This window comes from Caretta caretta, chromosome 14 (genome assembly GCF_965140235.1).
Source record: "Caretta caretta isolate rCarCar2 chromosome 14, rCarCar1.hap1, whole genome shotgun sequence".
NCBI classification, from domain to species: domain Eukaryota; kingdom Metazoa; phylum Chordata; order Testudines; family Cheloniidae; genus Caretta; species Caretta caretta.
Genome location: NC_134219.1, coordinates 951,969 through 1,192,187, shown reverse-complemented (window position 1 = coordinate 1,192,187; position 240,219 = coordinate 951,969). Strand labels below are relative to the sequence as shown.

At 57.7% G+C, this 240,219-nt stretch overlaps 13 protein-coding genes, 1 long non-coding RNA gene and 1 pseudogene across 34 annotated transcripts; 9 read left to right on the top strand and 6 right to left on the bottom strand.

Annotated features, from left to right (window-relative positions):
- The first annotated feature begins 9,225 nt into the window (after window positions 1–9,225).
- On the top strand, window positions 9,226–11,896 carry SOCS3 (suppressor of cytokine signaling 3). Its single transcript, XM_048818119.2, has 2 exons — window positions 9,226–9,366; window positions 9,805–11,896. Exon 2 carries the CDS (start codon window positions 9,873–9,875, stop codon window positions 10,500–10,502), a length of 630 nt encoding a protein of 209 aa, XP_048674076.1. The 5' UTR covers window positions 9,226–9,366; window positions 9,805–9,872; the 3' UTR covers window positions 10,503–11,896.
- Window positions 11,897–74,525: 62,629 nt separating this feature from the next.
- LOC142069009 (uncharacterized) lies at window positions 74,526–86,223 on the bottom strand. The gene is made up of 4 exons (XR_012664813.1): window positions 85,905–86,223; window positions 82,384–82,568; window positions 77,458–77,544; window positions 74,526–74,673 (listed from the first exon to the last, which is right to left on the bottom strand). It is a non-coding gene; the product is annotated as an uncharacterized LOC142069009 (long non-coding RNA).
- Window positions 86,224–90,059: 3,836 nt separating this feature from the next.
- Window positions 90,060–98,111, top strand: LOC125621261 (uncharacterized). 2 transcript variants are annotated; one of them, XM_048817976.2, is made up of 8 exons: window positions 90,060–90,144; window positions 91,262–91,416; window positions 92,128–92,211; window positions 93,676–93,764; window positions 94,860–95,045; window positions 95,497–95,634; window positions 95,840–96,032; window positions 96,505–98,111. In XM_048817976.2, exons 2-8 carry the CDS (start codon window positions 91,350–91,352, stop codon window positions 96,810–96,812), a joined length of 1,065 nt encoding a protein of 354 aa, XP_048673933.2. In that variant the 5' UTR covers window positions 90,060–90,144; window positions 91,262–91,349; the 3' UTR covers window positions 96,813–98,111. The 2 variants fall into 2 exon arrangements, with proteins under 2 accessions (XP_048673933.2, XP_048673932.2); XM_048817975.2 differs by lacking the exons at window positions 90,060–90,144; window positions 92,128–92,211; window positions 93,676–93,764 and having other exon boundaries at window positions 91,340–91,416.
- A 1,417-nt stretch (window positions 98,112–99,528) lies between these two features.
- Window positions 99,529–107,416, bottom strand: TMEM235 (transmembrane protein 235). The gene is made up of 4 exons (XM_048817977.2): window positions 107,148–107,416; window positions 104,398–104,478; window positions 103,930–104,067; window positions 99,529–100,410 (listed from the first exon to the last, which is right to left on the bottom strand). Exons 1-4 carry the CDS (start codon window positions 107,332–107,334, stop codon window positions 100,178–100,180), a joined length of 639 nt encoding a protein of 212 aa, XP_048673934.1. The 5' UTR covers window positions 107,335–107,416; the 3' UTR covers window positions 99,529–100,177.
- A 2,374-nt stretch (window positions 107,417–109,790) lies between these two features.
- Window positions 109,791–117,623, bottom strand: AFMID (arylformamidase). 7 transcript variants are annotated; one of them, XR_007352367.2, is made up of 11 exons: window positions 117,490–117,623; window positions 115,312–115,515; window positions 114,591–114,695; window positions 114,418–114,466; window positions 114,062–114,147; window positions 113,910–113,982; window positions 113,410–113,507; window positions 112,714–112,792; window positions 111,977–112,209; window positions 110,656–110,760; window positions 109,791–110,286 (listed from the first exon to the last, which is right to left on the bottom strand). XR_007352367.2 is itself a non-coding variant. In XM_048817220.2 (11 exons), the coding sequence occupies exons 1-11, from the start codon at window positions 117,517–117,519 to the stop codon at window positions 110,257–110,259; spliced, it is 882 nt and encodes a 293-aa protein (XP_048673177.2). In that variant the 5' UTR covers window positions 117,520–117,605; the 3' UTR covers window positions 109,791–110,256. The 7 variants fall into 7 exon arrangements, 3 of the variants coding, with proteins under 3 accessions (XP_048673177.2, XP_048673176.2, XP_074975243.1); XR_007352368.2 differs by having other exon boundaries at window positions 115,312–115,402; window positions 117,490–117,617; XM_048817220.2 differs by having other exon boundaries at window positions 112,074–112,209; window positions 115,312–115,402; window positions 117,490–117,605.
- Window positions 117,624–118,897: 1,274 nt separating this feature from the next.
- On the top strand, window positions 118,898–123,367 carry TK1 (thymidine kinase 1). 2 transcript variants are annotated; one of them, XM_048817221.2, is made up of 7 exons: window positions 118,898–118,997; window positions 119,081–119,112; window positions 119,701–119,814; window positions 120,243–120,336; window positions 120,757–120,846; window positions 120,926–121,045; window positions 121,175–123,367. In XM_048817221.2, the coding sequence occupies exons 1-7, from the start codon at window positions 118,932–118,934 to the stop codon at window positions 121,358–121,360; spliced, it is 702 nt and encodes a 233-aa protein (XP_048673178.1). In that variant the 5' UTR covers window positions 118,898–118,931; the 3' UTR covers window positions 121,361–123,367. The 2 variants fall into 2 exon arrangements, with proteins under 2 accessions (XP_048673178.1, XP_048673181.1); XM_048817224.2 differs by lacking the exon at window positions 119,081–119,112 and having other exon boundaries at window positions 118,907–118,997.
- A 423-nt stretch (window positions 123,368–123,790) lies between these two features.
- SYNGR2 (synaptogyrin 2) lies at window positions 123,791–128,185 on the bottom strand. Its single transcript, XM_048817225.2, has 4 exons — window positions 128,029–128,185; window positions 126,385–126,622; window positions 125,602–125,741; window positions 123,791–125,389 (listed from the first exon to the last, which is right to left on the bottom strand). The coding sequence occupies exons 1-4, from the start codon at window positions 128,128–128,130 to the stop codon at window positions 125,192–125,194; spliced, it is 678 nt and encodes a 225-aa protein (XP_048673182.1). The 5' UTR covers window positions 128,131–128,185; the 3' UTR covers window positions 123,791–125,191.
- A 10,268-nt stretch (window positions 128,186–138,453) lies between these two features.
- Window positions 138,454–159,464, top strand: TMC6 (transmembrane channel like 6). Of its 6 annotated transcripts, XM_075119140.1 has the most exons (22): window positions 138,454–138,746; window positions 139,167–139,261; window positions 139,878–140,060; window positions 140,898–141,016; window positions 141,732–141,863; window positions 142,945–143,103; window positions 146,327–146,432; window positions 146,670–146,766; window positions 148,147–148,401; window positions 148,949–149,133; window positions 149,379–149,523; window positions 150,448–150,603; window positions 150,812–150,987; window positions 151,431–151,515; window positions 153,612–153,709; window positions 153,894–153,989; window positions 155,056–155,131; window positions 155,485–155,618; window positions 156,178–156,354; window positions 157,092–157,170; window positions 158,041–158,119; window positions 158,914–159,464. In XM_075119140.1, exons 3-22 carry the CDS (start codon window positions 140,005–140,007, stop codon window positions 158,934–158,936), a joined length of 2,433 nt encoding a protein of 810 aa, XP_074975241.1. In that variant the 5' UTR covers window positions 138,454–138,746; window positions 139,167–139,261; window positions 139,878–140,004; the 3' UTR covers window positions 158,937–159,464. The 6 variants fall into 6 exon arrangements, with proteins under 6 accessions (XP_074975241.1, XP_074975242.1, XP_048673184.2 ...); XM_075119141.1 differs by lacking the exon at window positions 139,167–139,261; XM_048817227.2 differs by lacking the exon at window positions 138,454–138,746 and having other exon boundaries at window positions 138,818–139,261.
- Window positions 159,465–166,071: 6,607 nt separating this feature from the next.
- Window positions 166,072–173,894, top strand: LOC125621658 (uncharacterized; annotated as a pseudogene).
- Window positions 173,895–179,420: 5,526 nt separating this feature from the next.
- Window positions 179,421–194,966, top strand: LOC142069008 (uncharacterized). 4 transcript variants are annotated; one of them, XM_075119137.1, is made up of 7 exons: window positions 179,421–179,656; window positions 180,757–180,828; window positions 182,963–183,003; window positions 184,421–184,483; window positions 185,867–185,999; window positions 189,518–189,688; window positions 192,454–194,966. In XM_075119137.1, the coding sequence occupies exons 2-7, from the start codon at window positions 180,772–180,774 to the stop codon at window positions 192,517–192,519; spliced, it is 531 nt and encodes a 176-aa protein (XP_074975238.1). In that variant the 5' UTR covers window positions 179,421–179,656; window positions 180,757–180,771; the 3' UTR covers window positions 192,520–194,966. The 4 variants fall into 4 exon arrangements, with proteins under 4 accessions (XP_074975238.1, XP_074975236.1, XP_074975237.1 ...); XM_075119135.1 differs by having other exon boundaries at window positions 192,300–194,966; XM_075119136.1 differs by lacking the exon at window positions 184,421–184,483 and having other exon boundaries at window positions 192,300–194,966.
- Window positions 194,967–195,116: 150 nt separating this feature from the next.
- On the bottom strand, window positions 195,117–200,323 carry ARL16 (ARF like GTPase 16). 3 transcript variants are annotated; one of them, XM_075119139.1, is made up of 5 exons: window positions 200,205–200,323; window positions 199,301–199,359; window positions 198,160–198,273; window positions 196,886–197,001; window positions 195,117–195,883 (listed from the first exon to the last, which is right to left on the bottom strand). In XM_075119139.1, exons 1-5 carry the CDS (start codon window positions 200,263–200,265, stop codon window positions 195,712–195,714), a joined length of 522 nt encoding a protein of 173 aa, XP_074975240.1. In that variant the 5' UTR covers window positions 200,266–200,323; the 3' UTR covers window positions 195,117–195,711. The 3 variants fall into 3 exon arrangements, with proteins under 3 accessions (XP_074975240.1, XP_048673389.1, XP_048673391.1); XM_048817432.2 differs by lacking the exon at window positions 200,205–200,323 and adding an exon at window positions 198,652–198,823 and having other exon boundaries at window positions 199,301–199,365; XM_048817434.2 differs by lacking the exons at window positions 199,301–199,359; window positions 200,205–200,323 and adding an exon at window positions 199,116–199,294.
- Window positions 200,324–200,386: 63 nt separating this feature from the next.
- On the top strand, window positions 200,387–213,580 carry HGS (hepatocyte growth factor-regulated tyrosine kinase substrate). 3 transcript variants are annotated; one of them, XM_048817410.2, is made up of 21 exons: window positions 200,387–200,545; window positions 202,148–202,232; window positions 202,639–202,714; window positions 203,358–203,450; window positions 205,853–205,976; window positions 206,861–206,913; window positions 207,439–207,507; window positions 207,743–207,867; window positions 208,284–208,362; window positions 208,485–208,583; window positions 208,989–209,084; window positions 209,491–209,529; window positions 209,619–209,762; window positions 209,968–210,178; window positions 210,413–210,585; window positions 210,823–210,963; window positions 211,043–211,220; window positions 211,299–211,432; window positions 211,709–211,825; window positions 212,161–212,256; window positions 212,579–213,580. In XM_048817410.2, the coding sequence occupies exons 1-21, from the start codon at window positions 200,509–200,511 to the stop codon at window positions 212,687–212,689; spliced, it is 2,280 nt and encodes a 759-aa protein (XP_048673367.1). In that variant the 5' UTR covers window positions 200,387–200,508; the 3' UTR covers window positions 212,690–213,580. The 3 variants fall into 3 exon arrangements, with proteins under 3 accessions (XP_048673367.1, XP_048673366.1, XP_048673368.1); XM_048817409.2 differs by having other exon boundaries at window positions 200,388–200,545; window positions 209,965–210,178; XM_048817411.2 differs by lacking the exon at window positions 200,387–200,545 and adding an exon at window positions 201,071–201,265 and having other exon boundaries at window positions 209,965–210,178.
- Window positions 213,581–213,937: 357 nt separating this feature from the next.
- Window positions 213,938–217,376, bottom strand: LOC125621044 (methyltransferase-like 26 B). The gene is made up of 3 exons (XM_048817428.2): window positions 215,697–217,376; window positions 215,367–215,426; window positions 213,938–214,397 (listed from the first exon to the last, which is right to left on the bottom strand). Exons 1-3 carry the CDS (start codon window positions 216,003–216,005, stop codon window positions 214,326–214,328), a joined length of 441 nt encoding a protein of 146 aa, XP_048673385.2. The 5' UTR covers window positions 216,006–217,376; the 3' UTR covers window positions 213,938–214,325.
- Window positions 217,377–217,414: 38 nt separating this feature from the next.
- Window positions 217,415–224,489, top strand: MRPL12 (mitochondrial ribosomal protein L12). Its single transcript, XM_048817425.2, has 5 exons — window positions 217,415–217,588; window positions 217,874–218,060; window positions 218,567–218,647; window positions 219,158–219,292; window positions 224,128–224,489. Exons 1-5 carry the CDS (start codon window positions 217,515–217,517, stop codon window positions 224,242–224,244), a joined length of 594 nt encoding a protein of 197 aa, XP_048673382.1. The 5' UTR covers window positions 217,415–217,514; the 3' UTR covers window positions 224,245–224,489.
- A 2,132-nt stretch (window positions 224,490–226,621) lies between these two features.
- Window positions 226,622–238,460, top strand: SLC25A10 (solute carrier family 25 member 10). Its single transcript, XM_048817422.2, has 11 exons — window positions 226,622–226,768; window positions 229,676–229,795; window positions 230,244–230,358; window positions 230,442–230,490; window positions 230,981–231,022; window positions 231,459–231,502; window positions 232,390–232,460; window positions 232,616–232,708; window positions 233,321–233,398; window positions 236,108–236,164; window positions 236,799–238,460. Exons 1-11 carry the CDS (start codon window positions 226,679–226,681, stop codon window positions 236,898–236,900), a joined length of 861 nt encoding a protein of 286 aa, XP_048673379.1. The 5' UTR covers window positions 226,622–226,678; the 3' UTR covers window positions 236,901–238,460.
- The last annotated feature ends 1,759 nt before the right edge of the window (window positions 238,461–240,219 follow it).

Genomic DNA, 240,219 nt, shown 5'->3' with positions numbered 1-240,219 from the left:
TTCTGTGATTCAGCCCCAAAACTTCAGAGACTCTTTCTTTTAAGTGTAGTCTCCTGTCAAGATCTATGGGAGACACATGCTCAGACTTCTCTGCCCCCAGTCCCATATCAGTCCATGACTACTGTTAGGGGGCTTATTCCTTCACCTACTTACTTCCCTGGTCCTTCTCGCATGAACAGAGAGCAACAATACCCGAAGTCCAAAGGTGCAAACAATTCAATGTTTATTGGGGTGTACTTCCAGCAAGCATGATTCCAGTTTTCTTCCTTAGTGTCCCTCTTCCCAACTCTTACACCTGTGTCCCTGTTCCCCTTCCTGCCCTTAACCAAACATGATTCCAATTTCCTTACCCCCATTCCCTGTTCCCATTTCCCCCTTTAGCAAAACAAGACTCCAATTTCCTTACCCCTGTTCCCATCTCCCCCACCGACCCCCCCCCACTTCCTGATTGACTGCAGACTATATAGTAAAACTTGAGTTCTGCTTAGCTATACCTTAACCAATCATTTTCCTGAAATTTAACTAACCAATCCTAACATATTGTAACATGATTATGTAACCAATTATATCCCACCACCTTTATTAGTTTACACCCAGCAAAATTAATTATACAGCAGACAGGAACAATCAGAGAATCAGACAGAGATTATACAGACAAACAATAGCAAAGTAGGAACTATAATGACAAAACAATACAGAAGTGAGGATTTCACATCTCAGCTATTGATAAGTGAGTTCTTGCCAGACAGGATGCTATCAAACTAAGTTTCCTTTTACATTTTCTAGGCACTTCCCTTTCTCTGGAGGTGATAGGCACTATCAGGACAGGATTGTATTCCTAACAGCCCAATAGCACCTTCTTTCAATGTGACTAGTTTGGAATGTGAGGATGTGACCGGTCGCTTCCCAGTTTTACCAGCAGGAGAGTGGGGTGGGGGGAGAGAAAACCTTTTGTAGTGGTAAACACCCATTTTTTCATGGTTTGTGTGTATAGAAAGATCTTATGTACTTTCCACAGTATGCATCCGATGAAGTGAGCTGTAGCTCACGAAAGCTTATGCTCAAATAAATTGGTTAGTCTAAGGTGCCACAAGTACTCCTTTTCTTTTTGCGAATACAGACTAACACGGCTGTTACTCTGTTCCCAGTTTATGGCTGCCTGTTGCTTAGCCAAAGGCCTTAGCCTAAGAACAGGGCCTCAGACTATCACAGTAAGAGAAGGCCCTTACACCGGCAGACAGTGATTTTGATTCTTTCTTTTATCTCTCTCTAACTAGCCAAGTGATAAGAATACACCTAAATTCTTAGAGTATAGGCCTTTACAGACAGACCTGAATATCTATATCCTAACAACTACCATATTTGAGGTTGCAGTTTGGGACCCAAGTCTAAGATGGCTGCATGTTGATGATGTTCTGTCATATTTCACAGAGTTCCTTTGAAGTGATCAGAACACTAAGGTGCTCAGATACCACAGTGATGAGCATGAACTAAAAACCTTTAGTAGAATACATTTTGCAACAGCTCCCCTAAAGCTGATAAATGTTGTCTTCTGTGATGAGCAGGATAAATGCACTTCCTCCATGCTCTCTGAAACCTGAAATTCTCCATCCCATCAAAGCTTTGTTTTTCCCAAAAAGGCTTTGCCAGGTCACCACTGGAATGCCATTTCCTGGAACAGAAAACATCTTAACATGGAAACAAAGGACTTAACAAAATCCAAAATTGGGACTCCATGTTCTGCAGATGGGATGGGAACTGTCCTCTGGGCAGAGGTTATGTGTCACAGTGTTCTCTCTCTCTCTCAGAGGTGCCTGCTTGCAGAATCTCCACACCAGCATGGTGGAGTGTCATGTTGGCTGCTGAATTGTTCTCTTGGATTGTTTCTCTGTGTCTGTTAGGTCAGTTTCTCTATTGCTTGTCTAGAGCCAAGTCCACCATTTAGTCCCCAGAAGAGGCAGCTAGGGGGAGGCTTGGTTCAATTTCTGGCTGATTATGCAGAGGACAGATGAAAGTAAGTGTTTGTCCCCAGCTATGCAGAGCCAGAGGGAATGTGCTGGGGAGTAAAGCCCCAGTACTTTTTGAAGCTCTACATCTAAAACCAAAAACCTCTGAGTAAAACACACATATTGCTATGTGATGAACCCCCACATCACAGAAACATGCCAGGTTGGGACGTGGGCCTCTGGGGCTCAAACTTGGCTAAGCGCTGCTGGTTTAACCCATCTAACCCTTGGGTTAAGACCCTGCCATTGTAAAGTCTGTGATGAGAGTGTGGGAGGGGAGCCATGCCTTCTGCAGTGGCACAAACCCTCATCGTTCTTTCAGGGATACCTCAAGGTTTCACTATGAGGTGCCTGTTAAAGAAAGAAAAGGAGCACCTTAGAGACTAACCAATTTATTTGAGCATAAGCTTTCGTGAGCTACAGCTCACTGCATCGGATGCATAAAAGTGGAAAATGCAGTGAGGATGTTTTTATACACACAGACCATGAAAAAATGGGTGTTTATCACTTCAAAAGGTTTTCTCCCACACCCCACTCTCCTGCTGGTAACAGCTTATCTAAAGTGACCACTCTCCTTACAATGTGTATGATAATCAAGGTGGGCCATTTCCAGCACAAATCCAGGGTTTAACAAGAACGTCTGTGGAAGGGGGGGGGGGGAACAAGGGGAAATAGGTTATCTTGCATAATTACTTACATAATGGATGTAGAAGCCCTCTACACCAACATTTCACACAAAGATGGACTACAAGCTGTCAGGAACACTATCCCCGATAATGTCACGGCTAACCTGGTGGCTGGACTTTGTCCTCACCAATAACTATTTCACATTTGGGGACAATGTATAGCTTCAAATCAGCGGCACTGCTATGGGTACCCGCATGGCCCCAGAGTATGCCAACATTTTTATGGCTGACTTAGAACAACGTTTCCTCAGCTCTCGTCCCCTAACGCCCCTACTCTACTTGCGCTATATTGATGACATCTTCATCATCTGGACCCATGGAAAAGAAGCCCTTGAGGAATTCCACCATGATTTCAACAATTTCCATCCACCATCAACCTCAGCCTGCACCAGTCCACACGAGAGATCCACTTCCGGGACACTATGGTGCTAATAAGCGATGGTCACATAAACACCATCCTATACCGGAAACCTACTGACCACTATTCCTAGATACATGCCTCCAGCTTTCACCCAGACCACACCACACAGTCCATTGTCTACAGCCAAGCTCTACAATACAACCGCATTTGCTCCAACCCCTCAGACAGAGACAAACACCTATAAGTTCTCTATCAAGCATTCTTACAACTACAATCCCCACCTGCTGAAGTGAAGAAACAGATTGATAGAGCCAGAAGAGTTCCCAGAAGTCACCTACTACAGGACAGGCCTAACAAAGAAAATAACAGAATGCCACTAGCCGTCACCTTCAGCCCCCAACTAAAACCTCTCCAATGCATTATCAAGGATCTACAACCTATCCTGAAGGACGACCCATCACTCTCACAAATCTTGGGAGACAGGCCAGTCCTTGCCTACAGACAGCCCTCCATCCTGAAGCAAATACTCACCAGCAATCACATACCACACAACAGAACCACTAACCCAGGAACCTATCCTTGCAACAAAGCCCGTTGCCAACTGTGCCCACATATCTATTCAGGGGACCCCATCACAGGGCCTAATAACATCAGCCACACTATCAGAGGCTCGTTCACCTGCACATCCACCAATGTGATATATGCCATCATGTGCCAGCAATGCCCCTCTGCCATGTACACTGGCCAAACTGGACAGTCTCTACGTAAAAGAATAAATGGACACAAATCAGATGTCAAGAATTATAACATTCATAAACCAGTCGGAGAACACTTCAATCTCTCTGGTCACGCGATTACAGACATGAAAGTTGCGATATTACAACAGAAAAATTTCAAAACCAGACTCCAGCGAGAGACTGTTGAATTGGTATTCATTTGCAAATTGGATACAATTAACTTAGGCTTGAATAGAGACTGGGAGTGGCTAAGTCATTATGCAAGAAGAAAAGGAGTACTTGTGCCACAAGTACTCCTTTTCTTTTTGCGAATACAGACTAACAGGGCTGTTCCTCTGAAACCTGTCATTATGCAAGGTAACCTATTTCCCCTTCCCCTCCCCCTCCCCCCCCCTTCCTCAGACGTTCTTGTTAAACCCTGGGTTTGTGCTGGAAATGGCCCACCTTGATTATCATACACATTGTAAGGAGAGTGATCACTTTAGATAAGCTGTTACCAGCAGGAGAGTGGGGTGTGGGAGAAAACCTTTTGAAGTGATAAACACCCATTTTTTCATGGTCTGTGTGTATAAAAACATCCTCACTGAATTTTCCACGTTTATGCATCCGATGAAGTGAGCTGTAGCTCACGAAAGCTTATGCTCAAATAAATGTGTTAGTCTCTAAGGTGCCACAAGTACTCCTTTTCTTTTTGCGAATACAGACTAACACGGCTGCTACTCTGAAACCTGTTAAAGAAAGTATCTACTAAGTCAAAGCACTGGAGGGGTTGGAGGTTTGAAAGGGTCTTACTGGAGAGATGCAGAGCTGAGCTGTAGATCACGGTTTCAATTCATCTGCAAATTGGGAGGTGACAGAGGGGCAGACACATGCCTCGTTTAATTTGATCGCCCATCACGCAAGGTAGTCTGCGTCACCGCCACCTGCCTGGCCTCCCTGGGTTGAGCCCTGGCATAGTTTCAGGCCCTGCTCTGTCCATTCCATCTGCCCACCCCTGGCTTGGGAATTCCCCTTCCCCTCTAGCATCAGGCCTGCCAAGGCGCATGGCCATGAGGTAGGAGCTTGATGAAAGGCAGGTCTGAAGGGGCCCTGGGACTGCAACCCCACCTCCTTGTCTGTGAGACAGTGCCTTGTGGAAGGCAAATGCCAGACCCCAATCTGCCTGGGAGGCGGGAAAGGAGAGTGTGTTCACTGGGGAAAGAGCACAATCAGCTCTTGTGGGTTTTATTTTCCTACTTATATTTTAAATTGTCCAGAATCTTGTCATCTGAGATGCTATTGCCCAACAGCCTCTTACTCAGCGGCTCAGCCACACAGGCGGCAACTCCAAGGGGCCCTATGAAGCTCATTTTCGATAAATGAACATGTCCTCCCTGCAGCCAGGTTTCTGGAACAGAATCCCCTTAGATGGGGCTTCTTGTTTGTTTTCCTGTCCCTGCACTTGTAAACTGCAGGCAGATTAATAAAGCTCTCTTGATATCAAGGGAATCTCAGCAGTTTGTGGCATGGCAGGCAGCCAGGGGCTGCTCTGGAGCCTTCTACACAAGTCATCCTTTGGCAGATAGTACAGGGAAACACACAATTATCTAATCAGGTTACTTCAGAGGGAATTCCCAGCGTTCAGGGCTCCAGAAGCTGTCAGGGTAGAGCAGGATTTACAGCATATTTGTGTTATTGGGACTATCATGAGAAGCCTAGTTTCCCTAAGGTCTGACCTGCATCCCCTGCCCCAAATTCCTGTCCTGGACCTCAACATACACCTATCAATGTACCTTCACCCCCTGCTATTCCAACCCTTGTTCTCCCTCACACACTCACAGCCCTGCTAGTGCCCCTCAGGCCTGACAAGCAGCATTCCTTGTTTCCAGTCCCAGGCCACACCCAGCAATGCTGATGCCTGTCCTGACATCAGGGTGGGGAGTGCTGTTAGCCTGCATTCTGGGGGAGGTGCAGCCCTGACTGTCGGACACTCTGTGCATGTGTCAGATGCAGTCAGAGGTCACTCTGCAAGGAGCTTTGGGCTGCAGCCCATGCCTTTGGTCAGGGTCTAGTCAAAATGCAAACAATTGTATTGGCACAAAGAGGGAAGGGCTCATTGTCTGTGACAGGCAAGAGGCAGCTGGGCTTGGAGACTTTCCCTGACCCCTATATTTATGTAGGACTTTAAAAATTGTGCTTTGAATCTTCAGCCTCCCCCAGGAAGCCTCAGGTTTGATCCCCAGGCCACCTCACCCAAAGGAAGGGGATTGTTGAGGCAGGGTTCATTTCTTTAGCATAAATGACTTTTCCTAGCTTCTAGGTTTCCTAGGTCTGCTATTTACATTGATAGAAGCAAAGCTGCCTGTCTGGGGGATAGGGTAAATTTGGGCCTAAAACATGGGAGGGGCCACTTGCAGCCTCCTCAGCCATCAGGCTGGCATCCGCATTTGGAGAGGGTGAGAACAGTCCATGAATTCCAAAGAGGAATCCCTGAAGTGGCAGCCAGGGCTGGGGTGTGCTGAGCATGTGGCAGGGGAGCTGGCCATCAGCCATGCACACAGAGAAGGCATGCTCCTATCTCAGAGGGTCTCCCCTACCTCTCAGTAATGGTGGGGGAACCCCAGCCATAAGGCTGATTTCAGGAGATGGCAAAAGGGGCTGTTGAAGGTACATTGGTCCTCAGTTCCACCCAGCTGCAGAATCAGACCTAGCATTCAGCCAATGGGACTGGGCTTCTTTTCCCCAGCAGCCTCCTTGCCTCATCCTCCCCATTGGAGAGTGGAGCCCAGCACTGCCGGCAGGAGCCTTCACTCTCCTCCTTCCCTTGGATTTCACCACTCCTGCTTTAGGCAGAGTTCCAGGACTCGTTTGCATTTCAGACCAGCTGGTTCACCACAGCCTCACTTCCCAGAACTACTCCTTTTATGTTTATTCCTGACTGGCAGCAGCTCCAGGGCAAATGAAACTATTTAAAACAGAATCCACTGACAAAGTGTGTTTTGTTTGTATGGTCAAAGTTGACAATAGCCAACATTAAAGTTTTAGAACCAGCTGAGAAGCCAGCTATCCTCATCTGCCTGCCTGTAAATCCTCCAAGAGACAAGGAGGGGGAAGTCAGGTCTTTTATTGGAACAACTTCAGCTTTCTCTCCCAGCAGGAATTGGTGGGCCAATGAAAGATGTGACCTCACCCACCTTGTCTCTCTAATACCCTGAGACTTACACAGCAACTACATGGTAAATCCTCAAGCAAACGGGGAACACTGGTGGACCTGCCTCCCAGCCCTTCCCCCTCTGACAGCATCTGGCCAGCTTGACCTGCCAGCAAAGTGGATTTGAATTCTTTGAAGGAGTCACTGGCCCCTGTCTCTGGTCTGGTCCCTTCTAATTGTGGGCTGGAGAACCCTTTGGACTAGCTTCTGTGCTGGGCCTACGAAGAGGCATAGCCCAGCAAACGAGGGGATTCTGGGCTGCTTCAACAGTGGCTTCCTACATGTAAAGTTTCAGAGTAGCAGCCGTGTTAGTCTGTATTCGCAAAAAGAAAAGGAGGACTTGTGGCACCTTAGCGACTAACCAATTTATTTGAGCATGAGCTTTCGTGAATGCATCCGATGAAGTGAGCTGTAGCTCACAAAAGCTCATGCTCAAATAAATTGGTTAGTCTCTAAGGTGCCACAAGTCCTCCTGTTCTTTCTACATGTACAGTGCTCCAGACACATCCCCTCTTACCCTCAGCCACCCCTATGCTGAGGGCTGGCACACCCCTACCCAAGACTGAGGAGGATCCACAGGGACCAGTCAAGCCAGCTCTATACAGCAGTTGCGCCCAGAATCAAGCCTTTATTTCTGATAGGACTGTAAAGCTACCCTTTGCTCTGCCATTCCTCTCCCCACTGGATGAGGCATTTTAAGTGCTGCTGCACATCCAGTTGTTGAATAATCCAGTAACCTGACCCCTTTTTTAGAGCCCTGGGGCGTTTAATTACATTGGGGAGAGTTTCACCCTTACTGTTCCCAAATGCTAAATCAGAGTTTTTTTCCTTCCCTGCAGCTCTTCTGGGAAGTGTAAATGTGGTCAACAGTGGCCTGGAATGTTGTACTTGAACTAAACTTCAGAGCCATAAAGACATTTGATCCACAACCTTTCCATAACATATTAGTAACTCCGTTCCCCTCCCACCAGCAGGGCTGAGGGGATGGCAATTCTTTCCCAGAGAACGGCTTCCAGATGAACTCCCTGGAATTTTTGATCTCATGCCTACTTCTGCAGCACATTCTGCATCCTAGTGGGGAATACCGGGAATCCTCAGCCGAGGCCAGAGGTCGATGTCCTTTGAGTGGCAGCAGCATAAGGAGAAGAGGCAGGAGGGTTCTCCAAGGCAATTTTTGTTTGTACTTTGGCTTTCCACTACATCCCCACATATGCTGGATTTAGTGTGTGTGTGTGGCGGGCAGGGGAGGAGTGTTACTGCACTGGAGGCTAGTGCACAAACAAATGCACCTTTTGGGAGCTCACCTCTGAACGCTGGAGCCCCAGCCACATCAGCTACCTTTGCCCACCTCCAGTGCCTCTTTCCACACAAGGTACTCCAAGCACTTTGCAAACACTGAGGAGTTACCGTTACAGCGGGAGGAAGGAGCACAAGGACATTAAGTCCCAAGCCACAAAGTGCATGGGAGGCAGAGCTGGGACCAGAACCCAGCCCCTCTGCATCTGTACCCCAGGCTGATCCTTCCTCTCCCATTTACACTGCAAAGAGCTCGCACCGACCAGCTCCAGGGTTTCTGCCCCTGCTGGCCTCATGCCCTGGGCTCTCCTGCGTCCCTCAGCACGGTTCTTACTGCCCCCCTCTCCTCTCCTCTCCTCCCCTCTCGGCCTCTGCTCCCCTGGGCCCCTGACCCGCTCTCTCCTGCCGTCTGTCTTGGGCAGCAGCTGCCCCACTGTGGGCAGGGCAGGGCAGGAAGGGCACTGCCTAGGATGCAGTGAGTTTCCATCACCTGCCCTGGGCAGTGCCCTGCAGCTGGAAGAGCCTCTCCACCCCACCAGCAAGCTGCCTTGGGACAGAAAAGCTCCCCAGAGGCAGCCGCAGCCGGTGGGTCTCTGCCCCAGGGAAGGGGGCTCAGGGCCCGGCTTCCCACGGGGCCCGCCCGCCCTCCTCCCGGGGCAGCCGCTGGGCGCTCTGGAAAGCCCGGCCCTGCCCTCCGGCCGGCGCCCCCGCTGCAGCCCAGGTGCTCGGCGCTGGCCCCGCGGGAGCGGCCCGGCGGGCGCGGGCCGGGGACTCAGCGCTTCTTAGAAGGAAAGCGCGAGCGGGAGCCGCGGGGGGAGCCCCGCGCTGCCCGGAATGGGCCGGCGCTGCCTGGCGCGCTGCCCGGGGCGCTCGGCGGGGCGGGGCCCGCGGCGTTACAAGAAGAAGCCGAGTTCCAGGAAGCCGAGGGCGGGGCCGGGCCGGGCCGGGCCGGGCCGCGGCGCTATAAGAGGCGGCCCCGAGCGGCCCCGGCAGCTTTGGAAGGCGCCGAGCCGGGCGCGCACCGCCGGGAGCCCGCTGCCCTGTCCGGAGCCAGACCCGCAGCGAGACCCGCGCCGCCGCCCCGCCCCAGGTAACGGCCCGGCACGGCCCGGCACGCCACGCCACGCCGCGGGGAGGCCGCAGCCCAGCGACCGCTAGTGCGGGGCACTGGGGGCAGCTGGTCCCGGGGCGGGGGCACCCCCGGTCCTGGGGCGGGCGCCCCGGGGCGGGGGGCAGCTGGTCCTGGGGCGGGGGCACCCCCGGTCCTGGGGCGGGCGCCCCGGGGCGGGGGGCAGCTGGTCCCGGGGCGGGGGCACCCCCGGTCCTGGGGCGGGCGCCCCGGGGCGGGGGGCAGCTGGTCCTGGGGCGGGGGCACCCCCGGTCCTGGGGCGGGGGGCAGCTGGTCCTGGGGCGGGGGCACCCCCGGTCCTGGGGCGGGCGCCCCGGGGTGGGGGCAGCCGGTCCTGGGGCGGGGGCAGCTGGTCCTGGGAGCCCCGTTTTTCTGAGTCTCTGTCCTTGCTTCCCCCAGGTGATGGTTTAGCAGCCGCTGCACAAGGCAGCAGCACCGCCGAGCTCGCGAAGCTGGCTCCCTGCGCCATGGTCACCCACAGCAAGTTCCCCGCTGCTGGGATGAGCCGCCCGCTGGACACCAGCCTGCGCCTCAAGACTTTCAGCTCCAAGAGCGAGTACCAGCTGGTGGTGAACGCCGTGCGCAAGCTGCAGGAGAGCGGCTTCTACTGGAGCACGGTCACGGGCAGCGATGCCAACCTGCTGCTGAGCGCGGAGCCGGCGGGCACCTTCCTCATCAGAGACAGCTCCGACCAGCGGCACTTCTTCACCCTCAGCGTGAAGACGGAGTCGGGCACCAAGAACCTGCGCATCCAATGCGAGGGCGACAGCTTCTCTCTGCAGACCGACCCCCGCAGCAGCCAGCCTGTGCCCCGCTTCGACTGCGTCCTCAAGCTGGTGCATCACTACATGCCTCCTTCTCCGTGTCCCCTTCCCGAGCAGCCCGGAGGGGCCCCACACCCTAAGCGTGCCTACTACATCTACTCCGGGGGCGAGAAAATCCCGCTGGTGCTGAGCCGCCCGCTCTCCTCCAACGTGTCCAGCCTGCAGCACCTCTGCCGCAAGACGGTCAATGGGCACTTGGACTCCTACGAAAAGATGACTCAACTGCCAGGCCCCATCAAGGAGTTCCTGGACCAGTATGATGCCCCCCTCTAAGGAGTGCGGCGGGAGGAGCAGCATGCGGCATAAGCACAAAAGCCGGGCAGGGGGCACAATGATCTAGTGGAGCATGAACTTTCAGGACAAAAACAGGCCCCTGCCCCCTTTGGAAAGGAAGTGGGGGGGATGACAGTGAACTTAGGGGTGACCAGTGGGCCCTGCCCAGCACAGAGACGTCTACAGTTGTGTATGCGTGTTGGGGTCTAACCCAGGGACAGTTTGGAGCCCCTTCTAGGTAATGGCAAGAGGCTGAAGTGACTTGACTAAGGATTAACATACTGAAGCTCCTGTACACAGCCTGCCTCCTCTTCGGCAGCCCAGTGAGAACTGTATCTCTTTCTGGGGCGGCCCCACCAGATATGAGGGCAACTGCTGGGAAGGAGCCGTGCTGAACAGTTGGCAAACAGCCCATGCAAGATGTGTACCTTGCAAACTACTGTCGCTCAGCTGTGGCTCAGATCCTCTCCCCCATTTTCTGGCCACAGTGATATGACCAAACTGGAGCTGCTCTGGTAACAAAGCTGGTCTGAAGATAGTAGAAGGAAAGCACTGGAATCCAGCTAGTGCCTGAAAACTCTTCCTCAGTTTTAAGGGGAAAGTGATTTTTTACCTCTCACCGCCTCCTTGTGGTTGGAAGCTCCTTTCACACCAAGCCCCAGACTTGGAGGATGCTGCCTTTTTCCCTCACTACCATTATCCAGGGGACTAAGCCTTAAACTCCATCCTCGTCCCATGGACTGGGTTACTGCACATTACAGGCAACACTTACAATGATGGTCCAGGCTATGAATAGTGAATCCCAGTTGGGAAAGGAACCCATCCCGATGGCACATCGGCACCAAAGAGTTCCATGTGAGCACATCGTTGCAATGAGCCCCAACGGGATGAGTTGTTGTTAGATCTTTATTCTGAAGTGCTGACCCATCAGGGCTTCTCCCAGCCCCTGCTCCAGCCCCTTGAATCTCAGCTTCACAGAGGGTTCCAGAAGCTGCGATTCTCTACAGTCTCTGGCTGGATCTGGGGGCTGTGGGTTTGCCGGGTCCCCAGCTGCACTGCTCCATGGTGGCAACCGTGGCACTGATCCCCTACAGGAATGTAGCAACAACGGAGCACCCTGGAACCAGTCACCCTGGAGCCGCTGTCTGGGCTGCGGTTGGGAAGGGCAGCTGGGTTTTTCTGGCTTTTAGAGAAAGCGCCATTTACAGCCCTGCCTGAATCCCTGTCTTTTATAAAGATTCTGCCTTCACCTCCAGCCTTGAAGGCTGAGTTCAACATGCTTGAAAACTCAACGTAAACCAGACTCAGAAGAAACTTTGCACATATTTATATTTATAGTCCGAAAGGAAGCATTTCTGTAATTTATAATAAAGAGCACTATTTTTTATTGAAAACCCCAGCTCTGGTTTTTGTCTGATGCCCCCCACCTCTGCTTGCCAGACCTCTGTGTTTCAGAGGGTAGACACAGCTTCCCACATGCAGCCATCGCTTTGATAGTGCGGTCACAAGTGTCAGGTTTCAGCCCATTTTTAATGCCAGGATCTAACCATTATTCATCACTTTTATGTTAGCTGGGAGCTGCTGGGAGTGATTCTTGAGAGCGGCGGCATTGGATGGGACAGCCTGCAGTAGCACTGTGAGGGATTGTAAAGTACCTCGGAGCAGCTTAGATGCTGGTTTGTGAACAGGCCGCTGTGGTCACAGCTACCCCAATCTTGCTGGGGCTAAAGGGGCAAGCGACGGCTGTTGCCAACACTAGAGGTAATTAAACCATCTCCTAGGGAAGTCACTTTCCAGACAAGCATTAACTGCCCCCTGAGACCTATTCTGAGGCATCACTTCATGGGCATGAGCTCCAGGCCCAGGAATAAACCTGTCAGCTCAAGTAAAGAGAGGCCAGAGGATGGATCACATGCAGAGGAATTAACCCTCTGTGATCCTTTCTCCCCCCTAGCCCAAGGGCACAGCAGCAAGCTGTGCTCAGTGGGGACAGTCGTGAGGCTGCCCAGGTCTGCCTGTCTGTGGGAGTTGTTCAAGGGCATAAAAACAGCCAGACTGGGTCAGACCAAAGGTCCATCTAGCCCAGTGTCCTGTCTTCCTACAGTGGCCAGTGCCAGGTGCCCCAGAGGGAATGAACAGAACAGGGAATCCTTAAGTGATCCATCCCCTGTTGCCCATTCCCAGCTCCTGGCAAACAGTGTGCTTCAGTCCCCTTGCTCTGTGCACAAGGCTGCTTCCTACAGCTCTTGTCCCCTGACAGAAAAACATGGGGGGCTCCTACCCCTCCCCACTATGGGACCTGCCAGGCCATCAGCCCCACCATCCTCCTTCACACTTTCCATCCAGTGCAGCATTAAATCCATTCTATTTAATACCCCACTAGGTCAGTTACACCCAAGTCAGAGCTGCGGGAGGTTTGCAGGGTCCCCATGTCAGAGGGCTATGGCCGGAGAGGCGTAGTGGCATGGGCAGGGCATGGCTGACAGGGAATTCATGCAGCTGCTATTGGGGCAAGGGACCCCCCCCCCCCCCACTGCGTGCTCAGCAGCTCTTTGGGAGAAACTGTTTGTTTTTTTTGGAGCCAAGCCAAAATGCAGGGACTGTGAAAGGTGCTTGGGTCCCAGCCACATGCAAGGCTGGCTCGCTGCCTCTCTATTTTGGTACCATTCTCTCCAGCCCATTGTTCCAGCCCTGCCAGGAAGAGTGACTTCCCAGCTTGGCCAGGAACCCAGGGAGTTATGCGAAGAATGTCCAGCAGAGCAGAGTGGGTGGCACCCTGCCAGGCCTTGCTGAGGCACATCCCCAACGTCAGCACCATCTGATCCCATACACCACACCCATGCCCCTCCCCGGAGCTGGGTCTCCCAGGCAACAGGGCTGGAATATCTCTGTTTATTCTCAGCCCAGTGCCAGGAAATTAGGCAGCGTGGCCTCCTCCCTCCCCTTCCCTGCTGCCTGTGGGAGGGTGGGGGGTAGCGGAGGAGGCCAGAGCAGGGGGCGCTTACTGGGTAGCCTGGGGGGAAGGGGGCTGATGATCTGCATGTGTGGGGCTGTTCCAAAGACTCCCCTGAGAGGAGATGGTGGGAGGCCAGACTGGGACAGAGCTGGCAGCGCTCGGCTAATTCTGGGGAGATTCCCAATGCCTCTGTGGCCATGGAATGGGGGAGTTGTGCTGCCCAGGGAGAAGTGTGACCAGGAAGAGCTCCTGGGGCCTCAGCCGTGCTCCCCACAGGCCAGCGGGCTTCCTCTGAGGCAGCGTGACACGTGAGGAGCCATCCCTTTGCCCACATTGAGCTGCAGCTCCCAGAGAATAAGCTGCAAGTGACTGGCAGTGGCCTGCAGTCAGGGTTGTCACTGCTATGCCCTCAGCCAGCCTGGCAGAGCTCCTGGGGGGCCTGCCACTACCCATATCAGCTGCACCCGGATGCCTCTCAACTCCCCTTCTCTTGGGCTGCATTGGGCAGAGAGCACCAGGTTAGCAGTTGTGGGTAGCGCCAACTCCCCAGTGACCAGTGAAGGGGCTCCCGGGCACGTCCCCTGTGGAGCCCCTGAGAAGTGAACGCGCCTCGGGGCCTCACACTGCAGAGGGAGGGTGACTCCTGTGACCTGTTCGTGCTAGAGAAAGGCCAAGGTTTGTTTCAGTACCAGGTCCTGTCTACATGGCCCCTGAGCCTCCTTGGCTCTCAGCCCCTCATCTTCCTACTGTAACCACCTGGGATTTCTTGGCCTCCCGGAAGAACCCCTGATGCTTCCTCTCTCTCTGCTCAGGGGCCTCTTCCCTTTTGCCTCAGGACACAGGGCAGTGCTGCAATAAGCTGCTGACTCGGAGAGTCCGGGAAGCCCTGTGAATGCTACCCACTTCTTGGAACCTCCCCAGCCCCACAGCAGCAGTGACGCGGACGACCAGTGGGCAAATCCCTGACAAAGATTTCACAACCCTCTCGCCTCCTCCAGAAACGCCGAATGGACTTGGCCCTGCATTACGTAAGGAGCTATTTCCGTGCATCATGGATGGTCAGTTCCCTGCTGCCCCACTTCTGCGCCTTGGATACAAATTGTTCCCCCCCCCCGCCCCACGATACAAATTGTTACATCGCGCCCACCCCCACTCCACCGCTGCAGGCAGCGGGATCATTTAAAAGGACCCTGGTAGGCCAGGGCAGGGGGGATTTAGGGGATCTGCACCAGTGTGACGAAGTGGGACTGTTCTTAATGTTTCCTCTGAATAGTGTGGGGGTGCCTCAGTTTCCCCTATGCAGTACTTAAGTATCTAGGTGGTGGGGTAAGGGTGTATGATCATTGCAGAGCCCTTGAGGGCAGGGGTGTGCAGGGGTCTGGACACAGAGAATGGCCGACACCCTGTTTCCTGGCAACGGATGGCCTGGGCCCTTCCGCTCTGCAAGGTGAGAGCTAAAGGGTTGGAGAACAAAGGAATCAGGTGACCTCCTGGCCCCGGAAAGGGACAAAGCCCAGAGGAGGAGGGGCTGGAGAGAGTTTCAGTTTGGGGCTGGCTGGGACATGGAGTGAAGTGCAGACGTGATTGTCTGGCTCACTGCCTCCCCAAAATGGACCCAGCTGAGGGGTCCCATTCTCTGCACCTGCAAGCTCTGTGTTAGACCATGTTCCTCTCATCTAATAAATCTTCTGTTTTACTGGCTGGCTGAGAGTCACGACTGATTGTGAAGTTGGGGGGCAGGACCCTCTGGCTTCCCCAGGAGCCCCGCCTAAGCGGACTCGCTGTGGGAAGCGCACGGAGGGGCAAAGGAGGCTGAATGCTCCGAGGTCAGACCCAGGAAGGTGGAAGCTGTGTGAGCTGTGTGTCCTGAATACAGGCTGCTCACAGAAAGGCGACTGCCCCAGAGTCCTGACTGGCTTCATGGGGAGCAGTTCCAAAGCTTTGCCCAGGGACTCCGTGATAACTGGTGGGAGCGATGGGATGTACTGCACCCCGTGGACAGCGCTTCCTGCAGTGAGTGACTGGGGAGCAGTAAAACGAAGGGGGATTGACGGGGACCAGGTGTGCTGAAGATTCAGAGAGAGATGGTTTCAGGGGGTGGTTAACCCCTGGGAGTGTGTGACCAGAGAGAAGGAATTTTGCAGTAACAGGGTTCCCCCAGGGGATTGCAACGAGCAGTCCCAGGGGCGGAGGAGTCTGCAGCTTGACCCTGGCAAAGAGGAGGTGACCTCGAGAAGGGCTGGCACACTAGGGGTTCTCCCTGGAAACCGTGGGGAGCTGAGAGCACACAGGCCTGTGAGTTCACAACAACTTGGGAAGAGCGGAGTGATGGCCTGTCACTGTCTCCTTAAGAAGGACATTGTAACCCTGTGCAGAAAGAGAGGGTTGAGCATTGGAAAGTTCACCAAAGCAGAGTTCATCGTGCAGCTGGAGGAGGATGACCGCTCTAAGGAACAGATTCCTGACCCCAACTGGGGCTATAGCAGGATCTGGGAGCAGCTGGAGTGGGAGCCAGGCATTGCCAAGACTCCTGTTCCTGACCAGACAAGGGTCTTCACGATCGGGTTCCCTGTCTGGGGATCGGAGACGGACGGGATTGGAGCTGAGTCCGAGAGAGCAAGAGGACCGTGGGAGACAGCGAGAGCCCGAGAAAGAGCTGCAGAAGCAGCAGCAGCATGAACTGGCAGTGGTGGAGCGGAGAGGCATAGGGGACCCCCCAGGGGTGAGTGGGGTTAGACCCCAGGGGCCAGTTCTGCAGGGAACCTCGAGACTAAATTGCTGCCCCTGGTTAAGGAGGGGGGGATGTGGATGCCACCTCACTGCCTTTGGCCAGGCTGCGATTTGAACCAGGGGGACCCTGCGGAAAAGCCCCGGTGTCTAGCTCCCTTGCTGGGTCCCAAGGCCATAGACTCTGTCAGCCAGATGGGTGGGGAGGTGGACAGGCTCCCACTCCTGACCCCAACCTATATGTCTGTGTGGAGTTTCCTGGGGCCAGGCCCCTCGGACCTCCAGTGGGAATGGAAGGTGATGGTCAATGGGGAGACATTCCTGGGGTGGCGAGATCCTGGGACAGAGGGAACTGTTGTCAGGCCCCGGGTGGTGCAGCCTCAGATGCTGAGGAGCTGTGTGAGGGTCCCAGGGATGAAGCCCCTCGCCCTCCCTATGGCCCAGATCCCTGTGCAGACACAGGAGGGGTGGGGCTGGCTGGTTGTTGGGGTTCTCCAGGACACCAGCTGCAAGACCCTGTTATGGGGTGACCGTGTCTCTTTGGGACAGGATCCAGGCCTTGCTCCTGTAACTCCCAAGGGTTTGAATTTGAATCCAGGGAACCAGTCAGGGGAGAGGGAAATGGTCAGTGAAAATGCAGGTTTCAGAGTAGCAGCCGTGTTAGTCTGTATTCGCAAAAAGAAAAGGAGGACTTGTGGCACCTTAGAGACTAACCAATTTATTTGAGCATAAGCTTTCATGGGCTACAGCTCACTTCATCGGATGCATACCGTGGAAATGCAGATGACCTGGCTGGCAGCAGGGAGGAGCGGCTAGGCTCAGGCTACCTGCCTGCCTGTAACCAGACCCCTGGGGCTGGGTGAGACAGAGAGATGCTCCCTTGCACACCGGAGAGGGGGCTCACTCTGGCTCTGATGCCGTGAGGAAAGCAGCGAGCTCGCTGCCTACCCCACTGGGACAGCAAGGGCAGCGCTGAGCACAGTGGGAGCTGAGACCCCAGCTGAGTGGGGGGAGACACAGGCAGGGCAGGGGATCTGTGGGGAGTGGCAAGGTGCTGGGTAAGGAAAGTTTGGATGAGCCTAGGCAGCCTTGTGAGCTGATGGCTGTGTCTAGTCAGCAGGGTGGGAAGGGGAGGAGAGTGGAAGATGAGTGTCCCTGGACCTTACCTGTTCGCTGGGTGGAGAATTGGGACAGGGAAGGAAACGTGCCTGTGTCTGTCAGGGGTATTGACTTGCCTGTGGAGGGAGCTACCCCGGTCTCCAAGCAGTTGTCTGTGACCAGCCCTGTGTGCTGGGACAAGGGGAAAGAGATCGCAAGCTGGGTGTCTGGTCAAGGAGAAAGTGTGTCCGGCTCTTCTTTGTCTGTGGAGCAGACAGAAGGGGCCTTTCAGCCAGTGATGGTTGAGGGTCGTGCAGTTGTCTCAGAGCTGGTTCTGGATTCAGCTAAAGCCCAGGAAGGGAAGGGTCCTAAGTTTGTGTCTGCTCGGGAGAATGGCCCTGTAACTAGATCGCATCCAGTTAGTGTCTATGTAAAATCCCCAAGACCAGACAATTCTGGTGCTTGTATTTTGCCTGTTGTTAGTGTGTTGTTGGGAAAGGGTGTGCAACTCTGACTAATCAGGGTGAGATCCTAGCCAGGGCACAAGGAGAGCATGAAGGTAATGTGAATGTGTTACCTACTGAGGGTGTGGAAACCTGTAGCAAGAAGGAAAAGATTCCTGAACTTGTGTGTGGCAAAGGGAAGGAGAATGCTTCTGACCTTTTATCTAGGAAGTCTGTAAGTTTGCCCGAAAGGGGATTGTGTAGGAATCTGCCGGATGGGCCAGAGGTAATTCTGGATGTAAGGGAGACCCAGAAAGAGTCTGTTGTTGCTCAGAAAAGTGTTCCTCTAGAGCAAGCCCCCGGTGAAGAGGGTAAGAGCAGAATTTCTGTGGGGGGTGAATGGTTGCATAGAAAAGCCCTAGGGAAAGGAATCCTCATGGAGTCTTTGCAAGCAGTTTACTGCAACTGAAGGGTGTGAAAGTGATTTAATCAAGAAAGCTTCAGTTCCTAACAGCCAGAAATTTTCTGTTGTGAATGGATCCACTGACTTTCCTGTTGAAAGATCCAGTGTGGATAGCTTTGAGAAGGTCTCAGATGGAGTGAAAGCTGTTAAGAAAGTTAAACAGTCCTATAACCAAGTGGCTGTGTTTGGCCAGCTTGTTGGGGAGAAGACCCAATCCCAGTTTGACCCCCTGGGGTTTTGGGGTGGCCAAAGGGCATGGGCCGCAGAAACCTTCCCACATGCAGCCTGCGAGTGCTATCGACCACCCCCGACCTAAGGGAGGGCGTGAAGCTGGAAGGGCCTGGTGTAACTCCTACCAAGGAATGGGAGAGATGCTGGGGCATCCATGGGAACGTTGGTAGCTTCGAACTTCCCCAGGTCACTGGCTAAAGTGACCCCGCTCAGTTTGATCTCGAAGGGGAGAGATGTGATGAAGTGGGACTGTTCTTAATGTTTCCTCTCAATAGTGTGGGGGTGCCTCAGTTTCCCCTATGCAGTTCTTAAGTATCTAGGGGGTGGGATAAGGGTGTATGATCATTGCAGAGCCCTAGAGGGCAGGGGTGTGCAGGGGTCTGGACACGGAGAATGGCCGACACCCCGTTTCCTGGCAACTGATGGCCTGGGCGCTTCCCCCCTGCAAGGTGAGAGCTAAAGGGTTGGAGAACAAAGGAATCCGGTGACCTCCTGGCCCGGGAAAGGGGAAAGCCCAGAGGAGGAGGGGCTGGAGGGAGTTTCAGTTTGGGTCTGGCTGGGGACATGGAGTGAAGGGCAGACGTGGTTGTCTGGCTCACTGCCCCCCAAAATGGACTCGTCTGAGGGGTCCCCTTCTCTGCACCTGCAAGCTCTGTGTTAGACCATGTTCCTGTCGTCTAATAAATCTTCTGTTTTGCTGGCTGGGAGTCACGTCTGACTGCGAAGTTGGGGGGCAGGACCCTCTGGCTTCCCCAGGAGCCCTGCCTGAGCAGACTCGCTGTGGGAAGCGCATGGAGGGGCAGAGGATGCTGAATGCTTCGAGGTCAGACCCAGGAAGGTGGAAGCCAGGTGAGCTGTGTGTCCTGAAGACAGGCTGCTCACAGAAAGGAGACTTCCCCAGAGTCCTGCCTGGCTTCATGGGGAGCAGTTCCAGAGCATCGCCCAGGGACTCCGTGACAACCAGGAAGTGAGGCCGATGCCTGGAGCTGAGAGAGGAGGGGCTGCAGCGTTTGGAAGGACTCCTACACTGAGGGCAGGTACTCCACCGCCCTGAGTGGTGGTAACTGTGTCGATGGGAGGTGCCCTCCCATTAACATAGCGCTGTCTACAGCAGGGGTTAGGTCAGTGTAACTGCGTCACTCAGGGAGGGGAAATCCACACACCATTAGACGGACATAAGTTTGGAGTGTAGAGCTAGGCTAAGGCTATGCTGGAACAGCCATGAACCAGACTGCTCCCTCACCCCCACTCGGGGCAGCGGGAACCCACAAGAGACTGAAGCATGGGACGTTATCCTACTGACGGACTGAACCGATCCTCCTGAGTCTGTGACCATGCCCCAGATGGAGAAGCCACAGCCCACTGGGAAGCGACCGGCTTGCGGGGAGAATAGAACATGGGTGGTCCAGGTACTGTATCATCCCGCTAGGGCCCTAAGTCAATCCCAATGGAGGGTGAGGGCCTAGGTCCACTTACCTCATCTGCCCATATCCCATATGACATAACCCTAAGGGGCATGGAAGAGACCCTCGGGCTGGATTGAGGCCAGCTACATATAGCTCGGCCAAGGCCCCACTAGAATAAACAGGCCAGAAAGAATGGTGGAACCAGTGCCTGACCACTAGGCCAGCTGGCTCTCAGACTGGCCCAGCAAGCGCCAACCAGGGGAACCTGCAGAAGAGAAGAATGAGGGGGGATTTGATAGCTGCTTTCAACCACCTCAGAGGTGGTTCCAAAGAGGATGGTTCTGGACTATTCTCAGTGGTGGAAGAGGACAGGACAAGGAGTAATGGTCTCAAGTTGCAGTGGGGGAGGTTTAGGTTGGATATTAGGAAAAACTTTTTCACTAGGAGGGTGGTGAAACACTGGAATGCATTACCTAGGGAGGTGGTGGAATCTCCTTCCTTAGAAGTTTTTAAGGTCAGGCTTGACAAAGCCCTGGCTGGGATGATTTAGTTGGGGATGGGTCCTGCTTTGAGCAGGGGGTTGGACTAGATGACCTCCTGAGGTCCCTTCCAACCCTGATATTCTATGATTCTATAAACCACCCAGGAAAGGGGCAGGCGAGCATCGGAACCTGTGCAATGGAGGACGGGAGCTGGGATTAGCACTCCGCACTTGTCTGGTGCTTTACTAGCACTAACCAATTCACTTCCCACCCCTCCTGGGGGAAGGCACAGGAGAGAGGGTGAAAGAGGTGAAGTGAATCACATGACACCCAGCCAGGCCCTGGCAGAGCTGCAGGTAAACTAGCACTGGGCTCCCAGGCTGCAGGGAGTCTGCGGAGCTTGCCTCGCCCCCCGGCACCCTCACAGCTGAACCTCCAGCTCTGCACCGTTTTGACGTGAGCCCCATCGCACAGAGGGGAGCAAAGGAACTAAGTGACACAATTGGCAACCTAGGGATTGTCAGGCTGGAAAACCCCACCCGTCTGCCAATTCTGGCACCTCGGCTGCCACAGCAACCAATGCTGGCCACTGCAGATGGTTCAGTGCCCCAGGGTCTCCTCATTGTGCAACACTAACCCAGGAGAGGGAAATCTCCTACCTCAGGGGCCAATGACCTCTCCCAGGCTGGTGTCCTGGGCAGCATTCGTTCTGGTGAGCCCCTGACAAACGGCCAGCTCTGTCCCGCGCAGTTCACAGAATGCACACCCGGATACCCAACCACCCCGAGGGGAAGGAACGAGCCGCCTCGCAGCTGGCCGAGGGCTGGGAGCTCTGGAAAGCTCAGAGCACAATGAGCGGGGAGTGCAGCTCCCATTACAGGAGTCCAGCAAATCGCAACAAAACTCATGCACTGCTTAACGGCACTCGAGGGCGACCCAAGCCGCACCACAGCCCCTGCCTCTCTGGATGTCAGAGCCCCAAGGTCCTGAGGCAAGTTTCTCCTGGGGGGAAATGAAGGTGAAGGCCGGACTGCCCCGCCCTGACCTCACTGACAGCTTGGCCCAGGGGTGAGTGGGTGGAGCGCTGATTGGCAGCTGGTTGGCCCACTCTCCCCCACTGCAAATAAAGCAAGCTGCCCAGCTGTGCTTGGGGGCTCAGGCCTAGACTGTCCTCCAGGCGACACAGGACCACACACATCCCTGCTGGGCGCATGGGCACCAGGGGAGTTGTGCCAGGAATGAGTTTCATCCAGACCTTGCTGCACTTGGCACAGGGCCTGAAATGAGGGGCGGGGGGCAAAGCCCTTGAATTAATACCCTTTGAGCTTCTCCAGCGCCTCTCGCTGACGGGGCTCGGAAGGCTTCACCGACACCTGCATCTCCCAGCACCCAGGGGAGATATGGAACCAACGTGGGCCAAGATGTTCAGTGACTGGTGATGGAGGGGAGGTGTTTGAGAAAGTGAGTGCTCAGCTCTTTCTGAAAATCAGCTCGCTAAGCCGGCACCCAGAATCCCTGGTCAGGGTTTCAAAATCTTGGCCATGCAGTATAAGAATTCTCTGGCCACTAAATGTAGCCATTTCTGGGGTGGAAAGCAGCAGCTCTTCAACAGTGCCCAGGAAATGTCTCCTTCCATCAGAAAAACTGGCCGCTTGTCCAGCTCTTTGCTTTCCCTCAATTAATCCATAGCTAAACTCAGTGCTTTGGCCCTGGCCCTGAAGAAATTAGATCTCTTTAATAACCTGAGGTGAGGTACGCAGTCAAAGGCCTTTAGAAGAGCTCAATAAATGATACCCATTGGCTCCCCAGTACTGTTCCCATGTTGCTCGATGAGCGACCATCGGTGAGTACAGCACCAGCGCCCCCACAATCCAAGGGAAGGTTAGATTAATCTAGGTGCTGTATCCCCACTGAGTCCCCTCCCTGGTTCACCGGCTCCTAGCTCTGTTTCTCCTGGGCTTTTCTGGAGCCCCTGGGCTGCACTCTAGCAAACCAGCAGAGACTCACAGCTTGTGAGCAATTGCCTGCTGGCTAGCAGCCTGGCTGCTCTACTGGTTGAGCCCTGAGGGGCAGGCGCTGGCAGATGCACATGGCAAAGGCCCTGTCAGAGCCAAGACACCTCACTGGGAAGAAAAGGAGTACTTGTGGCACCTTAGAGACTAACCAATTTATTTGAGCATGAGCTTTCGTGAGCTACAGCTCACTTCATCGGATGCATGCCGTGGAAATGCAGCAGACTTTATTTATACACAGAGAATATGAAAAAATACCTCCTCCCACCCCACTGTCCTGCTGGTAATAGCTTATCTAAAGTGATCATCAGGTGGGCCATTTCCAGCACAAATCCAGGTTTTCTCACCCTCCACCCCCCACACACAAATTCACTCTCCTGCTGGTGATAGCCCATCCAAAGTGACAACTCTTTACACAATGTGCATGATAATAAAGTTGGGCCATTTCCTGCACAAATCCAGGTTCTCTCACCCCCTCACCCCCCTCCCAAAAACCACACACACAAACTCACTATCCTCTTGTTTTTTCCTACCCCCCCCCCCCCAGATGTTCTGGTTTAACTTGGATTTAAACTTGGAGAGTGGTCAGTTTGGATGAGCTATTACCAGCAGGAGAGTGAGTTTGTGTGTGTATGGGGGTGGGGGGGATGTGAGAAAACCTGGATTTGTGCTGGAAATGGCCCACCTTAATTATGCACATTGTAGGGAGAATGGTCACTTTGGATGAGCTATTACCAGCAGGATAGTGAGTTTGTGTGTGTGGTTTTTGGGAGGGGGGTGAGAGAACCTGAATTTGTGCAGGAAATGGCCCAACTTTATTATCATGCACATTGTGTAAAGAGTTGTCACTTTGGATGGGCTATCACCAGCAGGAGAGTGAATTTGTGTGGGGGGGTGGAGGGTGAGAAAACCTGGATTTGTGCTGGAAATGGCCCACCTGATAATCACTTTAGATAAGCTATTACCAGCAGGACAGTGGGGTGGGAGGAGGTATTTTTTCATATTCTCTGTGTATAAATAAAGTCTGCTGCAGTTTCCACGGTATGCATCCGATGAAGTGAGCTGTAGCTCACGAGAGCTCATGCTCAAATAAATTGGTTAGTCTCTAAGGTGCCACAAGTACTCCTTTTCTTTTTGCGAATACAGACTAACACGGCTGTTACTCTGAAACCACTGGGAAGACTAGCCCAAAGACGTATAGAGCAGTTGAGGCGCGTTCCTGGAGCACCATGGCCTGACCTAGGGCTCATTGACAGGAAGGGGGTGTTTGGCTGGGAGGGGCGGGGGCCCGATTCTGCATCCCTTGTGCACGTGGAATGATCCCATTAACTCCAGTGCTCCTTGCTGTGGGGGCTGCGGAATTGGGATGTGCTCCTGGACTCTCCTCGCTGTGGCATGTCACTGCACCATGCCCAATTTGCTCTGGAACACAACATGCTGGAGGTCAGCAGAGATATTCAGCACCGCCCATCTGGCTGGACAGGACGCTAACCCAGCTTGCGGGGGACCAGACTCTGCTGAGTACAAGGCACTCGGCTAGTTTAGACCGAGCTGTAGTCAGAACAGTCGGGATCTGAGGAGCTGGGAGACTCATGCTCCCTGTCTTCAACCCAACCAGTCTGCAGAGGGAGCGTGCGTATTTCCAGGGCTCTCGGGATGGGGGGCTGTGTTCTGTCCAGGGATTCCCTAGAGCGCTACAGTAAGGACAGGGAATGTTCTTATTAGGAACAAACATTGACTCACAGTCCCTCCAACCTCCCAGTGTTCATCTTCACAGGGAGACCAGCATGCAGACAGCTCCCGAAGTCACACAATGTCCCCTGGCAACTCCACAACTGCTCACGAGGAAAATGTGACATCAGGAAAGTGGGACAGGGAACGTTAGCTTCCTGGACTGTGATTCATCAGCTAGAAGAAAAGAGGAGCACTGGGCCCATGGACTGACCAGTCCCTGGGAACCCCCAGCCATCCGTTCCGCATTATGAGAAACAGGCCTCTGAGTGGGAACTCATGAAACGCACTGTTACTGTAACCTCCGTCTGCCTCCCAGTGTCATTGTCTTTTCCACACTGTGCTGGCCAGCACAACTGGATCATAGCAGCCAGCTCGCCTAGAACTGGCAGACAAGAGCCACTGACCCATGCCTGCCAGGCTCCAGCCTCTGAAAGCAGGAAATAGATCTCTAAACACCTGGCATGGGAAGGCTGTTAGGATGGAGAGCTCAGAAATAGCCAATGGGCAGCTCCCAAAATAACAGGTTTCAGAGTAGCAGCCGTGTTAGTCTGTATTCGCAAAAAGAAAAGGAGTACTTGTGGCACCTTAGAGACTAACCAATTTATTTGAGCATGAGCTTTCGTGAGCTACAGCTCACTTCATCGGATGCATACCGTGGAAACTGCAGAAGACATTATATACACAGATTTCAGAGGAACAGCCGTGTTAGTCTGTATTCGCAAAAAGAAAAGGAGTACTTGTGGCACCTTAGAGACTAACCAATTTATTTGAGCATGAGCTTTCGTGAGCTACAGCTCACTTCATCGGATGCATACCGTGGAAACTGCAGAAGACATTATATACACAGATTTCAGAGGAACAGCCGTGTTAGTCTGTATTCGCAAAAAGAAAAGGAGTACTTGTGGCACCTTAGAGACTAACCAATTTATTTGAGCATGAGCTTTCGTGAGCTACAGCTCATGCTCAAATAAATTGGTTAGTCTCTAAGGTGCCACAAGTACTCCTTTTCTATATACACAGAGACCATGAAACAATACCTCCTCCCACCCCACTCACCTGCTGGTAATAGCTTATCTAAAGTGATCATCAAGTTGGGCCATTTCCAGCACAAATCCAGGTTTTCTCACCCTCTGCCCCCCCCCCCCCCAAAATCACTCTCCTGCTGGTAATAGCCCATCCAAAGTGACAACTCTCTTCACAATGAAACAGCCGTGTTAGTCTGTATTCGCAAAAAGAAAAGGAGTACTTGTGGCACCTTAGAGACTAACCAATTTATTTGAGCATGAGCTGTAGCTCACGAAAGCTCATGCTCAAATAAATTGGTTAGTCTCTAAGGTGCCACAAGTACTCCTTTTCTCTTCACAATGTGCATGATAATCAAGGTGGGCCATTTCCTGCACAAATCCAGGTTCTCTCACCCCCTCACCCCCCTCTAAAAAACACACACACAAACTCACTATCCTGCTGGTAATAGCTCATCCAAAGTAACCACTCTCCCTACAATGTGCATGGATTTGTGTTGGAAATGGCCCACCTTGATTATCATGCACATTGTAGGGAGAGAGTGAGCTGTAGCTCACGAAAGCTCATGCTCAAATAAATTGGTTAGTCTCTAAGGTGCCACAAGTACTCCTTTTCTTTTTGCTCCCAAAATAGGGAGTGCAGCTCGTTTGCAGGGACGTCTGGGGAAAAAACCCACACCGCCCCAGCTCTGAGGCCTGGTGTCAGAACCTTTGTGTTCTCTCTGTCCGCCTGTGAGAATGAAGTGATGCTGGGATGGGAGGCAGGCTGTTGGCTGGCCCAGCTGGTGATGTGCAGAGACCCCCTTCTGCCCCCAGGAGATTTCAGAAAGGAGAATTCCCCTTCCCTCCTCTGAGCTGGCTCCTCACTCCCCCTATTGGGAACACTGTCTGCGGGTCACAACATGAGCCACCCCTTGCAGGGGCTGGCAGCAGAGCTGGGCCTGGCAGAGCTCAAGGGCTGTGAGCAGCTCTGCAGCTGGCGTGCTGAATGCAGCCAGTTTCCCGCTGCACTGGTGGGCAGAAGTGGGACTGTTCTTAATGTTACCTCTGAATACTGTAGGGATGCCTCAGTTTCCCCTACGCATTTCTTAAGTCTCTAGGTGGTGGGATAAGGGGGTGTAATTGTTGCAAAGCAAAAGGCCAGTGTACATAAATGGCCGACACTCTGTCTCCTGGCAACTGATGGCCTGGGCCCTTCCCCCCTGCAAGGTGAGAGCTAAAGGGTTGGAGAATAAAGGAATGAGGTGACCTCCTGGCCTGGGAAAGGGATAAAGCCCAGAGGAGGAGGGGCTGCAGAGAGTTTCAATTTGGGGCTGGCTGGGGGCATGGAGTGAAGTGCAGACGGGGTTGTCTGGCTCACTGCCCCCCAAAATGGACCCGGCTGAGGGGTCCTGTTCTTTGTACCTACAAGCTCTGTGTTAAACCGTGTTCCTGTCGTCTAATAAACCTCTGTTTCACTGGCTGGCTGAGAGTCACGTCTGACTGCGGAGTTGGGGGGCAGGACCCTCTGGCTTCCCCAGGACCCCGCCTGGGCAGACTCGCTGTGGGAAGTGCACAGAGGGGCAGAGGATGCTGAATGCTCCGAGGTCAGACCCAGGAAGGGGGAGCTTCTTGCCCTGGAGACAGGCTGCTCCCAGAGAGGAGACTTCCCCAGAGTCCTGCCTGGCTTCGTAGGGAGCAGTTCCAGACCATCGCCCGGGGACTCTGTGACAATTGGTGTGAGTCCTCTTACTGTAACCAAAAGAGAGAAAAGGAGCTGTCATTGTCAGCCAGGAGCTGGAAGCCCAGGTCAAAGGGCTGCAGGAAATTACCAGGAAATGGGCCCCACCAGCAGGAATGGACTGCAGCTTTCAATCCAGCACAGCTGGTACAACCAACCAGCCATCAGTCACGGAGGCCGCAGCAGCCCCCGAGGCTGTCACAGAGGCGGGAAGAATGTCGCATTAAATGCCCTGGTACTGGAAACACCCCAGGCCAATGCCTGTTCCTGTGCAGGGCTGGGTCATCACCTTGTCTCCGCTCCTGCGTGCTCCAGGCCCATGAGGTGCCCCACAGAGACCTGACTCTCCTTCCCCCGCCCAGCGGAGCTCGGAGTAACCCCACTGAGGTCAGCGGTACACGGCCGTGCAAGGTGAGAGGAGAACTCGGCCCAGGCATCCGCAGGGAGGTTCCTGTTGTGCAGGGACTGGTGATTGCATGCCCAGCTCCATGGCTCACATCCCCATCTGCAGTCCCTTCTCTCCTTGCCAGCTCCAGGACACACTTGCATCCCCGCAGCACTTCCCAGTAGGGCACAGGGAGGGGCTGTGCGCCGCAGGGCAGCTACTGTAAATTGCTCCTCACATGGGCATTGCTCTGGGCCAGGACCCGGATCCCAGGGAGGTCTGGGAACACTGGCCTGAGAGATCTGCTCCCTCTCCTCTGGCTCTCACTCACAATCATGCTCCTGACACGAGAGGGGCTGCTGAGCAGGGGTGGGGATGGCAGAGCTGAGAGCCAGGCTGGGGTCCCTGCCAGCTCTGGGCAGAGGGGCAGCTGCCTCTGGCTATGCTCTAGGATGGATTTCAGACTCCGCCTGGCTTTGGGGAAGGGGAAGGGGAAGGGCTGGGAACTGCCAGGTGGGCCTGGAGCCCGGAGCAGAGTGTCTCCAAGCGCAGACTGCAAACAGAGGCACGCAGGAAGCTCAGAGGCAGGCGAGTTTATCCCCAAAGAGGGACAAGCACATTAGGCAGCTCCCAGAATCGCTCCCAAGGGCTGCTGTTCTCAGGAAGGGGCTCGGGCCGGGTGTAACGCTGGGACACCCTCTGCACAGGAACAAGCAGCCCTTCCTGCAGGCTCAGGAAGAAGCCTCGCAGCCCCAGGACGATGGTCCTGTGGCTCTGGTGCGGGGCTGGGTCCAAGTCCCTGCTCTGCCACATGTGCCCTGTGGGCCAGTCACCCAGGCCTGGCCGGCACCCGAACACTGGTTGACCCAGTTCGTCACGCAGGCCTGTGGAAAACGTCACGCCCTGGGCAGCGTGGTGAGGTCGCTGTAACCTGGGGGAGATGTGGCCAGCCCGATGGAAGGAGCCTTAGCGAGCCCCTCTCCCGGGGGTGGAGGTACCACAGCGATGGAGGAAGCCAGCTGTAGGAAGTGTCCACACCACAGCAGTGTTACTGCAGCCCCACAGAATTCCCTCAGCTCCCCAGCTGTGCCCGGCCCCGCCACCTGGCTTGTCTGTTTCGACTGTGTCCCTCTGTGGGCAGGGCCCAGCGCAGTCAGGGCCTCTGGGTGCTGCTGGAATAAACACCATCCGCACAATAACACAAGGCTGAGCCGTGACGGGCAGGGGGCCGCTCTCGAGGTCAGGAGCTGGGCTAGGGACTCCGTAGGAGTGGGCCTTGCTGGGCACATGCTGCGGGAACCTGACTTCCCCCCTCCCCCCTCCCCACCCCACCTCCTGCTCAGCCTTTCAGGGAACTGAGCACTTTTAGCAGAAGTGTGAGCACACACCGGGGGAGGGACGCTCCACGCCAGGGCTGATGTGTATTTTGGGACAGAGAAGCTGCTCATAAAAAGTCCTGTTTATGTTTCCACAGTAACTCATTGCTGTGGCTCTGTCTCCAGTGAGCGCGACGTAAACTCCTAAAGGGAACCAGCCAGCTGCAAATTCCTCAGTTGTTCCATCAGTGCAGTTCCTCGCGGAGCCTCCTCTGCCCAGACCTTCCCTTCCGGTCCGAGACACATGATGTCACTACTTGCCCCTCCTGCGTCTCCCTGGGCTTTCCAGCTACTCTGCCCGCTGAGCCAGGCAGAGTCTGGGCAGCGCTGGCCGGGCTGGGATCTTCGCCTACTGGTCCCAGTGGAGAGGGGCACCCAGCTCAGCGTAACTGACAGGCTGGCCCAGATGGGCACTGCGGCAGGGCCCACCCCTGTGGAGCTCACTCTTTGCCGAGCAGCCCAGTCCAGAAGAGACCCTACGGCCCGGGTGGGTAACGTGCCAGTGGGCCGCCATTGGGAGGGCTGAGCTGAGGTGCAATGGTGCCAAGCGTTAGGGACGGCATCCCCTGGTGGGCACAGCGTGTGGGCAGCAGGGATGAGGGCTCACGGTGCTGGGGCGCAAACCCCAGTCATGGGCTCTGAGGCGGTAGCGATGAGAATGGGGCTCCAAAGGAGCTGGGACTGCTCCATACAAGCTACTGGCCTCGAGCAGACACTGTCTACCGCCAGAACAACTGTGTGGCTGGATACCCCTGTCCGTCTATCTCCACACTGTCCGTTTGGCTGGCTCTCGTGCAAGCCAGGGCCGGCATTTTTCAAACCTGGCACCTAAAACTGCGCACACAAATCTGGTGTTTCCACACGCACAAGGGAGCAATCCCTGCCCAGCCGCAGAGCTGATGGGATCTGCAGCCCACCTTGCCACTCCATCAGGGTCTCTGGGTCTGACGGCTGCAACAGTCAGGCCAGCCAAAGGCCAGAGATTTTAGAAGCAGCCCTGAAAAATCCCCCAAAGCCTGAATCACTGGGCAGGAATTACATGCACACGTACGCACACGTACGCACACAAACCACCCCACGCACGCAGACACACACACACACACCACCCCATGTACACACACACACACACACACACACACACACACACCACCTCACACACACAAACCACCCCATGTACACACACACACACACACACACCACCTCACACACACACACGTGCACACAAACCACCTCACACACACACACACACACACACAAACCACCCCATGTACACACACACACACACACACACACGTGCACACAAACCACCTCACACACACAAACCACCCCATGTACACACACACACACACCACCTCACACACACAAACACACACACAAACCACCCCATGTACACACACACACACACGTGCACACAAACCACCTCACACACACACACAAACCACCCCATGTACACACACACACACACACACGCACACAAACCACCTCACACACACAAACACACACACAAACCACCCCATGTACACACACACACACGTGCACACAAACCACCTCACACACACACACAAACCACCCCATGTACACACACACACACACACGCACACAAACCACCTCACACACACAAACACACACACAAACCACCCCATGTACACACACACACACACACACGCACACAAACCACCCCCCATGCACAGACACACATACAAACCACCCCATGTACACACACACACACACGTGCACACAAACCACCTCACACACACACACGCACACAAACCACCCCACGCACACACACAGACACACACACACAAACCACCCAATGTACACACACACACACACATATGCACACAAACCACCCCCCACGCACAGACACACACACAAACCACCCAATGTACACACACACACACACACAAACCACCCCACGCACACACACAGACACACACACAAACCACCCCACATGCACAAACCACTTCACACGCACACACACAAACCATCCCACACCCACACACAGACACGCACACAAACCACCCCATGCACACACATACAAACACACAGGAGCTCAGGACTTTTACAGCTAGCTCCCGTATTCAGGTGGAAGCTGAGGGATGGGGCAGTTGCATGCTTGTGGGAGGCCTGGTCAGTTTACAGAGCCAGACAGGATTGCTTAGGGTTGCCAGCACTCCAGGCTTGTCATGGAGTCTCCAGGAATTAAAGATCAATCTTTAATTAAAGATTATGTCATGTGATAAAACCTCCAGGAATACGTCCAACCACAATTGGCAGCCTGGGCTTGCTTAGAGCCAAGCTGTGTTCATCCTCAGTCCCTGCCCGCCCGGCCTGACGGGCATTAACCATTCACCGGAGCCCAGGAGCCAATACAACCTAGCGACTAACATCTGGGAAAGCAATGGGGGGCCTCTATCCCTCCCCCCATGCCAGCAACGCTAGGCATCCCAGGGAGTCAGGGGGAACGGCCTAGGGGGCAGCCAGCTCTGCAGGGGAGGGTCTCTGCACTGCCAGGGACAGGAGAATACACAGGGTTGGGGGAGGGTGTCCCCTGCCCTGCCTGAGTGCCCGCTGGCTGGGCTGGGCTGTCAGGGGCGTGGGAAGGCCCTCATGCTCACTGCCCACCTGGGCCTCGTGGGATGCTCTAGCTCGTCACCCCTCCTTGTTCCCCCAGGGCCTCTGCTTCAGCCTGGGCGAGCCCCTTGTCCCGGAGGTGGAAGAGGACTTGGGAAGGGAGCCGCTAGGAACAAGGCCCCGCTTCCCCCTCGGGCGTCTGGGTCCCACTATCCGAGGCTTCAGTCCCTCAGACGCAGACAGAAATTGCCCAGCTAACGGAGACGCCACTGCAGAAACCTCCCTCCACCGGGGCTTCTCGGGAGGCCCTGCCAGAACTGGGGCTAGCATAGGCGCCCCGCTCTGGGGGGCGTGCGGACAGCCCCTGTTTAAACCTGCCGAGCACAGCCAGTGACCTGCTCGTGGGTGCTGCACGCCAGCTCCTGACAGTACCCTGTGGCCAGCTCATGACTTCATCACCCTGTCACGGAGCGTGGGGGAGTCCGGGCCCTGCACCCCTCTTCCTGGGATTCACCGTGACTCTCAGCCAGCCAGTAAAACAGGAGGTTTATTGGACAACAGGAACACAGTCCAAAACAGAGCTTGTGGGTACAACCAGGACCCCTCAGTACAGTCCTTCTGGGGGGCAGAGAGCTTAGACCCCAGCCCTGGGGTTCCCTGCATTCCTCCACCCAGCCCCAAACTGAAACCAACCCCCCCCCCCCCCCAGCAGGCTCCCTCCTGCAGCCTTTGTCCCTTTCCCAGGCAGAGGTGTCACCTCCCCCTCCCCCTTCTGGCTCAGGGGACAGGCTCTCAGGTCTCCCATCCCCAGGGCACATTCCCAGGTCAACGCACCCATCTCATGGGTTTCTGTGTATGTCTTAAAGCCCCAGTGCCGGAACCAACAGCCTGCAGGAGACCTGCAGCTCCTGACAAGAGTCCGTTTCCGCTTCTCGTGCTTGCAAAGAAAAACTTGACAAGAGGATGTAAGTGCCCCTGACACAAGCGCCCCGTGATGCCCCGACACGCGCATACCCTATACGAGTGCCTCGATGCCAGTGTACCCTGAGACCCCCCAAAGCGACCCGCCCGGACATGCCCACCCCGATGCCAGTGTGCCAGTTCCCCTGACATGAGGATCCCAACTTGAGCGCCCCAAGCCCCCAACGCCTCTGATGGGAGTGCCCCCCAACAGCTCACAGACCACGGCACAAGGAAAACATCCCCCACCTTTCCTGTTTTTTAAAACAATCTAATGATTGTGTGGCCTGCCTCTCAAAGTCTGAGCTCAAGGCATGTCCCTGCTGGAGGAAACCCTCCTTGTGTGCATCATGCATGCAGGAGGCTATAAAGGGAACTAACTGCGGGCAATGTGACAGCGGTGAATGGGGGAGGTCCAGGCCCCATCTAACCCCACCCAGGGTGCTTGCGTAGGGTCATGCCAATCTCATGCTGACGTCACAGGGTTTCCCATCTGACAAGCAGCCCTGGGCAAGACGGCTGGAGGACCTGGGGGCTTATGCCTGCCCCTGTTGCAGCCCCCTGGGCCCTGCTCCACTACCACAAAGGGCCAGGCGAATCTTGTTACCTGGAATTTCCCTGACCTGTCTTGTGCCCTAACTCAGGGGGAGGAACAGGGAGCGACATCAGTCAGTTTAAAAGAGCAAGCAGGACCCCCTCGACAATCCTCTGGAAAGGCCAGGGCTCTGTGTCACCAGTGTCACTGAGGCCTCTGTCTCTGTGGGAGCAATGTGCGTGTCTTGGGCCTCTGGCTGCTGCGTGTCAGGGCAGCCAGGCCAGCTGTTCTGAGGGACATGTGGGATCCAGTGGAAACATGAAGACAGATGCCACTGGAAAACTCAGATGCTCCCTGACTCAACAGGACCCACAGGGAGCCGTGCCAAGCCACACTGAGGAAGAGAGCAGATCCTCCCTGCTCCAGCTGGAGGGCTTGGGTCAGGGACTAGGACTTCCCTCCTGTCCCATTCACTGAACAAAATCACCCACCCCCCTATGTTATCAAAGTTACAGCAATGCCTGGCCTCACGCCAACAATCCCCCTTCTCGGGCCAGCCTAGCTCTCATCCAGCCAGCTTCCCACAGCCCCGGCCAGGAGAGATGGCAGGTGCCCTGCTCCTGGGGAAAGCATTGGGGTCTCAGGCCTCAGGGTTACATGCCAGCAGAGTCGGCCCCTCCAGCACAGAGTGACTCCAGCCCGGGCTGGCGCTGGGTCAGGACTGACTCCTGGGCCAAGGCGCTGCCTCCAAGCTGAGCCTGGAGTGTGGGGCAGGATAGGAAGATAACTGCATCCTCACGGAACAGCTCAGCCCAGGAGCAGGATAGCGGAGCGCCTGAGTTGAACCTGAACCCCCCCGGTGTACTCCCCCAGCAGGAGAGAGTGAGACATGGGGGAGCCCCTGGGGGGGCAGGACACTGTTCCCTAGCAAGTGCCGAGAGCATCAGCCCTTTGCAGGTGTCCCGAGCGCCACGGGCCCTTGCATCTCCTCCACACAGAGGGCAGCAGAGGTGGCCCCATGCCTGACTGGGCAGCTGATTCCAACCCCCCGGCCAGGCCCTCTCACTACAGCTCTTCAGGGCAGGCAAAGACAAAGGGACCTAGGCCTTGGTGGTCCCTACATGGTGCACAGCAGGGAGTGCCAGACTCACATCCAAGTGTGTGCGTGAGCAGAAGCCACACCTGGCACCAGTGAGGCTAAGCACTAAGATGGCCCTCGGCACTGAGGGCCAGCCCCCTGCCCAGCCACCCACTTCCTGAGCACAGTCCTGCTGCAGTGTCCCCGGCACTTTGCCACCGCCGCCCGCTATGGCCACGCATTGCACTGGGCAGGAGCCTCCCGCGGGCTGGGGCTTAGCATTTCCCACTGAGCGTCCAGCTTCCAGGCAGGGCCCTTCCCTGCCCACAGCACAGGCCTTACTTCTGGGAGACCTGGCGAGGCTCAGGGGCTTCCAAGGGGCGCCTTGATGTGCGGGGGGGATGCAGGTGGTGCAGGCTGGGCGTCCCACTGACTGCTACAATCTCCTGTTCCCTGGGCTGGCCTCCTGAGGCACCGGCCATGTTTCCCTGCCCCCAGAGCGGTGACAGCAGCCCCTGGAGACATGGGCAGCAACATCCCCAGCAGCTGCAGGCAGGAGCCTTCTCCAGCCAGGGTTCCAGACCTGGCTTGAGCGGCTCGCCCAGAACCCAAGGGCTGCACCTGGTCTGCGCCCAGGGGCCAGCTCCCCTCACTACAGGCCTCATGGTGCCAATCTCCAGCAGTGGAGCAGCACCCAAGGGTGCCACCTGCACCTGGCTCTGCTGCACTGGCATGGCAGGGTACTGGGCCCCGTCGCTCGCGGCATGCCCTGCCCTGGGCTTGACCCCCTGCTGGGGGCCCAGCTTTCAGCCCCTTAACGAGACAGATGTTTAGGAGGAGAAGAGCAATCCCATTTGGCTTCTATGGAAATGGAGGAAGTTTTCCTCCCAGCAACAGCAGCTGGAACCCAAAGAAAGTCTTTACGTTTCAGATGATCGGTTCAAACAAAGCCTAGTTGTCATGCCAACAGGAGCCGCAGGCTGTCACTGCAGACCCCCGCCCTCCCGATCCGGCGACGCGGCCAATGGGGAAGAATAAGAAACAACAAGAGCAGCAACGGGCTCGGCTCACAGAACCGCTCAGGGATGGGGAGCTCGTCAAACAGACCCCCCATGGTCATTCCTCCCATCTCTGGCATGGCTGTCCCAAGGGGATGCCAGCGGGCACTAGCCTGGCACATGCTGGTCAGATGATCAGCCAGGCCAACACCACGGTGCAAACACAAACTCTGCCGCTGTATTCAATGGACGGCCTGTCGCCACTGGAGAGGCTCTTCAAGGAACTCTGCTCCCATTCCCTCTGCGCGATCCCGTCCCCTCCGTCCCTGTCCCATCCCCTCCACACCACCCCTGCCCCGTCCCCTCCGTCCCTGTCCCGTCCCCTCCACACCACCCCTGCCCCGTCCCCTCAGTCCCTGTCCCGTCCCCTCCACACCACCCCTGCCCCGTCCCCTCTGTCCCTGTCCCGTCCCCTCCACACCACCCCTGCCCCGTCCCCTCAGTCCCTGTCCCGTCCCCTCCACACCATCCCTGCCCTGTCCCCTCAGTCTTTGCCTGCCCTGTCCCCTCTGTGTCCCCTCCACACCACCTCTGCCCCGTCCCCTTAGTCCCTGTCCCGTCCGCTCTGTGTCCCCTCCACACCATCCCTGCCCTTTCCCCTCCACACCATCCCATCCCCTTTGTGCCATCCCTGCCCCGTCCCCTGTCCTCTCCTCCCTAACCTGTCCCCTGTATCTCCTCCACCCCACGCCATCCCTGCCCCATCCCCTCACACTATCCTGTCCCCTCCATCCCCTTTACATCATTCCTGCCCCCTCCATGTCATCCTGGCCCCTCAGCCCCTCGCCACCCATCTCCTCTCTCACAGTCAGCTGGGCAGGCCCCCAGTGTTAGCAGGGTTGGGCAGTACGCTGCTGCTGTCTCTCTGGGGATGCTGGCAGGAAGCTGCAAACTGCCTTACCCCTGTCATGTCCAGCTCAGTGCCAAGTATCCTCTGCCACTTTCTATTTGGCACCCGGAGCCTTTGCAGCTGAGCACCTGCTACTAGGAGCGTGGAGGAGAGAGCTCCAAGGTCCAGCAGAGCAATAAGCAGGGCTAGATCCCAATCCGCAGCTTTCCCCCCTGCCCCCACAAACAGGCAGGCCCAGCCCCTAGACCAAGGCACTAGGGTATGGTGAGGCAGTGGTGCTGGGGCCCGCACTTCAGGCTGGCCCACACAAGGATGGAGCCTCGGGGGCACTGAAACCATTTCTGGTGCCCATCGGCCAAGGGTGTGGATACCTTGGAGAGGGCTCAAAGAAGAGCCACGAGACTGACTGAAGAACACCTGGTTTAGTGTTAGTCTCTAGGAACTCCGTCTATTTCGCATCACAAAGGGAAGGTTCAGGGTGACTTGATCCCGGTCTGTGAGTACCTACTTGGGGACAAATATTTCATAACAGGCTCTTCAGCCAAGCAGAGGAAGGTCTAACATGACCCAGTGGCTGGCAGCGGAAGCCAGACAAATTCAGACTGGAAATACGGTGTAAATTTTTATCAGTGAGCATAATCACTGGGACAATTTACTGGCGGTCCAGTGATTCTCCATCACCGACCATTTATAAAGCAGGGTGGGATGTTTTCTAGAAGCTCTGGGCTAGGAATTGTTTTAGGGACATTCTCTGGCCTGTGCTATAAGCAGGGCAGACTGGATCCTTTCTGGCCTTGGAACCTATGAAACAAAATGCCCCCGCGCCCCCTCTTCCCCCGATCTCACAAGTGTATCTGACCTGGCCATGAGTGAGTGCAGGCTGGTGTGTCACTGGCTGACACTCAGGGCCTGGCGATCCATTGCCCTGCACCTGGTGTCGCTGTCTCCATCAGCACAAAGGGATCATGCGATGCCACCACTCGGATCAGGCTTGGACACTGCATGGGGCACTCACTTGGCACTGCTGGAAATGACAACACATGGTGCACAGCAAGGGAGACCTGGGGCTGAAGGTTCCTCCCCCAGAGCGGGGCAGGGGCAAGGTCCTCTGTCCTGACCAGGTCACAGGCTGCAGCCAAACTCACTCTGCTCAGGGACAGGAGCAGGGCTGGGATCTCAGCCAACTGCCTTATGTCTGAGAAACAGCAGGGGAGGGGAAGCAGTGCCCGCTCCTCCCTGAAACTGAGCCCTCTTGGCCAGCAGACAAGGCTCCTCCCCTGCGCAGGTGGCCCTGGGTGGAACTCTTGCTGCAATATCCCCAGGTGCTTTCCACCTGCTCTCGCTTCCCAGGCCATCTCACAAGGTCAGCTTGGTTATGTGGAATAAACAAGGCACATCAGAACACAAGCCACCCCTGACTCCCCACCCAGCCAGCCTGAGTGCCAGCCATGCTGCTCTCTGGGAGCTTTTATAAATGCAGTGAAAAGGGCTAAAACAGACTCTGGGCCCTGCACAACTCCTGCAAGGTGACAGCACTGGGTACTTGTCACGGAGTCCCTGGGCCATGCTCTGGAACTGCTCCCCATGAAGCCAGTCAGGACTCTGGGGCAGTCGCCTTTCTGTGAGCAGCCTGTCTTCAGGACACGCAGCTCACACAGCTTCCACCTTCCTGGGTCTGACCTCGGAGCATTCAGCATCCTCTGCCCCTCCGTGCGCTTCCCCCCAGCGAGTCCGCTCAGGCGGGGCTCCTGGGGAAGCCAGAGGGTCCTACACCCCAACTTCGCAGTCAGACGTGACTCTCATCCAGCCAGTAAAACAGAAGGTTTATTAGACGACAGGAACATGGTCTAAAACAGAGCTTGCAGGTGCAGAGAACGGGACCCCTCAGCTGGGTCCATTTTGGGGGGCAGTGAGCCAGACAACCATGTCTGCACTTCACTCCATGTCCCCAGCTAGCCCCAAACTGAAAACCCCCTCCAGCCCCTCCTCCTCTGGGCTTTGTTCCTTTCCCGGGCCAGGTGGTCACCTGATTCCTTTGTTCTCCAACCCTTCAGCTCTCACCTTGCAGGGGGGGAAGGGCCCAGGCCATCAGTTGCCAGGAAACAGGGTGTTGGCCATTCTCTGTGTCCAGACTCCTGCACACACATGCCCTCTAGGGCTCTGCAATGATCATACACCCTTACTCCACCCCCTAGATACTTAAGAACTGCCTAGGGGAAACTGAGGCACCCCCACACTATTCAGAGGAAACATTAAGAACAGTCCCACTTCGTCACAGTACTGCTGCACCGAGAGCACCCCATGCCACAAACCCCCGCAGGGCAAGCTGCCCGCCTGACTCCATCCCACAGTATGCATCCAATGAGGTGAGCTGTAGCTCACGAAAGCTTATGCTCAAATAAATTGGTTAGTCTCTAAGGTACCACAAGTACTCCTTTTCTTTTGACTCCATCCCAGGGCAGCAGCACCTAGGCTGGGGGCTGTGACAAAGTGGGACTGTTCTTAATGTTTCCTCTGAATAGTGCGGGGGTGCCTCAGTTTCCCCTATGCAGTACTTAAGTATCTACGTGGTGGGAAAAGGGTGTATGGTCCTTGCAGAGCCCTAGAGGGCAGGGATGTGCAGGAGTCTGGACACAGAGGATGGTGGACACCCTGTTTCCTGGCAACTGATGGCCTGGGCCCATCCCCCCTGCAAGGTGAGAGCTAAAGGGTTGGAGAACAAAGGAATCAGGTGACCTCCTGGCCCGGGAAAGGGACAAAGCCCAGAGGAGGAGGGGCTGGAGGGAGTTTCAGTTTGGGGCTGGCTGGGACATGGAGTGAAGTGCAGACGAGGTTGTCTGGCTCACTGCCCCCCAAAATGGACCCAGCTGAGGGGTCCTGTTCTCTGCACCTGCAAGCTCTGTTTTAGACCATGTTCCTGTCGTCTAATAAACCTTCTGTTTTACTGGCTGGCTGAGAGTCACGTCTGTCTGCGACGTTGGGGTGCAGGATCCTCTGGCTTCCCCAGGAGCCCCGCATGAGCGGACTCGCTGGGGGGAAGCGTACAGAGGGGAGAGGGTGCTGAATGCTCCGAGGTCAGAGCCAGGAAGGTGGAAGCTGTGTGAGCTGTGTGTCCTGCAGACAGGCTGCTCACAGAAAGGAGACTTCCCCAGAGTCCTGCCTGGCTTCATGGGGAGCAGTTCCAAAGCTTTGCCCGGGGACTCCATGACAACTGGTGGCAGTGGTGGGATCTAATGCACCCCGTGGACGGCGCTTCCTGCAGTAAGTGACTGGGGAGCAGTAAAACGAAGGGAGATTGACGGGGACCAGGCATGCTGAAGATTCAGAGAGAGACGGTTTCAGGGGACGGTTAACCCCTAGGAGTGTGTGACCATAGAGAAGGACTTTTGCAGTAACAGGGTCCCCCAGGGGATTGCAGCGAGCGGTCCCAGGGGCGGAGGAGTCTGCAGCTTGACCCTGGCAAAGAGGAGGTGACCTCGAGAAGGGCTGGCACACTAGGGGTTCTCCCTGGAAATCATGGGGAGCTGAGAACACACGGGCCTGTGAGTCCACAACAACTTGGGAAGAGCGGAGTGATGGTCTGTCACTGTCTCCTTAAGAAGGACATTGTAACCCTGTGCAGAAAGAGAGGGTTGAGCATTGGAAAGTTCACCAAAGCAGAGTTAATCGTGCAGCTGGAGGAGGATGACCGCTCTAAGGAACAGATTCCTGACCCCAACTGGGGCTATAGCAGGATCTGGAAGCAGCTGGAGTGGGAGCCAGGCATTGCCAAGACTCCTGTTCCCGACCAGACGAGGGTCTTCACGATCGGGTTCCCCATCAGAGGATCAGAGACAGACGGGATTGGAGCTGAGTCCGAGAGAGCAAGAGGACTGTGAGAGACAGGGAGAGTCCAAGAAAGAGCTGCAGAAGCAGCAGCAGCATGGACTGGCGGTGGGGGAGCGGAGAGGCCTAGGGGACCTCCCAGGGCTGAGTGGGGTTAGACCCTGGGGGGCCAGTTCCGCAGGGAACCTCGAGACTAAATTGCTGCCCCTGGTTAAGGGGGGGGTGGGATGTGGATGCCCACCTCACTGCCTTTGGCCAGGCTGGCGATTTGAACCAGGGGGACCCTGAGGAAAAGCCCCGGTGTCTAGCTCCCTTGCTGGGTTCCAAGGCCATAGACTCTGTCAGCCAGATGGGTGGGGAGGTGGACAGGCTCCCACTCCTGACCCCAACCTATATGTCTGTGTGGAGTTTCCTGGGGCCAGGCCCCTCGGACCTCCAGTGGGAACGGAAGGTGATGGTCAATGGGGAGACATTCCTGGGGTGACGAGATCCTGGGACAGAGGGAACTGTTGTCAGGCCCCGGGTGGTGCAGCCTCAGATGCTGAGGAGCTGTGTGAGGGTCCCAGGGATGAAGCCCCTCGCTCTGCCTATGGCCTAGATCCCTGTGCAGACCCAGGAGGGGTGGAGCTGGCTGGTTGTTGGGGTTCTCCAGGACACCAGCTGCAAGACCCTGTTGTGGGGGGACTGTGTCTCTTTGGGACAGGATCCAGGCCTTGCTCCTGTAACTCCCAAGGGTTTGAATTTGAATCCAGGGAACCAATCAGCGGAGAGGGAAATGGTCAGTGAAAGAGCCACTAGGCTCAGGCTACCTGCCTGCCTGTAACCAGACCCCTGGGGCTGGGTGAGACAGAGAGATGCTCCCTTGCACACCGGAGTGGGGGCTCACTCTGGCTCTGATGCAGTGAGGAAAGCAGCGAGCTCGCTGCCTACCCCCACTGGGACAGCAAGGGCAGCACTGAGCACAGTGGGAGCTGAGACCCCAGCTGAGTGGGGGGAGACACACGCAGGGCAGGGGGACCTAGACAAATTGGAGGATTCGGCCAAAAGAAATCTGATGAGGTTCAATAAGGATAAGTGCAGGGTCCTGCACTTAGGACGGAAGAACCCAATGCACAGCTACAGACTAGGGACCGAATGGCTAGGCAGCAGTTCTGCGGAAAAGGACCTAGGGGTGACAGTGGACGAGAAGCTGGATATGAGTCAGCAGTGTGCCCTTGTTGCCAAGAAGGCCAATGGCATTTTGGGATGTAGAAGTAGGGGCATAGCCAGCAGATCGAGGGACGTGATCGTCCCCCTCTATTCGACATTGGTGAGGCCTCATCTGGAGTACTGTGTCCAGTTTTGGGCCCCACACTACAAGAAGGATGTGGATAAATTGGAAAGAGTCCAGCAAAGGGCAACAAAAATGATTAGGGGTCTGGAACACATGACTTATGAGGAGAGGCTGAGGGAACTGGGATTGTTTAGTCTGTGGAAGAGAAGAATGAGGGGGGATTTGATAGCTGCTTTCAACTACCTGAGAGGAGGTTCCAGAGAGGATGGTTCTAGACTATTCTCGGTGGTGGAAGAGGACAGGACAAGGAGTAATGGTCTCAAGTTGCAGTGGGGGAGGTTTAGGTTGGATATTAGGAAAAACTTTTTCACTAGGAGGGTGGTGAAACACTGGAATGCGTTGCCTAGGGAGGTGGTGGAATCTCCTTCCTTAGAAGTTTTTAAGGTCAGGCTTGACAAAGCCCTGGCTGGGATGACTTAATTGGGGATGGGTCCTGCTTTTGAGCAGGGGTTGGACTAGATGACCTCCTGAGGTCCCTTCCAACCCTGATATTCTATGATTCTATGATCTGTTGGGAGTGACAAGGTGCTGGGTAAGGAAAGTCTGGATGAGCCTAGGCAGCCTTGTGAGCTGATGGCTTTGTCTAGTCAGCAGGGTGGGAAGGCGAGGAGAGCGGAAGATGAGTGTCCCTGGACCTTACCTGTTAGCTGGGTGGAGAAGTGTGACAGGGAAGGAAACCGTGCCTGTGTCTGTCAGGGGTATTGACTTGCCTGTGGAGGGAGCTACCCCGGTCTCCAAGCAGTTGTCTGTGACCAGCCCTGTGTGCTGGGACAAGGGGAAAGAGATCGCAAGCTGGGTGTCTGGTCAAGGAGAAAGTGTGTCTGGCTCTTCTTTGTCTATGGAGCAGACAGACGGGGCCTTTCAGCCTGTGATGGTTGAGGGTAATGCAGTTGTCTCAGAGCTGGGCTCAAATCCCCGAGACCAGACAATTCTGGTGCTTGTATTTTGCCTGTTGCTAGTGTGTTGTTGGGAAAGGGTGTAGCAACTCTGTCTAATCAGGGTGAGATCCTAGCCAGGGCACAAGGGGGCATGAAGGTGATGTGATTGTGTAATCTACTGAGGGCATGAAGGTGATGTGATTGTGTTATCTACTGAGGGTGTGGAAACCTGTAGCAAGAAGGAAAAGATTCCTGAACTTGTGTATGGCAAGGGTGTCACGGAGCGTGGGGGAGTCCAGGCCCTGTACCCCTCTTCCTGGGATTCACTGAGACTCTCAGCCAGCCAGTAAAACAGAAGGTTTATTGGACAACAGGAACACAGTCCACAACAGAGCTTGTGGGTACAACCAGGACCCCTCAGTCAAGTCCTTCTGGCGGAGCAGGGAGCTTAAACCCCAGCCCTGGGGTTCCCTGCGTTCCTCCACCCAGCCCCAAACTGAAAACTAACCCCCCCCAGCAGGTTCCCTTCTGCAGCCTCCGTCCACATTCCCGGGCAGAGGTGTTACCTCCCCCTCCCCCTCCTGGCTCAGGTGACAGGCTCTCAGGTCTCCCATCCCCAGGGCACATTCCCAGGTCAACACTCCCCTCTCTCTGCTGCATCACATCCTCACAAAAGGGAAAGAGAATGCTTCTGGCCTTTTATCTAGGAAGTCTGTAAGTTTGCCTGAAAGGGGATTGTGTAGAAATCAGCTGGATGGGCCAGAGGTAATTCTGGATGTAAGGGAGTCCCAGAAAGAGTCTGTTGTTGCTCAGGAAAGTGTTCCTCTAGAGCAAGCCCTTGTTAAAGAGGGTAAGAGGAGAATTTCTGTGAGGGGTGAATTGTTGCATAGAAAAGCCCTAGGGAAAGGAATCCTCATGGAGTCTTTGCAAGCAAAAAGAAAAGGAGTACTTTTGTGGCACCTTAGAGACTAACCAATTTATTTGAGCATAAGCTTTCATGAGCTACAGCTCACTTCCACTGCGTGCATCCGATGAAAGCTTATGCTCAAATAAATTGGTTAGCCTCTAAGGTGCCACAAGTACTCCTTTTCTTTTTGCGAATACAGACTAACACGGCTGTTACTCTGAAATCTTTGGAAGCAGTTTATTGCAACTGAAGGGTGTGAAAGTGATTTAATCAAGAAAGCTTCAGTTCCTAACAGCCAGAAATTTTCTGTTGTGAATGGATCCACTGACTTTCCTGTTGAAAGATCCAGTGTGGATAGCTTTGAGAAGGTCTCAGATGGAGTGAAAGCTGTTAAGAAAGTTAAACAGTCCTATAACCAAGTGGCTGTGTTTGGCCAGCTTGTTGGGGAGAAGACCCAATCCCAGTTTGACCCCCCTGGGGTTTTGGGGGTGGCCAAAGGGCACGGGCCGCAGAAACCTTCCCACATGCAGCCTGCGAGTGCTATCAACCACCCCCGACCTAAGGGAGGGCGTGAAACTGGAAGGGCCTGGTGTAACTCTACCAAGGAATGGGAGAGATGCTGGGGCATCCATGGGAACGTTGGTGGCTTCGAACTTCCCCAGGTCACTGGCTAAAGTGACCCCACTCAGTTCGATCTCGAAGGGGGGAGAGATGAGACGAAGTGGGACTGTTCTTAATGTTTCCTCTGAATAGTGTGGGGGTGCCTCAGTTTCCCCTAGGCAGTTCTTAAGTATCTAGCGGGTGGGATAAGGGTGTGTGATCATTGCAGAGCCCTAGAGGGCAGGGGTGTGCAGTGGTCTGGACACAGAGAATGGCCAACACCCTGTTTCCTGGCAACTGATGGCCTGGGCCCATCCCCCCTGCAAGGTGAGAGCTAAAGGGTTGGAGAACAAAGGAATCCGGTGACCTCCTGGCCGGGAAAGGGACAAAGCCCAGAGGAGGAGGGGCTGGAGGGAGTTTCAGTTTGGGGCTGGCTGGGACATGGAGTGAAGTGCAGACATGGTTGTCTGGCTCACTGCCCCCCAAAATGGACCCGGCTGAGGGGTCCTGTTCTCTGCACCTACAAGCTCTGTGTTAGACCATGTTCCTGTCATCTAATAAACCTTCTGTTTTACTGGCTGGCTGAGAGTCCCGTCTGACTGCGGAGTTGGGGGGCAGGACCCTCTGGCTTCCCCAGGACCCCACCTGGGCGGACTTGCTGTGGGAAGCACAGGGAGGGGCAGAGGAGGCTGAATGCTCTGAGGTCAGAGCCAGGAAGGTGGAAGCTGTGTGAGCTGTGTGTCCGGCAGACTGGCTGCTCATAGAAAGGAGACTTCCCCAGAGTCCTGCCTGGCTTCATGGGGAGCAGGTCCAGAGCATCGCCCAGGGACTCCGTGACAGGGGCGCACGGAAGGAAGGGGCCCTGGGAAGCCACATGCAGCCTTCCCTGACCAGAGGGTCAGCACAACACAGGGCCTCCAAGTGCTCCTGAGGGAGTGGATGTGGAAAGGACCCATCCCTGCTGGTCTCTGTGTGGCCCCAGAGCCTCCTCCCCGCTGGGCACCACGTGACCCCTGGATCCTGCCATGACTGGGGCATTAGTAGCACCATTGATTCGACTGGCTGCTGGCTGGGTCTGGGCCCTGGCATCTTGCTGCACTGACCCCCTGAGGTGTCCACACTGCTCCCAGCGTCGTCCTGAGGTGGAGTCCAAGCAATGACCGGAGGAAGGGCACTGAGAGCAGGTGAGAGGAGCCCCTGGCCTGGTGCTGGAACATGACCTTCCCTTCATGCAGCGGGTCCCGTTCGAAGGAGTTGCACACCTTCCCCTCCCACACATTCCCCTCCCATGGCCCATGGCCCTCGGGGCTGCAGGCTGCACATTGGCCTGCGTCCAGCTGGAGCTGTGAGAGTCCCTTGCAGGTTGAGCAAGAGCCAAGCTGTCCGTGTCCCATCCTGCAGGTAGCTGGGCTCTAGGCAGCAGGGGTGTGTGGAGCCAGGGGTGGGAAAGTACTTACACAACACGCTGCAGATTGGCCTCACCCCAGTTCCTGACGCACAGACACTCCCTGCTGTCATAACCCTGCACGTACATGCACCCTCCAACACACTGTCACGGAGTGTAGGGGAGTGCAGGCCCTGCACCCCTCTTCCTGGGATTCACCATGACTCTCAGCTAGCCAGTAAAATGGAAGATTTATTGGACAACAGGAACACAGTCTAAAACAGAGCTTGTGGGTACAACCAGGACCCCTCAGTCAAGTCCTTTTTGGGGTCAGGGAGCTTAGACCCCAGCCTTGGGGATCCCTGCATTTCCCCAGCCAGCCCAAAACTGAAACCAAAAAACCCCTCCAGCAGGCTGTGACGAAGTGGGACTGTTCTTAATGTTTCCTCTGAATAGTGTGGGGGTGCCTCAGTTTCCCCCAGGCAGTTCTTAAGTATCTAGGGGGTGGAGTAAGGGTGTATGATCATTGCAGAGCCCTAGAGGGCATGTGTGTGCAGGAGTCTGGACACAGAGAATGGCCGACACCCTGTTTCCTGGCAACTGATGGCCTGGGCCCTTCCCCCCTGCAAGGTGAGAGCTAAAGGGTTGGAGAACAAAGGAATCAGGTGACCACCTGGCCCGGGAAAGGAACAAAGCCCAGAGGAGGAGGGGCTGGAGGGGGTTTCAGTTTGGGGCTGGCTGGGACATGGAGTGAAGTGCAGACGTGGTTGTCTGGCTCACTACCCCCCAAAATGGACCCAGCTGAGGGGTCCCGTTCTCTGCACCTGCAAGCTCTGTGTTAGACCATGTTCCTGTCGTCTAATAAACCTTCTGTTTTACTGGCTGGCTGAGAGTCACGTCTGACTGCGAAGTTGGGGTGCAGGACCCTCTGGCTTCCCCAGGAGCCCCGCCTGAGCGGACTCGCTGTGGGAAGCGCACGGAGGGGCAGAGGATGCTGAATGCTCCGAGGTCAGACCCAGGAAGGTGGAAGCTGTGTGAGCTGTGTGTCCTGAAGACAGGCTGCTCACAGAAAGGCGACTGCCCCAGAGTCCTGACTGGCTTCATGGGGAGCAGTTCCAGAGCATCGCCCAGGGACTCCGTGACACAGGCTCTCTCCTGCAGCCTTTGTCCAGTTTCCCAGGCAGAGGTGTTACCTCCTCCATCCCCCTCCTGGCTCAGGCGACAGGCTCTCAGGTATCCCATCCCCAATGAAAAAAGAAAAGGAGGACTTGTGGCACCTTAGAGACTAACAAATTTATTTGAGCATAAGCTTTCGTGAGCTACAGCTCACTTTGTTGGATTGTAGCTCACGAAAGCTTATGCTCAAATAAATTTGTTAGTCTCTCAGGTGCCGCAAGTACTCCTGGTTTTTTTGCGGATACAGACTAACACGGCTGCTACTCTGAAACCTGTCATCCCCAATGAAACTCCCCTGCCACATTCCCAGGTCAACACTCCCCCCTCCCTGCTGTGTCACACCACCTCGCTCCCTACTGCATTACACGCGCCAACCCTGCGTCCTCACTGCCACCCAGCCACGGGGAGTGGGGACCCTGTCCTTACTGCGGCGTTACCCCGAGGGGCACCGGTAAGGCACAGGGACAGGGGACGTGCCCCGTCCGACAGGCAGAGGTTACAGCTAGGGGAGCGTTTCCCTTGAAGGAATCAGGAGCCCTCGTTATCAGTTTGCTGATCGGGAATGGGAGCCGAGTGGCTCCAGCAATTCAATTATCCATCCTCGGCAGCAGGCACCGATTGGTGTCCAGAGACCACAGGCGCTTGGCAGCACGGCCTGCCCCGCGTGCAGCTGGCCAAGCCGCAGTTCCTGACACCTGGCCTGGGCAGTGCCTGTCCCCGGGAGTCAGGGTGCAGCCCCCTCACTAGGAGAGGGTATGGGCCAGGTGAGCAGCTTGGGTGGAAGGAGGCGCCAGAGGCAGACTCCAGCCCAGCAGTGCAGTCCTTTCAGCCACTCCCCACCCAGCCCCATCTGTCTTTGCTCTGGGACAGCCCGAACTGCTACAAAGAGTGACCATGTGGCCAGGCCGTCATGGCCACCTGCCACCCCCAGCAGCCAGTGGGGCAGGTGCAGTGGGCACCCCACCGCTGGAGCCGTCCTCACCCAGACCACCTGCAAGGCCAGGCCTCCCCCCCAGACCTGCCCGCAGAGCTCAGCCACCCACCAGGTTCCAGAGGGAAACTCCGAGCAGCCCCACAGCGCTCAGGGGGGCATCCAAAGAGCTCCAGCGATGGGGGCTCTGGTGCCAGCTGGCAAGGCGGCTGGGGCAGCCCGCTCCAGCAGGGCCCTGAATAGACACCAGCTCCCGTGGCAGCTAAGCCAGCAGGAACCCAGCTGTGGCAGCAGCATACTGCCCGCCGCACTGACAGCTTTGCACAGGACTCCCCCGCCCCGAGGCCCTGGGAGACGAGATGGGTTGGGGATGAAGTCAATGCGGGGAAGGGAGCAAAGCCAGCAGGCTGCCAAGTGACAGGCATGGCCCTGTGGCGGTGGGGAGCCCTGGACGGAGGCCCCACGTTGTTGTCAGGCGTGGGCGTCACCATGGTCGAGTCCTGTTCTGGCAGGGAGGACTCTGGACTCTCCCCAGCTGCGGCTGGAGAAGGACATCCCGTGGCTGTGGCTGCTGGGGGTCCGGAGCGGCAAGGAGACCCAGTGAGCACCAGGGCTGCAGCCCAGTGGCCCCCTCACAACCCCCAGCAAAGCCAGGACATAGCTGTCCCAGCACCCGCCAGAGACGGGCATTTCCCCTTCCACTTGGAATTTCTGCCTCTGTGAAAACCTCAGCCCTGGTGTGACGCTCCCTGCTTCCCCCGGGTGTCTCTTGCCTGGCCTGGCCTGCCCAGCTGCCGCACCCCACCCGAGGCCCCCAGAGGCTGGGCTGCAGCTTGCCCGGGGGAGCAGGAGAGCTCGCAATGCTGAGTCACTTTGCTGCACTCGTGTTTCCATAGTGTTGGGGCTGTGTTTGCTGGAAGGGCCCGGCTGGGAATCGTGACTAATCTGTTCTCAAAACAAGCAGAAAAGAGCAGAAAGGTTTGTGCAAAGCCCTGGGGAGGGGGCTGAATCCCGGTCAGGGCCGCGAGGAGGAGCTGAGATCGGCACCAGCTGCGGGAGTGACGCCAGCTGCCCAGGGCACGTACAAGCGTCAGGAGTGGAGCTCTCAGCATGCAGGGGCAGGACTGGGCCCCAAGGCCAGGGGGCAGCTGAGAGCCAGAGGATTCACTGCTTCCTCGCACCCCATGCCCCGGCCACCCACCAGCTCTAGAACCCTAGAGCCAGGGTCACGCCTGGATCACACAGACACCACCACACCCCTCCACTGCCCACAGGCCTCTGCCACCCAGGGGGACGAGGCCCTGGGTCCTCATCCAAGCTGCCCTTGGCTCATCACTGAAACCTGCCCCTTCCCTGGAACAGCACCTCGGCTCTGTGCGTAGCTCCCAGCCAGTAGCCTACCCCTTCTAGCCTCCAACACGGAGCTCGAGGCAAGCCGGGGAGCCAGGGAAATAAGGAGGGGAGGGAAGGGTCCCAACCAAAGCCCCCCTCAGAAAGGAGGGAGCAGAACATCCCCCAGCAGTGTCAGGTGACACTGGGGCTTCCCCATCTCCAAGCCAAACAAGCAAGTTCCTGAAAGCGCCAGACACACGGGGAGCCCGGCAGGGACGGGGTTTGGCGGGGAGCCCGGCAGGGACGGGGCGCAGGGGGGAGCGCGGCAGGGACGGGGTGTGGGGCGGAGCGCGGCAGGGACGGGGTTTGGCGGGGAGCCCGGCAGGGATGGGGTGTGGGGCGGAGCGGAGCGCGGCAGGGACGGGGTGCGGGGCGGAGCGCGGCAGGGATGGGGTTTGGCGGGGAGCGCGGCAGGGACGGGGTGCGGGGCGGAGCGCGGCAGGGACGGGGTTTGGCGGGGAGCCCAGCAGGGACGGGGTGCGGGGCGGAGCGCGGCAGGGACGGGGTGCGGGGGGGAGCGCGGCAGGGACGGGGTTTGGCGGGGAGCCCGGCAGGGACGGGGTGCGGGGCGGAGCGCGGCAGGGACGGGGTTTGGCGGGGAGCGCGGCAGGGACGGGGTGCGGGGCGGAGCGTGGCAGGGACGGGGTTTGGCGGGGAGCCCGGCAGGGACGGGGTGCGGGGCGGAGCGCGGCAGGGACGGGGTTTGGCGGGGAGCGCGGCAGGGACGGGGTGCGGGGCGGAGCGCGGCAGGGACAGGGCGCGGGGGGAGCCCGGCAGGGATGGGGTGCGGAGCGGAGCGTGGTAGGGACAGGGCGCAGGGGGGAGCCCGGCAGGGACGGGGTTTGGCGGGGAGCCCGGCAGGGACAGGGCGCAGGGGGACAGAGCGCAGGGGGACAGGGCGCAGGGGGACGGGGTGCGGGGCGGAGCGCGGCAGGGACGGGGTTTGGCGGGGAGCCTGGCAGGGACGGGGCGCTGGGGGACGGGGCGCAGGGGGACGGGGCGCAGGGGGACGGGGCGCAGGGGGACGGGGCGCTGGGGGACGGGGCGCAGGGGGACGGGGCGCTGGGGGACAGAGCCAGGGCAGGAGTTGTGACACCTGCATCTCCTTTAGCTCCCATTACAATGAAAGAACAGTGTTTGAGATGCGCTAAGCGGGCAGCAGCCAGAGTTTGCTCTGGCTGGAATCAGGCACCCATTGATTTGCTGTTATTAAAACCAGAGCTACCAGCGCTGTCGGGAACTCACTCGGCAGCCTGACTTCCCTTGCTCAGTTACTGGAAAGTGCTCGACAGCATGTGCAAATGTTTGGGTGAGTGGCCCACAGCCCCGCACACGAGCACCTGGCCTTGGCATTCAGACAGCTGTGGGGCTTGTCTTTCATGGCCCAGTGCCCAGGCCACCACCAGATCCCTTTTTGGAGGAGAGGGAGTGGGCTAATCCCAATCCCCAGGCACCGCCCCCCCGCCCCGACCCTGGCAGCCTCCCTCTGCCACGTCTTTGCTCTCAGCGCTGCTCTTGCTCCCAACCCAGCTGCAGATCTTCAAGCTGCAGCCCCTTGGGACGCACCAGGACATGAATGGACAGGGCAGGAGCGCCTGCTGCTCGGCAGCCCATGCAGCCCCAGCCCCGCAGCCTGGGAGAGGCCGGGACCACCTTTCCCATTCACTCTCCCCGCAGTCGCCCACAGGAGTACCACACACGGCTGAGCCCAGGGCGGGGCACCACTGGCTCCACCAGCTGGCTCCTGCCTATGGCGAATAGATGGTGAGTGGCTGGGAGAGCCTGGACCAACTCCACAGCTCTTGCGTGTGCGTGGCTGAAGCTGTGTGACTGCAGCCGGTAAAGTCATCGCTTCCAGCTCGGCTGGGGGCTGAGTCACCGCCTTGCAGGAATTCTCCCCCGGGGGCTTTTCTGTCAGAGCGGCAGAATGTCGACACCAGAGGGAAGTCAGGGTCCTCACCGCTCTCACCCCGGGCACGTGCGAGTATGGGGAGCCTCTGCCCTTCAGCCTTACACAACCTGCCAGGAGAGGTTCCTGTTCCCAGGCAGAGCAACAAACCCACAGGAACCCCCGCCCAAGCCCTCTGGCTCCATCGCAGGCAGCAGTTGCTGCAGGCCCTGGAGTGGAGTGACCCCCACTAGATTCGCCCCCAAGAGCACCGAGCTTCCCGAGCCACAGGCACCGGGACGAAGCAAGCGGGACTTCTCACTCTTGGGTAGGCTGTCACCCCTCCCTCTAGTTCCCCCAGAGAAATGGGGAGACACCCCCCAACACCTCCCCCACAGAGTCATGGGGAACCCTCCCAGCACATCCCACGGAGAAAAGAGAAGACCCCTCCTAGCACACACCCCAGGGGGCTTTACTAGGGCAGCCAGTGGCTCCCAGAATGCTCCGTGTGCTCAGCGCTGTGCAGAGCCAAGGGAGAGGCAGGGGCTGCACCGTCCAATCTCATCTGCTCTTCAGCCTAAGCTGTTGGTGTGGCAGGGAGCCACCACTCCCTGCCCCACTCCAGGAACAATCCGTCACTTCTCTACTGCTTTATTGGCACAACCGGCAACGTCGGTGCAGGGGACGCAGGGCACCCACAGCAGGATCCCAGGCCAAGCAACCACACAGCCAGCGCCCCTTTGGGTGCAGCTAAGAGGGGCTTTGGGGCCTGGTGCCACCTGTGAATTGCCCCAAGGGACCTGTCAGCCCAGCATGGGGGAGGGGAGCCAGCTCTCTGCCCAGCCCTCCAAGTCCACCCCTGTGCTCAGGGGAGATCCATCCCTAGCATTCCAACCCACGGACACTGCTGCCCGCAGGCTCCTGACTGGATCAGAGCGCCCACCCCCTTTCCCCTTGCTAAGCTCCTGTCACGGAGTCCCTGGGCGATGCTCTGGAACTGCTCCCCATGAAGCCAGTCAGGACTCTGGGGCAGTCGCCTTTCTGTGAGCAGCCTGTCTTCAGGACACACAGCTCACGCAGCTTCCACCTTCCTGGGTCTGACCTCGGAGCATTCAGCATCCTCTGCCCCTCTGTGTGCTTCCCACAGCCAGTCCGCTCAGGCGGGGTCCTGGGGAAGCCAGAGGGTCCGGCACCCCAACTCCGCAGTCAGACGTGACTCTCAGCCAGCCAGTAAAACAGAAGGTTTATTAGACGACAGGAACATGGTCTAAAACAGAGCTTGCAGGTGCAGAGAACAGGACCCCTCAGCTGGGTCCATTTTGGGGGGCAGTGAGCCAGACAACCCCGTCTGCCCTTCACTCCATGTCCCAGCCAGCCCCCAACTGAAACTCCCTCCCGCCCCTCCTCCTCTGGGCTTTGTTCCTTTCCTGGGCCAGGTGGTCACCTGATTCCTTTGTTCTCCAACCCTTCAGCTCTCACCTTGCAGGGGGGGAAGGGCCCAGGCCATCAGTTGCCAGGAAACAGGGTGTCGGCCATTCTCTGTGTCCAGACTCCTGCACACACCTGCCCTCTAGGGCTCTGCAATGATCATACACCCTTACCCCACCACCTAGATACTTAAGAACTGCATAGGGGAAACTGAGGCACCCCCACAATATTCGGAGGAAACATTAAGAACAGGCCCACTTCGTCACATCTCTCCCCCCTTCGAGATTGAACTGAGCGGGGTCACTTTACCCGGTGACCTGGGGAAGTTCGAAGCCACCAATGTTCCCATGGATGCCCCGGCATCTCTCCCATTCCTTGGTAGGAGTTACACCAGGCCCTTCCAGTTTCACGCCCTCCCTTAGGTCGGGGGTGGTCGATAGCACTAGCAGGCTGCATGTGGGAAGGTTTCTGCAGCCCATGCCCTTTGGCCACCCCAAAAACCCAGGGGGTCAAACTGGGATTGGGTTTTCTCCCAGAGCTCCAGTCTGGAGGGCTGCAATTCGGGCTCTCTTGGTTAAGGGCCCCCATCTTGACCTGGGCCACATACTGTTCACTTACAGAACTAGCATGGAGACATCCCTTTCTCCACAACCTTGTCTCCCCAACAAGCTGGCCAAACACAGCCACTTGGTTATAGGACGGTATACCTTTCTTAACAGCTTTCACTCCATCTGAGACCTTCTCAAAGCTCTCCACACTGGATCTTTCAACAGCAAAGTCAGTGGATCCATTCACAACAGAAAATTTCTGGCTGTTAGGAACTGAAACTTTCTTGATTAAATCACTTTCACACCCTTCAGTTGCAGTAAACTGCTTGCAAAGACTCCATGAGGATTCCTTTCCCAAGGGCTTTTCTATGCAACAATTCACCCCTCCCAGAAATTCTGCTCTTACCCTCTTTACCTAGGGCTTGCTCTAGGGGAACACTTTCCTGAGCAACTACAGACTCTTTCTGGGTCTCCCTTACATCCAGAATCACCTCTGGCCCATCAGGCGGATTCCTACACAATCCCCTTTCAGGCAAACTTACAGACTTCCTAGATAAAAGGTTAGAAGCCTTCTCCTTCCGTTTGCCACACACAAGTTCAGGAATCTTTTCCTCCTTGCTACAGGTTTCCACACCCTCAGTAGGTAACACAATCACACACCTTCATGCTCTCCTTGTGCCCTGGCTAGGATCTCACCCTGATTAGACAGAGTTGCTCCACCCTTTCCAACAACACACTAGCAACAGGCAAAATACAAGCACCAGAATTGTCTGGTCTCTGGGATTTTACATAAACCCTAACTGGATGCGACCTAGTTACAGGGCCATTCTCCCGAGCAGACAGAAACTTAGGACCCTTCCCTTCCTGGGCTTTAGCTGAATCCAGAACCAGCTCTGAGACAACTGCACGACCCTCAACCATCACAGGCTGAAAGGCCCCTTCTGTCTGCTCCACAGACCAAGAAGAGCCGGACACACTTCCTCCTTTACCAGACACACAGGTTGGGATCTCTTTCCCCTTGTCCCAGCACACAAGGCTGGTCACAGACAACTGCTTGGAGATCAGGGTAGCTCCCTCCATAGGCAAGTCAATACCCCTGACAGACAGAGACCCATTTCCTTCACTGTCCCAATTCTCCACCCAGCTAACAGGTAAGGTCCAGGGACACTCATCTTCCACTCTCCTCGCCTTCCCACCCTGCTGACTAGACACAGCCATCAGCTCACAAGGCTGCCTAGGCTCATCCAAACTTTCCTTACCAAGCACCTTGCCACTCCCCACAGATCCCCTGCCCTGCCTGTGTCTCCCCCCACTCAGCTGGGGTCTCAGCTCCCACTGTGCTCAGCGCTGCCCTTGCTGTCCCAGTGGGGGCAGGCCACTGCTTTCCTCAATGCATCAGAGCCAGCGAGAGTCCCCACTCTTGTGTGCAAGGGGGCAGGGAGCATCTCTCTGTCCCACCCAGCCCCAGGGGTCTGGTTACAGGCAGGCAGGTAGCCTGAGCCTAGCGGCTCCTCCCTGCTGCCAGCCAGGTCATCTGCATTTTCACTGACCATTTCCCTCTCCACCGATTGGTTCCCTGGATTCAAATTCAAACCCTCGGCAGTTACAGGAGCAGGGCCTGGATCCTGTCCCAAAGAGACACAGTCACCCCACAACAGGGTCTCGCAGCTGGTGTCCTGGAGCACCCCAACGACCAGCCAGCCCCACCCCTCCTGGGTCTGCACGGGGATCTGGGCCATAGGCAGGGCGAGGGGCTTCGTCCCTGGGACCCTCACCCAGCTCACACAGCCCCTCAGCATCTGAGGCTGCACCACCCGGGGCCTGACACCAGTTCTCTCTGTCCCAGGATCTCGCCACCCCAGGAATGTCTCCCCATTGACCATCCCCTTCCGCTCCCACTGGGGGTCCGAGGGGCCTGGCCCCAGGAAACTCCACACAGACATATAGGTCAGGAGTGGGAGCGTGTCCACCTCCCCACCCATCTGGCTGATGGAGTCTGTGGCCTTGGGACCCAGCAAGGGAGCTAGACACCGGGGCTTTTCCGCAGGGTCCCCCTGGTTCAAATCGCCAGCCTGCTCAAAGGCAGTGAGGTGGGCATCCACACACCCCCCCTCCTTAACTAGGGGCAGCAATTTAGTCTCGAGGTTCCCTGCGGAACTGGCCCCCCGGGGTCTATCCCCACTCACCCTGGGGAGGTCCCCTAGGCCTCTCCGCTCCCCCACTGCCAGTTCATGCTGCTGCTGCTTCTGCAGCTCTTTCTCGGGCTCTTGCTGTCTCCCACGGTCCTCTTGCTCTCTCGGACTCAGCTCCAATCCCGTCCGTCTCGATCCCCCGATGGGGAACCCGATCGTGAAGACCCTCGTCTGGTTGGGGACAGGAGTCTTGGGGATGCCTGACTCCCACTCCAGCTGCTCCCAGATCCTGCTATAGCCCCAGTTGGGGTCAGGAATCTGTTCCTTAGAGCGGTCATCCTCCTCCAGCTGCACGATTAACTCTGCTTTGGTGAACTTTCCAAAGTCAACCCTCTCTTTCTGCACAGGGTTACAATGTCCTTCTTAAGGAGACAGTGACAGGCCGTCACTCCGCTCTTCCCAAGTTGTTGTGGACTCACAGGCCCGTGTGTTCTCAGCTCCCCACGGTTTCCAGGGAGAACCCCTAGTGTGCCAGCCCTTCTCAAGGTCACCACCTCTTTGCCAGGGTCGAGCTGCAGACTCCTCCGCCCCTTGGACTGCTCGCTGCAATCCCCAGGGGAACCCTGTTACTGCAAAAGTCCTTCTCTCTCCCCGGGCCAAGCTGCAGGCTCCTCCGCCCCTGAGATTGCTCACTGCAGTCCCCAGGGGGACCCCATTACTGCACAGTCCTTCTCGCTGGTCACACACTCCCAGGGGTTAACCGCCCCCCGAAACCGCTCCTCTCTGAGTCTTCAGCACGTCTGGTCCTCGTCAATCCCCCTGCGTGTTACTGCTCCCCAGTCACTTACTGCAGGAAGCGCCGTCCACGGGGTACAGTACATCCCACCGCTGCCACCAGTTGTCACGGAGTCCCTGGGCGATGCTCTGGAACTGCTCCCCATGAAGCCAGTCAGGACTCTGGGGCAGTCGCCTTTCTGTGAGCAGCCTGTCTTCAGGACACACAGCTCACGCAGCTTCCACCTTCCTGGGTCTGACCTCGGAGCATTCAGCATCCTCTGCCCCTCTGTGTGCTTCCCACAGCCAGTCCGCTCAGGCGGGGTCCTGGGGAAGCCAGAGGGTCCGGCACCCCAACTCCGCAGTCAGACGTGACTCTCAGCCAGCCAGTAAAACAGAAGGTTTATTAGACGACAGGAACATGGTCTAAAACAGAGCTTGCAGGTGCAGAGAACAGGACCCCTCAGCTGGGTCCATTTTGGGGGGCAGTGAGCCAGACAACCCCGTCTGCCCTTCACTCCATGTCCCAGCCAGCCCCCAACTGAAACTCCCTCCCGCCCCTCCTCCTCTGGGCTTTGTTCCTTTCCTGGGCCAGGTGGTCACCTGATTCCTTTGTTCTCCAACCCTTCAGCTCTCACCTTGCAGGGGGGGAAGGGCCCAGGCCATCAGTTGCCAGGAAACAGGGTGTCGGCCATTCTCTGTGTCCAGACTCCTGCACACACCTGCCCTCTAGGGCTCTGCAATGATCATACACCCTTACCCCACCACCTAGATACTTAAGAACTGCATAGGGGAAACTGAGGCACCCCCACAATATTCGGAGGAAACATTAAGAACAGGCCCACTTCGTCACAGCTCCCCTTTCGCCCCCCGGGAGAGTCAGGCTCCAGCAGCCCCTGCGTGGAATCCCTCCGGGGCCACCGGCAGCAGCCTGGCTGCTGAGGGCTGGCATTCAGGATCAGCTCCCCCAGCAGAACTCTCAGCCAGCTCAGCCCAGCAAAGTGGCTCTGGCCTGCGGGTGGCGGCCCAAGGTCCCCCAGATGAAGCCAGAGCAACAGGCAGGTAGGGAGTGGAGAGGGAAAGGGAAAGGGCAGCTCACAGTGTGCAGCAGCTGGACACAGCCCCAGTACCTGCACCTGCAGCACCGTGCTCATGAGATGCGTTTGCTGTGCCATGAGCTCTCAGGGCAGGGCTACACTGGAAACTTCAAAGCACTGTCGTGGGAATGCTCCGCAGCAGCACTTTGAAGTGTGAGTGTGGTCGGGCGCGAGTTCCTGGTAATCCACCTCCACAAGGGGATTAGCTCCCAGCACTCAGAGCCTGTCTACACTAGTGCTGTAAAGTGCTCAAACTTGCTGCACTCAGTGGGGTGATTTTTCACCCCCCTGAGCCAGCAAGTTAGACTGCTATGAAATGTAAGTGTAGACAAGTCCTAAGTGACCATACACATCTTCTCACACCTAAGCTGGAGAAGCTGGGCTCTCTCCAAACTCAGCTCCAGGCACTAGGATTCCTGACTGCAGGGTTCAGCACAGAAGGGAGAAGAGCAGCAGGTTGATGTGGGAAAGGGGGCATCTGTCTCTGGTCAGAGGGACAATTCCCATGAAGACAAATGGCAGAGGCACCTCCATGCATTGGGGTTCTGCACACGCCTCCTTGTCCTTCCCAAGGTACAATTCTGGAGCTAGGAGAAAACCAGTCGAAAACTCGGACTGCCAGAGGCAGGACTAGGAACCAGGACTAGGACTAGGAGCCCGGCAACTTTGGGGAAAAACAGGAGGAGGCAGGCAGTCCACACAGAGCAGAGGGGAGAACCGCCGTTTCTTTGGGACGATGCTGTGCAAGGCGATTTCCTTGTAACCAACACTGACCCCCCCTGCAGCCGCCCACACTCCAAGCGAGGGATGCTGACCTCAGGAGGGAGAGCCCAGGACTCTCAGAGCTCTGGCAGGTACAGCTCAGCTCAATCTCTTCTCGGTTCCGTCCACAGCAGAAACCTGCTTTCAGAGGGAGGGCAGAGGGGTTTCCTGACAAGGGGGAAACACATTCAAAGTAGGAACTGAGAAGTGTCGCCTTGCAAGAGCAGTGGCTTTTCCTCTAAGCCAGCCAGGCCCCCCAAGCCCCGTCCTGCCACGTGCCCCTGGGGTGGCTGGAAGCGAAGCGATGCCGGGGCCGCGTGGCCCAGACATCTCCCAGCATGCACTGCTCAGAACACTGGGACATTCCGCCTTGGCGCCTCTGGTCTCCCATGTGGAGCGCTGGTTCCTTGGGGCAGGGACCCTTGGTTTGTGTGTGCAGCAGCCAGCCCCCAGGGTCCCTGGGTGATCCCCCTGTGTAGTCTCAGGGCTTGGGGTGGGGTCAGTCTCCGCTGCTTTCCTTGCAGAGCTGAGTTGCTCCGTGTTCCTCAGTCCCAGCAGCAGGAAGGCCAGGCGGGCTGCTGGGCTGATAACAGCCTCACCATGCAGACCCAGTGCACTGGCCTTGGCTGTGACTTCCCTCCCCATCACTAGGGCAGGTGTCAATAAGCCCTGCCCCTGCTTTCCCAGTCCCTGCAGAGGCCTGCTGCTGGAGCAGCCAGGCAGCCCTGCTCGCCCAGAGGGAGGGCTTTGACCTTGTGAGCTGCCCTTGACCTGTGCAGGGGGTTATTCTCTAGATAACCACCACATCCCATGGTGCTTTGCCAACACAGGGCGATGTGGTGTCTGCCCCTGGAGTGAGTCTGAGGGGAGGCCAGGGCGCCCAGAGTGGGGATGCCCCAGTTTGTATTAGCTACAGGGGTTGGTTGGTGTTTAGAGGGTGGCACTTGGGGAGAAAAGGATGGAGGGTCAGGACCCTGGGGGTAGGACAGAATGGGCTACAGTGGGCACGGGCAAGAGGCTGCGTGGCTGGAGGGGAGGATGGAGACAGGTCCAACAGCCAGTGGCAGGAGGCAGGAAACGGGAGGGAAGTTCTAGGGCCAGGAGCCAGGACATCCCCACCAAATCCAAGCAAGCAGCTCCCTGGGGGAGACTCGGGATTTGTGGGGGAGGGGCAATCCCAGCCCCGAGGCTGGTGGCTGCTAGCCAACACTGGGAAACTCAACAGCACAGCAAGCCGCCAGAACCTGTCACTGCTCACAAGGCATCCCAGGGAGACGGGGAAAGTCCTGGCACAGCTCCCCAGAAGGGAGCTCCCACGCCAGACGCTTGCCATGGAGGTCATGGCAGTACCTGTATAAGGCAAAACACAGCAGCATGGTCTAGGCCACTGTGCACTTGCCCATGGACAGCCTGCAGCTCCTGAAGGAAAGGTCTCCCATCTTCCTCTCGCTCCCCCCAAGAGCTGCTTTCGGAGCACCGAAGGGAGGGACGCATCTGGCCCGGGAGGACAGCCCCCAGTCAGTGGCAGTGTTCACCCCAAGCAGGGGGAGGGCGACATGGCAGAAGGGACCTATGGCTGTCAGACTGAGGCCTGAGGGTGTCACGGAGTCCCTGGGCGATGCTCTGGAACTGCTCCCCATGAAGCCAGTCAGGACTCTGGGGCAGTCGCCTTTCTGTGAGCAGCCTGTCTTCAGGACACACAGCTCACACAGCTTCCACCTTCCTGGGTCTGACCTCGGAGCATTCAGCATCCTCTGCCCCTCTGTGCGCTTCCCCCAGCGAGTCCGCTCAGGCGGGGCTCCTGGGGAAGCCAGAGGGTCTGGCACCCCAACTTCGCAGTCAGACGTGACTCTCAGCCAGCCAGTAAAACAGAAGGTTTATTAGACGACAGGAACATGGTCTAAAACAGAGCTTGCAGGTGCAGAGAACGGGACCCCTCAGCTGGGTCCATTTTGGGGGCAGTGAGTCAGACAACCACGTCTGCACTTCACTCCATGTCCCAGCCAGCCCCAAACTGAAACTCCCTCCAGCCCCTCCTCCTCTGGGCTTTGTCCCTTTCCCGGGCCAGGTGGTCACCTGATTCCTTTGTTCTCCAACCCTTCAGCTTTCACCTTGCAGGGGGGGAAGGGCCCAGGCCATCAGTTGCCAGGAAACAGGATGTTGGCCATTCTCTGTGTCCAGACCCCTGCACACACCTGCCCTCTAGGGCTCTGCAATGATCATACACCCTTACCCCACCCCCTAGATACTTAAGAACTGCATAGGGGAAACTGAGGCACCCCCACAATATTCGGAGGAAACATTAAGAACAGGCCCACTTCGTCACAGAGGGGTCTCCCCAAGGGGAGCTCGGTCCTTGGGATACTTCCTGAGGAATGGGGTGCAGGGGACACTCCTATCCTGGTGCCCAGCATGGACTCAAAGCCCCCCATTGTGCATAGAAACCCTGCCCCACCGGCTGTGTGAGGGATCACTCACCCCCACCCACAAGCCCAGGACGTTTGAGGGTCTGTCACTCTGGCAGCTGTCTAACACAAGGCATGTTTCTCCCCCTTCACACTGCGGCATCCCTCACTTGCCCAGGCCCACCAGGCAGCCCCCCAGAGTTCAGTGGACCTGTCTGCAGCGTCTGGGGCTGTGGGCAAGGGACACACTTGCTCCCAGTAGAAGGTGAGCAGCCCCCCCGGACTGCTCCCTGGAAAACAAGGGCCAGTGAGCCTGCCCCGAGCACAATGACATCACCGCCCCCGGCCTCCCATCCACCACAGCCCCAGTTCCAAGAAGGGACAAGAGACGCAATCCCCCCACCCCCTCCCCGACCCGCCAACACACAGAAAGGGGAAGGGAGGCTGTGTCCAAGGAAGAAACGAAAGAGAACTTCAGCCTCTGACGGTGCCGCGCTCCTGCTCTGACACCCGGGCACAGCCCAAGGACCCACTGAGTGCGGGCACCACCTGACAGGAAGCAGATGTGTGGGAGGCGCAGGGCTCCTCAGTGGCTAAATACAGTCAGCTCAGCTGGCCCCTTTTCCACTAAAGCAAGAGTGCAGCAAGCCAGGGAGGGGGCGTGGAAACCCGCGCGGGCTGCACTAGTGAGAACACAGGTTTGACGGGGCCGGCTGCGCTCCAGAGCTGACTGTGGGGCACGCACTATTGATCATGTTTCTGGTGAATTTGAAGCATTTCTCCTGACTCTTCCCCCTGTTCCTGGAAACACTGCACTGCGTTTCACTCTTGGCCGGGGGCTGGAAGTTCCAGTGTTTCCCCAGCGCTTCAGTGATCACATTGGCCAGGAGGCTTCTCTCGCACCCTCACCACTTAGCACAACCCCCACCCCCACGCCCCACCCAGCACCCTGTGCTGAGGCTGAGAGCCCTTCGGTTCTGAGGGACGTCTTGGACCCTCTGTGAAACCCAATTGAAACCCCTGAGCTCTCCCTGGCTGGGGATGGGCCGGGGCAGGCTGGGACCACAAGCACCAACTGTCAGTGACCAGGCTGTGGGCAGTCAGGCCGAGTGGCCAGAGCCAGAGGCCAGGAACCAGAGCCGAGGGTCAGAACCAGGTTACCTGGAGCGATACAAGGGCCCAGGGGCTAGCACAGCTGCAGGCAAACACTGGGAGCAGCCACTGAGCGGCTGCCGCTGCTGGGCTCCAGAGCCGATCTGCTGCCCCTTGCAGTCAGTCATGGTTGCGCCGATCAGGCAGCCTGCTACAGGCCCTCGTGCTCCTTACGTTGCCCAGAGACTGGGTCCGCAGCAGGCCCTGATTCCCGACATTGGGCTGGGGCGTGCTGGGAGCTCGGGAGCTCAGGGTGTCACGGAGTCCCCGGGCAATGCTCTGGAACTGCTCCCTACGAAGCCAGGCAGGACTCTGGGGAAGTCTCCTTTCTGGGAGCAGCCTGTCTGCAGGACACACAGCTCACCCGGCTTCCACCTTCCTGGGTCTGACCTCGGAGCATTCAGCCTCCTCTGCCCCTCCGTGCGCTTCCCACAGCGAGTCCGCCCAAGTGGGGTCCTGGGGAAGGCAGCGGGTCCTGCCCCCAACTTCGCAGGCAGACGTGACTCTCAGCCAGCCAGTAAAACAGAAGGTTTATTAGACGACAGGAACAAGGTCTAAAACAGAGCTTGTAGGTGCAGAGAACAGGACCCCTCAGCTGGGTCCATTTTGGGGGGCAGTGAGCCAGACAACCACATCTGCCCTTCACTCCATGTCCCAGCCAGCCCCAAACTGAAACTCCCTCCAGCCCCTCCTCCCCTGGGCTTTGTCCCTTTCCCTGGCCAGGAGGTCACCTGATTCCTTTGTTCTCCAACCTTTTAGCTCTCACCTTGCAGGGCGGATGGGCCCAGGCCATCAGTTGCCAGGAAACAGGGTGTCCACCATCCTCTGTGTCCAGACCCCTGCACACCCCTGCCCTTTAGGGCTCTGCAATGATCATACACCCTTATCCCACCTCCTAGATACTTAAGAACTGCCTAGGGGAAACTGAGGCACCCCCACACTATTCAGAGGAAACATTAAGAACAGTCCCGTTTCGTCACACAGGGTTCTGGGCTGGCGCATGCCGGGAGCTCGGGGCTAGGGCGTGCTGGGAGCTCAGGACTCCGGGAGCTCAGGGCTCTGGACTGGGGCGTGCTGGGAGCTCTGGGCTGGGGTGCGCCGGGAGCTTGGGACTCTGGGAGCTTGGGGCACCGGCTGGGGTGCGCCGGGAAGATGGGTGAGGATGCTACAGGGGCAGCTCTGGGAGGGCACTCGCTATGCTGAATGTATGTGTGTGGAGGTGCTCGGCCTCATCTCTCCATGGGTCTCTCCCTCAGACTTAGCTCAGACATTCGTGGGAAGGGAATTAGTCCATGTGCCAGGTTTTCTACCCTGGCTTTAACATCTCTCTAGGATTTCCCCCACCTCAGCATCGCTGATCACTGGTCACTCCTGTCTACCCCTGGGCAACTGGTCACAAGGCAGATGGACACATACACCCTGCCAGGCATCAGGGCTGTTGGCCACCACTTACAGCACCCAGAGACAAGGCAGTCCTAGCCCCGCGTCACACAGACAGAGTGAAGCACAAGAAGGGTTTATGAACTGAGAAAAGAACCCAGGAGTTCTAGCTCCTAGTCCCTTGTTCTAGCCCACTACCCCTGCAGCCCCACCCCACTGCAGCTGGCTGGCCCCACATTGCCCACTGCAGCCCGGTAGTCCAGGGGTTCTCTCACCCTGTCACCTACCACAGGCAGTCCTAGCCTGTACCGAGGCGGGATAGGACACAAGACTCACTCACCTCCATTGCCCAGCCCCTTGCTCCCTGCTGGGCAGGCAGCCCTGAAGGAATCACTCCCTATAACTGGGGATATTGTGCAAGGAGCTGCCACCCACTCCTGGAAGCCAGGGGACTCAGGGACCCAGGGTCAGGGGGGAACCCTGACTGCGGGGGACACCTGGGACAAGTGGCTCTGCATCCTGGACATCTCACACCCCAGAAGGCAGCAGCACATTTAGGAGGGTGGCAGCTGTGTGCCCCGCTCAGCAGCAGAGCCCCAGGTACCCCCACTCAGCCCGGCGTAGCAGGCAGCAGCTGTCAGCCGGTGCAGCCCACGGAGGGGATACAAAACGCTCTTCTCCACCTAGTGGTCAGACACACTTAGCAGGAGTGACGCGAGGTGAGGCTAACCCCCTGGTCTGCCCGGCACCCAGCCTCCGAGCTGGAATAACTGTGGGGCTAGGACGGTGGGTTTTTCCCAGCACAAGCCCTACCATGGATGTATCTGTACTGCGGCAAAGGTGGCTTGTAGCAGTACAGTCTATTGCCTTAGGAATACACTACACTGAAGCACGGTTAGCCTGGTAGAACTGCGTCCACACTAGGGGAGGGGGACAAGGCCTTAGACTGAGTAAAGCACATACAAGCAGAGCGAGAGGGGCTACCCCACTGCACTGGCAGGAGACCCAGGCTTTACATCACCACAAACCAGTGTTACATACACAGCAGGCTCCTTCACACATGCTCCGCACAGCTGCCGCATTGCCCGTGTCACAGTGAGGGGTGGGAGATGCAGCCAGAGCTGAGTTAATCCAGGACGAGAAGCCATGCGCAAGGTGCAGCATAACTGATCTGGGACCCCTGGCTGGGCGCAGGATAATCACAATAATACTTTCATGCCAGGGTCGCAAAAGGCTTTACTGTGAATCAAGCTTCTATCCAGTCACCCCTGGGGCAGTGCAAGGCACCTGCTTGAACGCACACAGAATGCCACAGGCCGGGCCGCAAACGACGCCCCGTATCTGAGTGAAGTGGCAGAACGTGGCCCCCCAAGTGGCACTTGGCTGAGATGCCAGGGCTAGCACTCATCCCCCAGGAAAATGCTCCAGGCTCTTCACTGAGCACAGGGCTTCCAGACCGCTGGCGAATTCCATATGGCAAGAGCCAAACTTTCTTTACCATCAATGCCAGTTCATGACCATGGGATCTGCTAGGAGCCACATGACCCAGCTGTTAGCAGAGTTGGTCTCCCCAGGGGGAGCAGACCTGTGCCCTGGGGCAGAGGGCTGTTGAGGGTGGGCTCCCATGCACATGCATGCCCAAGCTACACCATTACCCAGGGGCTGCAGCAGCTCTGAGCTGCAATGTTCATCCATCTCCTGCTCTCGCTTGCTGTAGGAAACTGGGGTCAGAGTGCTTCATTTTAACCATTTCCTTCCCTGCCTATAGCAGACACAAGCAGTAAGTGCTGGGTTCTAACAGGCCACCCAAGTCTGAGCGGGAGGTAAAGTGCAGCCATCCAGAGAGCTGCAGCTGCTCCTCTGCAGGGCCAGGGGGACTCAAGGCCAGGCAAGAGCTTGGCTCTCCTTGGGGGTCACACAGGGTCTCTCCTCGTGTCCCTGCCTTACTGCCCATGTGTGAAACCTGGCTGTCTGCAGCCAGGCTGCAGCGGAGGCTCATTGCCTGGCGAGGATGTTTCTGTAAGGGAAAGTGAGCACCCGCCACCAGAGACTGTGTCAGTGAGCAGCTGCAATGTGTGGTGAGAGGCAGACCAGCGGGGGATGAGACTTGGCTGCTCTGGTTCCCCGAACCAACCAAACCACACTCAGGTGAAGAGAACAAACACACCCAGCCTGGAGCCTTCCCCCAGCACCCAGCGCCCGTGCACCACTCAGCTGTGGACTGGGGTTCTGCTAGCCTATCAGCACATCACCTTAGGAAACCAGAGATAACAGGTCCCCACTTCCTGGCTCCTCCTTTCCTGGACAAACAGTTCACACACAAAAAACAGAGCTAAGCTCTGAGTTCAAAGGCTTCCGAGAAGGCTCCCTCTCAATGCAAATCTCTTCCAGCAAGCCCCGGGGTGTCTCAGGTCAGATGGAGGGCCAGGGAGCTTGCTCTGAGCAGAGGGGGAGAATACAGCTGGAGAGAGCTGGAGACACCAGCCAGATCCCACTGTGAGCATGGCTCTCGCCTGGGCCCCATCCCACTGGGGAGGCCTGGGCTCTGGGGAGGATCCAATGCAGGGCAGCCCAGAAGGCTCCCTGAGGAAAGGGTCAGGGACTGGGCTGGCTCTGGCCACGGGGAGGAGTAGAGTCCTGGAGCCTGGCCTGAGACTAGCCCAGACAGGCTGGGAAGGCAGGGCCTGGCTTGGGGGAAGCAGCAGGGCAGGGCCTGGTGGTGGGATGCAGGCTTGGCCGCTGCGTGGGCAGCCCTGCTAGAGCCCGCTCCCCATCTCTCGCTCTGGCTGTGCTGAGACTGGGATAGTGAGGGGTTGGGGGGGGTCTGCCTTGTGGAAGGGGGGATGGGCAGAGCAACGGGCTGAGCAGTGAGTGTATGGCATCTCCCCCCCACCCCAAGCTCCTCTCTCCAGCAGCTCAGGCTCCGGGCAGGGCCGGCGAGAGGGAGATGGCCCAGGAAGGGCTGGCCCTTACTGAGAGCACAGGGCCAGCGTGCGCAGGCCTCCGTCTGACCTGAGCTGCCCCTGCAAGCACCTCCCGGAGTGGCCCCCTGGCCATGCTGAACCACAGGCTTCCTGCAGGGCCAGGCGATTTGCCTGCCCCGATTTGCATTTTGCAGCAGGAGGGCTCTGCTGCCCTGGGGATCAGGAGACTCTGTTGGGGCAGCCTGTGGCCAGGCTAGCAGTGCCCCTCTTGTTTTGGGAGGCAGGTTCCCCTCCAGTTATGGACAAGTGACCAGCACTCCTTGGCTTGCCCCAAATGTGCCATGGTCCCCAACAGCCACGCACCATCCCAGACAGCAGGGAGCTCCGCCTGAACCACGCCAAGCAGTCTGCTGCACTGGGAGAGCCGTTTCTAGCCAGTCCTGCAGGGGCAAGGGGGTCACAGTGATGGGAGGGAAGGGGGAGGCTGTGAAAGGAAGGGGGCTGGGCGTCAGGATGTTACACGACTCAGTGGGGTTTGGGGAGGCTGCTTTATTTTGCTTTGCACTTTCCGTCATTACTGGAAACAAACAGCTGGCAGGGTCTCTGCAGACCTGTCTGCTGGGAAGTCATAGTCCTCCCCCCACCCCCATCCCCTTTCCAGGATGCTAACTGCTAGGCTTGGCCTCACCGGGACTACTTTATAGCTTCCCCTAGGAACGAGTGGCTGGCAGCTGCCCTCTACCTCTCGCCGCGTACAGCAGCAGGTCCTGGCTTTACAAAGCCATCCTGGGGCAGGTGTGCCAGGGGCCAGATTCTCCCACTGACCCCGTGGTGGTTCATTAACTCCCCAGCCACCCCTGAGCAATTCCCTGCCAGGGGGGCTCCTGGTCTGTGCTCCAGAGCTAGCCCCACTCCACGCACACACCACCGCAGCTCAGTGCCCCCCCTTCCAGGGCTCTGCAGGACTCCCCCTCCCACTGCAGGGCAGGTGTCGGGGGAGGCGCTCCCCCTTTCTACTCTCTCAACGCAGGCCCTCCCGCGAAGCGGTGCTGGCTGGCGCGTCCAGTGGAGAGGAGCCTGTGCAGCCTGCACTCCCTCTCCATTAACACCGGCTGATTTATAGAAATCCAATGGCTGGGGCTGCCAGCGCCTCCTGCCAAACCTCATTAACAGCTGGCCAGGGAGCAAGGCAAACAGCCCGCACAGCAACAAGGAAATCCTTGTTTAAGCGTTTATGGAGACACATTGCCATTTCCCTCGGGTCCTGAGGAGGAGAGCGAGCCCCGGGCCAGGCGTTCCTGACCCCCAGTACCCTGCCAGCCCCTATGCCCGCTGCCCACCACCAAGCACAGGGAATGAGGTGCAGAGAGATGGACTGGGGGGCAGGATGGACTCAGACTTCACCAACCCACAGAGCAGGGGCTGCTCCTCAGGGGTGGGGAGCAGCCACCTGAGGGAAGGGTACGCTGCAGCCAGCCAGCCCAGGAGGCTGTTCGCTGTTGTTCTGCTTGCTTTTCCTCTCAGGAACTGACCTCCAGGCGCCCTGGCAGACTGTGGTTGCTGGGAGGCCGGTGGCACTGTGGAAGTGAGGCCCGATTTACTGGGATCGAAGCTTTGGGTTTTGTTAGCAGCTGCTTGGTTCCAAGGCTTTGGGAGGGCAGCGACGCAGCAGCCTGCCCCTCCTGCTATGAACCGAGAGCTCCCAGCCACCCTTTCCAAGTCAGCCAAGAAAACACCCAGCAAACTCCAGAAGGCCAGGCCAGACAGCCCAGAATTCCCCAGTGACAAACCTTCATGCCTTTTCATATGAGAAACCCAAACCAGGGTGCAGGGCTCAAGCTCCCCACCCCAGGCACTAACTAAGGCAGGCTGGAGAGCTCCCTGCAAGCAAAGAGCAGCTCCCCGCCAGACCCAACCCACAGCAGGGATGCTATGCTCAGCCGCACTGCGCACCCAGCAGCTCCGGGAAGGTGACTCCCCCACTGGACTAGCTCAGAGCTCTTTCCCTGCAATGGCCTGAAAGGGGCTTTCATCCTGGGAGACACAAAATGCGGGACCCCTCCGTGTACCAGCTGCAGAAGCTCCTGTGCAGTCGTGCCCGTCTCGATGGAAGGATTGTGTTTCCTGCCCACACAGAGATTCCACTCAGACAAAGAGCCACTGCCCACTTTCCCCAGGGCAGATGTGCCAAGCAGCACGGCCTCGGGCCCCCAGCCCAGCTGGATCCCACACATCCCAGGGCAGGGAGAGGAACGAGAGCAAGTGAGAATTCCCTGTGATCAGTAGAGACACCCAGGGCTGCACATTGAACCACAGTTGGGAAGTGACCCGGGGTGATTCTGCCAGCAGGGAGGCTCTGAACTGGTCTGGAGACACCCAGAGTCCCCATCCCCGGGTCAGTAAAGAGCTAGGTGCAGGGGCGGTGGAACCAATTTGCTTCCCACTAGGAAATTCACGTCTTCCTTCGAAACAGAAAAGCAGACCGCGTAACCCAAAGGCCTCTCTGCCAAGAAACCCAGCACTGGGCTGGGTCAGTACAGGATGTGACAAAGCAGGACTGTTCTTAATGTTTCCTCTGAATATTGTGGGGGTGCCTCAGTTTCCCCTAGGCAGTTCTTAAATATCTAGGTGGTGGGATAAGGGTGTATGATCCTTGCAGAGCCCTAGAGGGCAGGGGTGTGGACACAGAGAATGGCCAACACCCTGTTTCCTGGCAACTGATGGCCTGGGCCTTCCCCCCTGCAAGGTGAGAGCTAAAGGGTTGGAGAACAGAGGAATCAGGTGACCTCCTGGCCCAGGAAAGGGACAAAGCCCAGAGGAGGAGGGGCTGGAGGGAGTTTCAGTTTGGGGCTGGCTGGGACATGGAGTGAAGTGCAGACGTGGTTGTCTGGCTCACTGCCCCCCAAAATGGACCCAGCTGAGGGGTCCTGTTCTCTGCACCTACAAGCTCTGTGTTAGACCATGTTCCTGTCGTCTAATAAACCTTCTGTTTTACTGGCTGGCTGAGAGTCCCGTCTGACTGCGGAGTTGGGGGGCAGGACCCTCTGGCTTCCTTAGGACCCCGCCTGGGCGGACTTGCTGTGGGAAGCGCAGGGAGGGGCAGAGGAGGCTGAATGCTCCGAGGTCAGACCCAGGAAGGTGGAAGCTGTGTGAGCTGGGTGTCCTGCAGACAGTCTGCACACAGAAAGGAGACTTCCCCAGAGTCCTGCCTGGCTTCGTAGGGAGCAGTTCCAGAGCATGGCCTGGGGACGCCGTGACACAGGGTACGCCAGAAAGGGAGGCTGTGATTCAGCAGGTAGCATGCTTACCACACAGCCAAAACTAATTTGCTGCCCATGATGTGGCACTAGGGGTTGCCATGCCACACAGGTACCAGTTCCTGGGGGACATCCCCATGCCTGACTGCCTGGTCACTATGGATCCCAGTCACTTTAACAAGAGTCAGTGTTTGCTCCAGCACCCATTCTGCTCACTATACCCCTGGCAGTCTCCACTGGATACAGGAGTCTTCAATTCCATCCTCAGCCATCGGTGCGTGGTCCAGTTATTAATGGGCAGATGTGTTCCACCCCAGAGGTGGCAGGGAAGCAAGCCCTGTACTTATTTATTCTGTGGATTTTACACCCCCGTTGCCATGCCAGCTGGGCACCCAGCACAGACTCAAGGTTACACAGAGAATTAAACAGCCCACAGGCCCTGGCACAGAGACCCACGAAAAACACATCTCCAGTAGCAGCCCAGGGCAAAGCAGTGCGTGGCCAGCAGCTGTGTCCACTGGCCCAGGCTGGGGGGCTGCAGGGAGAGCCCAGAGTGCTGGTGCCCCACCTCTCCGCAGCACACGGAAAACTGGAGTGGGGCCTACGCTCACATGCAACGACATCCGTCCACCCCCTCGTGTGGCTCGGGATTTATTTTATCATCTTCGGAAAAGCATTTTCTGCCAATGAACAGCAAATTAATTCTCCTCAAAGACCTCTCAATTATTCATCCCGGACAACAGAGAAAACAATTACAGCACTTCCCTCGGGCTGCTCAGACACTCCGCCAGCCGGCCACGGGCTGCAGAGCAAACACCACCTGGCCCAGCCCCTGCAGCCCTCCCCGTGAGCGGGGGTACCCACATCATCACCCGGCTGTATGAGTGAGCTGCCACCCAGAGCTCAGAACATTGAGCACCTGCCCAGGTGGGCTTTAACCCCAGAGGAACATCCCTGCACCCCTTCCCTCGCACAGCATCAGGCGCAGCTTCCCCCAGGGGCTTGGAATGGAAAGTCAGTTCCACATACTACCCCACCTCGCTGCCACCCCAGCAAACCCCTCCCCCACAGAGAAAGGCAGACCCTCCTGGAGCGCCCCCTCCTGGCTAGAGGTGGCCCTGCAGGCCCCACAGCCTCAGTTTCCCCATCATAGGTTCCTTGTGAACTCCATCTTTGCTCATTAATTCAATAATGTCCTTATTCCAGGCTCATTCATTAACATCAAACTCACAAAGTTGCCCCATCACCATAATACAGACCCTAGGCCCTTCTTTAGCCTCCCTCTCCAATCAGAGTGACTGGTTCCCCGGAGTCCACTAGTCAAACTCAGAGCCCAGACACAGAGTATGAAACAAACAGCATCTGCCAGCTGTGGGTGTAAGCTCTTTGTCCCACTGGCTTCTCCCAGGGTTAGCCCCTGGCAGCTCAGGGTTAGCCCCTTGGTTCGCAAAGGGAGTGTCCACACTCCCCTCCGCTGCTCCCTGGGGCCACAGATCCTGTTCCTTCCTCCTGGGAAAGGCTGGCAGGGCCCACCGGGTGCTCCCTGTTCTCGAGATGGGGCCCCTCGCCCTCCTTGTTGCATCAGAGGATGGTTCTGGTGGGTACCCCAGAACTGGAGACCCCCTAGACTATACCCAGAGAGACAGGGGGACCCCCTGGCACCCAGCCAGGGCATGCACTGCCAACCCTGTGTCTCCCCCGTTGAGTACTCCAGGAGGTGAGGGCAGCCATGACCCCACTTCTCTCGCACATCTCAAGCAGGTTGTGTAGGAGGGCATTCCCTGCCCACCCCTCACCCCCCGAATCTTGTCACTGGGCCCCTGTCCCGTGACCCTCCCTGCCCACCACCTGAGTCAGCTGAACAACATCCTCTACTGGTCTGCCCGTACACGCCCCCCCTTCCTCGCCCCCCCCAGCGCCAGGCGGGAGGTGCTGCTGCCGTCAGCAGAGGGTGGGGAGCCCCGGGGGGGCAGCCTGCAGTGCACTCTGGTTCCCCGGCCCCGTGGGAATATGAGCTGGCGGCTCCTCCATGGAGCCGTGAGCAGGGGCATGTCTGTGGCACGGTTCACGGAATCTCCTGAGGCCTGTCCCTCCTGCAGCAAGAGGGAGACCCTGGCACTCAGAGCGTGGCAGGCTGCAGCCCCTCTTCCAGCTTCTCCACAACCTCTCACTGAGGTTGTGGCTGCACCACTCCCCCCACCTCCCCATTTACACGTCCCACAAAGTCCTGAGACCTCTTGCCACCCGCCTCCGGGCGTGAGCAAAGACGCCAGCCCTCACACCAGGAGGGGGACGCTGCAGGGGGGCATGTGGGGCCTGGTTAAGCCACAGCTCCGGCGGAGTGCCTCTGAGCGGTGCCCGCTCACTCAGGCACCTCAGAGGAGGGGTGGGCGCTGCCCAGGCTTCTCTGCTCCGTGTCCCCTCCTGGGTCCCTGATTTCAACCTCTGACCCTCACTCCCATCTGTTTTTCATCTGTTGCCCTAAGAGTTCGTTCTGGCTCGGGTTCTGTGGTTCCTCCTCATGGCTGAGGAACCGGCCCTTCAGTTCTGGCTGGGCCTAGGCCCGCCTGTCCCACCAGCCGCTGTAGGTCCGAGCCCTGAGCTTTCCCAGGGGTTCTGAGCAGCTGGGAGCGGACTCACCACAGTGACGCCAGCAAGCCCTGTCCCACTAGTCTCTCCCCTGCAGCTCTGGGTGACGATTGTGGTTGCTCGGATTTACCCTGCTCCCTCCCCAGCACCCCCGGCCAGGGCTGGGATAAGCAGCTGGCTGGGGGAGGGCCAGGGACATAGCCCTGTCGCATCCCTTACGATGAGCAAGGCTCCCACAAGGCAGGGTACCAACAGCAACCCTGCTTCCCCGCGCCAGACGGCGGCTCTCCCCGGCTTGCTCACAGGCTCTGCCCGGCACTGCCGAGGGGTTAAGCACACAAGCCGGGCCCCCACGCCCACGCACTAGGCAGCTGGGGGACGGGCCTGTCGGGAAGCCTGGATTTCTGCAGGGGTTTTACTGGAAAAGTGGTTGCAGGAGGTGGGGGGGTCACCGTGGCAACGCCAGCCGCACTCACAGGTTGGTGGGTGGTGTCCGAAGCTCCTGGCCCCAGCAGCAGGGCGGGGAGGCCTTGCCTCCTCCCCGGGGGCCCGAGGGAGCCAGGGGCACGGGCAGCTGGACGGGGCACGGGGCAGTTAGCTAGGCCAGGGCACTCCGCAGCCCCCCAACAGGGATCTCCAGGCAGGCCTAGCCCCTCCTACACCCCAAAGCGGGTCCCGCTGCAGCAGCCCTCGCCCTCGCACCAGTGGCCGATTTAACAGCCAGCAACTGCTGCCCGTGCCCCACCTGCTCCGGGCCCCCCTCACCCTCTCCCATCCGCCAGAGAGCTGGGCCCTGGGGCCCTCCACTTGCCATCACACATCCCACATCCAAATAACCTCACTTCCTCCACCCTCATCCCTGCCTCCGCACCTGCGCCCAGCTCCATGCCCGGCCATCGGCTCCCTCTGGCCCAGGCCCTGCGCCCGTCCCACTGGTGCGGTCAGAGCCAGGCCGGCTGCCATGGAAGCCAAAGACACCAAGCCCCACTGCTGCCCCCACAGCTAGTGCCAGAGCCTCCTGGAAGAGCAGCGTGCTGGTGCTGCTGCCCCATTTGAATTAGCCTGGGCAATGGGGGGTGGCCTCCCCCCAAACTGGTGGTCCCACTCATCAGAATCCATGGCACATCCACCATTTTGGAGTGTCCCTCCCTGGGCAGGCAGCGGGGACCAGCACATGGCTCTTTGTCAACTAGCTTCCAGCCTGCTGCAAACAATCGCAGCCTGCACCAGGCACGTGTTGAGTGGCCGAGCAGCCCTGAGCCTGCAGGGGCTCTCCGAGCGCATGGCTTCCAAGCAGCTCTTCCTCTGCCAGTGCCACCTTCTCCTCCCCCTGCTTGATTCTGGGGCCGCAACCCCATAGGTAACTGTGTGACGAAGTGGGACTGTTCTTAATGTTTCCTCTGAATAGTGTGGGGGTGTCTCAGTTTCCCCTAGGCAGTTCTTAAGTATCTAGGGGGTGGGGTAAGCATGTATGATCATTGCAGAGCCCTAGAGGGCAGGTGTGTGCAGGGGTCTGGACACAGAGAATGGCCGACACCCTGTTTCCTGGCAACTGATGGCCTGGGCCCTTCCCCCCTGCAAGGTGAGAGCTAAAGGGTTGGAGAACAAAGGAATCAGGTGACCACCTGGCCCGGGAAAGGAACAAAGCCCAGAGGAGGAGGGGCTGGAGGGGAGTTTCAGTTTGGGGCTGGCTGGGACATGGAGTGAAGTGCAGACGTGGTTGTCTGGCTCACTGCCCCCCAAAATGGACCCAGCTGAGGGGTCCCGTTCTCTGCACCTGCAAGCTCTGTTTTAGACCATGTTCCTGTCGTCTAATAAACCTTCTGTTTTACTGGCTGGCTGAGAGTCACGTCTGACTGCGAAGTTGGGGTGCAGGACCCTCTGGCTTCCCCAGGAGCCCCGCCTGAGCGGACTCGCTGGGGGAAGCACACGGAGAGGCAGAGGATGCTGAATGCTCCGAGGTCAGACCCAGGAAGGTGGAAGCCGGGTGAGCTGTGTGTCCTGAAGACAGGCTGCTCACAGAAAGGCGACTACCCCAGAGTCCTGACTGACTTCATGGGGAGCAGTTCCAGAGCATCGCCCAGGGACTCCGTGACAACTGGTGGCAGTGGTGGGATGTACTGCACCCCGTGGATGGCGCTTCCTGCAGTAAGTGACTGGGGAGCAGTAACACGAAGGGGGATTGCCGAGGACCAGGCCTGCTGAAGGCTCAGAAAGGAGCGGTTTCGGGGGGCGGTTAACCCCTGGGAGTGTGTGACCAGCGAGAAGGACTGTGCAGTAATGGGGTCACCCTGGGGACTGCAGTGAGCAGTCTCAGGGGCGGAGGAGTCTGCAGCTCGACCCTGGCAAAGAGGTGGTGACCTCGAGAAGGGCTGGCACACTAGGGGTTCTCCCTGGAAACCGTGGGGAGCTGAGAACACACGGGCCTGTGAGTCCACAACAACTTGGGAGGAGCGGAGTGATGGCCTGTCACCTTCTCCTTAAGAAGGACATTGTAACCCTGTGCAAAAAGAGAGGGTTGAGCGTTGGAAAGTTCACCAAAGCAGAGTTAATCGTGCAGCTGGAGGAGGATGACTGCTCTAAGGAACAGATTCCTGACCCCAACTGGGGCTATAGCAGGATCTGGGAGCAGCTGGAGTAGTAGCCAGGCATCGCCAAGACTCCTGTCCCCGACCAGACGAGGGTCTTCACGATCGGGTTCCCCATCGGGGGATCGAGACGGACGGGATTGGAGCTGAGTCTGAGAGAGCAAGAGGACCGTGGGAGACAGCGAGAGCCCGAGAAAGAGCTGCAGAAGCAGCAGCAGCATGAACTGGCGGTGGTGGGGCGGAGAGGCCTAGGGGACCTCCCCGGGGTGAGTGGGGATAGATCCCGGGGGGCCAGTTCCGCAGGGAACCTCGAGACTAAATTGCTGCCCCTGGTTAAGGAGGGGGGGGTGTGTGGATGCCCACCTCACTGCCTTTGAGCAGGCTGACGATTTGAACCAAGGGGACCCTGCGGAAAAGCCCCGGTGTCTAGCTCCCTTGCTGGGTCCCAAGGCCACAGACTCCGTCAGCCAGATGGTTGGGGATGTGGACAGGCTCCCACTCCTGACCCCAACCTATATGTCTGTGTGGAGTTTCCTGGGGCCAGGCCCCTCGGACCTCCAGTGGGAGCAGAAGGTGATGGTCAATGGGGAGACATTCTTGGGGTGGCCAAAGGGCATGGGCTGCATAAACCTTCCCACATGCGGCCTGCGAGTGCTATCGACCACCCCTGACCTAAGGGAGGGTGTGAAAATGGAAGGGCCTGGTGTAACTCCTACCAAGGAATGGGAGAGATGCTGGGGCATCCATGGGAACGTTGGTGGCTTCGAACTTCCCCAGGTCACCGGCTAAAGTGACCCCGCTCAGTTCGATCTCGAAGGGGGGAGAGATGTGACGAAGTGGGACTGTTCTTAATGTTTCCTCTGAATAGTGTGGGGGTGCCTCAGTTTCCCCTAGGCAGTTCTTAAGTATCTAGGGGGTGGGGTAAGCATGTATGATCATTGCAGAGCCCTAGAGGGCAGGTGTGTGCAGGGGTCTGGACACAGAGAATGGCCGACACCCTGTTTCCTGGCAACTGATGGCCTGGGCCCTTCCCCCCTGCAAGGTGAGAGCTAAAGGGTTGGAGAACAAAGGAATCAGGTGACCACCTGGCCCGGGAAAGGAACAAAGCCCAGAGGAGGAGGGGCTGGAGGGGAGTTTCAGTTTGGGGCTGGCTGGGACATGGAGTGAAGTGCAGACGTGGTTGTCTGGCTCACTGCCCCCCAAAATGGACCCAGCTGAGGGGTCCCGTTCTCTGCACCTGCAAGCTCTGTTTTAGACCATGTTCCTGTCGTCTAATAAACCTTCTGTTTTACTGGCTGGCTGAGAGTCACGTCTGACTGCGAAGTTGGGGTGCAGGACCCTCTGGCTTCCCCAGGAGCCCCGCCTGAGCGGACTCGCTGGGGGAAGCACACGGAGAGGCAGAGGATGCTGAATGCTCCGAGGTCAGACCCAGGAAGGTGGAAGCCGGGTGAGCTGTGTGTCCTGAAGACAGGCTGCTCACAGAAAGGCGACTACCCCAGAGTCCTGACTGACTTCATGGGGAGCAGTTCCAGAGCATCGCCCAGGGACTCCGTGACAAACTGCGTGACGCATGGGGCCTCCTCACTGCCCCACAGCTGATGCAATCGCACGGGTGGCATGGGTCTAACCCTGCCCCTGGCCAAGAGCCCCCATCTTTACAGGGCTTCCAGGGAACCCACACTCACAAGTCCTGCAATGCCTTTGCAAACGCCTGTGACGAAGTGGGACTGTTCTTAATGTTTCCTCTGAATAGTGTGGGGGTGCCTCAGTTTCCCCTAGGCAGTTCTTAAGTATCTAGGGGGTGGAGTAAGGGTGTCTGATCATTGCAGAGCCCTAGAGGGCAGGTGTGTGCAGGAGTCTGGACACAGAGAATGGCCGACACCCTGTTTCCTGGTAACTGATGGCCTGGGCCCTTCCCCCCCTGCAAGGTGAGAGCTGAAGGGTTGGAGAACAAAGGAATCAGGTGACCACCTGGCCCGGGAAAGGAACAAAGCCCAGAGGAGGAGGGGCTGGAGGGGGTTTTCAGTTTGGGGCTGGCTGGGACATGGAGTGAAGTGCAGACGTGGTTGTCTGGCTCACTGCCCCCCAAAATGGACCCAGCTGAGGGGTCCCGTTCTCTGCACCTGCAAGCTCTGTTTTAGACCATGTTCCTGTCGTCTAATAAACCTTCTGTTTTACTGGCTGGCTGAGAGTCACGTCTGACTGCGAAGTTGGGGTGCAGGACCCTCTGGCTTCCCCAGGAGCCCCGCCTGAGCGGACTCGCTGTGGGAAGCGCACGGAGGGGCAGAGGATGCTGAATGCTCCGAGGTCAGACCCAGGAAGGTGGAAGCTGTGTGAGCTGCGTGTCCTGAAGACAGGCTGCTCACAGAAAGGCGACTGCCCCAGAGTCCTGACTGGCTTCATGGGGAGCAGTTCCAGAGCATCGCCCAGGGACTCTGTGACAACTGGTGGCAGTGGTGGGATGTACTGCACCCCGTGGATGGTGCTTCCTGCAGTAAGTGACTGGGGAGCAGTAACACGAAGGGGGATTGCCGAGGACCAGGCCTGCTGAAGGCTCAGAGAGGAGCGGTTTCGGGGGGCGGTTAACCCCTGGGAGTGTGTGACCAGCGAGAAGGACTGTGCAGTAACAGGGTTCCCCGGGGGATTGCAGCGAGCAGTCCAAGGGGCGGAGGAGTCTGCAGCTCGACCCTGGCAAAGAGGTGGTGACCTCGAGAAGGGCTGGCACACTAGGGGTTCTCCCTGGAAACCGTGGGGAGCTGAGAACACACGGGCCTGTGAGTCCACAACAACTTGGGAAGAGCGGAGTGACGGCCTGTCACTGTCTCCTTAAGAAGGACATTGTAACCCTGTGCAAAAAGAGAGGGTTGAGCGTTGGGAAGTTCACCAAAGCAGAGTTAATCGTGCAGCTGGAGGAGGATGACCGCTCTAAGGAACAGATTCCTGACCCCAACTGGGGCTATAGCAGGATCTGGGAGCAGCTGGAGTGGGAGCCAGGCATCGCCAAGACTCCTGTCCCCGACCAGACGAGGGTCTTCACGATCGGGTTCCCCATCGGGGGATCGAGACGGACGGGATTGGAGCTGAGTCTGAGAGAGCAAGAGGACCCTGGGAGACAGCGAGAGCCTGAGAAAGAGCTGCAGAAGCAGCAGCAGCATGAACTGGCGGTGGGGGAGCGGAGAGGCCTAGGGGACCTCCCCGGGGTCAGTGGGGATAGATCCCGGGGGGCCAGTTCCGCAGGGAACCTCGAGACTAAATTGCTGCCCCTGGTTAAGGAGGGTGTGTGTGTGGATGCCCACCTCACTGCCTTTGGGCAGGCTGGCGATTTGAACCAAGGGGACCCTGCGGAAAAGCCCCGGTGTCTAGCTCCCTTGCTGGGTCCCAAGGCCATAGACTCCGTCAGCCAGATGGTTGGGGATGTGGACAGGCTCCCACTCCTGACCCCAACCTATATGTCTGTGTGGAGTTTCCTGGGGCCAGGCCACTCGGACCTCCAGTGGGAGCAGAAGGTGATGGTCAATGGGGAGACATTCTTGGGGTGGCCAAAGGGCATGGGCTGCATAAACCTTCCCACATGCGGCCTGCGAGTGCTATTGACCACCCCTGACCTAAGGGAGGGCGTGAAACTGGAAGGGCCTGGTGTAACTCCTACCAAGGAATGGGAGAGATGCTGGGGCATCCATGGGAACGTTGGTGGCTTCGAACTTCCCCAGGTCACCGGCTAAAGTGACCCCGCTCAGTTCGATCTCGAAGGGGGGAGAGATGTGACGAAGTGGGACTGTTCTTAATGTTTCCTCTGAATAGTGTGGGGGTGCCTCAGTTTCCCCTAGGCAGTTCTTAAGTATCTAGGGGGTGGAGTAAGGGTGTCTGATCATTGCAGAGCCCTAGAGGGCAGGTGTGTGCAGGAGTCTGGACACAGAGAATGGCCGACACCCTGTTTCCTGGTAACTGATGGCCTGGGCCCTTCCCCCCCTGCAAGGTGAGAGCTGAAGGGTTGGAGAACAAAGGAATCAGGTGACCACCTGGCCCGGGAAAGGAACAAAGCCCAGAGGAGGAGGGGCTGGAGGGGGTTTTCAGTTTGGGGCTGGCTGGGACATGGAGTGAAGTGCAGACGTGGTTGTCTGGCTCACTGCCCCCCAAAATGGACCCAGCTGAGGGGTCCCGTTCTCTGCACCTGCAAGCTCTGTTTTAGACCATGTTCCTGTCGTCTAATAAACCTTCTGTTTTACTGGCTGGCTGAGAGTCACGTCTGACTGCGAAGTTGGGGTGCAGGACCCTCTGGCTTCCCCAGGAGCCCCGCCTGAGCGGACTCGCTGTGGGAAGCGCACGGAGGGGCAGAGGATGCTGAATGCTCCGAGGTCAGACCCAGGAAGGTGGAACCTGTGTGAGCTGCGTGTCCTGAAGACAGGCTGCTCACAGAAAGGCGACTGCCCCAGAGTCCTGACTGGCTTCATGGGGAGCAGTTCCAGAGCATCGCCCAGGGACTCCGTGACAACGCCCATCACATTTGAGCATGCCCAGAAGTGGCTGGTTGTTGTAGGAGTCGTCATGGGATAACAGGGAAGATCATCTCATGGATCAGTAACTGGTTAAAAAAAAAGGAAACAAAGGGTAGGAATAAATGGTCAGTTAACAGAATGGAGAGGGGTAAATAGTGGAGTCTCCCAGGGGTCTGTTCTGGGACCAGTCCTATTCAACATATTCATAAATGATCTGGAGAAAGGGGTAAACAGTGAGGTGGCAAAATTTGCAGATGATACAAAACTACTCAAGATAGTTAAGTCCCAGGCAGACTGCGAAGAGCTACAAAACGATCTGACAAAACTGGGTGACTGGGCAACAAACTGGCAGATGAAATTCAATGTTGATAAATGCAAAGTAATGCACATTGGAAAACATAATCCCAACCATACATATAAAATGATGGGGTCTAAATTCACTCTTACCACTCAAGAAAGATCTTGGAGTCATTGTGGATAGTTCTCTGAAAACATCTACTCAGTGTGCAGCCGCAGTCAAAAAAGCGAACAGAATGTTGGGAATCATTAAGAAAGGGACAGAGAATAAGACAGAAAATATCCTGTTTCAGAGTAACAGCCATGTTAGTCTGTATTCGCAAAAAGAAAAGGAGTACTTGTGGCACCTTAGAAATTGTAGCTCACGAAAGCTTATGCTCAAATAAATTGGTTAGTCTCTAAGGTGCCACAAGTCCTCCTTTTCTTTTTGAGAAAATATCCTATTGCCTCTATATAAATCCATGGTACACCCACATCTTGAATACTGCGTGCAGATCTGGTTAACCCATCTCAAAAAAGATATATTGCAATTGGAAAAAGTTCAGAAAAGGACAACAAAAAGGATGAGGGATCTGGAACAGCTTCCATATGAGGAGAGATTAATAAAACTGGGACTTTTCAGCTTGGAAAACAGACGACTAAGGGGCGGATATGATTGAGGGCTATACAATCATGACTGGTGTGGAGAAAATAAATAAGGAAGTGTTATTTACTCCTTCTCATAACACAAGAACTAGGGGTCACCAAATGTAATTAAATGGCAGCAGGTGTAAAACAAACAAAAGGAAGTATTTCTTCACACAGTGCAGAGTCAACCTGTGGAACTCTTTGCCAGAGGATGTTGTGAAGGCCAAGACTATAACAGGGTTAAAAAAAGAACTAGATAAATTCATGGAGGATAGGTCCATCAATGGCTATTAGCCAGGATGGGCAGGAATGGTGTCCCAAGTCTCTGTTTGCCAGAAGCTGGGAATGAGCGACAGGGGATGGACCACTTGATGATTCCTTGTTCTGTTCATTCCCTCTGGGGCACCTGGCATTGGCCACTGTCGGCAGACCGGATACTGGGCTAGATGGACCTTTGGTCTGACCCAGTCTGGCCGTTCTTATGAGTTTTCTACCCCATCCTGCAGGGATTGCAGCCACTGGGCATGCTCCAGTGCACAGGGGCTGCTGTTGGGAAATATAGTTTGTTTCCATAGCCTCCTCTTGCTGTGGGCCATTGAGCAGATTTGTCTGCCTGCTCCAGCCTCTGCCAGCCCCACAGCGCTCTCTCCAGCCAACCCCGGCTTCTCCCAGCCCCACAGCACTCTCTCCGACCAGCCCCACTCTAGCTCTGCCTATCTCTGCGAGATTCTTCACAGAAAATCAATACTTTTTAGGATTACCCCCACATGGAAGGATGAATTCGGAAGCACAATTCATAAATGCACTTTATTTAGGCCTTTACTTCCAATTTAGTTATTCTCATATTAGAAGACATCTGACAATGAAAACCAAAAATACCAATACACGTCTGGTTTTAGAAAACAAAAAGAAAAAGAGACGTTGTTATTATAAACTGCCTCCAAAGATCCTAAGCAGCAGAAACAATCATTTGTAAACTTCCTGATCAACCCCCGCAGCCTGAAGTAGAAACACAGTAACTACATGTCAATTCTGGGCTGAATCTGTTCTTGTGTCAAGGTTTAAATCAGGAAAACGAGTTGTGTAGTACCACTGAAGGAGTAGCTGATATTTCCAGAGAAACTTTGCTTGAAACCAGCACAACTGAAGACCCTGTCAGATGAGCTACAGATCAACAAAGCCAAAGATCCTACAGATGGTCTGAAAAAAACAAAAAACCCAAAGACTCTGTAGATTAACTTGAAAGGAGCAAAACCAAAGGCGCTATAGATGAGCAGGTCAACAATGAAGCAGGTCAAAGCAGTCTTCCTGCTGAAATGGGTCTGAAGTTCCCATCTGATAAGATTCAGTTTTATCATCTGAGCAATTGTGTATGCTTGTACAGCTGGCCCTTGCCAGCCCACTGAGAGTGGTGTGTTGAAAGGGCAGCTTCCTTTTCTTCCTACAAACTGCAATTTTTTATCTGCATTTTACAGACTGCAAAACGTACGGCATGACATTTTGCATGTCAAGTGGCTAGATCCTGTCGCATTTGTTGGTTGTTCAGGGATACAAAAACTTGAAAAATCAACCTGGGTACCAGGTTTCAGTGGTTGGAAGAAGATGCACAAGTCAGTGTCTGTTCATGGGAGGAGCATTCACATGTGGCAGCTCTGCTGTTCGCACAGGGTCAGGGGGTCGATGCATGTTTGGATAAACAAACACCTGACAAGATGAGGAAATGGCAAGAAATACTACAAACTGTAGGTTTCAGAGTAACAGCCGTGTTAGTCTGTATTCGCAAAAAGAAAAGGAGGACTTGTGGCACCTTAGAGACTATCCAATTTATTTGAGCATAAGCTTTCGTGAGCTACAGCTCACTTCATGGGATGCATCCGATGAAGTGAGCTGTAGCTCACAAAAGCTTATGCTCAAATAAATTGGTTAGTCTCTAAGGTGCCACAAGTCCTCCTTTTCTTTTTACAAACTGTAGCTAGGTTAGGTCTCCCCTTCCATGGCCAGCCCGTAAAGTGCTGGAGAGCAACAATTGGGGTATTTACTTGAGCATCTTTAAGCTATTTGCTAGACATAATCCAACTTTTGCCCAATCAAGCCAGGGTAGTCAATAGGCGGACCCAGCCGCCAGACGCTTTTAAACAGACCCTGAAATCTTTTTATTTACTTATTATTATCATTATTGGGAGGGGCGGGGGGTTATTATTATTTTCTCTGGAGTCTGGACCTTGACTAGCCCTGGACCAAGAAATTTGGACCTTGACAAAAAAATAATTTACTACCCCTGGATGTATCAGTGACACCAAGAGAATCAGATACTTGAGCAAGACATTACTGATGAACTTGTAAGTTGCTTAGCATCAGAAACCAGGAGGCACATACTTAATAGCTGCAAAGAAGCCACGTTTTTTATTGTCATTGCAGATGCAACCGCGTATATTAGCCCTGTGGATCAAATGGCCATTGTGCTTTGATTTCCTATTTGATTTCAAACTGGTTCCTCTATCCCAGGCAATTTCAAAATATAACTTTAGAAGAGGCAAAGGAGGAAATTCTTAAACACATGGGAAAATACTCATCTTCTTCTTTAGACGTGGTGCATGAGATTTTGTCTTTCAAGATGTGTTATTTACAAAGGACACAGAAGGGTTCAGTTTGTCACTGGGAGTCCAGCGCTACTTGAGTTTCAGTGTCAGGGTCTCTTGGTGATGTTTTCCCAGCAATGGGAGTATTGTGCTGACTCTTTCCCACCCTACCAATTGGAGTGGCTAGTGCTGGACGTGCAAAGAGCACATTAAGATATGTAAAAACGACGTGTGCTCTGCATTGTCACAGACATGGCTGAGTGACCCTGATTTCCTTGCAACTGAGAAAGACGAGATAGCAAGGTTGGAGCTAGGGAGCATCGCAGAACAATTTGCCAAGCAGTGCAAGGTTCCAATAACCGGAAATACACAAGCCAGCACAATCCGGCTGAGATTCCGCTTTTATTTAGGCCTGTGATTTTTGTTTTATATTTATTTTTAACATTTTATGTTTCAGAAGCCTGAGGTGCTGTGTCATTGGGCCCCATGCTGCAGGTCTTCTGACCAGGTCTGACCCTTAAAGCTTCCCCGGTGCAACACCAGGCACCTGGGGCTAGTTCAGGACATGGGCTTTGCCATCGCACTGCTGATGCTTCAGGATTTCCCAGATAGGAACAGGGGGCAGGGAGAGTGAGCTGCCTGCCACTCCGTATGTGGATAGCTTGGAGGCAATAGCCCTTCTCCCTGTCCCAGTCCTGGGAGCTGATGACAGGGGTGCCCAGGCCAAGTCACTTCTTACCAGGGTCTGCATGCTGCAGGCCGCCCAGCCTGTCCTGTCCTTTGTCCCTTCCAGCCATGGCATGGAGGCGGGGGTTGCACAGCCATTCACTATGGAACTATTTCACTCCCAGCTGCAAGGACTCCCCCTCCTGCAGCTCAGGTCTGTCTGGCTTGTTCCAGCCTCAGCCCAATTAACCCTATGGATTTCTGCAGTCACTGGCAGCTGTTTTCCGTGGCCCTTTGCCATATCCTGGCTGGTTCTTGGCCCAGAGACCGCCAGGGTTTTAACTGCTTTTTGTGAACTGAAGCAGCTGGCTCGCAGACCGGGGAGACGGCTGGGAACCAGGACTCCAAGCACCCTCTTAACAGAAGTGCCAACTGGGCACTCCAGAGCACCTGGGCTGAGGCCAAGAGGCTGCAGCCATGTCTCCAGAGTGGCCACTGCAATGAGTTTGGTCCATTCTTTCAGGTCAGGGGCTGGGGCTGCTCTCACTGGGTCTGGTGAACGCAAGAGCCTTGAGGGGCCGGGATTCTCCCCCACTGGGTTTGTTGTTGGGGCCGTTCCTGATGGGGATGGCCAGCGTGTCTGGGTCTGCAGAAGGCCACCATCTGCCGCCCAAGCCCTGCCCCTCCCTGCTCCGGCTGTGTACTGCCAGCAGCATGGCTTTGGTGCCCTGTGGGTGGGCATTGTTAATGCCTCACCTAGACAGGGCAGGGGCAGCCCTCCTGAGTGCAACTCACACACAGCTCCCAGCCCACAGCTCCGGCTGGCTCGGTCTCTGCTCTGGCTTGTTGCTGGCTGGCTGCCTTATCCTGTCTTCCCGAGGCTGAGCAGTCCCACGCTGGGATGGGGTCACAGAAGAGGATCTCTCCCTGAATCCCACCTGCTGGAGAGGACAGTTAGGACGCTGGGAACCAGGTCATGAGCGTTGCTTCATCCCAGCTATGCCCTATCCTTGGAAAGCCTCGTGCCCACAGGACACAACACCAGCCTGTCCTTCCAGCTGTGTAATTTCTGCAGGCTGCCCTGCTACAGCAGCATCAGGCCAGGGTACCGCGGTCCCCAGAGGGCTCCTCGGCCACCTGACCTCTGCCTGCCAGCAGCGCTGATCATCTTGCTCCTGCCCAGTCAATTTTATGCTGGCTGCCTCTGACATGCCATATTAGTCTAGAGAGAGCCCGGTCGGCTTGCCAAGCCTTTGATGGGCAGGGGCAGAATACACTCCAGGAGTCCTCATTGAGGCCCATCCTGCCTGGGACTGGGAATTTGTTGTGGGGCTGCTTCCCTACAACCTGTGTCTGTCCCAGCCCAGCCTTCCCAATGTCATGGATCCCACACATGCAAACTACCCGCTCTGTCACATCCCATCCTATTAACAAGGGTTATTCAGCTAGGTCCCCCGAATGCAGCTCCAAGCTCAGGAACTGCCAGCCCCTCAGCCAGGCAGTGAGGACCCACCCTCGGGGCTCTATGTCCAGGCCAGGAGCCAGCCCAGCAGCAAAGCGGGGGGAAGGGGGAAATCTCATGCTGAAGGGGGTCGGTGGGGCCCAACACGCTGATGCCTGGGTCACTGTGAGCAATTGGCCACCCTTCCTGAGCGCTGGGCTCCACTCCTGCAGTCAGACTGGTTTCAGGAGAGGCAGAAATCCCTCCAACCAAGACCTCTGGGAGCTGCCCCATGTCACAGCAAGGCCCAGACACTCGCCAGGAGCCCAGTGTGCACAGGGGCTGAACTTCCAGTCCTTCCAGGCACTGCACTGCCAACTCTGCTGAGTGGGAATCACCTGCATCAGCCGTGACTGATCTTACTCTCTGCTTGCCCCGGGGCTTGTGCATACAGCTCTCAGGGGCCACCCGGTCCAGCCCCCAGAGCTCGACAAGCCTGTTCCCTGGCAACTGGCACAGGTGTCAGAGCGGCACGGAAGAGAGACAGACACGGCGCATGCAGGAAGAGCTAAAACAACAGCAATAAGCAGTCCTTGTAGGACCCTAGCAGCAGCCACCCCCCTCCTCAGCCACCCCCTCCTGCAGGCCCCACTCTGCCAGCCCCCTGCTCAGCCATGCCGTCCTGCTGGCCCCGCTCCACCAGCCCCTGCTGCAGGCCCTGCTTTGTCACCCCCTGCCACCATCCCTCACTCCACCAGCCCCCTGCTGCCAGCCCTGCAGGCCCTTCTGTCTTTTCATTGTTGAACTCCCCCTGCCCCACCAGTGGGTAGGTGACACTCAGTGCTGCCAACTCTTCCAGACTTATTAAGGGGATTTAGGCCCCTGCTGCAGGAGCTCTCAACCCACATCTCCCATGCCCACGCATGGCCCTGGGCAGGCAGAAGGCTGCCACTGACGCTGGGCTCAGAGCATCTGGCCTGGGGTTTCCCTGTTAAGATTTGCTCGTGTTACTGGGCTGCCCCCAGCAAATCCGCGGAGCCAGTGGGCTGTGCGGCCCTTTCCTGTGCCCACACAGCGGTTTTCTTGGTACCAACTAGGCCAAGAGGCGGTGTGTGCCAGGCAAGCCTCCGTCGCCCTCCCCAAGGCGAAACCCCAGGGACATGCGTGGAGTAGAGAAAGGCCCCTCGTCCGTGATGTGCCATACTCACACCCACAGGCCCAGCCCTTCCGGGAAGGGTCTTTGCGCAGCCAAGACAGGAGGAGCACCTCTGTGGGCTCTGGGAATCACCCGGTGAGGCTGTCTGCTCCAGTGAGAAGGGAGGGACGCTCAACTCTGCCCAGCCAGAATAAGGATCGTGCTGTTTGGGAAAAGCTAAGCCGCTGATTTTAGCCCCAGGAGGCCAGCCACACAGAAGGACCTCACCCCCCCAGCAATGACACATTCCTCAGGAGGCAAAGCAGGCAGAGGCCAAAGCTGTCAGGTGGCGGCCACAAGACACAGCCCTTAGCGAGCCCCCTGCCTTGTCACCCTGCAGCCCCTGCTGGGAGGGACTTTCCCTGCGGCTGCCCCTGAGAAGGCATCGCAAGGTAAATTGCCCCTAGGAGTGCAGGGTCCTAGACTGAGCACTGAGGGCTCTGCTGCAGCTTCAAGGCCTGACTGTGCCAAGCTCCGAGGGCCCCACTGAGAGGTGGCTGCAGCACAGAGTCTCGCGGGTGAGCTCTTGAAGAGGGAAGGGGACAGCAAAGCTCTCCTGTGTCCGGCCAAAGCAATGTGGCTGGGGACTAGCCAGAGCCAGCACGGAGGGAGGGACGGAGCGCAGTGGTGTGCTGACCAGGATGAAGGTGATCGGTGCAGCTGGCGGAGCAGACCTGACCCCACAAGGAGCCCAGCAAAGCCAGCACCTGGGAGCAGAGGGCACTGGCGGCCAGCATGATCTCAGAGCTTTGGCACCCTCAGCTGTTACCTCATGCGGGCAGGGGCTCCAAGGCTGAGCCCTCCTCCCTGAGCCGCCTCCCCCATAAAGTCGTTGCCTGCACGGCTGCCAAGAACGAACACAGCTGATCTGGGCAGGGAGTGTGGAGTATTCCCAGCAGCGCTGAGTGTTGGCAGAACGCCAGCTCCCTCTGTCCCCCCAGCTCCCCGCTGGCCTCAGCTGGCACTCCTGCCCTGCGTGCTCCCTCAGTGGTGCCCTGCCCATGCTAGCTGAGACACGCCACGGTGCCAGCACTGGGGTCTGCAGTGCCCGGGGCAGGTTCACAGCACAGCAAGAGGGCTGAGGCAGCCGTCTCCTGCTTCTTGTAGTCATGGTTGCCTGAATTCATCCCTGCCATGGTGCTGAGCCTGCTGCAGCAAGCGAGGGAGGGGCGATGCCTTCCCTCCCTAGGGCTGCTGGGGCTGATTCGGCCTCGAGTGCTGCCCTTTTTTGCACCCCAGCAGCCCTTAGAGGTGCTGTGACAATGGAAAACAGCCAGGGCTTAGAGCCACCCCGCCCACTCTAGGCCATGCCTCCTGCATCTGACGAGGAGGGCCCTACCCCAGGGTATTCTGCAGGGGAGTGGGGGCGGCTTTACACTGGCTTTGCAGTGACTTAGGCTGAAAACGGCCCCTTGATCCTGTGACGCCCATGCTTAATTGGAACTTCACCATGGCAAGAACACTGAGTCACGTCCGAAGTCCAACAGGCCGTTCCCCAGAAGCGAGCAGTCTCTGTTGGAAACCAGGTGAGGAGTGTGCAGTCCTGCCTCCTTGCTCTGGATTGCTCCCCACCCTACTCCCAGACCTAGTCACCCCACTTCCCCCTCACTACACTCTGCATTTCCTGGCCTAGCCCCTTACCTGCTGTGTAACTGAGTCATTGCCCAGCGCTTACTGGAAGAGGAAGCTGCAGGGAAGGCAGAGTGTGTGATGAAGGAAGCTTTGGAGAGGAGAGGGGAGCCAGCAGGCAGAGCTGACCATGTTCCCAAGTCCAGGACCAGTAACGGGAAGCGGCTGCTCTCAGTGACGGTAAATCAGATCGCAGAGATTAGAGGCCTTTCTGCCTAATCACAGGCAGCTCGAAGTTGGAGGACAAGTTACTGGAACAAAGAGGAAATAGAGGCAGTAAATAAAGAGAAACTGTTAACATATGGCCTCTGTGTGTGAAAAACGTCTCTGTGAAGGTCGAAGGTCTGTTTATGGCTCAGTCACTCACTTTATGGGGCTGCAAGGCACAGACTGCAGCTGGGTGAAGAGAAAAAGGGAAGGATGGGTGTGGGTGACACAGACAGGTGTGTCTGTATCTACACCAAGGTCCAGATGGTTGTGCAGTGTGCAGGCGGGTATGCTAGGGGTTTGGACAGTAGCAGCAGTGTGTACTTATGCAAGATGGGGTGTATGGCTGTGTAGGGGGGGTACAGCTTTGCAGAGGAGGCTCTGCTGGTGTGTGAGTACAGCTGTACACAGGGGTGCTGGAACAATTTGTATAGTGGGGGTGCTGAGAGCCATTGAACCAAACTGTAAACCCTGGATATGATGGAAACCACTTCAAGTCAGGGATGCGGCAGCACCCCTAGCTCCAGCACCTATGTGCGGGGGCAGGGTGCTTGTGCAGAAAGCCCATTAACAGGAGGAAGGGGTCTGCGCTGTAGGGGGGACAAACTGGGGGCCATGCACCATGCTCCCCCCTCCCCCCCATACTGCTCACGGGAATGGCCCAGATAGCACAAACAGAGGGGGAGGTGGATCCCCTCTTGGGCTTGCTCCCTGGCTGGAGACTGACCAGTACCAGGGCTGTGGAGTGACTCTCTGAAGACAGGTTTCAGAGTAGCAGCCGTGTTAGTCTGTATCCACAAAAAGAAAAGGAGGACTTGTGGCACCTTAGAGACTAACCAATTTATTTGAGCATGAGCTTTCGTGAGCTACAGCTCACTTCCACTGCGTGCACCCGATGAAGTGAGCTGTAGCTCATGAAAGCTTATGCTCAACTAAATTGGTTAGTCTCTAAGGTGCCCCAAGTATTCCTTTTCTTTTCTCTTCTCTGAAGACAGTGCTGGTATAGGCCCAGCTCCACGGGCTGCCCTGACCTGGGGAATGGCCCCATGTGCTATGATAGCATTCGTCCTGCCCTCCTCCCTGGAACCACTGACCCCAAGAGGGCCTGGCAGGGGCCAGGCTCTGGGCTTCCGCAGCAGACATGCTGGGGTTTATTGGATCCTGGTGCTCAGAGCCATATCCGGGACATCTCTCCACATGTCAGGCAGGTTCTGGCACTGAACCTGCCCCCTCCTGGGGGGCTGCTACAGACCTCATGACTGTGACCCAGTAGATACCTGCGGGGAGTGCATGGCTCTCAGCTGTGCTGCTGCACTCAGCCAGCTCACAGGGCTCCCCAGGGACCAACCCCTGGCCCTTTCTGCTCTATGCAGGTTCTTACAGCCGTCCACTGCTCCAGGACACAATCACAGAGCCCCTTGGCGGGCCCAGCTTCTCCTGCCCATCATATAAGCAATGTTTAGTCTGAGTCCCTCCAGTTCCCATCTGGGCACTGCCTCCTCCTTCGGCCCTGGGGGGCCAAGGAGGGAGACCCCATGCACAGAACAGCTGAAGTCCCAGCGTTCCTCACCGACACAGCCGGCCAAAGTCTTCACTCACTGCAGGCACTCCCCCTCTGCTGCCCTGGGGATGGCACAGCCCCTCTCTCCCTGCCACAGCCCAAGCAAGAGGAGTCAGTTGGGGGATTTCACCGGGGCCTCGGAACCTGTCCTGAGAAATGGCCTTCCTCCCAGTGTGGACCTGTAAAGCATGTGCATGAGCGTGTGCCTGGACACCCGTCAGCATACAGGCCACACAGAGCCATTCTCCTGGCAAGGCTGGGAGTGGGATTGGAACAGAGCGGAAAAGGCTCATGGTGGAGCAGGACACGGCCTTTCTGAGCCATGCACACAGCGACTTTTGTGTGTGCAGCATGTTGGTTTTGTCAGGGGACCAAGAGTTCTGTAGAGCCTCGGAACAAAGGGGGAGGAGATTTTATATTGATCTCCATACAACCCGTTTACCCACCTGTGCGCCAGCCGTATTGAGCATTAGACTCCAGTGCAGAGGGCTGTAACTGCCAGGCTGGGCTCGGATTCCCAGCAACAAAGGTCACTGCTTTGGTTTCCTGTTAGCAGCTGTAGCAGCGTGACAAGAATAATTACAATTAAATAAATATGTTTCTGTGTGTGCACAGAAAAGGCACAAAGGTTGGATTCAAACTGCCCATCTCCCTGGAGAAGAGTGCCGACCCACAGTATGTGAGGAACATGCCCGCTCTGACCCAGGGATCTCTTCCGGAGCCGGCGAACACCCGGTGGAGGAGTCACCCCCAGAAAGGGACCAGGGGCTGGGGCAATGGAGCCTGAGGGAGCTGCAGATTCAGAGCACCAAGGTGACTGTGAGAGTGCTGGGGAGGAGAACAGCACAAACCAGCCATGTTCAGCCTGAGTGTCCCCTTGGTCATTCCCTTCCTGCAGCAGCCCTGCCATTGCCATAGTGGGGCCAGGATCAGGAGGATCTGAGAGCACAACTGGGACTTCAGCCGGCAGGGGCAGAGGGAGCTTCCCAGAGACAGGGATGGGTTCACTGGGGTCAGGACAGGATAGCAGGGAGGGCACCTGGGAATGAGGGCCCTTACTTGATTTCTTTAGCCACTGGCATAGGGCAGCACTCCCTCCCCTCTCCTCCCCTAGCCAGGTCCCCGGCACCAAACACACATGCAGAACCGGGGCCATGCTGATGGTCTGCAGCCAAGGGTGCCAGAGAAGGAGTTCCCCTCCCTGCTGGGGATGGAGCAGGGTGATGGTACCAGACACATGAGTCAGACCCTGCCTCTGTCCCTGCCACAGGTACTCTTACACTTGGCCAGAGAGACTCCTGCAGAGTAATTGTCTTCGGGTGTCAGCAAATGGCATCAAGCAGTCAGTAACATCAGAACATGTCCCCTGGGGACAGTAACCCGCTTATAAGCCCCACTCCTTGCAGACTTCATCCGCCTCCCACTCCTGCCACGGGCAAACCTCACATGGACAAAGCGTGCCAATGCTGCACTTGGAACTGGGCTGCAGATTCCTGCATCTCCTCACCCATGCTTTGCCCTAGGAGGGCATTGGCTTGCCAAGGGATCAGAGTTAGCCCAGCTCATATCCCTGCCCTTGATTAGCCAGGCAGCCCCACTGCTCCGAGAAACCTGCATCAAAAGAAACACCGGCAGCCCTAACAGCCCAGCACGTCAGGGGACGCGTCCTCCTGGCAGCGGCTCAGCGACACGCCGCCTTCGAATGCGAGCTCTCTGGGGCAGAGGCCGCTCTCCCCCTGTGTCTGCACGGCCCCTGCCTGGACGGGGCCACCGCTCCGGGACATCACGGGCTGCATTTGGGGCCTGCGGTCAGAGCCGAGCTGCCTCAGGCCTGCTCGAAACCTCACCCGGCTGGCGCCACCTGCCTCCCCAGGCACCTGCATGCCGCGGCGGCCCCCAGGCCTGGCCCAGAGACCCGGGTGGGGCGGGCAGAGCTGCCCCACACGGCCCCGGCCAGTTCTTCAGGAGCCAGTGTGCTTTGGACCCACAACCACACCTAACCATGGACATCCGCTCGCTCCCAGGCTCTGCGCCCGGTGGCTGCCGCCCGGAGCCACCCCCCGGGCTACGAACCGGGGCGCCTGGGCCCCTCGGGCAGCCCCACAGCGGAGGGGCCGGGAGCCCCCAGGTGGGGGGGGGCAAAGGGGGGGAGAGCCAGCCGGGAGGGCGGGGCGCCCGGCAGACCCCGCCCCCGGCCACGCCCCCTGGGCTCTGGGTTCCAGCCCCGGCCGGGCGGGGGCTGCGGTTCCCAGGATGCCCTGCGGCCGGCACGGGGCGGTGCCGCTGCCGCAAGGCATGCTGGGCCCTGTAGTCCAGCTGGGCGCGGGGGGGGCGATGCTGCGGCTGCTTCGCGTGGGTCGTGCCGCCGGGCGGGGGGGGCGCTCGCCCTGCAAGCCCCCCCCCGCCCCACGGCGCACCGGGGCGACCGGGCCTCCCTGCAAGGGGGGGGGGGCCCGACCCGGCCCGGCCCGGCGCGGCCGATGGGTGCGTGGGGGGGACGGCCCGGGCGCGGCCTGGCCGCAGTGGGGGGAGAAGCCCGGGGGGGGGATTAGAGGCTTGGGAGAGGTGGGGGGCGAGGGCGTGGAGGGGGAGAGGCTGGAGGGAGGCGGGGAGGGGAAGAGGCCTGGGGGAGGCCGGGGGGAGAGGAGTGCGGGGGGGGGAGAGGGCAGGGGAGGAGTGCGGGGGGGGAGAGGGCAGGGGAGGAGTGCGGGGGGGGGAGAGGAGTGCGGGGGGGGAGAGGGCAGGGGAGGAGGCCGGGGGGAGAGGAGTACGGGGGGGGGGAGAGGAGTACGGGGGGGGGAGAGGGCAGGGGAGGAGGCCGGGGGGAGAGGAGTGCGGGGGGGGGAGAGGGCAGGGGAGGAGGCCGGGGGGAGAGGAGTGCGGGGGGGGAGAGGGCAGGGGAGGAGGCCGGGGGGAGAGGAGTGCGGGGGGGGGGAGAGGGCAGGGGAGGAGTGCGGGGGGGGAGAGGGCAGGGGAGGAGGCCGGGGGGAGAGGAGTACGGGGGGGGGAGAGGGCAGGGGAGGAGTGCGGGGGGAGAGGAGTACGGGGGGGGGAGAGGGCAGGGGAGGAGTGCGGGGGGAGAGGAGTACGGGGGGGGAGAGGGCAGGGGAGGAGTGCGGGGGGAGAGGAGTACGGGGGGGGGAGAGGGCAGGGGAGGAGTGCGGGGGGAGAGGAGTGCGGGGGGGGGAGAGGGCAGGGGAGGAGGCCGGGGGGAGAGGAGTACGGGGGGGGGAGAGGGCAGGGGAGGAGTGCGGGGGGGGAGAGGGCAGGGGAGGAGGCCGGGGGGAGAGGGCAGGGGAGGAGTGCGGGGGGGGAGAGGGCAGGGGAGGAGGCCGGGGGGAGAGGAGGCCAGGGAGAGAGGGCAGGGGAGCAGGGGGGAGGCCGGGGGGGCAGGGGAGAGGCCGGGGGGAGAGGGCAGGAGAGGCCTGGGGGGGGCAGGGGAGAGGCCGGGGGGAGAGGGGGGGGAGAGGGCAGGGGAGGACAGGGGGAGAGGCCTGGGGGGGCAGGGAAGAGCCCGGGGGGGGCTGGCCCAGCCAGGCCATCACAGACATTGCCTAGCCTGCCCGTTCTTCTCCAAGCTGGTTGTGCTCTCCCACCCCAGCCCCTCGCCGCCGGCCCCGCGCAGCTGGGGGGCCCAGCCCCATGTGGTGGATCTGCGCAGCGACACAGTGACCCGGCCCAGCGCGGAGATGAGACAGGCCATGGCCCAGGCCGAGGTGGGGGATGACGACTATGGGGAGGACCCGACGGTCAATGGTGAGGCCTGGGGGCAGCGCTGTGGTGACCGGGCCCCGGTGGCTGGGACACCCCCACTCAGAGCCAGAGAGTGGGCTGCCCTGGCCCCCCCCGCAGACTCCTGCTCCCACAGACGTGCCCAGCCCCAGGGTGGGGCCAGCCCTCCCCTCTGCAGGTAGCCGGGGTGGGTCACAAGCAGGACAACACAGTGGCAGCAGCTGTGGGGAGCCCAGAGCGGAACCGCACGGAGAGGAGGGGCCGGGGGAGGGCAGGTGTGTAGGGCAAGGGGGCCGAGCATCAGCTTCCAGGAACGGATCCCATGGGGCTGTGAACTCGGGCTCCCCCTCCCGCACACATCAGGTGGGCAGATGCTGCTTCTGCAGGGGCTTCCTGGTACACTTTCGAAGTCTGGTCATGAGCAGAACGAGTGCCCAGCCCCTCCCTTCTCCTGCCAGGGCTGGGGCAGGGACCCACTGAACCCCGAGCAAATCACCTGCCAGGGCAGCAGGGGTCAATGCAGTGGGTCTCGGCCAAGCTGGAGGGCTCCAGGGTGACAGGAACCCCCTGCTCGGTGCCTGTGCTACCCCCACCCCCAAAGGGCACACGGATTCTGTGAGCTGCCCCACTGGTTGCTGCCATGAGGGGCACATTGCTGGCACGTTCTCTTGTTCGCATGCCGCCCCAAGTGCTAATGACCCCCCCGCGCGCGCCCCTGTGACCCTTTCCATGCAGAGCTGCAGCACGTGGCCGCCCAGCTCCTAGGAACGGAGGAGGCTTTGTTTGTGCCAACGTCGACCATGGCAAACCTCATTGCTGGTGAGTCCCGTGGGGCGGGCAGACCAGCGCAGCGCTGGCTGGCTACGAGCCAGCTGCCGGGCTCTTCCGTAGCACCCCCTGAGCAGCGGCTCGGCAAGTGGCTCTTGGCTGCCGCGGGCCTGGGAAGTGTGTCTCTGCCAAATTAAAGCTTCAGCCCCAGCCTCTCCCAGCAGGGGGTGCCGTGGGGAACAGGGAGCGCTGACTGTGGGGGGAGCCCCCAGCTACTCCCGCCCCAGCCTGTCCCAGCAGGGGGTGCTGTGGGGGGCAGGGCAGGAGCACTGATGGTGGGGGGGAGCCCCCAGCTACTCCCACCCCAGCCTGTCCCAGCAGGGGGTGCCGTGGGGAACAGGGAGCGCTGACTGTGGGGGGAGCCCCCAGCTACTCCCGCCCCAGCCTGTCCCAGCAGGGGGTGCTGTGGGGGGCAGGGCAGGAGCACTGATGGTGGGGGGGAGCCCCCAGCTACTCCCACCCCAGCCTGTCCCAGCAGGGGGTGCCGTGGGGAACAGGGAGCGCTGACTGTGGGGGGAGCCCCCAGCTATTCCTGTCCCAGCAGGGGGTGCTGTGGGGGGCAGGGCAGGGCAGGAGCACTGATGGTGGGGGAGAGCCCCCAGCTACTCCCAGCCCAGCCTGTCCCAGCAGGGGATGCTGTGGGGAACAGGGAGCGCTGACTGTGGCGGGAGCCCCCAGCTATTCCCGCCCCAGCCTGTCCCAGCAGGGGGTGCTGTGGGGGGCAGGGCAGGAGCTCTGACCGGGTGGGGGGGAGCCCCCAGCTGATCCCGTCCCAGCAGGGGGTGCTGTGGGGAGCTGGGCAGGAGCACTGATGGTAGGGGGGAGTTCACGGCTAATCCCTCCGCAGCAGGGGGTGCTGTGGGGGGCAGGGCTGGAGTGCTGACTGTGGGGGGAGCCCCCAGCTACTCCCGCCTCAGCCTGTCCCAGCAGGGGGTGTTGTGGGGGGCAGGGCAGGAGCACTGACGGTGGCGAGGAAGCTCACAGCTAATCCCACCCCAGCCTTGTCCCAGCACGGGGTGCTGTGGGGGGCAGGGCAGGAGCACTGACTGGGGGGTGGGGGGAAGCTGCCAGCTAATCCCACCCCAGCCAGTTGCAGCAGGGGCTGCTGTGGCAAGCACCACTTGTTCAGGGGCAGCCGGGACTGTTTCAAGTGCCCCTGTGGTTGAGCCATGGGGTGGCCAGTCCCTGGCCCCAGGGGCTCAGTCGGCAGCTGGCTTTTGTGGCAGCTGCTCCCCAGGAGACAGGGAGGCACACGGCACATCTTGGTGAAGGGGAATGCCAAAGCAGCCCCTGCTGGGCCCACAATCTGCCTGTCTGTGGGGCCAGAGCCCTGCTGCTTTGTGCCCCACACGGCTCGGCCCCGTGGAACTGCTCCTGACGTGCTTCCCCCAGTCTGTCTACCAAGGCCCCACCCATCCCCCTCCTGTCCCCCTTCACTGCCCTCTCTTGTCCCAGTGATGTGCCATTGCCAGCGAAGGGGGGCTCAGCTGCTCGTCGGGAGGGAGGCCCATCTGCACGTCTTCGAACAGGGAGGGGTTGCTCAGGTATGCGGTGCACTTGGGCCTGGCTTGGGCACCCTCCCCTGGCTAAGGAAACCGCAGGGCGCTGCCCTGTCGCCTCAGGGCAGCTTTGGATGGTCTGGAATGGGTGGGTCAGATTCTGATCCCGTTTGGGATTCCCGGGTGGGGAGCGCTGCCCCAAACCCTCCCGGCATGGAGGGAAGGGCCAAGGGATGCACGAGGAGCATCCCCCACCTCTGCATGGTCCCAGCTGGGGAGAGTCTTGTACGCTCACTGCCTGGGCAGGGCCGTGCACACACACTGTGTCTGTCGTGAGCAGGGGAGCAGAGCGGGGTCAGAACCCCAGCAGGGCCTGAATCTCAGAAACAAATCCCCATGTGGCTGCTGTCCCAGTGTCTGCATGTGCGCGGATGGCCTGGTGTGGGGCCAGAGGCTTTGCCCCTGCCCCATCGCTCTAACATGGAGGGGGGCAGGTGTCTCTAGTGGAGGGGGTGTGGGACGGGGTCACAGGGGGGCAGCACTGGGCCAAGTTCTCAGGCAGGTCACAGTAGGACTGTGAATCCTGGCCAGCTGCTGCCCCCCTGTGGCCACTCGCAGCAGCAACCGTGGGGGAAAGAATGCCCTGCCAGGCTTTGCCCGAGGAGCTCTGTGTTCCTCCGCCCCGGGGTGCCCGGCTGTCCCCTGCCCCACCCCCTCGGCCTCTGGTGCTTCAGGCCTCTACCAAGGCTCCGGCTTTTCTTGGCTTGCTGTTAAATGAGCGGTCATGGGGCTGGTTCTGTGCAAACCCAGGGCTCAACCCCTCACTCGGGTGATGTGCTCAGCAGCCGCAGGCCATGGCAGAAGGCCACACTGCGGGTAGCATCAGGGTGCAAGGGCTGAGCACAGGAGTCCCGGGAACACCCTGGGCTGGGAGAGATCGGGGAGGTGTGGGATGGAGATGTAGTGGGGGTAGGATAGGTTTGGAGCAGGGGTGGGGCGGGGACACCTTGGAGTTATATGTGGAAGTGAGCCATGGTCAGATGTTTCTTTCCCACTCTGGTGAACATGGCTCGCTGGGACAGAGCGTGGCTTTGGGTGCCCTCGGGCCTGCCCACACTCACCATGCTGTCCCGGGCATAGGTAGCTGGGGTCCATTCCCAGGTGCTGCAGAATCTGCCAGATGGCACCTTGGACCTCGACGAGCTGGAGTCGACAGTCCGTGCGGGTTATGGCAGCCGGTACCACCCTCGCTCAGTGCTCATCTGCCTGGAGAACACCCACAACTCTGCAGGGGGCCGGGTGCTCCCCCTTGCCTACCTCAGGGAGGTGCGTCTCGCAGTCCACGAGTGCGCTGTTCTCAGCGCAGCCCGTCCCGCTGCCTGGCTCCTGGAGCTGGCATGAGAAGCTTCCTGTGGGGCGGCACCACCGGCCCTGGCCTCAGCCCCAAGGCGCCGTCTGGGGCTCCTGGTCTGGTGGTTCAAGAGCCAACTCCTGCCCCGCCTGCTAACTCGGAGCAGCTGGGCCAACTGCCCTCTGTGCCCTGTATCACAGGGGTGCGCTGGCTGGAGGATGCAGCCACCCACGTGTGCTCGGCCCCAAAGGCAGGGCCTTATCTGAGACTGAGTGGCTGGGCTGGGTGTCGAGGGCAGGGTGGGGCAGCAGGCTACACAAAGCCACAGCCTTGCCATGGGCCCTGAGTCCAGCCTCTGGCAGCTCTCTGGGGCTCCGCATCCAGCTGCTTCCACTGGCCCCGGCCTCACCACGTTCTCCTCTCCAGGTGCGCCTGCTTGCTGACCGCTACAGGCTGCATATCCACATGGACGGGGCACGGCTGATGAATGCAGCTGTGGCCCAAGGCATCGCCCCGGCTCAGATCACCCAGCACTGCGACTCCGTCTCCCTCTGCTTCTCCAAGGTGTGTCCGGAGACAGGGGGTGCAGGGAAGATGATGCACCACGGAGCAGGTCCCCAGGGCCAGCTGGGAGGGGCATGAGACAGCTCCAGGGGGAGCCCACTCTGGGACAGGCAGCAGATACCCAGGAGTCAGGGTGGGAGGCCCCTTTGGGGCACGGGGTGGTTCCCTTGGGGGCCAGCTCTGACTTCCTCTCTTGGCAGTGCAGGGGCTGGGTGCCCCGGCCGGAGCACTGGTTGCTGGTTGCAGAGAGTTCGTGGCAGAGGCCTGGCGCATGCGGAAGCTGCTTGGTGGAGGGATGCGCCAGGCAGGGGTGCTGGCGGCAGCTGCCCGCGTAGGGCTGGAGCGCATGGAGGAGACGCTGCAGAGAGACCACGGCAACGCCCGCAGCTTCGCCCAAGGTGCCGGCAGGTGCCCTGCTCCAGAAGCGAGGCCAAGGGCTTTGTGCCTATGGGTGGGGGAGGGGATAGGCTGGACCCTGCTGGGCAGGAGCCCAGGACACATTGCCCCTGGCTCGGGGAAGCTGAGGTTGGCCCAGTTCAGTCAGGGATAACCCTGGTGTCCTGGCCCCATCCTCCTCTTTGTCCCTCAGCACGTGCCTGGCTCAGGCCTGGGAGCTCAGCTTGGGCACAGAAAGGCTGTGGGGTTTGCCTGCCCTGGGAGGGTAAGGGATCCAGCTAGGGGCTCCCAGGAGGGTCAAAAGGGGAACCTGGTGCCTTCCCTGCAGCTCCCCCAGCCCCATCTCCTGTGAGCAGAGGAGGGATGGGCCCCTCACTGTTTTACCCCAGGGCCTGCAGAATCCCTCTGCGCCATGGGGGGCAAGCCTGGCGCTCGTTCAGGCACAGCCTAACAGCATGTGTCCTTCACCCCCAGGCGTCTGGGAGCTTGGCTCGCCCATCTGCTCCGTCGACCCCTCGGCCGTGGAGACCAACATGGTGCTGGTGACGGTGGCTGTGCCCTGGCTGTCCCCTGAGGAGCTGTGTGAGCGCATGCAGGCGGTGAGCGAGGAGGAGGTGGCTGAGACAGGGCGTGCTGTCAGCGTGCGGCTGTTCCCATGGGCCGCGCGCTCCCTGCGGGCCGTCTGGCACTGTGACGTCTCCGCACAGGACACCCAGCTGGCAGCCAACAAGCTGAAATTTGTGGCCGAGCAGTGCAGGCGGGAGCGAGGTGCTGCACCCTAGAGAGGGCAGGAGGGGTGCACCCAGGCCAGACAGGAGACTGTCCCCGCCTCTGCCCTTCGGAGCCCAGGGCTGCCAAGCAAGGATCGAACATCCCAGCGCGAGCTGGGGGCCCAGCCTGCCCAGCAGGATGCCACTGGCTGGCCACCCACATGGGAACCACAGCCACTTGGCCCACATGGCCGGCTCCAGCCACAGTGCAGCGGAGTCGGGGCTTGCCTGTCTGGGCCAGCCCCACTCGGGGAATGGAGCCAGCCAGGGCCATGGCAGTGGGAGTTAAACGGGGCATGGCCCTAGTGGTTGCATTACCCAGCCCGATGACTGAGCCATGCTGGGCTGCACTGCCCCTGAGCCTCCTGCTCACCTGTCTACACTTCACCGGCCCAGCCAGAAGCTGCTCACTGCTCCAAACACAGGAGCAGGCCTTCCCCACGCTGCCAGAGACGTCTGTGGATGCAGTGCTGCTGCCAGTTGAAACAGGGCCTTGGCCCCTCTTCCCACAGTGCCTCTGGAGGTATCCCACAATCTAGGGTGACAGCTTCCCAGGGGCCTGGGGGCAAGGCCGGGAGCCGCGGATCCCTGCCCATAGGGATGTGCGCCATGGGCCCTGCACACAGGGCAGCGTGACCAACAGCTCTAGGATTCCTGGGTGCCCGCTACACCCAGGGAACGTGTGAGGACCTACGCCCTGGAGCCTGGCAGCTGGGCTCCAGGCTCTGGAGTCTGCTGTAGAGGATGCAGGGCTGGAAGCGCTGGTGCAGCGTGCTTTGCTCAGTGCCTTTGCTGGCGCGGCAGGTTTGCACCCGTTGGTTGCTGGAGCTGACAGCCAGTCCCCTCAGCTGCCAGCTGGGCAGCTTCCTTCAGGCACTGAATCCCGCTGTGCTTCCTGGGCGCACGTGACCCCATGCCCCCGGATCTGCAGCCTGCCTGTGGGCTCTGGCTGGAGTTTAAGGTGTTGGTTGTGACCCACAAGCCCTAAGCGGCCCGCCTGAGGGATTGACCCTGCCCATGCGGTGCTGCCACAGCTGGGTCCCAGTGATACGGGGGGGGCAGGGCATTCTCCATGCGGGTACTGAGCCCCTGGAACGTGCTATGGAGCAGCCCACCGGGGGCCATGCTGAGAGAGCCCTGGTGTAAGGGGGCAGGGCTGGGGCACCCCACGATGGAGTCTCTGCAGTTCTTGGTTGAACGCTCCCTTTCCTGGGGCTGGCTGCAGTTGTGGGTTGATGTGGGGGCGCCTGGAGCCTTGGAGAGGCTGCTCTACTTCCCTGTGGCTAAATAAAGAACAAGCTCCTGGCCTGGCTTAGGGGTTTGTCTGCTAAGGCTGTATTAGTGCAGGGCTCCAGCTGGTCAGGAGCGCACTGCACCATGGCTGCCAAAATTCAGTTTCTTCAGCAAGAGGCACCGCTGCGCCGCAGCCGGATGGGGCATACGGAGAGGGGTTCCGGGTGCTGCTCAGCCCTGCTCCTTCCCAGGCCGGGAGATCCAGCCCCTGGGGCCAAGGCAGTGCTGCAGCAGCCCTTGTGTTAGGATATAGATATTCAGGCCTGTCTATAAAGGCCTATACTTTAAGAATTTAGGTGTATTCTTATCACTTGGCTAGTTAGAGGTATAAAAGAAAGAATCAAAATCACTGTCTGCCAGTGTAAGGGCCTTTTCTTACTGTGACAGTCTGAGGCCCTGTGCTTAGGCTAAGGCCTTTGGCTAAGCAGCAGAGGCAGCCATAAGCTGGGAAGCGACAGGTCACATCCTCACATTCCAAACTAGTCACATTGAAAGAAGGTGCTATTGGGCTGTTAGGAATACAATCCTGTCCTGAATACAATCCTGTCCTGATAATGCCTATCACCTCCAGAGAAAGGGAGTGCCTAGAGAATGTAAAAGGAAACAGCATCCTGTCTGGCAAGAACTCACTTATCAGTACTGGGATGTGAAATCCTCACTCCTGTATTGTTTTGTCATTATAGTTCCCACTTTGTTATTGTTTGTCTGTATAATCTCTGTCTGGTTCTGTGATTGTTTCTGTCTGCTGTATAATTAATTTTGCTGGGTGTAATCTAATTAAGGTGGTGGGATATAATTGGTTAGCTGATCATGTTACAATATGTTAGGATTGGTTAGTTAAATTTTAGTAGAATGATTGGTTAAGGTATAGCTAAAAGAAAAGGAGTACTTGTGGCACCTTAGAGACTAACCAATTTATTTGAGCATGAGCTTTCGTGAGCTACAACTCACTTCATCAGATGAAGTGAGCTGTAGCTCACGAAAGCTCATGCTCAAATAAATTGGTTAGTCTCTAAGGTGCCACAAGTACTCCTTTTCTTTTTGCGAATACAGACTAACACGGCTGTTCCTCTGAAACCTGTCGGTATAGCTAAGAATATTACTATATAAATTAGGGACAAACAGGAAGTAAGTTGGGATTCGAAAATAAGGAAAAAGGAACTTGTATTTAGCTTGCTGGAAGTTCACCCCAATAAACATCGAATTGTTTGCACCTTCGGACTTCGGGTATTGTTGCTCTCTGTTCATGCGAGAAGAACCAGGGAAGTGGGAGAGTGAAGGAATAAGCTCTCTAACACCTTGCGGCAGAGGGGTGGCTGCAAGGCCGTGCAGGCAGAGGCCGGGCCTCCAGTTCTCTCAGCCCCCAGGGGTTGTGGTAGCCTGGGGCCTGGGAGGGGTGGGAGGCTCTGGGGACAGACAGGTGCTAGCTATGGAATCAGAGAGGAACCTTTTATTGGGACATGCTGGGCAGAGGACAGGAGGCCAGATGCTCTGGCAGTGGGAGGGCGGCTGAAGCAGTGGCAGCCCCGGCAGCAGGGGGCTGTGGCAGGCTGCAAGCAGAGGAGCCTCAGGCTGGGGCTGACTGCTCCTTGGCCCTGCTTCCTTCACCCCAGGCTTGGCCCTGCTGTGACGGGTGCTCTGTTGTCCAGGTCTTCCACGAGCCATGGCTGAGCATGGTGCAGCGGCCCTGTGCTCTCACCTTGTCTCCATCATTCTCCCTGCAGCTGCCTGGCTCTGTGTGGGGAGGGTGTAGGCCCCCTCTAACAGGCTGGCCTCCATCGTAGCCAGGGTCCATTGGATCGAGGGGAGCTGGCCGCCAGGTCCATCCCCAAGTCACTGGCTCAGCCCCAAGAACTCAGGGAATCCAGGCTGTAGCCAGCAGCACCAGGGGGTGGAGAGTCAGTCTGGGCCTGCTGCTGTGGGGCTTTAGCCTCTGCCCCCTACCCACTACCCTCCCAGCAGCAGGGACTGCAATGCAGGGGGCCTGCAGCTGGGTGTGTGGGGCACGGGGTGGCAGAAAGGTCAGTCCCAAAGAAGCTGCAGATGGCAGAGCGCTGGGGTGTCCCTGCCTGTTTCCCTGCGGCTCAGATGGCCACGGAGCGTGTGGCTTGCTGCAGGCTGAGGAGCCGGGCAGCGAGGAGGAGGAGGGAGCCGGCCAGCACCTCAGTGCTGAAGGAGAGCCAGGCCAGTGCCATGGACCAGCCAAAGCTGATGCGGACGTGGTCAAAGTCCTGCTGGTTGTATATGCGGACGGTCTCGGCGAAGGCCGCCCCAGAGTAGCTGATGTAGACGCTGATCCCCGACAGTGTCAGCAGGCCTGCGAGAGGCAGAGAAGGCAGGGCTCGGTGCTGGCCTGGGGCCCTGGCCAGGTCCACCACAGCTGCGATTGGGCCAGTCTGGTGCCATGGCAGCAGCACACCTGGGAACGGTTTTGGTGGCCTTACGGTGCAGCCCCCGACGCTCCCTGGTGGCCACTCTGACCATTGTCCAAGCCCAAGCCCTGCCACCCTCAGGAAGGTGGACAGGGAACTCACCAGCTGCCTGGGAGTTCCAGGTTCCTTTGGCACCCCGCACATCCAGCCCCACATCTCCAGAGGCGCTGCCCAGAGCTCCCGGGGAGGCTGTGTGGTGCAGGGCACTGATCCCTGCTGGCAGTGCCAGCAAGCACCAAGGCGGCGCATCCAGGAGCAACAGCTGGCGGCTGCTGCTTTGCCCCCACCTTGCCCCCATCTCTGCCCAGGAGACTCTCGTGTCTGCAGAAAAGTCTGCTGGTGGCTGCATCTGAGAAATGCTGGCTGAGACCCTCCTGACCTGAGTGCTGCCCCCCGGCACACGCTGCAGCCCTCCTAGGATTGCAGCCAGCCGCCTGCCTAGAGGCTGCAGGTACCCCACTCTGACCCCTTCGCATGGGTCTCCGTGCGCCTGGAAGCACTGGTAGGTCTCTCCCAATGCACTGGGAGGGAACCCTAGAGCAGCTCAGCTTTCTGCAGCACAATGAGCCACGGGATACGTGCCTGGACGTTCTGGGGACCCCACAGGGGCGCATGGGACCAGCGAGGCCGCAGCACCTTGCACATGGCTTTGCAGTGCAGCTGCTGCCAGCCAGGCTCAGCGAAGCTGGGGGCTCAGCCGAGGTGACTGCATGATGGAGCCTCTGTTCCTGTCTGCACTGGGGGGAGCCCTGCCCTGCTGCGGAGGGAGCAACCCCCCGTAACAGACTGGTGCAGCTACCCCAGCGATGGGGGCAGACGCGTGCTGGTGAACGAACAAGAGGAGTCATTGCCCTGTGTAGATGCGAGACAGAGTGAGCGACAGGGTAATTACTGAGCCTTCCAGCTGGGAGACAGCTGGGGGGGCCCAAACAGCCCAGCTCCAGAACGCCTGGCTCCGCTGAGTATGGTGCCTGGGTAGCTGTTTGCCTCTCCCCTCGATGCCACGTGATGAGCTCTCCCATGGTGCAGTCACACCCAAGGGGTGGGGATGCCTGGGGCAGCCACACGGCCTGGCCCTGTGATCACAAGCTCCAGAGACCAGCCCGGGACTGGGAAGAGCTGAGGTGGGATTCAAAAGGCCCAGTGAGGGAATGCAGCTGGCACGCCTCCCATGGCAAAGAACCGGGCCATGGGGCGAATCTCTAATAATGCTCAAAGGGGCACCTAAGTTGCTCCTCTCTGGCCACTTGTCAGCAAATCAGTCACAGCTGAGCTGGTAACAAATGGGAGAGATTCCCTGGCCGTCCCCAGGGCGCCCCCCCCCACACACACGGTCACCCCTGGCCCCAGATGAGGTTCAGGGTCAGGCAGGAATTGGTACGAAGCACATCTGTTGAGCGACAGGGAGCTCAGCAAAGGGAAGTGGGAGATATCTGGCTTCCGGGGGTTACAGTGAGACTCTGCACCTACAGTAGAGAGTCACCCCAGGCTCTGGCGTGGCCCAGAGGGGCAGCTCCCCAGCCCAGTAGCCCCCCCCCACCTTGCCAGCAGTCCTGGCTGCTCCCGGCACAGCACCCCCGAAGGAGAAGAAAGAAGGGGGTGGGGAGATTTCCCAGCAGAGGAACCGCAGCTTTACAGAGCTCCCTGCACTGGGGTCCTGATGGGGTCCAGTCCCTAGAGAGCGCAGAGCAGCCAGGCCCAGGGAGAGCTGCCCCCACGCTGGTCACGTGGCTGGGAGCAGCCACAGAGGGTGGCTTAGCACCATGCCTCTGGTACCAAGCGTGCAATCTCGCGCCCAGCCCTGACCCCAGCACTCTCGCCTGACGCTGCTCACGGCGCGGCCCTGGGTTGCATACCTGGCACGTTACGGCCCTCAAAGCAAAAAGCTTCCCGGTTATTCACTCTCCTTTGGCCACAAAGGGGCCGGGACCAGTGCAGAATCCTGCCTGCCCCGCAGCCGGCCGGCAGCGCTGAAACGCAGCCAGTGGGGAGCAGGCCTGGCCAGGACAGTCGCCCCCCAGCCAGCCTGGAGCGAGACAGGGCTCTGGGCACGGCACATGGGGTGAGGGAGAGACCAAGGACAGGCAGGGAGGCACAGATATCCCAGGCCAGGGCCAAAGAGAGTAGCTACTGGTGAGGGGGTGAAGAGGCCAGCCCTGCCCCAAGGGGATGAGACAGGCAGTGCCAGGCTCTCCGCCTGCATCAGGCTCCCTCGGTCTCCATCCCCCCAGTGCCAGGGCAACAGAGCACCAGGCGGTCTGTCTCTGCGTGTCCCCCCAGGCGAGGCTCAGCAGGGAAAGGGGGGTCCCAGCCCCAAACCCCCACCTTCCCCTCAGCCAGCAGGTGCCCCTCCCTCGCCTGCCATGACGCAGATGCGAGGATGGGTCCAAGGGACAATTCAAATCACAGTCCAAAAATGTGCTTAATTTAGAGGCTGGGCAGCAGCTCCCTGAGAGAGCCGGGGGCAGGACTGGGCAGCCCAGAGCTCATCCCCAACTACTGGCAGAGAACCCGGCAGCTGGCCCTAGCCCCACACTGGCCCCACCGGTGTCGCTTAGCCCTGATAGGCATGAGTGCGAACAGGAGGGGTTACTAAGCCAATCCTGCTAGAGCCACAAACTACCCTCTCCCACCAGGGGGCCCACATGCTTCTCTCCTGCTCAGGCTGAAAACGTAAACTCCCCCCAGCAGGAGCCAGTCGGTGCTCAGGACTCTGGTTCTATTTGTACAGCGCCTAGCGCAAAGAGGGTGCTGCTGATCCACAACAGGGTAAAGAGCAACATGCCACCACCTCTGGCAGAGCCCCTCCCCCACCCAGGGCTGCAGGGGTCCTGTCCGTTACCCATGGGCTGGGAACTGAGCTCCCGGTGAGCTCAGGGTCACTTTGCGGCCATTTCCTTGGGTCAGTGGCGGGGCAGTGTGGCTCCGTGGTGGCCTGTATTGGGCAGTGGTCTGTAGCTGTCTGCTCAGGGAATCAACCCCCTCCCCCCCGCCGCATTGCAATTCTGTGCCCAGCCCCACATCCCAGCAGCAGCAAGGAGAGAACCCAGGGCCAGAGGCACACCAGCTGGCAGGGCCGCAAGGGGAAAATCCAGGGTACTGTCCAAGCACCTTCAGCTTCGTCTGTGCTAGTGAAACCAGGACCCAGGTTGCGCCCCTGCCAGCACGGGGCAGCAGGGCTTGGAGCTGGGCAGGACCCCGTGGTGGAGCCCCCTGAGCAGCGAGTGCGACAGTGGGAGATGGCTGAAAACCCGTCGCAGCCTCAGCGACTCCACAGCACGTTCCCAGTGGCTGCCACAGCACCTGGGCCCCTGGCTGCTCCCTGCAGGGACTGAGCCCCCGAGAGAGCCTGTGGCCTGCACGTCCCCCTGCGTTGCCCACGCACGCCGGCCGCAGGCACTCACCTCCCAGCAGCAAGTAGGAGCCTGTGAAGAGCAGCAGCTGGCGGCTTTGTGCCAAGGAACTGACAACGCCACAGATCCAGCCGAGGACGAGGAGGATGAGGCTGAGTGGCAGCATGACCACGAAGGCCCGGTGCATGCCTGCCAAGGACACAGTGAGGTGGCCTCCGGAGGCAGTACACGCCCTGGCTTCAGGCTGCTCAGACGGAAGTGGCCGTAACACAGGTCTCTGCCCTGCGCTGTGCCCACCAGGAGGGATGAGCCTCAACTGTTCCAGGCCTTGCCCTGGGCACTGGCCCCGGCACAGCCCCGTCCTGCTCCCCTTCCTGCAGCCAACGCAGGGACCCAGCACAGGGACACCTGAGTGTGGGCGTCCTGAGCAGAGCCCCCCATGGAGCAGCACACTGGGCACCCCTCCCCCCCGTGAGCAAGCCCGGGACAACTTCCCTCCTGGGGGCCAGGGCGACTCACAGATAAGATGCTGCAGTGACGTGGGCACCTCTTGGCTCTCGCTCCCAAATGGGTCAATCAGTGGGATGCAGACATTCCTGCCTGGAAAGGAGAGGAGAAAATAAACCAGCCCCCAGCCGGGACATAACGGGGGTCCTCTGGCCTGTGTTATACAGGAGGCCAGATGAGACCATCCTAACGGTTTCATCTGCCTCGAATCTATGACTCTGGAAACCGGGGTGTGGGGGAGGTGGTGAGGAGAGAAGCTCTATGGAGGATTTACAGCCCCCAGGGCAGGGACCCCAACATCCATGGGGATCTGCTGGGGGCCAAGCCAGGGATGGGTGTTGGGGCTAAGGGGACAATTTCACTAGTGAGTAGAGAGCTCCCCATGCGGGTGGCATTGCTCAGCTCAGTGAGAGCTCTCAGCAGGGAGCTCAGGGCTGGGGTACAGATGTGGGAGCTGGGGCCTCCTGCACCTGGCTGGGGGTGGACCTGCAGCTGTTAGTTCTGTGTTAGCCAACCGCCCTTCTCTCTGGAGGAGCCTCTGAAATGCAGAGAGCCCCATGCACCCACCCACTCCTCAGAAACCTTTATGGAGCCTTCCTGCCCCTGTGACAGCAGGAACCCCCCTCCCATGGCGTTCTCTCTGGGATCCCCATGGCCACCTCTGCCCCAGCAGGGCTGGGAACTCCCCAGGGCAGTGCTGTACATGCCAATCATGCCATCACCTCCTCTTCCTGCCCCGAAGCAGGGCTCTCGCCCACTGCAGGTACGGAATTCCCTCCCTGTGGAAGGGATGCTCCTGTCTGCCCCATGCCCTGAGAGCAGCTGCAGGCCTGGGTTCTGGAGTTCTGGTCCCAAAGCCACAGGCCCTGTCTGAGGCCAAGCCAGGGCTCTGTGCGTGGCCACAGGAGGAGCTAACAGGAAGATGGGGACCTCATGCAGCCAAACCCTGGATGCCATACTCCCCTGACAGGGCACAGCTCCTAGGCAAGGCATGAGAGTGTAGTTCCCTTTTGCCGGGGATGGCTCCTGCAGGAGAGCTCAGTGCAAAGCCAGCACCTGCAGGTGTGTTTGGAGAATTTAGCGTCAGGCTCCAGCCTCCCATGCACACTAAAGTGGCACATCAAGAAGCAGAAACTCTAGCCGCCAGGACCCAGCAGAGCAGCAGTGACTGGATGCAACACCACATGGGACAGTCGTTAATGAACCTCTGAGCCCCCCCTGAGAAGCAGCTGCCCAATAACGAGATCCCAGGAACATGCCCCTCGGCTCTGCGGGGAGGTCTGGCATGTGGCCCACTGGAATGAAAGGCAGCATGAAGGGGCCCTCTGACCTGCCTGGCTGGGGGCACAGCGCCCTGCAAACTGACAGGAGCCCTGGGGAACAGGGAAAGGATCCAGTCGGCAGCAGCCCCTGTGACAGGCCTGCTCCGGGGACCGTAATGAGACACAAGTAATTGCAACGCAAGGTCTGCGAACCAGCAGCAGCAGCCCTGATCCAGAGTACAGCGAAGCGCTGTCTCCTTGGGGCTGTTCTGCAAGCCCCCCTCACCAGTGGGGGCTGCTCCTGCCAGCCCCCACCCCCCAATCCTGGCAAGCAGTGGGAGCTGCCCTGGGTAGGAGACATCTTGCCCTGGGCACAGCCCCTCCCCACATCCCCTGTCAGGTTCCATGCCCCCAGGAGGGACAGGGACATTACAACTGGAGAGGCCGCAGCAGCTGGTCTCTTCCCTTCCTGGGGCCCTCTGCTCAGCCCTGCTAGCCAAGTCCCTAGCTGCCCTCCCGTCACCACAGGGCAGCAGGACAGGGCTGTGGTGCTAGGTGCGGGACACAGTGATGGGCCCAAGGTCACCGAGGCCTGTGGTGGGAGCAGAGAATCCGGGCTCCAGTCCCAGGCTGGCGTCTGAACTCCTGGGGAGCAAAGCCCCGGAAAGGCTGGGGGGCCAGTGACTTCCGCAGACAATTATCAGCAATTAAACCAGCTGCTGCTGTCTCCTGGGCCAGGCTCAGGGCAGGAGACGCTGGGAGACCGGCTGAGCGCTGCTCCCCCCCCCCCCCCCCCGCACACACGTGCCCGATCCGCCCAGGTGCTGGCACCAGGAACCCCTGGCTGAGGTGGTCTCTCTCCCATACAGGGCTACAGTGGCTCTCAGCCCCCTCCCACTCCGTACTCACTCTGGCAGCGCCCTGCCGGTCTCCAGAACCAGGCGCCCAGGTTAGCTCCTCACCTCTCCCCGCAGGGCCCCGGTCCCGTCTGTCTCTCCAGCCCGGACCGCAGGCGCGCATGGGAACCCGAGCCAGCGGACCGCGCTCTGCGCCCCTGGGCAGGGGACTTGCCGGACAGGGGAGGCGGGAGCGCCTCAGGGAGGGGGCCGCGGGCAGCTCCCCGCCGGTGTGCTCAGCAGCTGCTCACAGCGGGGCCGGGGAGCCAAGGGGGCCGGGAAGAAGCCGAGGGCCCCCCGCCCAGCTGGCACTGAAGGGCGAGGCGCGCCGGCCCCGAGGCAGGCTCGCAGCGCGCACCCCGCGCTCCCGGGGCGGAACGCCGCGGGGTGCCGGGAGCGCACCCTGGGGGGGGGGGGGGGGTTCAGGGTCACTGCTTCTGGGGAAGCTCACGGCAGCGCCGGCCCGCAGCTGCCTCAACGCCCGGAGGCGCGGGAGCCCGGGAGGAGGCTGATGGAGCGCCGATAAATGCGGGTCCCCGACGGGGAACCGGGGCTGGCAGGGTGGGGGTGCCCGAGCCGACGGCGGGGTCCCGGCGCCCGTTACCTTCGCAGACCCGCCAGAGCCCAGAGTGGGAGCTGAGCGGCTCCGGGTCCCGCGCCGGTTCCACCCGCACCAGGTACCAATAGTCCGACCCGATGGCCGCGGCCAGGAGCCCGAAGCTGAGGGTGCCGCTGAGCGCAGCGCCCAGACACAGGGCGCCCGCGGGCAGCGCGCCTCGCCCCAGCCCCATCCCCGCCCGACCAGCCGCGCCGCTCCTCACCCGGCCCCCGGCCGCAGCGCCCGGGCGCTCTGGGGAGCAGGGGTCCGTGCGCCCCCTCCGGCGTCCGGGAGCCTGACAGCCCGGCGGGGGCGCTGCGCTGGGGCCGGGCCGTGCAGACCGGCGGGCGCGGACCCTGGGCGCAGGGGGCCCAGCACTTCGCACCCCCGAAGCCGATGCCCGCTCGGAGGCTGTTAACCCCCGCGGGAAAGGGCCCCGCGGCTCGGCTCCGCGGGCTGCGACCCCCTCGGCCCCGGTTCACGGGCCCCCGCGCAAGGTGCACGTGCTGTGGACACGGGAGCCTCCGGGGTCCGGCCAGGCGCCCCCCGCCGTACGGCACAGAGCGCCCTGCAGCGGCTGGCACTGGACTGCGGGGCCCAGCGTGTGCCCATCCCTCCGCATCGGGCCTGGGCTGCTCTCCCCGGCCGTGAGCTGGCCGCGAACCCGCAGCTGCCGTTCACCGGCGGGGCCGGACCTGGAGGCGCGGGAGAGACGCAGAAAGTGGCCTTGGCGCCCCTCTCCCCAGGGGCCGGAGCTCTGCAGCGCCCGGCAGCCTCTGGCAGCTCGGCGAGGCAGAGCAGAGCCCGAGGAGCCGCTTCCCTTGCCAGGGCCTGGGGCTGGGGGTACAGAGAACAGGACCCCTCAGCTGGGTCCATTTTGGGGGGCAGGGAGCCAGACAACCACGTCTGCCCTTCACTCCATGTCCCAGCCAGCCCCAAACTGAAACTCCCTCCAGCCCCTCCTCCTCTGGGCTTTGTTCCTTTCCCGGGCCAGGAGGGCACCTGATTCCTTTGTTCTCCAACCCTTTAGCTCTCACCTCGCAGGGGGGAAGGGCCCAGGCCATCAGTTGCCAGGAAACAGGGTGTCGGCCATTCTCTGTGTCCAGACCCCTGCCCACACCTGCCCTCCAGGGCTCTGCAATGATCATACACCCTTACCCCACCCCCTAGATACTTAAGAACTGCCTAGGGGAAACTGAGGCACCCCCACACTATTCAGAGGAAACATTAAGAACAGTCCCACTTCGTCACAGGGTCCCCACAGGTGGGTAGGATCTCACACAGGGGGTGGGCCCAGTCTCTCCTGCCCCATGACCAGAACTGAGGGGGGGTGGGGGGGACGAAGGGGGCAGGCAAAACCGCAGGCAGTGCTCTCAGGCCCAGTGCAGTCATGGCAGCAGGAGGGACGGGGCACTTCGGGGGGTTGCTGGGAGCAGCTGTGCACGGTAGCCTGGGCGATGTTGTCCTCTGGTCTTTGGCAAGGCCACATTAGCTCCTCCCCATTGGGGCTGTTCCAGGGGATAGAGCCTTGTGCGTGAACAATACATTATAGAGAAACTAGCCATGGGCTGGTGGGGGCAGGCACTGAGGGGTGTTGGACCCACAGGGGTGGACAGTCAAGGGGTCAGTGTTGAGGGTGCGTTGGGGCAAAGGGGGCATTTACCCACGGAGGAGATGGGTTGACACATTCTGGCCGGGGCACTACTAATTCCAGGGGGAGCGATGGATGTAGCCAGTGCGGACGTGGGCAGTGGTACAAGGCACTGTGGGGACAGCAGAGTCGGGAGGACAAAGTTCACTCTGCCCAGGGACAGGGCCCTAGCCACACAAACCCCCTGCTCCTGCCAGGGCCCCCTGTCATCAGGTAATCAAACAGTCCTCATGGTGAAACTGCCAGTGACTGTCAGGAAAGTGGTGCCATTAGGCTCCCCAGCCAGCAGGAGAAGCACTGCACTCAGCTGGAGCCCCACGCAGGTGTGGGTAAACCAAACCAAACAGCCAGCTGCGGGACTGCGGGGTACCACTACCCCCACGCGGACCGGAGCAGGCTCTAGTATACTGTGAATGACATGCACCGAGGCTTCACTCAGCTCACCTGAGAAGAGAGGGGGCAAAGGTAACATTATTCACCTTTCCACCAGGAAGCAACAGTAGCTGGTTTTGTCCCTGGAGCAAGTTAGAACAGCCCCAGGGTTGCCTATGCCAGATGAAATCATCCCCTCTGGCCCGATCACTGGAGCACAGCACATTTCAGCCCCACCCCTCCCATATCCTATGCAATGCAGGGGGAGGGGGGCACGGGGCGAGAAGCAGGTGGCGGCTATACCAACCTTGCCATAAGCTCAGGAAATCCCCAGTGGCCACTTCAGTGCAGCTTTAAGTCCCCTTTGCTCTGCTGCAGCAGCACAGAGGGCCTTGACCTGGTGCTCTGCAGGCAGTTACCTAAGGGCTAGGCCTCATGCAGAGTACTGGATAAGGGTTCTACTACTGCTGCCAGCTGTGGAAATCTCTTTTAGCTCAGCTGCTAGAGCTCTGTGGTTTTGGAGGAGACGGCGCAGTTGATTTATACAGTAATAGTGTCTTGCCTGAACTCATGGATTTATTACAAGGCCATTTCCCCAGGAGAGAGGTTTATACGAAAGCAGCAGCTGTTATTTATGTTCAGATTTTATTTAATATTCACAAGAACCAGTTCCAGGGAAATTGTGAGGGGGCAAATGCACAGTGGAGCCAGACAGCCGGGGAGAGCCCCACTGGACTGTCTGGCCAGTATGCTGCAGCCAGGTGTCAGCCCGTGTGACAAGGGTGATGTGCCCAGCAAACCTGGCACAAGAACCACTGGCCCCATTGAGAATATTCTAATAGGCCCCACTAGAGTTGGCCCTTCTCCTTTCCAGCCAGCACCAGGGATTGCACAGAACTGGAAGTGGAGAGTCAGGGAGGGGCAGAAAAGGCAAATGTCTGTCCCAAGCAGCCGGGGCACTTTTGACAGGGCTGCACAAGGGACATGCTAGTCTTGCCCCAGGAACAGGAAGTGTCAGACGGGACCAGGCAGCGACTGATCGTCAGTGGGACTGTGGGTTGCAGCCTCCATTTTGCCACCATCACTTTCAAATCATGCTCTTGAAATCATGTTCAAAATCACCTGAAATGTTAAGGAACAAGAATCCCGTAAACAAGAGGCGGCTGGGCCTTGCTCGCTGCAGCACGGTGTCTGTGAGCAGGAGAGACGAGTCGCCCAGTCCCCCCCACACTGATCCACCCCTTGCTCTTTGTCACGCACTGGCCAGCCTTGCTAATGAGCAGAGCCCTGCCCCGGCACCAGGCTCTGCACTCGCCCACACCTGACACAGCTGAGGCACAGACCAGCATCAGAACCGCCAGGTGGCAATAGGTCTAGGAGGCAGCCTCCCCATTGCCAAGCTGATCTTGGCTGGTAGTCTCCAACCCCGAGCCAAGCCCACAAGAGCTCTGGTGGCCCTAGTGCCCACAGGGAGCCCACCTACCTCCTTACCTGAGTCAGGATATAGCCCCCCTGGTATAACTTCTCAATGACGTCAAAGTGATCTGTGTCAGCAATGTCCAGCAGAGAGACTCTCCAGCCAGCTGAGCGCAAGGCCTGGAGAGAAGAGACAGCTGAGAGAAAGACCAGGCACTTCAGGGAGGAGGTGGCTGCTCCTCCACACAGGAGCCAGGCACCAGGGTGAGGGAGATGGGAGGAAGCAGCAGCCCTGCCCCAAGAGCTCCCAACTGGAGCAAATGCCACCCAGCAGGGAGTGGGGCATCCTCTCCCTGAACAAACAGGCCCATCAGAGAAACTAGCCCCCCACCCAACACCAACCCCCGGGGAGTTCTCCTCTCTGCTGGATCCCTCACTGCAGTGGGAGAGGCAGTCTCCTGTTATATGGCTCTATGAGCCACACTGAGTCATCGCTTGGATGGGAGGCTGAAGGGGGCCAGGCAGCACTAGGCAATGGGTCTCCCTGCTGCATGAGAGTCATTCTAGGCCGTTCTCCAAGAGGCAGACGACAGAACAGAGCATCCCACCACCCTCCCGGACCAGGTTCCTCGCTGTCTGCTCCAGCTCTTGCAGGCTCCCATCCAAACACTGGCCCCACCAGAACCTGCTTAGCTTACAAGCTGGAAGGAAAGCCAGGCCTGAAGTGGGACAGCCTGCAAAGTGCACCTCTTTCAGGCAGTCACCCCCACTAAAGGAAGGGGTGGAAAAGCAAATGCCCTTGGGGGCCAGCCCAGCTCTCTGAGCTGAACAAATCCCCTCTCTGCTCTGGCTGCCCCTGGGTAGCTCCGCCTAGGCTACCACCAGCCCAGGCTAGAGGCCTTCTCCCTGTATCTGGGAATCCCTGACTTAAGCCTGCCGCCAGTTAGTGGTTACCTCAAGGGCTCCCACTCAGGCAGGGCCAGGCCAGCTAGTGACTACTTGTGTTCAAAGTAGTTTGCCAAAACCACCTTGCCCTAGCCAGCCAGGGTTTCTCCACCCCATCGCACAGACCTTGGGGGAAAATCTAGGGGTGCAGAAAGTGACTAGTCAGGGCAGAGCCAAAGCCCCAGCTCCTTAGGGATGGGAGGCCCCAGAGAGGTTTCCAGCTGGGCGCCATGTGGCAAGGGTGCAATGAGAAACAAGGTGGATGAGGTAATATCTTCTATGGGACCACCTTCTGCTGGGGAGAGAGACGCGCCTGAGCTACACAGAGCTCTTCTTCAGGGCTGGTCTCGTGGACCAACAGAAGTTGGTCCCATAAAAGATATTATCTCAGACCATGTGTCTCTAATATCCTGGGACACCTGCAAGCGAGGGTGGAAAGAGTCTACTGAACTGGGCTGGGGTCCTGCCGCTGACTTCCCCTCGCACGCCCGAGGATGCACACACGCGAGCGTGACACGTAAAGATGGTGGGGCTGCTGGGAGCAGAACCTGGAAATACTCTTGGGATTGTCTGTGGAATTCTGGCGAGTCGTGTTGGGCCACAGCGATCAGCACCTCACAGGCCTTCCTGGCAGGCTTTGCTGCTGTCACACACAGGATGGGGCTGTTCCTCCGGGCGACCTCCCTGGGTACAGACATAGTGTCACTGCAGAGCAGTCAGACCCACAGGGGAGGAGCAGGGCTGGGGGGCAGCAAGCACAGCCTGTCAGCCCGCTATGGTGGGGAGGGACTTTCCTCTGGGCACAGGGGAAGCCAGTCTTCATGTTCACACTGCACAGCACATACCGGTACTGCCTGCGTGTGCCTGGGAAGGGGCTGAGTATGCACACGCAGGAGGTGTGGGCAGGAGCAGGGTACGCCCAGCCTGTGCTTACCCCTTGGTGCGCATGTACCCAGGTTTGTGTCCACGGAGTGCAGGGTACTGCCCCAGTAGTAGAAGGGGACGGGCGCACGTGGCTTGGAGCAGGGGAATGCATGAGTGCTGCATAGGTATGGGGCACACCCATGGGCAGGGGGTACAGGAACAAGGGGCATGCAGGCAGGGGCAAGCTGCCCGAGTGTTCCTGATTGTGAGTTCCGTGGCTGTCTCTGTGGAGGGCATGCTAGCTCTGGACCCCAGGGCGCTCACCGGCTCATCTGGAGCAGGTTGTTCACGGAGGTGTGCGTGATGGGTTCAAGGTCATAGACTCCACTCACCAGAAAAGCTCCTGGAAAATAAAAACACCCTAATCTGTGTGAGGCCTGCCTCACTCCCCAGGACAGGGGGAATTTCCTCTCTGGCCTGTACCTCACCACGGTTTTCCAGGTCACTGCTCAGGGCAGGGTGAGACACCTACCCCTGAAGGCCATGGCAGGGCCGCGCCAGTAAGCATGCTCTGGAGGGCACTGCACACTCAGACCTGGAGGGAGAGATGGCACCTGGGACGGGAGCTTGGAGACAGAGACACACTGTGGTTCCCTCGTGCTCCCACTGTCTGTTTGTTGTATCCCCATTTGGTCTCCAGTTTCACACATAAACAGAAAGATTCTTGGGGCGGAGACAACCGATTACATGTTCGTAAACTGCCTGACAATATGGGGCCCTGGCCGCTCGGTGCTACCACACTACAGACCTGGGCAAAAGAGGCTGCTAGGCAGAGTCCATACGGAACACGGATACGCTCTGCTCTCTTCACTCCTCAGCAGAACAGAGCCACATGGCTGGAGTGGAAAGGGGTGTAATGCATCATGGCTCAATGAGCCCATCCAATGAGCAAACCCTGCTTTATGGGGCATGGAGCACAGGGGAGGGGTGGGGAGGGTCCCTAGGGAAACCTGGCACTACCTTTTATGTCTGGTGTCACTCCGTACTCCTCCCAGTCAGTTGAGAGCACCATGGCTACCAGGTGAGCCCCTGCTGAGTGTCCACACAGGTAAACTCCGCTAGACAGGGTGAGGGTAGACAGAAGGAGCTGTGAGCGGGGAGATAGGGGGACTGGGGTCTGCGCATCCAGCTGTGGGGCTCCCCTTTGGAATGGAGGAGCCTGCGTAGCCTGACAGAGTCAGAGTACGAACGTGGCAGCATTCCGAGCAGTGGGGTCAGAAAAGCCGGATTAGTTCTCATCTGCTCCCGTCCCCCACCCCATCGAGAGGAGAGTACAGTCGTGCATGTCTCCAGAGTCCTACTCCTCAGGGTCCATCCACATGTACTCACTACCACAGTTCCCTAATGCTGTGCGAAACGCCTTCAGCATGATCTGCCTTGACGTGGCCTCCTCCTGCCGTGGGCCCTGCAGGTTGGCAGGGACAGCGGAACGAGTGCCCAGGAGCCATACGCTGCCCTACCTGATCTTTGAATACTGCTGCACAATGAAGGCCACACTGTGCCGAACCTGCGCCACCATCAGATCCAGGTGGCCTAGGCAGAGAGCACAAAGTGAGGAGGGGCCACAGGGCCGAGGAGAGGAGATGCTGTTCCCACTTCCGGCACCCCTTACCTTTTGGAGCCAGATCATATCCGACCGCCACCACCGCAATGCCCTGTGTCACCAGAGGAGGCGTTATAAAGCCCGACACCTCCTTACTGGGGAAGAGAAACCCTGGTGAGTCACATGCTCAACTGCATGGGATGTAGCCAAGCAGCTCCCCTGTGCCCGAAGCACCTCCCGAGACAGGGCCAGCCACAGAGATGTTCCAAGGGGGGCAGATTATCTGCCTGTTGGACCTGCAGCACTCAGGACAGGCCTAGCTCGAACTCTTTTTACTCCTGAGGAGGAAGTTCTGGGGCTAGGGCTGAGCCACTCACACAGGTTCCCCCGCCCACAAATAACTCCCTGAAAAGGACTTGCCTCACCTTAAAAACTGCCAGTATCCACCGTGGATATACAGGACGAGTGGGAAGGCTGCAAGGAACAACAAAGGGTAACCTGGCAGGCAAGCCATGCTGCATGTTCCCTCCACTTCCCCCCTCCCTGTTCTCCCAGCTCCTCTTGCTTTCATCCCGCTCACCCGCCTCTCCCCATTTACCTTCAGAGGGATCTGTGGGTAAGTAAATGTCCAGTTTCTCCCCATCACTACCCCCGTAAGGGACATGTAGCACGGTCTGCATGGTGGCCTGGGCCCTCCTGGTGCCTGTGAGCAGAACGAAGGACAAACTAAATACACTGGCTGCTCCATGGTGCAGCAGGCAAGCAGCCCCCTCACCCCTCCCTGGCTCCCAGACTCTCTGTCTCTCAGCTCTGATCCGGGAGCCTGTCTGTTTCTGCAGCTCTCCGGCACCGCATCCCGCTTTGCCAAGCCACCACCCTGCAGTCCAAACCCTCTTAAATCCCCACCTGCTTCTGTGGGGCCCACAAGGGGGTTGGTAATTTACAAACAAAGGCCCCCAAGTCACCCTGTTTGGGTGGCCTAGTGGGTCCTGCCATGGGGGTCTCTTTCTCATCTCTGCCAGCTCTTTGGGGTTGGGGCTCTCTTTGGATTTGTGTCTCACAGAATCCAAGCACGAGCATCATCAAACAAATAGAACAGAGCAGGCAGAGCAAGTGGGCCCAGCACAGGAGCCAGTCTGGGGCTGGAAGCTCACCTAGTAACCTGCCAGTGCCCCCCAGCTCTCAGCAGCCCTATACGCTACTCTGCACCTGAGATGCTCTCTCTGCACAATATGTGTCACATCTGCATCCATTTCTCCACCCTTTGCTCTGTGGGAAGCTTGTTCCCTGGCAAAACCGTCTGCCTGCTGGCCCTTTACCTTCAGTCACCTCCCTGACATGGGCCTCTATCACAGCCTCCTTGTCCATGCGGTGAGACCACCGGCTGGGGGCATACTGCTTCTCTAGCTCCTGCAGGGAACACGCCACAAATCCAGACATGCACAATGGGGCCAACACAGCTAGATTTTTATCTTCTTGCCTGCAAATGAGTTTCTGGTCCGACAAAGCTGCTGTTTCTGGGACTGGAGAGAAGGGCAGAGCAGGAGCCACCCAGAGAGAAGGCAAACAGAATGTGGAATTGGCTCCCAGCATTAAAAATCTCTAGCTATTGTTGTTGTGTGAGGTGAGTCTGTAAACTAGCGTTCAGGCTAGAATAGCAGGGGACTGTGGGTCAGGATTGAGGGGCTGTGACAAAGCGGGACTGTTCTTAATGTTTCCTCTGAATACTGTAGGGGTGCCTCAGTTTCCCCTATGCATTTCTTAAGTCTCTAGGTGGTGGGATAAGGGGGTGTAATTGTTGCAGAGCAAAGGGGCCAGTGTACATAAATGGCCGACACTCTATCTCCTGTCAACTGATGGCCTGGGCCCTTCCCCCCTGCAAGGTGAGAGCTAAAGGGTTGGAGAACAAAGGAATCAGGTGACCTCCTGGCCCCGGAAAGGGACAAAGCCCAGAGGAGGAGGGGCTGGAGGGTGAGTCAGTTTGGGGCTGGCTGGGGACGTGGAGTGAAGTGCAGATGGGGTTGTCTGGCTCACTGCCCCCGCAAATGGACCCGGCTGAGGGGTCCTGTTCTCTGCACCTACAAGCTCTGTGTTAGACCATGTTCCTGTCGTCTAATAAACCTTCTTTTTACTGGCTGGCTGAGAGTCACGTCTGTCTGCGAAGTTGGGGGACAGGACCCTCTGGCTTCCCCAGGACCCCGCCTGGGTGGACTCGCTGTGGGAAGCGCACGGAGGGGCAGAGGATGCTGAATGCTCTGAGGTCAGACCCAGTGTCATGGAGTCCCTGGGCGATGCTCTGGAACTGCTCCCCATGAAGTCAGTCAGGACTCTGGGGTAGTCGCCTTTCTGTGAGCAGACTGTCTTCAGGACACACAGCTCACACAGCTTCCACCTTCCTGGGTCTGACCTCGGAGCATTCAGCATCCTCTGCCCCTCCGTGCGCTTCCCACAGCGAGTCCGCTCAGGCGGTGCTCCTGGGGAAGCCAGAGGGTCCTGCACCCCAACTTCACAGTCAGACGTGACTCTCAGCCAGCCAGTAAAACAGAAGGTTTATTAGACGACAGGAACATGGTCTAAAACAGAGCTTGCAGGTGCAGAGAACGGGACCCCTCAGCTGGGTCCATTTTGGGGGGCAGTGAGCCAGACAACCACGTCTGCACTTCACTCCATGTCCCAGCCAGCCCCAAACTGAAACCCCCCTCCAGTCCCTCCTCCTCTGGGCTTTGTTCCTTTCCCGGGCCAGGTGGTCACCTGATTCCTTTGTTCTCCAACCCTTCAGCTCTCACCTTGCAGGGGCGGAAGGGCCCAGGCCATCAGTTGCCAGGAAACAGGGTGTCGGCCATTCTCTGTGTCCAGACTCCTGCACACACCTGCCCTCTAGGGCTCTGCAATGATCATACACCCTTACTCCACCCCCTAGATACTTAAGAACTGCCTAGGGGAAACTGAGGCACCCCCACACTATTCAGAGGAAACATTAAGAACATTCCCACTTCGTCACACCCAGGAAGGGGGGGAAGTTGTGTGAGCTTCTTGCCTTGCAGACAGGCTGCTCCCAGAGAGGAGGCTCCCCCAGAGTCCTGACTAGGTTCGTAGGGAGCAGTTCCAGAGCATCGCCCGGGGACCCCGTGATAAGGGCATTGGTAGAACTCTATGTGTGGGGAGAGCCAGGGCTGGAATGGCAGGGGGACGGGGGGGGGGGGATTGAGAGACATCAGAAGTGGTGAGAGAGAGGGAGCCTAGGGCTGGAATAACAGGAACCAGGGAGCTGCAGGCTGGGACCGAGGGGAATTGGCAGAGCTGGGAGGAGAAGGTTATGCACACCAGTGGGGTCAGCCCCCAAGATAATGGAGCTGTTCCCAAATGAGGCTCCCTGGACTTTGATCTCCATGTCCTGAGAGTAGAGGGACAAGAAGTCACAAAGACAAAGTCGCTCTTAATTACCCCTCCTCCTCCAGGATCCTCTAGTCTGCAGCCTCCCCCAGGCCTCCCCTTACCTCCCTTGTCATTTCTTGCCATTTCCCCATGGCCAGGCTCGGGCTGCGACTCGCACAGGGGGGTGTCTCTCTGCAGGGGACCAGCGCAAATCAAGGCGTGTCGGGGGCTGGCCTGGTCCCCATTGGCTGCTCAGAGGGCGGAGGGATTGTGGGACTGCCCCAAGCCGGCCAGCGAAGTGCCAGGCTCAGGAAGGTGCTGGGGGACTCACCGAAACAGCAGTTCCGCGGGCGCCTGCCCTGCCCCCTTCTTCCCCCGAGCTCCCGGTCCCCCGGGAGAGCGGAGCGGCCGGGGCAGGAAGAAACTTCCCCGTGGGCAGGTTATTACATCGTTGTCCCCGGTGGCCCCCGTATTTGGCCCCCGGCTGCTCTCGGACACAGGAGACTGGCCCAGCCCTGACCCCCTTGGGCAGCTCCCCTGCGGCCCAGTGTAGACAAGCTGGCGGGACCCCCTGCCCCAGAGAGGCTAAGTGCCAAATCACAAAGACCTCGTTCCTTCTACTTGGTTTGTATCAACCCCGCCCCCCAGCCCGATCCCTGCCCCCCTCCCTCGCCCCCCAGCCCGATCCCTGCCCCGCTCCCTCGCCCCCCAGCCCGATCCCTGCCCCCCTCCCTCGCCCCCCAGCCCGATCCCTGCCCCGCTCCCTCGCCCCCCAGCCCGATCCCTGCACCCCGCCCCTCCTGTGCCTTGCGGTGACTTGGTGCCGGTCACACCCAGGCACAGGGACCTCGGCTCTTTCCCATCCACCCCCGGGTACAGGTACATCGAGTCTGGTTGCGAGGCTCCGCTAGGAACAGAGCATCTCAGGACCAGGGATCGTGGGGTGGCGGGACTTTGGGGTGTTCGGGGCTGGGATCCTGGGGGGGGGGGTAGTGGAGGGGGGTACCAATCTCTTTCCCATCATGCACCGGGACAAGCTCTTCCTCGGAGGAACCGGGGGGGCGAGGCTGGAATCCTGGGGGGAACCGGGGGGATTCTGGGGGGGTCCGGGGCTGGGATACTGCGGGGATTCTGGGGGGGGTTCGGGGCTGGGATCCTGGGGGGAACCGGGGGATTCTGGGGGGCTCCGGGGCTGGGATACTGCGGGGATTCTGTGGGGGGGTTCGGGGCTGGGATCCTGGGGGGAACCGGGAGGGCGAGGCTGGGATCCTGGGGGGAACCGGGGGATCCTGGGGGGAACCGGGGGATTCTGGGGGGCTCCGGGGCTGGGATCCTGGGAGGGGATAGTGTGGGGGGGGTACCAATCTCTTTCCCATCATGCACCGGGACAAGCTCTTCCTGTAACCCACCTCCGCGCCTGGGTGCTTGGGTGAAATTTCCCGCCCTGACCCTCATTGGCCGCCGAGGGGAGCGGGAGGGGCGGGGCCTCTCCTGATTGGTCAGTGCGGGCGGCGTTTAAGGGAGCTGAGCGCGCGAGCCGGGTCATTCGCGGGGGGCCGGCGGGATGAGCTGCCTCAACGTGCCCGGGGTGCAGCCCGGCTCGCCCGCCAAGGCGCGCGGCCAGATCCAGGTGGGGGCGCGGGGGCGCGCGGGGAGGGGGCGTGCGCGGCGGGCCGGCCGGCCGGGTCTCACCCGTGTTTCCTGTCTCTGCAGGTGATTTTCGGGCCCATGTTCTCCGGGAAAAGGTACCGGGGCCGTGGGGCGCCCGCCGGGTTTTGGGGGGGTCTGGGGGTCCTCTCACTCTGGGGGGCCCATGCGGCCGGAGCCGTCCCCGGCGGGTGGGGGAGCTGCTCCGGGCCCTGGCTGCTGCCCCAGCCCCGCTCCCTCGGGGCGCAGCCGGGCCCGGGGGTGGGGGGGTCCCGTCCCCCCCCCCCGTGCAGCCGGGGCGGGGGTGGGGGTCCCCCCCCGTGCAGCGGGGGTGGGGGGTCCCCCCCCCGTGCAGCCGGGGCGGGGGTGGGCGGTCCCCCCCCCCCCGTGCAGCCGGGCCCTGGGGCGGGGGTGGGCGGTCCCCCCCCCCCGTGCAGCCGGGCCCTGGGGCGGGCTGAGACCTGCACCGCTGTTACCCAAATAGGCTGGCGGCGGGGCCCAAGGGCTCTCCTGGGGAGGCCAGGGTTGTCTCCTTGGCTCCCAGCATGGGTTTGGGGGGCTAGACGTCGCTGTCTTGCGCTGATGCGCTGCCACTAATGGACTGTGGGACGATCCTGGGGGTAGTGTCCATTCCCACACACGTGCTAGCCCTCTGCATGCTGTGATTAATTGTGACGATCTTGTAGCACGGAACTCATGCGCCGGGTCCGCAGATTCCAGATTGCACAGTACAAATGCCTTGTGATAAAGTACGCCAAGGACACTCGTTACTGCACGAATGGGGTCTCCACGCATGACAGGTGAGCTGCTGTCATGGATATCACCCCATTTGCAGGGAGGATCCTCATCTGACTGCTGCTGCTTGACTTTGTTTGCTTCCAATAAGGGAAACGATAGAGAACTCAGTGGACAAGCTTGAAGTTGTCTCCATTGTTCTGTACAGTCCATTGGCCTTGCCTTCAGTGGTGTGTCTAGGCATGACTCTGCAGCCCCATGCCCCTGGCTAGAATGCTGCTTTCAGCTGGCTGTTGTCTGGCTGGGCTATGGGGGGTGGTTTTTTACAGCTGGCTGGTTGGCAACTGCGCTGTATATAAGTGGCACAGCTTTTAGCCCAGGAATGATGATCTGTCTCAAAACAGCTGTTCTCTGTGTTTGAGCCCTTGTTTTTAATAGCGCCCTCCTATAGGGTTGACCAATCACTCACCCGTGTGCTGATGCTTCCTTGCAGGAATACCATGGAGGCTCTTTCGGCCTGTTATCTCAAAGATGTGCACCAGGAGGCGCTTGGTTCAGCTGTGATTGGTATTGATGAAGGCCAGTTTGTAAGTTCTCCATGTCTGCTGTTGTCTCCTGTCCAATAACCAGCAAATTTGCCTTGAAGGGACCCCATGCTATGTAGGATGGGAAGTGCAGAGAGAAATCTTAGACCTGCCATGTTAATTGGCAAAATGGTCTTGTGCAGAGTTCTTGTCCAGCCACATTTGTGTGGTCTAGTGCCATCCCTCCTCATAGCCTTGGTACAGGTATGGTAGGCAGCTAAACCTACCATGTTTAGTCTGAACTGTGAAGACTCTCCTTGCCCCCTTTGCTCAGGTAATGTTGCTGTAGCTTCCTAGCTGGTGCCCTGTCCTGCTGTTGTGGGGACACTTCTGAATTCAAAGTTATCTGCAGCACTTGAAGCTGCTCATACTCCTTCCTCTGCGCACTCCTTGCTGAAGCTGTCCTCTTTATGCCCTGTCTAGTTCCCAGACATTGTGGAGTTCTGTGAGGCGATGGCCAATGCAGGGAAGACCGTCATAGTCGCTGCCCTTGATGGGACCTTCCAGAGGAAGGTAATTTCTTTCAGCAGTGGGTAACTGGATCCTTCTGAGTTCTTATCCCTGTACCAAATAGCCTGTCTTTTTGCTGCAGGCATTTGGGAGCATCCTGAACCTGGTTCCCTTGGCAGAGAGCGTAGTGAAGCTGAATGCTGTGTGCATGGAGTGTTACCGGGAGGCTTCATACACGAAGAGGCTGGGAGCTGAGAGGGAGGTAAGATTCTAGGGAACAAAGACCACTCAAACAGGGCCTTGAAGGCACCTGTGAGGTGAAATGACCTGCCTATGGTGTGCTTATACAGGAGGAAAGAGCATCCCTTTCTAACCTACACTCTCTTGCCAGGTTGAAGTCATTGGAGGGTCAGACAAGTATCACTCTGTCTGCCGTGTCTGCTACTTCAGGAAGCGACCTCAGCAGGCTGGGCCAGAAAACAAGGAGAACCTGCCTGTGGGGGCCAAACAGGCGGATGTCATAGGCTCCCGAAAGGTCCTGGCTTCCCGACAGATGCAGTGGAGCCCAGCAAACTGAGCAGGGGAGGCTAGAGACTACAACTTTGGGGCTTCTTTAAAGCTCTTTCCCCTCTGCTCAGCCCGGAGCTGTGTCATGGCCTCCCAATGCTACCTGCCAAACCTAACTGCTGCTTGTGTGTGCTGAGCTACAAAGAACCAGGCCCACGTAGAAGGGACAAAAGGGGAAAACAATGACAAACAGGAGTCGGGCAAGCAGCCACTGGGAAAGTCCTCTCCCATGGAATGTGAGCAAGAAATTGGAGGCACTTACTGAGACAGTCACACTGCAACAGGCCCTTGTCCCTCAGTGTGGGACATCCAATACGCCATCTGTCCAGGCTTCTGAGTAATGACTATCCTCCCAGCTCATGGGAACCCCTTTTTAGCACGTTTGACCTCCCTCCCTGACACTGTTGCTGGCTTTTGCTTGTGTTCTTAAGGACTTTGCCTGTTCCTAACTAGCTCATGGGTCTGACTTGCTGCCTGGGGATGCCCTGTCCCTAGGTGACACTGGGACAGGAGGACCTCCATTGTTTTAGCCCCTTCATTATATTGCCTCTTACTCCATTCTAAGGTAAATGACCTCAGACCTCCCATCCTTACTAATGTCTTCTCCTGCTATCACTACACCCCAGCCATTATCTTCCCTCTTAAGATCAATTTCCTCTAACAATGCTTATGTGCAGCTGCCTCCACCCCCTCTCTGGCAGGCAGCTGTAATTAGTTCTCCCCTCCCCCACTGCACTTCAGTGTCTGTCCAATTCAAGATGGTTTCTCCAATTATACTTGTTAAAAGACTACACTGAGTTGCTCTAAATCAGGGCTGTTTAAAAACCCTTGGAATGACTGTTCTCTTCCTCTCCTGTTCCCAGCAGTGGAGGTGGCCTTGATGTGTTGATTTTTAGGTTTTGGTTTTTAGGTTCAGCTGTACTAACTCAAGGAGTGAGGCTTTGCTCCTCCTTGTGTTCACTCCCATTAGGGTGGAGAATGGACACCGAGGCTGGTGGGTGCCTAAGCTCTTAACACAGACTAACTGAAAACAATGCTCTTCTGAGGTGAGGTGGAGATGGGGCTGATGTTAAAGGGCACCCTCTGCTTCAGTGGAGCCTAGTTCTGCTAATACCACTGTGTACAGCTGCTTGCTTGCCCAAGAAGGGTTTGCAGACATTTGGTCTAAACGCCTTGTGTCTTGATCAAAAAGATGTGCTCAGTCTCTCTAGTAGATGGACTAATGATTAGTGCAGGCAGGGGCTTTGAATAGTGTTGCTGGTGAGTGCCCCACCCCTTATTGTATAGTAAATCTGAAACCTACTTCTGCTGAGCGCTATTTTTAATCTCCCAGAGGGATGGGTCTGTGCTGTCCCAAGAAATAGATGTTTAAGTGAGGGTTTCTAGAAGGTAACAGACTGTCTCCACTTTGGAACCGCAGTGCCCTGCTGCTTGACATAAGTTTCTTCCTCTGTCCTTAGCAAATCTTTTCTTTCCCTTTCTCTAGAGGGCTTGGGGTCATGCCCAGCTGCTTCCTCACTACCCTTACAGCTTGTTGGCTGAAGCATTTTGATAATTGCTAGGCCCTCACAGCCCTTCCCTTCCTTGGAGAATGAGCCAGCTGCTCTAACCTGCCTTTCCTGCAGCCCAGGCTTGCTGTTTTGTGACACAAGGCCCTCTGTTAACCTCTGGTCTGGCACCAGGAAGTTCTCCTCAGCCCCTTTTACCCTCACCTGTTAGAGTAGCTGCATTTACCCAACCCCAAGATGGTCAAGCTGCTTCCAGGCTCTTTACTCAGCTCACCTGCCAGGTGTAGTAGGGCTCCTGCTAATTTTAAATACTTCTATTGCTCCTTGGGGGGGGGAGGCTCTACGTGCTGTGTCTAGAACCAAGCAGGAATTCTTCAGAGCTGCTTACTAAAAGGGGGAGGTTTAATGTTAAGGCTGCAGCATTAGCCTTGGTGGGGGGGTCTCATCCCTTGGTGTTTCAGTGGGCCTGTCAGTGCAGGGATGAGTTTTAAATTAAATAAATGAAACTGTGTAATGTGTATTAATGCCACAAACACTCACAGGGCTCTTGCTGAAGCCTCTTCTTAGGCTTCTAGGGGCAGCTGTACTGGTCCTCTGCTGACAGAGGGCATGTGCTGGAAGCTCTGTCGTGTGGCTTCTTTATAGGACCTGCCTGTGTGCATAAAGGCTCCACTATGCTGCAGGAGCAGGGGATGAGACTTGAGCTGTGCTAAAAATAGACATGTGCAATGATTATGCATTTCTTGGCTCTTCTGGACTGTGACTTGCTCTAGACAGAGTGATGGGAAGGGAAGAGCTGCATTTTCTAGTCTACCCTTGGGGGGAGGAAGTCCTGTCCCCCCTCTTAGGCAGAAACATCCTAGACAGGCAAAGGATGAGCAGAGGGAAAGCCCACATTACCCCGCTCCCCAGCCCCAGAAAGATAGCAGCTGTAAGTGAAAAAGACTTTATTCCATCTTCCACCAGTGATAAATGAGCGTTTAAACCATTCAGTTGTACACTGGCAGCTGGTGCTGCAACTCATCTACCGTGTGTGACTGTCAGAAACAGCTTCCCAGAACAGGTGCGCTTCGGAAGCAGCAACCTGAGACTATTTACCCACCAGCAAAAGCAAGACAGGGTGTGTACACAAGGAAGAACAGCTGCTTCAGAGGCAGAAGGCTGAAGCCTGGCCCCCTGGGAGAGCTAGCTGCCGGGTGGGTATGAGCAGACAGCACTAGGCTGTGCTCTGCACGCAGTGCAGCTTCTCCCAGAGTCCAGATCTACCCGACCAGCCTGGGGTGAGCGGGAAGGTGCTGTGCTGGGGGGATGGATCAGTGCTGCTCAGGCCCCACAGCCAAGTCAGTCTAGGAGGCTGTTTCAGCAGCAGTTAGAGAGCTGACCAACAGCATTACTTTTTGTGGCTCCTGATCTGGGCCATCTCATCACAGCATGTGGCACCCAAAGATCAGAACCCCCTTTAGATTCCTGGGGGGAAAGGCAAGGCACAGCCCCTAACTTAGTAGTGAAACTCAAAAGCTTTATGTATAAATCAGTTTACAAAAAGTTTAGTCCTGCACTTTAGCATCAAGCTCACCCAGCAGCAGAAGTGGAAGGCAGCACAGGAACCCCTTCCACACCCCATTACCCAGCACAGAAGCAGAACTGCTGGCCCAGGCGCTGAACCCCCCCTGCTCTGCTGAGCACAGTGGCAGCTGAGGACAAAGATACCTGATACAAAAGTGAGGTGGCACTTTGGGGAATCTGAGCCAGCAGGGTTAGTAAAGGCACCAGGTCTAGAGCTGAAGTTACACTGATGTAGCCACAGGCAAGGTTTGGGGGTGTTTAAAATTCACCACACTGTCTTGAACACAAAAGAGGAAACAGTTATTCCTTGCTGTTATGAAGGAAAGAACCTAACTGCCCACACTCTGTTGTCACAGCTGGGGAGGGGCCAGGGTCAAGCCTTAGGGACAAAAATCCCCTTCTGAAGAGGAAGGGGTCCCCGCTGCATGGATGCAGCAGGTTTGTGCTCAGTAGTCACCCCAATGAACAAGAGGGAAGCCCCACCCCCAGTCAGAGAGGGCTTGATTTCCAGGAAGGCAGAGCCAGCAATCAGCTCTAAGTGGGGAGGGAGCCAGTCACATGTACAGCCTCCCGCCGTATTCAGTTGTTAGGAGCTCCCTGGTTCCTGGCAGAGCCCAACTCCAAAGCCCTGGTGCCCTTCACACATTAAGCAGCCACCACACCCCAACCCCCACCCCTAGTCAAGATACAGCCCCTGCCGCACAGAAGAATTGCACTTGTGTAGCTATCCCTGCTAGCCACTTTGGTGGTGGCCAGTGGCACAGGGCTCAATACGCAGGTGGGGGCTGGTAGCCCTCCGAGGTCTCTCCAGTCTGGGTGAAGGGCGGCTGCTGGTAGTTGTCATGAGTGACATTGGGGTAAATTGAGTAGGGAGTCGAAGGGTCAGGGGTGGGATCAACGTAGCTGTTAGTAAGGTCCTCCACTCCCATTCTGTACCTCTGGAGAGCAAAGGTGATCAGGAACCCCTAGAAAGAGAGAGAGCAGCAGTCAGCAAAGCCAGGCCCCTCAGGAGGGCCACAAGGGCAGGTCCAGACACTGGGATGCAGGGGCAGCAGAAGGTCACAGTGATGCTGCCCATTCCAGACTGATGTGGCTCAGGCCCCCGATTCTCTCAAAGCCCCCACCCCAAGAGAGGTAAGCCCTGAAGAGATCTGCTGGCTGGGAAAGCGCCACTCACCCAGGAGAAGATGGAGAAGAAGCTGAAGGTAATAGCAGCTCGGGCCGAGTCAGCCCCCACATGCACATCGATCGGCAACGTCATAGCCCACTGGTTGGTCAAGAAGCAAAAGCCAATGAACCACAGGAAAGTCCAGAGTGCTGTGGGGGGGAGGGGCAGAGAGAGAGAGAGAGCAATGGGTGGATCCGGCTGCCTTGCTGGGGTGCAATCCCATCCCCTGACCCACACTGACGACTTCATGTCACCCAACTGCTGGCGGGGAGGGCTGGACCAAACAAAGCCTGTTCAGCAGACCTCTTGGCTAAGGGCCTCCGCTTTCTTAGTGCCAGGGCCACTGACTGACTGCCCTGCCTCCCAGCACTGCTGCTTGATGCCCCTGGGGGCTCGGTGCAGAGCCCCATAAGCCCTATGCTTTGGCAAGCTGCCCGGAAAGGGTCACCCAGCTGGGTGCATGTCTGCAAGTCAGGAGCAGTGCCCAAGTTCAGCAGTGCATGGTGGGCACGGTGCCAGGAGATCAAAGCACCCCCCTCTAGTCAGGCACAGGGTAGGCCACTGAAAGAAACAACCATCCAAGGAGCTGGACAAGGGCAGCCATTGTCTGATCATTAGAGAAGGCCCGAACACTGGATGGGTTTCTAACTGCTCTGCTTTAGGCATTAGTCTGGGGCAGTTCTCTGGCCTGTGTTATACCCAAGGTCAGACTAGGGGATTGTAATGGTCCCTTCTTGGGGGGCCTTAGAATCAGCCAGCAACAGCAAGGCCCACCCCCATGGCTGCTGTTACCTGAAAAGCCCAAGTCTGCCATGACCAAGTACTTGCGATCAGTGGCGTTGCTGATCTGGGGAAAGTAGATATCGATGGTGAAGAAGGCGACACAGGCCAGGAAGCCGAGGACACCAATGCCGATGCCGTAGCGGCAGGCATCCTCATTCCGGTGGAAGATGCAGTGGAGCTGATCGGTGTCATGCGTGTTGGTGTACCCCTCACCGATGATGCAGGAGAACACGATGAGGGAGAACACCTGGGGAGGGAGCACTGGCATCAGCTTGAGCAGTGTTCAGGAACCACAGGGCAGGTGGGAAGCCGAGGCGAGGGGGGACCCTGAACCACCAGCTGCACCCTTCCAAAGCAGGAGAGAGTTCATTCAATGCAGCTATAGCCTTTTTACCACAATGGCTATCCATCCACCTACCCCCCTCTTGGAGGAGGGGATGCACACAGAGAGCAGGCATCCCCCGTGTGCTGGAATGGGGCAGCACAAACATGCAGGGGTTGGTACATGCTCCTTACCTGAGGGAACCGTAACTAGGGATGGGGCGGTTCCAGGCCTCACCTCACGATTTACCTGTCGACATGGAAGTGATTGGAGCAGGGTACCGAACCCCTCAGTAAGGGGGTTGGGCTGCGAGATGCGTGGGCTGGCTTGTGCCCCTCTGCAGCCCGAACAAATAGGGCAAAATCCTCGGAGTGTGCAGGAACTGCCTCACCACAGGGGGGTCATATAACAGTTGAATTGGGGGAGCGCTCCCCCCCACTCTCTGGGGGACCCATCCGCAGAACTGGGGGGGAGCAGAGCACTCAGCAAACACCTCGCTCCATCACATGCTGGTCAGCAGCGACTGCAGCTGCCGAGGGCCCCCCGAGGCTGGCGAGCCAAAGCGATCAGCTGACCCTCCCCGCAAACCGACAGTCACGGCGCCCCCGCGGGGCCCTCCTCCCGGGCCGGCCCATGCACCGCAGCGGTGCCGCCCGGAGAGGGCGGGCGTGGGCGGCTCCTCCGCAGCCTGGGCCACGCACCGGGAGGCCCCGAGGCGCCGCCCGCCCAGCAGGGGCCGGGCCCCAGGTCTCGCCCCGAGCAGGGCGGCGGCCCCGGCCCCCTTCCCCCGGCGCGGCCCGACACGCAGCACCGGGAGGTCCCGCGACTTTCCGCGCCCGGCCTCTCCCAACGGGGCCCGGCGGGCAGCTGGGGGACACGGGCGGGCCCCTTCCCCCGGCCCGGCCCAGCCCCCGGCCCCCTTCCCCTGTCCGGCCCCCTGCCCAGCCCCTTCCCCCGTCCAACCCCCGGCCCAGCCCGGCCCCCCGCCCCGGGCCCCCTTCCCCTGTCCGGCCCCCCGCCCCGGGCCCCCTTCCCCTGTCCGGCCCCCCGCCCCGGGCCCCCTTCCCCCGTCCAACCCCCGGCCCAGCCCGGCCCCCTTCCCCCGTCCAACCCCCGGCCCAGCCCGGCCCCCTGCCCCGGGCCCCCTTCCCCTGTCCGGCCCCCCGGCCCGGCCCCTTCCCCTGTCCGGCCCCCTTCCGACCCCAGGCCCAGCCCCTTCCCCCGTCCAACCCGCGGCCCAGCCCGGCCCCCGGCCCCTTCCCCCGTCCGGCCCCCGGCCCGGCCCGGCCCGCTCCGCACGCGGCAGGCTCGGGGGGCCCGGCGCCGCTCACCGCGCTCAGCAGCCGGACCAGGACCTGCGGCCGCTGCAGGAAGCGGAGCAGGTCGAAGGTGCCGCCGGCCTTGGCCGCTCCGTAGGCGCCGCCGCTCTCCATGCTGCCGCCGCCGGCCTGGCCTCGCCCCGCCCGGCTTGAGCCGCCGCGTCCGCGTCCCCGGCCCCGCCCCGAGGAGGGGCCCGGCCCGGCTGCGGCCCTGGCCCTGGGCGGGGCGCGGCCCGGCTCCTCTCCCGTGGCCGGCAGGTGCCGCGGGGGAAAGGGCCGGGGCCGGGGCCGGGGCGCCAAGCGCCTCCCATCCGGCCTCAGGGCTCCGGCAGGGCCGCGCCCGGAGCCCGGCGCGGGCGGAGCAGAGCGGCCGCGGGGGAAAGGGCCGCCCGGGGGGCTGGGGACGGGGCTCCGGGGGCAGTTTCAGTCCCTGCTGCAGCCGGCCCCGGCCCCGGCCGGCCCCGGCCAGCTGATGTTCCCCTCCCGCAGGACGCGTGGCCGGCCTGCGCCTTGGCCGGAGCCCTCGGCAGGCCCCTGCGCGGAGACCCTCATCCCACACATCCGTGAACAGGACGAGCCGGGGCAGAGTCGACCCGGCTCTTGGACAGGGGCATCGTGCCTCACCCAGCTGCGAGGCTTCTTGGGTGGGGTGGGGTCCACAAATGTGGACAAGGGTGATCCGCCCCATGGCTCTAGTGTACGTGGACACTAGCCTGTGGCAAGGTCTCTCCCTGAAGGCGCTTCAGCAAAGGAAGCAGCCAGGCGATAGAAGGGAAGGGACTCTCCGTAACCGGTTAAAAGCTAGAAAACAAAGGATAGGAATAAATGGGCAGTTTTTACAGGGGAGAGAGGTGAATAGTGGGGTCTCCCAAGGATCTGTATTGGGACCAGTGTTGTTAATTTATTCATAAATAATCTAGAAAATGGGTAAACAGTGAGGTGGCAGAGTTTGGCGATGATACAAAATTGCACAAGACAGTTCAGACCAAAGCTGACTGGGAAGATGACCAAGGGCTCTCAGGTAAGCGGGTGCCTGGGTAACAACATGGCAGATTAAATTCAATGTTGATAAATGCAAAGTAATGAGCATTGGAAAACATCATCCCCACTGTGCAGACAAAATGCTGGGGTCTATATTAGCTGTTACCCCGTAAGAAAGCGATCTTGGAGTCATCGTGGGTATTCTCTGCAAACAGCCGCTCAATGGGCAGCGGCTGTCAGAAAAGCGAACAGCGTTAGGAACCCTTAGGAGAGGGATAGCGAATATAACTGAAAACATCCTAATCCCACGCTATAAATCCCTGGTACACTCACATCTTGCATACTGTGCACAGCTCCGGTCACTCCAGCTCAGAACAGATACATTCAAATTGGAAAAGGGGATGGAGCAGCTTCCATGTGAGGCAGGAGTTAAAGGACGGGGACAGTTCAGTTTAGAAAAGACGACGGGGGGGAGATGATCGAGTCTGTACAGTCGTGACTGGTGGGGAGAAAGTGAGTAAAGAGGTGTTATTTATCCCTGCACAGAATACAAGAGCCAGGTGTCACCCACTACAGTGAATAGGCAGCAGGTTTTATACAAAAAAGAAGGAAGTACTCCATACACAGCACGGGCAACCTGGGGAACCTGTTGCCAGAGGATGCTGTGAAGGCCAAAAGTGTAACTGGGTTAAAGAAATAATTAGTTAAATTCCTGGGAGCTAGGTCCGTCAATGGCTATTAGCCAAGATGGTTGGGAATGCAACCCCTGCTTTGGGTGTCCCTAAACTTCTGCCTGCCAGAAGCTTGGACTGGACAACAGGCGATGGACCACTGGACAATTGCCGTTCTGTTCACTCCCTCTGAAAAACATTAGTATGTTCTTATCTTATCCCTGTGTGACAAAGTGGGACTGTTCTTAATGTTTCCTCTGAATAGTGTGGGGGTGCCTCAGTTTCCCCTAGGCAGTTCTTAAGTATCTAGGGGGTGGGGTAAGGGTGTATGATCATTGCAGAGCCCTGGAGGGCATGTGTGTGCAGGAGTCTGGACACAGAGAATGGCCGACACCCTGTTTCCTGGCAACTGATGGCCTGGGCCCTTCCCCCCTGCAAGGTGAGAGCTAAAGGGTTGGAGAACAAAGGGATCAGGTGACCTCCTGGCCCGGGAAAGGGACAAAGCCCAGAGGAGGGAGTTTCAGTTTGGGGCTGGCTGGGGACATGGAGTGAAGGGCAGATGGGGTTGTCTGGCTCACTGCCCCCCAAAATGGACCCAGCTGAGGGGTCCTGTTCTCTGTACCTACAAGCTCTGTGTTAGACCATGTTCCTGTCGTCTAATAAATCTCTGTCTTACTGGCTGGCTGAGAGTCACGTCTGACTGCGGAGTTGGGGGGCAGGACCCTCTGGCTTCCCCAGGACCCCGCCTGGGCGGACTCGCTGTGGGAAGCACACGGAGGGGCAGAGGATGCTGAATGCTCCGAGGTCAGACCCAGGAAGGTGGAGCCAGGTGAGCTGTGTGTCCTGCAGACAGGCTGCTCCCAGAAAGGAGACTTCCCCAGAGTCCTGCCTGGCTTCACGAGGAGCAGTTCCAGAGCATCGCCCGGGGACTCCGTGACACCCTGCTCAGAACAATCCATCCAGGCAGCTGTCCCAGGGAAGGAGACGTGAGTTTCTGGCATTCCACTCCCTCTGTCCGTGTTCTCTCCACAGCCTTTGTCTGTGTGCTGGCTGTCTCATTAGTGCCCTGTGCTGTCTCTGCTGGGAGAGGAAGGTAGATTCTATCTCCTGACACTCGGACCTCCAGGGAGCCAAGGGAATATAGCCCAGGTGATAATATGGATTCAAATTGGCCCTAAACTCATGGACTGGTTGGCCCCACTTCAGAGCCTTTGACCTCTCAGCTGCCAGCTCCCATCCAGCCCAGGTCTGGGAGTCAAGTCTGAGCCTTTCCTCTCTAGTTCTCATCTGGACTAGGCCAGCAGCGACCAGAAGTTGCTCCCCATCTGGCAGCTGATCATTGTCCTATCAGGAAGGGGCGGGGGGCTCTGTCTTGTTCCTACACGCCTCATCTCAAGCCCATCACACCTGGCCCCTTTGTTGGCAGCCTCAGCAGCAGGCCGGACTGGATGGCTGCAGAAGTGGAACTGTCATAGAATCATAGAATAACAGAGTTGGAAGGGGCCTCTGGAGGCCATCTAGTCCAACCCCCTGCCCAGAGCAGGACCAATCCCAACTAAATCATCCCAGCCAGGGCTTTGTCAAGCCTGACCTTAAAAACTTCTAAGGAAGGAGATTCTACCACCTCCCTAGGTAACGCATTCCAGTGTTTCACCACCTCTCAGCCCTCTCAGCTGTCCTCTCAGCCCTCAGCTGCTCCTGCCATGGCAGGGATGGGGGCAGGGCACCGTGCAGGGAAGCCGTCCTGCTGCCCAGGCCATCCCCATTCTGGGGGTAAAGAGAGGCCTCCGTCTCCAGGGCTGACAGCATGGGCCGAGTAGGAACATCTACAGCACCCCGCACTCCCACTGCTGCCCCTGCCAGGGCCCGCCAAGCGCTGGCTAGGTGAGGGGCTCTCTGTTTGACAGAGATCCCTGCCCGCTGGAATAAGAGAATCTCTGCACCAGCACAGTGATTGCATCAGGCCCTTTATGACACCGATGCATGGCTAACATGCCTGGGTTTGTGTCGCCAGTGACACACTGCGGCAGAGAACTGCTGCCTGATGCTCTTAATTGTTAAATTCCTAAGAAGTCCCATCCAGGTGAGCCGCTCCTAGGTCACATGCCCTCCTCAGACCGGCCAGAAGGGGATGCGATGGGACCCGGCGTCCTTTCATTTCTGATTTTGGTGGCATTCCTTCCTAGCCACCCCTGTCCAGCTCCGTCGACCATCAGCCACCAAACACAGGGGCTCCTGCTCTGGAGCTAAAGGAGTGCTTTCCCTTTGCCAGTCGGGAGGAATTAACAGACTGACACCCTCCCCTCACTCCAGCCCACTACGGATTGGTGAGATCAGGAGCTGCTGTGACATCCCAGCCAGTCGAGAACAGAGGCAAACAGCTCATAGAATCATAGGATTGGAAGGGACCTCGAGAGGTCATCTAGTCCTGTCCCCTGCACTCACGGCAGGGCTAAGTATTATCTAGATGCATCGCTCTACATTCACTCTCCTCCCCCCTCACACGCACACACCCCGGTATGCTCACAGACTTGCCTGCACACGCTCTCGCTCACACACGCCTGCATGTGCACCGATACAGTCCCCCGTGTGCACATACGTACGGGGACAGGATTCGGCCCATTGGGCTGGAGGGTCACTTCCTCTGTCGCCATTGGCCGGTGTCATTTGGAATTAGGGAGAGGAGCTAATGGCAGCAGAGGAGTCTGATAGGGTTGGCAGGCCGGAGTTCTCTGCTTTCCATGTGACACCAGCCAAAGCCCGGTCCCTGTCACCTCATCCCCCGTGTGAGCCCTCGGGCAGTTCCTCGCATTCCCTGGGGTGGGAAGGGCTCTGGCTTGGCCCCCCCAAGGAGGAGGTTTCAGCAGCAGACAGGACAATGACCTGGCTCAGCCTCACGCCCCTCCACGCGAGGTCACGAAGCTCCTGCAGCAGCTTGGCCAGCTCCCACACTAGACACCATTTCTCCTTGACTTGCTAGACGGAGCAGAGAGCAGACAGTGGCCAAGTTAACTTAACACTGACAACCAGGGGGCCCCATGGCCTCCCCCCAGCGCCTACTGCCCCAAGCCTCACTCACCAGTACCTGCTGCTGCTTGAGCCACTCCATGGCCCGTCTGTTTGCTCGAGTCTGGGAAATGTACAGGGCGGATGAGGCTGCAGGAGAGACAGAGACAGTCACACCAGCCCCACAGACCACACGGGTAGGAGGGCTGGGCGCAGGGCACACTTGAGAGTCAATAGCATTTTCCTTTCCGGCCAACTGAAAGCACACCAGCTTCCAGAGCTGAGGGACAACAGGAGCTTACACATCCCCAGAGGGGTCACCAGCCCAGGCAGGGCGAGAGCCTGGTCTGCTGGTCCCTGAGTGACTGCTGCACGGGCCAAGCACCACCGGATGTCCTGCCCACGGAGGCCATGGCTGACAGAGCCTAGCGCGTGCCTTGATTGGCCCAGGCATGCTATTTAAGGCCTAGAGGAAACACCTGAAGGCTGTCTGTGCAACTAGGTGGATCACCGCTTGCTGCTGCTAACAGACCCTGCTGCACACTCCCGAAACCTGGCCTTTCTTCTGTTGCTGGTTCAGCAAAGGCAGGGAAATATCACTGGCACCCCCAGAGGGTTGGAGTGGGGCTCTCCCCTCCCCATCATTATGCTGTCCTGCCCTGAAGCTGTTCCCCTTAGTCATGGACTCACTGTCCCCGTGAAGACGTCCTGGAGAGGCTGCCTGGCAGCCCTGTGGCTGGTTCAGATGCTCTAGTTCAGGTTATGGGCAGCACTGCATGAGGCTCCCCTGCCCCCCTCCAGGATTAGACTAGCGAAGGGGGGTGCTGAGGACCGTACTGAAGCTTAGACCCCCAGAAGGCCCAGCCCAGACACTCATTCATTCACACCCCTGGCAGAGAGGGCCAGGGACTAGCCAAGGCCACCCACTGAGAGAAGGGGAGTGCTGTGCACTGGGGCCTTGGGGGACTGTGCCAAACCCATCTGCTTCGCCTCCCTAAAGAACAGCACAGCTTGTTCCTATGGGGCTCCCAATCCCCCCACCCCCCCAGCCTCTCACCAAAGAGCTCCAGGGCTGTAGAACAGAATACAGCCCTGCCAGCTGGGCTGGGCCCAATGCCACCTCCCTGGGCACACCTGGCAGCTGCTCAGGGCTCTGCGGGCGACCAAGGCAGAATTTCACCTCTGTGCTCGCAGCCCCCTCTCACTGGCCATGTGTCCTTGCAATTGACCTAGCCACTGTGGTGTCACACCCAGTAGGAGATAAGGTCTGGGGCCTGGGCAGCAACTTGACAAATGCAGATTTATGCCTTGGCCAGGAAGGGATTTCTGCAGCTATCCCAGCGGAGACCCGCTCCCTACTGCCCTGACTCCCCCCAGCCCCTGGCATCGAGAAGGCTATGCAGTCTGCTGAGGTGGGGGGGACAAGTGTCATCAGCTGGAAGGGGCAGGAGGACTCTGTCCCTGAGCTTCTGTGTGTGACATGCAGGGTGCAGCCTGTCCCCACTAACAGCTGGCTCCAGAGTCCCCAACAGATGAGACCTTCTGGGAATGCTCTCAGTGTGCTACCCTGAGTGATGTGCAGGAAACGGGTTCTCATGGTGCCTGGGAAATCCTGTGCTCTGAGCAGGGAGCGTGCACAGTGCACGGTGGCCGGGCTCTGAGCTCGACCCTGCCTGTGGCTTGCAGGGGGAAGAGGTGCTGAGCTTCCCTTGCCCGTGGGGAACAAGCTCTGAACTCACCTATGCCCCCCCCCCCCCAGGCAACAGGATGGACGCTGAGCTCACTCATGCTGACTGGGATGGGTTCTGAACTCACCCATGCCCATGGCGGAACTGGCTGTGTGACAATGTGAGAGCAGGGAGAGGGGAGTGAGGGGGAGGGGGAGGTAACACCTCTGTCCAGGAATGTGAAGACAGGCTGCAGGAGAGAGACTGCTGGGTGGGTTTAGTTTTCAGTTTGGGCTGGGTGGAGGAACACAGGGAACCCCAGGGCTGGGGTCTAAGCTCCCTGCTCTGCCAGAAGGACTTGACTGAGGGGTCCTGGGTGTACCCACTGTCACGGAGTCCCTGGGTGATGCTTTGGAACTGCTCCCCATGAAGCCAGTCAGGACTCTGGGGCAGTCGCCTTTCTGTGAGCAGCCGGTCTGCAGGACACACAGCTCACACGGCTTCCACCTTCCTGGGTCTGACCTCGGAGCATTCAGCATCCTTTGCCCCTCCGTGCGCTTCCCACAGCGAGTCCGCCCAGGTGGGGCTCCTGGGGAAGCCAGAGGGTCCTGCCCCCCAACTTCGCAGACAGACGTGACTCTCAGCCAGCCAGTAAAAAGAAGGTTTATTAGATGACAGGAACATGGTCTAAAACAGAGCTTGCAGGTGCAGAGAACAGGACCCCTCAGCTGGGTCCATTTTGGGGGGGGCAGTGAGCCAGACAACCACGTCTGCCCTTCACTCCATGTCCCAGCCAGCCCCAAACTGAAATCTCCCTCCAGCCCCTCCTCCTCTGGACTTTGTTCCTTTCCCCGGGCCAGGAGGTCACCTGATTCCTTTGTTCTCCAACCCTTTAGCTCTCACCTTGCAGGGGGGAAGGGCCCAGGCCATCAGTGGCCAGGAAACAGGGTGTCGGCCATTCTCTGTGTCCAGACTCCTGCACACACATGCCCTCAAGGGCTCTGCAATGATCATACACCCTAATTGCACCACCTAGATACTTAAGAACTTCATAGGGGAAACTGAGGCACCTCCACACTATTCAGAGGAAACATTAAGAACAGTCCCACTTCGTCACACCCACAAGCTCTGTTTTGGACTGTGTTCCTGTTGTTCAATAAAACTTCTGTTTTACTGGCTGGCTGAGAGTCTCAGTGAATCTCAGGAATAGGGGTGCAGGGCCTGGACTCCCCCACACTCCGTGACAGGCTGACAGCTTGTCCATCCCCATGGAGGACAGGGGACAGGCTCTGAGCTCGCCCATGGCCGTGGCACACGGGGGGATGGGTGCTGAGCTCACCCATGCCCGTGGCACATGGGGGATGGGCGCTGAGCTCGCCCATGGCTGTGGCATGCAGGGGACGGGCGCTGAGCTTGCCCATGCCCGTGGCACACCATGGACAGGCACTGCCCTGGCAGAAGGGAGGGAAGGCAGAGGAGAGGAGAGACGTGCTGGCCACACATCTCCCCGCCTGCAGTGGCCAGGCCCTGCTGATCAGGGATGCAGCGCAGGGGTGGGGTGGGAATGCTCCAGAGCGTGGGGGCCTGCCAGGGGAAGCAGTGCTCGCTCCCAGGGCCCATGCTATGTCTTTGGGGAGAGGGATTCTAGGACAGGGCTTTCCCAGCTGAGCCAACTTTCAGTGAGTGTCCCTCGAGGGGAACCACACAAGGGGCACCAGAGGCCCCAAGGCAGGAGAATCCTGCCCCCAGACAGCCAGGGCCCATGGCCAGCCTCCATCCTGACCCCCATTTTAATGGCTACGCTGCAGCTTGCCTGCCCGAGTCTGAGAAATCCCTGGGACCGCTGGGCCCTGGCCCCCACTGAGGCTGGGCAAGGCAGGCCTGGGATACACCCAGGGAGCTGCCGAGTCCTTTGCTGCATGCAGAGCTAAGACTAAAATCACACTCTGCCCTCCAGGTGGACACCACAGGCAAAAGATTACGACTCCCAGCATCCTCTGTGTTCCAGGTGAGGGGAGGAAAGTGAGCTGGCTCCTGTCCAGCTGGATGGTTCTCACTGTGCTTCGCCTCTCGCAGAGCAGCAGGCTCCCCACCCAGGACTGCCCCTGAGGGACGCTACAGTGGGCAGGTGAGTGAAGCTGAGAAGGGGGATTTGCAGCTGACATGGACTCTGTGGAAACAGCTGGTCTGAGCCCAGGCGCTTGAAATGCCTCCAGCCCGGGGCTGTAGGACCACGCTGCCAGCGTGCCCCAGCTCCACCCCAAGCCACGGGCAGCCATGCAGACAGGGCTCAGTCAGCCCTGGGGTGACTTAGGAAGAAGCTATAGGGTGGGGCTGGAGGTGTGCATGGACTTGGGAACAGCAAAGAGCTGGCCTGAGTCCTGAGAGCGGAGTGGGGGCTGCCCTCCTCCCGCCCTTATCGGTGCACACAGACCCTGGCAGGCTCAGCTGCCTCCAGCCCAGCGTGCACCTGCCCCCACAGGCAGCAGGCGAGCTCCTCAGGGAAGGGAGCCAATGGACACACCCAGGGACTCTGGTCAGTTAGACCAGCTGGTGGGAAGGAGACACCTGCAGGGAGAGCTCCAGGGGCCGGAGTCTCCAGCCAGCCCCGCCTGGGACCACCAGACCAGGGACAAAGCTTGCAGGTTCCTGAGTTTCCCTGACCCTGCAGGCAGGGCTTTGGTGCAGTGTGCCTCTGTCCCTGCAGGCACTGCTCCTCTGGGGGTGTGTCTGTGCTGGCTGTGGGGCCAAAGGAGGGGCGGGCCCCACGGGAGCCACCCCCGGGAGCCGGGTGCTCCAGAAATCACTCCTGGAGCGGGACTGAGCCCCCCACGCAGGTTGCACAGAGTGGGGAGAGCCAAGGTGAGTTTTGTGCCCAGCCTCCCGCACTGGCAGGGGTGGCTCCTGGAGCAGGGAGCGCAGGTAGGTGCAGCTTGCATCTACTTGGACCATCATGTTGGGGACACTGGGCATGGCCACTAGGTAACTCGAGGGGATGGAAGACCACGAGTGTCGATGAAGCCCCCTCGCAGTAGGCCCAGGTGTCCTTGTCTCCCCCTTACCCCCCCCCCCAGCCTGGAGGCACTCGCAGCAGCTATGCTGAGGATCTGCAACAATATGTGGCAGAGTCAGACTGCCTGAAACTAAGCAAGGCCAGACAGGGCAGATATGGAAGAACAATGCTGAATAAAGCAGCTTTATGTATAGTTTAACAAATGATACAGAGAACCAGGGAACTAGCTGGTAACTGGATTGGCTGGCTATATAGATACTTAGGGCAGCTTGCTATTGGGTAAGTATGCTGAAGAAAGGATGTATAAAAGCCTGTGTAACTTCCTGCTCTGTGTACAGGATTTGAGATTCTAATCTCCCTGTACCTTTTTGAAACTTCAAATAAACTTTTCTGCTTCTCCACCCCGTTGTGATTATTGAGTGAAGCACACAGGGTAACGAACCCCTGCTGTTGTTTTGCCTCTCGGCTCTGGGTGCCAGCAACAATCACGTCTTCTGCTCTCCTAGCAAGCCCCTGCGGGACAGGTCTGCCTGGGTGTCCAGCTCCCTGGTGCCCCACCACACCTGTTCCATGCCACAGCCCCCCAGGCTCTCTGGGGGCCCAGTGCTTTTCTAAGAGGGAGTGTCTCTCTCTGATAGGGGAAAGGGAGCCAAGCCAGCCTGGGCCACTATCTGCCTGGACTTGCTGCAGGGAGTGGTTTGAATGTGAAGGGCTGAGGGAAGTGAGACTCCCAGCTGCTCCAGGACTGGAAGGAAGGGGCTGACTCCGCTCCAGTTAACTCTTTAGTGCCTGAAGACTCTCAGTGCGGGCTTTGGGTGTGGGAAGCAAGTGGCAGGGGAGAGAGGGGGCTGAGGGGGAGGAAGCATGCAGGGGGCCAGCCCTGCTCCCCTGAGGGCAGCTCTAAGGCCAGTCCAGTGGCTCCTGTGGAGGGTGGAGATTTGGCATTTCCCAAGGCCTGTGCTGCCCTGCAGACGCCGGGGCCCCAGATGTCCTGGGCAGCCCTGGTTCTCAGCAGAGAGGTGCATAGGTGATCAGAGGCATTCACAGCCAGTCAGGGGGTCTGGTTAGTGCAGGAGCTCGCTCAGGCCATGGCTCGTTCTGCCAGTGCCTTGCACAGACTTTCCAGCTCACTCAGGGTGCAAAATGCATCTTGGTATGTGACCCTCTGGAAGCTGGACTGGGTGAGACGGGGACACCCCTCCCCTGGCCTTGGGCTGCACGGGGCATTGTGTGGGGAGAGGACAAAGGGTTTGCATTTACATGCTGCCCAGGCAGGGACACACAGGCAGTTTGTTCTGGTGCCCACTGAGGAATCAGAACTGGGAGTGCGGAGGAGAGAGTGGCTCCTTTCTCCTGCCTGTTCTGGTTGGGGGAGTAGCCCCGACACACAGGGTAAGGCCCCAGCTTTTCCCTCTCTCTGACGCACGTACGGCAGGCTTGGCACTGTGGTTTCTGAGTCCTGACCCTAGGTGCTGCAGGGCTCCCAGCCAGTGCCCAGCATTGACCATCTGGTCTCTCGGCTGGCCAGCCAGAGGGTGGATCACTGCCTGGGAGCTGCTCGCACTGCATGACATACGGTGCCTGGGGCTTTGCACAGAGCAAGTGGTCGGCTGGGAACAGACAGAGCCCCTAGCTGGAACCCTGCAAGGATGCCTGGGTAGGGCTGGAGGAGGAGTCCCTGCCAGGGCAGAGGGAGCCAGGGGGTTAGTGTCTCTCTGGGCAAGGTGCGGCAGCGCCGAGGAAAGGAGGTCGAGGTTGCCGTAGTGCAGAGGATGTGGGAGAGATCTCTCCTCATCGCTGTTTTCTCTGCAGTTTCTTTTTACGAGTCGGTGCGTTTCCGCTTCCTTGGCCGTAAGCTGTAACGAAAGGTCAGGGCCCTTGTGTGAAAAAGGAAGCAAGTGCCCTAGGTGAGTGGTTTTCAGACTCTTTTTCTAGGAACCCAGTTGAAGAAAATCGTTGATGCCCACGACCCTACTGAGCTGGGGATGAGGGGTTTGGGGAGTTGGAGGGGCTCAGGGCTGGGGCAGAGGGTTGGGATGCAGGAGGGGCTCAGGGCTCTGGGCTGGGGGTGCAGGCTCTGGGGTGCAGGAAGGAGTTCTGGGTTTGGGGGGGCTCAGGGCTGGGGCAGGGGATTGGGGCACAGGGTTAGGGCACGTTAGAAACACCTAGTCTCCACCCCCCCCGGGAATAGCCCCTCGGGCACGATCTGCTGGCCCTGGGCCCGCAGCCCCGAGCCTGCTGCTGCGTCTTCACGATCTGCACAACAGGGCGGGTGTGTTACTGAATCGCAGCTGTTGTCCCCTCCTCTCTTCCTTCCTCTTCCCCGTGTTTTGTGCTGTGCTGCCTGACTCAGCACAGCCCCTGTGTTTCCGTGGGACTCGCCTGGGAGGTGGCAGAGCCCAGCACACCCTTCTCCAGCAGCCAGCCCCCGCTCACTGGGCTGAATTAGCTGGGGAATTGCCCAGCCAGCACCCTCGGCTGTACTCTGCCCATGGCTCACTAGCCCTGGGGGGCCTGTTTTAGAAACGACAAGTGGGAGATGAAGAGAAGAGGGCGCTGCTGAGAGAGAGAGAGTTGTTTGGAGAACTCCAGGCCCCGGTGTTGTCTGGATCCGGCCTCGAGCTGCTGGAATTGCACTTGAGACCCTGAGATGACCCAGCCATTCTCTTTCACCCTTTGCGTTCCGGAGAGTAGGGACGGTGCCAGGTGAGTTGCATGGCCATTTGCCTCCTTGCTGCCTGGGAGGGGAGCACTCCATCTGTCCAGACCTGCACCTCTGACGTGCCCACCACCGAGGTGTCTAGGGTCCATTTATGTAACTCAGAGCAGCAACCCTGCTGCCCCACTTGACTGCCTGCCAGGGGCATGGTCCCTGGACTCTGCCCACTCCACTGGGGAACCTATCCAGACACAGCCATTGCATCCTGTCCTTAACACGGCAGCACTCGGGCTTCTCCCAGTCTGTGGTGGGAGGGAGCCTCTCAGCCCGAGCCATCCACCCTGGCCCTGGAGAGGCTCCCACTGGCCCTGCCAAGAGGGTGTGCTGGTGGAGCACGGCTGCCACAGCAACAGCCTCCATTGTGGGGGCACTTGTCTGCCCTCCCCATGTGGGGATGGGGGCCGTGCAGCTCAGAACTTGCCGCCCTGGGGATACCGAGGGGAAACGGGAAGATTGGTGCAGCGCGTCCCTGTGCAGACAGAATTGTCCTGGGGTGGCAATGAGGGTGATCCCGCTCGGGAGTTGCTCTGGGGCAGTGGCCCCATGGGCTCTGTGACCCTGCATGGTAGCAACTCCACAGGCCTTGGAACTCAGTCAGATCCCCTGGCCATGGCTCTTGGGTTCTTCTGGGGTGCAGCCAGGGGCTGCTGTGTCCCAGCACCACCCCCGCTGAGTTGACAAGAGGATGCTGCTAGAATCTGGCATCTTTACAAACCTGTGACCTGGCCACCTCCCGTCTTGAGCCCAAAGGCCGCGGGTTACAGTCATGGTGGGCGCGGTTACCTGCCGCTCAGCCTGTATCTTGGCTTCCGTGTTTCCCACAGCCCAGATCTGAGCCTGGGCGATGAGGGTGCTATGCACAGTTCCTTCCAGCAGCTCCTCCAGGAGCAGGAGCAGGAGCAGGAGCTGCAGGAGCTGCAGGAGCTGACCGTCGGGGGCAGAGGTAAAGCAGTGACCTGCAGCACGGGTGTATCTGGGGGCGCTTTGCAGCCCAAAAAGCTGTGTGTGCTGGGGGGGCACAGGTTATAGCTCAGATACGAAGCCTAGTTTGTGCTCCTGAGACTCTTCCTGGCATTTACTAGTACAACGTTCCACTGTCCAAGCGCTCGCCAAGGTGTCCCCCCCGCCCCTCACCCCCTCCCACACCCCAACCACCTGCCCCAGCCCAGTGAAAGTGAGTGAGGGTGGGGGAGACTGAACCGTCTAGGGAGGGGGAATGTAGTGAGTGGGGGGCAGGGCTGTGGGGCAGGGTGGGGGGCCTCAGGGAAGGGGTGAGGCTAGGGTGTTCAGTTTTGTGCTATTAGAAAGTTGGCAACCCTGTCGCCAAGCCGTCAGGAGGGGCCCATGGAGCTCGGGCAAGCTTGCTGACAAGGGAGGCTCTGAGCCCTCGGGCCGGGTGCTGGAACAGACAGACCCTGTGGGGGTTAGCAGGGAGCACTCTGTTCCTGGGGTGCCTCTGGCCAGTGCCACTGCAGGGGCCAGCAGCTCGTCTCGGGGCCAGGCGTCTGCTCTGAACAGGTGCAGGCCTGAGCGAAGCATATGGGGAGCCCAGGCTCGGAGCTGCAGGCCTGGCTGGGGATTGTCCCCAGGAGCCCGCAGGGAACTCCCTCTCTGATCCCGACAGGCAGAGCTCAGTGCATTTCCTCGCCTTCTCCCAGAAAACCTGGCCCAAGGGGCTGCTGCAGCCGGCCGCACTGAGGTCTGGGAGGAGCCAGAGCCGAGGGGAGAGCACCCGGATTTCTCTTCAGCCACGCTACAGATCCTTGCCCGCATGCCCAGCCGCACCATCGGTGAGCATGAGCCCCGGGAAGCCAACCACGCAGCCCCAGCCCGTCTCCGGTCCTGCTGCCCGCCCCCAGCCTGGCCTGATCCCCGTACAGAGTGGGCTGAGGAGACTGGAGCCAAGAGTCCTGGGCCCGCTCATGGCTGCATGGCCCAGGCGCCGGCTAGTCGCACCTCCCGACCCAGCTGGACCAGCCCCAGGTGTCACGGAGCGTGGGGGAGTCCAGGCGCTGCACCCCTCTTCCTGGGATTCACTGAGACTCTCAGCCAGCCAGTAAAACAGGTTTATTGGACAACAGGAACACAGTCCAAAACAGAGCTTGTGGGTACAACGAGGACCCCTCAGTCAAGTCCTTCTGGGGGAGCAGGGAGCTTAGACCCCAGCCCTGGGGTTCCCTGCGTTCCTCCACCCAGCCCCAAACTGAAACCAACCCCCACCCAGCAGGCCCCCTCCTGCAGCCTCCGTCCACATTCCTGGGCAGAGGTGTCACCTCCCCCTCCCCCTCCTGGCTCAGGGGACAGGCTCTCAGGTCTCCCCTCCCCAGGGCACATTCCCAGGTCAACCCTCCCTGCTGCGTCCCATCCTCACACCGGGGCAGACCAGTGGTTCTCCAAGAGCCAAACCTGCCCTCACCTGCCCGCCCCAAGCTGTGCCCCACACCCGCCTGCCCCAATACCATTCCACGCCAACCCCTGCCCCAAACCGTGCCCCCCACCCTGCCCTCACCCCAATATCATCCCACCATCACCTGCCTGTCCGCCCCGGGCTGCAGCCCCTGACCTCCACCAGCACCCTGCCCCCACCTGCGCCAAGCTGTGCCCCCCACCCCGCCACTACCGTGTCCCCACCAAACCCGCCCTGCCCCAACCCCCACTGTAGGAACCTGAGCAGCGCAATGCCCCCAGCTGGGACCCCCATTCATGAGGCAGCTGGAAGCAAAGCTGAGGGGAGGGGGACCCGATGCCTCTGCCTGGGCAGCCCCCGAGGAGACCTGTCTTCCAGAGGCTGCCGATCGCCCGGCCCCGCTGGCTCCCTGCGCCAGGGAGCGTGCATTCGCTCACCCCCAGCGTGCCGGCTGTGTGTTCCAGGGCACAGCCGAGGAGCCATTATCTCACAGTGCTACAACCGCACAACCAAGCTTCGCCGCCGGAGCAGCCGGCCGCCGCTGCACCAAGTGTCCCGCTCTGCACGGCCCAGCCTGCGGCAGTACGACCTGGAGCTGGACGCCGGCCGCTCAGAGCAGGAAGGTGAGCAGCTGGTGCTGCAGCTGGTGCTGGGAGTGCCATGCACTGCTCGGGCTGCAGGGCCAGGCATCCCAGCGCCCCCTCGGGATTGGGGGGGCCACGTGTCCAGCGCCCCCCTCGGGATTGGGGGGGCCACGTGACCAGCGCCCCCCTCGGGATTGGGGGGGCCACGTGACCAGCGCCCCCCTCGGGATTGGGGGGGCCAGGCATCCCAGCGCCCCCCTCGGGATTGGGGGGGGCAGGCATCCCAGCGCCCCCCTCGGGATTGGGGGGGCCAGGCATCCCAGCGCCCCCCTCGGGATTGGGGGGGCCACGTGTCCAGCGCCCCCCTCGGGATGGGGAAAGGGCCATGTGACCAGCGCCCCCCTCGGGATGGGGAAAGGGCCATGTGACCAGCGCCCCCCTCGGGATTGGGGGGGCCACGTGACCAGCGCCCCCCTCGGGATTGGGGGGGCCACGTGACCAGCGCCCCCCTCGGGATTGGGGGGCCACGTGACCAGCGCCCCCCTCGGGATTGGGGGGCCAGGCATCCCAGCGCCCCCCTCGGGATTGGGGGAGGGGCCACGTGACCAGCGCCCCCCTCGGGATTGGGGGAGGGACCACGTGTCCAGCGCCCCCCTCGGGATTGGGGGGGCCACATGACCAGCGCCCCCCTCGGGATTGGGGGGGCCACGTGTCCAGCGCCCCCCTCGGGATTGGGGGGGCCACGTGTCCAGCGCCCCCCTCGGGATTGGGGAAAGGGCCACGTGTCCAGCGCCCCCCTCGGGATTGGGGGGGCCAGGCATCCCAGCGCCCCCCTCGGGATTGGGGGAGGGACCACGTGTCCAGCACCCCCCTCGGGATTGGGGGAGGGGCCACGTGTCCAGCGCCCCCCTCGGGATTGGGGGAGGGGCCACGTGTCCAGCGCCCCCCTCGGGATGGGGAAAGGGCCACGTGTCCAGCGCCCCCCTCGGGATTGGGGGAGGGGCCACGTGTCCAGCGCCCCCCTCGGGATGGGGAAAGGGCCACGTGTCCAGCGCCCCCCTCGGGATTGGGGGGGCCACGTGTCCAGCGCCCCCCTCGGGATGGGGAAAGGGCCATGTGACCAGCGCCCCCCTCGGGATGGGGAAAGGGCCATGTGACCAGCGCCCCCCTCGGGATTGGGGGGGCCACGTGACCAGCGCCCCCCTCGGGATTGGGGGGGCCACGTGACCAGCGCCCCCCTCGGGATTGGGGGGGCCACGTGACCAGCGCCCCCCTCGGGATTGGGGGGCCACGTGACCAGCGCCCCCCTCGGGATTGGGGGAGGGGCCACGTGACCAGCGCCCCCCTCGGGATTGGGGGAGGGACCACGTGTCCAGCGCCCCCCTCGGGATTGGGGGGGCCACATGACCAGCGCCCCCCTCGGGATTGGGGGGGCCACGTGTCCAGCGCCCCCCTCGGGATTGGGGGGGCCACGTGTCCAGCGCCCCCCTCGGGATTGGGGAAAGGGCCACGTGTCCAGCGCCCCCCTCGGGATTGGGGGGGCCAGGCATCCCAGCGCCCCCCTCGGGATTGGGGGAGGGACCACGTGTCCAGCGCCCCCCTCGGGATTGGGGGAGGGGCCACGTGTCCAGCGCCCCCCTCGGGATTGGGGGAGGGGCCACGTGTCCAGCGCCCCCCTCGGGATGGGGAAAGGGCCACGTGTCCAGCGCCCCCCTCGGGATGGGGAAAGGGCCACGTGTCCAGCGCCCCCCTCGGGATTGGGGGAGGGGCCACGTGTCCAGCGCCCCCCTCGGGATTGGGGGAGGGGCCACGTGTCCAGCGCCCCCCTCGGGATGGGGAAAGGGCCACGTGTCCAGCGCCCCCCTCGGGATTGGGGGGGCCAGGCATCCCAGCGCCCCCCTCGGGATGGGGAAAGGGCCACGTGTCCAGCGCCCCCCTCGGGATGGGGAAAGGGCCACGTGTCCAGCGCCCCCCTCGGGATGGGGAAAGGGCCACGTGACCAGCGCCCCCCTCGGGATTGGGGGAGGGGCCACGTGTCCAGCGCCCCCCTCGGGATTGGGGGAGGGGCCACGTGTCCAGCGCCCCCCTCGGGATTGGGGGAGGGGCCACGTGTCCAGCGCCCCCCTCGGGATGGGGAAAGGGCCACGTGTCCAGCGCCCCCCTCGGGATTGGGGGAGGGGCCACGTGTCCAGCGCCCCCCTCGGGATTGGGGGAGGGGCCACGTGTCCAGCGCCCCCCTCGGGATTGGGGGAGGGGCCACGTGTCCAGCGCCCCCCTCGGGATGGGGAAAGGGCCACGTGTCCAGCGCCCCCCTCGGGATTGGGGGAGGGGCCACGTGTCCAGCGCCCCCCTCGGGATTGGGGGAGGGGCCACGTGTCCAGCGCCCCCCTCGGGATTGGGGGAGGGGCCACGTGTCCAGCGCCCCCCTCGGGATGGGGAAAGGGCCACGTGTCCAGCGCCCCCCTCGGGATTGGGGGAGGGGCCACGTGTCCAGCGCCCCCCTCGGGATGGGGAAAGGGCCACGTGTCCAGCGCCCCCCTCGGGATGGGGAAAGGGCCACGTGTCCAGCGCCCCCCTCGGGATGGGGAAAGGGCCACGTGTCCAGCGCCCCCCTCGGGATGGGGAAAGGGCCACGTGACCAGCGCCCCCCTCGGGATTGGGGGAGGGGCCACGTGTCCAGCGCCCCCCTCGGGATGGGGAAAGGGCCACGTGTCCAGCGCCCCCCTCGGGATTGGGAGAGGGGCCACGTGTCCAGCGCCCCCCTCGGGATGGGGAGGGGCCACGTGACCAGCGCCCCCCTCGGGATGGGGAAAGGGCCACGTGACCAGCGCCCCCCTCGGGATTGGGGGAGGGGCCACGTGTCCAGCGCCCCCCTCGGGATGGGGAAAGGGCCACGTGTCCAGCGCCCCCCTCGGGATGGGGAAAGGGCCACGTGTCCAGCGCCCCCCTCGGGATGGGGAAAGGGCCACGTGTCCAGCGCCCCCCTCTGGATGGGGAGGGGCCACGTGACCAGCGCCCCCCTCGGGATGGGGAAAGGGCCACGTGTCCAGCGCCGCCCCCCCCCCCCCCCGGGATGGCAGCGATGCTGAGCTGGGGCGATGGCCTGGAACGGAATTCCTGCCCCATCTCATTCCCTGCTCCCCCCACACCTTGGCTGAGAATGGGCCGGTCCCTGCAGCCCATGGACATGGAGGCTCCCCCTCTTCTGCCAAGGGTGCCCCACTTCGCCCTGCGTGACCCTTGCTGCGACTCTCCTCCCCAGACACACACAGCCTGCTGGTGAAGGAGCTGCAGACCCTCTCGAGCAGCCAGAGGAACCACATACTGCAGGCGATGCCCGTGAGCCTGGCAGAGAAACGCAGCCTCAGGTCCGTCCCCACCAGGGACAGGGGAAGCAGCAGGTGCCAGCTCTGCCCACACCTAAGCGGAGTCTCTCTGGCCTGAGGAACCTGGGTGGGGCGGGGGCTCAGAGAGCGTGGGGGTGAATAGAGGAGGCCGGTGTCCCCTGTGGGCGGCGTGGGGTCTCCCAAGAGCAGAACTGTCCCCTCCTGCGGATTCTCCCTTGTGGTGTCTGAGCTGTGGTGTGACGGGACTGTGTGTTGCAGGCAGGAGTTGGGTGGACACAGAAGCACCCTGAGGAAACCCGAGAGGACCAGGTGGCCTTTGTCCTGCTGCGGCCAACTCAAACACGACTTCATCACAGTAAGTCCTGCCCCCACCCACTGCAGGTGCCAGGCTGGGCCCTTGGCAGCACCGGCTGCTGGGCCAGGAGGGGCGGATCTGATTTTTGTCTGGAGAAACCTCGCAGAGTCAAAGGCCCCGTGCTGCAGGACAGGAGCCCCTGATCTCCTCTCCCTCCCCGCACTCCCCACCCCAGGCTGTGGCCCCTGGCAGAGTCCTGCAGTTCGCGCCAGGCCCTGCTGCACTCCTGTCTCTCGCTGGGAATTAAGATAGTGGCTGTTTTTTTCCCCAGTTGTTTATGAAGCAGCTCAGATAAATTCAGAGCTGGGCGGAGCCCCCCAGGGAGGGGGCCCTGGGGACTCTCCAGCGTCTGTGGGAACAGGCGCCTTGTCTGGTCATAGATTTCAGAGTAACAGCCGTGTTAGTCTGTATTGAAGTGAGCTGTAGCTCACGAAAGCTTATGCTCAAATAAATTGGTTAGTCTCTAAGGTGCCACAAGTACTCCTTTTCTTTTTGTCTGGTCATAGAATCATAGAAGATCAGGGTTGGAAGGGACCTCAGGAGATCATCTAGTCCAACCCCCTGCTCAAAGCAGGACCAATCCCCAATTTTTTCCCCGATCCCTAAATGGCCCCCTCAAGGATTGAGCTCACAACCCTGGGTTTAGCAGGCCAATGCTCAAACTGAGCTCTCCCTCCCCCCGGGTCTCCCCGTGTGTCCTGGGAAGCTGAAGGCTTGGGATTTCTGCTGGGAAGGGAGCACATTTCTGGGGGCAGGGGAAGGTCTAGCCCAGCACTCACTGGCCAGGGTGGTTCTGTTTGTCCTACTGGGGGTTCTCTCCCTGTTATGCTGAGTGCTCCCTGCCTGGAGCTGTCACTGGCATGGGGCCAGGACCTGCCCGGGCTGAGCCCTGGCGCTGTGGTGAATGGTGGGGGCCTGGTTCTGGTAGGTGCACAGAGCCCCCGAGCTGGTGACAGCCCTTCCACCGGAGACTCCAGCAGTGCAGACCGAACGGCGCGAGATGCGCACGGGACACCTGAGACGTGATGCTTAAAGGACACAAACCTCTTCCAGTCGCAGCTGCCATTGTGCTCAGCTCCCAGGGGCATGGTACATCTCTGTCCGTCCCTCTGCGCCCCTGGGCCACTCAGCAAAGCCCTCGCTGGAGTAGCCGAGCGGGAGGAAGGCGATGGGGCCGGGAGCAGCAGAGGGAGAGCATGGCAGGCTAGAGTCCAGGAGCAGCTTGGCTGCGCTAAGCAGAGTTGGGCCTTGCGAGACGGTAGCAGCATGCGCGCTGCAGGGATTCCCACAGCTGAGAGGGGAGGTTGGAGGGGCTGCAGGGGTGCCTCGGACGGGTTGGCCCTGGCCCCCTTTTCTGAGCGGAGTTCTGTTCCCCTCCAGGGGTTCCGAAGTCTCTGGGATGGGTTCCTCTCCCTCCTCCACTCCCTCCAGCCCTGGCATCAGTCCCTGAAGCAGATCGGCGGCCGCTTCGGCTCCAGTGTCTTGTCCTACTTCCTCTTCCTCAAGACGCTTCTCACGTTCAATGCCTTCTTGTTCCTGACCCTCTTGATCTTCGTGGTAGCCACGCAGGCCAGGTACCCCCCGGCCGCTGGGAACAGCAGGCTCTTCACAGGGCTTGAGCTCCTCACGGGGGCGGTGAGTACTGCGCTGGAGGGCGAGACCTCGGAGACCCACCTCCCTCTGTCTGCGTTCCCCAGCCCCGGGGCAGCACCCACATGCCCTGCCACCCCTCGGTGCTCAGGCACAGACAGGATCTGCATCCCCTGCTCAGCAGGAGCTCTGCTTCCAGCCCAGAGCCAGGTGCTTCAGAGAAAGGTGCCCCCGCCCTGCAACAGGGCCTGGGGCCCGCCGTACAGCAGCTGCAGCCTGCATCGGATTTCTTTGGCCCGGACAGGGGACCGGATCCCAGGGACGGGCGGGGGGAGAGGGGAGCAGCACCACCACTGCTGAGCAGCACCCGTCATGGTGCCTGGAGGTGGAGCCCAGGGATCATAGAGACGTCGGGCTGGAAGGGCCCTCGAGAGGCAGGACCAAGAAACCCGAGACCCACCTGTGTTTGTCCAGCCTGTTCCTAAAACCCTCCAGCGACGGGGATCCACGTCTCCCTTGGGAGCCCATGCAGAGTCCCCCTGCTCTGCAGCTGGGGGAGGCAGTGGGGCCCACTCCTGTCCTCTCCCTGCAGGGCTACTTCACTCAGACGCTGATGTACTACGGCTACTACAGTAACTTCACCCTGAACGACCCCTGCACCCCCAGCTGTGGGAGGTGCCAGCCTGGCAAAGGCCATCTCCCGTACAACATGCCGCTGGCCTATGTGTTCACCATTGGGGTCTCCTTCTTCAGTACATGCATCCTGCTGGTGTACAGGTAAGGCGCCCTCCCTGCTCACTGGCTGTGCCTTGCATTATTCACCCAGGCGCCCTCATCTGAGCACTTACCCCCCACCGCCCCGACCTCTGGGCCCACCCTGTCTGAGCTATTGTATGGCCTCTGCCCCTTGACTTACCCCAGCCCCATGCTCTCCACGGCACCCACTGATGGCTCGGAAATGCCCCCCTTTCCTTTCCTTTCTCATCTCTGCAATCTCCGTTCCCTGGCTGCTCCTCTTTCAGCATGTCCCGATCCTTTGGCGAGAGTTACCGCGTGGGCAGCACGTCGGGGCACTTTGCCATGAAAGTGTTCTGTGCCTGGGACTACAAGGTGATCCAGAGACGCTCCGTCAGGCTGCAGAACGAAAACATCCGGACCCAGCTGAAGGCGAGTGCTGCGCAGAGGATTTCCACCCGGCTCCAGGCTCATTGAGACGGCCTGGGTTGGCCACAGGGTTCAAGCAATGGCCTGAGATTTGGCAGATGTGGGTTCAACTCCTGGCTCTGCCACAGTCTCCCTGTGGGACCTTGGGCAAGACCCTTAAACTCTGTGCCTCAGTCCCCCTCTGTTCAAGCCAGGGGGCAACACTGCCTGCTCTGGCTTGTCTAGGGAGCTGGGAAGCACTTCGAGTTAGAAGTCTTTTTCCTTGTGTACAGGTAGCACCTAGCCCCAGGGACCCCTGGGCTCAGTGGGACCTGTGGGCACTACCCCAATTATAACAATATCACTGACCATATTATAGATTCAGTTCCTCTATTAGGGACCAAACTGTGCAGACTTTCACGCACAGCTCTGCCGGTGCCCTGTAGCCCAGACTCACAGCTGCCCCTGCCCCTCCTCCCACAGCTGTGCCGGTGCCCCTCACTATTGCTCTGCCCCGCTGTGTTACTCCTGGGCTGCTCCTGAGCCAGGAACGACCACCATGGTGGCTTTGTGACTGGGCAAGCTGGGGATTAAATTGAAGCCACAAAATTCACTTTCACTTGTGACCTAAAGCGGGATTTGAGCCTGAATCCCCACAGCTGAAAGATGGGTGTGTTACACCAGGTCCTGGCCCATTCCCCAAGGATCGACCCCTGCCCTCGTGTTGGAAACTCCCCTCTTCCGCCCCTTGGGACAACAGCTCTCTTGGTGCATCCAAAGGCCCTGGGTCCTTTGGCTGCTCCCGGGTCCATTCCACCACTCCCTCCTTCCTGGGGAGGCGTTCGCCGCTCCTGACCTGCAGCCCGTTCCCAGCGAACGCTGTGCCCGCCTGTCAGCCCCAGGAACGTCGGTACAATCAGGACAGTCCGTTGCGGTGGTGTTTTGCAGGAGCTGCTAGGAGAGTGGCAATCCAAGTCCCGCCCACTGAGCCTGTGCAGGAGGCTCGGCAGGATGGTGGTTCTCAGTCTGGCCTGGGCACTGTCCCTGGGCACCGTCCTAGGCTGTGTCATCGCAGTGTATTACTTCTCCGAACACCTGCTCAAGGTGAGTGCGGGCCCTGTGCTGGGCCCTCCTCTCATAAGGGGCTGTCATCCCTGCCTGGAGGGGCATCCCGGAGCTAGCGGGGCGGGGGCCGGGCTCTGCAGAGACACGGGCAGTCGCACTGTTCCCGAGAGGCCAGGGATGCTCTGGTGCAGCCAGAGTCCTGTGTGTGGTCTGCAGGCCAGTAATCCCCTTGGTGCTGGCTTTCCAGGTGCACCTGGACAGCCGAGACGGGGGGAGCAGCGAGGCCCGGCAGGAAGCCTTCCTGCTGGTCCTGCCTATGGTGGTGTCCCTGATGAACCTGGTGATGCCGTACCTGTATAACCTGCTGGCAGCCTGGGAGAAGCAGGAGTCTCCAGCGCTGGAGGTGTACGTGGCCATCTGCAGGTAGGGCGGTGGGGGTGGGGCGTACCCCCCTCTGTCTGGGGGTTTCTTTTGCTCTTGGTTGCTGTGTTACAGCTAGAAATCCAGCACTGGGAGCCTGGGACTCCCTGAAGGACCTGGGCTTGAGCACCCCTCTCAGTGAGCCACAGGCCTTCCGTCCTCCTCCTCCTCCTCCTTCTTGTGCTCCGGGGCGGGCCCGGGCTGCTCTTAGGCCGGGCCAGGGACTGCCCCAGGGGGACAATGGAGATGCATGCAGCTGGTGCCTTCCACTGCCAGGCACTCTGCACTGAGATCTCGGAGCAGCTGAACGGAGCAGGCGAGCTCACGTGCTTTTGCCCACCAGAGCTCTCTGTCCATCCCTGCCCTGCTCCTCTTGCTGGCATGGGATCGCTCTCTCTCACTCACTCTCCGATACCTCCCTCTCTCCCTTTCTCTTTCGTCCTGAGGAATTTGATTCTGAAGATGGTCGTCCTGGGCCTGCTGTGTTACCACTGGCTGAGTCGGAAGAGGGGATACTACTTGGAGGACGAGGTCAGTCTGCATTGGTTGCAACCTCTGCTTGTTGAGAGCTGGGCCCTTGCAGCTCTGGGCCCCTGCACCTGGCCCACAGCTGCATGGGCTGTGCAGAAATGAGGATTAAATGGATTTTGTGCATGCTGAGGGAACAAGAGCTACTCGGAGCTACTGAATGGCCCAACTGCACCCTTCAGAGAGAGGAGCACTCATTTAAGCTCTCCCATTGGCCCAGGGATATTGGGACAATCTGCCACCCCTGCTGTGCTGGGTTCAGATTATCAGAGCAGATCCCAAGCTAAATATGAGTCAACAGTGTAACACTGTGCAAAAAAAGCAAACATCCTTCTGTGATGTATTAGCAGGAGTGTTGTAAGCAAGACATGAAGTAATTCTTCTGCTTTACTCTGCACTGATTAGGCCCCAACTGGAGTATTGTGTCCAGTTCTGGGCACCACATTTCAGGAAAGATGTGGACAAATTGGAGAAAATGCAGAGAAGAGCGACAAAAATGATTAAAGGTCAAGAAAACATGACCTATGAAGAGAAATGGAAAAACCAGGGTTTGTTTAGTCTGGAGAAGAGAAGACGGAGCAGGACATGATAACTATTTTCAAGAACATAAAAGGTTGTTAAAGGGAGAAAAATTGTTCTCTTTAACCTCTGAGGACAGGACAAGAAGCAAGGGGCTTAAATTGCAGCAAGGGAGGTTTAGGTTGGACATTAGGAAAAACTTCCCAACTGTCAGAGTGGTTAAGCACTGGAATAAATTGCAGAGGGAGGTTGTGGAATCTCCATCCTTGGGGATTTTTAAGAGCAGGTTAGACAAACACCTGTCAGGGATGGTCTAGTTCAGTGGTCACCAGCCAGTCGATCTTGATCGACTGGTTGATCCTGGGGACTCTCCCAGTCAATCCCAATCTCTGGTGGTGTAGCAGGGCTGCCGCTAAGGCAGGCTCCCTATGTGCCCTGGCCCCACGCTGCTCCCGGAAGCGGCCCGTGTGCCCCGGGAGGGAGGGGGGCAGGGGTCTCTGAGCGCTGCTCCTGTCTGCAAGCACCGCCCCCGCAGCTCCCATTGGCCAGGAATGAGGAACTGTGGCTAATGGGAACTTTGGCGTTGGTGCCTGCAGAGAGGGGCAGCGTGCAGAGCCAAGTCCCCCCCCTGCTCCCTCCCAGGGCCCACAGTGGCGTGTTGGCCCCTTCCAGGAGCTGCATGGGGCCAGGACAGGCAGGAAGCCTGCCTTAGCCTCGCTCACTGCTCACCAAGGTAAGTACCACCCGGTGGGAGGCCACACCTCAATCCCCAGCCCTGAGCCCCCTCCCAGAGTCAGCACCCCATACCCCCTCCTGCACCCCACACCCACTCCTGCACCCCAACACTCTGCCCCAGCCCAGATTCCCCTTCTGCATCCAAACTCTCTCCCAGAGCTTGCACCCCTCACCCCAACCCCCTGCCCCAGGCTCAGCCCAGAGCCCCCTCACATACTGCGAACCTCTCGGCCCTAGCCCAGAGCCCACACCCCGTCCCGAACCCCAACCCCCTGCCCCAGCCCGGTGAAAGTGAGTGAGGGTGGGAGAGAGTGAACGACGGAGAGAGGGGGGAGATGGAGTAAGCAGGACTGGGCCTCGGGGAAGGGGTGGAGTAGATCCTGGGTTGCCTTTATATTCAAAAAGTGATCTTGGGCATAAAAAGGCTGGAGACCACTGGTCTAGATAATACTTAGGCCTGCCACGAGCGCAGAGGACTGGACTAGAGACCTCTCGAGGTCCCTTCCAGTCCTGCGATTCTGTGATTGTTGCTGGCCCTTGCAATGGGCAGGGATGGCACAATGCAGCATAGCAAAGGTCCCGAGTTCCCCTTTCGAAGAGGCAGAGTGTCGTGATCTGAATGCTCAGTGGCTAGGTTTGGCTAGCGAGTGAGAATGTTGCCAGCCCACCAGTTGCCATGGGAAGAGTGCCTTAGCGGGCAGGGCACCATGAGTGAGTGCCCCACTGTTGAGGGAGCTGCAGGGCAGGTGTTCGCAGATCTTGCTTGGGAGCCACAGGAGAGCGGGTGGGAGGAGGGAGCCATCTCTACCCTTTCCCTGATACCACCCATGCCTGTGTTTTCCCAGTGCTGGGAGACGTCTGTGGGGCAGGAGCTGTACCGCTTTGTGGTGATGGATTTCGTGTTCACGCTCCTGGACACTTTCCTTGGGGAGCTGCTCTGGAGGTAATGCTCGTGCGGTGCCCATCCCTGGTGCTGGGGCCTCCCCGGCTCCGCCTTGCAGAGGCAGCTCTGGCTTGCTGGGACATTGGCACATCTTGCTTGCAAGGTTGATCTCTGTTGGAGTGAAAGTTCAGGGGCTGAGTGTCCTGCGGCCTCAGCCCCTTGAGAGTCTCTCTCTGTCTTCCAGGCTCATCTTGGAGAAGAAGCTGATGAGGAAGCAGAGGCCTGAGTTTGACATTGCCCGGAACGTGCTGGAGCTGATCTATGGGCAGACTCTGACCTGGTGAGGCATCTCCTGCTGCCAGTGGTTCAACAGCTTCCCCCCACCCCTCTGTTACCCGAGTAGCTAGAGCCTCTTCCCAGAGCCAGGAGAGGCAGATCCGCTTCACAAGCCGATAGGCGGCTGCCCGATTACACAGGTGCTCACGCAGGAGCTCAGACACAGAGCAGCGAGCACCTTTAAACCCCCCTACACACGCAGCTCCCCCGGGAGCGAGAACGCCCCAGGCGGGAAGGTGCCTGACACGCTGCGGGCGAGATAAGGACCTGTGCAGAACAGAACGTGCGTGGAAGGAGGGCAAATGCTCTGGGGGCCAGGTGTAAGGTCAGGATTACGATTCCCTCGCAACCTGGAGCAGGAGTCGTGTCAATGGCAGAACAAGGCCTTGTGTAGTAACTAACCGTTGGCCTTATTTGTGATTCGTTCAGTGCTTGTCGCTTCCACCCCCACTCAGGCCATCCCGGTTTCTGCCCTTTGTTTCTCTTCTCTCCAAGTCGCTTCTGTTCCTCCAGCCAGACTCCTAGTCGAGTTCCCCCGTCTGAGCCACGCAGGCACCATGCAAGGGTCACACTCCACTCGTATGTAGCAGGTTTTCTCTGCAGACTCCAGGGCTAGAAACTCACTGTGTGAAAAAGGAAACTGGAAAGGCCACGCCGTGTGGGTACGGTGTGGGGGTCATGTTGTCAGGCAGGCCAGACGGGCCCCTGGGCCGCACCCTCTGGGTACGGCGTGGGGGTTGTGTTGTCAGGCAGGCAGGATCGGGTGCCTGGGCCGAGCCGTGTGGGTACGGCTTGGGGGTCCCCTTGTCAGGCGGGCCGGATCGGGCCCCCGGGCCACGCCGTGGGCTTCCACTGCCATTGGATGACAGCGCATCTCCTGCCCCACTGAGCTCCCGGAGGGTCCCCTGCTGCCGCCCATGTTCTGGCTCCATTGTGCACTTTGGAAGCCCCCCAGCTGGAGGAGAACAAGGCAATGACCATGTTGCCCCATGGCTGGGGGCACTGGCTCCTGGGGGCGGGGGAGGGCAGGGCTCTCACAAATGTACTGTATCTTTCCTTCTTCCTTTCAGGCTGGGGGTTCTCTTTTGCCCCCTCCTCCCAGCCGTCCAGATCCTCAAGCTGGTGCTCCTGTTCTACATCAAGAAGGTAACGGTCGTCCCCACCCACCGGCCTTCGGCTCGCAGCTGCTGTTCGGCCTCAGCCAGTGCTGCAGCTGCAATCACGCTGTCCAGAGCCGGGAGGTCTAGAGGCTGGATGGGGGGAAAGGTCCCTGTCCAGTTCTATAGTCAGCTCTGTCCAGAAACAGAGGAGAGCTCCCTGGGAAGGGAGGGGACAGACGGGCGTTCCTCACCTGCACCAGGTCTCACCCTCTCCATTTCTATTAGCAGCAGTGGCCTGGGACTCCCTGGGCCAGAGAACATCTGTCCTGTGTGCCAGCTGATGGGGGGTTGTTACACTCGGGTCAGAAGTTAGTAGCTGGTTTAACTCTGTATCTCCAGACCAGCCTGATGAAGAACTGCCAGTCTCCCAGCAAGCCGTGGCGCGCATCTCACATGAGCACTGTCTTCATCACCCTCCTGTGCTTCCCCTCGTTCCTGGGCGCCGCGATCTTCCTCTCCTACACCATCTGGGCGTGAGTGTGTGTAATGAGAACCCTCTGTGCCTACAGAGAGAATGGAGCCAACCAGCTGTGGGGTCTGACTGCTCTACCCTCCCCTTCCCCCCTCCAGCTTCCCAGTGCTTGGGACACAAAGGCTGATTGGGACCAGTCTGCTCCTCGGGGCTGGGCCTGTCTCAGAGCTGCCTGTAAGTCACCGTGCGTGCTTTAGCACTGTACGAATAAAGGCAGCCAGGGGATATTTCCGCAGAGAGGATTCGCCTGCCTCCGACTCAGCCCTGCGGTTTCTAAACACCTGTGCACAGCTGGGGGTGGGGCGGGGAGGCGGGGGTGCCTTGGATCAAATCCCTGCTAGAGGAAGTCTTTCCCGGGGCATGGCTGCAGTTGGAGCCCATTCTAGGTGGCATGGAAATCAGGTTTGTGTTGTTTCTGGAGGTAACATCTAGATTCCACACCAAAGGCACAAAGCCCAGGTCAGGTCAGGCGGTGGTTCTGGTAACAAGTGAATTGCAGCTGGAAGTCGTCCTCTACCACAGGTGTCCATTTGACTTTCATCTGCTCTTTGTCTGCCCAGAGTGAGACCATCCAAAACATGTGGCCCGTTCCGGATGCAGGAGACCATCTACGAGTCAGGGAAGACTTGGGTTCAAGAGCTGGAGAAATGCAGCCCAAACATCGCCTGGTTCACCTGGATCCACAAACACCTGGTGGGAAATACCTTCTTCCTGTTCTTTGTGTCCGGAGTCCTGCTGTGAGTATGACTGACTTCAGAATCCAAGCCTGAAAACTACAGGCAAACACACCAGGCTGGGCTCCCCGTAGCTGAGAATAGCTGCTCAAGGCATTCAGTCCTTGTACTTTGAGCTCCCTGGTAAGCCGGGACAGCGTCACCCAGGAGCATTCCTGCCTCCGCCCAGAGAGCAGCACTGGTCCTACACTGGGTTTGGCACGACCCTTTGAACCTAGCTGTTATTTCTCCTTACCACGGCCTCACTCTCCCGTGGGTGGAAGCCTGGAAGAAGGTGTTGGTGCCCCTGCTCCGGCAGCTAATGGAGCGGCGCCCCTGAATCAGGGGGTGGAGCTGCCTCTTCTGCATGAGGGGGTCAGATGTGTCACCCCACTGAAGTCGTGAAGCACAGTCTGACACCCTCACCCCACGCATTGCATCGCCAAGGGGGGAGCTGGAGGGCTGCTCGGGGAGTGCGTGTCCCACTCCTCACTCCCTGGCCGCCTGAGGCCGTGAAACAAGTGGCTGAGCGCAGAGAAATTCGTTGGGAGGAGAGGTTGGGTGTGTGAGAAAGGAGGTCTCTGACTGGCTGCTGGGGCCAGCCCAGTTGTCCCCCCCCATCCCCTGTCCGTCCTCCCCCCTGTCCCCTGCTCTGGCTTGGAGAGAATGGCAGGTGATCTAGCCATACATCTGGCATGCGTGGCCCCCTCAAATGTGGGCATCAGACCCTGAGGCCTGCAGTTCATGTCCTTCCATTGCAGAGCTGTGATCTACCTCCACATCCAGGTGGTGAAAGGCCAGCGGAGAATCATCCGCCTGCTGAAGGAACAGATTGCCAACGTGAGTTCATGGGGCCTCTGCATGCTGCTTGCTTCTTACTGCCTTATGTGTGGGACTTGGGGACCCAGGGAAAGCTGAATTGGGCCTGCCTCTGTGCCAGTACCTTAAAGAAGGCCCTACCATGGCACAGAGAAGTGCCTTTTACATGCAAAGGTTTAAGCCAAAGGTGTGAGGAGAGAGGCTGTTGGGAAGGCCAAGACTATAACTGAGTTCAAAAAAGAACTAGAGAAGTTCCCAGAGGACAGGTCCATCAATGGCTATTAGCCAGGATGGGCAGGGATGGTGTCCCTAGCCTCTATTTGCCAGATGCTGGGAAAGTGTGACTGGGGATGGATCACTTGAGGATTCCCTGTTCTGTTCATTCCCTCTGGGGCACCTGGCACTGGCCACTGTCGGAAGACAGGACACTGGGCTGGATGGACCATTGGTCTGACCCAGTGTGGCCGTTCTTATGAGGAGAGAAGGTTTATGGTACTTATTGGTAATCGGCTGTGGAGCCATAAGGAAAACTGGGGACATAGATTTCAAAGGAGCCAGTGGCTCGGCATTGGTTCCTTGTACCCCATGCTTACACCTCAGGAAGGTGATGGGAGGTGCAAGGTGTAGTCGAGTGGACAGAGCACGGGTCTGGGATCCAGGAACTCCTGAGTTCTAATGGGTGCCTCAGTTAGACACCTACACACACATTTAGGCACCCAAATGAGTGGCTGAGTTTTCACAAGTGCTGAACACCTGCAGCTCCCACTGGATTTTGGCCATAACAGCTGAGCGTTAGTTTCTCCATCTCTCCTATTACAGCGGCTTGTTTTGCCGGGGGTCATGGCCCTGTTCTGCCCCCCTTTGTTCACGGTGGTGTCTCTTCTGTTCTAGGAAGGGGAAGATAAGGTATTTCTCATTCAGAGGCTTCAGTGCATTTATGGGAAGCAAGAGACGCATCCTTGCATGCCAGGTGAGGCTCAGCGCGTGGCTGGGGGTGGGCAGGGGACGGAGTCGGACTGAAGCTCCTGGACATTGATGCTCCAAGGAGATGAAGGAAATGCTGGGGGGATTTATCCAACGCCTCGTCTGTAAGTGAATGAAGCCTGGGCCCAGCTGCCCTTTCCGCTGCCCCGCCCAGCTGAGTTCAGTACAGCTCTGGGCAGTGCAGGTGGCAGCCAGAGCTGCAAAGCAAAGGGCGTCTGTGGTGGGCAAACAGAATCAGCAGGGAATTGCCTGAGCTAGTCAGCATTTCCTAAGCGTCTCCTCCTGCAGAGGAGCAAAATCTCTACCACAGCTGCTGTGCTGCAACGGGGACCCAGATGGGCATCGCCTCCGCTTTCTATGGCAGAGGCAAATAGGTCCAATGTTCCCAGCTGACTTCATACCGAGGCAGACCAGGCCCTAACTGTGTGGCTGCTACCGTGCCTCACACACGCCACAGGGAATAGCTGCTCACTCCTCTTTCACTGGGAACAGCTTTTGACTGGGAAACCATTTCCCCTGTGCCTAGGGTGGCTGCGGGGCCATTCAATTCCAGGCCCTGCTGTTCCATGGCGAGGATACCAGGGTGCCTGTTGCCCCATCCAATCCCGGGGCAAGGGAGGCGCACAGGAACCAGAGAGGCTGGATTGTGAGCGAGGGACCATTTCCCTGTGCGTCTGGGCAGCAGCCACACTGGGAGCCAGGACCCGAGGGGCCCTTGGCATTATGGGAGCACAGAGATTTGATGATGACAATGACTGAAGCGCTCCCTTTGTGCTGTAGGAAGGAAGGAGCTGAATGCGTGACCAGGACTTTCCCTCTGGCCGCAGCCTCGCGTTGGAGAGACCGGAGCCGGGAATGGACTTTACAGGGCTGCGCTGAGAGATGCAGACATATCGCTGAGAAAACCAGTCTCCTGCTGGTGCTGGTACCCAGGCCCTGCCCTACAGCTGCACTGGCGTGTTCTCTTTGGGCAAAAACCTCCGCTCCTGTCATGAGCTGGTGCTTGTGACTCTGTCTCCCCAGGGAAGGCTGCCGAGACCTTGCCTTCCATCAGGGCACGGGGTCCAGAAGCCGTGCGGGCGGTCAGGCACGGCTAGAGCTGAGCACACCTGGTGCCAATGGGCCCAAACCAGCCTCTCGTCTGACAGTGGGATGTTTAACGCTGCTGGGCCTTCAGCGGGTGTCTGCGAAGCCACCAGACCCCAACCTGGCTGTCCCAGCAGCTGGGTGGTTTTCAGGAAGCCCCTCCCCTGGGGACATGTTAGCTGTTACTATTAAAACCACGCTCCCTCTTTCTAAGCTCCGAGTTCGGAGTGTGAATGGCAGAGCCATTTATGTTGTTGTTTTCAAGTTCTTCAGGAACTGGCCCAGCTGGTTGCTGGTGAGTGTTTTCTGGCACATGGCTGTGAAAAGAGGGAGCTCCTGGGGGAGCTCATTCTAACATCCTCACCTCTGTCCCAGAACCTTGTCTGAACTGACCAGGGCTTCTCCTTCCCCTGCAACCCCTTGCCCAGAAAGTCTGCCCCAAGGAGCTGATGTTCCAAAATCTGCTTTCACCGTTACGAGCTGTGAGGCAGCAGCCCATCCCAACAGCTTGGTGGCCACCCATGGCACCACTCATGGGCATCTGGCAATTGCTAACTACCTCCGGCCTTTGTTTCTCACTGGATGAGCATGGCTCCTTGGAGAGGCAGGCAAGGCAGAAAAGAATGGACTCAGCAAACTCCACAGCTATTACTGAATGCTAGGACTGACCAGTCAAGCACGGAGCTTTTGTTTCCTGGGGACTGGCAAGAGCATGAATGCCAGCTTCAGGGCAGACTGTTAGGAACCAGGGCTTAACCCCACATTGCCTGGGAGTTTTAGATTTCACCAGCCAGGTGTCAAGTGTGAACTCCTCAGGCACTGAAACAGCCTTAACATGGAATCACAGATAGACGATGTGACGAAGTGGAACTGTTATTAATGTTTCCTCTGAATAGTGTGGGGGTGCCTCAGTTTCCCCTAGGCAGTTCTGAAGTATCTAGGGGGTGTAAGGGTGTATGATCGTTGCAGAGCCCTAGAGGGCAGGGGTGTGCAGGGACACAGAGAATGGCCGACACCCTGTTTCCTGGCAACTGATGGCCTGGCCCTTCCCCCCCCCCCCCCCCCCGCAAGGTGAGAGCTAAAGGGTTGGAGAACAAAGGAATCCGGTGATCTCCTGGCCCGGGAAAGGGACAAAGCCCAGAGGAGGAGGGGGTGGAGGGTGAGTCAGTTTGGGGCTGGCTGGAGATGAGGAGTGAAGTGCAGACGTGTTGTCTGGCTCACCGCCCCCCAAAATGGACCCGGCTGAGGGGTCCAGTTCTCTGCACCTACAAGCTCTGTGTTAGACCATGTTCCTGTCATCTAAAAAACCTTCTGTTTTACTGGCTGGCTGAGAGTCATGTCTGACGGTAGAGTTGGGGGGCAGGACCCTCTGGCTTCCCCAGGACCCCGCCTGGGTGGACTCGCTGTGGGAAGCGCACGGAGGGGCAAAGGATGCTGAATGCTCCAAGGTCAGACCTAGGAAGGGGGAAGCTGTGTGAGCTTTGTGTCCTACAGACAGTCTGCTCACCGAAAGGAGACTGCCCCAGAGTCCTGCCTGGCTTCATGGGGAGCAGTTCCAGAGCATCGCCCAGGGACTCCATGACAGACTGGAGTGCCCAAGGGGACTATCTTGTCACCTAGGCAAGCTTGCCTTAGTGATAGATTCCCACAGTATTCTTGTCAGCAAGTTAAGGAAGTATGGGCTGGATGAATGCACTATAAGGTGGGTAGAAAGCTGGCTAGATTGTCGGGCTCAACGGGTAGTGATCAATGGCTCCATGTCTAGTTGGCAGCCGGTGTCAAGTGGAGTGCCCCAGGGGTCGGTCCTGGGGCCGGTTTTGTTCAATATCTTCATAAATGATCTGGAGGATGGTGTAGATTGCACTCTCAGCAAATTTGCGGATGATACTAAACTGGGAGGAGTGGTAGATACGCTGGAGGGGAGGGATAGGATACAGAAGGACCTAGACAAATTGGAGGATTGGGCCAAAAGAAATCTGATGAGGTTCAATAAGGATAAGTGCAGGGTCCTGCACTTAGGATGGAAGAATCCAATGCACCGCTACAGACTAGGGGCCGAAGGGCTAGGCAGCAGTTCTGCGGAAAAGGACCTAGGGGTGACAGTGGATGAGAAGCTGGATATGAGTCAGCAGTGTGCCCTTGTTGCCAAGAAGGCCAATGGCATTTTGGGATGTATAAGTAGGGGCATAGCGAGCAGATCGAGGGACGTGATCGTTCCCCTCTATTCGACATTGGTGAGGCCTCATCTGGAGTACTGTGTCCAGTTTTGGGCCCCACACTACAAGAAGGATGTGGATAAATTGGAGAGAGTCCAGCGAAAGGCAACAAAAATGATTAGGGGTCTAGAACACATGACTTATGAGGAGAGGCTGAGGGAGCTGGGATTGTTTAGTCTGTAGAAGAGAAGAATGAGGGGGGATTTGATAGCTGCTTTCAACTACCTGAAAGGGGGTTCCAAAGAGGATGGCTCTAGACTGTTCTCAATGGTATCAGATGACAGAACGAGGAGTAATGGTCTCAAGTTGCAGTGGGGGAGGTTTAGATTGGATATTAGGAAAAACTTTTTCACTAAGAGGGTGGTGAAACACTGGAATGCGTTACCTAGGGAGGTGGTAGAATCTCCTTCCTTAGAGGTTTTTAAGGTCAGGCTTGACAAAGCCCTGGCTGGGATGATTTAACTGGGAATTGGTCCTGCTTCGAGCAGGGGGTTGGACTAGATGACCTTCTGGGGTCCCTTCCAACCCTGATATTCTATGATTCTATGATAGATGGTCCCTTACACCCAAAATCACCATAGTCAGGTTACTCCCAGCCCCAAAGGACCAGTCACTTATCCCAGATCAATTGCACTTTAAATCTTACACCAAAGACAATACTTGTAGCCAATCCTGTAATAAACTATCTACAGATTTACTAACTAGGAAAAGGAAATAGATATTTACCAGGTTAAAGCAGGAAAAATGAGTTACAGTCTTAAGTTTCAAGAGGTAATAGAAGCTTCTATAATAAGTAAGTTCTGTATGACAAGTATCGGGGGCAGCCGTGTTAGTCTGTATCCACAAAAACAACCAGGAATCCGGTGGCACCTTAAAGACTAACCCATTTATCTGGGGAAAAAAAAAAAAAACGCTTATGCTCAAATAAAGCTGTTAGTCTTCAAGGTGCCACCGGACTCCTGGTTGTTTAAGTTCTGTATGTTCTTCAAGGCTAACCCAGGCCAAGCACTGCAGATCGTTTGCTTATGCTTACTAATCCTTGCCCCTCAAAGTCCAAGCAATATAAAGATACAGCTTCTCCTTGTTAGGGCTTTTTATCCCTTCCCTCCTTCTGCTTGGAGTTACAAGTTCAGCGGTTGGGAGGAATTCAGTTGCACATCGCCTCTTCGTTGTGTGTGGTGGGGGGAGCAACCAACAAAGTATTTTGTCCTCTGATGTCCCACAATGGTTCATCTGGTGGTGTTGGATCTTCTTTCCTTGGGGAGGAGAGAACACCTCTTGGGGCAATTGGTATTTCATGTTTGTTAATGCTTCTCTTCTGCCTGGTGATTTACAGTTACAGAGCAAACCCTTAACTAGTCACTTATAAGAGGAGCTAAGTGAGATTAATGCAGGCAGTAAGTTACGAGCATTTAATAAAGTCTGAACACTAAGCACATTTATAACTCAGCTTGCACCCGCTGCATGATGTCCTCCTCCCTCAGCGATTGTATTGCCTGGTGGGCCCTATCCACAGCCCACACAGACATCAAGCCTCACTCATGGAAGAGGGCCAGGATGTTACCCAAGAAGAAGGGGGTGAGTCAGGGCCATGCGCAGGCAGCTGGGAGGAGTTTTACGCACCCATGGGAATTTCCTGGCTTTGTCTGTCGCTGTTTACTGTACTTGCCCCTGCCCCCATCCTTTTGAAATGGCAGAGAGGCATGTGAGTAACCCCTGTGTGACTTGGCTCCAGCCCAGCTCTTTCCCCACAGCCAGGTGGTGTCTTGTCTTCTCAAAAGTTGTGTCAGGTCAGTGTGTAAGCTGTGGGGCCGTGTGCACAGGGTATGGGCTATGCTTATCAACACAACTGCAAGCATTCCTGTTTTGCAAACTTCTTCACAAAAACGGCCGCCATGTCACTGACACTGCACGCTGTCTTGGGAGGACAGGAGCAAGGGACCTTCTGAATCAGCTGAGTAAACATGCAGAGTCCTGTTAGTGTGGAGAACTAACTCACTGGTGTGGAGAACATGAATAAGGATGAGGAATTTACCCCTTCACAAAACACACAAACCAGGGGTCACCCAGTGAAATTCATAGACTGCGCTGCAGGTTTAAACCCAGCAAAGGAAGCACTGCTTCACAAAATACAGTCAACCTGCAAAACTCTCTGCCACAGGATGCGGTGAAGGCCAAAACTGTAACTGGCTTCAAAAAAAATTACACAAGCTCCTGGAGGATAGATCCATCCATGGCAATTAGCAAAGATGGTCAGGGACAGAACCCCATGCTGTGGCTATCCCAGACCCGCCATCAGAAGCTGGGACTGGACGACAGGGGATGGCTCACTTGATAATTCTGTTCTGTTCACGCCCGCCGAAGCACCGGCCCTGGCCAGCGGTGGAAGTCGGAATATTGGGCTAGCGGAACATTGGCCTCACCTGGTATGGCCGGTCTTTTGTTCTTAGTTTATGCCAAGGCTCTCCTGACTCAGGGTATGGGAGGGACAGACCCCGGCAGGACCCCTCAGTAGCTGGGAGAAGTTAAATGGATTCACCTTCTGTGCAACACCCAGAGTTCCCAGAACAGCTGTGGCCCAAATCCAGCAATGGCCAGGGCTGTGGGGCAGCCCAGGGGCCGAGCAAGCTGCTGCCAGAAAGCACACAAATTGACTAGCGCCTGCTCCAGCAAGTCAGCCAGGGCTGGGTCACCAACCCACATGCCCAGGCTCTGTGTCATGCCGCGGGGAGCGGGACAGGTTCCTCCCTGGGTACTGAGTGGGGGAAAGGGGCAGACTCCCCTGGAGGGAAGGGGCAGGGGGCAGACACGCAGGGCAGGGCAGGGCGGAGGGGGGAAGGGGGCAGACTAACCCCTGGAGGTAAGGGGCAGGGGGCAGACACCTCGGGCGGGGCAGGGGAAGGGGGCAGACTCCCCTGGAGGGAAGGGGCAGGGGCAGGGGCAGGGGCAGGGCAGGGGAAGGGGGTAGACTCCCCCGGAGGGAAGGGGCAGGTCAGGGGAAGGGGGTAGACTCCCCCGGAGGGAAGGAGCAGGGGAGACACCTTGGGGGGGGGCGGGGCAGGGCAAGGTGGGGGAAGGGGGCAGACTCCCCTGGAGGGAAGGGGTGGGGGACAGACACCTTGGGCAGGGCGGAGCAGGGGAAGGGGGCAGACTCCCCTGGAGGGAAGGGGCGGGGGGGCAGACACCTCGGGCAGGGCGGAGCAGAGGAAGGGGGCAGACACCCCTGGAGGGAAGGGGCGGGGGAAGGGGGCAGACTCCCCTGGAGGGAAGGGGCAGGGGCGGGGCGGGGGAAGGGGGTAGACTCCCCAGGAGGGAAGGGGCGGGGGCAGACACCTCGGGGGGGGGGCGGGGCAGGGCGAGGTGGGGGAAGGGGGTAGACTCCCCTGGAGGGAAGGGGCAGGGGGTAGACACCTCGGGCGGGGCGGGGCAGGGCGAGGTGGGGGAAGGGAGCAGACACCCCTGGAGGGAAGGGGCGAGGGAAGGGGGTAGAATCCCCTGGAGGGAAGGGGCAGGGGGCAGACACCTCGGGCGGGGCAGGGGAAGGGGGCAGACTCCCCTGGAGGGAAGGGGCAGGGGCGGGGCGGGGCGGGGGAAGGGGGTAGACTCCCCAGGAGGGAAGGGGCGGGGGGCAGACACCTCGGGCGGGGCAGGGCGAGGTGGGGGTAGGGGGCAGATTCCCCTGGAGGGAAGGGGCAGGGGCAGGGGCAGGGGGCAGCTGACCTGGCAGGGGGGGCAGGTGACCTGGCGGTAGGGGCTGGCAGTGGGAGCGGGGGGGAGGGGGCAGGTGACCTGGCAGGGGGGGCTGGCAGTGGGAGCAGGGCGGGGCGGGGAGCAGGTGACCTGGTGGGGGGGCTGGCAGTGGGAGTGGGGCGGGGCGAGGGCAGGGGGCAGGTGACCTAGCGGGGGGGGCTGGCAGTGGGAGCACGGCGGGGTCAGGGGGCAGGTGACCTGGTGGGGGGGCTGGCAGTGGGAGCAGGGCAGGGCGGGGGCAGGGGGCAGGTGACCTGGTGGGGGGGCTGGCAGTGGGAGTGGGGCGGGGCGAGGGCAGGGGGCAGGTGACCTAGCGGGGGGGGCTGGCAGTGGGAGCGGGGCAGGGCGGGGGCAGGGGGCAGGTGATCTGGTGGGGGGAGCTGGCAGTGGGAGCTGGGCGGGGCGGGGGCAGGTGACCTGGCGGGGGGGCTGGCAGTGGGAGCGGGGCGGGGGCAGGTGACCTGGCGGGGGGGGGTCTGGCAGTGGGAGCAGGGCGGGGCAGAGGGCAGGTGACCTGGCGGGGGGGGCTGGCAGCGGGGCGGGGCGGGGGCAGGGGGCAGGTGACCTGGCGGGGGGGGGCTGGCAGTGGGAGCGGGGCGGGGCGGGGGCAGGTGACCTGGCGGGGGGGGCTGGCAATGGGAGCGGGGTGGGGCAGGGGGCAGGTGATCTGGTGGGGGGGGCTGGCAGCGGGGCGGGGCGGGGGCAGGGGGCAGGGGGCAGGTGACCTGGCCGGGGGGGGGCTGGCAGTGGGAGCGGGGCGGGGGCAGGTGACCTGGCGGGGGGGGCTGGCAGCGGGGCTTGGCGGGGCGGGGGAATGGGGTAGGTGACCTGGCGGGGGGGGCTGGCAAGTTGGGGGGAGGGGAAAAACAAATAAAGACTTAAAAGAGAAAAAAAACACACCCTACAAGTCAGCTAGATTCCCTGTAGGCAGCACAGCGGAAGTTCCTGTATAAAAGGAAACCAAATGTTGCCAGGGTAGGGGGCTAGATCTCTCTTTAGACAATTCTACACATACAGGATAACCTTTTCAAAAGCACCTAAGTGACTTAGGAGACTAAATCCCAGAGAGAGGCTCTGAAGTGCCCACATCATTTTTGAAAATGGGACTTAGGCTCCTAAGCATTTTTAAGCATTTTTCAAAATTTTCCCCTGCACTTTTTGTGCTAAATAAGGTTTCCTAAAGAGCCAATTGCAGCAAGCCCTAAGAACCTAACTTCCAGACCTCAGTCACTTCCCCGGCTAGGGAAGGGCATGCTGGGGCCACAACAGGCAGGAGAGGGGAAGAAATGGGTCACCATGGTCACTTGATAGTACCACAGGGCAGCTTCTGCTGCGAATTGGCAGCTCCGGACTGTTCCACGAACAAGCAGTATCCGTGCCGGGCGCTGGCATGCGAGGGAGGTTTCTTTGTGCTGTCACCGTTGCTTTGCACAGCACCTGTATGAGCTCGGTACCCAGACAAGTAGTGTTCTGCCTGTTTTGCAAATGGAGAAGCTTAGGCAGAAAGTTGACATGACTTGCAGAGTTAGGAGTAGATTTAGGGCTTTCTCATTGAACTCTGGGCATTCATCCCTCATAGCGAGGCAGAAAGCCCTGAGGACTTCGTGCCTTGCTCCGTTGTGTTCAGAACGCCTTGAGCCCTGTTCTTCTGGCCTGAGCCAATGCCCGTTGGAGCTGACGGGAGTCTTTGCTGGGGTGGGTGGATCAAAACAGGTTCTGGGTTCCAAAGACCAGTTTGAACTCCCACCTTCAAATATATCCCTGAGCTCTCTCCCATTCACAGAGGTCTCTCAAAATGTCACTGGAGCAAGATGGTGACCTGACTCTCCATCCCGCCCGGTCTTGCCCTGCTGTGAGTGAAATTAATCATTTGAGCTTTAATGTTTCTGGATTCAGAATATTTATACAGATCCTTCTTTTGTTAAGGAAAATGAAATCTGAGCACACCCTCGGTGAGTCGAGTGCTAAAGAGAAACTCAAGAGGTTGCAGGGCAATCGTGAGTATCTTTTCCGACTTCCTAGCTGACTGTGTGCAGGGTTTGTAGGAGCTGGGGGCTGGGCTTGTCCCATGTCGGTGCTTTCAGAAAGTTTTACCCAGGGCCAGTAGCGCAGTGACTTGAAAACGGGATGTAGCTTCTCCAGGTCACTCAGGTGACTTTGAAAATGTTACCCTGTGTGGTAGCACCTCCCAGGCAATGTCCCTTTTGGTTCTGTTTCATTTTTTCCCTCCTAAGCAAAATATTTTTTCACTCTTTTCCATCTGGAAGGCTTCCAATGGGCCTTTATTTTCCTCTCCAAATCAGTTACCGCTTTCAAATGTTGGCTGGCGTTGTGCAACCACACACACCGTTGTTTTCATGTGTACATACAGGGCAAATTGTGCAATTACTTTCAAACATTTCTAGGTATACATTTATTTTCATATGCTTATAGATACAAATAACGCTGATCCACACATGGTTGTGGAGGTGAGAGGGTGAATGTGCAGGGCCAGGAATCTGGGAGGGGGCCAGGGTTGACACACTTAAATCACCAATTTTAGTTGGCAGGCAGAAAACCTTGATTTAAATCATCAACTTTAACTGTTTTGCATTTGAACTTCTTTATTTTTCTAAAGAAAAATTCATTCTTCTTGGTTGGTAACCATTAAAACTTGTTACTTTGCACCTAAGTATAACCTTTCCACTCCGTTTTTCTTTTTGGTAACCCAGAGGTTATGTCCTATCCATACACGTTTATTTAAGCAACTATATTGTTTAATTTACATTTTTTCAGATTCTTAATTTTTGTATTTTTTATTATGTTATAAAATGGTAACTGCGTTTCATATTTACTAGTTGATTATTAAGTTTTTACTTATGATCTCTTTCAAACTCTATTTGGATGAAAATTCAAATTCAATTTTGCTCAAAAACAGCATTTTAAAGTGTTTTATTAAACAAAATTATCATGAATGTGCTGGATACACTAGAAGAAAGTTTATCAAAACATACTTTGCATTTATGCATTTGTATTTAAAACTAACTGGTATATTAAATAAAGGAAATATCATCTGTAACTAGTGAATTGAACTGATTGTTTCTGGTCACCATGCCCTTCAAGATTTTAGAACTAGTAGATCTCATCTCTAAAACCTAGTTTTTATTCATCGTCTGGAAGAGGAGAAAAAACCTTCCTGCTTTTTCAACTCCCAAATGGTTTCTTTACTATGAAAAAGCTAGTCAGTGAAGTGAATTAGATGAATAAACTGAAATGAAGAAAATATTCTCCCTATACCTGCAGAAGAGGCTATTGCTGTTAAAAGCTGGTTTAGCCCTTCAGCAAACTCAGGTTCCAGGTGCTTAGCCAGTGGCTTCCACCAGCTTAGTGGGTTGACTTTCTTTAAAACTTGTCAGCAAACATGTTATATTTTGTATTTAATTTAAATTATTTTAATAATGATCATAATTGTAGGCCTTAATATAGGTTATCAATTAAAATAACCTGTATTTAATTTAAATTAAAAAATCTGATTTAGCTGATGAATTTTTTAAAGAAAATCCCTGATTTTTATCCACTCCTAGAGGAGGCTGTGACTGGGGAAGGACATGCATGGGGGCAGGTGGCTGGGGGGCATGGAGCTGTGCTGCCCTGCATTGGAAGGGTGGGGGTAGTTAGGGGAGGCTGGAGGAGAAGGGGAGTGGGCAGGTGTACCTGGAGAATGACACGGGTGAGGAGCAGGGTACTGGGGGAGAGCTACAAGGGCATTGAGGGAGGCTGGGAAAGACTGTTCATCTCCCTTTCCCCTCTACCATCTGCTACCCCATATCCGCCCAGGCATAAGAACACACACACGCACACATTTTCTGTGGACTTGCAAAAGTCTGCTGGACAAGAGCCCCGCGTTCGGTGAGCTCCATATGTCTCAGCAAGGCTCCCCTTCTCTGGGTCTTATCTGCCCGCCCGATTGTAACTTTGCTGCTCATTCAAAACACTAGTAAACTGCAACAAAAAGACGTGTTTGAAAAGGAATGACAGAGGGAGGTATTCCCCTGGAGTCTAGCTCCCCCAGAACAAGATTACATTTTCTTTAGGAAGCCCAAATGTAAGGATGTCTGGAAATGAATAATTATGGATCTACTGCCAGAGTTCTCCCTCATCCTTATTCCCTTGACCTGCTTTTACCACCCACTCAGACTTAGTGCTTTCGCCTCGCGTTTTCGGAAATACACACAAGCCAATACAACAAATTTGTAGCAGATTACAAATTCCATGTTGCATTCAAGGGATCCAAAGTATGAAGATAAGGCTGAGTGGGGAGTGGTGGGGTGGGATGGGCACTTCTGGGTGCTAATTTTTTATTCTCTTATAGCTCAATGCCTGGACCTGGTCTCTAGGTTTGTGAAAGAAAACAAGGGAAAAACCATTTTATTTGAGGAGCAGCAAGACTTTCAGCTGCAAATTTGTGGCCTGGACGGGACGTTCTATGCAGAGCAGTCAGACATGCTGGAAGACTGGGAAATGCTTTACCTGCCGAAGCCTGTGAAGATGGAGGTTCTTGGCATCATGGCTGACGTGCCATGTCTGGCCACTGGGCAGCAGCTGGTTATCCTTGTTGCAGACAACGGCAGCATTTATGCATACGAAGAGGAGTTGTTGCACAGAGTTGGCAAGACCTTACAGGAGTTTTTTAATAGAAGGGCTACAGCTCTTCGGACAGGACGTCTATCCATGTGCAAAGGACCTGGAGCCTGAGGTAAGTCATCAGCACAGCTGTCTCTGGGAGATGCTGGCAGCTCCAGGTGCCTTTGAGGGAGAGATGCAGTTGGAGCACAGGAGTGGGAGCCAGAAATGTCTCACGCTGGCTTTTTCTCTGGCCTGGCACGAGTCCCCCAGCCTTTCTGCTTCAGGTGCTTACCTGTTGACTGGGGACAGCAGGCCCGACTCACCTGCTTCCCCAGGGGTTGTGACCATTACTTAGTTAATGTTTGTAATTGAAAAGGGCTAAGAACACTTCTACAGGGGATTCTGGAGGACGGGGAGGGGATGCCCCCCAGCGCAGGAATCCCTAAGAGGAGAGATATTGAAATCCGCTCCTTTCAGCTCTCTAACAGCCATTCTTGTTCTTCTTGCAGAGTGAAGAGGAGTGGGTGAAGGACCCAGAGATCCAGCAGATCAGGCAGAGCGCCAGAGACTTCGAGAGTAAAGAGGAGGCGATTGGGAAGCACCTGGATTTCCTTAGAAGTCTGTGATATTTCTAGTCTTGTAGACCATTCCTGGGGAGAGGTGTGGAGCCCACCTGAGATATACGGCCCAGCAGCGGAGATTGCAGAGAACCTGGAGATTCCCTGAGGGAACCATGTTTTCAGGGAGAATTTCTTGGGTCTCCTGATCATGGCAAACTTATGTCCTATTACAGCAAACAATGTTCCTGGTTTTCCTGGGCCCGCCATTGTTTGGCTAGCTGTGGTTTGCAGGACTTTGCTTTTCCATCATCAGCCCTGAGCCTCCGTTTCTTGTCTGTCTCCCTCCAGTCCCCTTGTTTCAGAGTCTTGAGCCATCATTGCCTTAGAAAACTTCCTTTTCTGAGCATCATTTCCATTCGAGATTTACGAGCATGCTACAGTGGAAAGTGGCCAAGCTCAGTGTGTGAGTGATGTTTGTGTACTGCAAACGAAGAAATATGTGGAGTATTATATACTCATGGAATCTAGAGCCATACACATTATTGTGATGGGGATAGGAATACCACCCTGTACCAACAGACACCCTAACATGATCTGGACTTTTATTGACACCCTGAGGGACCTCTGTATTGCTATAAACCTTTTGTTCTGATTATTATGGTGAACCCCTTTGCCTGATTGCCTGCCAGATCTACCCCTGGGCCTAAGCTGGGAGAGATCATCTCCCTACTCACTTTCTCTTTGAGGGGATGGGGAAGAAGGGGTCTGTAAATGCCACAGTTAGTACAGGTCACTTGAGCTGAAAGCTCTCGACTTGCATTCTGAGATGCTGCTCCCTCTTGGCAAGTGGTAAATATTCTGAACCAGCAGAGGATGAAGGTTCCAAAGATGGTCCTAGAAGGTAGAGATAAAAATCCCCACTTCTCCAGGTGTTCCCTGTGTTCTCTGTGATGCCCATGTCGCAAACACATAAACTAACATCATTCTCTGTATTTGTTTCCATTAGCACCCTTAAAGTGTGAGGTGCCTTCAAGCCATACGAGAAGGGACTTTTCCGTCCCGAGTCTGCAGTTTAAGGACTAACAGGCAGGTTACGGAAGGGGGGAGGGCAACAAAAAGAATTCTCTGTACGATAAACAAGATCTGCTATAGGTAGCACAGCGGAAGTGGGCTCTTAAGAGAAACTTATAAATGAAGGTGGGAGGGACCTCGGCACTTGCCTCTGGCACAGGCGCTAAGGGTGCGACATGCCCCAGTTCTGGTGAGAAGTGCAGTGCAGGCAAATGGGACAAAAGTAGCTTGTTTAGCTAGGGAAACTCTTCTGCTGAGATCTGCTCTGTCGCTGTAACTCTCAATTTTGCTTTGAGAAGTGGAGTCGATGGCTGGGAACCAGAGTCCTGAGAAGAATCAGTCACTGAAGAACCTGCAGGAAGATGCCTGGGGCTGGACTTGAGCAAATGGTATGGTGTGTCTGTTTCACTTATCCCTGCATGGGGTGGCTGAGTAGCTGTATTTCCCTAACCCTAATACCTGGCAGGACTTGCCACACAAACCGCTAGAAGCATATTCTCGAGTCACAGAGAGAACTCTGAAATCTCTTCGGCCATTTGGCTTCTGTTCTCATCACTCGGTCAGTGGTGGCCAGACTTTTTGGTAGGCCTTTATTACCCCTGGCCAGCAGTGCAGGGCTGCCTCTTCCAGCAGCTGAGAGAGGACTTTGTAGGGTTTTTTTCCCACTGAGCATCTTTTCCTGCCTCCGGGCTGTTGGGTTCCATCCCTATCTGGGGGGGGAGAAATGGACAGGGTTTCATGATGGTTTGCCTGGCTTAATACTTGGAGCGGCTTATTTATATCACATGCTTTTTTCACTGGATTTCCACATTTACTGAAGCTTGTTTTCCCAGCTGACATGGGGACATGAAGTCAATGAAAGTAACTGGGGTTGCATAAGCAGGTGACTGTCCTGTGTGTTTAGTACGAATTGGGACAAGTCCTTGTTTCAGAGGTGGAAGTCCCTCAGGTAATAGAGGTTCCCCTGGTTTCCATCAGTACGTGTGTTGGGCCCCTGGTTCCGCTCACTAGTAATATTCACTGCAGCTCTCCCCCGACTTGCGTGCACGCTCTGTAGGTACAGGACTGCCACTCAGGCGCTGGCAAACCCACGTCCCTCCCCAGCTACCAGGTGGCACGTTCGCTGTATGTGGGATCTCTGGCCATTAGGCTTCCTGCGGCAGGTGGACCCAGCTCTGAAATGGGGGGATGATGCAGCAGGTGCCGTGAGTAAAGACGCTGCGAGAGCTTGATTAACTAATGCCACAGGTTGTCCCTGTTCATCGGCACCAAGCTCTCCTGGAATAAGAACGCTCTGGTAGCTTCAGGATAATTTCCCAGGTTGTCTTGCTCTCCTCGAGGTATCACTTACCCTGCCAAAGGCAGGAAGCCTCTGAGGGCTGTACTCCACATCAACCTGAGGGGTGTGAGGCTGGCTGGACTGATGAAATACATCTTCAGTGCTGGTGATTACATCGACTTCTCACACGTTCTGTGAGCCAGCACAGCTTCCCCTACCGCAGCTCCCGCGAAAGGTCTGCCCAGCACCGGCTAATGCCGGAACGACGTGGTGCCGCAGTGAGGGCCGCAGTTCTGCCTTCCCTCTGGCTACAGGCCAGTAACTGCAACAGCTGCTTCAGGCCATTCCACTGACGCTGAGATTGGAGAGGGTTTTTGATTCTTTTGTGTTGTGTTCATTTAATACCTACTTTACTGCTGAGGGTGAGAGGCCAACTGTTGTGTTTTAGGCCTTTGCAGGTACTGGAATTTCCTGGAAGCCAGCCCGGGGTGAAAGCACAAGAAGTCTTTGGGAAGGATGCTGATACAAGGCTGTGCCCTGTGCTAGGGTGGCCCAGGCTGGTGTCACATTAGGGAAGGGAGTAAACATTGTTCTGTGATTGAAGCAGAATCTGTTCCCGCTTCTGCCACTGCTGTTCTGTGTGGCCTTGGGAAAGTCACTTCTCAGTGCCTCAGTTTTCCCTTCTGCAAAATGGGGCTCATAATGCAGACTGCTGCAGTGCGTGAAGTGGAGGGTTGCAAAGTGCTTTCAGATCCTCAGCTGGAAGGTGGCAGAGGAGCACATGGTATTACGACAGTACCAGGAGGTGTGAGCCGGTACGACATCGTGCATCGACTATGAGAAAGGGATGAGAGACCTTTTCCGTTGGACCATATGAACTGGCACCATAAACTCACTGAACGTTAGATCTCACCAAGTGAGGGTCAATCATCCTCATCATCGTATCCACTCGTTACACTCCACACCTGAATATAGCCATTATATGGACAACTTACCCCCATATCTCAGTGTCTGTGCTTCGACCTGCTAACCCTTTACCCCCAAGAGGGGATATTGCAGATTATGTATGCCTTACGCCAGCCGATCTTAAACCGAACTTTGTACCTCTTGATACTATATACGTTATTCCCTGATAACCAGAAACTTCTACGCTTAAACTCTCTGTACTGTTCACTTTTTTTAGAACATCTTAATTACCTGACCGGACATGTGTTGTGGCAAGATCTCTTGCCCAGCTCTGCTCTGGATTCAACATACCCCTATTCCCCCAGAGACCGTGCTAGAACTTGACATGGCTTGGACAGTGACGGCTGTATGCCTAGGGATACAGCTTCTCAATCTATGTGTACTGTCACCAAACGCCTGGTGGCACAGTCATTAGGAGCAGTACTGCGTTTTCAGGGGCGCCCTGGCACTGGGCCCAAGCTTAGGAAGGGGCCCATAATCCCGGGTCGGGTGTGTGGTGAGGGCAGCAGCTGTCTGTCCCTGAGCTAAAGGTAGTGTGCGGGGAGGGAGGGCAGTGCTGGGTGTCTGGCCTCGCCTCTCCCAGCGGCTCATGCACAGGCCTCAATCAGGGGTTTCTGGGTGCTGCACAAACAGCTGTGCGCCCAGGGCAGTGGCGCCCAGTGGACGAGCACCCAGAACAGAGAGTGCTCGTTAAATCAGGGACCCCCCTTGGCCCAAGCCCCGCAGAGCAGCCGGAGCTCCATTCCCCCACCAGCACCCTTGGGGAGGATTTGAGCCTCGAGCCCCCTTGAGAAACCCTGGCCCAGCTGTGCTCTAGGCCTGGTGGGGAGCTGCACGTGGCCAAGCTGTAGCCAGGTGATGCCTGGCCTGGTTCAGTTCAGAGCAGTCTGGCTGGAGATTTGGGGGTGGGGGGGGTCTGGTTCAGGAATAGAGATTTGGGAGGAGCCCTGTTCTGGTAGGCAGTGGGGAGGTTTGGGTTGAAAGCAGTTCATAGAGGTCTGATCTGGTTCAGGCTGGAAGGGGACCTGGTCCAGCTTGGGGGTTTTGGTCTGAGGAGGGATATGGATCTGGTCTAGTTTGGTCTAGGGGGGTCATTCTGGGCAGGGATGTGGGTCTGATCTGATTTGGAGGGTTGGCCCAGCCTTACAGGGGCACAGCTGGCCCTGATCCTAGTTTCTGTGTCACTCTGCTTGGAGGGAAGGACAAGTGAATAATGCCTCTGTAGATAAAATGTATTCAAGTTTTTCATTTGTTTTATTTTTTAATTGTTTTAAATCTGCCCCAATTTTCATACAAAAATGTAATTCAAACCCGGGCAGTTCCTATGAGAAACATGCAGGGTGAGCTAGTGGGAAGGTTCCCTTTTAGGGGCAGCAGGACATGGCTGGTGTTTTGGCTGCTTTGGCTTTTGTTAGCTGGTTTTACACACGAGTGTACGTAACAAATTATAAAAGAAAAACTACAAAATAAAACTACATTATCTTTTTGCCGTAGGGCTGCCGTTGCTGGGACCCTAGCTGCAGCCACCTCCCTCTGCAACCTAACCATCTGTGTGCTGTTAAAGACAACTCCTGTGTCAATCTCCTGTCTTTTACCCTTGTTCCCCAGAAGGGCCCACAAAAGGTTAATCTGGTCCTGATTAGGAAGTGAGCGTGAGGCATGTTGCTGCAATATCAGAAAGCCAAGGAACTAGATGGCTGCGGCACAGACAGTGTGGGGAAGCTGGCGGGTCCCCCCTGCCCACATGCCTGGCGGCATTGTTACACAGGCTGCCTGTAAAAGCTTCTGAAGGCTCAATCCCTCCCCCTTTGAAAAACTAATGTCTCCAAAGAGCAGCTGCTCCAGTCTCTCTGCAGCCCCCACTCTGGTAAGCTCCTTGCACCAGGTGCTCCCTGGCTCTGGAAGAAAACAGGCACACTGCCTGGCCCTCTCCAGGGTCAGATGGCTCATGCCTCCCATCACAAGGCCAAGCCTCCCTTTGGATTGAAATTAGTTCAAGTGAAGAAAAGTATATTTCACTTCAGAGCAAGATTTTATGAAATTTCCCTTTTTTACTGCAGCTGTCACATTGTCCTCTGTGCCCTAGAAACCCTCACCCCTTGTCCTGCCTGATACACGGGTGTGCTGAAAGGTGGCAAGCTTGGCTCTGCTGTGCAGGGCTGTATGGATCAGTTCCAACATCTGTGATTGCACCAATGTAAACAGGAATGTGATGTGATCTCTGGAGCTGGGAAATTGGCTGCACCCCCCTCTGATTCATCCTGGATCCCTTGCAAGCTGGCCTCAGACCTGGAGATGCACCTGGTGGCGGTGGTGGATGATCTGACAGCTACGCACGGAGGTCAGTGCTCCACGATGGTGCTGTTGGAGCTACTGTATCTGCAGCCTCAGCGGTGTTGATTATGAGGCACTGATAATTCACTTGTGAGGCTTGGTAGGGGTGGGTCAGGTCCTTTTAAGGTGCTGTTACCTGTACACATTAGGGCACCCCACCTTTTCCCAATTCGTAGGGCTGCAGGCAAAAAGCACCTACCCGTACCCAATCCGTAGGGCTCAGGGCCACCCGTACCCAATTCGTAGGGCTCAGGGTGTAACTAACCTGGTCAATTTAAGTACCCACACCCTTTCCCAATCCGTAGGGCTCTGGGTGTATCCTACTTCTGCAGGTTTGCAGGACCTTTTACCAGTGAAAGAGCCTTACACAGTAATATCCTACATCACCTCTGTTCACGATCACCAAAAACAGACTGCACATGCCACACATACAGTGCTCACCACTCCCAATAAGACAGATGAACTTTTCCCTGCTGGCCAGTCAGGATCAGGTCCAGCTGGGGGACTCCGGTTTCGGCCCGGTGTCATTGGCAGGGTGCTGATCTTTGGCAACTCTGATCTTTGGGGCTGTGTCCTGGAGTTGGTTCCCAAAGAACTTCCTTTTGGACCCCAGTTTATATAGTGAAACTTGAGTCCTTTTCAGCTGTACCTTAACCAAGCATTATACTAAAATTTTGCTAACCAATCCTAACATAGTGAAACAAAATTCTCTAACCAACCCTACCCCACCACCTTAATTAATTTACTCCTAGCAAAATTAATGATGTAACAGACAGAAACAATTCAAGAACTAGAGACCATACAGATAAACAATAGGGAAGTGGGGACCATAATGACAAAACAATAAAGAAATGAGGATTTCACAACCACAACTATTGATAAGTTATTTCTTGACATACAGATGCTATCGAACGAAGCTTTCTTTAGCCATCTTAAGATCGGTTTCTTTATCTGGTGATAGTGGGGGCCGTGAGGACGAGGTCTGCTCCTTAACAGCCTGTTCTTACATTGTTTTACTGTAATTTACATGGAATGTGAGGATGTGACTTCCTGCTTCTCAGCTAATGGCTGCTGCTTGGCTGCTCTTTTAATCTGGCTGCAGACGGCGGCCTTAGGCCTTACAATCTGGCTGCAGACAAAGGCCTTATCCTTACAGCGCCTTTGGTCATTCCCCTCAAACGAGGGTTGTAATGAGAGAGCTCTGACGTGGGAAGTCCCACAGGGTCTGGTCTTATATCCTTGCTCAACTCTGGTGTGGGGCTCCTGGGGTGACCCTGTGGCCCAGTGCCTGAGCCTAGCCTAGGCCTGGATGAAGAGCAGCTGGCTCAGGGTCACTCCAGGTAGGATGGAGATGTTCTATCACCAGAGCGCTGGCTGCCATTTATTTGTCAGGGTGTTGCACAGACTTGGGCTCCTACTAGACTTATCTCTGCCCCTCGACTCCCAGAGAGCCCCTGGGGCCAGACAGGCTCTTTCTGTCTTCAGCTGGACGATAGTCTGCACCCTCTTGGATGCCTCCTTAGCTGTGGAGACCCTGCCTTGGTCACCTCTAGCTGGGCCGTTGCAATATGCTGCCATTAGGGCTGACAAAGAAGCCACCCAAGGTGTGCTGCGACCAGCACCTAAACCAACGAGAGCGCGTCATGCCCCTGCTCTTCACAGGGTATTAGCTGTCAGTTAACTGGTCTCCTCCCACAGTGGGCTCAAACTCCTTCAGCTCAGCTCTGCAGGTTGCTGCCCTGCCTGTGTGTGTGCTCAGTTCTCGCTCTGCTCTCTGCGTGGCCAACTCCGTTCTCCTCACCAAGCCCTGTTGTAGCCGGCCACCTGGGCTGGAGCAGCCTCCCTGCTCCAAGGGGTCGAGTCACTTCACGCCCCTTCTAAAAATCGGCTTCTTCCAGTACCTTTGGCCACCAATCACCCTCTCCTGGTCTCTCCCCTACAACAAATATAAGCAGTTCTGGAGCTGACCTCCCCCATTCATGTAACTACCCTGCTTATCCGCCATCCTTTGTACTGTGTCTAACTCAGATTTTGAGCTCTTCAAGGTGGGGCTCTTGTATTTGTTCATAGCTGCACGAAGCACCCAAGCCCTGTAGACATAGCAACATGCTCAAGGGCAAGGTGATGAATGATTGTTCTCTGGGGCTGGGACGTGGCACTTGGCTTTCTGGCAATGGCTCAGTTTCATTCTACAGAGAAACGAAAGAGAGGAAATGGAGCTGCACTTTAGCCTTTGGGCCCTTTCTTCTTCTGCACTTAGAGGCAATGAGCCCGCCCCTCAGATGTGCTCCACCTTCTCCCTGGAACAGGGAGTGGTGAAAAGCGCTGTATTCAACCAAGTGCAATTACTGCCGAGCAGTCAGCTGGAACAGGGGAAAGTGGCTTATTCCAGAGGCAGATGCAGAGGCTGTGCTCCCCCCGCCTGCCCTCTGCATCTCGAAGGAACACACGAAACAGAACACTTTATTTTAGGGGACCAAACTGATCAGTTCTGGGGTGCCTGAGGGCAGGGGTTATCTGGGTGGAGGAGTGGCTGTGAGACGGGCATAGTGCGCATGAGGAGAACAGTGCTTAGCCATTGGAGCCTAGATTGCCTCCCTCAACCCACCATGGCTAACGCTGCCTGTGTATGGGGCCTCTCTCGCAGTAGGACACTAATTCCACGAATTATGGTTGGACAAACAGAAGCAGAGGGTGGAGGAGCTGCTCTCCAGGACAAGGATACCCTGCCCTCTTCTGGAGCTGTAGGGTCAGGTGGTCACCTCACCTCCAGAACGAACTGGTGGTGGTAGGAAAGCTCTGGAGAAGGGCAGCAAAGACGCTTGGAGGTCTGAGCCAAGGCTTACACATGACCACAGGTTGCAGTAACTAGGACTATATAGCCTGGGAAGGAGAACTAGGAGGGACTTGACTGAGAAAACAGCCTCCAGCTGGTCTTTGTGCTGCCTTGATGTTCTAAGGCGTGCAGTGAAGACTGGTCACTCCCCCGGTCGTGCACCAGAACAAGTGCTTGTTCCATTACGTAAGTACCTTTAGAAAAGTGCAAGGGACTGCGGCTTCCTGCTGCATGGGACTGCCTGGGAGACTCACCATCCCACAGGGTCACTGGGCTACAGCATGAGACTGGACATACTGATGACCCAAACATCTCTAGTTCTGTATGCTCCGAAAGGGATTATCAAACCCCATGGAGTTTGCATCACTGCAGGGCCCAGGAGGGGTCACTCCTTCCTTCAGTGTGCAGATGTGCATAGTTAGCCCACTGCGTTCTGGTACCAGGCCACTGGCAAGAGCAGGCTACCAAGCTGGACAGACCATTAGCCTGGCAGGCCCTTTCCTGGACATGTTTGTGGTTTATCACCCATCTGCTGTCCATGGATTACAGGTTGCTGAACTGCCTCGTTCATAATTATTGTAATATTCCTTTTGTTCTCCCACCTCCTTTCAGCTCTTTTGTTTCTCAGGCAGGTTAGTTCTAGCAATGGATAGCGTTACTAAACCAGGCCTGAGTCCTGGTATGTGCCAGCTCTCTGCATTGCTCACCCGGAAATGGGTCTCTTCAGTTAAATACGGTAAAGTGTGTGGCTCAGGCTCATTCTGTGATTGGTCAGCCGAAGGCAATTCAGCTGGTTCCCTGGTTTCTTCGCTGCACCCAGGTACTTTTGATGCTTTTTGTATTTTTTAGCTGCACGTTAGTTTCACCGATTATTGCAGAGTTAACTCTACGTGTGCTCTGGGATCTGAGAACAAGGGACTGGCTGCCAGGGGAAGGGGAATGCAAGAGAGCATCAGCAGCATGGGGACATCTCACCCAGAACCTGGTGGGGAGAGATTCTGGGCTGTACACAGTTGGTAGTGTTTCTAAGCCTGGTTATTTCCCCTGCTCCCCAGGACCCTTTGGGCAGAGATTTCTCACAGGGAAGAGAAGGCTCCTAGCATAGAGCTGGTTCCCCATAGGCACTCTGGGGCTAGTGATCGTCTTCCCATCTGATGAAAGGCCGGGTATTTTTTCTGGGGAGAGGGATTTGCATTTGGAGCCAGAATTCGGAGTTTCCTCTGCAGCCAAATGTCAAGTTTTCCCAGTGTTCCTGGGCAGCCCCTGCTGCATCTATGGCTGACAAGGCCCAGAGGGGCAGCGTGAAGGTGGGAAGTGGCTCTCTCGGTTGTGTGAAGGACCTGACATATGTGGCTGGCAACTGAAAAGAGACCATGTTCTCCCATGGGAGGAGAGCAGCCCTGGGCTGGGTTGTGTGCAGGTCAGGACAGTCACACCTGGAGAATCCCAGAAAGTGCAGTGGAGAAGGGCACAGCTTTTTGCAAGTGCAGTCAGTGTTCTGTGAGCCTCCAGCCCCCAGTGACTTTCCCCTGTAACCTGGGGAGGAGTAAGATCAGGAGAGAAACTGTGCTAGGTACAAGAGCATGGAAAGAGCACCCCACTCCACCGGGGGCGTCGACTAGGGATGGCTGATGGGGAAAGTCTAAGGGACCCTTCCAGGTGGAGAACAGCAGTGGGGTGCTAGCAAGCACTTCCCTAGTGAACAGCCGTCCCCCGAACAGTCCCAGCAAAATCCCACCTGGAGCTGTGTGGCTGTCCCAGGAATACCCTGGTGAGGCTCCCAGGGCTGGGACGGGGTACACAATAGCAGGGCTCCATGACCGGGAGGGTTGGACCAAGCCCCTCTTAGCTGTGAACTCTGGGGTTTTCACAGTGCGGGTGGATTCTGAGTCTGCTCTGTTTCTCCATCCCGCCTGGCAGCAGCACCAAGAGACGATGCTCCCCAAGGCCGTTGTTACGAATGGCCACACAGAACACAGCACCACAGCAGCGGTGAGTGTCAGTCAACCCACCTGAGCCCCCAGGACTCCCATGACGAGTCCCAGGCTGGCATCAGCTCCATCTCCGGGAGGGCAGCCAAGGGGCACAGGCTCAGCACGGAGCCCTGCCTGCTGCTGCCTGGCACAGGGCTCGGCAGCCAGTTCCCGAGAGAGGCTCATCGTTGCCTGTCTTTTACTCTTCTGTACGTGCTTTCTGTGCTGGATTGACAGCCAGGCTGTCCTCTGGGCCATGGACGGCACCACCCAGGTAGGGCACAGCCCCGCCCCCCGCGGGCCAGCGTGACCTGGGATGCCCTGCTCTAGGACTGAGAGAGCAGCTCACGCTCCATCTCCCTCTGTTCCCCTGGCTCTTTGCTGGAGCTGCCAGCTGTGGAGCCAGTTGCTCGTGCTCTTGTCCAGCAGGGACAGGACCAAGACAAGTCCGTTTCTTCCAGCCAGGCCACCAAGCAGCCAGCAGGTGCTTTGAGGCATTTAGCCGCAGGTTGGACTGCGCTGTGACAGAGACCGAGTCTCTGTCATTGAGGGTGATGGTCTGGTCTGCAGGGCCCCTGCCTCTCAGCACTCTTAAATGTGTAAAACTTAACGAAAGCTGCTGGCATAAAGCGCCTCAGACCTGGAGGCTGAAAGAATCAGTCCCTGCCTTCAGCCAGGAGCACTGAGGAAAGCCCTGGTTTCTCAGGAGTGTGATTTGATTGAGATGTAGGGGTCTGTGTTTCTGTGATCACTGAGATGTCCCCATGGGACAGTGGACAGGGTACACTGACTCTGGGACTGTCCCTGGGGTGCTGGGCAGAAGCGTGATTGTCAGGTACCCTGAGTGCTGTGTTTGCAGCTGCTGTGATGTTCTCGGGGGTTCTCTGGAGGAATTTCCAATATCCATGGGGTTTTGTGAACACACAGTTCTGCAAAGGGCCCTTTGGCTGCAATGAGACAGACCCTGGTGACCAGCTTTTTGCTTGGGATTTTCTGTGTCTCCACCACTTGCGGCTGGTATTTCCAGATATGCCAGCTCTCGTGAATGAATAGTGAGAGTTGCTATTTCTGTGTGAAATTAAGCCTCACTTGTGATAGAACCCTCAACTTTCAGGATTTTTTTCCCCCCAGCCATGGCACATTCTTAAAATGTGTTTCCAGTCAAAAGAAGGGGGAGGACCATCCCTCAAATAAGCAATTGAATCAACTGGGAAAAAAAGATCCTGACATTGGAGAGCTCTTAAAAGTGAGGCTTAATTTTACTTAGAAATCCTGTCAGCCACCCCTCGTCCAGGCACAGTCAGGGCTCCAGCTGTCAGTCCTGGGTGGCTGCTTCCCTGCCTGCCTGGGAAGTGAGAGGGGATCTGGGGAGGGTGAAGAACCCAAAGGGGCAGAGGTGAGACTGGAGGTTGCGGGAGGACTGAAGTGAGGAGGGTGAGCGCTGGTAAGCAGGGGCTGTATTGATGGTGGGTTCTGAGCAGATGGGGTGAGTGCTGGGAGGGTGAACTAAGGGCGGTGGGGGTCGATGGGGGCCGTGGGGCTGAACTGATGGGGAGCTGAATTGAAGGGAGGTTGGGTGGGGACAGAACTGATGAGGGCTTGGGGGACAGGATGAATTGCTGAGCAGGAGAGGGGTGGATGTGGGGGTGAGAGCTCCTGCAGCAGGGTCCAAAATCCACCTACCCAGTACACATGGGAGAGTGGGAGACACAATGGGCATGGGCCCGGGGAGTTCAAACATCAATTGACCTAAACACACACTGTCATCTTTGTTTCAAACGTCACGATTTTGTGGGGGGTCTGCCTCATGACTTCTGAAGATGGCAACACTGTACTTCTGTCCATTCAGCACTGCCCACTGCTGCATGGAACCAGATTTTGCTCAGGTTTTGGGTAACTGGCTGCTCGTGGCTGTAGACAAGGGTTAGTGTTTCCATCTGCTTTCGTTCCAGTGTGGTGTGGCTTGGAAAGCAGGTGAGGGCCGGGTATTTCTGCAGGGTGCTCAGTGCGCTGGCAGGAAGATTCTGAGCTCTGCTCCCTGCCTGTGGGTCAGTTAACTGTTGATCATGGGCTTGCTGTGCTTGTGGCTGTGGGTCCCTCAGGATGACTGGCCTGGACCAGACTGCTGTGAGCTCTCTGCCTTATTCCTGCAGAACGAGCCCAACGTTCCTCCGGAGAAGTGGCAACAGAAAAGGTAAAGGCAGGAGTTGTTTGTTCCAGCATTTTTGGAAACCACCTGACATCCTCCCCTATGTTCTGGGAGCAGCCGCTGATCCCCTTCTTCCCACCATCCTGTCTGGGCAGGGTGCCCCCAAAGCCCCTTCGGATTCCCTCAGACAGCCTTTAGCATAGGGAAAGGCAGCAGCTGCTGTGAGATGGCTCCCACCACAGGGCCAGCTGGGAAGCTCTTCCTTTAGCCACTCCACGGCCCCCACTAGGCTCGCCATGCCCAGAGACGACTTGTACCTACTGATTCTGGGGGGCATGGGTGGCAGGTGAACCACGGGCTCAGGGAGGCTAGTCCCTGGCCAGCCTCGCCCCTCCCACCCCCCTTCCCCTGCTGGAGCCCAGAGCTGCCCCCCTCCCTGTGGCCACCAGTCCCCCTCTCCTCCCCCCCAGCCCTGGAGTGCCAGGCATGCAGCCCCCCCAGCCCCAGAGCACGGGCAGGCAGCCCCCCGAGTGCCGGGCGGCCCCAGCCACTGCAAGTCCCGGCCACAGGCTGCCAGCAGCTGCCCTAGCCCCAGGCCCAGCCGGCTTCCCAGAAGAGCAGCCTGCCTGGGCTGGGGCCAAGGGGGAAGGGCCAGCAGGAGGGGGCCTCGGGGCAGAGCGTGGGCAAGGCCACGCCAGCCGTTTGGGACAGCACAGCCGCACCCAGCCCACAATATCTGCTGCCCATGCTGGGGGGGAGGGGGGCACGTGACCACCCCATGTGTCGCCTTGGGGAGGAACCTTCCTGCCCCACCTCCCTGGGCTGGGGCTCCAGGCACAGGGAGCACGGACCCCGCTGTGGGAGAATCACAGTGTCTCCCTGGCGCTCCCAGGCCCTCATGGACCCCCTCAGCAGGGGAGGGGCACAGGCAGGGCCCCTACGTCCAGTTGAGCAGAGGCCAGGGAACCCCGTGTGTCACCTCTGGCCATGCCCAGGATCCTGTTGGGCTCCCACCTGCTGGTGCCTCAGTTCCCAGCTGTGGGAGCCAGGGGAGGAGGAGACAAAGGGGTCTTGCTTTCCAGGGATGCCCCCTGCCCAGCAGAGCGGAGCTGGCCCTGCTTGGCCCATGCGTTTGAACAGGCCGGCGTGTAGTTCAGCTGTGCCTGGCAGGGGCTGCCTCCACAGCCACTCGGAGGAGGAGGCTTCCAGCAGGGATTTGCCACTTTCCCGCCCCCGCCAGGGATGCAGCTCTAGAACAGGAGGATGCGGCATTGCCAGGACCTTTCGCCGGGCCTGCTCCTCGAGCTTATGCAAGCTCTTGCTACATTGGCTTCTTATGGGACATTCCTATGGATGCTTCCCCTCTCCCCAGCAAGCCCCACTCCTCTCCCAGCTGTCAGATTCTCCTCAGGAAATGCCTCAACTCCTCCCCTCTCAGTTCCCAACCTCCCCCTTCTCTTAGGTCCACGTGCTGTAACCTGCAGGACCCTTGGCCATCCGAGAGAGTGGTGCGAGCACAGCCCAGGTCAGATTCCCACCCAGCTGGTGTCATTTGTCAGGCTCCACTGAAGTCAATGCGATGAGGAGTGACTCTAGCTGAGGGAGAAGCTGCCCCCCGAGTCACTGTTTCCCTTCCCTCCCAGGTGCTTGTTTGCGTCACCCCCTTGTGCCCGGGGTGAGCCCGGGGTATCACTCACCACGGCACCAGTTGGTGCTACAGCAATAGAAATGATTCATAACATTAAATATGACCCAGTCAAGATGCTTTTGGTTGGGTTCCGATATCAAATGTCTCTTTGCCCCTGGGACTTGCCTGCCCCCCCACCAATGCGCCTGAGACCCCTCCGGTCCCCACATGTGGACTAGACCCTCTCATGGCCTCAGCAACCCTCTTCATAGAGCTGGACACCCTAACTCCCACTCATCCCCCGCTACAGGAACAGGCCGGGCGCTCTGCAGTCCTGCAGTGAGCCGGGCATGTTGAGAAGAGGCAGAGTTAAGGCTGTTGACGTTTTGTTTGCTCCCGAACTTCGCTTGGCTATAAGGGAGACACGGCTGGCTCTAGAGCAGAGATGGGCAAACTGCAGCCCGTGGGACCATCCTGCCAGGCCCCTGAGCACGCGCCCCCACCCCACTGTCCCCCCAACTCTGCAGCCTCAGCTCGCCATGCCGCCAGCGCTCTGGGCAGCGGGGCTGGCTCTGGCCGGGCGGTGCAGCGGCCAGTCCTGGTGCTCTGAGAGGCATGGTAAGGGAGCAGGGGGGTTGGATAAGGGGCAGGGGGTCCTGTGGGCAGTTAGGGGACAGGGAGCAGGTGGCAGCTTGATGGAGCGGAGGTTCGGGGGGGGGCAGGGGATGGGGAACAGAGGGGGTGGTTAGGTGTGGGGGGTCCTGGGAGGGGGCAGTCAGGGGACAAGGAGCAGGGGGGGCTGGATGGGTCGGGGGTTCTTAGGGGGGCAGTCGGGAGGGGGAAGTGGGAGGGGGCAGATAGAGGGTGGGGGCCAGGCTGTTTTGGGGAGGTACAGCCTTCCCTACCCAGCCCTCCATACAGTTTCGCACCCCCGATATGGCCCTCAGGCCAAAAAGTTTGCCCACCCCTGCTCTGGAGAGAGGGACCTGGGGCAGAGAAGTTTCCCAGAGGGGAACAGCCAAGGCTAAGGAATCTAGGCCGAGGGGTTTTGTAGTTGAATTGCCAGGAAATCTGACCCCAGTCAGGGATGAACTGGGCACTCATACTGTGGGGGGAGCATGGGGCAAGGACTCTACCGGCTCATTGGGGCTGGGGGAGATAAGCTCCACAGGGAGGGGTTGTTGCCTCTGGCCACAGCCCACAAGAAGAACTCTTTGTTTAGCAAGGAATGCCTTGCCTGCCAGAGACCCCAGGACCCTGTGCTTTTCTGGTACCTTGCAGACTAGTCCGGCAAAAGGAGAAATTAAGAAGCAATTTACTGAAGAGTGGGTTTCAGTTCCTTGACAGATTTGTGGAGTTGCTGAAGGAAATGGAGGATGTGCCCAAGGACACCAAAAAGAAATACCTGCAGAAGGTGAGCACTTGCCACCTAGCGCTGCTCCCTGCAGCCCGCAATTCCACCTCTGGCTTCCCACCACCTCCTGCTTGATGGGTTTGGGGAAAGGGGCCCAACAGGGGCTCAGGAATAAGGAGCATGCACTGTGGTCTGGATCACTTGTGTCTGAAGGGATGGGCAGGGAACCTGGCTCCCACTGCAAGGAATGTATCTGGAAATGAGGAGGAGTCTGCCCAGTTGCCTCTAACAGACAGTGCTGCTAAATATGGGGCAGGGAGGAGAGGAGCAGGAGCTGCCTCAGGGACGGACTTGCCAGGCACCTGGGAGAGGAATGTGCAGGGGTGAGGAACAAGGAAACCCATGGTGTGTTGGTGTTTGGTGGGAGCCATAGAAATGTGCAGCTGGAAGGGATGTTGAAAAGTCTTCAAGTGCAGCCCCCTGCATTGAGGCAGAACCAGAGGAGTTTGTCCAACCTGTTCTTAAAAACTTCCAATCGCAGGGATTCTCCAACCTCCCCGTCCAGAGTTTAATTCCCCTTAGCGGTAGAAGGTTTGTCCTAATATCTAACCCGAATCTCCCCTTGCATGGAGAACAATTGTTCACGTCCTTTTTACAACAGCACTTAGGGTGTTGGAAGACGTATCTCTCCCTCCCCCCTCTTCTTTTCTCCAGACTACGCAGGCCCAGGGTTGTAACCTTTCCTCACAGGCTCTCTAAACCTTTGATCATTTTTGTTGCTCTCCTCTGAGCTCTCTCCTTTTTGTCCACATCGTTCCTAAAGTGCAGTTCCCAGAACTGGGCACAGGACCCAGCTCAAACCTCACCAGTGCCAAGGAGAGCGGGACAATCACCTCCCATGCCTTAGATACACCACTCCAGTTAATACACCCTAGAATAAATTAGCCTTTTGCACAACCGCAACACATTGACTCATAGTCTATCTGTGATCCACTATAACCCCCAGATCCTTTTCAACAGGACGACCACCTAGCCCAGTGGTCTCCAACCTTTTTAAGCCCAAGATAACTTTTTTTGAATTTAAGGGCAATCCAGGATCTGCCCTGCCCCACTCACTCCACCCCCCACCCCGCATCACTTGCTCCTCCCCCACTCTCATTCACTTTCCCCGGTCTGGGGCAGGGGGTTGGGGTTAGGGAGGGGGTGCAGGCTCTGGGCTGGGGCCAAGAGGTTTGCAGTGTGGGAGGGGGCTCCGGGCTGAGCCTGGGGCAGGGGGTTGGGGTGCAGGAGGGGGCATGGGGTGCTGGCTCTGAGAGGGGGCTGGGGCAGGGGCTTAAGGTGCAGGAGAGGGGTTGGGGTGCGGGCTTCTGCTGGGCAGCACTTACCTCGGGCGTCTCCCAGTTGGCGGCACAGTGGAGCTAAGGCAGCCTCCCTGCCTGCCGCAGCCCCACGCCACTCCTGGAAGGGGCCAACATGCCCCTGTGGCCCCTGGGGGAAGCGGGGGAGCACATGGCTCTGTGTGCTGCCCCTCTCTGCAGGCACCGCTCCCGCAGCTCCTATTGGCCACAGTTCCCCGTTCCCAGCCGATGGGAGCTGCGGGGGTCGTGCTTGCAGGCAGGAGCAGCATGTGGAAACCCCCCCGCCCCCGCCCAAGCCGCACTGTGACATGGGGCCAGAGCAGGCAGGGGCCTGCCTTGGCGGCAGCCCCGCTGCACCACCAAAGATCGCGAGCGACCGGTTGGTGATCACTGACTGAGCCCGTACTCCCTGTTTTGTAATAGTGCATTTGATTTTTCCTTCCTGAGTGTAGTACTTTACACTTGTCCTTATTGAATTTCATCTTGATTTCAGACTAATTCTCTAATCTGGCAAGGTCGTTCTGAGTACTAATCCTGTTCTCCAAAGTGTTTGCAACCCCTCCCAGTTTGGTGTCATCTGCAAATTATATAAGGATACTCTCCGCACCAGGAGTAATCAATTAGTTTTTGTCAAGGTCCAAATTTCTTGGCCAAGGTATAATCATGATCCACACTCCAGAGAAAATAATACAAAAATAATAAAAATAATGATAATAAATAAATAAAAAATATTTTCTCAGTCACTTCAAAAGTGTCTGGTGGTCCGGATTTGGCCCGTGTTCTGCCTATTGCCTACCCCTGCTCCACACCATTATCCAAGCCATCAGTTAAAATGTTCAGTAATACCAGACCCAGGACAGAGCCCAGTGGACGCCCACTAGCTATGCCCTCCCAGTCTGACAATGAAACATTGACAATGACTCTGAGTATGGTCTTTGAACCAGTTATGTACTCACCTTATAGCAACTTAATCTAGAGTATATTTCTCTGGTTTGCTGATAAGAATGCCATGTGGGACCATGTCAAAAGCCTTACTAAAATCAAGATTTATCATATCTACCACTTTCCCTCATCCACTAGGCCAGTAACCTGTCAAAGAAGGAAATTAAGTTGATTTGTCATGATCTATGGATGGTGCCTGATCCCCCCACATCTGGGGAGGCTGGGCATGCCTAGACTGTGACCACGCCCCCATTCAGTGTCCTCCCCCCTGAGGCCTCGCCCATGCTCCATCCCTGTTCTACCCAAGACCCTGCTCCAGCTCGTCCCCCTTCCCCCATGGCGCCCCCCGACACTACTCGCAGCTCTCTGCCTCCTACCCTGAAGCCCCCACTGCTCATGCCTTTTCACCCTCTCCCAAGCCACAGGAAATGGGGGGGGCACATGACCCTGGGAAGCCATGGGGGGTGTGCATGGCCCCGACTGCAGAAGCCACAGGGCAGGGGCACACAGCCCCGGATGCAGCCCCGGATGCAACCTGGGGCTGGAACCTGGACTTCTATCATATCCTCCCTTAGTAGTTTCTTTTCCAAGCTGAACAGTCCTGGTCTCATTAATCTCTCCTCATACAGAAGCTGTTCCATACCCCTCATCATGTTAGTTGCCCTTTTCTGTATCTTTTTCAATTCCAATATATCTTTTTTGAGATGGGGCGACCAGATTGACCTGCAGATACAAGATGCGGGGATACCATGGATTTATCTAGAGGCATCTATTATTATCTTATTATCTATCCCTTTCCTAATGATTCCCAACATTGTTAGCTTTTTTGTTCCTTGGTCAGGAACAAGTCTAAAATGGCTGTCCCTGGTTCCTGTCTCCTCTTTCTGAAACCAAGAGCTGTGCTCTGTATGTTCCAAGAACTTACTGGACGTTTTGTGTTCTGAGAATGGGACCAGGTGGCTGTGCCTGGAGTGGCGAGGGAACTCGCCAGCACAGTCGCACATGCAGGAGAGCAGCGAGAATCCGACGGAAGAGCAAGAGGGACTGGAGAGCAACTGCAGACAGGCAGGGACAGGATCTCTCTGCACACACTGCATTAGTGTTCGCTCCATCCATCCTTTCCTGCTGTTTCTTTTGCATTTGAGCGACGGCTGGGGAGGCCATGGGGACATTATGGGATCATGACTGTGGGAGGGGAGGTGGGCTGCTGTGTCACCAATGGGAGGGGCATGCGTCCACCAGAATCGTGTTCCAGAGTCCATCTCTACTTTTTACCAGATGCTGCACGCAATATTCTTCTTCGGACAAATACATGTGACTCCCATAGAGCCCAGAGAGTTTTTACCTGAGTCTCATCAAGATACATTCAGATGTCTCTACCTAGCACCATTTCAGCAGTGTACAACTCACCTTCCCACCAAAACACCTTACTCCATCCTTCTTGATTACGTACGTATTCTCTCCCCATCTCTGTGTGTGTCCTGTGTTTGTGCTAGTCGCCTGAGATACAGGGCCAGATCCTCCGCTGGTGTCATTAGCACAGCTCCATTGAAATCAGCATAGCAGATGGGAGCCGGGCCTTGACTTCAGGCTGAAGCAGTGGCCGTGAGAGGAGAGTCAGTGAATGAGGATGGGTATGGTGTGGCTGTAAGGACCTGAACAGCCTGGTTCCAAGTGTAAGTTCATGAGCATATTGGCACTAGGGGAATGGCCAAACTGGCTCAGATCCGTTGTCTCCGAATGGGGCCAGCACAAGCCAGAACCCCCAGAATGGATAATTAAAGGAATAGCCTGGCCCCCAGCAGAAGTCCTTTCCTGACCTCTAGCAGCTCATGGCTGCTTGCATGCTGAAGCAGGAGTGTTACTATATAGGAATGTGTTTCCTAGCTAATGTAACGGAGTGTTCTCATTATCGATATCTTTGAATCCTACTAACCTCCTGGCCTCAGTGAGATCCTGTGGCAGTAAGTTCCACAGGCTAATTATATGATGTGTAAAGAAGTTTCCTTTTGTCAGTTTGCATTTTACTGACTTTTCATGCAGTTAGGGTAGGTCCCTCAGAAACGCTTCAGTCTTCAATAACTGAAAAGTTCTGGCTCCTCCGCAAATGCTGCCCCCTCATTGCTCTTCTGTATCGATTAGTGTTACAAACAGCACCGATATGACTCTTGAATCTGGGGCCCTGCTGATGGCCTGAAAGTTGATTTATTCCTACTGCTCTGCAGAACTACTGACTGTGGTCTGTAACCTCTCATTGAAATCAGCTTCTGTACCCGACGACTGGAGGACAGCTAATGTGACACCAATTTTTAAAACAGGCTCTAGAGGCGAGCCCAGCAATTACAGGCCTTAAGCCTAACTCCAGTACCAGGCAAATTGGTTGAGGGCTTTTCTTCACTAACGCGCTAAATCAGCACCGCTGCCCTCAGTGCAGCAGCACTGATTTGGCAGGTCTGGTGAAGACGTGCTAAGCTGATGGGAGAGCACTCTCCCTTTGACTTCTGTACTCCATCTCAACAAGAGGCGGAAGTTACATCGACTTAAGTTACTAAACTTATGTAACTTAACCAGTGTAATTTACACTGACTTTCAGTGGCAGTGTAGACCAGCCCTTAGACTACAGTAAAGAACAGAATTATCAGACACATAGATGAACACAATATGTTGGGGGGAAGAGTTTTTTGTAAAGGGAAATCCTGCCTCACTAATCTACTAGAATTCTTTGAGAGGGTCAACAAGTATATGGACAAGGGTGATCCAGTGGATATAGTGAACTTAGATTTTCAGAAAGCCTTTGACAAGGTGGCTCACCAAAGGCTTATCTTAAGCAAAGTAAGTAGTCACAGGGTAAGAGGGAAGGTCCTTGCATGGATCAGTAACTGGATAACGGATAGGAAACAAAGGGTAGGGATAAATGGTCAGTTTTCAGAATGGAGAGAGAGAGAAATAGCAGCGTCACCCAGGGGTCTGTACTGGGACTAGTGCTGTTCAACATATTCAGAAATTATCTGGAGAAAGGGGTAAACAGTGAGTTGGCAAAATTTGAAGACAATACAAAATTATTCAAGATAGTTAAGTCCCAGGCAGACTGCGAAGAGTTACCAAGGGATCTCACAAAATTGAGTGACTGGGCAACAAAATGGCAGATGAAATTCAATGTTAATAAATGCAAAGTAATGCACATTGGAAAACATAATCCCAACTATACATATAAAATGATGGGGTCTAAATTAGCTGTTACCGCTCAAGAAGGATCTTGGAGTCTTTGTGATAGTTCTCTTAAAACATCCACTCAATGTGCAGCAGCAGTCAAAAAAGCAAACAACGTTGGGAATCATTAGGAAAGGGATAGATAAGACACAAAATATCACGTTGCCTCTACGTAAATCCATGGTATGCCCACATCTTGAATACTGCAGGCAGATCTGGTTGCCCCATCTCAAAAAAAAAAAAAAAAAAAAAATTGGAATTGGAAAAGGTACAGAAAAGGGCAACAAAAAGGATTAGGGGTATGAAACTGCTTCCATATGAGGAGAGATTAATGAGACTGGAACTTTTCATCTTGGAAAAGAGACGGCTAAGGGGAGATATGATTGAGGTCTATAAAATCATGACTGGTGTGGAGAAAGTAAATAAGGAAGTGTTATTTACTCCTTCTCATAACCCAAGTACTAGGGGTCACCAAATGTAATTAAATGGCAGCAGGTGTAAAACAAACAAAAGGAAGTATTTCTTCACTCAATGCAGAGTCAACCTGTGGAACTCTTTGCCAGAGGATATTGTGAAGGCCAAGACTATAACAGAGTTAAAAAAAGAACTAGATAAGTTCATGGAGGATAGGTCCATCAATGGCATCCCTAGCCTTTGTTTGCCAGAAGCTGGGAATGGGTGACAGGGGATGGATCACTTGATGATTCCCTGTTCTGTTCATTCCCTCTGGGGCACCTGGCATTGGCCACTGTCAGGACACTGTCACGTTACAGACAGGATACTGGGCTAGATGGGCCATTGGTCTGACCCAGTATGGCCACTCTTATATTCTTAGGTTTCTGTTTTGTAGCCAATCTGTGCCCCAAGACAGCACTTTCCCTCTCGCCCCGACGACTACATCATGTCTTTAAATGACTCCTATGAGGGACTTTGTCACAGACTTCTTGAGAGTTCCCACCGATATAGTGACCAGCTGCTGTTTAACTACTCTGTGCCTGACACAGGCGCAACATTCTGGCTTTCAAGAGGTGCTAGTTCGTCCTGCTGCTCTGGTCGTTTTCTTCTGCTGAAGAATGATGTCGTCCCCTGGGGAGTGGAACATGGACCAAATACTGGATGCAGAGTCTTAGTGACTAATGATGTATGTTCCAGGTGACAGAAGTGAAACGATTCACTACCCCCCAGGAGCTAATGAGCTTTCTGCAGAGCTTTAATGCGCAACTGTGGAATCAATCACTGGAGGAACCTCATGCACTGAATGCCACTGAATTCACATTTACAGCCTCAGTTATCGCTTGCTGCTTCTATAGTGATCCGCAGGGTGGCACTGACCTCCACCACTTCTATGGCGCTTCCCTCTCATGTAAGGGGCTCCACGAAAGACGCATCATGATTGAGTTGTCCTCTATAAAAACATGGCACAAGGCCATGGCCTATGCAGTGCATCATGGGGACACTGGCCTGGCCATCACCTTCCCTGAGGGGATGTGGAGCCAGGCCTTTCAGTTTAATGTTGAAGAACAAAAGTATCAGGAGAAGTCCCCCTGTGGGAAGTGTCAGCAAATGTTTAGGAATGTGAACTTTTGGCCCCCTCCCAACACCCCCGCAACCGGGGACAAGTGGCAGTATGGGAACTGCGCTGAGGTGGAGTCCTTGAGCAAGCTCCTGCTGGGGACCAGAGTGGTGGAGGAGGGGGTTCGGTCAACAAGGACACCCCCTCTGCCAAACAGCTATGAAGCCATAGAGAGGGACTTCACAAATAGCATTGAGGAAGACATTAAAAAAAGTCTTATTAACAGGCTGCGGTCAAGACAGTTCAAGGCCAAGACATTACAGTTTTTCAATCTCCAGTGACTGCGCATGGCAGTGATGGGGGAGTCAGGCTGGCATTCTGTGCAGCTCAGGCACCCTCCTGATTGGGGGTTGTTGCAGGGGTCACAGGCTGCTCTGGTTCTACTTCCCCCTCCAACACAGACCACAACAGCAGAGACTGCCCAGAGTGCATATGCTATACCTTCAGCCCTGCCCCTCCCTGGTGCTTAAGCTTGCAGCTGGTGTACAGGGTCTGTGTGCTGGAGGGAGCATGCCCCCCAGAGACTAACTGGATAAGGATTGTGGTAGAGGGGGGCACAGCTCATGGGTCTCTGAAGCTGTTAGACTGGTAATTCAGCCTACGCCACCTCCTGACCCTCTAGGAGAAAAGAGAAACAAGGGGGACTTGCTAAGGCTTTAATGCAGTTCCTGGGTCCAGGCTCTCCACTGAGACCCCAGTTACTAGCCTATCACACTAACACTGGCAGCTGCATTTTCTTTGGAGCCTGTCAGTGCTTGTGCGAGGCTCCATTTAGAACTGGTCCCTTCCTGCAATAGAGCTGCAATCTTGGACCCCATCTAGTCCATCCCCAGGGCCCAATACACGACTGCTTCTTATTGCACATTCTCTAGTGCTTCAACCAGCCCTTTGCTTGGGGAGGGAGCTATTCCACAGCCTGAATCATTTCCCTGGCAAGAACCTTTCTCCCAACTTTCCCTTTTCTTAATATCATCTCCTTCCCCGGTGTTTATTCTGCATGGGTCCCCTGGGCACAATTCTGCTCCCTCCCAGATGTTCACACCCTTCAGACATTTAGCTGGTGATGCTGCTTCGCACCTAATCTAACACTCACAGCTCTCACTTGGCCAGCGGCACTCTCTGAGGATACCGTAGCTAACAGAGCCATGGGGGGACACCTTTAGAGTTCAGAGACGGTCAGTGACAGACACCCAACTGTGAATTCCCCATTACCAGAAACTGTCATGAGCCTGAAGTGAGACCTCCTCTCTTTGCACAAACTGTCCCTCGGGCTGCAGAGTGTCCAAGCCCCACCTCCCTGGACAAGGATCACCAAGTATAGTACACCCTCACTATAACACCCTTCGCAATAGCAAACCTGGTCCCTGGATCCCACCTCCAGCCCCGCCCAGGGGGCAGAGAGCTCCACTTGCCCTGGGGTCACAGCAGGGCAGATTGCTCCTCCAGCCTCAGAGCCCCAGGTGTGGTTCCGGGACCAGAGGAGCTCTCAGCAATGCTGCAGGGCTTGAGGTGTCAGCCCCTTCCAGCAGGGCTCTTCCCCTATAACAAACCCCTAGCTATAACGACCAAATGGCTTGGATTCCCAGGGGTTCATTATAGCAAGGGTGTACTGTATGCTCCCACTTAAGACCAGGCTCTTCCTCCTCACTTGGTGGATGATGCTTCCCCTTCTTACACAGAAACAGAGCTCTTGTGTGTCTGGCACCTCGGGACTGCAGCCGGCTGTACTGGAAATGCAGGTGGTGGGCATGAAGGTGGCTTTATATTGGACTGTAAACTCTTCTGCTGAGGGACCTGTTCTTCTGAGCTGCTGGTACAGCACCCAGCCCTTAGCTGCTAATGCAATGCAAACAATACAAGCTTGGTCTGTCGGATATGGGTTTGGAGTCCTGTGCAGATTGAATGTTTTGGCGTATGTAAATAAACTCACCTGGTTCTACCTAACCTATCTGAAGTTTTGGGGCAGGGACCTGTGCATCTGGGAAGCCCCTCACACACCTTCTGGGGCATTATAACAACAGTTTTGTATTTGTGGCCTGCCTTAAAGTGGCCTGCCCTCGGAAGACACAGCATTAAACCAGAGGGAGAAGGAACTACATTCTGCTCTTTAATAAACAGATAGCAATAGTTTAGTCACTAACAAACCCCTCCCCAGAGCTCCTGCCTGCAGATGGGCTCCAGTGGGCAGGCCCATTACCTCCTAGCCTAGGAGCAGCAGCCCAGGGCCAGCAGTCAAAGCGGAAAAGGATGGGGCAGGGGTGCTCCATCAGCAAGGCTTCCAAGGACAGGGGAGTCATGGGACAAAGGTACCCTAGTAAACACAAGGCTGTGGTCTCTGCACATCCCAGCCCCCACCTCGGCAATACGCTCCTCCCACCCCAGGGGGCAAGCAGGCTGACTGACAGTCTGGAACGAATGGGAGAAAGTCCTGAGTTCATAGTTTACTTTGCAATTCAAGGTACCAAAAGTCTGGGGCAGCTCCATTCCTACCACCAACCTGATAGGGGCACACTCTGGCTTGCTGCTGCCCCCCTGCTCTCATTCCCCGATGGAGGGCTGATGAGACTGCTGCTCAGCTATCTCTACTGCTCCTGGATCCTAGTCTTGGTGACAGAGTAGGTATGAGCTGCCTGGAGTCAGAGTCAGCCCCGTCAGCTGGCAGGATACACCAAAGCTGGACACAGCAAATTCAACTGGGATCCTTGAGGGTGGAGCGAAGCCATTGCAGCACGTCGGGCAGCCCCGTGCCATCACGGGCGCTGGTCTCCACCACAGTGATGGGCTGGTTAGCACAGGAAATGATATCATGAATCCGGAACAGCGATTTCATCTCCACCAGGGACATGTAGCAGGGCAGGTCACTGGAGCCACATTTGGGGATGGGAAGAAAGGGAGAGAGAGAGAGAGAGAGATAGAGATTGTGCTAAACCATCAGTGACCCAACTTAGAGCAACTGGAATTTGCCATTCCTGTTGAGCCATCCCAGCAAGGGGCTACACAGGGTGACTGGCCTTTTAGAGAGTATTAGGGCCAATTTACCCACAACTAAGGCTGGTCAGCCAGCCTTGGGGTTAACTGATTGCTCATGTGGTTGATTAGTCTTCAATTAGGGTTGCACCTGTCTGTAATAAAATAACCAGAATTCAGTAAGGAAGGGAACACAGCAAGGTGATCAGGGGGGAGGCTCCTGGACAGAGGAGACCCCAGGCGAGAAACAAGGGGAGCATTCCTAATACAATCATGGGGAAACGGATGAGAGCCGAATCCCAGCTACAGGGAGTAGAACTGGGTGAGATCTTTATGCTATGTTAGCCAAGGGACTGGTGAGAGTACTGCCCAGCTCTGGGGAGGACTGGGAAGGCCTTGAGGTAGTATTTCATGTTAAGGGCAGAAGGACCAGTGAGACCGATACTCCAGATCTGGGGAGGAGAGATGCGGGGATGGAAGTTGTGAACAAGGAAGATACAGAAACCATGTAAGAGACTCTGGAGCTAGAAATGGGACCCAGGACCTGAGTGGAAGCTCTTTCCTTGTTTGGGATTTGTTCTGTTAATTAAAGGGATATTCTTCAATGCAAGTTTGTTTGGACTTAATTACAAAGAGGTTGGAGAAACTGAAGCAGCACCTCTAGTGCTGCAGCTGGTCACTGTGGGATGGCCAGAGGCCCTCAGTGGAACCAGATGAAATGGATAGTCTGAAACGGGCAGCGTATTCCCCCCCAACCTACCTGCCTCTCAGGGACTTATTTGGCTGCAGATGATGATATAGGCAAGAAACAACTGCACCAGGAGTCCCAGATTTCCTCCCTTTGCCCTACCCCATGGATACTGATCACTTTCAGCCTGGAGGAATCCTTGCCTTACATCTTATTGAACAGGATCAGGACGGATGCCGAGGCAAGCTGCTCTGCGGAGAGGAGTGACAGGAGCTGGACACAGGATGAAGAGATCTGCGTGGGGTTAGCCGCATCAATCATGAACTGGGAAGAAGCAGAGTGAAAGATCCAGGTTGGGAATTAATTAAAATGTAAGACAGTCACTTGGGAGATGTGGGTTACGCCACAGACCAGCTCCAGAACAGGGAGTGGGAGGAGATTAAAACACGAGGGAAATGAAATGAACCCCCATAAGTGAGAGACCCTGGTGTAGAGTTCTTGGGTCTGGAGGTCCTTCCCTGGATTTGGAGCCTCACTCCACAGGCCACTTGATGGTGATGTGTCCCCCAGCCATGCCTATAAACACACAGGGTGCCAGCTGCTCACGAGTAGCACAGCTCGAGATGATGGAGTCACCCTGCTGTAAAATGGGTGAGTGAGTTTAGAATCAAGCCCACAAGGTGGCCCAGAGGGATCTCACGAGCCCTGAGTGATAAGTTGCAGGGAGGAGCTGAGGCATGAAAAATGGAAGGCCAGTGAAGTCTGGCCCTGAGGTGAGGCGTTCCCTCACTCCATGGCCATTTCCATTCATGTGAGGGCTTTTGGCAGGGAGAGTAGGACACTGCTACTGTTGAGGATTAGATTTTTCAATAAGTGTCAAATGTCGATTTCACTGTACACACAAACGGGTGAAAAATTATTTCCATTGATAAGTCAAATTTACAGATAGACAAAGTAAGAAAAATGTTGTTTGAGAATGTGAGACTCAGAATTGTCTGACCCCACCCCCCTGCATTTAAACCAATAAAAATGTGAAAAAATGCTTAAAAATAAACAGTGATATTATCTGCTGAAATTATTTTAAAAAGTCAACTTCTGTCAGGCCTAATTATGTCTAAACACCCATGATTTCCCCTTAAGTGAGAGTGACAATGCAGAGACCTTTACACAAGAGGCAGCATGGTCTGAACATGGCCAGGACTCCTGGGTTCTATTTCATTCTGCCATTGACTTGCTGTGTGGTCTTTGGGGAAAGTCACTTCCTCTCTCTCTCTCTCTCTGCCCAGCTGTACAATGGGATGTATCTCCCTCCCCCAAAGGGAGCTGTTACCATTACTCGTACATGGTGGATCACTCAGCCCTCCACATGCAGTGCAAGGCAGTTCCAATGTAGCCTGAGCCAATGGAACGTTGGGTTAGATGTTGGTGATGGGCCAGGAAAAGGTCACATTCAGAAGCCAGACCCAAGGGATGTGCGCTCACCAGGACAGAGCTGCAGTCTCCATAGTAACTAGACCAGATAGGGCCCATGCAGCCCCCCAGCTCCCGAATTGTGATCTTCTTCTGGATCAGAAGGTCAGTCAGATTTGTGCCCACCTGCAAGGTTAGAAGACAACAACAGCCAGAGTCAGTCTCTGTAGGGACATTTGTGTTCCTCACAACCGAGTCCATCTCCTGTCAGTACACCACTGAGCTGCTAGTTAGAAGTGACCCTTTGGGGGCTGTCTACACTACGAAAGAGCACCACTGCGTGGGGGTAGTTGTGCTGTAAATGACCCTGTTCTATTCATAAGGGAGAACCCTCAAAAGCAAGGGGATTGCATTGGACTACTAAGGCTGCAGTCAATCAAAGAACAGGGGAAGCTATGGGAAAAAACTTCCCAGAAGTTCAGTCAGCAGTCACCTGCAGGGGACCCACCCACCATTCAGGGTTTAAGCTGGTGTCACATAGGAATGGGATTCCCTGGGACTGACCAAGTGGAGCAACATTGGCTGAACTGGTATCAGAAGGTTTCTGCTGATGTCTTCTGACATGTGCGGCTTCCTCAGGGACAACCTTTTGTTCTGTGTAGCTGCTAGCCAGGCTGAGTCTCCCTGGTTCTGTTAACACCTTACTAACAGGTTTCAGAGTGGTAATCGTGTTAGTCTGTATCAGCAAAAAAAAAAAAAAAGGGCGGGGGAGGACTTGTGGCACCTTAGAAACTAACAAATTTATTTGGGCATAAGCTTTCGTGGGCTAAAATCCACTTAATTGGATGCATGCAGTGGAAAATACAGTAGGAAGATATATATATATATATAAATATAATCTTCCTACTGCCCACGAAAGCTTATGCCCAAATAAATTTGTTAGTCTCTAAGGTACCACAAGTACTCCTCGTTTTTTTTACCTTACTAACACAAATGCAACAGAATCCTGGCCACACTGACCCACCCACCCAGAGAGCAGCAGCCTGGCCCCTCATAAGGTTGATCTACAACTAGCTGAGTGATGCTGGACAGAAGTCCTGGTCTCGACTGAGCACTCAGCCGTGGCCGCATCGGGCCAGCAAACGGCACTGAACACGTTGAGCCTGTGAAATGCGGACAGGCCCAGTGAGCCAGAGTGTTGCCCCGGCCATACCGTGGGCAGTGTGGGGGGAGGCTCCCCAAGCTCTCTGGACCCATCCTTGGAGCACAGCTGTGCAGGAAGCTGTTAAGGAGCATGGGGGGAAGGAATAATATCACCAGACACCCCCAGGCGCATAGGGACTGGAGCTTGGAGTGCTGTGCCCCCCTGGCTTGAGGTGGTTTCCATGTATACAGGGTTTGCAGTCTGGTTCAATGGCTCTCAGCCCCCCCCATCCCGCATTGCTCCAGCGCCTACCCAGGGGACCCCACAGCGACAGCCAGAGACTAGAGCCGGGCATCGCCGCCCCCCAACCCCGCTTCGCGCACCCCTGGGAACAAGCTCCCTCTGCCCCCCCCCGGCTCCGCCCCTCCCCCGCTCCCGGCACCCCCTGGGAACAAGCTCCCCCTGCCCCCCCCCGGACACCCCACCGGCTCCGCCCCTCCCCCCCCGGCTACCTCCCGGGAACAAGCTCCCTCTGCCCCCCCCCCGGCTCCGCCCCTCCCCCGCTCTGGGCACCCCCCGCTCCCGGCACCCCCCGGGAACAAGCTCCCTCTGCCCCCCCCGGCTCCGCCCCTCCCCCGCTCTGGGCACCCCCCGCTCCCGGCACCCCCCGGGAACAAGCTCCCCCTGCCCCCCCCGGACACCCCCCCGGCTCCGCCCCTCCCCCCCGGCTCCCTCCCGGGAACAAGCTCCCTCTGCCCCCCCCCCCCCGGCTCCGCCCCCGGCTCCCTCCCGGGAACAAGCTCCCTCTGCCCCCCCCGGCTCCGCCCCTCCCCCGCTCTGGGCACCCCCCGCTCCCGGCACCCCCTGGGAACAAGCTCCCCCTGCCCCCCCCGGACACCCCCCAGGCTCCGCCCCTCCCCCGCTCCCGGCCCCTGCGGCCGAGGCAGGGTCTCCCCGGGCGGGGCCAGGATATTCTGCAGCCGCTTCACCAGCAGCGTCTTGCCCACGCCCGAGGCCCCGAGCAGCAGGTACATGGCGGCGGGGCCCGGGCCCGCAGCGCCAGCCCATTGCCATGGAGATGCGCTGCCCGCTTCCATTGGCGGATGCAGCCGCGGAGCTGAGCGCTCACTGGCTGGCTGTCCTGTCTCTCTGACCGCCTGGGATCCAACCACGACCCGTTCGGAGGAAGCCCCGCCCCAGCGGAAGGCGGAAGCGGAAGTGCGGCCTGTGGCGATCTGAGGCCGAGCGGAGCCGGGGCGGCGGGTTCCGGGGGCACCATGGGCAGGGGCGGCGGCACCTTCGAGCGGCTCCTAGGTACCGGGGGTGCGCGCGCGCGAGTCGGGGCACTTGACCTCTGACCCTCGACCCCGGGGGATTCCAGCCGCCCCGCGGCGCTGATGCCCCCGCAGGCCCGGGGCCCGGGAGCCCGCTCGGGGCTGGGCCCGGCCGGGTTCGGAGCCCGGGGCCAGCGAGTCCGGCTGGCGCCGCGATGAGCTTCCCCGGGGCAGCCGGCGAGGGCGTCGGCCTTGGTCACCCAGAGCCTCCGGCGGGCGGGCGGGCCGCAGACCCGAGTCCACCGGCTCCGGCAGCCGCCCTGGGAGCGGGCCCCGAAGGGCCGCCGGGCTGGAGCCTGCGGGACTGAGCTGGGGGTGAATTACAGCGGCCGGGCCCGAGGAACCCCTCCCCCGTCTCGGGGGCCTGGGCCTGGCCTCTCCCTGTGAGAGGGGCCGGTACCGGGCCCGAGGGCACAGCGCGAACCCAGCTCTCTAGCCTGAGCCCGGCCAAGGTGGGGTTAACTCTGTGCCGGCTTCTTCCTCCTCTCCCCGCATCGTCCTCCAGCTCTCGGGACAGCCCTCTGCACAGGGAATCACTGTTTCCCTCGAAGCCCCGTGACCGTGATTTAAAGATCAACATCCATCATTTCACTGCTCTTCATAACCGATGTCTCCAGCCCATGCATCAGCGTGGGCAGCGCTCGTGTATCTCGCCATTCTGCCCCACCGCCGAGCCTGACGCCTGACTCCCACGCTACCTGTGAGCAGGTGTATGGGTATACTCACGGCAGAATGGGACCTCTGGTTTCTGGCCCCTTTGTTCTCCCTTACCTTGCAAAACCCACCTTGCTCAAGATCAGGTTCTGCTATGTGACTAACAGCCTGGTGGCAGGGTGGGCCGAGAGGTTCAAAACTGTGTCAGGGAGCGTGACACACTCAGGAAGCATAAAATATTGTTAACTAGAAAAACGGGTGTAGCTGTCATGGGATGAACAGAGTCTTGGTGTGGTGTCTAAATCATTCTTTTGACAAAAATAACAATTATGATTGAAAGATTGAGAGTGTGGGTTATGGACATCAGCTTGGACAGCTGCAGTGACAGGGTGGTAAGACTGCCGCATAGAAACCTGGATAGGTACAGAAAATAGAAATCCTGAGTTATGCTAGCAGTACCTAGGAACCTCTTTCTGCAGCTTCATAGCCCTAGCTGTGGGGGTCATAACTTGTTCCTAAAAACTTACTGCAGACTGAAATGTAACAAGTTTGGGGATTGAGTCCTTACATTTTCAGAGGAGCAGGTTAATTTTGGTGAGGGAGCACCATAAAAACCCTGTACTCACCCACAGTGCATCCACACTGAGTGGATGTGTAAGAACAACCTTTGTTTTGCTTTATGGGTTTTGAAACCTGTGGTACCTTGAAACCTCAAGGGACTTGGAGGGAGCCAAGCAGTTCTGATTAGCAGCACAAAAATACCAAGGATTGTGAAGAATCTGTGCAGTTACAGAGCATCTCAGGGTCTGAATGACTGATGGGGAGTCACTTCTCATCTGAGGGAGATCTCCTATGTGAATATAACTGAGAGGGTGGAACAGGGGCAGGCCAGTTCCAAACTAGCTAATGGGTATTTCAATTCCTGCAGATAAAGCTACCAGTCAGCTTCTGCTGGAGACAGACTGGGAATCCATCCTACAGATTTGTGATATGATTCGTCAGGGAGACACTCAGTAAGTGCCATATCGCTTCCTGATATGTTTTAAGCATTGACATCCTTTTCTGCCCTGCTCACTGAATGAAGGCTAAGAACATAGGACTAGGTGCCCTGGGTCAGCCCACTGGTCCATCCAGGCTGTTACTTTGTGGTACAAGTGACAATGCAATTCAGCATCTTGAGATAATGTTTCTGACCAGGGAAGCTGCAGCTCATGATCTGCCTCGGATCCTGAGAGAAAGTGGGCCTTGATCATCACTGTTCTTCCTCTTTTTCTGCTGGGCCTCTGGAGTTGCCCATGCAATAAATTGTGTTCTTTCCCACTGCAAGGATGGGGTTAGTGGACTGTTAAGAGACAGCTGGACTCTTCCTGCAGGTTCTCATCTGCCTGAAAAATGTGCATGCTCTCTCTCTTTTTCCAGAGCTAAATATGCAGTTGGTGCTATCAAGAAGAAAGTCAATGACAAGAACCCCCATGTGGCTCTCTACGCACTAGAGGTAACCTGAAGCCAACCCAGCAAAGTGAAGTCTCTCCAGGCCTCTAGTAACATGTAGCCCAGGTGGACACTCGCTCTTTCACAGACTTTTCTCTGAGGAATGAAGTCTATGCAAACTGTCCCCCCAGGAGTGCAGCTGATAGCTGTGCAGAGCTCACCCTCCTCTGATGCTGTAGCTTAGAGGGCCTCAACCCATGTCCTGTGATCTGCTGACCATGTTTCTTTATTTCCAGCTGCCATACTGAATTAAACCTTTAAAAAAAGACATGAAATCCTGTCATGCTGTTGTTCTACCAAGCAGGTGGTTGCTTTAACTGCAATTGGAACATTATGGGATCCTAAATTGCAGGGAGGCAAAGGCCACCAGTAAGTTTAGGGGATGTTTCCTGTTATATCTCTACATTAAAGTGTGACCCTACTCTTACCAAAAAGTCAAGACCCCCAGTTCAAGATGCTGCAGGGCTTTTGGAAGTATCAGATGTTTCTCTGACTGAAGTTGGCACGAAGTGCCCTGGGTTAGGTGGTGCCCCATGGCTTGTGTGCAGGTTACAGGGCCCTGCAGCCAGGCGCAGTCCATGCTGTGACTCTGCTCTCATGCTGGACTCTGTAGGGTATTAATCTAATCTAGTTCTTTTTCCTTGCAGGTCATGGAGTCTGTAGTCAAGAATTGTGGCCAGACAGTCCATGATGAGGTGGCCAATAAACAGACTATGGAGGAGCTGAAAGAACTATTCAAGGTAGAAGCACTTTGCTCACTTGTTTCCCTCTGGATGGGGTTGAGAGAGTCGCTATTAACACAGAGAGATCCTTGGGGATTTGGAAATGGGGCAGCAGGAGGACATGGGAGAAGCAGAGTGGGGAGCCCCTGTGTAGAAATCCACGTCAGAAGGAACGAGCTGAACTGCTCAGTTGCACCACAGGATCTGTGTGGAATTTCTCATGAAGCATCATGGGCAGCTCCAGGAACCAGCTGCTGGGGAGGGAGTATCATGAGAGCAAAGCTGCTGTCAGACTGTGGAAGGAATGATGGCTCACACTGCAGCACATACTACACTGCTCTTTGGGGCCATTTGATGGCAAGTCCTCACCTTGCTATTGGGCTTGGTTTAGCCAGAGCCAGCGAAGGCAAATGAAAATACCCATCTGTGGGGGTGGACACGCAAGGTGGGGGGGCTGGTAGGGAGAGGTGCTGGAGGGGGATGTGGGCTCTCTTCCCATAACCCAAGATGAGATGGAAAGTTTAAAATGGATAGAAACCCCTTTACTCTGAGTGCATAACTAATCTATGGGACGAGCTGCTGCAGGATGTTGACATCAAGCCAATAGCTGAGCAAGATTCAGAACTAAGCTTCAATCAGGTATGAACGAGAACACCACGTTCAGTGACACCGGTGGGATGATGCTCGCTTTCCAGGGCACAGGTGCCTCTCCAGCTGGGTGGAGGCAGGAAGATGTTCTCCTCCTGCTCCATCTCCAAGGCACACAGGAGTATGCAGTTGAGTTCAGTAAAGGGATTTTTACTCCTTCCTCTGTAGCATCTACCACTGGCTGCTATCCAAGGCAGGTGACTGGCCATGTCTAGCAGCTCCTGTATGAGCTTTGCTAATTCTGTCATCTCAAACACTGAAGCAGGGTCTCTTCTCCTACTATCCTCTTCCTAGGAAGAGGCTGGCCTAGTTCAACTATAGATGTGGCCTGACATAGTAACTGCTGCCTTGAGCCTGGCTTCTCTTGATTTACAATGGCAGACACTAAGTTAAGTGGCGGGGGCTGGTTTTCTGACAGCCCTGGTATCCTAGAGTTCAGTGCGGCTTGAGCATACCTTCTATGCTGCAGGGGAGGGTGTGTGCTTATGCGCTTGGGGTTCCCCAGACCTGTGCAGATGGGGGGCTCTGAGTCGGTCCATTTGAGCCCTGGGGCAGCCTCTCCTCAAGGGTGCTTTCTGTCTGGCTAAGCACTTAGCGTGTACCCCGGGCTCCGTGAATTGCTAATGCAAAGCATCTGTTATGTCACAGTCACTGCCTCTCTTGTGACTGACACCATACTGAACACAGGCTCATGGACTGCTCAGAGGAGCTTTGGGGTAGGTATTGAGCTTCCCAAATATAGGATCAGATCAACATCTCTGATTCTGCTCAGGTTCTTATGTGAGCAGTGCTCAGAGCTCCCTAAATGCCCAAGGTGCGTTCTTGCTCATTACTTTAGGGACTTTCACTCTTCTGAATCCCTTGGCTGTGGGGGTTCTGTTGTCCCTCTCTTTGTGGTGCAGGCTCCTCTCAGGTCTGTCTGAGTTTGGAGCTGCAGATGTCCCTACAAACCTATGCTGAACTCTCCCACAATTGAATGTGAAGCTTGAGAGTGCTTGGAATCTGCTTCTCAGCTTGCTGAGGGAATTTCCGGAGCAGTCAGTCATGTGATTTGGTGATGACATGATCAGCTGATGGCCAGGCCCCTCCTGCTTGCTGAAGGTCAGGAATTCCTCCTGTTGCTGGGGTATGTTTGGAGTGTTCCTGGCAGGGTAGGGTTGTGAACTGGAGTTAGTGTCTGTGAGCTGGAGGATGCTGGGACCCAGAGCCAAGGGTTGCATTTCTCAGCCTTTGTGGCTAATGAGAAGTGATTAGTCGTTCTCGTGAATTGCTGTGACTGCATGGTGACAGTTCCTGCTGGTGCGAGTGAATCAAGGATGCTTAGATACCCTGAGAAATTAGCCTGGCCTTCATAGATGGGGAGCAACTAGGAAAGGCCTTTGGGGGCAAGTGGGGGGCAATCAAGGTGCTTTGGAGAAAGATCCCATTCTCCATGCTGAGCCCTGCTGCCCTGGGGAACACCTTGGTCCAAAGGACTTTGGTCTCATGTTCTTTTCTTGGGTGGTGTTCAGCCATCCTGTTAGGGGAGGAGGCGAAGTGGGCCACGGCATTTGCCTCTAATACAGTGCTCTTCCATTGTTCGGTGCCTTATGTGAGTGGGGCAAGTCCTCCCCAGTATCCTGCTCTCTGTGAGCAGTGCCTTGCTGGCCTGTTTCGTGTTGGCCCCTCACTCCATGGTATGCGTGTCTCACCAGGACACAGTGGAGGGTGAGTATCACAAAGATCCCCCACAATAGCCCATGCTGGGCTCAGATTCTTTCCCCTCTGTGCAGAGACAAGTGGAAGTGAACGTTCGCAATAAGATCCTGTACCTGATCCAGGCCTGGGCTCACGCCTTCCGCAACGAGCCCAAGTACAAGGTGGTGCAGGACACCTACCAGATCATGAAGGTGGAAGGTAAGGACTCAGTGGGGAAAAAGGGGCAGGAGAGTCTCCCATTGCGCTGACAGCCAAGCACAGAGGATGAGCCATGGGAGGGCAGGGAGCAGGCCGCAGTGCCAGCCAGGTGTGGGAAAAGGGCTGGTACAGACGGGGTTACACACAGTGACCTCCCTGCTACCTGATGGACCCGTCAGGGTGACTTGAATCCAGTTCCTGTTGCAGAGCAGCCTCCACCAGGTGGCTGCCTCACTCTGGCCCTGCAGCCCCCTAGGAATGATGTGGTTTGGCAGCAAGTTCCTGGAAGCCAGAGCTGGAATGTTCTCCTAGGAAACTTGCTGTAGATGAGCACATCCTCCTGGGAATGGCTCCGTTGCTGGGCACTGATCCTGGGGTGAGAAGCTGAGACCTTGGCTGTGTGTCTGGGTTTCCTAGCAGTGCGAGGTGCATTGGAGGGAGTGCCTGTGATGTGGGGCATGAACGCCCCTGATTCTGCCTGGGGTGAGTGCGAATCCGCAGGAGTGGCAGGAAATGCCTCATTTCTCACCCTGATCTCAGGTTCCAACATACGTTTTACCAAAGGGCCCCAGTTGCCTAGTCTGAGCGCATGGGGCTGGGGTTGTGCTCTGCATTCAGAGTAGACTTGAGTCAGACCTGGGAGCAGAGTGATGCCCTAGGATCCCATCACCGATGTATGGACACTCGCTCTCCCAGCTCCCCCTGTGAGGCAGGTGACTGTGGCTCAGGTTAAATAATTGGTTGGAACTCTTGCACAAATGGCAAAGCAGAAACTAGAACCCAGGAGCCCTGCCTCTGTCCCCAGCTCTGAGCACTAGGCACCACTGCCTCCAGTGTGGTGGGACCACACTTTACAATGAGATCTTGTTCCATTCTTCCTGCAGGTCATGTGTTCCCAGAATTCAAGGAGAGTGATGCCATGTTTGCTGCAGAAAGGGTGAGCTCCCCAGTGCAGAGCGGTGGGGAGGAGCTCTGGCATTATGGAGGGGGCCGCTGCTGTCACGTCTGTCCGACCCTTCAACTGGTGGTGAAATAACACCAAATCCCAGAATCCCAAAGCGCCTTACGTGTGTTGTACAACTGCCTGGATTCGGCAGGAGACACGGTTCAGGAAAGGAAGTGCAGAATCCCCTCTTCCCTGGAGATCCCACATGAGGGCAGCCTCCTCGTCCTGTGGCTTGCCAAGGGCTCCTCCAGCAGCGCAGCCTGCCCAGCACGCGAGGGCATCACTGGCTCAGCACAGGGGCATCCGACCGTGACTCTCTTCTGCAGCCAGTGGTCACTGGAGGAGACTTGCTGGGGAGAGCACCTCCTGCTGTGGGGGTCTCCCCATCCAGGGAATGGCCTGGCTTGGGCTAGCCAGTGGGAGCTCCAGGCTGAGAGGCTCTCTGGAGCCAGTGTCAGGGTTGTGAGTGCTAGGCCCTGGTCCTTTCCTTATGCAGGTTTCTGTGCTCTGTGACAGGCCCCTGACTGGGTGGATGCTGAAGAGTGTCACCGATGTAGAGTGCAGTTTGGAGTCGTGACCCGCAAGGTGGGTGCTGCTGCTTATTCCTCTTTAGTTCCCTTCCCTGCATGACACCGCTGGGGACTTGGTCTCCTCCTCCTTGGCCCCGCAGGGTGGGCTTGGCTGGGAAGCTGAGCTTTAGGGGAAGGGGGTCAGCAAGCACCCTGTGCAATGGGCATGGAGGGGCACAGCCCTGGGTATTGGGAGGGTGCCCCCTAGTGCCAGCTGCCAAGGCTGACCTAATCCCCCTCTTTGTTTGCAGCATCACTGCCGGGCTTGTGGGCAGATCTTCTGTGGAAAGTGCTCTTCCAAGTACTCCACCATCCCTAAGTTTGGCATTGAGAAGGAGGTGCGGGTGTGTGAGCCCTGCTACGAGCACCTCAACAAGTCAGTATCTCTAGGGGGTTCTGCACACCGCATGTGGGTTGGAGCAGCGGGGGCTGGCGGTTGGCATGGGGTTGGCCTTCTGGAGCAAGGAAGGCTCCGTGTACTGGAGCCTCTCTTGAGTCGGATTCCCCAGGGGCTGGGCAGCCTGGCAGGAGAGCTGCCCCCTTTGGAGATGGGAGGGATTCAGGAGATGGGCGTGTACAGCTGACGCTCTGCTGCCTCCATTGCGGCCATCTACTGACTGCTAGCTGGGAGCCGTGCTCCTCACTGGGGATGGGGGCAGGGGCGGGGTCCCTCGCTGGGGGTGAGGCTGTGCCGTGCCCTGGGATGGGGACTGGTGTGGAATGGGGCCAGGCAGGACTCAGGAATGTTGCCTGTAGGCCCTGGTCTCCACTGTCACCTCTATCTGATTGTAGGAAAGCTGACGGCAAAACGGCTGCCACCACTGAGCTGCCACCTGAGTACCTGACCAGCCCCCTTTCTCAGCAGTCCCAGGTAAGCGGCTGGCTATCCTGACTGCCAGGGGTCCAAGCTGGGCTGCAGGCAGGGTTAGCCCCAGCAGTTCCCTTCCCCTCCTGCTCACTGTCGCACTGAGCAGCCCCCCTCTCCATCTGCAGCTGCCCCCAAAGCGTGACGAGACAGCCCTGCAGGAGGAGGAGGAGCTCCAGCTGGCCATCGCCCTCTCGCAATCAGAGGCTGAGGAGAAGGAGAGGATGGTTTGTACCCAGTTCTAGGGCTGCGGGAGGGAGCACTGCCTGGATCCTCTCCAAGCCTCTGGCGGGCTACTGCTCTCGGCTTTGCACCAGCAGGTCCCCAGCCCTGGGCTGGACGGAGCCCTTCCCTGGTGCAGAGTGGGTCGAGGGGGGTGCTGTGCTGCAGGTCTAACCCCTCCCATGGATCTGGGGTGAGGGTCTCTTTCACAAGGATAGTGAGGGCTGGTGCTGATCCTGCCTGCGGGGCAGGCCCCATGCAGACAGTAGCAGCTCCTGCCTCCCAATGGCTAGTGAATGTGCAGTGGCTGGGCCTGGCCCTGTGCGAGGTACCTCGCCCTCCAAGCCAGGCTTGTCTCATGCTGTTGAGCTGGACAGTTCTCAGGGCTGATCTTGTACCTCCCTCTGCAGAGACAGAAAACGACCTACTCTGTGTACCCGAAGGCTGAGCCCACACCTGTCACCTCAACCGCACCCCCTGTCAGCACCCTCTACTCCTCCCCTGTGGTAAGTGCACAGCTGCCCTGTTGGGTCAGTGCCACCCTGCCAGGTCACCAGGGGTCAATCCTTGCTTGGAGGGAACTATAGCCATGAGAGTATGGCGCTGTGCAGCCCCTTCCTGAAAACACTGCTGTGCTGGGGGCACTCAGGAGACCCTGCTCTGAACACTGGGCGCGCTGTTCCTCTGCTGCATGAACAGGAGGTGAACCACCACCGGGCTGAAGGAAGGAAGACAGACGTGCCCGCTGTCCCTCCCAGTCCTGCACTCCTGCTGTTGCCTGGCACTGGCTGGCAGGATATGCACAGGTCTGGGCAAGGTATCTGTCATAGCAGTGAGTTGTGTAGTGGGCTGCGGAATCCCCATGTGTCTCTAAGATCTGATGCCCCCCCTCCTCTCTCTCTCTCTCCCCAGAACTCCTCTGCTCCGCTGGCTGAGGACATCGACCCCGAGGTAAGGACACAGGCCCCTCTGGTGCACAGTGTAGGCTGGTTCCTAGTCAGGCTTTGGCGCTGATCTTCTCCCTCTGCTTTTCCCGGCAGCTGGCTCGATACCTGAACCGTAACTACTGGGAGAAGAAGCAGGAGGAGGTTCGTAAGAGCCCCACCCCGTCTGCTCCACTGTCCCTCTCAGAGCCAGCCACCCAGCCTGGGGAAGCTCATCCCATCCCGCTCGGTGTCGTGGAGGTAAGATAAGGGCCCGATCCCACACCCATCTCTCTGAGGTCTGGCGGGGTTGGTTTGAATCAGTGCTCCCTGGGAACTGCCTGGCACCAGCCTCACCCCAGTCATGAAGCTCAGGTCCGGCTCCGGTCTAGGAGTGGGTTCTGGATCCCCACTCCCGAGAGGGTGGGGCTCAGGGGCTAACTGTGCTGCCCTGTGTCTCCAGCAGCAGTACCAGAATGGGGAGTCCGAGGAGAACCACGAGCAGTTCCTGAAGGCTCTGCAGAATGCTGTCACCACCTTCGTCAACCGTATGAAGAGCAACCACATGCGGGGCCGCAGCATCACCAATGACTCAGCTGTGCTCTCCCTCTTCCAGTCCATCAACAGCATGCATCCCCAGCTGCTGGAGCTACTCAACCAGCTGGATGAGCGCAGGTGTAGGTGGCTTCTGCTCCATTCCCCGGGGAAGGACACGACTGCTCCCTGCCAATGGCTTGTGGGCAGCTCTCTGGGACTGTGTGGTAGACTGCCTGGGGGGTGGTCTCTGTGGAAAAGTATACCCCATCGAAGGTCTTGTTGGGGGCCACCTGCTCTAGCTGGAGGCAGCTAATGCGCAGGCCTGGATGCTGCCTTGCCCTGCAGGTGCCTGATGCTGCATTTCTCTTCCCCAGTGTACTATGAGGGCCTGCAGGACAAGCTGGCACAGATCCGGGATGCCCGCGGGGCCCTGAATGCTTTGCGGGACGAGCACCGCGAGAAGCTGCGCCGGGCGGCCGAGGAGGCTGAGCGCCAGCGTCAAATCCAGCTGGCACAGAAGTTGGAGATCATGAGACAGAAAAAGCAGGTGAGGCAGGGACGCCTTTTCCAGGTGCCTCGTGGAGGGCAGGTGTCATGCCAGCGCCATTCCCAGGGCTTTCTGGTGGCCATGGCAGCTGTTCCCAGCTCCTGCCCTGGGCTGCTCTGTTGTTGGGTGGCTGGAGGCAGCCCTGTTCTGTGGAGAGGGTGGAGTCCCTGGGGCTGGCCTTGGTGTATGAGCTGCACGGCCAGGCTCCTGATGTGGGTGTGGTGCCGATCCCTGCAGGAGTACCTGGAGATGCAGCGGCAATTGGCCATCCAGCGGCTGCAGGAGCAGGAAAAGGAGAGGCAGATGCGCCTGGAGCAGCAAAAGCAGACCATCCAGATGAGAGCCCAGATGCCAGCTTTCTCTCTGCCCTATGCCCAGGTACAGCAGCCATGCCAGGGAGCCCTCCCATGGGCACTCTCCTCAGAACGCTCCCCTTCACGCTCTCTCCTTTCTGCAGCTCCAGGCCATGCCAGCAGCAGGAGGGGTGATCTATCAGCCATCTGGTCCCACCAGCTTCCCAGGCACCTTCAGCCCCGCAGGCTCTGTGGAGGGCTCTCCCATGCACAGCGTGTACATGAACCAGCCAGCTCCAGGCAACACTGGCCCCTACGCACCAATGCCTGTTGCAGGGGCAGGTGAGAGCCTGGGCCAAGCAGAGGTAGGCAGGGTTGGAATGCAGCACCAGTCACCTCACTGTGCCCTCTCTGCTCCAGATCCCAACATGGTGAACGCCTACGTGTACCAGGCAGGCGCAGGAAGCGGGCAGGCAGCGCCGCAAGGGCAGGTGGTTCCCACCACCAACCCAGCCTACTCCTCGTATCAGCCGACTCCGACGCAGGGCTACCAGGCAAGTGAGCAGAGTGCTGGGTCCCCCTTGCCCGTAGTGTGCCAGACTCACCGTAAATCTGGAACGCGGGACTCTGCAGTGCGTGGCACAGGCTGTCCGCTCCCGGGCTCTTGGGATCCCCTGCCACACAGTGGGGATGGGGATCAGTCCCAGATTGCCTGGGTCGCCCCTGGTGTCCCCTGTGGGATGGGGGGAGCCAGCTGCTCCCTGGACCCTGAGGGTGTTGGGGGAGAGCTGTGGGGCTGCTCCACGCTCACCCTGTGCTCTTCCCCGTAGAACGCTGCGTCCCAGTCGCAGAGCATCCCTGCCATCTCGCAGGCCCCACAGTCTGGCACCATGGGCTACATGGGGAGCCAGTCTGTCTCCATGGGGTACCAGCCCTACAACATGCAGGTGAGCACCCACCAAGGGTGAACTGCTTGGTGCCCTCTTGCAGCCTGGCTTGGGGCTGGGTGTTGGTTGCTATGGCGGCTGCTCACCAGCCAGGGGGTGAGGGTAAATGGGGCCTCTGCTGGCACTTGTGGGGGAAGGGCTATGGGGCTGGATTTTCTGTATCCCCTTGACCCATGTAGACCTACCCTGGCTTTTCACTGCTGCTGTTCTGAGCCCCAGATCCTTGGCAGCATGGGCCCACTGGGCCTGGCTGGGAGCTCAGGGGTCTTTGCCCCCGTGGTAAGGGGCAGAGGTCTAGCGGCTGGTCTGATTGCTCTCCCCTGCCCCCGCTCTAGGGCCTCATGTCGACCCTTCCTGGGCAGGAGCCAGCTCTGAGCAGCCTGCCACCCCAGCAGACTTACCTCTCGGGACAGCAGCCCGTGTATCAGCAGGTGAGACCGTCAGCCCTGCACGAACCCGGCATCTCCTTGTCACCCTCACTTCAGCTCCCTCCCTAGGCAGTTGGTCACAAACTGCGCTGATACCGCCCCCCCCCACCCCACACCCTTATCGCCAGGAGCCTTGGCTGTCGCCCTGCCTCCCCCATGCAGGGTGCTGAGACCTCCAGATCCAGGTGTATTCACCTGGGGGCTGGGCATGGGTGGGAGTGACCAGCTGGGGCCCTGTGCTTCCACCAGCAGCCCTCTGGGTAAGGTGTGGGGGAGGGGGTACCAAGGGAGGACTGCCTCCTAACAAACAGTTTGTCTGTTCCAGATGCCACCCCCAGCAGGCCCCCCCCAGCAGCAGCAGCAGCCTCAGCAGGCCCCATCGCAGGTACAGCAGGCCCAGGGCAGTGGCGAGGCCCAGCTCATCTCGTTCGACTGATCTTGGCGAGGGGGGCTTCCCAGTGTAACACTATTGTCTGCAGGAACCACTATGTACTTTAACTAGCCATTTCTGTCTCTTCCCTGCCCCCCTCCCTGGGGAACGGCCCTGCTCAAGGGGAGGGTGGGACTCTGGGGCCCTACCAGCTGGCATGCACCCTCTGGCCTGGCAGGGACCTCCCTGCCGCTCTGGCTCCCTGTGGCTTTTTCCCTGCCCTGTCCCCACCTAGCTGAAACGTGCCATGATTGCTGGAAGTTGTGAACCCCACCCCCACCCCAGCAGGTGGAGAATGAATGGGCGCTTGGCCCTTCACGAAGAGATTTCCGCAAGTCAGAGGCTGCAGACTGGCTGCTAGGCTTCCCCTCCAGGGCTGTTTGGGCAGGATGGTGACTGGGGCCCACTGGGCACCCGGTGACTGGGACCCAGCCCTGAGAAGAGCGAGCAATAATTGCACAGTCCAGGGACTCCCTTCCCTGCTCTGCAGCAGGCAAGAGACTTAAACATGCCCCAAGAACTTGCCTTGACCCTAGGGCAAATGGGGCAATGAGATCTGATGCAGAGCTGCCCCGTGCACAAAGCACGGCCTCTGCCACTATTCCCCTCTGCACAGTGCACCATGGGGGCTCCTCCTCTGCCCTAGTAGGAGCCTGGGCCCCTCACCACAACCTGCCCCCACACCCCCACCCTGATCCCCTGCCCCTTCATGGGAGCCTGGCCCTGTGCTTGCATTCCATGCTCCTGGGAGCTCAGGCCATTCCGCATGACCTATGCCTATATCCTCCACCCCCTCCTTGGGAGCCTGGGCCCTCTCTGCTTTTTGAACACTCATCTCTCCTACGTAGTGGTGGAGTAGGCAGAATGGAACCAGTGACAATAAAATGTATTTAAAGAGCTGTTGCTCTGGGTCTGGTGCTGCTGTTCCCATGAGAGCAGGGCCACTGCAGAGGGGTTTGGTGGAAGGCTGCTTGGCAGGTAGTGAAGCAGGGCTGTAACATGCTCCAGTGTTGATGCCCTCAGTGCCAAGCAACGGCTCTGCAGAGCCAGATTCACTGGCTTTGGATAGGACAGCAGGGCCACTCCTCCTCCCCCACACACTCTTAAGAGCGGACAGGGTCACCCGGAAGGGAAGGAGGATCCCTGCCTAGGACCCTCTGCAGGAGCTTGGATGCAGTGCTCACCACCCCTAGGCTGCTGGCCTCAATGCAGGCCCCAGGGAGCAGCTACCCTCAGCCCACAGGAGGAGACAGATTAATTTAAAAGCAGTTTATTCTTGGGTGTCCCTATCCCATCAGCTTCAGGCAGCCACGCCTAAACATCCTGCAGCCTAGCTGGGCCTACGCCAGCTCTCTCCTCCAAAAAATCAGGCATTTGTGGATTCTGGCATTTCCAGCTGGCAATGAGGAAAACGGGCATGAAGGTGAAGAACCACCAGGCTTCTAAAGGGCTTGAGAGCAGCGAGCAAGGCCCCCAGGCATGAGCTGCAGTAGAGCTATGTGTGTGGAAGGGGGCTGAAGCAGTCCTGTGGTTGGAGAAAGTTTGCCAGTCCCTCGTTTTCATAGGAACTAATGTTCAGCAGCTTAGCCCCAAGTCTTGAAACCTGCCTGTTTCCCACACCACCTTGAACCTGACCATGCGTTCAAGGCACAGCGCATTGGGGGTGGCCATCTGCCACAGCTCCTCCACATCCCATAGCCCTCAGGCTGGATTCCTGCCAGTCAAAAAACCAACAGAAAGCTGGAGAGGCACAGAGCAGCATGTGAGTCTCAAGTGACTATGGCTGCCCTAGACTTTCCAAGGGGTGGGGCTGGGCTCATCCCCAGCTGCTGCTGTGTGATGAGCTCCAGCCAGCCCTGGGATGCAAATGGAGTATGCTCTCTGGGGAAGAGCCTCCTGCAGAGCACGGCCTGTGCCTGTAAGGGGGAGCCCATCCTGGGGAAGCTGCCACAGGTGACTTATGCTCTCCCAGATGGGAGAGACAGTTGCACCTGGGAACAGGACAAGTTATGTCTAGCCTAGAGCCCATCACCTGTGGGCTGGATGCAGATTTGGCCCCTTCAGGGCTTTCACACGGCAGGCCATCACCTAGCTACCACAATGCAGAATTGCTGGAGGCCCTGAGAAGAATTCAGCTCCTGGGGCACACCTCACCTCTCCTGGAGCTCCTCCTCCAGCTTCATGTTGCTCTCAGGGCTGATGATCCCATTGATGGCAAAGGGCTGCGAGCACAAAGTGCAGCCAGATTCATTCCTTGCCCTTCCCCAGTCCTCCCTTCTGTGCCCTGAGGAGCTGGCAGCAACAGCTAGTGGGTGTTTAACCCCTAGGCTCTATTTGATTTCAAGCCTCTCCCATGGGGTCTGGACATGGCAGTGTTAGACCCAGCAAGCAGGACCACAGGAGCGGGAAGATGTAGTACAGCATCGACTAGGACAATAGCAGTTGCTGGAGGAGCTGGGCAGAGCTCTGGGGACTTGCATCCCCATGTGCTGCTCAGCAGATTGCACAGCCTGTCCTGCGGGGGGAGGGGAACACACAGGCTCCTGGAGATCGTGCAGGGGTCCCAAGATCTCTCTGGTGGTTCACAAAGGGCTTCAGATTCCTGGAAAGACCTAATACCCTCCTGCTGCTTGGGGGTGGGGGGACAGAGGTTGGTGGTTAGGATTCTATTCTGCATACTTACCCCATAGATCTGGCAAACTCCCCCGGGCTTCAGCAGCTGCCCCACACCCTGGAATAGTCCCTGCAACACAAAGGCAGGATGTCACCGAGTTGGGCACTGGGGGTGGGGGGTGAGCCGAGGCCGGGGCCTGCCCCATATCCCAGTAGGAGCAAGACAAGGTGCCAGCACTGTTCCTCCAGAGCAATAATCCCTTGGGGCGGTGGGGGGTGCAGGCCTGAAAGGGCCACAGGCTCCTTCTGCCAGCGGGAGGAAGGATGTCTTTCCCACAAGGGGTTGCTTGCCGCAGCACCCCCTTGTTCCCTGCAGGGCTCAGTTTGTCCACATGCACACCTCCAGGCCTTGGGCAAGGAAGTGCAGCAGGTTGATGATGATGATGACATTGCAGTAGCCTTGGCTCAAGCCTGCCCACTGGTCCCAGGGCTGAGACACATCAATGGCCAGTGGCTTCTTCACGTTCGGCACCTTGGTGGCTCTGATGTAGCTAGAGATGCTGGAGGAAAAGACAGACAGGTAAACCAGGAGAGGCTGCTGGTGTCTGCCTAGTGGTGCTGCACTGCACCCAGACAGAGGCTGCCGCCTCCTGCTCTCACAATGGGGGATGCTGCAGGAGCTGCCCTGAGGTGCCAGCCTGGGATCCATTTAGCAACTGCCAGGGCCACAGTGCTGCCAGCATCACCCTACAGTGCAGGCAGTGGCGGTCTTGCTGGTTCCAGGTGGGGAAGAGGTGCATTCAGCTAGATCCTTCCCCCTCCACTAAAAGCCAGAAGGGGGCAGGAAGTGAGGCCTTGTAGCGGGTATATGTGGCTGCTCTTACCCAGACCACGGGCAAACACCTTCTCTCTCCCTGTTGTGCTGTAAGCACTGATGCTTGGACCAAGAATTACCCGGCATGGCAGCTGCCTCCAAGGGAGTGCAAGAGGAGGGATAGGGCTGCAGGAGAATTGCAAGTGAGGTGGCCATGCAGCCTAAGCCCCCCAGCTCTACAGATGTGTCTCCTTGCCCTTGGAATTTGTCCTGCGCTGGGGACAATGAAAACTGTTACAAGCCCATGGGGGTTGGAGTCACTGGAAGATGGCACGTTCCTAGACGCCCTCCCCCTGCCCCGATGCGGCGTTATATGTTCTGATTAGCCTAAACCTGAACAGCCTAGAAGGACTTAGCAGGGTTTGTGCAGTTTCCTAAGGCGAAGTGAGCACAGTCCCCGCTGAACACTGACAGAACCCTGTTCTCACTGAAGCGGTGGTGCTTGAGAGCTGCGGCCTAGCCCTCCTGTGGGCTGGGGGAGCTGGCAACGCTGTGGGCACAGCAGGTCAGGGCACTTTGGGCTCCACCTTACAAACTCCCCACTGTGTCCGTGATCGGAGCTGTAGGCAGCCCCACGCCATGGGAGTCAAATCCTCAGCGCCCCAAATCCTGCCTAGTGCGAAGCGGTCAGCAGCCGGGGGGGCACGCGAGCCGGGGGGTGCGGTCCCGGCCTCTGCCCAGGGCTCCTGGCAGGCCCGAGCCCAGGCGCGCCGCTCGCGGGCAGACGGGCTGACTTCCAAGGCTGCCGGGTGACATCAGGCCGGGCTTGGGCAGAACGCGCGGCCCCGGAGCCCGGCTGCAGCCCCAAGGCTGGGCTCGGGTCGCGCACGCAGCCAGCCAGCGCCTCCAGGATCAGCCCTGGGGCCGGGGCGCCGGCCGGGGCGAAGCGGGAACAGCGAGCCCCGCCCGCCCGCGGGAAGGCCCGAGCGGCCCCTCCGGGCCTGGGGGCCGGCAGCGTGGAGCGGCCCCGGGCAGGCCTCGCGGCTCCACGCCGGGCCGGGAACCCAGGCGTCCCGGCCCCGCCCCTGTCTGCGCCTCCGCCGCCGCTGCCGATAAAGTTGCCCTTGTTGCGGACGCGGTGCATGCTGGGTAGCGTGCAGTCCTTGCTCGGAGGACTGCGCGCCCGCCGGAGGGGGACCCGCCCGAGCCATAGAGACGTGGGAGGCGGAGGCTAGACTGTCACCCTTTGCCAGCGACATGGCCTGGGCAGGGCTAGAGCGCCCCGGCGACCACAGAGACTGGGGGGCAGAGCGCCGCCGCGTCCTCTGCCTGCTGCTGCCCGCCTCCGAGGCCGGGCGTCTCCTTCCTGCTGCGGGACCCAGCGTGCTCGGTGCCGGCGCCGCCATGCTGCCCGCCGCCCGCCCCCTCGGGGGGCCCTGCCTGAGGGGGCTCCGGGCCGCCGCCCGCCTGCTGCTGCGGTACCCCCGCCGCGCCCCCCCGGGAGCCCCGGCCCGCGCGCGCGGCCTGCGGGTCCCGCTACCAAGCTCGCGAGGCGCGAGCCCAGCACGGCCCCGTTCCCGGGGCGGGGGGTTGGTCTGCGCGGGGCTCCCCCGATCGCTGTCTGCGGCGTCCGGCGGGGCGGGGCGGGGCGGGGCGGGCGGTGACCGGGCCCCTCCCGGTGCGTGGCTGAGCTCCCTGCCCGGGCGGTGCCCCCCCCACGGCGCGGTCCGAGCCTGACGGGGCCTCTCTTTCCATGGTGACAGGCGGCAGCTGCCGGGAGTCCGTGCTGTGAGGATGCTGAGGACCAGCTGCCACCCAAGGACAGAAGCCCTGGCCAGCGCCCCCTTAGATAACGCCCCGAAGGAATATTCCCCCAAGATCCAGCAGCTGGTGCAGGACATCGCTAGCCTGACCCTACTGGAGATCTCGGACCTCAATGAGTTACTGAAGGTGGGCAGGACTTGGGCAGCCTGCCTGGTCAGACTAGCCTGTGCTCTGCCCCCTGTATGAAAAAGTTTGCCCCTCAACAGCTTGAGTCATATCTCCTCGCCCCCCCGCCCAAGTCTCCCCTCTTCCCCTCACCAGCTCCTTCACGAGCTCCCAGCCGTTTGCTGCTGCCTCTCCTTGCACAGGAAGGAGGCCCAGCTAGCAAACCCTAGCAGAAATTTGGGGGGGGGGCACATGTGATCCCTCCCCCCCCCATCACCTCTGGAAAGTGCCCCACTTTGTATAGTTGGGCAGGGTACATGGCCTGGGCTGTACTAAGTTGGGGCATGCGTGCTCCCAAGGCGTGGAGGGAAGGCAGGATACTGGGGTGGTTGATTGTCAGGGCACAGAATGGAGCGGTTTCTCTGTCCTTTGTCTATGGCTGGGGTGTTCTGTGGTTGTTCCTCTTCTTGCTGGGAACACAGGGTAGGCTTGAAGTGCTGTTGATTACACTTTGTCATCTTCTGCAGAAGACACTGAAGATCCAGGACATGGGGCTGATGCCAATGGGTGGAATGATGCCACCACCTGCAATGCAGTCAGCCACTCAGGTATCATAGAATCATAGAATATCAGGGTTGGAAGGGACCCCAGAAGGTCATCTAGTCCAACCCCCTGCTCGAAGCAGGACCAATTCCCAGGTAACTCCCAGTTGCTCTGCTAGGGTCCTCCTCCGTGCCCCTGGACAAATGCCAGGGGAAGGGAAGTGCTGTCTAGGAAGATGGGCATTGGTTTCACCTTGTACTTTGGCAAATTTAGTTCTAGTGAGTCCAAAAATGCCCTGTGATTCTGAAGGTTGGTTCTGAGCTAAACAAACCTACTCCTGGTTCTCCTAGGGGTCTTTATATCTATAGTGATCCTAGACAAGGAACTGGAGTGTTGGTAGAAGTTTATATAGCTGCCTATCAGTCTCGAAGTATCTTTCTCTTTCTGAATGCTGTGCCCCTCTGCAGGTTTGCCAGTTGACCAGAAGGGGCTGTTTGTCAAGTCCTGTGTGTGGCAGGGTGGAAGGGTCCTGAATGCTGCTGTACTTGGCCTCACTAGGCTTGTGTTGGTTCCAGGTAGCGGAAGAAGAGGTCCCCAAGAAGCAGGAGAAAATTCATTTCACTGTCAAGCTGACTGAGGTGAAGGCTGTGGAAAAAGTAAAACTGATCAAGGAAGTGAAGAACTGCATGCAGGGGCTTAACCTTGTCCAGGTGAGGAGATGGCACTTACCTCTGCCTGTATGATCTTGGTCACTGCTTGAGCAGCACCTCCCTGGGGCTGTGCTGGAAGCTCTGAGCCTCTTCCCCTCTGCCCAAACTATGTTCAAAAGTGCTTTTTAAAACTGAGACATTGGCTGTACTTCAGAATAGCCGCTTGGATTCCTCAGTATCCTTGAACCACAGTTTGTTCATGGGCTCCCTTTCCTGTGCACAGCTGTGTCCCAAGTGCATGGGGACTGAGCATGAGGCCTCCAACAGGAAGGCTATGTCTACGCTACCATAGTAAGTCGACCTACGCTACGCAACTCCAGCTAAATACCGTAGGTCGAGTTACCGTGGGAGGTCAATGGGAGAAACTCTCCGGTCTACTTGACTTACCTTACTCTTCTGGTGGAGGGTAGAGTACAGGGGTTGACTGGAGAGCGATCTGCTGTTGATTTGAAGGGTCTTCACTAGACGTGCTAAATCGATCTCAGAGCATGGATCCGGCCTGTAGTGTAGATATAGCCCAAGTGTCTGCACTTGTCTCCACTGCTTCCTTCAAAACAAGTGTCCCTTCTTCCCAGGATTTCCGGGTGGTTGGTTTCTAGAAGCAATAATGCACATTCTCACCAGATGGTGGCAGCAAAAACCTAACCTAACCATGGGTTTCAGAGGTGCCACAAGTACTCCTTTTCTTTTTGCGAATACAGACTAACACGGCTGTTCCTCTGAAACCTGTGTAAGTCTGTATCCGTAAAAAGAAAAGGAGGACTTGTGGCACCTTAGAGACTAACAAATTTATTAGAGCACAAGCTTTCGTGAGCTACAGCTCACTGCATCGGATGCATCAAAAGCTTATGCGCAAATAAATTTGTTAGTCTCTAAGGTGCCACGAGTACTCCTTTTCTTTTTAACCTAACCATGTGAGAGAGCTGAGCCCCACATGAAATCTGCAAGAGAAGGGGGGCCATGGGAGGAAGACTCCCCCTCCCCTCCCTCACTTTAACAGCAGAAGAGTTTATTTATCCTGTTAAGTACAGGAAATCACAATCAACAGCTTAACTGACAGGCACAGGTTAAACAAGCCATGTAAAGCATTTTTTACTGAACACGTGAAAATCAGGGCCTAAGAGTCCAAAGACAGAATTGTCAGAACAGTTCATATGAGAGTCAGAGCTTATTTATCTTGAACTCTTCTGATGTCGCTTGTGTACTGGAGGTGGGAATAGTTCTGCAGAACTGTTTAAATTGGCCAAACCAGCTGCATTTAGCAAGCAGTGAAGCAATGAAAGATTTAGAGACTCCATTTACTGCTATTGGATTGCCTTCCTTCAACTCCCTCTTCAGCGTCTCCTAGAATATCAGGGTTGGAAGGGACCTCAGGAGGTCATCTAGTCCAACCTCCTGCTCAAAGCAGGACCAATCCCCAACTAAATCATCCCAGCCAGGGCTTTGTCAAGCCTGACTTTAAAAACTTCTAAGGAAGGAGATTCCACCACGTCCCTAGGTAACCCATTCTAGTGCTTCACCACCCTCCTAGTGAGAGAGTTTTTCCTAATATCCAACCTAAACCTCCCCCACTGCAACTTGAGACCATTACTCCTTGTTCTGTCATCTGCTACCACTGAGAACAGTCTAGATTCATCCTCTCTGGAACCCCCTTTCAGGCAGACTTGCACAGAGTCACAGCAGAAAAGCGAACTTCTCCTCTCTCACATTCTGTGAACTGTCTGCAGATCTTGGCAGAATTCTTCATTAGAAAGTCATCTGAACTTTCTCCATGATTTACAGGGAATGGCATGCGTCCATCCAATTCATAAGGTGTCCATCCACACTGACAAACAGAATAAAATGGAAGTTCACATTATCCTCCTCCACTTGACATTGGCCTTCTTGTGCAACAGCATTATGGACTTCCTGAATAGCCTTGTTATTTTCAAGGTGCTTTCAGTACCAGTGCCTGTGGATGCAGTAAATTGGCATCACCACACATTGTACTCAGGTGCACTCTCCCAAGCAGGCAATGCCACAATTTATCCTAAGATCCCCTGCAGGGCTCTCTGGACTAGCTAGGGCTTCATTGCAGCTGGATTCAGTCCAGCAATGGCATCTCTCTCTAAGGAGTTTTGTTAATTGAGTTACTCAGGGATGTATCCCTCTCATTCACCAGCCTCTGTGAGCTGAAATTCCAGCCCTGGCCTGCTTCCCTGCATACACATGGCTGTGGCAGGGCACTTTGTTCTCTCAGAGGAGACTGTTGTCTCATTCTGGGTTTCTCACACCCTTAGAAGCAGGGATGGTTTCTGTTCTGCATGCCATCTTTAGTAGCCATGTTCAAGGCCCAATATGTGCCAAGGGTGGTTAAAAACTATCGGGATGTAGAAAAGGTAGAAATCTATAACACACTTCTGTTTTGATTGGGAAAGAATCAGAAGGAGCAAAACTTAGAAAAAAGTGATTTTAAAACAGCAGCTAGCCTACACAAATGTGTATCTTACCTAAAGTCCTGCCATCCCATAGTGGTGATGGATCTGGCTATGTCTAGACTTGCACTTCTGTCGGTCAGGAGTGTGTGTGTGGGGGGAAACCTGTCCCTGACTGACATACTTTTCATCGACAAAAGTACCAGTGTGGACACCGCTATGTTGGCAGGAGACGCTCTCTCCCCAGCATGGCTACCGCCACTGGTTGGGGGTGGTTTGATTATGCTGGTTCGAGACCTCTCTCCCACTGGCATGGAACAGCTACGGGGAAGACCTTTCAGCAGCGCAGCTATGGTGGTACAGCTCTGCTGCTGTAAGGTCTGAGTGTAGACATAGCCTAAGCCGAGCTTCTTCTGACCTCTCTCCTCCTAGTTCCTGTATCCATCTTGTATCAGTGTTTTCCCCCTGCTGTCCTGAGGGAGTGCTCTTAGTAAACCTGGACTTTGGCCCTTCTGGCCACACCTGTTCTGTAGGCTCAGCAGGAAATCAAGCAAGATTCATTTGAACCAATTGTTTTGGCATTGTCCATTAACAGTTCTTAAGTGTCAGTTAATAGGTGACTATCCTGGGCCATGTCCTCTTTCCTGCCTGTAGAAATACTTACACCAAGCCACTCTGCTTCCTTTCCCAGACCTAAAGAAGAGCTCTGTGTAGCTCAAAACTAGTACTTTCCACCAACACACATTGTTCCAATAAAAGATAGTACCTCACCTACCTTTTCTCTCTAACTCAGTATATTCATACAGGAAACTACAACCCCACTAACCAGGCCAACATACAATATTAATACATTATTAAAATTCAGCTTCATAGTCATCACATGCGTTTTTACACAGCCTAATCCAGGGACACACATCTAGGATCAAAGTGCATGTTATGATTATAAGATGGGGGACCATGTCCTTTGAAAAGAACTTAAGAATCATGGTAGAAAATCAGTTGGAAGTGAGCTCCCAAGTCATTGCTGTAGAGGATGAACTCTTGGATGTATAAAGTGGAGAATATCCATCAGGAGCAAGGAGGTGGCATTACCTCTGTAAACAGCTTTAGTAATCCCATTGCTGGGATACTGTGTCTATTTCTGGGAGTTCACACTTCAAAAAGATTGTTGGCAAATTGGAAAATGTTTGGAAAAGAGATACAAGTATGATTTGAGGTCTGAAAATCCTGCCTTAGAGTGAAAGACTAAAGAGGCCCAGGGTATTCAGTTTCACCAAGAGAGGGTGGACCAATGACTCTATGGCAGTCAAGTACCTATAAGCAGCACAGATCTCTAGTTGCAGACAGCTCTCCTGTCTAGCAGAAAAAGGCAGAACAACATCCAGTGGCTGGAAAATGAAGGTCGGCAAACTCAGGCTAGAAACAAGGTGAATATTTTTAGCAGGGAGGATAACTAACCATTGGAACAGCTTTCCTAGGGACATGGGGGATTTGCTATTGCTTGAAATACTTAATCAAGACTGAAGGGCTTTCTGAAAGAGTTGCTGTGGTTCAAACAGAAGTGATGGGCTTGATGCAGAAATTATTGGGGGTGGTTCTCTGGCCTGGGTTATATAGGTGTCACGGAGTCCCTGGGCGATGCTGTGGAAATGCTCACTGCGAAGCCAGTCAGGACTCTGGGGCAGTCGCCTTTCTGTGAGCAGCCTGTCTTCAGGACACACAGCTTCCACCTTCCTGGGTCTGACCTCGGAGCATTCAGGCTCCTCTGCCCCTCCATGCGCTTCCCACAGCGAGTCCGCTCAGGCGGGGCTCCTGGGGAAGCCAGAGGGTCCTGCCCCCCAACTTCGCAGTCAGACATGACTCTCAGCCAGCCAGTAAAACAGAAGGTTTATTAGACGACAGGAACATGGTCTAACACAGAGCTTGCAGGTGCAGAGAACGGGACCCCTCAGCTGGGTCCATTTTGGGGGGCAGTGAGCCAGACAACCACGTCTGCACTTCACTCCATGTCCCAGCCAGCCCCAAACTGAAAACTCCCTCCAGCCCCTCCTCCCCTGGGCTTTGTTCCTTTCCCAGGCCAGGAGGGCACCTGATTCCTTTGTTCTCCAACCCTTTAGCTCTCACCTTGCAGGGGGGAAGGGCCCAGGCCATCAGTGGCCAGGAAACAGGGTGTCCGCAGACCCCTGCACACCCCTGCCCTCTAGGGCTCTGCAATGATCATACACCCTTACCCCACCCCCTAGATACTTAAGAACTGCCTAGGGGAAACTGAGGCACCCCCACACTATTCAGAGGAAGCATTAAGAACAGTGCCACTTCGTCACAATAGGACATAGGTGATAATAATGGTCCCCTATGGTTTTAAAATTATTAATCCTAGTTAGTGAAAACAGCAAGTTTGACTCTCTCTCTCTCTGGCAGGCAAAGAAACTGGTAGAGTCACTTCCACAGGAAATCAAGGCCCATGTGTCCAAAGAGGAAGCAGAGAAGATCAAAGCTGCGCTGGAGGCAGCAGGAGGGACTGTGGTTCTGGAGTAGATGGCCTACGCCCCTGGCTGAGGGATGCTTGTATCTCCTGTCCGTGCCCATGTGGGGCCCTATCCACTGACTGTCGTGGGGTTCCTGTGCATTTCCAGGGGGCTGAGATCTGCCCTGTTTTCTGCAGTGGGGCTTTGCTCTGTTAGGATGGCCCTGCACCAGCTGGGTGTGTTCAGTGGGGAGCCTGACATTTGTACCAACACCATAATGAACTCTGAATCTATTAAAAAAAAGTGTGGGGGGAAGTCTGTGAAGCAGTGATGTGTAAGAGATCAGTCCTCCCCAAAACCACTTGCCAGACTGCACACCAGCCAGCAGAGCTGCCTAGGGGTGGAGTGCACCCATGCACCAGCCCATGTGGCTTTGTGCCACTGAACAGGCCTGTCACTAGGCTGTGGTCATTGATATTTTCACCCCATGTATCTACTCTTTCTCCTGTCCCCCTCCTTCCAATGGTATCTTCCCAGGTTCCTGCTGTGCGGGGTGGGGGACAGATCCTGTGCTAATGCACTGGTTTGACCTTTCACTGCAACTCAGAATCTCAAACTAGGCTGTGGCTAATTTACAGGTGAATGGATGTGGCCCACAGGAGCTAAGGGAAAGGGTATTTTTTTTGCAGGGTGACCTTCCGGTTGCGGTGGATCCTCCTCCCTAATGGGAGGAGTCTGAACAGCATGGAGGCTTGGACTCCGTTCTGCTCAGCTGCCTGCTGTGAAGGGTGGGCACCTGGCAATCCAGGTGACTGGTGTGCGCCTGGAGGGAGGATTTGCCAGCCCAAGCTAAGTCCATGTCTACACTTACCGAGGCAGAGCTGTACCCATGCAGCTCTGCTGCTGTACGAGCGCTTGTGTAGCTGGAAGGGAGAGAGCTCTGTTGTCAACATAATAAAACCATCTCAACGAGCGGTGGGAGAGCGGCTCCTGCCGCCATAGCGCTGTGCACACCAGTGCTTATGCCAGCAAAACTTATGTTGCTCAGGGGCATGTTTTTTTCACAGGCCTGAGCGACAAAAGTTTTGCTGACATAAGTGCTAGTGTAGCCATGGCCCAAGCCCATGATCTCTACAGGGGCCCTCATGCCAGTTGGTACATCTGGGTGCTTGTGCAATAGTGCACAAAGTCTGCATGAGCTTTGTGGGGGAGTTGGCTTGGTGCAGATAAATATGGGGGTTGGCTCAGGCAGCAGGGAACCAGAGCCTGTGGGAAAGTCCCCCTGAACCCAGGCCAGCACCTTGTTTCCATGACCCTCCCGCTCCAGTGTCATTTACTAATCCTGGCTACTTCAGTGGTTACCTTCATTCACAGCCCCTCCCTTTGCCTTACCTTTCTGAGCTGTTAATAATCCATGGCCTGCAAGCCCAGCCCCTCACTGCCCCTGTTTGCCAAGCTGCCACTCTGCCAGGCAGAGGGGCATCCTGGCCGAGGGCAGCTCTGTGTTCAGGTTATGGATAGGCCAGGATCTAAAAGGGGTGTTACAAGCTAGCCAAGGTGCCGGGGAGTGGGGCCTGGGCAGGATTACTCTCCGTTTGAGGGTTTGGAGTTGAGCTTTCTCTCCAGCTGTTGGCCAGCCCCTAGAAGGCTGCATATGTTACCTCAAGGGAATTAGCGGTTTTCAAACTTTCTGTGCTGGTGACTCCTTTCACAGAGCAAGTCTCTGAGCGTGACCCCCCCTTATTAATTGAAAACAGAGTGGGGTAATTTATGGGGGGCTTTGGGCTGTCAGCCCCACAGAGCTGACATGTCGTGATCCCTGTGTAACCACCTTGCATCCCCTTGAGGGGTCATGACCTCCGTTTGAGAACCCCCTGGCTTAGAGAGCTTCTGACCCTGCCTGAGCCCACACCCTGGCCTGGCCTGTGGTTTTTCCTTGCTGCTGCCTGTCTTGTGCATTGGGAGGCGACTAGTCTCCCTGCCCTAAAAGCCCAGGTACCGGAGCTCAGGCCGTGTCTGCTTTGAAAGGTGACCAGCTGGAGCAAGCTTGGGCTCCAGTCCAGCGCCACATCCCTGAACCCCGCGCTGGCCCTGGCGGGATTAGTCACAAAGCCCTGAACCAGGCCCAGGAGCACCCCGCTCAAGCCGTGTGCGCACCCCACCCCTCGCCGGCCCATCCGTACTCGCCTTTGTCGATGCAGCATGGCAGGTGCCCTGCCTCGCCCCGGGGTGCAAAGGGGGTGACCCACAGCACTGCGTTCTCAGCGGGGGGGGCTGCTGCTGTCCCGGCCCCGGCCTGCCGAGGGGGAGGGGTGGGTAGGCAGGCCCCCCGAGCCTGGCCTGGCCTGGGGCCTGCTCTGGGCCCCGCTGCCGTCGCCCTTTGAAGCCTCCCTGCGCTGGCGTTGCCCGTTGAAGGCGGGGCGGGGCTGCGCCAGGCGGGGCGGGGCTGCGCCGGGCTCGGCCGCACCCCCAGGGCCGCGGATCCCGGCGCGCGGACCGGCCCGATGGCGGAGCGGCGCGTGTCCCGCTGGTACTTCGGGGGCCTGGCCTCGTGCGGCGCCGCCTGCTGCACCCACCCGCTGGACCTGCTCAAGGTGCGCCGGGCCCTCTGCCCCCCGGACCCCCCCCGGGACCCTGCCCCCCCCCGAGCCCCCCACTGCCCCGGCCCTCTGCCCCCCGGGACCCCCCCGGGACCCTGCCCCCCCCGAGCCCCCCACTGCCCCGGCCCTCTGCCCCCCGGACCCCCCCCGGGACCCTGCCCCCCCCGAGCCCCCCACTGCCCCGGCCCTCTGCCCCCCGGACCCCCCCGGGACCCTGCCCCCCGGACCCCCCCCGGGACCCTGCCCCCCCCGAGCCCCCCACTGCCCCGGCCCTCTGCCCCCCGGGACCCCCCCGGGACCCTGCCCCCCCCGAGCCCCCCACTGCCCCGGCCCTCTGCCCCCCGGGACCCCCACTGCCCCGGCCCTCTGCCCCCCCGGGACCCCCCCGGGACCCTGCCCCCCCCCGAGCCCCCCACTGCCCCGGCCCTCGACCCCCCGGGACCCTGCCCCCCGGACCCCCCCCGGGACCCTGCCCCCCCCGAGCCCCCCACTGCCCCGGCCCTCTGCCCCCCGGACCCCCCCGGGACCCTGCCCCCCGGACCCCCCCCGGGACCCTGCCCCCCCCGAGCCCCCCACTGCCCCGGCCCTCTGCCCCCCGGACCCCCCCCGGGACCCTGCCCCCCCCGAGCCCCCCACTGCCCCGGCCCTCTGCCCCCCGGGACCCCCCCGGGACCCTGCCCCCCCCGAGCCCCCCACTGCCCCGGCCCTCTGCCCCCCGGACCCCCCCGGGACCCTGCCCCCCCCGAGCCCCCCACTGCCCCGGCCCTCTGCCCCCCGGGACCCCCCCGGGACCCCCACTGCCCCGGCCCTCTGCCCCCCGGGACCCCCCCGGGACCCTGCCCCCCCCCGAGCCCCCCACTGCCCCGGCCCTCTGCCCCCCGGGACCCCCCCGGGACCCCCACTGCCCCGGCCCTCTGCCCCCCCGGGACCCCCCCGGGAACCTGCCCCCCCCGAGCCCCCCACTGCCCCAACCCTCTGGGTCCCCCACTGCTCCCCGGATCCCCTCCTAGGCCCCCCACTGCCTCCAGCCCCCTGAACCCCCCTCCCGCCCCTTGGACCCCCTCTGCCCCCTGGGCTCCCACTGCCCCGGCAGGCAGCAGGGTTGGCTCTGACCTCCCCAACTGCCTGTTTGGAGGCTCCACAGCGCCCCCCGCCCCCCGGAGCTGGTCCCTCAGCGCTGCTGGGTCTGCAGGCTGGCACTGTCCAGGGACTGGCTTCCCAGTAAGGGCCGAGGCCGTGCTGGGGCCTGGCTGCTGTGTGTTTCTGGGGGCTGCTCTCGGCTACATAATCTCTGGCTCGGGCTGGTTCCTGCATAGCTGGGCCATTTGCCCAGCTCCCCAACATCATCCCAGTGGGCTCTGGCCTTGTCAGAGCAGCTCCCAGTTAGCACCTGCCTGGCTCTTGCTGGAATCCCAAGGGCACAGGCCTGCATAGGGAAGAGGGAGGACTAGTTCCCCGTGCCACCTTCCCCATCACAGGCCCCATATTCCTGGGCCTCTCTGGCTGCGTTCCAAGGCCCATGCTCCATAACTCCACGAGTGAAGCCTGGTCCCCAGCACTCGTTAATCTTCTCTCCTGAGGACTTTGGACCCAGGCTTGGCACAGCACGGCCACAGGCTGTAGGCGCTGGTATATGCTGGGGCTCTATGGAGGGCGCGGGTGGCTCGGATAGGTGTAGGGGATCCCCTGGCTCACAGAGCCCCATCTTGCAGGGGGCCCTCTGTCACGGAGTCCCTGGGCGATGCTCTGGAACTGCTCCCCATGAAGCCAGGCAGGACTCTGGGGAAGTCTCCTTTCTATGAGCAGCCTGTCTGCAGGACACCCAGCTCACCCGGCTTCCACCTTCCTGGGTCTGACCTTGGAGCATTCAGCCTCCTGTGCCCCTCTGTGCGCTTCCCCCAGCGAGTCCGCCCAGGTGGGGTCCTGGAGAAGCCAGAGGGTCCTGCCCCCCAACTCTGCAGTCAGACGTGACTCTCAGCCAGCCAGTAAAACAGAAGGTTTATTAGACGACGGGAACATGGTCTAACACAGAGCTTGCAGGTGCAGAGAACAGGACCCCTCAGCTGGGTCCATTTTGGGGGGCGGTGAGCCAGACAACCACGTCTGCCCTTCACTCCATGTCCCCAGCTAGCCCCAAACTGAAACTCCCTCCAGCCCCTCCTCCTCTGGGCTTTGTCCCTTTCCCGGGCCAGGAGGTCACCTGATTCCTTTGTTCTCCAACCCTTTAGCTCTGGGGGGGGGCGCCAGGCCATCAGTTGCCAGGAAACAGGGTGTCGGGGGCCCCCCCCCCATTCAGAGGAACCATTAAGAACAGTCCCACTTCATCACACCCTCTGATACTAAAGTGGAAGATGTACAGTTACCCTGGGCTGGGGCTGGGGACTGGTCAGGACTCCTGGGTCTGTTTAGGACTCCTGGGTCTGTTTCCTGGCTCTGCTTTTCCCCCAGGCTGGGCAAGCAGAGAAAGAGAGACGGTGTTTCTCGCTGGAAACGCTAGGGAGATTCCTGCTGCCAGGTGCTGCGGCCGCTGAAAGCTGGGACGTGGCGTGGGGGCACCCCATGCTGGGAGGGGGGTTCACTACTTACAGGTGCCCTCTAACTTGCTTTTGTATCCCCCCAGCCCCTTGCCTGCCATGGTCCCTGCTCCAGGTGACGGGCTGTTGGGCTGATTCCCAAGCTCCGGTCGCGTGGGGGAGCTCATGGGGCTGTGGTCACTTGCTGAGGCATCCCAGCACATGTGCTAAGGATTAACCTCAAGAAGGGTCAGGACCATTGTCCCCGATGTGCAGGAAAAGGGTCACAAGCAGCTGTCCCAGTCTTGGCTCCTCAGTGGATGGAGGGATCAGCCCTACAGTGCGCTCGGAGCTGGGTCTGACCCTGGCATCTTTCTCCCTGACCCAGGTTCATCTGCAGACGCAGCAGGAGGTGCAGATGCGCATGACAGGCATGGCGCTGCGCGTGATCCGCACGGATGGCTTTCTGGCGCTCTACAACGGGCTCAGTGCCTCGCTCTGCCGCCAGGTGAGTGCCAGGGGCCACATCTGCCCCACTTCTGCCATGAGGGGGCACTCCCCATACTGGGCCCTGCACCTCCCGCTGTAGAGCACACACCCCAACCTGTCACCCAGGTCCTGTGCCTCCTGCCATGGGGGTCACCCTCTACCCAGTCCCTAAGCTTCCTGCCATGGGGGTCACTCCCCTCCCATTACTCAGGCCCCACACATTCCCCCCAGATCCAGGTGCTGCCCTTGGTTGTGCAGCTGCATCTGGCCCTTTCCAGGGAGCAGCCCTTCTGGCTGAGCTGGGGGGCAGCAGCCCAGCCCTGGAGCCAGGGGCTCGGTGCCAACTGAGGCTCTGTTTACGGGCTCGATGCCACGTGCTGGGCAGCACCTTTGGTGACTGTCTGGGGAGGGCAGGGAGCCCCCTGGAGTGCAGCACTTGGGCCATGCTCTGACTCTCTTCTCCTCAGATGACGTACTCCCTGACCCGCTTCGCCATCTATGAGACCGCACGGGACCGCTTGAGCCAAGGCACCCAGGGACCTCTGCCCTTCTACCAGAAGGTGCTGCTTGGTGCTGCGGGAGGTGAGCAGGGGCCGGGGAGCCCAGGCCATGGGCTGTGGCCAGGCTTGAGGAGTCCCTTGACCCTGAATCTTCTCTGGTTGCAGGTTTCACTGGTGGGTTTGTGGGGACCCCAGCAGACATGGTGAACGTCAGGTCAGTTCCATGTGTCTTGGATGCTCTGCTCGCTGGGGACGTGGCTGGAGGTGCGCTGGGCAGAGGGAGTTGTGGGGCACCCCGTCTCAGCTTGTCGTGGACTCCATGGGTTGGTGGCTTGATCCAACGTGGCAGATCCTACGTCCTGCACCTGGAGGGACCGGAATTGCCCCAACTGTGCCTGGGGCTGCCCCAGGCCAGGGGTTCCAGATCCCTGGGGGTGGCCCCTCCTGACATCACAGGAGCTGGCAGTGGAGAAGCCCAGCTAGGTCCCTGTCCCCACGGGTGCAGGGCTACGCCCTCTGCGTGGCCCCATCTCCCCAGGGAGCACCGGTCATAGTCACATGCTGGGTGAGCTCGGGCCTGCTCAGAACAAGAGGGCCAGAGCCCTGCCCCAAGGGCTGCTCAGCCTTAGGAGATCACAGGGGCAGGTCGCTCAGTCTGTCTTGGTCTGTCTCCCCTCACCTCCCCCACTGCTCTGTCTCTGTAGGATGCAGAATGACATGAAGCAGCCGATGCATTTGAGGCGGAAGTGAGTGATGGTGCAGTAAGTGGGGGGACCCCCGGGACTTGAGACCAACTGGCTTGGGTCCCTCCCCCCCCCCGAGCATGTGATGGGGGGAGAGGGGGGTAGCAAGGATCCCTAATAGGATGCTAAGGGGCTGCTCACATGATGGCACTGAGGGGATCCTCTCCCTTTGTGCCATCCCTGTCCCATCTCTGTGGATGAGAGCTGCAGTGAGGTGGCGTGGCCACAGGGGGGCAGCATTGCTCCAAGCACCACCCTTGCTGGCTGGAGGGAGCCAGGCTGGGGAGCCGGGTGGGGGACAGTGCATTGGGTGACCCCAGCTCTGCTCCTCAAGCAGAAATTCCCAGCAACGCTGGACACCTTGAGTAGGGTGTCGGAGACGATGAGGGCTGATGGGAAGAGTTCACGGCTTTACCTCTTTCCCTTCTTGTCCCTCCAGTTACTCCCACGCCTTGGATGGCATGTACCGAGTGCTTCGTGAGGGTAGGACTCTGCCAAAAGCCTGGGGGCACAGGGGCTTGGCATCTCCTCTGGCCTGATCGGGGGCATCCTCTGCTGGTGTTGTGAAGCCTCAGAGCAGGAATTGTTTCTGGGGGACACCAGGGCTGCTAAATGGCTCGGTTTGGTCAGGAGCCAAATGGCAGCTGGGTGTGGGGCTGGATCTGGCAGGGAACAGGGGCAGCCTGGCTAGCAGCCCTGTCGTGGTGTGGCTGGAGGCTATGGGCAGGGCTGGGGTCCAAATGGCCAGGTAGAGAAGGTGCTGGAGAAGAGCAGGGCCCAAGGGGCAGGCTGGGTTGGGGGCGTGGTTGGGATTGTTCATCCAGATGCTGCCTCTGAAGTGCAGCAGCCATAGCAGCCCTCTGGGCAGTTTGGGTTTGTCCTGTGGGATGACACAGCAAGGGCCAGACCAGACGCTGCAGTGAGAGGCACCAGCCCCGAGCCCTCCGGGGTGGGAATGAAACACTCCCCTCGCCCCCAGCTGGGAAGGGGGAGCCTGAAAGGGGAGTTGTGTTTTCAAAGAAAGGAAGAAGAGGCAGACAGACAAGCAGTGGAGAGGGAGAGTGCCAGAACAGGCTGAAAGGAGCCAGTGGTAGGGTGAGTGACTTCTTGTGCCTTGGAGCCAGAGCCTGGGGGGGGGGGCGGCTTTCAGAAGGAGCCCCTGGGGAGTTCCCCCGCTGGGTGGTGGAGAGTCTAGGGGCTGGAGTCACAGCCAGGGCCTGCCGCCCTGCACAAGCCCCAGGCCGTGGTGGGGGTGGCTGCTGGGGGGTGGGGGGCAGGGGTGCAGGACTGATGGGACTGGGAGTGGCAGCTCCCAGCTGGCCTGGGGCCGAATTCACACACCTGAACTGTGCACTGATTCCCCTCCCCAGAGGGCTTGAAGAAGCTGTTCTCAGGGGCTACGATGGCGTCGAGCCGAGGGGCCCTGGTCACTGTTGGACAGGTAGGAACCCTCCCCCCCGGGCACTGGGGGGCAGCTGGGACTGGCTGTGCCCTGAGGGCCACCTCCTGGGGGTGGGGGAGCCAGTCCCCTGGGGTATGAGGAGACATGGAGGCAGGGTGGGCCAAGCCGCTAACTGCACCCCCCCATACCTGCAGCTCTCCTGCTACGACCAGGCCAAGCAACTGGTTCTCACGACTGGGTTTCTCTCCGACAACATCTTCACTCACTTCCTGGCCAGCTTCATCGCTGTGAGTGGGGGCAGGGCAGGGGGGTGGAGGCTGCCTGATGGTGCTAGAGGAATTGCAGCCAGCTTGGCGTGCACCCCACAGGGCTTCTGGCTTCCCCACAGCCTCAGGCTGCTGCTGCGGTGCTCCTGCCCCAGTGAAATGAGGCAGTGGTATGAGGAGACCCCCCACCACAGGCCTTCAGGTCTCTTCTGTTCACAGCATGTAGGTTCTTTCCCTGTTCCCCTCTGCAGATTAGTGACCCAGAGCTGGGATCCGAACCTGGGACCTTCCACACTACGTGCATGAGCTAGTAGTATTCCCGGAGCTAAAGGAGCCGCTCCACTATCTGGCAGCAGTAGTAGACTCTCAGCCCCATGTGGAGCAGCCACTAGAGAGCAAGATTTCAGAGTATCAGCCGTGTTAGTCTGTATCCACAAAAAGAAAAGGAGGACTTGTGGCACCTTAGAGACTAACAAGAGACTCCTACTCTGCTAGCATGGGTGGGTTATGTAGGCAGCTCCTGTGCTCATTCACCTGCCCTCTGCTGCACAGGGACTGGAAGGGAAAGGGCCGGTGGCACCACCAGTCGCAGGGACTCCCTGTCTGTGACCTATCTTTGTCCCTTCCCCCCAGGGTGGATGTGCCACGTTCCTCTGTCAGCCCATGGACGTACTCAAGACCCGCCTGATGAATTCGCAGGGAGAGTACCGGGTGAGTAATCCTGCCCTGGCTCATTACAATTTGTCCTGCTCCTCCCCACCACTGGGTACATGTCACCTCAGGACAAAATGCAGAGACAAAATTTCTCGATACTTTAAATGACTGCTTCTTGGAGCAGCTGGGACAGGAACCCACAAGGGGAGAGGCAACTCTCGAGTAGTCCTGAGTGGAGCGCAGGATCTGGTCCAAGATGTAGCTATAACAGGACCGCTTGGAAATAGTGATCATAATATAATAACATTTAACATTCCTGTGGTGGGCAGAACACCTCAACAGCCCAACGCTGTGGCATTTAATTTCAGAAAGGGGAACTATGCAAAAACGAGGAGGTTAGTTAAACAGAAATTAAAAGGTACAGTGACTGGGGTGAAATCCCTGCAAGCTGCATGGACACTTTTCAAAGACACCATAATAGACGCTCAACTTAAATGTATACCCCAAATTAAAAAAACACCGTAAAAGAACTAACAAAGAGCCACCGTGGTTTAACAACCATGTAAAAGAAGCAGTGAGAGATAAAAAAGGCATCTTTTAAAAAGTGGAAGTCAAATCCTAGTGAGGAAAATAGAAAGGAGCATAAACATTGCCAAATTAAATGTAAAAATGTAATAAGAAAAGCCAAAAAGGAGTTTGAAGAACAGCTAGCCAAAAACTAGCCCCTGGACGATCAAGATACAGAAGGAGCACTTAAAGACAATAAAGTCTTTGTAGAGAAGTTAAATTAATTCTTTGCTTCAAGTCTTCACGGCTGAGGATGTTAGGGAGATTCCCAAACCTGAACCATCTTTTGTAGGTGACAAATCTGAGGAATTGTCACAGATTGAACTGTCACTAGAGGAGGTTTTGGAATTCATTGAGAAGCTGAACAGTAACAAGTCACCAGGACTAGATGGCATTCACCCAAGAGTTCTGAAAGAACGCGAATGTGAAATTGCAGAGCTATTAACTGTAGTTTGCAACCTGTCCTTCAAATCAGCTTCTGTACCTAGTGACTGGAAGATAGCTAATGTAACGCCAATATTTAAGAAGGGCTCTAGAGGTGATCCTGGCAATTAGAGACCGGTACGTCTAACATCAGTACCAGGCAAATTAGTTGAAACAATAGTAAAAATTGTCAGACACACAGAAGAACATAAATTGTTGCGCAAAAGTCAACATGGCTTCTGTAAAGGAAGATCATGTCTTACTAATCTATTAGAGTTCTTTGAGGGGGTCAACAGCCATGTGGACAAGGGGGATCCAGTGTACTTAGAAAGCCTTTGACAAGGTCCCTCACCAGAGGCTCTTACGTAAATTAAGTTGTCATGGGATAAGAGGGAAGATCCTTTCATGGATTGAGAACTGGTTAAAAGACAGGGAACAAAGGGTAGGAATAAATGGTAAATTTTCAGAATGGAGAGGGGTAGCTAGTGGTGTTCCCCAAGGGTCAGTCCTAGGACCAATCCTATTCAACTTATTCGTAAATGATCTGGAGAAAGGGGTAAACAGTGAGGTGGCAAAGTTTGCAGATGATACTAAACTGCTCAAGATAGTTAAGACCAAAGCAGACTGTGAAGAAATTCAAAAAGATCTCACAAAACTAAGTGACTGGGCAACAAAATGGCAAATGAAATTTAATGTGGATAAATGTAAAGTAATGCACGTTGGAAAAAATAACCCCAACTATACATACAATATGATGGGGGCTAATTTAGTACAACTAATCAGGAGTAAGTTCTTGGCGTCATTGTAGATAGTTCTCTGAAAACGTCCCCATTTGCTTTTTTGACTGCTGCTGCACACTGCGTGATGTTAGGAATCATTAAAAAAGGAATAGAGAATAAGACGGAGAATATCTTATTGCCTTTATGTAAATCCATGGTATGCCCGCATCTTGAATACTGCGTATAGATGTGGTCCCCTCATCTCAAAAAAGACCTTAGAAAAGGTTCAGAAAAGGGCAACTAAAATGATTAGGGGTTTGGAACGGGTCCCATATGAGGAGAGATTAAAGAGGCCAGGACTTTTCATCTTGGAAAAGAGGAGACTAAGGGGGGGATACGATAGTGGTCTATAAACTCATGAGTGGTGTAGAGAAAACGAACAAGGAAAAGTTATTTACTTGCTCCCATAATATAAGAACTAGGGGCCACCAAATGAAATTAATTGGCAGCAGGTTTAAAACAAATAAAAGTAAGTTCTTCTTCACTCAGCTCACAGTCAACCTGTGGAACTCCTTGCCTGAGGAGGTTGTGAAGGCTAGGACTATAACAGCGTTTAAAAGAGAACCTCCATGAATTTATCCAGTTAAGTCCATTAATGGCTATTAGCAAGGATGGTTAAGGAATGGTGTCCCTAACTCTGTTTGTCAGAGAGTGGAGATGGATGGCAGGAGAGAGATCACTAGATCATTACCTGTTAGGTTCATTCCCTCTGGGGCACCTGGCATTGGCCACTGTCGGGAGACAGGATACTGGGCTGGATGGACCTTTGGTCTGACCCAGTATGGCCATTCTTATGTTCACCCCCCCTTCCCTGCCACAATCTCACCAGCTGCCTGTGTATCCTCCCCACTGCCCCATGGCTGGATCCCTGACTCCTCACTCCCCATAGCTGCTCCTGCCCCAGATCTCAGCCCAGACACTCTTGTCTCCACGGCAGCTGCGAGCCAGACCAGTTCCCGGGGCAGGAACTGGCTTATTTCCCTCTCTTTTGTTTCAGGGTGTTGTCCACTGCGCAGTGGAGACTGCCAGGCTTGGACCTCTCGCCTTCTACAAGGTACTGGGTTGAGGCTGGGGGGTGGAGCGCACTGGGGGCCGGTAGGGAGTGGAAGAAGTGTGGGAGCAGGAGGGTGCTCACGTGGGAGCTGGGGGGCAGAGTGTAGGGTAAAAGGAGCACAGGAGGCGGGCGATGCGGGGGCCTGCTCTGGCTCTAGCTGGCTGCTCCGTGTCTTGGGCTCGCCCTGGGCTGACGCAGTGGCTCCCGGGGCAGGGTTGTCTGGAAGGGCAGCCCCAGGACCTCCCTGCTGGGTGGGTGAGGGGCTGTGGGGGTGGAGCCCATGAAAAGGCCTGTAGGGGCTGGGGCCCTGGCGCTGGCTCCCGCTGGGCCTGGGCGGTGCTGACAGTGGCGCTGGGGACAGATTCGTCAACCGTGCGAACCCCACGCACCCTGGCACCCTGCGGCACCTCTCCCACCCCTCCTACTGCCCCTCCCCTTGGACCCGGCTGCTGCTCCCCTGCCTGGCCCCTTCTGCTCCCCGCAGCCTCCTCCTGTCCTTCTCCTCCACCCACCCGCCTCACCCACAGCCCCCAGAGGGATGAATTGCTCAGTGCCAGAGCATCCTGGCTGGGGAGGCCCCAGCAGGACAGAGACTGACCCTCCTCTCTCCCCTTTCTTGCCCGTCCCCTTCCAGGGCTTCGTTCCTGCTGCCATCCGCCTGGTGCCTCACACCGTCCTCACCTTCGTCTTCCTGGAGCAGCTGCGCAAATACTTTGGGATCAAAGTGCTGGCCTGAGTGGGGAAGGGCCCGAGCCAGCAAGCCGCCACTGAGGTCCCAGAAGCCCCCTCCCCATCCTCCCTGCCCCCCACTAACCCAGCTGAGCCAAAGGGCCCCCCTTCCTGCCCCTGGACTGGGCTCACAGTTGCCATAGCAATAGGGATGGGTCCTCTCCTCCCTGCACCTTGCAGGCCCCCTGGGGGGGGCATGCCCTGGGAGGCCAAGGCTCTTCAGAGCCGGTCCATCCCCTGCTCTGTGATGGGCCCAGAGTCCCAGGGCACTCTTGTTGTTTACAGCAGAACCTGGAAGGTTCTTCAGCAACGGGGCTCAGGTGCGGCCAGCTCCACCAGCCCTCAGGGCAGCCGGGTCTAGTGGCAATATTACCCGTGGCAGCTGGGGAGGGGATCGTGGGCTTCCCCAGAGGCTCTCGTGGGCAGAGAAAGGAGACCCAGGCTCAGGGTGCTGGGGTGCTGAACCAGTTGGATTTGGCCCCTGCCTCCATTCCCATGTGATCTCTGCCCCTGTTGGGCTGATGGCACCCCCCTCCCCTCCTTCCTGAGCCCTGCAGGCCCTTGGCTTGCTGTCCACGGGTGCCCCTGTTCTGGGATGGGTCTAGTGCCGCCCCCGGTAATACTCTCCCCAGAAGCCTGGCTCCCTCAGCCCCTCTCCCCACCTGCTGCCTCATGCTTTAAAGATCAGTTTGCTCAGCCAAAATCTCCCAGACACCCAAAGGTTGTTGGGCTCTTCAGGGATCTGTGCTTTGTACCAATGATGGAGAAAGGATCCTCCCCCGCTCAGCTGCGCCAGGCAGAGGATGAAGCGCTGGCTAGGGACCAGGAGAGGAAAGTCCTTCTCCCACACACAGCCCAGCTCCTGTCCTGGGCCGGGCAGTGCCTGACCCGCTGTGTCTGCCTCAAACCCACCCGGGGCGCACGATGCCTCGGGCCACAATGGGGACTTGGCGGGAGTCACCTTGGAAAGTGTCTTACGTAGATGAAAAGTAGCTGTGGAAACCAGTCCAAACTGACCATGCTGTCTGGCCTGCACCCAGTGGTCCGGATGGACAGACTGTTGGGTGTGAGCTCTGCCTGGCACATGGGTGCCCCGGCCATGTACCCAGGGAGCTGGAGCAGTTCAGGAGAGATCTGACCTGTTTACACCCAGCGCTCATCCCATGGTGTGCAGCAAAGTGGGACCCCGACATCTAGCACATTCCAGCAGAGCTGCCTTCTCCGGCAGACTGGGCCTCCGGCTGGGAGCTTCGCTGGGGCTGCTCTGCGCTGGCCTTGCTGGGTGAGAATCTGCTGTGGTGTCTGTCTAAGGGTCAGAGTGAATTGCGGGGGCTGCTCCAGGCCAGGCGATGGACCCCGCTTGTGAAGTGACCCTGTTTGTATCTCATGCCTGCTCCTTGCTGCTGCCCCCACGGGCCGCCACTTCTGCAGTGTTGCTGCTGCTGCCCATGTGTGGTAGGCCCCTAGGCAATGAGCCGTGCGCCAGGTGTCAGACCCGTGTGTGGTGCCCCGTGGGATCAAAGAACTGGAGCATTTGTAACCTTGATAATAAACCAATGGAACCGCTGCGGGTCTGAGACTGTTGCTTCTTTCACGGGGGATGGGAAGGGATGGAGCTGACACCCCAACTCCCCAGAGCCTTGCAGACAGGCAAAAATCTTAGCTGTCAAACAGGCCCCAAAGCCACCTCCTCCCCACCACCCGGGGCCCTGTCCCTCCGCATGGTCCCCTCCGTGGGGAGGGGAGAGCCTCACTGCGGGGTCTTAGCCGGGCACTCTCCTCTCCCCCAGTTCCTGGCCTCGGCACAGCTCCCTCCCAGTGGCAGTGTTTGGAACGTAGAGCGCTCCCCGGGCCGTGTAGCCTGGAGCCCCCAGGACAGGCCTGTCCAGCCCATACACCGCTAGCTCGCATTCCACCCCCTGGTTTGCGCTCGGGGATCTGGCCAGTGCCCCGGCTCATTCCAGCTCGGCTGGGGGCACTGCAGGGGGCGGGTGAAGCTGCTAGCAGGGGGGTGTTCCCACATTGCTGCCCCAAGGGGCCCCCGCCTGGAGCGGTGGGAGAAACTGCCAGGCAGAGGCTGTGCCATGGGCACCCGCCGACTTCACGCATTTCACTTCCCACCGCAGCCGCGTCCTGGATGTGACACTAATTGGGCTCCAGCAAGTGGAACGCAGCCAGCCTGGGATGGGGAGGCAAGGAAAACTCGTCACCTTAACGAAGCCTAATGATGCTGTCTGGCCTCACACTTTGTTCCTGCCCCTGCCCCCCAGGGTGGGCTCAGGCACAGCCCAGGTGAGCGGGAGGAGGGAGCCGCACCAGTGGTCCCTCACGATTGTTGCATGTTTGGGGGAAGGGGAGGCTGGGGCATGTGGGGTGCCTGCTGCTGCCCTGGGGACCAGGCTGAGCACTGGGACTGGCTCCTGCAGGCTCCATGGCAGAGGCCTGAGCCAGAGCCTCTCACGCCCCCAGTGCCACCCGTAGCTCAGCAGCACTTCCATGGGTTTCACCCCGGACCGGCGGAGCCCTAGGCTGTGTCTGTCTGTGCCGTCCAAGTTTCCAAGGACCTGATTAACGCGCAAGCAGCAGGGCTCCTGGTTCTGCTGCTTCTGGGCCTGACACACCGGCTCCAGGGGCAGCGAGAGGAAGGCCAGGACTTCTGCTGAGATGCCGGCTGTGGTGCCATACACAAGGTGAGAGAGCAGGGCACTGCTGTGAGGCTGTTCGCAGCACGGGGGCCCTGCACTGGGCGGGCAGGAGGCCAGGCCGTTGAGCATTGGTTCCATGCCAAGGGGGCAGATGTTCAGAGTCCCTGGGATTCTACTGAACCTCCCCTGGAGCCATGAGGGTCAAGCGCAGGGTAAACCTGTGTGTGCCCAGCAGCCTGAGGGGACAGGAGGTGGGGCTGAGTGGAGCTGTCAGTTACGCGCCAGCCCCAGCCATGGGCTGGCCCTTCTCCCCAAGCCATCCCAGCACCCCAGCTCAGGCAGCGCCCCTCAGCAGGGCTGTGGCGATGTTTGTGGGCTGCTGCCGACGGTGTTTACCTGAACGCCGCGCTCTCCCTGTTGGGCCAGCACGGGGCAGACGTGGCCTGCTACCAGCTGGCAGAGACTGGAACCAGAGGGTCGGTGCAGCTCCCCGCTGCATGGGGGCTGGGGCCACGCAGGTGCCTGGCCTATGGATTGCACACAGTGAGACCTGAGCACTTAGAAGACGGGCTAGAGTGGGGTTTCAGTGCACAAAACAGCAAATGCAGGTCTAGACTCTCCCAGCAGGGGGTGCTGCTGGGGGCAGGGCAGATGCTCAGGCTGCGGCAGGAGCTCCCAGCT

What these genes read in the sequence shown, in the direction of transcription:
- SOCS3 (XM_048818119.2), top strand. Translation starts at nt 9,873, where the DNA reads ATGGTCACCCACAGCAAGTTCCCCGCTGCTGGGATGAGCCGCCCGCTG.
- LOC125621261 (XM_048817976.2), top strand. Translation starts at nt 91,350, where the DNA reads ATGAGACAGGCCATGGCCCAGGCCGAGGTGGGGGATGACGACTATGGG. An exon ending in AACAGGGAGGGGTTGCTCAG is followed by an intron (nt 93,765 to 94,859) that starts GTATGCGGTGCA and finishes TCCCGGGCATAG; the next exon opens with GTAGCTGGGGTCCATTCCCA. An exon ending in CCCTTGCCTACCTCAGGGAG is followed by an intron (nt 95,046 to 95,496) that starts GTGCGTCTCGCA and finishes TCTCCTCTCCAG; the next exon opens with GTGCGCCTGCTTGCTGACCG.
- TMEM235 (XM_048817977.2), bottom strand. Translation starts at nt 107,334, where the DNA reads ATGGGGCTGGGGCGAGGCGCGCTGCCCGCGGGCGCCCTGTGTCTGGGC. An exon ending in GCTCTGGCGGGTCTGCGAAG is followed by an intron (nt 104,479 to 107,147) that starts GTAACGGGCGCC and finishes TCTCCTTTCCAG; the next exon opens with GCAGGAATGTCTGCATCCCA. An exon ending in CTCCTACTTGCTGCTGGGAG is followed by an intron (nt 100,411 to 103,929) that starts GTGAGTGCCTGC and finishes TGCCTCTCGCAG; the next exon opens with GCCTGCTGACACTGTCGGGG.
- AFMID (XM_048817219.2), bottom strand. Translation starts at nt 115,585, where the DNA reads ATGCTGGGAGCCAATTCCACATTCTGTTTGCCTTCTCTCTGGGTGGCT. An exon ending in AGTGACACCAGACATAAAAG is followed by an intron (nt 112,793 to 113,409) that starts GTAGTGCCAGGT and finishes TTTATTTTCCAG; the next exon opens with GAGCTTTTCTGGTGAGTGGA. An exon ending in AACCTGCTCCAGATGAGCCG is followed by an intron (nt 112,210 to 112,713) that starts GTGAGCGCCCTG and finishes GTCTGTACCCAG; the next exon opens with GGAGGTCGCCCGGAGGAACA.
- TK1 (XM_048817221.2), top strand. Translation starts at nt 118,932, where the DNA reads ATGAGCTGCCTCAACGTGCCCGGGGTGCAGCCCGGCTCGCCCGCCAAG. An exon ending in CCCATGTTCTCCGGGAAAAG is followed by an intron (nt 119,113 to 119,700) that starts GTACCGGGGCCG and finishes ACGATCTTGTAG; the next exon opens with CACGGAACTCATGCGCCGGG. An exon ending in ATGGGACCTTCCAGAGGAAG is followed by an intron (nt 120,847 to 120,925) that starts GTAATTTCTTTC and finishes TTTTTGCTGCAG; the next exon opens with GCATTTGGGAGCATCCTGAA.
- SYNGR2 (XM_048817225.2), bottom strand. Translation starts at nt 128,130, where the DNA reads ATGGAGAGCGGCGGCGCCTACGGAGCGGCCAAGGCCGGCGGCACCTTC. An exon ending in TGGTCCGGCTGCTGAGCGCG is followed by an intron (nt 126,623 to 128,028) that starts GTGAGCGGCGCC and finishes CTCCCTCCCCAG; the next exon opens with GTGTTCTCCCTCATCGTGTT. An exon ending in GGCAGACTTGGGCTTTTCAG is followed by an intron (nt 125,742 to 126,384) that starts GTAACAGCAGCC and finishes TCCCCCCCACAG; the next exon opens with CACTCTGGACTTTCCTGTGG.
- TMC6 (XM_075119141.1), top strand. Translation starts at nt 140,005, where the DNA reads ATGACCCAGCCATTCTCTTTCACCCTTTGCGTTCCGGAGAGTAGGGAC. An exon ending in CGGCCGCTCAGAGCAGGAAG is followed by an intron (nt 143,104 to 146,326) that starts GTGAGCAGCTGG and finishes TCTCCTCCCCAG; the next exon opens with ACACACACAGCCTGCTGGTG. An exon ending in CTTGGGGAGCTGCTCTGGAG is followed by an intron (nt 153,710 to 153,893) that starts GTAATGCTCGTG and finishes TCTGTCTTCCAG; the next exon opens with GCTCATCTTGGAGAAGAAGC.
- LOC142069008 (XM_075119135.1), top strand. Translation starts at nt 180,772, where the DNA reads ATGCTCCCCAAGGCCGTTGTTACGAATGGCCACACAGAACACAGCACC. An exon ending in GAGAAGTGGCAACAGAAAAG is followed by an intron (nt 183,004 to 184,420) that starts GTAAAGGCAGGA and finishes CCCTTCTCTTAG; the next exon opens with GTCCACGTGCTGTAACCTGC. An exon ending in ACTCCATCCTTCTTGATTAC is followed by an intron (nt 189,689 to 192,299) that starts GTACGTATTCTC and finishes TCTGTTTTGTAG; the next exon opens with CCAATCTGTGCCCCAAGACA.
- ARL16 (XM_075119139.1), bottom strand. Translation starts at nt 200,265, where the DNA reads ATGTACCTGCTGCTCGGGGCCTCGGGCGTGGGCAAGACGCTGCTGGTG. An exon ending in CTCCCCCCACACTGCCCACG is followed by an intron (nt 198,274 to 199,300) that starts GTATGGCCGGGG and finishes CTAACCTTGCAG; the next exon opens with GTGGGCACAAATCTGACTGA. An exon ending in GAGACTGCAGCTCTGTCCTG is followed by an intron (nt 197,002 to 198,159) that starts GTGAGCGCACAT and finishes GCTTCTTCCCAG; the next exon opens with TTCATGATTGATGCGGCTAA.
- HGS (XM_048817409.2), top strand. Translation starts at nt 200,509, where the DNA reads ATGGGCAGGGGCGGCGGCACCTTCGAGCGGCTCCTAG. An exon ending in TGCTACGAGCACCTCAACAA is followed by an intron (nt 207,868 to 208,283) that starts GTCAGTATCTCT and finishes ATCTGATTGTAG; the next exon opens with GAAAGCTGACGGCAAAACGG. An exon ending in TCCCGCTCGGTGTCGTGGAG is followed by an intron (nt 209,763 to 209,964) that starts GTAAGATAAGGG and finishes CTGTGTCTCCAG; the next exon opens with CAGCAGTACCAGAATGGGGA.
- LOC125621044 (XM_048817428.2), bottom strand. Translation starts at nt 216,005, where the DNA reads ATGGATCCCAGGCTGGCACCTCAGGGCAGCTCCTGCAGCATCCCCCAT. An exon ending in TCCTTGCCCAAGGCCTGGAG is followed by an intron (nt 215,427 to 215,696) that starts GTGTGCATGTGG and finishes TTTGTGTTGCAG; the next exon opens with GGACTATTCCAGGGTGTGGG. An exon ending in GAGTTTGCCAGATCTATGGG is followed by an intron (nt 214,398 to 215,366) that starts GTAAGTATGCAG and finishes TTTGACTGGCAG; the next exon opens with GAATCCAGCCTGAGGGCTAT.
- MRPL12 (XM_048817425.2), top strand. Translation starts at nt 217,515, where the DNA reads ATGCTGCCCGCCGCCCGCCCCCTCGGGGGGCCCTGCCTGAGGGGGCTC. An exon ending in GCCGCCCGCCTGCTGCTGCG is followed by an intron (nt 217,589 to 217,873) that starts GTACCCCCGCCG and finishes CCATGGTGACAG; the next exon opens with GCGGCAGCTGCCGGGAGTCC. An exon ending in ACCTCAATGAGTTACTGAAG is followed by an intron (nt 218,061 to 218,566) that starts GTGGGCAGGACT and finishes CATCTTCTGCAG; the next exon opens with AAGACACTGAAGATCCAGGA.
- SLC25A10 (XM_048817422.2), top strand. Translation starts at nt 226,679, where the DNA reads ATGGCGGAGCGGCGCGTGTCCCGCTGGTACTTCGGGGGCCTGGCCTCG. An exon ending in GCAGACATGGTGAACGTCAG is followed by an intron (nt 230,491 to 230,980) that starts GTCAGTTCCATG and finishes CTGTCTCTGTAG; the next exon opens with GATGCAGAATGACATGAAGC. An exon ending in GACCTCTCGCCTTCTACAAG is followed by an intron (nt 236,165 to 236,798) that starts GTACTGGGTTGA and finishes GTCCCCTTCCAG; the next exon opens with GGCTTCGTTCCTGCTGCCAT.